Source organism: Hippocampus zosterae, chromosome 1 (genome assembly GCF_025434085.1).
Source record: "Hippocampus zosterae strain Florida chromosome 1, ASM2543408v3, whole genome shotgun sequence".
Lineage (NCBI taxonomy): Eukaryota > Metazoa > Chordata > Actinopteri > Syngnathiformes > Syngnathidae > Hippocampus > Hippocampus zosterae.
In genome coordinates, this window is record NC_067451.1 from 23604276 (window position 1) to 23892633 (window position 288358).

The 288358-nt window shown below is 43.2% G+C and overlaps 14 protein-coding genes across 32 annotated transcripts; 7 read left to right on the plus strand and 7 right to left on the minus strand.

Annotated features, from left to right (window-relative positions):
- Window positions 1–767: 767 nt before the first annotated feature.
- atp1b4 (ATPase Na+/K+ transporting subunit beta 4) lies at window positions 768–9498 on the minus strand. The gene is made up of 9 exons (XM_052075798.1): window positions 9331–9498; window positions 9164–9232; window positions 8517–8733; window positions 5467–5595; window positions 3722–3826; window positions 3267–3466; window positions 2168–2224; window positions 1922–2014; window positions 768–1846 (listed from the first exon to the last, which is right to left on the minus strand). The coding sequence occupies exons 2-9, from the start codon at window positions 9218–9220 to the stop codon at window positions 1685–1687; spliced, it is 1020 nt and encodes a 339-aa protein (XP_051931758.1). The 5' UTR covers window positions 9221–9232; window positions 9331–9498; the 3' UTR covers window positions 768–1684.
- Window positions 9499–11364: 1866 nt separating this feature from the next.
- Window positions 11365–27009, plus strand: tmem255a (transmembrane protein 255A). 4 transcript variants are annotated; one of them, XM_052075664.1, is made up of 11 exons: window positions 11414–12054; window positions 12209–12238; window positions 18242–18384; window positions 19742–19804; window positions 21648–21737; window positions 23002–23067; window positions 23163–23251; window positions 24376–24447; window positions 24670–24832; window positions 24914–25063; window positions 25689–27009. In XM_052075664.1, exons 1-11 carry the CDS (start codon window positions 11997–11999, stop codon window positions 25830–25832), a joined length of 1068 nt encoding a protein of 355 aa, XP_051931624.1. In that variant the 5' UTR covers window positions 11414–11996; the 3' UTR covers window positions 25833–27009. The 4 variants fall into 4 exon arrangements, with proteins under 4 accessions (XP_051931642.1, XP_051931634.1, XP_051931624.1 ...); XM_052075682.1 differs by lacking the exons at window positions 11414–12054; window positions 12209–12238 and adding an exon at window positions 11365–11377; XM_052075674.1 differs by lacking the exon at window positions 24376–24447 and having other exon boundaries at window positions 11411–12054.
- An 83-nt stretch (window positions 27010–27092) lies between these two features.
- Window positions 27093–32919, minus strand: zbtb33 (zinc finger and BTB domain containing 33). 2 transcript variants are annotated; one of them, XM_052074681.1, is made up of 2 exons: window positions 32741–32919; window positions 27093–30899 (listed from the first exon to the last, which is right to left on the minus strand). In XM_052074681.1, the coding sequence occupies exon 2, from the start codon at window positions 30895–30897 to the stop codon at window positions 29071–29073; it is 1827 nt and encodes a 608-aa protein (XP_051930641.1). In that variant the 5' UTR covers window positions 30898–30899; window positions 32741–32919; the 3' UTR covers window positions 27093–29070. The 2 variants fall into 2 exon arrangements, with proteins under 2 accessions (XP_051930641.1, XP_051930635.1); XM_052074675.1 differs by having other exon boundaries at window positions 32641–32918.
- Window positions 32920–34532: 1613 nt separating this feature from the next.
- nkap (NFKB activating protein) lies at window positions 34533–39675 on the plus strand. Of its 4 annotated transcripts, none has more exons than XM_052075299.1 (8): window positions 34535–35071; window positions 36875–36955; window positions 37062–37126; window positions 37705–37782; window positions 38607–38656; window positions 38733–38917; window positions 39114–39263; window positions 39349–39675. In XM_052075299.1, the coding sequence occupies exons 1-8, from the start codon at window positions 34695–34697 to the stop codon at window positions 39524–39526; spliced, it is 1164 nt and encodes a 387-aa protein (XP_051931259.1). In that variant the 5' UTR covers window positions 34535–34694; the 3' UTR covers window positions 39527–39675. The 4 variants fall into 4 exon arrangements, with proteins under 4 accessions (XP_051931275.1, XP_051931267.1, XP_051931259.1 ...); XM_052075290.1 differs by having other exon boundaries at window positions 34536–35071; window positions 38607–38652; window positions 38726–38917; XM_052075315.1 differs by lacking the exon at window positions 37705–37782 and having other exon boundaries at window positions 34533–35071.
- Window positions 39676–42619: 2944 nt separating this feature from the next.
- ndufa1 (NADH:ubiquinone oxidoreductase subunit A1) lies at window positions 42620–43229 on the minus strand. Its single transcript, XM_052077125.1, has 3 exons — window positions 43021–43229; window positions 42827–42916; window positions 42620–42697 (listed from the first exon to the last, which is right to left on the minus strand). Exons 1-3 carry the CDS (start codon window positions 43120–43122, stop codon window positions 42677–42679), a joined length of 213 nt encoding a protein of 70 aa, XP_051933085.1. The 5' UTR covers window positions 43123–43229; the 3' UTR covers window positions 42620–42676.
- Window positions 43230–43517: 288 nt separating this feature from the next.
- On the plus strand, window positions 43518–49356 carry upf3b (UPF3B regulator of nonsense mediated mRNA decay). Its single transcript, XM_052074962.1, has 10 exons — window positions 43518–43746; window positions 44324–44430; window positions 44755–44861; window positions 44944–45042; window positions 45366–45476; window positions 46264–46307; window positions 46370–46546; window positions 46841–46992; window positions 47353–47668; window positions 48876–49356. The coding sequence occupies exons 1-10, from the start codon at window positions 43636–43638 to the stop codon at window positions 49026–49028; spliced, it is 1377 nt and encodes a 458-aa protein (XP_051930922.1). The 5' UTR covers window positions 43518–43635; the 3' UTR covers window positions 49029–49356.
- Window positions 49357–50204: 848 nt separating this feature from the next.
- rpl39 (ribosomal protein L39) lies at window positions 50205–52648 on the plus strand. Its single transcript, XM_052077136.1, has 3 exons — window positions 50205–50322; window positions 50613–50716; window positions 52454–52648. The coding sequence occupies exons 1-3, from the start codon at window positions 50320–50322 to the stop codon at window positions 52500–52502; spliced, it is 156 nt and encodes a 51-aa protein (XP_051933096.1). The 5' UTR covers window positions 50205–50319; the 3' UTR covers window positions 52503–52648.
- Window positions 52649–52728: 80 nt separating this feature from the next.
- sowahd (sosondowah ankyrin repeat domain family d) lies at window positions 52729–54237 on the minus strand. Its single transcript, XM_052076156.1, has one exon. It carries the CDS (start codon window positions 53827–53829, stop codon window positions 52993–52995), a length of 837 nt encoding a protein of 278 aa, XP_051932116.1. The 5' UTR covers window positions 53830–54237; the 3' UTR covers window positions 52729–52992.
- On the minus strand, window positions 54237–56882 carry pttg1 (PTTG1 regulator of sister chromatid separation, securin). The gene is made up of 6 exons (XM_052076542.1): window positions 56722–56882; window positions 56458–56514; window positions 56246–56382; window positions 54852–54930; window positions 54615–54776; window positions 54237–54468 (listed from the first exon to the last, which is right to left on the minus strand). Exons 1-6 carry the CDS (start codon window positions 56789–56791, stop codon window positions 54383–54385), a joined length of 591 nt encoding a protein of 196 aa, XP_051932502.1. The 5' UTR covers window positions 56792–56882; the 3' UTR covers window positions 54237–54382.
- Window positions 56883–57530: 648 nt separating this feature from the next.
- On the plus strand, window positions 57531–76106 carry septin6 (septin 6). 4 transcript variants are annotated; one of them, XR_007963985.1, is made up of 11 exons: window positions 57531–57683; window positions 60751–60865; window positions 65326–65521; window positions 66275–66461; window positions 67264–67425; window positions 68632–68728; window positions 69505–69673; window positions 69768–69900; window positions 70001–70191; window positions 74987–75423; window positions 75503–76106. XR_007963985.1 is itself a non-coding variant. In XM_052075048.1 (11 exons), exons 1-10 carry the CDS (start codon window positions 57654–57656, stop codon window positions 71830–71832), a joined length of 1284 nt encoding a protein of 427 aa, XP_051931008.1. In that variant the 5' UTR covers window positions 57531–57653; the 3' UTR covers window positions 71833–71876; window positions 73074–74494. The 4 variants fall into 4 exon arrangements, 3 of the variants coding, with proteins under 3 accessions (XP_051931008.1, XP_051930984.1, XP_051930995.1); XM_052075048.1 differs by lacking the exons at window positions 74987–75423; window positions 75503–76106 and adding exons at window positions 71829–71876; window positions 73074–74494; XM_052075024.1 differs by lacking the exons at window positions 74987–75423; window positions 75503–76106 and adding an exon at window positions 74613–74980.
- A 228-nt stretch (window positions 76107–76334) lies between these two features.
- On the plus strand, window positions 76335–83317 carry nkrf (NFKB repressing factor). Of its 4 annotated transcripts, none has more exons than XM_052074054.1 (3): window positions 76335–76665; window positions 77745–77868; window positions 80650–83317. In XM_052074054.1, exons 2-3 carry the CDS (start codon window positions 77778–77780, stop codon window positions 82860–82862), a joined length of 2304 nt encoding a protein of 767 aa, XP_051930014.1. In that variant the 5' UTR covers window positions 76335–76665; window positions 77745–77777; the 3' UTR covers window positions 82863–83317. The 4 variants fall into 4 exon arrangements, with proteins under 4 accessions (XP_051930014.1, XP_051930005.1, XP_051930031.1 ...); XM_052074045.1 differs by lacking the exon at window positions 76335–76665 and adding an exon at window positions 80076–80166 and having other exon boundaries at window positions 77743–77868; XM_052074071.1 differs by lacking the exon at window positions 76335–76665 and adding an exon at window positions 80076–80171 and having other exon boundaries at window positions 77854–77868.
- A 30-nt stretch (window positions 83318–83347) lies between these two features.
- ube2a (ubiquitin-conjugating enzyme E2A (RAD6 homolog)) lies at window positions 83348–85832 on the minus strand. The gene is made up of 6 exons (XM_052076777.1): window positions 85469–85832; window positions 84961–85041; window positions 84861–84886; window positions 84424–84513; window positions 84234–84322; window positions 83348–84163 (listed from the first exon to the last, which is right to left on the minus strand). The coding sequence occupies exons 1-6, from the start codon at window positions 85510–85512 to the stop codon at window positions 84035–84037; spliced, it is 459 nt and encodes a 152-aa protein (XP_051932737.1). The 5' UTR covers window positions 85513–85832; the 3' UTR covers window positions 83348–84034.
- Window positions 85833–86135: 303 nt separating this feature from the next.
- Window positions 86136–161877, plus strand: elf1 (E74-like ETS transcription factor 1). Of its 4 annotated transcripts, none has more exons than XM_052074539.1 (9): window positions 86136–86647; window positions 144520–144775; window positions 149604–149778; window positions 152341–152442; window positions 153257–153418; window positions 154179–154262; window positions 155645–155837; window positions 156838–157161; window positions 157781–161877. In XM_052074539.1, the coding sequence occupies exons 2-9, from the start codon at window positions 144704–144706 to the stop codon at window positions 158544–158546; spliced, it is 1878 nt and encodes a 625-aa protein (XP_051930499.1). In that variant the 5' UTR covers window positions 86136–86647; window positions 144520–144703; the 3' UTR covers window positions 158547–161877. The 4 variants fall into 4 exon arrangements, with proteins under 4 accessions (XP_051930499.1, XP_051930516.1, XP_051930490.1 ...); XM_052074556.1 differs by lacking the exon at window positions 86136–86647 and adding an exon at window positions 117014–117148; XM_052074530.1 differs by lacking the exon at window positions 86136–86647 and adding an exon at window positions 117155–117736.
- A 5818-nt stretch (window positions 161878–167695) lies between these two features.
- Window positions 167696–242162, minus strand: tnmd (tenomodulin). 3 transcript variants are annotated; one of them, XM_052076034.1, is made up of 10 exons: window positions 242005–242162; window positions 236661–236757; window positions 236230–236268; window positions 235982–236131; window positions 227617–227751; window positions 192195–192335; window positions 184093–184200; window positions 175614–175764; window positions 174900–175009; window positions 167696–168388 (listed from the first exon to the last, which is right to left on the minus strand). In XM_052076034.1, the coding sequence occupies exons 4-10, from the start codon at window positions 236027–236029 to the stop codon at window positions 168179–168181; spliced, it is 903 nt and encodes a 300-aa protein (XP_051931994.1). In that variant the 5' UTR covers window positions 236030–236131; window positions 236230–236268; window positions 236661–236757; window positions 242005–242162; the 3' UTR covers window positions 167696–168178. The 3 variants fall into 3 exon arrangements, with proteins under 3 accessions (XP_051931994.1, XP_051931985.1, XP_051931976.1); XM_052076025.1 differs by lacking the exon at window positions 242005–242162 and adding an exon at window positions 241832–241983 and having other exon boundaries at window positions 235982–236091; XM_052076016.1 differs by lacking the exon at window positions 242005–242162 and adding an exon at window positions 241832–241983.
- Window positions 242163–288358: the final 46196 nt, after the last annotated feature.

Here is a 288358-nt window from a genome sequence, read left to right on the forward strand (position 1 = left end):
ACTTTTCAGTGAGTCAATTTTCATCAAGGGTCACAGCCTGACCCCACAATAATTCAATTTCTATTCTTGTGGGACAAAGTTGATCTTAAAACTCCGGGGTTTGGCCTCAACTCTGACAAAGTAATGGATTCAGATCAAACGTGACAAATACAGACCAAGGCGTACAGTATTTTACCAAATACTGTATTGGGCTTGACTAACAAGCATATGCAAATTCCCCATCTCATGTGACCCAATGTTTATCTGGTCATGCCTTCACACGATAGAAAATGCATTCATTCATTCATCTTCCGAAGCACTTCATCCTCACTAGGGTCGCGGGGGTGCTGGAGACTATCCCAGCTGTCTCGGGCAGGAGGCGGGGGACACCCCGAATCGGTAGCCAGCCAATCGCAGGGCACACAGAGACGAACAACCATCCACGCCCACACTCACACCTAGGGACAATTTAGAGTGATCAATCAGCCTGCCACACATGTTTTTGGAATGTGGGAGGAAACCGGAGTACCCGGAGAAAACCCACGCAGGCCCGGGGAGAACATGCAAACTCCACACAGGGAGGCCAGAGCTGGAGTTCAACCCGGAACCTTTGCACTGTGAAGTCGACGTGCTAACCACTGGACTACCGGGCTGCCACGATAGAAAATATTTCAGGTAAATTTTCTTCTCGGTGTTGCCGCCCCAAGCAACACCACCCTTGCACATGCCAGAAACCACCAATGCCTCCTCTATTCCATTCATTTTACAGACAAAACTGACAGAACAACTTGTCATACATCGCGTTTATTACAACTACCACAGGAATAAATACAATATTGACACATGGTTTAGTTGCACAATTGAAGCTGGGTTATTCTCCTCCCGAAATGTCTAAGGCTAATTTACACTGACAGTCCACTTGATGGGAGTAGTTTCAAACACAAATTTTATATATGCCTTATTCACAAAAAGTAAAGAATTTTGGGCTTTCAAGTGAAATTCCAAGATGAACCAAAAATGCGCGATGAGCCTTACAAGGAGACTTCATCTGACACGTGCACATGTAACCGTTGGATGTTTCAATGCACAACTTGTGCGATGGCTGTTTGAAAGTGGTCTATAAATACTGTTGACTTGACTTGACTTCTAACAAGGATCAGAATGGCAAAATTCACAAGAGGCATTCAAAGGTTTTGAGGTCACCTGTAAAGGTTATAGAATTATCCTGAAATTTCATTTGAAAGCCGACTATCCTGAACCTTTTGTGGGCAGTGTACTGTACGTATATATAAATCAAGGCAAGTGGTGTGTGACATCGATCAGCCTTTTATTGTGTGAGTACAGTGCAAGACTTTTCCTCATTGCACAATATTCGTTCAAATATACATGTTCGAAAAAAATACAAGCACAAATAATTAGTACAGTCTCACCAAAACATTTTACTTCCCCCCCACCCCCCGAAAAAAAATCTGCATATTCTATATGCTCATACCCAGTGGATAACAATGTGTCTAAGAGCATTACTGGTTTTTAATTCTTAATTGGATTTGCATAGCCAAGGAAAAATCAAATCTGGGCAAAGTTTAGTTGGATTAATCTGACTAATTATCTCGTGAGGAAATGACTGTCATTGTGCTTGGGGTGTGTGTGGAGGTGTCACAGAGAGGGAAAATGATTATTCAGCATAAAAAGCTTCCTGTAGCTCCTACGCTCCGACTTCCAAGAAGAAAGTGACGCTCCCAAGGTAGCGGTCGGTGGGCGAGTCGTTGATGATACCCTTTCCGTTCAGCTTGCACTGCACTTGGATATGAGTATCGTACTGCACTCCCGAGAAGCGCACGGCCACCACCGGAGACGAGTAGTTCACCTGACGGCCCAGATGTCAAGACATTGATTGTGTGACAAACTTTTGGTTTTGGATTGGTTGGTAATATGCTCTTACGTGTCGGAGTTTCCCGTAGTAAGGATAGTACTTCAGGTCAAAAATACTTTTGGGGAAAAATTGGATTTCTCCCAAGGCATCTGATGGTCCTCTCTAAAGGAGACATTTGTTGAAAGAGACATTTTAATTTTCATTATTTCTTATCGTTAAATGTAATTCAACCTTTATAAGGTAGAGAGGTTCCACATAATTGCATTACTCTCTCAAGATACAACACGCCTATTAAAAGGGGATGCTGATAGATACCTTGACTCCACAAGTAACATTGACCGGTTTCCCTTGGCCAGGCAGGTATCCAAGAATCTAGAGGAGAAAATGTTTAATTTGTGTACATCTCACTGTCGTCACCATAACACTGGGGTGTCAAACTCATTTTTGTTGCGGGACACATTGTAGTTACGATTTCCCTTGGAGGGACGTTATCAATTTTGGGAAACCATATAAATCTTTCATCACCTCCACATATTACATACACAGCGCACACAAGAAATTGAGGGATAGACACTAGTTTTAAAATCAGAAATCAAGAATAATGACTGACTTATTGTGGATTACATATGACAATTTGAAGTTTTGGTTTAGTAAGCATCATGGAACTTGACATACTTGATTTGCTTCTGTGGGCCACATAAAATGATGTGGCGGGTCAGATCTGGCCCCCGGGCCTTGACTTTGGCACTTGTACCATAACAGAACTCCTCTCCTTCCTTTTTCATCTCAACAGTCTTTTTTTATAGCAACACTGCCACCTAGCGTACACTTCATCCGTTCATTCATTTTCTGTACTGTAGCTTGTTCTCATTCGAGCAGCAGCTCTGGTTTTGGGGATTTGGGAGAAAGCTGAAGAAAACCCATTTTGGCAAGAACATGCAAACTTCACGCACCTCTCAATTATGAGGCAGAAGTGCTAACCCCTCATTATCTGTTGCTATTAAAATCACAATCGATGCTACGAACGGAGGGTTATCTATTCGCTGCATGGTTGAAGCAATATCGAAAATAAGTAATGAAATAAGTAATTGAACCCCCCCCCCCCTGAATATTTGTAATTGCCTTTAGCTGCATGAACTCCTTAACTCTCTTCAACATGCAGTAATTCCATGGCACCAAGATGCCAGCAAAGCACTAGTCTTGTCTAAATGAAGTTCCTCAATTCACTTCAGCATAAATTCCTTGGCTCCAGGTTATCACAAGATGGCAACCTAGTAATTCTTTCATTGCCATCCTCAGATGGCTTTTTTCCTCTACCTTAAACGGCCACAAGGTGACACGACATAACATAATACCTTCGTATCACTGCCCACCCCCAAAAAAAGACAGAAATTCTGATTCTTTCCTGTCTTACCCTGTTCATTCGCAGGAGGATACACGGCCTCCCCTGCGAGTAGCCGTAGTGGGGGTCCTGCAGGCCCGAGCACTCCCCCAGCCAGGACCTCTTGAACTGGCACGCTTTCCTCTCGGCATCCTCCTCCAAGTCCTCCTGCATGAAGTACCTGTCCTGTGTGCAGCGGATGTTCTTCCTCTCCTGTGCGCCATCATTGTAGGCTAAGGGGGGGGGAAATAGGGGGATCGGGGATTGAATAAATCGTTGCAATAGCTCTTCCTTGCCAAGGCCTCTGATTAAGGCAGCGTGAATGAATACAAGAAAGGGTCGGGGGGGGGGGGCACACATACACACAAAGAGGTTTCCCTTCCCAGCATGCAATGCCGGAGCAAAAGAGACTACGGGACAAAGGTACTGATGAGGATCCGTGAACTGGGTTTAACCCATGCGAACCTCCCGAGTGAGACAAAACTCACGTCGTAAGTGTTCATCCATGGAGCGGGCGTAGCGCTTCCACGATTTGCGGTCAGAGGCGTTGAAAGAGATGTCGTGACCTTCCAGGTGTGGCGCCATGGTCATACCTGCCAGTGGAGACCCACAGACAGTCAACTGTGACAAGACACGAGGGGTGACCGACAGAGAGAAGGAGAAGGAGAGCCGGTGGGGGTTGAAGATTTGAAAGATGGAGCGTGAAATCTGAAGTCCAATAAGTTTGCAAACTTTTTCCACCAGGGATCGTCTCAAAAAATACTTGCTTCTCCAAAAACCACCATAATGACCAATATTAAAGTACTAGAACACATTCGGTCTAATTATACCTTGAAAAAAATGAAATGTTTTACTGCTAGAAAGTATATGTGTTATTGTAAATCATTGTAATAGTATGCAACGTTTGAACACGCACTGCACTTTCTAAAGGGGAAAACCAACAGAATGAAATAGTTTCACTCAATATTGCATATTAAAGTTAAATAACAGTTGTACATTCAATAAAAAATTGGAAAGCGTACTGTTACAATTGAGTGCAACTATACAGTACTCTGAAGTTAAATGAAACTGAACTGTATTTGAAAAAATATTCAACCAGAAACGTAAAAACTCTCCTGTATTGGATTATATTTTTTTCCCCGCCAAAAAGTCTGTATGCATCTTGCTGCAAGCTTTATATTAACCTTTGATTGTATTTGATGTTTCAAATGTCAATTTTATCGTGATTTGATTGAATGCTTCTTTTGCAGACCACAAGAGAGACTTCACATGCCACAAAATATATGCCTTTTGCGCACTGGTCCCCACCCTTTACTTCATTTATCCATCTATTATTTCATATTTTCACCAACAGGCATAGACACAAATCAAAAGAAATGACGACATAACACAACAAGATGACCCCCCAATTTGTATTTATTCCTTTTGTTGGGGATGTTGAAAATGGAAGGAATTTGTTGCTTTTCTGTCAGTCTCCCGATAGTCTGTTAAAAATAGTTTCCAGTTGTTTTGATAACGTGGTTTCGGCAAAATACCCTGAGGATCAAGAATTCAAGTGCAATTTATATGATATTAGTGGCTGTAGCGGTGGGGGACAATTATTCAGATAGTGTAGGCCAGACTCTAAGGAATTTGAAAGTGTGAAAGTGGCTTTAGAGATTTGCTTAACTTAGCTGAACATGTCATGGATGAAGAAACTCAGTGAGGGTCGTTCTTATGTAAATTTGCCCCACAGTTATGTAACGGTCGGTAGGAAGTGCAGAACATCTGACAAGCACACTTTCAGATGAAAACAAAGATTTACTTGGCGTTTCAAGCACATTTGATGGTTTGAAAAGAAATTGAACAGTCCCTTTTTCATAATATGTCCTCTTCAAGCTGACCCTCAAACAATGATATCGTAGCGTTTCTCTTTTTCCGGGTTATCATATTATGATCACATTTTACAGGAGTTAACTTCTGTCAACATTTCTGTGACAATTTATAATATTAAAAAAACTTTTGTTTTTGCTTTAACATTAACGTCGGGCATCTTATTGTTTTTATATCTCAATATTAACGGCGATTCACTTATTTGGATGCTCAAAAAAGATTAAACTAAACACAACTTATATGAGCATGCAACTGATCTATTTGGTTGCCATGGTGTACCAATGAATTGGGCCAAAAACAAGTCGACTCAAAGTCCTTAAGGTATTCCGATGCAGCGTGAAGGGTGTGGTGTTCCGTTTACCTGGTGGCATTACTCTGTCGTTATAGGTGGGATGGTAGGGACTAATGGACCACATGAGGCAAAATATACAGCCGCCGAACATGGCCGCCAAGAAGGTGTAAAGTGCAGCGTAGAAGAGGAGGATGAGGCCTAAAAATTGAGAGAAAAGCGCAATTAGAAGACAGAATGCGAACTCACAAGACTTCACTTGTACAGTACTTAATAATGGACTGTACTGGAATGTGACCTATACAAAAAACGTTTTGGCATACACACGTTGCATTTGGAATTAAATCATCCGTAATGACCCATTGTGCATTAACTGCAATTATTATACTTGATCAATAATCTTTTTTATTGAATAAAAAGACTGTAGATCACATTCAAGGAAAGCGACTGTCATGTCACTTTGTGTTTCCTTAACACCGATGTATTTCCCCTTCAAAATGGCCTGATCTGACAACAAAACTTTAAAAAAAATTTTTTGCACGTCATAGCTGAAATCTAAATTTAGCATAGATCAGCGGCTAATTGTTGCTAGGCAAAATTCATAGAACTCAATGCAAAGTGAAAAAAATCATTCCCCCCCCCATACGCGTACTCCAAAAACAACACTTTAAAGGTTTATTATGAGACATGTTTGTGCGACATAGATATTATGCCGCCCAATCGCTGATCTGTATTCAATATAAAATGCAGACTGAACTGTTAGCAAGATAGAACCTTGCAGATTTAATTCAGCGGCTAATAAAGGGGTTCTCGACGAAAAACTGCATGACTAATTTAGCAACTTGCCTTTGTGAATAATTTTGCATTGCTACTGTTGTAATTTCTAGATTTTTCAATCATTTTGGCTCATGGAATTGTTAATATTACTTATATCCTCCTATTTCAGTTCAAGTTTTAAAAAACTGAACAAATCTCCAAGTTACATGTCTGGCTTGTTAGTTTTTCTGAGTCTTCTTGAATAACTGACATTTTGCTGTGCATGCACTTTTCACAGTTCGGACAATGTAGTTGCAGCCATGCCTCGTGTTACCCGAGTCCACAAAGGCCTTTCTGTTAGAGCCCAGTGAGAATTCTTCCAGCTGTCTTTTCACTAAGGAACACAGTGAACCTCCGGTTGACATCGTAGTGAAGGTCCTTTGCAGCCATGGAGGCCCCGGCCGGCCAGCTCCAAGGAGCACCAATCACCCCACTCTGGTATTGTGTGGACGCGCTTGCTCACTTGCTCATTCTTGCCCGGGATACGTGGGCCCCTATTTCTCCTTAAGGTTGCACTCATTGACAAGGTGGCTGCGATAAGCTGTGCATGTGCTGCAGCATTGAGCATGTTTCTTTTTTTAAATGTTATTTATTTCACCTAGAATTACAGCTACAATTTCTTGTGTACCAAACTTTTGGAGTGGGGCGGGGGGAGGGGAGGCTGGATGTGTACGTGCTAGCTTGCACCGAGGGGGTTTGGCATCTGTGATGAGTTCATTGTAGGGGGTGTCGCATCAGCTTTGGGAACGAGGATGTGGAGAGCATGTTAAGATGCGGATGGAATGTGATTTCTGGCTAACACGAGTCTCGGAGCGGCGCGCTCCCACTGGGATCACGTCCCCGGGCGGGCTGTTTTTCTCTGGAATTGTCTGTGCACCTATGTAAACAGCAGTGACACACACATAGACACACACTAGACTGAAAGAACTGTTCAAGTTTTCCCAAAAGCATCGAAGTGAAGCGTGGGCAACCTAGGGCCCGTGGGCCATATGCGGTTTGCGAGGGCATTTGATCCAATTCGAAAAACTAAGAAAATTTGACACAGGAAGGCTGAACTGCTTCACCTCAGAACTCTGAACCAGGGGAGCGAACCAATCTTGAACTGCGCTGCTGCATTTACCTCACAAATCCTCATGTTACACAGCCTACGGCTCGGTGCACATGGACAATCGGGCTTTTTTTGTCCTAATTTTTGCCCCTTCCCAACCAAGGACATCAAACACAATCTAATAACTGTCTTGTGGGATGATCCTGTAAATTAGCCTTTGATTTGAGGTGTGTTAAGTATGGATTTGTCTTAATAATGTGGTCCGACATGGGACAGGGCTGGCAATCTCAAATATCAAATGCATTTAATATTTGCAAGCAAAAATCTTCATGTTTGTGTAGAAAGCTGACCATTTGCGAGTCATTTGATTCCGAGGACTATGACACGAGCGAATGTAGCCAATCAAAGAAGTGCCCCGACTGACAAAGAAGGAGGCGTTGGTAAAAGAAACATGTCCCATAATTTATGTTATTTATTTATTTGGATGAAAGCGGGTTCCCCACATGACAGGAAGTACTTTCCAAGGCAAGTTTTTTTTCTTGCTGACAAAACCATCTTACAACGCTGCCGCCTCCCGTTGTCTTCAGAACTATCGCCGCATTCCCGGAAGTGTCTGCTCATCTTCGTTTTTGTGAAATCACATGTGGTCATATATGATCACTCTGCCTTTAAGGACAGCATTCTAGAATGGTGGTGAAACGGAATCACTGTGTGTGGTATTCTATGTTGAGATTATCTGAGCAGACACACACAATATGACCAAAACTGTTAAATGTCTGATTTTCCATTTTTATGTGTGAGGTCTGTCAAAGATTTTAAAAAATAATTTAAAATGGAAACATCCTTATGAGTGTACCAGGCTTACATTACATATATTTATTTACTTTTTAAACATGTTTTTATACACTATATTTACTGTATAGTGCTATTTACCTTTATTAAAAACATTGAACAAAAAATGGTGCTGTTTTTTGGGGGGGCTGGAACGGATTAATGGCAATTACAATTTATTTCAATCAGGAAAACTGATTTGCTCTACAAACAAAAACGAGTGACACTTGGAAGTCAAGTTACCACTGTGTAATACTAAAAATGTTAGACTGGCACTAGGGTTGTTCCTAAATTCATTAAGGCCTTGAATTAAAAAACATTCAAACATTACATTTTCCCTTCATCACAGCAGTTTTATCCATAAGGCCAACCAAAATGTTACGATCCCAAGACCTAGAAAACCTCTGCCCGCCTCGCGTCAACTCACTCCAGCTCTTCCCCGAGCGGCCCATGAACTCCTTGGTCTCTGCATTCCACAGGTAGGTCTTCAAGTCGCTGATCTTCTGGTGCAGCGTCCGTCTGGGCAAGGGCCGGCGCTTCCACCTCTCGAAGTTGAGGTCCTCCTGCTCCAGAGGCTGGTGCTCAGCCAGCTCCTCCTGCTCCTCCTCCAGCTCCTGGCCATGCTTGAGGATCACCTTGGGCGGCTGTCGGAGAGAAGGGGAGAAAAGGCGCTCAACGCACATGTCCACCTCTGCCTGATCGAAAGTGTTTTTTTTTTTCTTTTCGTGGTAAAATGACAGACATTTAAGACGACCCTTCACTTGGCTGCATATTCATGATGTGGTCCTGTCTCCTGTCTCCGTGTTTAGGTGGATCATAAGATCCCGCTGGTGACCTTCGCGGCCCCACATTGAGAGAGACGACCTCCCTTGGAGCGGACCCTCCTGCTTGCATGTGGCAGCTCATGTCCAGATGTTTGGACTCGCAGACCCCAGGGGGACACGCGAGTACAGTAAGTATCCCCCAAAAGAGTCCCCACACTTTCCAAAAAAAAACTAAATATGAGTCGAACACCTCACACACTGTTTCAATCCTAAAATGATGATTTTCATTTTCTTTCATTTGAGCACTTACTGGACTTTTCGGGAGCGGGATCTCATCAGCTCCTCCTTCTGTGGAACTGGGCTCCATCTCAGCAAGAACCTACACATCATTAAACATGTGCTTGAAAATATGAAAATAATATGTAAACGAATCAAAGACCAGACCAATTGAAAAGGTATAGAAAATAAATCACTCACCTGACGTTCTTCCGGTAGAAAAGTGTATTTAAAAAAGTTTGAAATGTTAAAAAAATGCTTTTTGTCAAAAGTTTTTGGGGGGTTTCATTAGAAAGTTTGAGGCCGAGGTGTGGAGAGCCTCCTTCATCGAAACGCCCAACTTAGTGAATGAAGTCAGGAAATGAGAATCATTGGGAGAGGGTGGGGGGCGAATACTAAAGTGCTTTTTTCCCCGTAGGGTTCAAGGAACGTTTTGGCAACGGCCCGCAACCCGGCGCTGCATTCTCCACACGCACACCGTTTACGCATTGTCTCTAAACCGAGCAAAAGCATAGCCTGAATACAACATTTAAAGCTGCTTACAACAGTAAGGATACAATCATTTCCCTGCCTCAGTCATGTACCTGTGCAAAAAAGACCAAAAAACAAACAAACAACAACAAAAACAAAAGCAACGTCGTGATTCATCTGTTTTTGCTCTATTTTATTCTGGTTCCTAACAATAAAAGCAGCATAATTCATGACACGGTGACATGCGTTGGCACATGCGTGGTGCATCTTACAGAGCCTCTTTGCAACGTTCAACATAACCTCCTCAAGTTCAAGGAGTCCCCCCACCCTCCTACCGCCACAAAACGCATCTGCACAACAGTCACGTACGTCGCACCAAACGCAAGCCCGAGTGCAAGTGGGAGAAGAGGACTCACTTGTGAGCCCGTCTTTCTGTTACATGAAAAGAGAAGTTGCGTCATGGAAAGAAAAACGACTGGATATTTGGAACGTGCATCCACGCGTGCTTCTTTGTGTGAATTTCATGGTGAATGGGGACTCCTTCTCAGCATGTTGCACTTTTGCTATAAGCCCGCCACGATGAGCCTAAAAAGTCACTTCAGTGCATCAATCATGTTAAAATGAGAGTTTGGTGTCGAAATGTTTTGGTAGGGATGTGCATTGGAGCTTGGGGAGCTTCACACGGGGAAAACCGGGATGTGGTTGAGTGCGCTGCATTGTGGTATTGACCCTCGACTTGCTGTGTATTGTAACACTCAGCCATCACACCCATCCATTTTCTGTTGTGCTTATTCTCATTAGGGTCACGGGTGAGATCAAACTTATCCCAGATGACTTCAGCCAAGAGGCGGAGTACAACCTGGACCGATCCTGTCACCAGAGAATCACAGGGCACAAACAAACATTCATTCACACTCACATTCGCAGCGGAACACCACGTGGACATGCACACTGCATACGGGAAGGCCAATTCCATCCATCCGTTTACTTTCTATGTTGCCTATCCTCATTTGGGTTGTGGGTAAATTAGAGTCTATCCAAACTGATTGGTTGTGTGTGGCAGCGGGGGGGTTGGGCTACACCCTTGTACTGGTCACCACTAATCGCAGAGCACACATGAGCAAACTTGACATTTACATCTATGGACATTTTAGTCTTGACTTAAACATGCTAAACACTAAAGCGCAGTGTGCTGCCAATGATAATTCAAGGTTCATACAATATTTATAAGGCAAATATATTTAGTTCTTAATACCTTCGGTGCCAATTTAAATGTATAATATTTAAATTTAAATTAAATATTTATAATAATCTCAACCGTTTTCTGAAGAAAACAGAATTGCGTCTTTAAGGCAGATGCTTATGTCTGACAGCAGATGGGGCCACATAACAATCTGATGGAGCACAACGTAGTTGATCAAATCCCGTTTGGGGGCTTTAAGTGACAAAGCCCTTCGAAATGACTAGATAGACAAAAGTATGTTTGACACTGTTGTGGTTATTTCTAATCTTCAACGGATTTAAATCAACCATGCAACGACCAAAATGAAATGTCAACATCATTTGCTCATTCTTTTGCCTTCATCTTTGTCTACTAATGTCCATTTTCTCTGAAATAGTATACAAAACCTCAAAATCGTTCACCTGCAACCAATTCAATTTGATCTTTATTTTTACGATGTTTCGAGTAAATCAGAGCAGGTGTTTGGCAAGCCATTGTAGATTAGTTTACACTTTTGGTGAAAATCAAGTCATATATTTAAGTAAGTCTAACTTAGTATGCATCACGTCTATTACTGTATATAATTAGAAATGCACTTATTGTATTGGTTTACGATTTTATCGTAATTGGATAAAACAGCGCACTGCAGGCTAAATGGACACTTAAAGATGAGAGCCCAACATTTAAACTACCGGTAAAAGACAACACGAGGACATTTTTCAAATGGAATTATTCGTACTTATGTTTGAACTAACATACACAGTACGTGGATATTCCTTCCTTTAAATTGTGTCGGATATTGAGAAGCGAGCTAGGAGTGAATTTCAACAGGTTTCAAGCTTCTGCTCTCTTCATGGATGTTTTTCCCCTTCACGGTTATGACATGCGCACACACTGCGACTCCACTCTCAGTCCCCGACACAGTGGACACACGGTGAGGACTAAACGGACCCACCGACTTGCAAGCAGCGCCGACAAGGCGATGCGAGTCAGTCGGGGGCGGGGAGGGGGATCTTGGTCGAGGGAGGGAGCTGCGGTCCTCGATCTGACGCTACGTCCATTCAATGACTACGGACAGCTGGCCGGAGGATTTACAGCGAATAACATCGAGGCGTCACGCTTGCCTCGTTCAGTTTGATTTACAAGCGGCGGGATCCATCGTCTGCGGCCCAACATGCCCCCGGCGCCGAGCCTCCAGTCCAGCGGGCTGACGCTGTCCGAGATCAGCATCGGTAGGCGTGTGTGCATGTGTGCAAGGTCAACCAACAGCGTGCCTGAACAACACCTGTGGTTAGCGTGAGAGCCAGACTGGAGAATGCCAAGCTTTCAAACTAATAATCGTAATACAGTAAGCAATGCATTGATGTTCCATCACGTATTTTTCAGGTTCATCCAGGCCGCAGCGCGTCACTGCAGGTGCGGCGCCCTGCATGCTTCTTTCGATGCATCGTGCTCCGTTAGCCACCAGCAAAATACAGTAGACAGCAATGATGTGGTACAACGTGTCATGATGGCATTATGGGGTGTGGGTTAGCTCCCAGTTGCTTTGTTCTCACAAAGAGCAGGGGAATGATTCGTTGTGGCTGTGGAAGGTGCACACCTTTGGGAGGAAAAGTTATAGGGAGCATTTATACTATAGAAGACTATGGTTTGGTTAGCTACGAGTAAACATTTCCCTGCGAATGTTCTCTGTTTTGGGCAAGTCTTGATGGTTCTGAGAATGGATGGCTATGATGTTGCTCAATCAAGAAACCATCCTTGTCATCTTTTTCTAGATGGAATGAATACATAAAGTGGATGGCACTGTAACCAATGCCAAATTGTATTCTGGCTCACGGGCATCAAGAGGGAGTGACTCCACTTATGTTTAAAAGCAGCCAGACTGGCTTGTTGTCGATGACATAATCAACTTACTTCTAATGGGAGTTGCTATCAGGCTAATTGCTTTGTGGTTGGTCATTGTGGCAGTGGAGAGTGATGTTGTGACAAAACACAGAGGTAATTTTGAGTGATTGTCTTTTCTGTGGACATGCACTCTGAATTGTGTGGTCAATACAGCGAGGGATAGAGTGATAAAAGATTGCAAAGACTTAAATTGAGATGACATCTCGGCCAAGTTTGAAATCTGAATCTTGCACAACATCTCACCGAGCAGCGGCCAAGGGTGGCCATGCATGCGTGTGTCATTCTGTATCACCGGACCCACAATCAAGGTTTCATGAAATAAAATTCACCAATCTCCAGAACCAGGCCCATTACACTCATAATCAAGCAGGAACAAGTCCACCTAAAAAGCAAAGTTTGATGAGCTTAATTTACTAGATAATGCCGTTTTCTTTGCCGTTGCTTTACTTTTTTTTTATGTACTGTCGCATCGTCAACTGGTGTTTTCTGCACTTATTCGGGAGCTACCAATCAGAGGGATCAACTGTCATAGATAGCCAACGCAATTTTGCATATTGCAATCAATGGCGCAAATGAAATCAGACCTAAAAACCACAATGACACAAAAATCTCTTAATTCTTCACAATTCTAAACTTAGTTTTATTTACTTAGTTTAATTCCTGCTCTTATTATGATTGTGTGTGCAAGATTGATATATATGTGTGCATTTCATTTCATGAAACCATGACTCACAGTGTTGTGATAAGCAACTACTTCTCAGCCGTGGTGCTTACTTGTTATGGCATGAAATCAATGAGCTTAGTTGATGTTGACTGTTACATTTGATGGTTATTTCTTTCAACTCTCCTTTCCACGCAATTGGATATTTGCTCTTTGAATGTACAGTTACAATAAACAAATTGTGGCACCCCCTCCGTGAGCCACCGCCTTACCGTGGTGGAGGGGTTTGTGTGTCCCAATGATCCTAGGAGCTAAGTTGTCTGGGGCTTTATGCCCCTGGCAGGGTCACCCATGCCAAATAGGTTCTAGGTGAGGGGCCAGACAAAGCACGGCTCATAGACCCTCATGATGAATACAATAGATGGACCAAGGTTTCCCTTGCCCGGACGAGGGTCACCGGGGCCCCCCTCTGGAGCTAGGCCTGGAGGTGGGGCTCGTTGACGAGCGCCTGGTGGCCGGGCCTACACCCATGGGGCCCGGCCGGGCACAGCCCGAAGAGGCAACGTGGGTCCCCCTTCTCATGGGCTCACCACCCATGGGAGGGGCCAAAGGGGTCGGGTGCAATGTGAGCTGGGCAGCAGCCAAAGCCGGGGACCCTGGCGGTCTGATCCTCGGCTGCAGAAGCTAGCTCTAGGGGAGTGGAATGTCACCTCTCTGGCAGGGAAGGAGCCCGAGCTGGTGTGCGAGGTAGAGAAGTTCCGACTGGATATAGTCGGACTTGCCTCCACACATAGCCTGGGTTCTGGTACCAGTTCTCTCGAGAGGGGTTGGACTCTCTTCCACTCTGGAGTTGCTCACGGTGAGAGGCGCAGAGCAGGTGTGGCATACTCATTGCCCCCCGGCTCAGTGCCTGTACATTGGGGTTCACACCGGTAGACGAGAGGGTTGCTTCCCTCCGCCTTCGGGTGGGGGGGAGCGTTGTTTGTGCATATGCACCAAACATCAGCTCAGCGTACCCACCCTTTTTGGAGTCCTTGGAGGGTGTGCTGGAGAGTACTCCTGCTGGGGACTCCCTTGTTCTGCTGGGGGACTTCAATGCTCACGTGGGCAATGACAGCGAGACCTAGAAGGGCGTGATTGGGAGGAACGCACCCCCCCGGTCTGAACTCGAGTGGTGTTTTGTTATTGGACTTCTGTGCTCGTCACGGATTGTCCATAACGAACACATTGTTCAAACATAAGGGTCCATATGTGCACTTGGCACCAGGACACCCTCGGCCGCAGTTTGATGATTGACTTTGTGGTTGTATCATTAGATTTGCGGCCGCATGGCCGCAACTCCCACCTCCGGCAGAGCTTTTCTCATGTCCCGGGGGAGGCGGGGGACATTGAGTCCGAATGGACCATGTTCCGTGCCTCTTTTGTTGAGGTGGCCAATCTGAGTTCTGGCCGGTGGTTGGTGCCTGTCGTGGCGGCAACCCCCGTACTCGCTGGTGGACACCAGCAGTAAGGGATGCCGTCAAGCTGAAGAAGGAGTCGTATTGGGCCTTTATGGCCTGTGGGACCCCAGAGGCAGCTGACGGGTATCGACTGGCTAAGCGGAACGCAGCTTCGGTGGTCGCCGAGGCAAAAACCCGGGCGTGCGAAGAGTTCGGTGAGACCATGGGAGCCGACTTCCGGACGGCTTCGAGGAAATTCTGGTCCACCATCCGACGTCTCAGGAGGGGGAAGCAGTGCACCACTAACACTGTGTACAGTGGGGATGGCTCGCTGCTGACTTCGACTCGGGACGTTGTGAACCGGTGGGCAGAGTACTTCGAAGACCTCCTCAACTCCACCAACACGCCTTCACCGGAGGAAGCAGAGTCTGAGGATCCTGAGGTGGGCTCCCCTATCTCTGCGGTTGAAGTCACCGATGTGGTTAAAAAGCTCCTCTGTGGCAAGGTCCCAGAGGTGGATGAGATCCGCCCAGAGTTCCTCAAGGCTCTGGATGCTGTGGGGCTGTCCTGGTTGACACGCCTCTGCAGCATCGCGTGGTCATCGGAGAGTGTGCCTCTGGATTGGCTCTTTTGAAAAAGTGGGACCGGAGGGTGTGTTCCAACGACAGAGGGATCACACTCCTCAGCCCCCCTGGTAAGGTCTATTCAGGGGTGCTGGTGAGGAGGGTCCGTCAGGAAGTCGAGCCTCAGATTGAGGAGGAGCAGTGTGGTTTTTGTCCTGGCCGTGGAACTGTGGACCAGCTCTACACCCTTAGCAGGGTCCTCGAGGGGACGTGGGAACTTGCCCAACCAGTCTACATGTGTTTTGTGGACTTGGAGAAGGCGTTTGACCGGGGGGGGGGGGGGGGGTGCTTCGGGAGTATGGGGTTCCGAGCCCCCTGATACAGGCTGTTCGGTCCCTTTAAAGCCGATGTCAGAGTTTGGTTCGCAATAAGTCGGAATCGTTTCCAGTGAGGGTTGGACTCCGCCAAGGCTGCCCTTTGACGCCGATTCTGTTCATCACCTTTATGGACAGAATTTCTAGGCACAGAGTTGAGGGGGTCCATTTTGGGGGCCTCAGTATTGCATCTCTGCTTTTACAGATAATGTGGTACTGTTGGCTCCTTCAAGCAGGACTCTTTAACTCTCACTGGAGCGTTTCGCAGCCGAGTGTGAAGCGGTTGGGATGAGGATCAGCACCTCCAAATCTGAAACCATGGTCCTCCGTCGGAAAAGGGTGGAGTGCCCTCTCCGGGTCGTGGAGGAGATCTTGACCCAAGTGTAGGAGTTTAAGTATCTTGGAGTCTTGTTCACGAGTGAGGGCAGGAGGGAGCGAGAGATCGACAGGCGGATCGGTGCAGCGTCTGCTGTGATGCGGACGTTGTATCGGTCTGTCGTGGTAAAGAAGGAGCTGAGCGAAAGGGCGAAGCTCTCAATTTACCGGTCGATCTACGTCCCAACCCTCATCTATTGTCACGAGCTATGGGTCGTGACCGAAAGAACGAGATCCCGGATACAAGCGGCCGAAATGAATTTTCTCCGCAGGGTGTCCGAGCTCTCCCTTAGAGATAAGGTGAGAAGCTCGGTCATCCGGGAGGGGCTCAGAGTAGAGCCGCTTCTCCTCCACATTGAGAGGAGCCAGATGAGGTGGCTCGGGCATTTAATTAGGATGCCTCCTGAACGCCTCCCTGGTGAGGTGTTCCGGGCATGTCCCACTGGCAGGAGACCCTGAGGACCACCCAGGACACGCTGGAGAGACTATGTCACCCCGCTGCCATGGGAACGCCTCAGGATCCACCAGGAAGAGCTTGAAGAAGTGGCTGGGGAGAGGGAAGTCTGGGCTTCCCTTCTAAAGCTGCTGCCCCCGCGACCCGAACCAGGAATTGTGGAGCCAACCTGACTCGAGAGTGCGAGAAGGAAAAAAATAATCCCACGCTGTCCTCACCGAGCACAGCGTTCTTTCCTCCCACGATGTCCTCAGTGACAGGGAATTGCGAGCCGACGAGTTCAGCTCTGTCCTCAATTGTCAGATCGAATGATCAAGAAATATTTTTTTAAAAATGGGTCCGATGTGACCAGTCGTCGCAGTCTACTTGGTGCGGGGAAAACCAGTCAACAACACGAAGTTGGAACAGCGATAGAGCACACATCCGCATGCACGAGGTGCCGGTGGCTAACTCTCACCCCACGTTACACTTGTCCGCTCCTTTACCAGTCGCGGCCAATTATCACCACCTGTGCGATTTCCCGTGCCGGGCCGGCGGAACTCCAAACTACCTAACAGGCGCACATAAACAATTCAGGGGCTACATAAAAATGGCAGAAAAATTGCAGACATCAAAAATTTCCCCGAGCTGTGGAGTTGGCCGAAGGATGCCCAAGAACACCACTGCCCAACACCTCTGATGTAGCTCCGCCCCACATCACACGACAAGTGGTGGAGCTCAAATGTTAACTTTTTATGCACTTTGTATGCAGCGATGGCTGTTTGAAAGTGCTCTATAAATACTGTTGACTTGACTTGACTTTTACACATCAATAAAGCAATCCAAATGTGTGATGAACTCACTACGCGACTGTATTTTTCCCATATGACCAATATGTTATTGTCGTCCCAACAAAGCCAAATACTGAACGCTATACTGTGAGTCCGCTTTGTCCATAATCGCTATGCCAATGCTATTCTCAGCCAGTCAGCCCAACAATTTTCAAGCATCACTGTATTTCCCTTTGTGATAAAATGAGCCCTATTGATTTTGAATGAAATCTGACACAAGATGGCCCATGACGGAGTCTTGGTCATGATGTCTTATTTCAGCTTCCCTTTCAGCCCTCTTCCTGTCACACGTTTCAACTGATCTCCAAACCCTCAGGAACTGTTATACATTAACACAAGAGCCTTGTGTGTGTTCGCCCAGTGATTCCCAACCTTTCTTGAGCCAAGGCACGTACATATTTCACATTGGAAAAACGGCACAGGGCATCACCAAAAAGAAATGTCACAAACGTTTGTAGAAACGATGGAATGATGATGATCTCGTCACAATTTACTCACAAATTACGGTAACTGTGCATGCCGTTATGTGAACGGCAACAGGTGACTGCAAAGGTCAAGTGTACTTTGTGTCATCTAGTGGAAGATGATTGAATTGTTCTGCCTGTTACTATTATGTTGCTAGCATAGATAACTTAACTGAGATACATTATTTGATGAATTAAGTGAAATTGGCTCATTTCCCGCGGCAAACCTGATGATTTCTCACGGCACTGTAATGTATGACTGCGGTAGGACTCTACACACATACTAAGTTATGGCATTTAGTTCGCTGACATTTTTGATTCATTAACAATTTATGAGTGTCTGCTGTCTTGTAGGTTCTTTTAAGAGGAGGAAGAGGAAATCCATCATCGTTACAGTGATGCTGCTCATCGTGTCAGTGCTCATTCTCATCATCGGCTTGGCAGCGACGACTAGGACACAAAACATCACGGTGGGCGGCTACTACCCAGGACTCATTGTGAGTGTGCAAGGAATAGATGCAAACACACCCACGACCAATCATCACAATATGTGAAATAAGCAAGCGAATTCCCACTTGCAATTCCTGCAGGGTGTGGGGTGAAATTTCCCGGCACTCATTATTCAGCATCGCTCTCATTACAGGCTGAGTGAGGTGAAGACTCTTTGCCATTCATTTGTTTTCTCAATTTTTTGCATTCTGACACAAAGAAATACCAGCAGCATGTAGACATGTTTTAACTAACATTGTTAACATCCTTAACTTTCATTTGTGTTTTTTTTTCAATGTCAATATATTGCTTGACATGAAACTGATCCATGGCATTGGGGCTTTACTTGATTTAGAGCAGTGCTTCTCAATTACAGTATTTTCTGTTTCGCCTCACCGAGAAAGACGAAAGCATTTCGTCCCCCCAACTCTCTGCCATTACTAGAAATAGTATCATTTGTCTAAAGAAATCTTAGAAGTACATTGTGACCACCGAAAAATGACAGAAATAAAGACCAGCTTCCAACAAAGAAAAACTGAACTTGATTTTTAGTCTCTCTCAACCTTTGTTTTCATCTCTGTCAGATATTTTTGCATGTTTTCTCATAACCTTGTTCACACTGCACTTTGTATCTTCTGCTCTGTCCAGTGAGTGCGCATACTCAGTGCAACCCCCCAACCCCTCCCTACACCTTAGAACAGACATGTCTAGCTACGGTCCTCGAGGGCTGCTGTCCTGCCTGCTTTCCATGTCTCTCTACTCTAACACATCTTATTCAAACGATCAGCTCGGGGATCTGCAAATAGGCTCTGCTCACTTTGATAATGAGAGCGCCACCGCCACCTACTGTCGTGGATGTGAAATCACACTTTCTTCTAATACAAAAAAACAAAAACAAAAAACATGTACTCTGGGGTCACCCCCGTCAATGCATGTATTATGCTATTACTGTACTGCTGGACAGAAGGTCGGTCAGACAGTCCTTTCGGAAATGTAGTTTACTTTACTTTTTTATGCAACACTCGGTGACCTTTTTTTTTCATCTTGTACTCAACAAAAACTCTCTCTCTCGCTCTCTTTCTCTCTTTAGCTCTCTCGATAGGGATACAGTATATATAGATATAGATACATAGAAAAACTACTACCTAAACTAATACAAATTAAACTAAAACAAAGCATTTTTGAAAAAACAACAACAACAACAATGAATACGATCTAAGAAACCCATTCTGAAAACGACTTTGTCATTAAAGCTACCAGAATTTAATAAACAGAAGAGAAGACGACATAAAAAAAACAAGTGCAATGAAAATTCCCAAACTTGTCTAACCCCGTCCCTAATAGCTGCGTTCTCTTTCCTTTCAGCTGGGCTTTGGCTCTTTTCTGGGAATCATCGGCTCCCATTTAATCGAAAACAAGAGGCAGATGGTAAGCATTATGACGGTGGTGTCACCTCACAGGGACAGTGCCAGAGCACTCGTCCACGTTCTCTTACAGCAGCTTGATGTCAGTGCCAGTGCAATGACACAACCCCGCAGCAGAAACAAGTCAAGCCTGCAGAGGTTTGCGCCGCTGCGTACCTGAGCTAAGTGATCCGCATCCAGAAATAGATGCAGACTGTAAGAGGAGCAGGCCAGATGTCCACACTCGAACGTGGGGAGGGAAACTGGCAGCGGCAGTCCTGTTATAGCTGACGTAACGAATGACTTTGGCCCGTGACACCTTTTCCGACAATGCAGTAAAGTTTGAACGGCCAGCGCCTGCGTCGGCGCGTGTCGTGACGGCTTATGCCACGTGGCTGAGCAGTTCATACCTTTTCAATCTGGTTGCTGATGCTGTTTATGAATGTTTATTGTCTTTGCATTCGCTGGCATCAAGCTACAATTCCTGTTATAGGTGACAGTTTAGATGCCAGAGAATGAATTTGCATTTTTACCAAGTTGCAGTTAATAGACAAGTGAAATAACCAGAAATAAAACATTTATTTATAAACTTGAAAGCATTTATTCACAATGTCAAGCAAATCAATAAAAGAGTAACTGGTTACTAATGCTTTTCAGCTTCAATTAGGGTTGGGTAAGTAATCAATTTTACCCATGAAGTGCACTTTTTTTTGTCAGGATTCTTTGTAGCGGCTTGTATCGTCCAAAGTGTTCCCACAGGTGTGCGCTGCTTCCACGAGCAGAGACGAGTCAGTCACAAAATCTGAGTCAGTGTTGCTATTTTAGCGATATTTCAATAGCGTGGCAGGTGGCTTAAATTCCTGCTGATATATATCATTCAATTTATGACCAGTAATCAGATTTATGTCAGGAAAAAAATCTGACATTTTATTTGTTTGGCTATGGTTTTAATTAAAGGTCCATCCATCTATCCATTTTCCAAACTGCTTTATCCTCTCTCACAAGGGTCATGAGGCATGCTGGAGCCTATGCCAGCTGTCCTCGGGCAGTGGGCGGGGGACACCCGGAGCAGGTTGCCAGCCAATCACAGGGCCCGCATAGATAAACAACCATTCACACTCACACTCACACCTCAGGACAATTTTGAGTGTGAACCTACCGTGCATGTTTTTGGAATGTGGGAGGAAACCGGAGTACCTGGAGAAAACCCACGCGGGCACAGAGAGAACATGCAAACTCAACACAAGGATGGCCGGAGCCGGAATCGAACCTTGCTCCTCTCCACTGCGAGGCGGATGTGTTAACCAGTTGATCACCGTGCCGCCCTAATTATAAATAATTATTTTGCAAATAGATTACTTATTTAAAGACCACGTTGAATCTAAACATGTCCAAATCCTCACAATTTGAGCAACCTCTCGGCAGTAAATACTCTGAGATTTGTGTAGTCCTCCATGAAAGCAGACTTATTATCTTTGTGTTGAATAAAACAATAAAACTGTTGCAAACATCTCCTTTTTCTTTAGAAAACAATATTCAACATTTTTGCCAATTTTCTGACATCATACAAACCTAAGCCAGTAGCTGAAGCTTAATTAATTTATGTTTGTGTATTTTCTGCTTTGTCAGTTTGAAGTAATGTCCTATTTTTGTATGTAGGGATGGAAATGAAAACTTGTTTTTATTATCTGATTCATGGATTAATAACAAAATAACAGATTAATCGATTATTAAAACGAGTCGCATCTCTAGTTGTAATCACCGCTAACAAAAAGAGGGAATTCAACCTGCATGGCTATATTTATGTTTGGGAGCGCTGCATGGTAGATCAAGCTGATTGTACGCTTTGCTGTCTGCTCTTTTTCCAGTTAGTGGCTTCTATTGTCTTCATCAGCTTTGGAGTGGTGGCTGCATTCTGCTGTGCTATTGTAGATGGAGTTTTTGCTGCCAGGCACATTGTGAGTAGAACTAAAGCTTCTGACAAAGCAAAGCCAATATACAGTTGTGCTCATAGGTTTACACACTTTGGCAGAATTTGTGATACATTTGGGGGGGGGGGGACAATATTACAGGTGACTGAATATCTCATTATTTTCGTATTGCTATGCTGTTTAATGAATGTTCTATTCTGACATGCCTTATAGTTTACTTTGAATGCCAGGATACATGTATAAGGGGCTGAAAAAAATAAAGGATACCAGTACGCGATTTGAAGGAGACATGTACTTAAATGTATAACACACCTATTGATCAATGCCAGACTCCTCAAAGTGTAATGAACCTTAACTGAATGTAACATACATAGATAGTGGTAGTAATTCAGTGGTACTGAATGGTAGTGAAAGCGATTCTCCATCGTGCATATCATATCAAACATGAAGTAATGAGTAGTGATAGAAGAATGTTTCCGAGCTCGGAGTTACTGCTGAGAAAATGAAGAGAAGGAGGGAATGGAGAATGACATGCCATGATGCGGGTTTCTAAAATTGTGGACATCATTTGTACTCTTATAATTATAACCAATTATCACTCAAATGCTGAATGAACAGTGGCACTGCTGTTAAAGTTTAACTTCAACAGCACTTCTTTTACACTGGCAGTTTGCTCTGTATTAGCGTCTTCTTCACATAGGATACTGCACTCATGAGAAACCAGCGCAAAACGAGCCCACAAAGTTTGACAGCTGAGTGCCCCTGATTTCAACCTGGTTGCAATATGCCGTATTTTTTTTTTTATTATTGCTGAGCACAAAAAATGGCAATTGGCCGAGTATTTTCACGGCCCTGGACTAACTATTTTTACTGGGAGCACAGTGACTCCCAACCTGAAATTTTAGGGGAACAAGTCAAAATTTCGGGGAGCACAAAAATAGACTTGAGGAATAAATATTCACATTTCCACTTAGTATATGGTTGGAAGCGTAAAGCAGAAGTTGGTCAGAAACCAAAACAAAAATATTCAAGAATATAATTAATTAATTAATTAATTAATTTGGGGAGGAAAAAATGTATGTATATATATATATATATATACATACATACATTGGGTTACACGAGTAGATGAAATTGTTTGTTGCACTGTCTCAAATTTTTGTGGCAAAATGCTACCACTTAGGGTCAGTCTCGAGCCTTGATTTTATGAATTATGGAAGATAGGCTTCCAAAACCAATAGGCCAATATGGTGTGTAGAAATCGAAGAAAATGGTGGTCATTACATTGCAGGACCTGAGGCCTCTTTATGCGGGACGCTGTGACTACCACTCCAGTGAGACTGCATCTGAGCGAGACGTAAGAGATTCCCACCATCTACAGTATATGCGTCATACATTCAAGGTTGAATGAAGAAACGAGACGAGATGTCTTGTGCTGTGTGTGATCCCTAGGTGCCTTGCCAGACGTCATCTCGCACGTCCTGCAACCTGCGCGTGAGAACCAACACGTGCTACTGCTGCGACCTGTACAACTGTGGCAGGTGAGTACGAATGGGCGGTTGAATGACGGCACAGCCTCGGAAACGAGCTATCTGCTTTCGGGCTGCTCGCCGGGATTGTTTCCACTTTGTGTGGGACACTTAGATATGCAGCCTAGAATAATATTTACCTCTCATGCGCGCCCAAAATATTCTCCCACATACCCACCAGAAAAACCTCACACGGGTACATACAAACCTCTCATTCACCCCAAAACCCTCTACACCCTATAAAAAGGCCACTCACATCAAAAATAAATAAAGCCAAAAAGCTGGTCCTCCTCTCACTTGCACAAATAACCTCTCACAAAAAGTCCAAACAAAATATAAACTAACTACAAATTGATTTTAAAACTGTTAGAAGCGTTCCTCTGACACTCACCAAAAAACTGACAAACACCCAAACTCTCATGCACACTTAACCAAACTCACACTTAACCAAAAAAAAATCTCTCACTCACACAAAAACAACTGTCTCTCAAATAAAAAAAAACTAAGTAAAAATCTAACACAAAGACCAAAAACCTTTCATGCACTGAAAAATCTCACAACCACACACATTCTGCAAAAACACCTCACCCGAGAAATATTTTTGTACTCACCAAAAAACTCACACCAATAAAACATGTTACTTGTTACAACTTAACCAAAATCTCTAATTCACCAGTTCACTTACTAAGGCACATATATTTTAAAATGTGTGTTAAAACCACTGTTGTCTGAGTGAGACACTTTATAAAAATAATTCCAAGTGAGTTCAAGTCAGTGAAAGGTAGTTCAAAAAATGAAAACAGGTGGCATCCCAAATCTCACATTCTGATTGGCTCTACCATGTATCAGGTCCCCCCCTCGGTTTGTGTTGGAAGACACATACAATTTGCATTTCTGACTTTTATTTCAACTAAAAGAAACTTCTCACACAGCAAAAAAAAACTACTTTTTCCGTGTGTGTTTTTTCCTAAAGGACTGTGAATAAGAGAACTTTTCTGGTGCGTTTGAGTCAGTTTCGTGGTGAATGTGAGAGCTTTTGGGGTAAATGTTATTTGTATCCGATACAGCACTTCATACTTTCAATTGTTACCAGAAGAAGAATGTTTCTTTTTTTTCCCCTTTAACCTTTGTTTCAGAGAGCATCCTCTAATGGGACTTCAGAATAGAGATGGTTTGAAAAAGTATAAGAAACCATCCATGATTTGGAAGTAGGTCCCTTTTTTTTAGATCCATCATGGCTGTCTTTAAAATGGAAATGACTCCACCGTCGAACTGTGTTTCCCCCCTGCATGCTCGCTATGTGTGACACCCACTGTAGATGTCTATGTCCCAGCTCCACAGCAGCCTCCTTTGTGCCTCGTCTGAGTCGTTTGATACCAAAAGTTGAACTTTTGAGTTCTGACGACTGCTCGCGCTGTTCTCTGTGTTAGCCGCGTGGAGGTGGTGGGCGGCTACTACGAGTATACAGACGTGAAAAGCTGCAAAGACGTGGTGTACCTCTACCACCTGCTCTGGTCGGCGACCGTCCTCAACATCGTGGCTCTCTTCCTGGGCATCATCACTGCTGCGGTGCTAGGCAGCTTCAAAGACATGGTGGGACGGACAGAGATTGGAGGCTTTCGTGACCACGCTTGAGACAAAACACGAATAATGTGGTTTTCTCTGTGTGTCAAGACACCTGCTCAAGCATCTGAAAGCAATTCAGAACCGGAGGCCATCACAGCCTCAGCCGCCTCTGAGGCTCCATCACGCACTAATTCCAATGTCAATTCCTACCGCAACGCTGCCCCTTCCCTGCCGCCATACACGGCCTACGTTGCGCAGGTAATGTATACACAGTGGAATGTTGAGATGAGTGCACTTCAGACCCCACCGCTAAATGGCGGCGGCAAATTGCATTACCATTCAATGCAATGAGGAAAGATGATTTGAAATACAAAGTACAGTGAACCCACTCCATTGCCGGACTATGTTTCAGACCACCCCTGCAAAAAATGACATCCACGATACAGCATAGAAATAACTTATTTAAATACTCCTTAGACATGTTTTGTTTTTTCTTGCATGTAGGGCACTTCGGGGTTCGACATTAATAGTGACCCAGGGCCACAACGTGACTGTCGATTCACCCGGATTTCTCTGACGAATTTCTCAAAAATGCAGTTGTAACTTCCCGCTACCCCCCCCAGCCCCTCCCCCCGAATAAATAAAGAAATAAATAAAGGGGTTGGGGGGAATGCAAGGGAGACAGATTAAAGATGATAGAAAAGTATCGGTGTTGCTTTGCTGCCATCTTGTGCTGTCTACATGTAGTTATTAACTTGCTGAAGGGAGGGGGGCATCTTGCAGAATTATGCGATGCACGGCAGGTATTGGTCCCTATCCGAAGCAAATAAAGGGAAACTGTCACGCGATGACTTAAATCATGTTGTCTTTCTATTTTTGTCAGGGTTGCTATATGTTCGCCGACTCTTCTGGCCTGTCAGACGACTCCCAATCCGGGGCCAGTCACCTTTGGCCCACCATGGTGCCTCCGCGCTACTCCCCACCTCACGACCACCCAGACGACAAGCCGCCACCGTACAGCCCCTAAGAGGGCTCAAACGTCGTCTTCGGGTTCTCCCCAAAAGGACCAAAGTGTGGAACCCGAGAAGGAGAGCAAGCGCGGCGGATGCTAGCTTTTGAGTTGAGAGCCACTTTTAAGGAGCAAAAAGGTAGTCTGGCACTGCTTGCGTGCTTGACCTGTAGCGTTCAAGCGAATCCAGTAAGAGGCAACCTGTTTACAGTCGGCCTGCCTTAACGCAAAGAGTCTTCCAACACGGCAGCATTCTGTTGTCTTTATCTTTTCAGATGCTTTCTGCTAAACACATCCTACTGTCCTCCATGTTTTTGCGAGAGATCCTTGACGTGACTCAGTTAGAAGTTACACATCCTCAGTGGTTTGGAGCAGCAGTCCCCAAAATTTCTTGCACCATGGATCGGTTTCACACAAATGCGTCAGTATACTGATGGACTGGCATACGACAAATGATTGGAAATTAAACATGGAATGTACTTGTAATAATTAGTGGGGGACCTGTGTTTGTTTCTATTCAACAAGCTAGTTCCCCCCCCAAAAATAACACTTTACAGACAAAAAAGAAGATAACTCGACAGACGGGATGCTGCAAATGGCAGTTGTTTCTGGGTAAAACATGAAGACTATGTTGTTTTTGGACTTGTTTTTTTAATCTCCATACATTTCTTGTGCAAACCATTAATTGACATCCATGACGCTGTGGCTGTCTTCCATATTTAATCCTTTGGTTTTGCCGAGTCTGCGTATCCGACTTTGTTTCAATAAACTGCAACACACATTGGGCTTTTTCCTTAGTAAGGGTTTATTGAACAGGAGGGTGATTCCATATGAAAGCAGCCAAGAAATTTTCCTTCCCCTGTCATGTTTTCTATAAATTTGAACAAAACATTTTTGTTCGAAATACATTTTTGAATTGGAAAGAGATTTTGTGGACACCGCTTCACGATACTCAAAACACATTCGTAGATGAATGAAATGTTCATTATCTTTACCTATAAAATGCCACTCGGTGACAGTAAAGCTCTGAAAACAGCCATCTGTCAAGCCTTGTCAATGGTGAGGGGGTTTGACTTTATTTTCTGTTTTATTTTACTGTGATTCATGTATACAGTATTTATACATGTGTGAAGAATGTTAACTGTCAAGCTTTTTGTATGGCAACTGCTTGACTAAAATGATTGAATTCACTTTATATGATTTCGAATGGGAAACGTGTTTTTGAATTGACAACAACAGAAGTACCGAAGGCCACCAGCATCACAGAACAAATTAAGGTAAAACAGTAAAAGAATAATTTATTGTCATCCGACTTCCAATCATATCGACGAAGAGGGACAGTTTTAATACAGCAACAACAATTACTATATGAAAAGCAAGCATGGTTCTACAAAAAGGACATTACACAGAATTTAGACTGTACATCTCAAACACACACCAATGCTCATCTGTTTATTGTCGTTGACATACACGTAGAATGTCCCTGCCAGCGCTACCTCTTTAATCACCACGACACTCACAGTGAAAAGTCAATGAAGAGTCCAAACTAAGACAACAAAAGAAGCTCTCCCCAATGATTAAATACTAAGTGCTAACTTTCCATCAACGGTCCAAGTCAGGAGTGCCCAACCAGTCGATCGTGGTTGACCGGTTGCCCGCGAAGATTTGTGCGTCTCTATATTTTTTGTATTTGTGTACACTACACCCTAATCATCCCCCTGAGTTTCACACTCAAAAAAACAACAACAAAACCAAAACCTGGCACCTGGTCTGCATCACAGAAAGTTGTTCGTCGTCAGCAGTTTGCAATTGCAGCTAGCGATCAGAGAACTTGAGACACATCTATTTGTTGTTTGAGTCTCATCCAAGTTCTTGTTTGATCTGCAATTCAGCAACGGCATTGTGAAAGAATGGAAAGTGACGGGAGAAACATTTTAAAAGCTACAATAGTGATGTTTCTACACTGAAAGTGGCAAAAGGTCATTCCTGCCTCCATGCGTCAGGTCTCCGGAATAAGAACTATGTTTTGTCTTGTATCTAGTTTACTTTTCAGTTGAATTATGACTGTTGTTCATCATGGCATGCGTGTATGGTCAGTTACGGTTCAATCGTAGAAAGTTGGCTACTTGAAAACTAGATCTTCGGTCAAAAATGGTTGGGCACTCCTGATCTAAGGGTTGACTCCCCTAAAGCACATATCACTCGTGTGGGCTTGAGAAAGGAGGGTGACAGAGATTTAAACTGCCCGACTCAACTTTAAATACCTTCAATACCCATGTGCAGGCTTGCCAACAATCTAAATATGTATTTAACCCTGGAGACCCCTTTTCTTCTTTGGAAAATGGTGAATTTCACATTAAATGACAGCTATATGTTCACTGAACACCAACATATACTGTATGTTTTTTTCAAATATTCACTACTTTAATCCTAATTTAGGATTAGGGCCAAATTTGACCCTTTGGGATTTGACGGTAGCATTTGAGTAGCAGAATTTATAGAGGCCAAATTTGACCCTGTGGGTTCTCCAGGGTTAAGATAAGGAGACTGTCTTGTGCAAAGATGAGCAATGTCAATGAGGGAATGTGGAGTGATCGTCGCAGAAATATTTGTCTGCTGAAACTTCAGCTATTATTTTTTTAATCACCCATTAAGTTTAAAGGGTCAATGTAATTTTGATTAATTGGTCAGAAAATTATTACTCAATCGAAATAATGTGCCTTTGTTCGTCGATCTATGCCAGCGACGTATAGTGACAAGCAGAAAATTAAGTGCTCTTCCACAAAGTACAAATAATCTGTGTCACCATCCGTTGCTAGTTACGCAACAGAATAGCTTTGGGTTCAACTAGCATGCCCAGATTGCATACCAAGTACGTTTTTAAGTCGGTTGAGACGAGGTCATAATTTTTTTTCTCAAACTTTTTGGATGTATGTGCCTTTGTTTAATTAAAATTGGGAAACATTGGTTTAGGAAACATGGCCTAAAGTTCAGGACTCAGGCATCAAAGATCAACACTGTGACAGAGAAACCAAACACGTTTGATGTCTATTAAATGTCAGCTGTTCAAAGTCTTGTTGAAAATACAGATAATCAGGGATCTGGATGCAGATTCAAATGGCATGCGGTGCGGTCACGTGTGTGAACATTCGTTCATCCAGACTACCGTGGAGAAAAGAAAGCTCCACGCAGGAGGAATGGAAGTCCAAGTGGAGCCCTCCAAAAAGGCACGAGTAATGGCACGGGCCAGCGCGGCTCAATACGTCTCCGGAACGTTAAAATTGTAGTCCGACTTGCCCTCAGGTGGGCTAACGTTGATGGGCGGCCCGGGCCGGCCCATCATCATTTGTTCGTCAAAGTCAAAAATGTCGTCCCAGTTCAAAACCTGGCCCTGGGTGGGCGGACGCACACCCTCCTGGCCGTGAGCCATGTGGCGCATGCCGCCGTCCTCGCCGATGAACGGCGCGGTCGGCCCGTCTGTGCTCCACGAGTTGGGCTTCATCTGCATCGTCTTGCAGGGCAGCAGGCGGTAAATGTTGTCCTCGCCGTCCTTGGCCTTCTTCCCGCTAGGGTCCACGTTATGGACTTGCTTGCAGTGGTTGGAGAGCAGTTGGTAGTTGAGGAAGGTGTCCTGGCACATCAGGCACTGGTAGCGCCGCTCGCCCGTGTGCTGAATTTCGTGTTTAGTCCTGTACTCGGCCAGGGCGAAGACTTTGTCACAGTAGCGGCACGGGTACTTCCTTTCCCATGAGTGCGTGTTGAAGTGGCGGCGGAGGCTAGTCCGACACACGTAAGGACGCTTGCACACGGTGCACACGTAGAAAGTCTTGCCGTCCATGATCAGCTCGTAGTGGTCCTCGGACTCTGACTTTGACTTTTTCTTGTTAGGTGAGGGCTTGAGATTCTCAGGTATTTGCGGGATGGATCGCTTCCCTTTGTTGGACTTGGAGCCGCCCTCGCCTGGATCTTCCTTAACGGGTACAATGTCGTAGGTGTTCTCTCCTATGTTGGCGTAGATTTTACAATCTGGGGAAATGGATTCGATTTGTGTGGCTGCATTGAGCGTGACCGTCTTTGTCGTTGCTACCGTGGGTTTGACGACATTTCTTTGACTCGGGGGGCTGTCCGAGATGTCCAACAGCCTAATTTTGAAATCCCCTTGCTGCGGTGAAGTGCAAATTTGCTTTTTGTGGACACCCAGTATGTCACTGTTTTCCATCACGTTGCCATTTCCAGACGATTGAGAAGCACTGGTCAGCTCGGCGGTTAAGCTGCTAGTCTGAGCCGGCGTCGTTGGAGTACTTCCGGAGGAAACTCTGGTGGGGGAATTCACGTTATTGGAGCTGCTGTCCGGACTGCGCAGAGGGCTTCTGTCGGGAAGCTTTATTTCTTGCGTCCCTGCGGGAGCTTCTTCTTTAAATGTTGCACTTGTGCATTTTTTGCTTTGCACCTCTTCAACCTTTTCTGATTTCACCGCATCAACATAAATGGCATCTCCTGAAGTTTCCTGATTGGCAGCTCGCGATCTGGCATCTGTCTTTGAGACAAACATGACGTCATCGTCATCCGAGTTCACGCCTCGATCCGAGACGTTGCTCGACTGCTCGAACTCCTCTGCAGATATGGAATAGGACTCTGAGACGATGGGCATATCTTTTCCTGACGATGTTTGGCTTTGGAGGTTTTCCTCCTTTGACAAACCAGGCAGCCCACTAACGTGGGATAGCGGTGTCGCCAAATTCGCGAGGAACTTCACCCCGAGTGTCTGCCCGGCGCTCATGAGCTCCTCCAGCAAGTCAGAGCGAATCCGTACAATCTTGGAGCTGTAAATGTAATTGATGATGTGCTCGAAGATCTCCGCTCGAAGAAAGTTAAGTTCAATGACTTGCTCGCTGACGACAAAGAGCTGGTGGAAATAGGTACTCGATGCAGACAGGATGGCTTTGTGGGCATGGAACTTCTTGTCTTGCACAATAATTGTAACGTCGCAAAATAATCCAGTATTGCGCTGCTCATTCATCGACTTCAACAATGCGGCTGAATACTGCGTGTCCATCGCTGTGATCAGCTTTAGAGTTGGCATGTCTGCAAGGGGAAAACAACAACAATTGTGAATTAGAAGAGACTTATCTTGCTTTTTTTTTTTTTACAATTACAAAAAACACTGATCCCAGGTGCTTTGGCACTTCTCCTCTTGCATCCGTCAGAAGCTGTCGTCGAGTGAGCCCCAGGAAGATTAAAAATCATATTAACTTGAAGTTTGGATGCAGTCAAACAATATTTTCACATTTAAATCTTTTAATTTTTTTAATGGATTTCGATAACACTCCCCTATCTGATGAACAGCATTTCCTTGATTAAACGCCATCAATAAATCAACAATAAAACTCTTCTTTGCATTCACTTCCTGCTTACATGCTACTAGTGATGTAAGTCCTGACGGGAGAGTAAACGGACTCAGTGTTTAAGTCCAGGTGCGTAAAAAAACACAAACAGGTGAATGTGGTCCTGAGTGTGCAAGGAATAGCATATTGATAACACTTGTGTTTTCCGCTATATTACATTTTTTAATGGGTATTTACAGTATACATAGTCACAATAACACCCTTCCCTTTGGTAAAGGAGAGCCACATTCGCAAATCCACTTCTCAGCTACTTAGTGCCACAAGAACATTAAAAAAACAAACAGACACACACAATGAGCACACTCATACGGAAGCTGGCCACATTTCTCACCCAAACATTAACATGCGGGCTTGCTGATATTGCACTCTATCCCATAAAATAGGTTTAGATTTATAATGTGTTAAAAGACAAAAAAATGTATTTCAAAAAGTTTAAATGCGTTAAAAGACAGTCGCCTTTTTGCTTCCATTTGTGGAAGCAGGGCCAAAGGAAGTAGAAAACAAGGGTGCAATTTCGTAAATGTCCCTTATTCGAAGCAGCATTTCATCATCAAGCCACCAAAATACATAGGTAAATGGTTATAGTAGTGGTGTGGTGCATGACATCGACATGATCACAAATAAATCTGTGCTGAAGCGACAGCTCTTGCTTGCCTTTCGGCTTTCACATGATAGCGGTTTGCCCTGGTCAGCTGGATTTCATTGGTGGAAACAAGGTGTGAGGGTGGTTATTATGTTAATTACTTGGAGTGTTTCAAAACAGTGTATACATTTTTAGAAACAAGCAAGTATCTACAGATTCACTGGTGTTTTTAAAAATTTAATATTTGATGGGTAGGCAGGCACTACAGAGACCAAACTATTTGTCATTAAAAAGTAAATTTTCTGGAACATGTCAAAAACACCAGTCGTATTATGAGAATTCCTCTCTGGCAATTCATTTGTTGATCATGCAGTAATGTCACTACTACATTGAATAAACATATTTAGGGATATTCATCTTAAAATTATGTTTTTGGGCCAAGATATGTGAAGTGAAATTCTTGCATCAAATTCTTACGTTTACATATAAAGTCTGAAAACACTGCAAGCAATCAATCCCCCATGTCACAAACTCACAATGATGATCAGTGACGTTTGCTAGATTTCCTTGAGCCAAGTAATAGCATATACAGTTCAATTGACAGACTACCTTAAAATCTTTAAGTGTATCATAGATCAAGGCTCCAACTTTGACTTGTTTGCGTGCTAAAAATGTGATAATGCAGTTTTCTCATCCTATAATGAACAATGGGACAGAGAGGGCCTAAATGATGACAGATCGCGGACGCATTACCTTGCAGAAATGCACAACAGTTACTACTTTTAACTAGGTACTGTAACCAGACGACAAGATGAATACTGAAAACTGATCAGTTTACCTGCGCCTTGTGCGTTTTCCGCCCGCATTAAGAAAATAGCGATCGTCGCTAATGCGTTAGCCGCTTGGCTACACAATGGCAAAGAGCAGAGGGGCTTCACCTGCCAAACGAGGAGAGCTGGGTCGTCACGTGATTGTCACAACAGCCACGAGGAGTCGCCACTGCGTGACATTAAAACGTTCATTTCGGAATTTTATTTGAATTCAGCATACAGTAAAATATCTTTAAAACATTATATAAAACAGCACATGCGTTTTCCGGTTTGAAATAACTTCCGGGTTGGCGAGACTGCCTTCAAAATGTCAAGTGACGAAAGTGCCGCTGCTTCAAAACTATGAAACTTGTTCCAAAGTAGTTGGAGTACTTGCATTAAGTGGTTTAAAGCAACATGACTTGTGCTTCTCTAACACTATAGTTTGCTAAATGTATGAAATAATTTGTGAACAGTGCATTTGGATCTATATTAAGCTGGTTTGAGTAGCTTGACATACTAACCAAGCATTTCACATTTGTTCGAAGTGAGTGTGGCAGTCACGAGGCATAGACATACACACATAATGGCAGCGATTACAACTGAATCATACGTTGATGTGGCCGCCATATTGGATGCGACAACTACTTTCTATTCAAATTAAGAATTTGAATAGAAAAAGCCACGCCCCACCTTTGACAGGTACAGCGGATGTAAAATGTGTCCATGCCATTTTTCGAATGCCAGGATTTGTGTTATATACAGTCTATAAACGAGGACACACACGCGCGCGCACACACGCACACACACGCACAGTGTGTATCTATCTATCTATCTATCTATCTATCTATCTATCTATCTATCTATCTATCTATCTATCTATCTATCTATCTATCTAGCTATCTAGCTATCTAGCTATCTAGCTATCTGTGTGTGTGTGTGTGTGTGTGTGTGTGTCTATAAATTATTTTCATATTTCCTAAGCGTGGTCTCCGTCCCCCTAGTTCCAAAACCCCATTTGCACGCCTGGTCCTTTACTAGGTTACAGATAGGCATAAAAAAGACAATATCTACAATTTATAATCTTATCAATGCACATATTTACTCTTTGTATCTATTTTAACCAATACAAATATTTAGTCTTTGAAATGTTTAAGCTGTGGGCGGCCTGCTAGTCCAGTGGTTAGCACGTCGACTTCACAGTGCAGAGATACCGGGTTCAATACCAGCTCCAGCCTCCCTGTGTGGAATTTGCATGTTCTCCCCGGGCCTGCGTGGGTTTTCTCCGGGTGCTCCGGTGTCTTCCCACATTCCAAAAACATGCACGGCAGGCTGATTGAACACACTAAATTGTCTCTGGGTGTGAGTGTGAGCGCATGGTTGTCCATCTCTGTGTGCCCTGCGATTAGCTGGCAACCGGTTCAGGATGTCCCCCGCCTACTGGCCGAAGACGGCTGGGAAAGGATCCAGCACCCCCCGCAACCCCAGTGAGGATTAAGCGGTTCGGAAAATGGATGGATGGATGGATGTTTAAGCTGTAAAGTTGTGATGACCAAAACAACATATGTTATTCTAAAGTTTGCATGAATGTTCACAGCTATCAAGGCATGTCACACTGAAACCAGTATTTAAAATCATAATGTTAAAATTTGTATTTGTTCTTCTTTGTGCCATTCTCCGGGTGTAGTACCTATTAGTCGGTGTGTGAATCGGAAAAAAATACTTGTGCACTTAAAAGTAGGTACTTGAATTAGGACGCCCGCGACCCTCGATCCTCCTGAGGATAATCGGTGAAGAAAATGAATGAATGAACGGATGGATGGTTTTCAGACCAAACTGACACATGCAATATGGCGAAGGCCCTTACGTATGAGTCGTCTGCGCAGGTAGAGATTTGGCGAGTTGGACGACGATGCATTAGGAAACAGAACACGACGAAGAAGAAGGAGGAAACGGAAATGCACAGACTATCGGTTGTTGTCGTTTGGTAGTTTAGCAGAGGATTTTTTCTTGGCATAATGAGTTATGCTATTTTTTGAGTCCATCTCTATACCGTTTTTGCTGAGATCCATTCGCTTCAGTCATGCCACAGTTTAGCCGTTCGGCATCTCGGAGTCCCCGTCGCGTACGAAACCGCTCTCGCTCCCACAGTCGTGAGAGGAGCATTTCTCCAGCCAGCTTCGGGCCTAAACTACCGAGGCCTCGTGACCGGGAGCGCGAGCGACAGGAACGAGAACACCGACTAAGGGAGGCGAGGACCATCAAGCGGTTCCGAATCGGAAGCCCTGGACGCAGTCGGTCGAGATCCCGAGAAAGGTACTCCGGTGGAGGCCAAAATTACAACCGCTGGTCGGAGCAGAGAGACGCTTTGTGGAGGCACGGTGGCTCTCGAGACGATTTTTACCACGACCAGCAGAGAGACGATGCTCATCGACAGAGACAAGAAGAACTCATGGCAAGGTATACCCCGCCATACTAATTTACCCCGTTTAGCACTTGTTATCAACACTAAACACGAAAGCACACGAGTCAACGTCTACGTTGTGTTGGCAGTAATGAGTCAAGGGACTTGATAAAGTAGTGAAACAAAGTTAAGTGCAAGCATAACGGAGGACTGCCTAAAATATAAAGTACATCGTTGCCATTTGTGACCTCTGTAATTTTCACCCAAGACTTGGTTCCATTTCATTTCATGCCTCTGTTAATTTAGGGTACATTGAATTTTCTTTTCGAGAGAGAGAGAGAGATATGCAGAGAATGAGTTAAAAATATACAAATTGGCCGATGAATCTATTATCGGAATTTAACGTGCCAAATATCAGAATCAATTTGAGCATATCGATGTTATGGGTAGCTTTTCCCACCTTGCCTTGTATGGAATCGACAATTCTGATGAATCTTTGGAATCTAAAGAGTTGATATTCAGTTCCTTTGTTTCTTCCTTTTAACAATTAAACTTGTTCTTTTATTTGAATGTTTTCAGGCACTGTATTGTCCAGGAAAGCAGGTTCTAAAGACAAAAAATGTCATGAGGATTGAGTCCATCACAGGGAACCCGTGGTTGCTTAAAATGGCCTTGACTTTTCATGTCAATGTTGTGTGTGTTGACACACTGACATATTCATGGTGATGCTTGTGTTGTTTTTAGAAGGGAGATCTACTTTTTAAGACAGGGGTGCCCAAACTTTTTGGATCGAAGATCTACTTTTCGATCAACTAACCTCCCGGGATCTATCCTTACCGGCGCGCGCACACGCACGCACACACACGCGCACGCGCGCGCGCCATGATGAGAAACAGCCTGAAACGGAGGCATGCAACGCACTTTTGCAGCCTGTTAAATATCGTAGCTCACATGTGCCGTTTTAAAGTACTGTCCTTCCCTGGGCCCTCCTGGATTCTTATTCTTTGCTCGTGCCCTTGGTGAATTGTACACGAAGCAAACTCTGAATGAGAATCATGACGATAAAAGATAGAGCGCAACAGCTCTGATCACAAGTTGCAATTGCAAACTGCTAAGCGCTAACAACTTCCGGTGACGTAATCACGCGCCACCGTAAATTTAAGATTTACCTGCTTTATTTTATTTTTAAAATATTTTTAGTGAAAATATGATTAGTGTGCAGTGTATATTAACACAAAAATATATTAATAACATGCACGAAGACACACAAATGGTTGTTTGTTTTTTTTTTTTTTCTCGACACTCCTCGGATCTACTTGGGACCTGTCTTAGATCTACCGGTAGATCAGGATCTACCTAATGGGCACCCCTGTTTTAAGACAATGTACATCTGTGATGGTTTATTTGGGCAAGTTTTCTATATTTCCAAAACCAGAAAAACAAAGCGGTCATTGTGGAAATGAACATGCAACTTGAGATGGAAATGTTTTCTGTTGATCAAATATTCTTGAAAAACACAATTTTTTCAACCTGGTTTCACTCAACCATATTGTATTACGGTTTAGAGTTACAACTTGTCATAACTGACATTTGAACATTTCTCTTCTGTGGCGTGTCAACGTTACAAAACAGTTTTTTTTTCAGGGACTCTTAGGGGTTTTAAACCAGTCACTATACATTGCCTGAGTAGTTCACTTGTGTTTGGTCATGTCACTTGGCGTGTGGCTGGTTTTGTGCCATTTGCAACCTCGAAACCACATACGGTATGTCCAGATCACTGTGAAGCAATGGTCCTCTTTAGTTAGTAAGATGGGCGTACTGAAGCAGTTGTGTATGTGATGTGTGCTTGTGTGACACAGGCGGTTGAAGGAGCGAGAGCGCATCGGCGAGCAAGGTTGTCCCGAAGTGTGGGGTTATTCGCCAAGGGTGAAAGAAGAAGAGTAAGTCAAGCGCGAATCACCTTCATTCTGCAATGTTTTGTCTCATTTAAATAATGTAGTCAGTCACAGAAAGTTTAAAATCACTTTTGTCTTGTTTCCCCACCAGCTCTGATGAATTCACACCCGTGGAAGATGACGGTAAAAATGTCAGCTCGGCATCCAACTCGGAAGGTATATGTGGCACACACACACACGCACACTTGTGAAAACAAATCAAAATGAAGAAATGACGTGTATTGTATATTGTATATTGTATATAGTTGTTTGGATCTGAGTTGGAGAGGCGCACACTTTTCTATTTCTATACATTCCCACAGATCTGTGTACAAAATGGGGAATAAGTAAAACACTGTCAATACGTTTTAGTTTACAGTGTGTGGATGAAGTGCCGCCATAGGTGAGAATGAATGCTTTGACTGTTCATGGGGGCTTGTCTGCCCTTCACAGTTTGGACTCGCTCAACAAGTAGCCACCCCCAACATCTACCACTAAATAACTGCAGTGGGGGCAAAGGGGGCGTAATAAGCGTCGGTTCATTAGCATTTTTACAAGTCGGGACCACCCACAGAAAACAGGCTGAATTCAGTGAAGCTTGAAAAAGCCTTTTTTTAAAAAAAATAATTCAGGATTTGATGTTGTTTCTGATGAAAGCATGTCCCAGCCTGTGGCACTTAGGAACTGTTTTAAATTGTGAAGGAAAGGGCATAATAAATTCTTCTTGAAACAGTTTTGCTTCTGTACGTTTGCAGATGAAAAGAGGAAGAAAAAGAAGTCGAAGAAAAAAAAGCATAAGAAGCAGTCAGACAGTGGCATGGAGTCCGACGATGGTAACATTGAAATGTATTATTTGGCGTTATTGTGACTCGCATGCTTAACTCATGGCGCCGTAGTTGGCAGCCGTCTGCAAGAGCTCTGCTTTTTTGTTGTTTTTGTCTTTTGTTTTGTCATATGTTGTTTGTTGTACTTTATTGTGGACTTTTTTCAGCGTTTCGGCCACGACATTCATCGAAGAAAAGGAAAAATCTGTGCTTGATGGTTGCGCCTTGGCAGCATGCGTGTACCTGCACTGATTTTGATGGGGAGAATGTCGGCGCTATTTCACTATTGCCGCTTGACAGGCCCAGGTCGCTTGTGTTTTTTTGCACCTGCAATGGACAGCATTTGTCAGAGCTCCGTTTTGTTCAGCGGAGATGTCAACGCTGTAGGACAGTCCGCGTTGGTGCGGCTTGATGGTTGGCTGCTGCACCTGACGATGAGAGAGGAGCGTCGGTGTGCAGCTTGGATGCGTATTTGGACCTGAGAGTCGCTGCTTGGAATTGCAATGGATTTACATTGGACAGGAGGCGTGAACCAATTTCTTTTTTCGTCAATGGAAGCTCCAGCTTCTTGTTTACTTTCAAACGTGGCTTGGAGCAGACGTGTGCACATTTTGAGCACGATGTCTCTAATCCACTGGTGAAAGGACACTTTGATTCTCTCCTCTTTCATCTACAACTGTTTGAATATGGTTATGATTGCGTGACTGTCCACGTCTTATGCGTTCTTTTATACTACCGTATTTTGTCATTTTATGTTAACTGTTCTGTAAAGCACTTTGCTACAGCTGCAGCTGTTGTGAAAGCGCAAGATCAATAGATGTTTTTTTTTTCAGAGGACGGAGTAAAGAAAAAGAAGAGCAAGAAAAAGAAGAGCAAGAAGTATGTGTTTTTATAACTATTCGTTTATCCTCTCCAAAGAAAGATACTGAAACAATGCCACATTTGCTCTCAGGTCCAAGAAGTCCAAGAAGAAGAAGAAGAAGGTGAGGAAGAGCCGCAAGTCCTCGAGTGACTTCAGCAGTAGCGAGTCTGAGGAAGAGGATGCTAGCGAGGTGATGTGGGTTGAGAAAGGTTCCGCCGAAGATAACCTGGTGGGACCCGAAGCGCCGCTCACGCTCCTCTCTCAGGACGAGAGACCTTTAGAGTAAGTTCGACATTTGAAGAGAAAGAAGAGTCAGCTCAAGTTATGTTTGACAAGGGAGACTCCTAGGAGGAGGAAGATCATTTGCGTCACCTCAAGCAATACAACATTCTACATGCCACCTCCATGCTGAGAAACGAAGAAGGCGTCACAGTTAGAGTCCCACATATTCAAGTTTTGTATCCTTTTTTTGTTACAGTTTCGGTCACGCTCTGCTGCCGGGTGAAGGTGCGGCCATGGCGGAATACGTTAAAGCTGGAAAACGTATTCCTAGGAGAGGAGAAATTGGGCTGACGAGCAATGAGATTGCGGACTTTGAGAAGTCAGGCTACGTCATGAGCGGCAGCAGGTATACAGTTGGTCATGTTACGTCTTTATATCCACATTCAGTGCTGCACGGAGACACTCAATTGGTATGAATGTCACCCCCGCAGACATCGCCGTATGGAGGCCGTGCGTCTGCGTAAGGAAAACCAGATCTACAGTGCAGACGAGAAGAGAGCGTTGGCCTCTTTCAACCAGGAGGAAAGACGGAAAAGGGAGAGCAAGATCCTGTCCAGCTTCAAAGAGATGGTCTACAGGAAGACCAAAGGGAAAGAGGACAAGCCATGAGACAAACAACTCCATTTTGAGCATGTTTGCAAGCTATTATGTAAATACGACTTTGTTTTTTTGTAAAATAGATCAATTATTTACTTTTATTTACCGGTACTCTTTATAGTGTTGCAAATTTGTGAGTAAAAGAATTTTTGCAACTACCAGTATTGAGTTATTTTGGGATTTTATTGTTCATCACATTTTTTTATTGGTTTGTTTATTGAACATAAAACATATACAGTAATAATTTGACAGAAAATAAGGTACCGTAGACAAAATAGTAAAAAGAAAGAAATCAGTCTTCATTCAACACAGTTATGTTCAAGGGAGTAGGAAGAAGTAAAAAACTTATCTAGTCCTACCCCGTTATGTGTTTATATCTAATAAATCATTTTTATATCAATCAGAGAAGAAAAAAACTAAGAAGAAAGACGTCTCCATTAAGGCTCATACTTTACTCTTAACCGTGATATTTTTACAACTTTTGGTTTGTATCGGGATTATATACATCCACACCCTGGCACTCTTGTGTCAATTTTCTCTTGTATTCATAATGGATATTTCAATACCTTTATCAACTTAGTTCTGATTTATCATTATATTTAACGCTTAGAATTTATCATTTTAACTCTGATTGATGTAGGGTGTTTGTACTATTTTTTTAAATTTGTTTTTTAACTCAGTAACTGTCTGACCCCTCCGTGAGTCGTCACCTTACCGTGGTGGAGGGGTTTGTGTGTCCCAATGATCCTAGAAGCTAAGTTGTCTGGGGCTTTATGCCCCTGGCAGGGTCACCCATGGCAAACAGGTTCTAGGTGAGGGGCCAGACAAAGCACGGCTCAAAGACCCCAATGATGATTACGATAAATGGATCTCGGTTTCCCTTGCCCGGACGCGGGTCACCGGGGCCCCCCTCTGGAGCCAGGCCTGGAGGTGGGGCTCGTTGGCAAGCGCCTGCTGGCCGGGCCTACACCCATGGGGCCCGGCCGGGCACAGCCCGAAGAGGCAACGTGGGTCCCCCTTCCCATGGGCTCACCACCCATGAGAGGGGCCAAAGGGGTCGGGTGCAATGTGAGCTGGGCGGCAGCCAAAGGCGGGGACCCTGGCGGTCCGATCCTCGGCTGCAGAAGCTAGCTCTTGGGACATGGAATGTCACCTCTCTGGCAGGGAAGGAGCCCGAGCTGGTGTGTGAGGCAGAGAATTTCCCACTGGATATAGTCGGACTTGCCTCCACGCACAGCCTGGGTTCTGGTACCAGTTCTCTCGATAGGGGTTGGACTCTCTTCCACTCTGGAGTTGCTCACGGTGAGAGGCGCAGAGCAGGTGTGGGCATACTCATTGCCCCCCGGCCTCCGATTCAACTCCCACCTCCGACAGAGCTCAAATCAAATCATCAGCAAACTCTGCGGAAGCCTGACATTGAAACCTGTTCATTTGAATCAAGTGTGTTGGAACAGGGAGACTTGGAAAACATGCAGGACAGCGGCCCTCCACGACCTGAGTTTGACACCTATGCTCTAAATCAGTGGTCCTCAACTAGAAATGCTGTCGGTCCACTTTTTTTTTTTTTTATAAGACCAAGGTCCGGTCCCATGCACGGTGGTCATGGGGAGCAGGGCTATATGCCCATTTAGTATGGTCAAGCCAAGCTTATACAAATCAACACTCCTCACAACCAACCAAGAATGGGGTGCTGGAAAATAACAATTATTCACTTTGCCAATACACAGCAAATTATGAGAGGTATTGTGTTGAGGCAGAGGAACTCTTTTATTTTGTTAAGTTGTGCCTGCTTAATAATAGAAATAGCCCTTTTAGGGAAATAAGACATTTTTTACTTTAACTTTGTTAAACAGTAGTTGTCTTTTTTCCCTTAATTTAACAAAAGCAAAACAAAATACTCATTTTACCAAAATAAATACTAAAAATGAAAACAAAAATGTTATTTTCATTTGTACAATTCCCCTTTTCACATCCCCTCTGAAATCATTTAAAAATATATCAGAAGAGGAGTTAAGAACCATTTTAAATACTGACACAAGGGAGCACAGGAATGTGCAGTGCTGCTCTTCCACTAAAGGTGAATGCAATGTCTGAGGCATGCAAATATTATTTGAGGACGCCATTGGCATTGGGATGTTCATTTAACATGTTGCGGTGTTCTGCTGTTAAACAGCTGCAAAGATCCCCGGGTAGACGGGAGCAAAACTGCACACAATCGAAACGTCCCGCGATTTGTCTTGTCTAATTGTCTGTGTGTGGCTCTCCTGTGCTGAAGCTGTGAGCACACTGTGGCGTCGCGCATGCGTCTGGTTCCTGACACAATCATCCATTTTGAATGCGTGCTGATGCTTATGTATGGACACACCTTAAGTTCAGAGGAGCCAATCGGTGCATCGTTATCGCCGACATGCCCCAGTCTCCAGTTCGTCAAACATTATACACACACAGAGTCGCGCTGCTGCGTCCTTGCAATACATCTGTTCGTGCACGCAAATAATACAACGGATAATTTTAACAAGCGATCGCGGTAATGCGCAGATTATAGTCCAAAAATAGAAAATGTATAACGTAAAAATCACTTTATAATTTATTATTTTATACAATTTGCCGAGGGTCCGGACAGAGGAGGCCCGGACAGAGGAGTTCGGCGGTCCGGACAGAGGAGGTCGGCGGTCCGGTCGTGGATCGCGGTCCGCCAGTTGAGGAAGAAGAGGGCTCTAAATTGTCCCTTGGTGTCTGTGTGAGCGTGCATGGTTGTTTGTCGATGTGTGCCCTGCGATTGGCTGGCAATCAGTACAGGGGTGTATCCCGCCTACTGCCCCTAGACAGCTGGGATAGGCTTCAGCTCACCCCGCGACCCTTGTGATGATAAGTGGATCAGAAAATGGATGGATGGATGTTGTCACACATAAATTCCTGAAGCACAAGTCAATTTGGAAAAAGTAAATTGCAACTAAAGTTATCATTATTTCAGTGTATTGTAGGCATTGCACTTTGGGTGACATTAGTTAATCTGCATTATTCCATGATAGTGTTAAAGAGCAATATGGAAACCAACCAACTCTTAAACAGTCGATCACATTTTAATTAGGAACATGACACAAATTAATGTGTAATAGAACTTTTTTTATTAATGTACAACAAATAACCTTATTATTCTTGTCAGTGGATGTTCTCCAGTCCCTGTAGAGAAAATAAAAATTAATTGTAGAGCATCATTTAGCAATAAAGTTATGATTACAGTGAGCTTGTCGTGGCTGGTAGCTTTTAGTAAATAGACTTGGTCTCCGACAAACGGACGTGAAGTTTCACCTTGGAGTCAAAGTAGCGCCCCGTTCCTGACACCCGCTTGTCTCTCTCCATCAGGTACCATTGCCACGGAACATGGGCGATTCTTTTCTCCTGTAAAAAAATTAAAATAGACACATAAATAGTGTAAAACAAGATGTTTGCACGTTTCTTCTTATCACCGCTACATTAGCACTTAGCATCCACCACCAGCTCACCTTTCCACCGTTGGTGAATTTATGGATCTGTGCGGTGGCGACGCCGGGAATAATCAGACACGCCGCCATGATGCCGAGGCCGGGCAGAATTTCATACCACATGATGGCGGGAGGCGTTCAATAGCCCAGAAATCAATAATCGCCGACTTGTCCCGTTTATTTTTCTGCGGAGGCTAACAAAATGGCGCTCCCTACACAAGACATCCCACTACCGGAAGTATAAAAGACCGTTCTGCCTAAATTGTTCAAAATAAAACATTTCATGTTGGTAATCAGCGAGGAAAGAGCGTTTAATTAAATTTGGAGATCGGGTTTTTTTCCCTAAAATTTTGAAATATTCAAAGAAACCATAGCTCACAGCAAAGTCCTAAACTTTCATGATATGCGACAAACTCACATTTTGAGCTTTTATTTAGAATCAATTTAAAGTTACCGCTAAAGCGTGCATTTTTCCCACAGGTTTCCCTCTTTTGCTTTTGCAGTACAGTACTACGCTAGAGCGGAGGTCGAAGGTTGCGCATGCGTGCTTGGTTTCCTTTTCACTTTGGCGAAGTTTAAAAAAAGTAAACAAGTCTTGGGAATGACACAAGTTGACACAAGTAGCCTTTCAAAAATATGAAGGAGGGTAAAGAAAACACTCGACCCAGGGAGAGGCGAGTAGAATTAATGTGCGAGGATTCAGACAGGACGGAGAAGTCGAAGGAAAAGAAGGAGACCATGACAAAGGTGAAACTCGAGCTAGGCTAGGCTAGCCCCACGAGTACGAGTTTGTGATTGTCGTAAGGGACACATTTTAATCTGTATTTTATTTTGCCATATTTCATCAATGCATACATATGTGTGCTTATACACGTGTTTAGATTGGTATGGATTTTTTTGTCTTTTTAACACTAGTTAATTGATGCTGTGTTCATTTTCCATGATGCGTCACTATTTTGAGGTTCGAATCTTGACTGTGGTCTCCCTGCGTGGACTTTGCAACTTCACGTCGATTTTCTCCATTTTCCCCACACTTTCCAAAGACATGCGTTTTAGGTTAATTGAAAACTCTAAATTGCCCATGTGAGTGTTAATCATTGTCTTTATGCACCCTGCCATTAACCTGTCTAATACAGTACTGTATACTCAACCTGTCGCCCGAAATCAGCTGTGGATCATCAGCTAACATGGACTGGTAGTATACAGTACTATTGACAATGCACGAATGTTTGTTTTTTGTTTTTACGAGTTATCAAATTAACACCGGTCACCGTATACGTTCTCTGCGCTGTGTACTAATGGAGGAATGCCGCTCCGCTTGTAGATTGTGATTAGAAGGCTGCCACCGAGTCTAACTAAAGAGGAGCTAGAGGAGCAGCTGCAGCCTCTTCCTGAAGTCGACTACCTGGAGTTTTTTTCCAATGACACCAGGTGATCTTGTGACATCTTAAACTTGATGTTTAACTTCATTTTTTTCTATACATGAAGCGTTGTGAAATTTAACAACCAAAAAAATATTTTGTGAGCTGCCTTTTTCCGAAAAAATGTGTCTCTAAGAGCGGTTTTCAGAATAGTGTGACTAATTTATGTACAGTACATTCACTGCCCACATTACGACGTGGCTGGGTAAGGATCTGCCATTTTGAAGCGACAGCTGGACTACAAGGAATCATTATTGCATAAAACTTTAGAAGTGTTTTAAATTGTGAAAGACAATAGTAAAATGTCTCCTTGAACAAACGTTTCTTCTCTTAGCCTGTACCCTCACCTCTTTGCGAGGGCTTACATCAACTTTAAGAACCAAGAGGATATCGTCCTGTTCAGGGATCGCTTCGATGGCTACGTGTTCATAGACAACAGAGGTATCAAAAGTTATCCTGATGTTGAAGTTTATATGAAAATGTGCTCTCAAGGGGGTCTTTGCACATGTTTGTTACCAAACAGGACAGGAGTACCCTGCTATTGTTGAGTTTGCACCTTTTCAAAAGACTTCCAAGAAAAGAAGCAAGAAAAAGGACGCCAAGTGTGGAACTATTAGTGACGGTCTGTATTTTCAGAAATGTAATTAGTGTTGTACTCTTTTATTGATCCGCACTCTCCAAATCTTTTCTTATTTGTAATCAACATACAGAACTGCCAACTTACATTTTCAGCAAAAAACGTTATATTTCGGGTGACAAGCAACCACTGACCCTCACAATCACATCGTCACTCCCTCTGACCTACACCAAAATCAGCCCAGTTGTACCATCACACCATCAGTGAAATATGAAAACGTTTGTGGTTCAGTGGGATCCATTGCATATGTTTAGCAATTTAAAAAAAAGACAATATTGTGTATTCTTTATGTGTACATGTTCTTCAAGATCCTGATTACAAGAAGTTCTTAGACTATTACTCTGGAGACAACGAGAAGTTAACATCCACGCCTGAGACTCTGCTCGAAGAGATTGAAGCCAGGTCAAAGGAGCTCATAGGTAAGGAAACGTTATAGTAGGGCTGGACCATGCCCATTGATTTTATCAATGAACTTGAATATGGATGTTTTTTTTCCTCATGTGCCCTGCTTCCACAACATGGCTACAAACAGAAATAAGACACTGAGACACTGAATCCCAAACACAGAGTCAGTGTTACCTAGTTCTATTGAGTGACATTCACAACTCATGTGACTACATTTGAAAAGAGCGACTCACAGCAGACATCAGTTTGGCAATTTTACAAACAAGAAAAGAACCAGACAAGAGCCTATCACAGAGTCAGCTACACAGAACATTTCCTAACGCATAGTACGGAGTCTGTGTATATGTTGCAGAAGCAGTGATAGAACCACCTAGTTTTTTGATCCAAGATTTGTGCATTAAAGCAAAGATTGCCTTGCCTCACTTTTACAACTGCGCATGAGAAAAGACTAAGAGAAAGCACATGAGAGGCAGTCATTTTCACATCTGTAATTTGTACTTCTATTTTTCTGTAGATGTTTTTGCAAGTAAATGCTGCTGGGTGGGGAACTTGCTGCACATAAACTATTTCAAAGCTTGTGTGGTATTAGAAAAAAAGGAAGCACATCTCAAAAGGGAAAAAATGCAAATAAAAACGATTTTTGAATCATGCTATTGTCATTTGTAAAGGGAATGACCTCAGTTACAATTGGAATTTTGTTCAGCAAAACAAAGTAAGGTCATGTCGCCCAATTCTACATTAAATTAATTAATACTCTTTGTGTCTTAGTTCCACTAAATTCAACTTCTATTTTTCCCAAAGCTAAAAAAACAACTCCTCTGCTGGACTTCCTGAAGAATAAGCAGGTAAGTTAGGCACAGCAGTGAGCCAAACTTAACAGCAGAAGATAGACTTCTTCCCTCCTCAGAGAATCAGGGAGGAGAAGAAAGAGGAGAGGAGGCGGCGAGAGCTTGAGCGCAAGCGCCTTCGAGACGAGGAGCGCCGCAAGTGGCGTGAGGAGGAGCGGCGAAAGCGCAAAGGAGCTGAGAAAATGAAGAAACCGGAAAATGGCAAGGACCAAGTCAAAGACGAGCCAAAAATAAAAGTAAGTAGTGGACGTGGGAAAAGTACTCATACTTGAGAGAGTAAAAGTAAAAAGTTGTGAAAAAAAATTGTCCCCTCATGAAGTACAGATACCAGAAATATCAGTTTTCAGTATTTAAGTTAAGATGGTTAAGTTGTAGTTTAAAAATCCCTTCAGTTCACTCACTTCCACACACACACACACACACACACGCACACACACACACGCACACACACACGCACACACACACACGCACACACACACGCACACACCGCCACCGCCAGATGACGTCCTCTCTCTTTGTCCACTGCGTAGCTGCTGAAGAAGCCAGACAGAGGAGACGATGCTGACTCGGACAAAATGAAGGAGAAGTTTAAAAAAACTGAGAGGCCCGGCAAAGAGCAGAGCAGAACCGCTGAGCACAAAAGACGACAAAACAATGACATCAAGGACGAATGCGCAAAGAAGTAGGTCATAATTGGCTCATATTATCTTTTTATGTTAAAAAAAATCTTTGTTATCCACTACTACACTTTGTATTTCACCTAAAACATACAAACACAGTTTGATGATCGACTTCATGGTTCTGTCATCGGATTTGCAACTGCATATTTATTTTTAATTTTTTGTTCATTTAAAAAATTGTGTGGGCGCTGAACATATTTTGTATCTGTTCTTTTTAACATATGTGTTAATTAGATTTTTAATCACATTATAATCAACTGAAATTTTTTAAAATTAAAATAATGATTTAATGCCGTTACATTTTATATAAAATCTTAATACATTTCATGCTTCAACATATTCCATGCTTTCTCCCCTTGCAGGCCAGACGAGGAAGGCCGCAAGGAGCTACGGGAACATGACGCCGACCGCGACAGGGAGCGCGAGCTGGAGAAGGAGCGCCAACAGAGGGAGAAAGAACGCATGAGACGGCAAGAGCGACGGAGGAGGAGGGAAAGGCACGACGGCGAGAATGTCACCAGGAAGTGGGTGGAGGAGGAGGGACCAGCCAACAAGGAGAGGGAGCGGCCACCGGACAAGAAACGGACAGACAATGCATCCGAATCTGACAAGATGGAGAAGACACAAAAACAAGACAAGAAGGACGACAGTGCCAAGAGAGAACGATTACGGAACAAAGTAATGCATCAATCTTTCTATCAAAATACTGTTTATGTCTACCTGTCAGTCGTGTACCCATCTTTTCATTCGATACATACTACAGTATATGTATGTATTTTTAAGATGTTTTTTTCGGGTGTGAATTTTTATATTTAAGGAGAAAAATATATTTTATTTAGAGCCATCTTTTTAAGGAGGGTGTTTCTTGACAACATTTTTCATTCATTAATCCACACTTTTTAAAACATTTAACTTCAAATTTTTAATTTTTATTATTCAGTTTTCTATGCATTGAAAAAAGTATTACATTTCAAAATTACCCTATTGTTTTTGTAATAATATAACATTTTTTATTGATTCACTATTCAAACCATTTAAAACAATATTTGATACGTCTTTTTAATTCACAAAATTTTTCTTTGTTCTTCTTTTCAGTTATCCATGCTTATTCTTAATTTTTTATTCATTCATTCATTCATTCATTCATCTTCCGAGCCGCTTGATCCTCACGAGGGTCGCGGGGGGTGCTGGAGCCTATCCCAGCTGTCATCGGGCAGTAGGCGGATTTCAAAATGATAGTTTTTATATTTTATTCCTTTATATATGCATAAAAAGCATTCACTTGTTCATCCACGTACTGTACATACAGACATTTTGAACATTTAATGTCCACTCATGTTTGTTTGTGTTCATTCATCCATGCATTTTTAAATTACGTTTTGCTGAAGATTTTTTTTTACCGCATTTATTTCAAAATATTAACAACTATTAGTTACTATTATTAAAATTAATACATCGATGAGGCAATTACAGGAAAAATTATACACAGCTATTAGGGATGTAACAAAAAAATCTATTTTAATTGAAAATATTGGGTTTGATTTAAAAGTTGTGAGTGCGTCAAATAGAAATAAATTGTTCCACTTCAAAGCAATGGATAGATATTGAACTGTCCTTTATTGGAGAGGCGGACGCCCCCAATATCCATTTGTTTATTGTGTGTATTTGTATCTTTATTATCCATTAAAAAATAAGAATAGCTATTCATGGGTTTATTTCACAAGTATGATTCTTTGTCTGCGATTGGCTGGCAACTAGTTCAGGGTGTCCCCCACCTACTGCCCGAAGACAGCTGGGATAGGCTCCAGCACCCCCCGCAACCCTAGTGAGGATATAAGCGGTTAGGAAGATGAATGAATGAATGATTCTTTGTTTTTTGTATTAGGATCGTCCTGCTATCCAGCTGTACCAGCCTGGAGCAAGAAGCCGCAATCGTCCAGCAGGAGGAGGTGGCGGCGGAGGTGGAGCTGATGTCAGCTCTGTGGACAGGAAGCCAGACACCGAGATGAAGAAATTGGCTGAGAAGGGTGACGACTGAGTGGATTTCTGCTTGCGTCTTCTTTTCGGTTTGCGACCAGCCAGACTCCTGAGCACCATGTTGCCTCACCGCCCCCTCTTCCATGTCTGAGGCTCACGACTGATTGATGGTGGAGCCAGGCAGTGCCTCAAAGCGACCCTCTTTGTGGTTTCACTTTGTAGGAAAGCTAAGACTATGGTTACACAAAACCATTAAGTGACCTTACCTTTTGATGGTATCACTGCAAACGTGTTTTCATTATTGCTTACACAAATTGTTCATCCAAACAGCATTGAAAAGCATATAAATGGCATTCATGGACTGTGAATAAACACAGCTCTTGCTACAAGTTTTAGTAGATTACAACAATTATGTTTATGATGTGTTTAAAGGTGTGGAAGAAAATGTTTGTCTATATGGTCTGTATTGCGAATATGGTAAGTTCCGTGGAAATGGGTTTGGATGGACAGACTCCTGTTAGTACATGGATGTATCCAGAGGCAAATATAGATAGATAAGAATCCAAAGTGTTAGGGAAAAGCATGGAGAATGATAGATATGAGGGTGAAAACAAGTGACTACATTAAAAATGTGTATTATAGCAGAGTGACCATGTATACCGATGGTTCGAAGAATGCAAGTGGGAGTATGGGTGTGTGTTTATTCTAGAATTTGGGTTTCAAATCCCAAAGAGACTATCACATCATTTGTCTGGCAGTAATTATTAGCCTACAAAGGGTGAAAGAGAAAACACCGGATAGGGTGATGACGTGTTCAGATTCAATAGCAATAGTGGAGTTTACAATCGTTTCACATAATATGGGAAGATTTCTTCATTCAAATATAACATACTTACATACACATAGTTTTTTTTCAGGATTCAGAGGGGTAGCATTGATGTCCAAATGGCAGATCGGAAAAGATCGAGTCACACATAAAGGGGTGACCACTGACCAGAAATCTTTAGTTGGAATGATTTCCGTTAGAATGACATAAAAAGGTCCCCATGTGAATAACCCGATTTCCACAAAAAAACGATTTTTGTAGTGAGACATTTTATTATTAACTCGGTACAAATTATATTTTTCTAACTTTCAAAATATTCCCATAAGTGGTAATTACCTGTCAAAAAAAGATGTCTACAGTTAGAAATTGAGAAATTAATCTGTAGTATCACGAATTAGCCTGCTAGTGTCGCTGTCAATAAAAGAGTACGACTAAATAGCCGGATGCATCATTGGTTAAAATAGCTTACATCACATCCTTCGGCCTCTTCTATCGACGTCGTTGTGAGGAAAGCATTGTGGTCGACATGGTAACTAGAAAAATCATCCAACATCTGTTAAAATATACACTGTAGACTCTTCTGTTTCCTCAGAACACTTAGATATAACACCCACGATGTTTTACATATCTATATGGCGCGTCAAATTTGTAATTGTGTACATTTAAATGGCGCTGCGCACTCCAAGCTTATTAGCTAGCGAGCTAGTAATCTAGCATAGAAGCTCCAAGAAGGCGTTTAGCCTGTGTGGACTGGTAACCACACAGTGTTCAAATGTGTTGCGTGATTTTACATGATTTCGTTGTGCCGTGTGTTTTTAGTCGTCTCACAAGACTTTCAGAATTAAGCGCTTTCTGGCCAAAAAGCAGAAGCAAAACAGGCCCATTCCTCAGTGGATCAGAATGAAGACCGGCAACAAAATCAGGTAAGGGTTGTGTGTTGGTGTACACTGCTGTACAATGGCCGTTTATAATGCCAACACGCATTTTTTTGATAATATGAACCCACTAGTTAAGTGAGAGCTAAGTATAATCTTACTGCAGCAACAGATTCGCAAAAACGGGTCATGATAAATAGTGATTCCCTCCATTGACAATCAGGACTCCCAAGAAACGTGTTAAATTGTTATGTCCTTGATGAATCGTGTTGGGACATTGGCACCTCGTTTTCTACTTGACATGTTTTGCCTAGCTGCATCTTGTACACGTTTAATGAGTCGGAGTCACAGGCACACAACTTTGTGATCATCTGCCCCATTGTTTATGTGTAATTTAAATCGACAGATAGGCAACATCACTTGTAGATGGGGGGGGGGGGGGGGAAACCCAGTGTCTTTCCAAGTTGATTTTGATTAAATAATAAATTTATTGAATTGTACATATTTACATTATTGTTGGAATGCAAAAATGTGGAAAATTACTTTCCATTTTCTGTACAATTACATTTTACAGAAAATACTCAACTGAATAAATTAATCAATTTATGGAAAACGGCTAAAGTAGTAGTAGTTAGTAGTGCAACCCTAGACATTTGATAAAATCCATGTTTAGTTTTTTTTCCTAATTAACCAATTAAGAAATGTAACTTGTAGTTATAGCATTCACAATTGATTATTGAATGGCAAAATAATAAAAATAACAATGAGTAAATACTGATGTTGGGTTGAATCCCTGGAACTTCAGAATTGTCGCTTTTTGGACAACCCAAGTGCATCATGTTCAATCCTTAACATTGCATCGTCACAGAGAGCGACTCCTTTTCAACGCTTTATATTGGTTGCCGTAATTTCTGGACTAAAAGGCGCTACTTTTGTCACACTTTCAACCCTGCGGCTTATTGAATGAAGTGGCCTGTTTGAAGAAAAAGAGTGATGGCTTGCTCATCTCACTGTCTTATAACAAACGGATTTGGATTTGCATTCATCTGTCACTCAGTATAGTAAAAATAAGAACTTTTGGTAATCAAAACGTAATAACCATTAACCATGTTGTCACCACAAGATGGACTTGCAGCTCTTGTCTGGTAGGACAGGCTTGACATTAATTGAAGTCAAAATGTGTTCATTGGTTTAGTGATGAAGTTAGATGATGTGTTGGCAAAACTGCATGGGTGTTGAGACTCCATACTGCAATGGCAGAAGACTACATGTTGCAGTAAAGCAGGCCTGCAATTGCAGCACTTGATGGCTGTGAAGTGCTGACATTAACCCTGCTGAGATTATTACTACTCAGTCTCAGAGCTCGTTGTCGTCATCATTTATGAGGATGAAGAGGTTGCTCTGTCACTGAAACACTGTTAGCTAGCTGTAGCAAGTGTTACTCAACAGGGATGATCCTACTTCATGGTCGTTTTGTATTTACTGCACTGTTGAATGATTGTATTGTTTTTGTGTGCATTGAGCCAACTCCCCCAAAGCACTCACACTCAGCCCTGCAGTAAGTGAACCACGATAGTGTGGGGATTTGTACTTTTTTTTTTTGTGACAAAGTTGGAATTTGGATTTTCGTCAATGGTTATCCTGACACGGCAGTGTTGTTCAGTGGCAAACTGCTGTATCCATAAATGTAATTTTTAAATGGTTAGTTTTGTGTTTTATATTAGAAGTTGGAGGATAAGGTGAGTGCCGGTTTGTCTTGGCTGACCATTCTCCTCCATTCTTCAGGTACAACTCCAAGAGGAGACACTGGAGGAGGACTAAGCTGGGTCTGTAAACATGACGTTCCGCAGAATCCATTCCATCAAGACGACCTCCAGCTAACAGGAAGGAGAGGCTCAATGTTGGTAGAGCCACAGTTGTTTTGTACACAGTCTGGTTCTACGTTCATGTTTGAAAATTAAAGATCTGTGATCAAACAAATACTTGATGTACACATTTTGTTTTAATTTTGGTTTATTCAGCACAGAATGATAGGCACTTGGCAATTATAGTCAGAGCAAAATGAGATCTTACTCTTTAAAAGGAGTAAAAAAAACAGCAAAATGAAAAGCAGTCATGTTTTTTCCGATCTACCCACACCACAAATGCTTGTATTTGTAGCTCATGTTTGCTTGTCTCTGCCAAATAACACTGCCATTCAAGATGGAAAAATAACACCGGCTAGCGAGAGTGCTGTTTGCATGTCAAATATTGTAATTGGAACAACCTAAGGTCCAAAGCACCTTCAAGGGAATGAAAGCACAGTACCGTATTGACAGAAAATGTCAGCATCTACTGGTGCGAAATGAAAAGAACCTTTTCACGGAACCAAACCTCCAGCTGCCTCTTCTGCTGCGGTCAAACGAGTCCACCTCATCAGTCAAAGCCTCCACGTCCTCTCCGGGCATGACTGTTAAGTCGCCTACGCTGTTACAGTTCTTATTGTAGCTGGGTTCCGCCCTGCGGGCGTGCTCGTCGTCCCACGTCCCAAGCAGCTCCTTCATCTCACGGGGGGCGTCCGGCGTCAGATACTGCCATGCGCGCCTGCCCCCGTAGTCCATGACATCTACGTCGGCACCGAACGCGCCCACGAGGAGCTTGACAACCGCGTAGTGGCCGTGCATGCTGGCGACGTGCAGCGGAGTGAGGCCACCGCTCCCCCGCACGTCTACGCTCACTGGCTGTCCTCCAGCTTTCTCGGCTCGGTGGAGCAGCTTTAGCAACGTATCGTCTCGGCCGGTCTTGGCCAGCCAGTGGAGCACCGAGTAGCCACTGATGAAGTCCAGCCTGGTGAGCAGCAGCGGTTCCTCGGACACGAACTCCAGCAGGGTGTCACAATTGCCCTCTACGGCTGACAGCATCCACACGTGCTCCATTGGGTACAGAGCCAACCCCAACCCCCCCTGGGACAACTCTTTAGTGGATTTCTTGCGCCGGGCAGATGCGTCCGCGTCGGAGTCGTCTTGCTGCCTCTGTAGCAGCCGCGACCTCCGCTGGAGAGCACCCGGCATGAGCGAAGTGCCATACCGGGAGAGTCCGTCCGCAACGGCGCCTTGTGTCCATTCGCGGTCCGGGTGGGCGTCAGGGGTGGTATGCGGCCCAGTCGAGCTGCCCTCATCCATGGTACTGCTGTTCCGGTAATTTTGGATGACAGCCCGACGAATTTAAATGTCAAATTTGAACGAGTTTCCTTCTAACAAAAATCGCGCTGTATCCTTCCATTGGGGTTCTCTCCATTTAGACGTTAGAACGGTCTCCATTTTGAATGTCAAAAACAGTTCGCATACTAGTCTTGGTCGTTAACGTGACTCACCTGCTCCACTCTCATTTGGGTCACTGACGTTGGTTTGAAAGAATTCAACGTGCATCTACGGCTGCTCATTTCTAGTGACATTCAAAAACACCGATTTTAAAATAAAAGTAATTCAAGCGATTAGTTTTTGCTTACTTTTCCCACTTCCCAGAGGAACTGAGCCAAAGTTCATAGTACTGTAGTCTCAAGAAAGGGAGTGTGTCATGTGACCACTGATGGAATGCAAAACCAGGAAGTGCACATTTTTATTGCGCTGCTTTAAAGTGACAAAATGCAGATAAATAGCAACTATTTAAAACGGTAAAACATTCTAAGTCAAAGAAAGAAATGGTATGAAGAGTAGAAAGCTGCATTTGAACATTTCAGTTGGTACCAGGCTCAAGGGGGGGAAGCTCAATGATCAGTTCGTCAATCGTCTGGAGGAAGGCGTCAAACTCTGTGCAGCCATCTGAAAGAAATTAATGCATTACATCAAAGTAGCTGTGGATTGAGCCACTTCTAAGGCACACAATACAGTGCAACCTCCAAAGTGAGTTTGAGCACTTAGTCTCATTTGTTAATCAAAATAGGGTATATGATCAACAAATTTGTTACCCGAGCATTGTGGCATTCTCTCAGGTGACAGGCTTGGAAGTGGAGGCACGTAATTATGCTGGTCTTTCCCCGAGAGAGGAGGCCTTTGGTGGAAACCCAGACCAGCTAGAGCGAGACTACCGAGAGGAATTAAATCCTCAGGAACGCAGTATGCCTCAAACTCTGAAAGGGGGGGATGAAACCAATTAAAAGCAAATACGACTGATTTTAATCCATTCTAAACAGTCTTCCAATTACCCATAGGATCATAGGGGATCATTTTCTCAATCTCTGGGTAGTCCTCTTTCTTCTGAGCTTCATGCTTGAGTTTGGCTTCCTGTTGGGTGCAACAAAAACACTTAAACATGCACTTTCAATAAAATTAAGGTTGCAAAGTTTCAGGAATCTTTCGAGTTGTAAACATTCTAAGGGACTTTAAAAAAAAATTAAGGTTGGCACTTGATAGGGATGTCTTGTCCACGGAAACCAAGACAACGAAAGTCTTTGCTCAATGATGAGATATAATTCAGCTACAATTGATGGAGAAACACCATTCATAGAACTGTCATGGAGCCGGCTCCCCAAACCGTCGGGTGCGGCCCTTATACCCTTTTTTCTTCTAGGGAGGGATTGAAGAGTAAAACAAAACCGAAACATTACTAATACTTATGTTAAATACATTCTGATTAATGTAATTAACCCCAACACAATATAGAGCTGGTGAAATTTAATTAATGCACCATCACCGAGTCAACTGGCTCGATGCCGCACGCCCAAATTTGACTTCACAGTGAATGCATTGTAATGCCCTGGCATGTGGGATAGAAGGCATGTCCATTTTGCATCTGATCCCAAAAATATTTATCCTTGAAAGACACCATCCCATGAAATGTACCCTCAATTCCTAGTTATCCTTCCCATTATTGGTGGAGGATAAGAACTGATCTCTACCATATAAAGCGAAAATCCATGAGCCACTGAAGCCCCCCATAAAAATGTTTGATTGGCTATAAATGTCAAGACCATGGCAAAGCAGTTTTCCAAAAACTCAACTTCAGTTACTTTGCACCACGATGACAGATTTTTGCAACACTGGCATACAGAAAATTTAGTTTCATTTCCTCTTGTTGCAGTCTACAGTCTTCGGTGAGAGGAACATAAAGTCTCCAATGATCAGCACGAGTGCACCAGGATGCAAAAATTGCAATTTCGCGATCACATGGTGTATGATGTCACTTGCACTGGCTGCCAGAGTTAAAATTTGAAAGTGAATAACTAACAGCAGTTAGTTTGCCTGTTTGGGCGCTCCAAATTGTCCCTACTTTTTAGAATAAATTAAATGAAGCGTCGAAAAAAAAAATCTAATGTCGTGTTTGGGAGCAGAAAGAGCCAGCTCTTTCAAGTAAGCCGAGAGAAAAATAAAGCCTTTTAAATTAAACGGCTGGACTCCCTGACAACAGTTTGTGTGCCGAAATGGATTTGTCTTTTTTGGGGGTTTAAGAAGACAAAGCTGCAATAAATGCTTTAGTTTCTCCAAAGAGAGCACCTTGGAGTTTCCCCGAGTTTCAATACTTTCATTGCTACAGGAAATTTCCCACTGCTTTGCAACACTAAATAGAACAATTACAACACATTACAGATACATATCCAACCTGAAATTTCTCAGTTATCTTCCCCTGATTGACAACAGGGGTTGATAACTGCGTATTGACTACCCCAAAAGCCTTCCGACCAGTACGCAGAGGAGTTCTCATGGTTTTGGGATTGAGTGGAGTCTTCGAGGATATCTCTGTAAAGACAAATTAAAATCAAAGATCCCGAGGCCAAGACACACCAAAACACAATTTGTGCTCAAATTTCCTACCTGGTATGAAGGAAAGACTTTGATTTTCCCGTTGTGCAGTGATGTGAGCCATCGTGTCTAAAAAGGACGAAACAGACGTTAACATTTACAGCCAGTGTTCCATTAGTTAGCTGGCCCGTGGGGTGGGGTGGTTAACACGATTTTGAAGTTGTAAACCTTGGACAATGCTTTCTATATGGGCGTTTAGGCTTAGTCAAAAATGTCACAAACAAGAGAACAACTTCATATAATAAAACAGACTCGATATATTAACGGAACCGTTACCGTAGTCGTGATTGTGTGTCTGGATTATCTGTACCAACTCCGATTTGGTAAGAACAGAGACGTTTGTCATGAAAAGGAAAACGGACTGCGGCTCATCTTTTAAATCTGCTGCTCTCCCGCTATTGGTCGACGCTGCAACACGAATGTGAGTGGGCGGGAACAAAAAACCACTTCCGTTTAACGTTTTTTTTCCTTTTCCCTCTTAAGAGCCATGCTGGTCTGCAGCCAGGTTCTTCTTCTCCCTTTCCCGCCAGATTTAAATATAAATGTATGATTACGATGTTATGACACAATTGCATTAATAAATTAAATTTGTTAATATTTTGAAAAGATGAGAATTTACTATTGTTTCCGCTTTGCGTGCGTTCTGTATACTGTATACTATTAACACATCATGAATGTACATGGTACATGGGTAGGCATAATTAAAAAATCTAATTGCGTCTTAATTTGTGAAAAAACATACTGTATATACCCTGTATACATATACATATATCAAACACGGAAATTTTCCAACCCAAAAATATACTTTTTTTTGGGTGGGGGGCTACCCAGAAAAAATGTTTTTTTTTAACTTTTTGGATTGATCTATTTTCTCGTGATGTTTATTCGCTACCCTGGGTTCACTACCAGTCGGTGTGGACGAATCCATTAAGGCTGCTCGTAGAGGAGAATTGAGAAGTGTTTGGTCAAGATAATTGCTCACGATGAATTAATAACCTATAATGGATCTCTCGTAACATGATACTACACATATTCAACAACTTAAACAGAATTTATGGCGCTATTGTGTGTCGAAATAAAAGAACACGTTTTAAATATGTTTCAGCAGTGGTATATGCCGAAGGAGAGGGCGAGCTTTCGGCGTAACCTCAGCTCTTCAGCTTCCCCCACTCCACTCGGAGATCTTGCTCGGCTAACGGCTATCACCGATGGCGTCTACGGAGATAGCGAGGCAAGCGGTGAGTATCCCGTTTCAATTAACCCACATTGATAGTACTGTTTCTCTCAGATCTTTCAAAAAAAAAATCATGCTTCATTGTAAATTTTGTAATTTTGAATTGTGTGTTAGTCAGCTGCTTCCCTCCAATGTGGTTATCCTCATTTTACGACCAAAATGTCGTGTTGAGATTATGCTAATCTAGAATCGTCAATGTGAAACTCAATAAGGCGTCGCTATCAGTACCAATGAATATTAGTTTTCCAAAATTATATATGGTACGCGCGTGTTGGTTTGGCACTATTGTTGGCCAAAATACACAAGTGCCGTTTAAAATGTCAATTTTAACCAATTAAAGTCTGCGTAAATGGTAATAATAAAAACGAAAAAAAGAAAAGACGCGCTGTTCTAAAGAGGCCATTCATTTTCAACGCCCTGGTTTAAGCGATGCTCATTTCCGTTATGTTATCTCATGCAAGTCAATTCACATTTCAATCGGGCTTTGTCATTGCTGTTTAAACGGAAAAAAGCAAAATTGTACTTGATATTTAACCCCGCAATTTGCACAAAAAGGTTGTGTGTCTAATGTTACTGCATATATTTTACTGTGGCTGCTTTACCCCCCCCCCCCCCCCCCCAAAAAAAACAGACAATGTGCCCAGAATAGCACGTTTCTCTCGTTTTGACATCCCATTCTGCGGCTGTCTGGTGTGTGGAATTTGGCTGTGAGTGTCTTGAAAGGCAGGAAGGGTTTTTGGAATGTTGCACTTAGAACCAGAGGTGTACAGTATGTTGTCGTTTTGGGTCTATAGATGGAAAGACCTCCCTATCAGGCTGCAATGGATTCCAAGTGGGCCACATTTATCACGTGATCCGGATCCATTTTTTTATGAGATGTTTTGGGGCTCCGCGAATCTCGTGTACCCATACAATTGTCATTGTTTGCCTCATGGCTAGTCTGTCCCTGCTTCCAACTAATATACACTAAATCAGTGTTTCCCAACCTTTAGCGCACCCAGCCACACATTTTACAGTGAAAGACATATCTCAGCATACCACTCCGCAAAACGCTGAACAAAAAGTGGATATGGCTATACAGATTAATTGTGTACCTTCTGTCTTCTAGTGGAAGAGCAGTTGATTATTGTGCCTGTTACGATGCGTGGTTGACATAGATAAATACATATCTGTATTTTTAAATTGAAAACAATAAGGGCGGAACAAAAAACAATTGATTTGCTTTGAATTTGATTGATTTATGCAAATGCAAGTGCATCAGATGGAACCAAATCGTTCCACTTGAAAATATACCCCTTTACATATTGAATCATCTTTGATTGGATTGATATATCGAAGAAGGAAATGGCATATATACAGAACTGACAGTTTAATTTCAATGTATGTAAATTGACAACAAAAAAGTAATTGCATCATACCCTTCTCCAACGGAGCTGTACCATATTGAATTGAATCGTAATCTCCTTTCGTCAATCCCAATGGAATCTTTTCACTTTCACGTCAAACCATCCTTGAATCATTTTGCACTCCCCATATTGATCGTGAATTTAGTGGGGAGATGCATTCCACCTAGAACCCCCCGCCCCCAAATATATATGTATCTCTCTCTCTCTCTCTCTCTCTCTCTCTCTCTCTCTCTCTCTCTCTCTCTCTCTCTCTCTCTCTAATATATATATATATATATATATATATATACACACACACAGTATATAATTTTTTTTCTCTCCAAATAATTTCCTGCGGCATCCCTGATGATCTCTCATGGCACACTAATGTGCCAAGGCACACTGGTTGGTCATGATTGCTATAAATAAATGTTTGCCCACATCTGCCCATAGTATTTACAACATCATCCAGTCGCTATTTAAATCCAATTTCAGCCCTCTAAATAATGAACATTTTCACCAATTGTTCTCCTCCCCTTGGAATGTTTTTGCTGTTAAAGCTGTGACCACATAGCCGAGCAGGCACTCGGACCACTGAATCAGTCCACATCCACACACACCCACACATGCTTCGACTGGAATTTTTACACTTGTTTCAGAGAGACCCTGAATGCAATGTAATACAGTACAATGCTCGCTGGCTTGTTTGTCAGCATTGGCGTCACATTAATAATCACACTCATTGGCCACAGCGTTTGCCACATTTGGACATTCAAAGGATGTATTTACAGTGCAGGTCCAAGTGCCCAATTCTGGTTTTAATGTCTAAATATGGAATATTTCCATGTTCATTGCGTACATTACACAAGTCACGTGTAACTTCACAAGCATCAACAGCAGGAAGTTTTAAATGAGTGTAACCTCCACCTTACTCAATTGCTTTCCTCATTTCCTAATTATGCGCTCATCTGTAATGTAGCATACTAAAACCGTATTCAACCACTATTTAATCGCAGAAAAGAGGCCATCCTAACACTATGGAGGTTATCTTTTAGAGTAGAAGTGGACTACATTGGACTCGTTTTTTGTGAGGTTTCGACCCACCCACATAGCAGGGTAAAGAAACCAAAATACAATACAATACAATACAATACAATACAATACAATACAATACAATACAATACATGCTGATTTATATAGCGCTTTCACAACAGCGGCAGCTGTAACAAAGCGCTTTACAAAACAGTTAACATATAGTAAAATAATAAACACTACACATAACAAAACAAAACAAAACAAAACAAAATGTAAGAAACCTTGATAAGATCTGTAACCCCTTTATAGTACAGCTGACACCATTGAACACTGCCAACCAAGCACATTATTATATTTGAAAAGGCCGATGTTTACTCTTGGCTCTCATTAGATTTTGCACGTGTCTCTAAAATAGTGGTCTATGAGTACATATGATCTAAAGTGTGAACCTTGTGAAATGCCCAATAAAATACACATATGCTCTGTGGTTTCCTGACGCGGGTAGAACCTCAAGAATCCAGGAAACAGGAAGTCTGCAGTGTAAATATACAACAGACATGAACAATTATTAATCAAGTGTGATAGAAAGAATGTTAATCTTTTGTAGGATGCTGTTTGCCGAACATTTTTTTGGTCATTTGTTGTTTTTAGGGAGAAGGTGCCCGCACTGTACCTCTCGCTGGCCATGTTGGCTTTGACAGCATGCCTGACCAGCTGGTCAACAAATCTGTCAATCATGGATTTTGCTTCAACATCCTCTGCGTTGGTGAGTATGTCGTATGCGACAACAGATCGACAAATCGGCATAATGGCTGCTATATGAACAGTATGAACTAAGGCCGGCTTAAATGTTGTTATCGTATCGATATCTAGCTATGAACATTCATGATATTGATATCGAAAATGAGGACAATATCTGTCATCTGGACTTTACACACGTGCACTCCATGTTCAGCTCAGGCCTCCTTTCCAGTTAGCAGTTGATCAGCTCAAGCAAGCTAATGGCCTCCTTCTGATGGAGGGCGGGAGGACTCACTCACTCACGCACGCACGCACTCACTCACTCACTCACTCACTCACTCACTCACTCACTCACTCACTCACTCACTCACTCACTCACTCACTCACTCACTCACTCACTCACTCACTCACTCACTCACTCACTCACTCACTCACTCACACACACTCACACAAATCCACAGCCATGTGCGAAAAATCCATTTACAGGTCATAAGTGAAGAAGACAAAGCCATGTGCTGTCAAGCCATGGGAATAGAGTTCTATAAGGTACATGAACACTACTCATCAAAAGTAAGGAATATTTGGCTTTCAGGTGAAATTCCAGGACGAACCTAAAATGCATTCAAACCTTCACAGTTGAACTTAATGTGTCCTTCTCTAAGTTTGTAAATGCACATGTCCAACTGTTAAATGTTTTAGTACTTTTTTGCACAAGTTGCTGTTCTCGAACGAGGATATTAACGGCAAAATTCATAACAGGTGCAACAGAGCTCTCAGGAGACTGGGAGAGTCAGAAAGATATAGAAGTCTATGTTCTTTGGCCACATCCCATTCTGATGACAGTTACATTGTGAATAATGCCCCGAGAAACCGGATGATGAATGCCACTCACTCAGGGCAGGTTTAAGGGAGGTACTCAAGTGTAATTTCAAACCATTCAAAATTGTGTACGAAACTGCTTCTGCGTGCTGGATGACCTGCAATGGTACCTGACCAGAGCACCAGGCACAGGCATCATCATCTTGCATGGGCCAGGTTGCATTTACGCTGAATGCGGGACCAGTGGGCCTCAGTGGTGTTGTCTGATGAAAGTTGATTCACGTTGAGTAGAAATGATTGCCGCCAATGATGTTGGAGACATCAAGGAGAGTGCTATGCATCAGCCACTGTTGTTACCAGATGAGCTTTTCGTGGTGGCGGTGTTACAATGTGGGCAGGTGTCTCCAGTCAGTGCAGAACTGCCCTACACTTTTTGACATACCCATACTACCTGAATAACATCATTCATCCAGTGTTTGTGCCCCTACATGAACAACACGGGCCTAATTTCATCTTCAAGGACGACAATGCTTCAGCTTATCGAGGTCACATCATTACGGAACGGCTGTTGGAAACTGGTGTACCTCAAATGGTACGGCTGGCATTATCGCCAGACCTGAATTCTATTGAAAACCTCCGGGGTCAGCTGAGTGGCCGTGAAGAGGCTCGAAACGCTGCACCCCGTAACCTCAATGACCTGAGGGCTGCCTTTCAAGAAGAGTGGGATGCTATGCCTCAGCAGACAATAAGTCGACTTGTGAACGGCACGAGATATCGTCGTCAAGCTGTAATTGATGCTCAAGGGCATATGACGAGTTATTGAGACGTTGACATTTTTGTTGTGGTGTTTCTTTCCACATCCTTTTTGATTGATATTTAGCTTTTTATTTAAAAATACATAGTTTTCAGTTAACCCATAGTAATATTTTTTTAGCGTATTGTTATCGAGATACCTGGATATTCATTCATTCATTCATTCATTCATTCATTCATTCATCTTCCTAACCGCTTGATCCTCACTAGGGTCGCGGGGGGTGCTGGAGCCTATCCCAGCTGTCTCCGGGCAGTAGGCGGGGGACACCCTGAATCGGTTGCCAGCCAATCGCAGGGCACACAGAGACGAACAACCATTCGCACTCACACTCACACCTAGGGACAATTTAGAGTGTTCAATCAGCCTGCCATGCACATTTTTGGAATGTGGGAGGAAACCGGAGCACCCGGAGAAAACCCACGCAGGCCCGGGGAGAACATGCAAACTCCACACAGGGAGGCCGGAGCTGGAATCGAACCCGGTACCTCTGCACTGTGAAGCCGACGTGCTAACCACTGGACTACCGGGCCGCCTACCTGGATATTGAGATATGAAATTTGTCCATATCGCCAGCTCTTGTGTCGACTGAGAATTATATTTAGTGTGGACATGAGTATAGTTGCACAAATATTTTGAGCAATAATCCAAGCTTCTCATATGGACAAACTCTGTTAAATGTCCCGCTGCTTTTTGTCAACAATGGATGACTGTCTGTGGCGAGTCAAACAACAGTGGCTGTTTTGTCGATTCTGCACACAAGTTCCTGAACTCATCAGTGAGTGCTTCCTCTCAACATCTGTTTTTGTTTAATTCTCTCTTATTCACTGCAGTACAAAGAAATTCTATTCATTTCTTTGTCTCTTCTGGCATCTTTCCTTTGGCCTTTGTTCACTGTAAATGAAGTACATCCATGCGTCCATACATTTTCACATTCGCTTATCCTCACAACGTTCGCAGGCGTGCTGGAGCCTATCCCACCAGTCATCGGGCAGGAGGCGGGATACACCCTGAACTGGTTGCCAGCAAATCACAGGGCACGTATAGACGAACAGCCATTTGTGCTCACACTCACGCTCAAGGACAATTTGGAGTCTTACATTACCCTGCCGTGCATGTTTTTGGAATGTGGGAGGAAACCGGAGTATGGTTTGACGTGACACTTGGGTGCCTCTTACCTCCCTGAAATGTGCCTGGAGTTGAATGGCAAGGAAAGTGAAGTACCCGGAGTAAACTCACCCAGGCACGGAGAGAACATGCAAACTCTGCACAAGAAAGCTGGAGGAGGAATCAAACCCCGCACCTCTGCACTGTGAGGTGGACATGCTAAACAGTCCACCACCGTACCGCCCTGTTTGAAGTAGTTCATTATTTAGATCTTTTTGATTTTTTTGTGTGTGAATTGCAAAATGCTTTTCGTGGCAAAAAATTACATTAAAAATAAAATTAAAAAAAATAATGAAAATAATGTGAATTCATCCAAGCGTTCATAAATATTCTATGTCATTTGTGTCTCGGATATTGGAGCCTATCCAAGCTGGGTTTGGACAAGGGGCTGCCAGTCACTCAATAGAGACAAGACAAACCTCTATTCATATTCAGATTTATGGACATTTTTGAGTCTTATTTGAACTTAACATTTAATATTTTGGCATCTGTTTGGAAAACAGACTCTCAAGGACGCTATACAAAAAAAAAACACGGATTATACAGTACTAAATAGATAGAAGGTGAGTTCAAAAAATGCAAACAGTATTTGCCAAAGAGTAAGCCAAAATATTTATCCCCTCCAGAAAACAATCTTTCGGGATATCAGTTACAAATTCCGATTGAATGTAGAATAATTTAATTCCCTCGAGTAATAATAAGAATACATTTTATTTATAAGCGCCTTTCAAGACACCCAAGGACACTTTACAATAACAAAAAACACAAAACAATACGGGTTGAGCAGCGGCAGCCAAAACGCGCCAGCGTTCACTCAACCTGGAAGTCAGAAAGAAACCACAAGGGAGGGAGAGGTGGAGAAAAAAACCCACACTCGAACTACCCTCATTTTGAGGATAATTTGAGTTAGGCAAAAAACTCCTGCACAAGTATATGACAATTACAATAGGTCACAAGACATAAACAATGAAGACGGTGAAACACGGGAATGTAGTGTAGCTCTGTCTTGCAGATTTTTTTTCGAACAATGACGATTAATATCCAAATATAAAAATGTAGTTTAAAAACGTTTCAGCGAGTTATCTTACAAAAGTGGGCCAACATGCAGTAGATGGTCGGTCAGGCTGTGAAGAATTAAAAATAGACGGAGCTCGCTAACTGAGTCATCTGACTGCCTCTGAGATAAATGAACATCAGTGTTCATAAGCAAACAATCTGCTCGCTATCTCTGTTTCTCTTTGCGTTTGGGTGTATAATTTGCTTGCATCTTCAACATTACTTTTAAATATCTATTTATTGTTAATACTTCCTCAAATAGAAACCTCGACTGAAATAAATAGGCACTGTGCGTGTCGTCGAATTGGAAATACAAAGGACACGCACAAAATCTTTAAGAGTGTTAACCACTACCAAAGCTTAGCAATGGACCGCTACCAAGTTCTAAAATGGAAAAATCTGAAAAAGCAAAAGGATGTCGAAGATTTTTAATTATCCCATGCATGCACATCCCAAGACAGAAATTTGTGGAAATTTGTGACGTTGTTACTGCGGAAACCTGCTAACAAACAAGCAAACCGCCTTGCAAACATCTCCTTAGGGGGAGCACATAAACACCTTTTTTTTATACTGCCTGTTGAAGATGTTATTTTTCTCCCTGTTGTGAAAAATTTCATCATCCTCTTGTCCAGGTGAGACCGGTCTGGGCAAGTCCACCCTGATGGACACGCTGTTCAACACCAAGTTTGAGGGAGAGCCCACCCAGCACAACCAGCCTGGCGTGACGCTCAAATCCAACACCTATGAACTGCAGGAGAGCAACGTGCGCCTCAAGCTCACTGTCGTCAACACGGTGGGCTTTGGAGACCAGATTAACAAAGAAGACAGGTGTGTTCCTTGCAGATATAATAAAACAGGACTAGGTCTACACATTGAAGCCCAGCTATTCGCGTGTGAGGCATAGGGACCATGCTATGCTGAGAATAGCGAAAATCTCCAACGTATTGTTCCCCCAACCCAAAGCTGGTTTGTAATTGCATTTAGAAACCACTAGATGGTGGCAGAGCACTTACAATGCAAATGATCATAAAGCACCAACACCATGCATTTAGCATATATAAAATCATAAATCCACAATACATAAGTCACTGTATTCATGAGCTAAACTGCTCCAAAAAAGCAAACCCCCTTCCTATGAGTCTCATCAATAGTATTATCTAGCATACTATCCCATCAATAACATTCTAGCCCAAGCTTACATGACATAAAATTGGGCAAAAAAAATATTCAGACTCTCACTGTCACATGAATAGTATTAACGTACCTTTTAATATTTACATTTAATAAATGTTAGTTGGTGTGGGCAAATTTGTAGCTGCTAAGTAGACTGCACAAGCGAGTAGTGGCTTCCTCTGGAGAGAAACAGAAACATACTTCACTTTTGACTATACACATGATGTATTTAAAGATGACCAACAAAACTGGACATCTCAAATGCAGGTGGAAAAAAAGCGACCAGTTGAATTGTCAGTGAAAGACTTGATAGGTTCCCAAAGAAATCTGCAAATTCACAAATGCTGAGCTGCAATTATTCAGAGGTTGACTTTGCATCTATAAACCATCTCTGTGTTTCCCCGCAAGCTACAAGTCCATTGTGGAATTCATCGATGCCCAGTTTGAAGCATACCTCCAAGAGGAGCTGAAGATAAAGCGCACACTCCACAGCTACCACGACACGCGCATCCATGCCTGCCTCTACTTCATTGCTCCCACGGGCCACTCGCTGAAATCCCTCGACCTGGTGACCATGAAGAAGCTTGACAGCAAGGTAAATGCCACGTTAATCTAGGTCACCTTAATGCATGAGTAGCAGAATGTGGTTAGCAATAGAAATGTAACTTGAACTGCACATGACGGATGATAAAAGTGAAGTAAGGACGATATAGATAGTTATGGTTAATTATATAGAAAATATGAATTAATAATGTAATGAAATTAATTTAAATATTTGGTTGATCGTTTCATCCTTAAACTAACTAAATAGTTTTAGCAGCACAAACAAAAATATGCATCTGCAATATAGTGCGATGACGTATAAGGTGAATCACTCTCTAGCAGGGGATTACTGTTTGATTAAATTTGAATCCCTTGTTTTATGGTACGACTATAACTGTTTGCCAAAGCTTATCTTCCATGTTGAACATGGCCAGAAGGATGTAGCGCATCACGATTCACCAACCTTTTGCCTGTATGTTTATCATCCCAAGTGTGACTCATCTGAAAAAACGTAGTCAATTCTGTGACTGCTGCTACTTTTGTGCGACATGCGCTTCTCTGTGGGCTCATTTGCATGGACCCCACGAGCCATCCAACCACCGTTTGCCAGAGCAGCTGCACCCTGCAAAGTCATGTTTTTACATCGCCTACTGTCCGACTGTTGACTCAATGTGTGTCCATAATGATAGCACTTGCTTCCAATTTCATGACGTTATATCTTTTTGATTCATTGCCATTTGATATCAGCAAGTCACATTTTTACTTTAGCGAGAAACAAAATCAGCTCTATTTGGATTCAGCTCTCAGTGTTGCCGATGTTATAGTAGCTTCTGTCTTCTTTTCTCAACTCCAAGGTCAACATCATCCCAATCGTTGCCAAGTCGGACGCCATCTCCAAGAGCGAACTGGCCAAGTTCAAGATCAAAATCACCAGTGAGCTGGTCAGCAACGGCGTGCAGATCTACCAATTTCCCACTGACGATGAGTCAGTCGCCGAGATCAACTCCACCATGAACGTAAGCCACGCAAACAAAGTTTAGAACGTGGAGATTGGATGTCTGTGACCACTTTAGTTGTCAGTGAGCCGCCTCGTGTGTCGTTGTCAATACAGACTGTCAGACAGCTCAGAGCTGACAGTGTGGGAAAATGGTCTTGTCTTTCTCACATTGAGTCAAAAATACCCAAAAGAACAGCATGAGTGTGCAAGGGGGAACACAATCAGATCGGGGAAATTGACAATTATCTTACTTTTTTTTGACAAAGGTATCCCACGGTGATGCCACGATGATATGAATGTAAATCAGCAGTGGTTCAAATCATGTATCCATCCATTTTCAACACAGCTGACGCTGAACAGGGACGCGGGGGTGGTGCTGGAGCCTATCCCAGCTAACTTTGGGCAGAAGGCGGACTATGCTCTGATCTGGTCGCTAGTCAGTTACAGGGCACATATAGAGACGAATAACCTTTCACACCCGCAGCCAAACCGTCACCGAGTGGTAACCGATCCAACGCTGCCCACTCATAACTCAGGAGAGTGGACCACTACACCATCAGCGGCTCAAATCAAGTAAAGAACAAAAATATTTAATTTTGAGTTGATTAAGAAAATTCAAAAAATATATTTTTAATCCGATTCTGATCAGCTGAAATTTACATGATCGGCCCCAATTTCTGATTATGTCAATTGGATCAGGACAACCCTAGATTTAATTAAAATGTTCACAATTAACTGCTGCTTCTAGATCGATGGCCTTTTACACGCAGTCATCTGACAGAACGACTTAAGATGGGCAAATAGCTCTGATACTGTCCCAGAAGGCTCAAAAGGAAAATTGCTGTGTTGAATGTTTCCCCCCCCCATTCTTCAGAATAGTGACATGGGAAAAGGCGTAAAATGCCTACTTTCTTCTGCAGTGTGAAAAGGGCTCTTGAGCGAGCGTTGTTATTTCGTCTTTTCCAGATTGTGCTGTATACTTGGCATGGCGCTAGTTGTTGCAACTGTCTGTTGGTGTTTTTTCCATGTGGTGATTTTGTGTGGAATCAAAAGATTATTTAGAATCACCAGTGTACACGTGGACATTTCCTCAAAGCAGGCTTCTTATCTAGTCACATGGAAATGTGTTGTTTATATAGTCAACTTTGTTTGGGTTATTCACTGTTCTCTTGTGATCAGGAAGCCGACAGTGGACCAATGCTCATGTCTCACTTAAACTCCACAGAGCCATTTACCCTTTGCCGTAGTGGGCAGCACGGAGGAGGTGAAGATCGGGAACAAGATGGTGAAGGCCCGCCAGTATCCCTGGGGCACGGTGCAGGGTAAGTCAGCTTCTCTTCCTGCCTCGCCGGAAATGTCAGCGTGCTCCCTGCCATTCGTCTGTGCCGCCCTTTTCCTCCTACGGCCTTCACAACCTCATTCAGCACATTGAGCTGTTACAGCACATGACACTAATGGACTTTCAATTGATTTGAATTGACTGAGTTGCAAGCACCGAGTAGCCGCACTAGTTTATGAGCCCTTGAAGCATGTGAAATTTCATACTAAGTTCATGTTTCAAGCATTAATTCGGAGGTCTTCCTTCTTTTTAAACCATCCACCCCTTTGAGCAGCCTGACAGCTTGACACACCAACCTCCAAGAAGCCAAAACCCAACCTATTTACGGTCAACAAAGGTGCCATGTGGAAACAATAGCCTTAATATTGTTGGCTAAATGTAAATTAAACACGTGTTCCACTTTTTAATTTCCTAAAAAAATTGTCACCAGGTTAGGATTGTTTGACATTCTTTTACATAAGCCATCAGGGTAAACAATGCTCCATTTTCTGCACTAATTGCCTAAAGAGGTGTGAAAACCCTTTTAAAACCTGCAAGTCATGTGTTTCACTCCTTTTTTTCACAACAACAAATGTGATAAAAAATTTAACTTGCACGGTTGAATGTTTCTAGCCAGAGGCTTTTTGTGACAATGAGTCATGTTTTGCATGCATATGTACTAACATGGTTTCACACACTAGCTTGATTAATCGAAATAGAATTTGATATGGTCTCTTGTACAATTCTTAATGCTCTGTTTATTTGGCACGTCTCCCACAGTGGAGAACGAGAATCACTGCGACTTTGTCAAACTGCGAGAAATGCTGATCCGGGTGAACATGGAGGACCTGCGGGAGCAGACGCACACACGCCACTACGAGCTGTACCGCCGCTGCAAGTTGGAGGAGATGGGCTTCAAGGACACTGACCCTGACAGCAAGCCTTTCAGGTACCAGATACAAGGCTCCTTTTTGTTCTTAGTTTTCTCCTCCATCTTGAGTCAAGCCCTTCATCATCAACTCTCATCTTTTTCGCTCTGCTAGTCTGCAGGAGACGTATGAAGCAAAGAGGAACGAGTTCATGGGCGAGCTACAAAAGAAGGAAGAAGAAATGCGGCAAATGTTCGTCCAAAGGGTCAAAGAGAAGGAGGCAGAGCTTAAGGAAGCAGAGAAAGAGGTTGGCATTGTTAACCCGCTGCTACAGCCGTGTCGCAAGGCTCATCTCACAGTTTTATTTTCCTTTTATTCCACACGTCATTTGTCTCCGCCCCACAAAGCTGCACGAGAAATTTGACCGCTTGAAGAAACTGCACCAGGATGAGAAGAAGAAGCTGGAGGACAAGAAGAAGTCCCTGGACGACGAGCTCAACACGTTCAAACAGAAAAAGACTGCCACCGAGCTCTTGCAGAATCAAGCCCAGCAGGCCGGGGGCTCCACCACGCTCAAGCGGGACAAAGAGAAGAAGAAGTAAGTGTCTCCATCCCAACATCACAACTTGAAATGTATTGTAATTGAACTTAAAGGTGTTCAATAGAGTTAAGGTCAGGTGCTTGATCTTGCTTCATGCACTGCAAACAGCAAATGGCTTTCCCAAAAATTGAAAACAGTCAGAAAACTAATGCAATGTTTTCAGATTCTGGGCCAACTAAGGAGTCTCACCAAGACAACTGATAAATCAATTGATTGATAAATGTGTGTCAATACATTTGTCTATGTTGACTTTTAATGTTGTTTGCGATCATCCAATTTTGTAGGGTTTAATTTTAGCGAGCCCCTCTTATGTCACCAAGTCCTCAGTGTGATTTTTTTTCCTCCCCGGTCTGTGCTCATGAACAAGAAGCCTGGGATTTGTTCGATTTTAATTGACACTGTGGATTTTTCACGGTGTCAAATGCCTTCTGAAGCTTTTATGTTATGAGGGCATTTATTCCCAAATCAACAGGAAGGTGACTTGGTCTGAATACCTCGTCAGACAGACATACATATTGGTGTAGCTACTTCCACTTGATTTTTGCAAGCAGGTTCTGATTGTCAACTCATTTATTTATTTATTTTTTAAATAAACTCCCCTGTGAGGTTTATTAAAATACGTTTTTTGTTTTTTTAGAGGTGGGCAAATGAACCAGTGACGCTAATGTGAATGCTGTGTGTGCCGGTGTGTGTGTATGTGTTAGCAAAGAAAGAAAACAACTTGCATTCAGAAGATCCCTTTTTGCTGCTTTTAACTTCACACACACCTTCTCTTCCTAAGTATCAGCAGGAATATTAACCTTCCTTAACACTGCTGTTAATAACTCAATTTTAAAATTTGCACAACCACCAATTTTTATTTGTACAGTGAAACCTCTAAAGTTAGATGCCCCTGAGTTCATGCTCAATAATGGTCAAGAATTGACCGATTGTTTGAGCTTTACAAATAAATCCTACAATTGTTGAATTCAGATTCAGGTAAAGAGGCCGCCAAAGGCAACACAAAAGATCAAGCTCAAAGGCATCATGCCATACAACACAGAATGTCTGTTATTGCTGTAATATTAACAGTGGTTTCATTATTTTTACACTCATTATAACGATGTCAAAATTGTTCTAAAATCTAGGATATTTGCCAAAGGTTTTATGATGCAGACAAAATCTACTTTTCATCGCACTTTATTCTCATTAGTCATGGGTAAACTGGAGTCCATCCCAGCTGACTTGGGCGAGAACAGGTACAACCCAGGACTAGTTGGCCGTCACTCACATAACCACCAACCATTTACACTTACATTCACACAATGGACAATTTAGATTCTTTAATTAATCTAATGTATGTTTTTGAAAGGTGAGGGGGAGCTGAATTAGGTCTGAGAATCAAACCGAGAACCTTAGAACTGTGAGGCAGACATACTAAATCCCAATTTCCTCCCAGTTTTTTTTTCTTCCAAAATCCAAACAAAACATGTCCTGAAATGGCTTGCATTCAACCTTAGATGTTTTTCTGTACATACATTTTTTGTTCTGGTTCATCACTTCCTACAGGGAACAGTTACTGAGTGCTGCTTGTAGTGTGGATGTCAAAGTGTAAGTGCATGCATCACCCATGTTGCATCCATCATATTTTCCAGTTAACTGCTCCTACACTTGATGCATGCAGCTTGATGCACCCTGTTCGGGTAGGACCTGACCCGGGATCCGACAATTTAAACAAACACAAACTCGCCACAACAGCTGTTTATGTAAATTGTGTTTATCGCTCACGAGCCAGCTACTAAATCAGACAGTTTATAATCACTTTGTTGCATATGTCCTTCTCGGATACACAAGTCTTATTTTTGTGGAGAAGCCATTCTCTGCCTACCCCTGCCTTTCACACAGAGCCATTTGAAAGGGTTATGCCAGAACAGCGAGCAGCCTCGGGGCAAAACTGTGTTTTGTTGTGATGCTTTGCCCACCCTCACACACACACACACACACACACACATGCCCCACATGTCGGCACTGGTTCAAGGTCTATTTGGGTCCAGGCTGCACTGAAAAACAGAATCAAATACATTTTGACCATAAGAGATGTCTAGATGTCTAACACCTTGGCTCGGTCACATGATTGCAACAGTTGTACTTAAAATATGTTGTTTATCACTCCAAGGGGCTCGCACAAATTGCGTAAGATGTGGCTACACGCTTGCAAATGCAACATTGAAATCTTCACAATTGCTCTGGTATGTGGACCTACTAATTACAACAAATTCATTCAGTGTAGGGCGGCACAGTGGTCGACTGGTAAGCACGTACGCCTCACAGTGCAGAGTTGTAGGGTTTGATTCCAGCTCTGGCCTTCCTGTGTAGAGTTTTCATGTTCTCCCCGTGCCTGCGTGGGTTTTCTCCGGTTACTCCGCTTTCCTTCCACATTCCAAAAACATGCATGGTAGGTTGATTGGGCACTCCAAATTGCCCCTAGGGGTGATTGTGAGCACGTGTAGTTGTTCGTGTACGTGTGCCCTGTGATTGGCTGGCAACCAGTTCAGGGTGTACTATGCCCACTCCCCGAAGACAGCTGGGATAGGCTCCAGCATGATAAGCAGATTGGAAAACGGATGGATGGACATTCAGTGTAATTGCTTTTTAAATCATTTGTCTTTATTTGCTTTTGTACCGTTTGTCAGAAAAATGCTTTATGTGAAACTAGTCGGTGGCGCAAAACATTTGGGGACCTGTGCTGTAGGCTACTCTCAAGGAGTACACAAAACAGGTCAAAAATTAGATCTCACGTTTTAGATCGCCGCTAATTGTCAGCCGGCCATCAATTATGCTGATGCAGATCTTTTTTTGTATGGAACAAAACAGTAACGGCCCTTCTCTTTTATTTCCAGAGAAGGATTCCTGTAGAAAAGTGCTCCCTTGTGGCCACCCAGCTGTGAATGATCGTCCCTAACAGTGAACCCCTCCCCAGTGTCCCTACAACCCCACAAAATGCCCTCAAACCTGGGCGTTGCTCAGTTGGACTCCTTTTTAAACACACCACTCTAATTATGATGTTTATTCTTTGTATACAAGATACAGTACATTCCACGCTTCTCTATTTTTCTATGTAGTGTCTTTCTTGCATGGCGTGTGTATTGCGCTTCCATGTTAACACACAACATGACCTTGTTGTGATGGGCAGAAATGTTCCAAAGCTCAAGCGAAACACACTCGTGAAAGCTTCATTTTTAAACATAACGGTTCGAAAATTAGTAACTATTTGATTCTTTTTTAGTTGGGGTCTGGGGTTAATTATCACTACATGGAAGTGTGGTAGTATTTGAAAAGTGCCATTGCAATTACAATTACGAAATATTTTATTGCTTTAATGATGTACAACATATGATGATTAGGGCCAAACTGAAAATGGAAGCAATGTAAAATTAAGGGGTGGGGGGCGGGGGGAGTAATTGTCATAGGCCTTGCAAATGTTGCAAGAGAAAAAGCTCTAGTTTACAAGAAAGACAAGAAAAGAATGCATAGAATGAGGAACAAAAAGGTCATGATGTTCTGGTTAATATTGTACTTGTACTGTAATACTATTACTACTTTAGCTCCTTGCAGATTACCAATTTATTCTGATAAAATGCCATCCTTTTCTTAATTGGATCTCATTTTTCTTGTAAAATGGCTACTTTCCCTCAAATTTCAATTTAGTTTTCTAAAAATGACACTTTTGTTTCTCATTAATTCTGCTTTGTATTGGGTAGCTAAAGAATAATAGAGGTATGATTAGACAATTTCCCTCTGCTTTAAGTTTGTCACGGTCTGTACTTCTTGTTCATTCACTCTCGTCTAACCAAAGCACCAAAGGCTTTCCTTGGAAAAAGTAGTTATTGTTAAAATCCCACTCGGTGCTTAAAGACAACTAGCAGGCGAGCTATTAAAGCTTCTAAACCTACTATTCGACTTTGCAGCGGCATCCTGAGTCCAGTGCCAAACGTGCCATAAGAGACTGAAGTAGTAATCTCAGACATATACTGTACACAATGAGTGTTTCGCTTGGACTGATATCTTCTTCCCATACCTCATTGACGGTCATGTGTTTTATACCTTTTCTATTGCATTAGCTGTCACATTTGCACATTTGTTGTTTTTTTTATACACATATGTGATAAAATTTGTATGTATGTTGTCAGTGCAATTGATATTCTTTTTTTTTGGTTTGTTTCTGCAAGTTTTTATAATGGCACATTTTAAAAGTCAGTGGTCATGTTTGTACTCCCCCCGAGTTGTTTGTCTACAGAGGAAATAAAGGCAGATCTCACCATGTTAGGACATAATTTGTTTGATGCTTTATGTATATGATCATTTACAGATGATTTCTCTCAAGAGCAGAGACTTTCCATGTTCCTCAGTTTACTAGTTTGTGTGTATTTCCTTTGCAGTTCTCCCTGGCTCTGCACTGAGTAGGTCCCCATCTCTAAGGGACCTTCCTCAAACGCCACCAATTTTGTGGGACCACATCTTTCTAGGTTTTTTTAATACTGTGTACTGATTTATTTTTTACTTCACTGTTCTTTTAATTCCCTCTTTGCCACCACTTGGACTCTTCTTTCACTTAAGACGAGATGATGATTTCTATGCTTTCACATTATATTTTTTTCCCTTCGTTTAGGAATAGCAAAACGTTGAACTATATTCACTCATTGTCATTTTCTGCCACATTTTGAATTTTAATGCATTCTAACCAAACTCTTTCCCTGATACCAGATACACCTCTGTTTTACTGACATCTACATCTTTGTCTTTCTCTTCGTAGCTTCTTTTAATGTCTTGACCATCTGAAGAAAGCGATGGCAGCTTCATCAACAACTAAGCACCCTTTAACTCTTCTGTTCTTCTGTTACCCCTGCTGCTGTATTGGCTTTTCCCCCTTCCTCTCTTATCACATCACCTAATTTTTGTCAAACCTGGGCTTATGTAGACTCGTATGATATCCCTGCCCCACCTTGCGACACTCTGAACCAGGGGTTGGAGACCTACAGTTCCTGCTGAGGAATTGCAATTAAAAAGATCCAACCATTTAAACACAAAAAATGCTCATAGCAAATATTAAACAAATAATTGACAAAGTTCCCCACTTCTGACCTTAAACACAGGCCGGCAGGGCAGGGTAGACAATTTATGTGTACTCGTCTTAATGTTAAATGAAAGGCCAAGGGACATGTTAACTAAAACATGACCTAAAAAGTGTAGGTGTACACTGATAAAAAAAAAATATATATATATACATACAGGTATATATACTGCATATATAAAAATCACCAAACTGAAGTAGTCACTTTGCCAAAGCGATATAAAAACATGAGCACTTTTGATGGTGTCCATGTTTACCTGTCACTGAATGCCATTGTGGTCACATGTAATGGCCTTTTTGATATATTCTTTAATATCCACCAGCCTTCTGTATTCCATATTTCACATGCATTTATAAAATGAATTATTTACCGCCGTGACCTGCTTGTTTTCCATCCCCAAACTAACTTTTCCTGTTTCCTCAAAATGATGCAAATCATGAGGATGAATTTGTTAAATTCTATCATTACAGCTCCTTTATGTTGCCAAATATTATGATAACTTGGAGTTGAAGTGAACCCCGATGGGAGTATTAAAAAAAACAACAACAACAAAACAAAGAATGCCCATGCATTTATATAATTAATAAGGATATATTTTGTGTATTGAAGTGCATTGAAGACTTGTTGTTTATGACCTATGCTCTTGGGTGGTGCAAAGTAACATTTTTGGTGTCAGAAGAAAACATTTTCTAGTATCCGTACATCATGTCAGAAACCCTCGACCACTCGAGCTATAATTCAATATCTTGCTAAGTTTAATTCCATTGATGTACATTTTCAATAAAAAAAAGGAACCAATAACGTTGCTTTTGTCATTATTTAACAATATTGCTCGTATATTATACAGTATGCTGTTACATTCAGTTTGATTTGGGGTTTAAAATCGAATAGGCAAAATGGAGTATATTTTAATAATGTATTTGGAACTGAGTTAATGAAATAAATAATAAAAGAAAGTACTCAAACAAAGCATTGATTACTGTTGCAATACTGTACAAGTACTGTACTGTAGTGTTGTACTTGTCGCAAAGCATCGTGGGTACTGTGTCGTACTGTGATTACGCCATGACAGATTTAAGCTAGCGGGAGAAGAAAATGGATGGTCCTTCTCCGTTTAGCCGACTCTACATGCTTTGCGAGACGCATTTTCCTGAGGGACTCTCACCTAAAATGTCCTTATTTTCTTTGAACACGATTTAAAACGTCAATAAACCGGTTGTTCAGTATTTTCTGCTACATAGCCAGTAAGTTGTACTCGCAAACATCAGTTAGCCGACAGAGGCTAACACGACGCCTAATATTTCTGTGGTCATCACTACAAAAGAGCGGCTGAGTCGATAGGGGCTCTTTGCAGGAAAAGGTAAGAGTACAGCAAATGTGACTGCTCAGACACGCACACAATGCAATTTTAAAACGAAGACGTGGGATGCAACGCTGACGTATAGCGATATCGGCCTTCAGCTTCAGTCGGTCATTTAAATGCATACAGCGGCCTCACGAAAAAAATCATATTTGCTTCAAATCAGTCCCAACGTATTTAAATTTGCTGCAACTTACTGTGGAACGTATTGCTCTCATCTTTATGCTTACTGTATATTGACGTTGCTGCTCATCCGTAACGCGCTTCTAAGAATGTGTGTGTGTTTGTGTGCAGCAGGCCATTGTGTAAAACAATTAAATGAAAAACCGTAAGTAAGGAGGTGCTTCTTACACAGCCTGCTGTATTTTTACACCATCGTGTTGTCTGTCACTAACCAGCGCTAATGTAGTAGTAAAGTCACGATTACAGTAAATCGGGGAAGCACTTGACCACCATAAATGTAAAACAGTCAAATGAAAACTAGCAAGTACGTCCGTAACTGAGCGTGCCCCCCTGCACTGTGACAACATATTCCTACGATACTGTTCAAATCAGTGAACTGCATGCCATTCATAATCTTGAAATGTTGTAAGATAAAATATAGATCCGAATGGAACACACTTTTAGGCCATAAATGTAAGCTACTGAAATGGAAAAACAGTAAATATGGCAGTAACTGTGTGTGCTGTGACCGTCGTGGCCCCTCTGATGATGTTCTTACACTGCTGCACAAACTAATACATTGCACACCATTCGTAATCTGAAATTATAATGACTGTAAATGTATCTATATAAAGCACCTTTAGGGCAGCAATAAGAAACGATGAAATGGAAAACCACTAGGTATGGTAGTAAGTGAACATTCCTGTCTCACGCCGTGTGACAATTTCTTCTTACACCGCTGCGCAATCTACAAGGTTAAATGCTCTCCTTTGTAAGCCCCAAAACTGTATACAATAAATCAGGATCATTTATACAGAATGAACAGCACTTTACCAAGTAATTATTTGACCTGTATTGAATTGCCATGGTCCTTTGTTGTTAATGTCATGTTTTGCCATCTTTGGTGTTCTCAACAGGCATGGCCTGGTTTTGATTGGAAGCTGCAGGTGATGGCAGAAGGCAGCGGTGCAGGCGAAATGCACTCCTTTGACCCGTGTCATAGCTCTGAAGCAAAAAAGAGACATATTTCTACTAATGGCGGTGAGTGTCATTCGGTTGAACTGAAATGTGGTTGAAAGGAGACATGTTTTAGAACTTCATCCACAATTTGTTTTGAACAGTGCCTGCTCACCAATTAAATATTAGGGGTGTTCACACGGCACACATCTGCTCCGGCGCTGCACCGATGTATTTTGTTGCGATATATTTTGCACTGCAGTAAATTGTGTTGCGCGTTCACACGTACAAAGCCGCTGAGCGTGTCAGCACCGGCACAGCGTCGGTGCAGCCCCACTTGGGTTCACATGGCAGTTTCTGCAGCGGAGCAAAACGACAGAAAACAAATGAGCTGTCGTGTTGGTTCTTTTTAAAACGTATACACAACTCAAGCAATTACTGGACAGGCACGCCCTTCTCCTTCTCGATCTTCTCTGCCTTCTGCTCGAGAGTGACCGCCCCCGATAACGTAAATCAACGATGACTTCAATGACACTCGGAAAAGCAAACACGTAATGCGCCAAACAGAAAATCAAGAGAGGAAATCACAAAATAAATTATATGGGGGGCGGGGGGTTGTGAACACACAACAAAGGAACAAACTTCATAAACAACTCAGAGACAGTCCAGTCTCCTACAAAAGGAAAGATGTTACCAGCCAAGTCTCGTGTCGTTATTAAACAAACACATGATGGAAGTCTGACAGAGCACGAAAGCAATGCATTCTCGCCGTACGTAAACTCTTCACAAACATTTGCTCTGGAGCAAATTTAACCCAGTTGCGTTCACACGCGCAAATTTACATCGGTGCTGCTTCGCAAACGAGCATTTGCTCTGGAGCACATTTTTAAACCACCTCCCTAATTTGCACGTGTGAACGCTGTACTGGGGCATCCCCGGCGTAGCACCGGACCAAATCTTGCCGTTTGAACACCCCTATTGTGTCAACCTCCCCGTGCCGCCATATTCAGATGGACACACTCTGCAGTATTGTCATGTCAAATCCAAAAGCTAAGCGGAGCAACACTGATTAGCATTGGCAAACATTATTAGTGTTGGCTTCTAATAAGCAGGACAATAACTTGACAAAAGTAAAACTGTAAATAGTCACCAGAAGTACCCCAAAAATGAGGCGATATGCTGAATTGGGCTGATGTACTGCTACTAAAACACACTACTCACAAAAAGTTAGGGATATTTGGCTTTCGGGTGAAATGCATGGAAAATGTAAATAATTCACGCTACAGTGATATCATATTATGAAAGTAGGACATTTAAGTAGAAGGATGCACTGGTGATTTACTCATTTCAAACAATTCATTGAAACAAAAGTTACCAACAATAGTGGGTACACCACAACAAAAAATGTCAACGTCTCAATAACTCGTCATGTGTTCTTGAGCATCAATTATAGCTTGACGACGACATCTCGTGCCGTTCACAAGTCAACTTATTGTCTGCTGAGGCATGGCATCTCACTCTTCTTGAAAGGCAGCCCTCAGGTCATTGAAGTTCTGGGGTGCAGAGGTCCGAGCCTCAACACGGCGACTCAGCCGATCCCGCAGGTTTTCAATTGGATTCAGGTGTGGAGAAACGGCCATTTGAGGTACACCAGTCTCCCAACAGCCGTTCCCTGATGATGCGACCTCGATGAACTGATACATTGTCGTCCTTGAAGATTAAATTAGGCTGTGTTGTTCATGTAGGGTCACAATCACTCGATTAATAATGTTATTTAGGTCGTATGGGCTTGTCATTGTAATTTTCACAAAGTATATAGGGCAGGTCTGTACCGACTGGACACACCTGCCCACACTGTAACACCACCACCACCAACAGCTCGTCTGCTGACAACAGAGACTGTTGCATAGCGCTCTGCTTGACGTCTCGAACATCACTGGTGGCCATCATTTCTGCTCAACACGAATAGACTTTAATCAGAGCAGCACTGAGGCCCACTGCTTCCTTCGTCCAGCGTAAATTCTCCCTGGGCCATGTAAGACACTGACGCATATTCCCAATGTTGCGGTCAGGTGCCCTTGCAGGTGTTCTAGTACGCAGACCACGCTGATGTAAACTGTTTTCAATGGTCTGACGTGACACTCGAGTGCCTCTCACCTCCCTTAAACGTCCCTGGAGTTGAATGGCATTCATCATCCGGTTTCCCAGGGCGTTCTTCACAATGTAGCGGTCATCAGCATGGGCTGTGGCCAAAGGACGTCGACTTCTACATCTTTCTGTGACTCTTCCAGTCTTTCTGTATCACTGTTGCAACTGCTGATGACACTCTAAGCTCAGTGGCCACTTCCCGGCTGAGAACGTCCTGTTTGAAGCATCACAGTGGTAAGGTACTGTTAATCCATTGTTAGGTGTCCTCTTTGTCTCGTGATGTCAATATGTGAACAGCATGATGAGGACGACTGTTTAAACACCAGCTCTTATTGAACCAGGACATTTATTGTTGAGCCAAAGATCAAACACCTGTTGTGAAATTTGCCATTAAGGTCCTCGTTGGAGAACAGCAATTGTGCAAAAAGTACTAAAAGACTTAACAGTTGGACATGTGCATTCAAAAACTTAGAGAAGGTGACATTGAGTTCACCTGTGAAGATTTGAATGCATTTTGGGCTTGACCTGAAATTTCACCCAAAAACAAATATCCCACTTTTTCTGAGTAGTGTATGTACTATTGTTTCATTTTTGATGGTGAGCTATGGCAGTACTTTTCTAGTAGTGTGCGACACTTACTGTTATGTATTTACCATTTTAACAAGTGTCAGAATTCAATTGATATCCTCTCTAAGTTTCTGTATCACATATTTACAGGAGAAGAGCCTATGAGCAAGATGCCCATGTCAAAGTTTGGTTCGCGACCTCGATTTGAGCCCGTGCAGTTTGTTAGCGGTGGCAGCAGCAGCACTATTTGCACCGGTGGAGCAGCAAGTGGCGCTGATGAGAAGGAGAACGATAAGGAGCCCAGAAGGAGGGAATCTTATGCTGGTCGATACAGGGAATATGAACAGAGGGAATATGAACAGGCTTCCTACAGCGCCACTGCCAGAGCACCGAGCACCGCCTCCCTCAGGCCTGCTTTTGACTCTTGGGCTTCCCGTAGGGATCGAGACCGGGACAGAAATCACGTTCCTTCTTGCGCTCCAGTCAGCTTGGACTACGGTGGCCGAGGCTACTCATCAAACTTTATGCCTAAAGTACAACAAGCCTATACGAACAAGTATGAGACCTACAGCTCTCGCAACACAGATTCCTACTCGCAGCCTTATAGGCACAATGGATATGGAGGCGGGAATAGATCAGGCGGCTGGGACTGTGGACGTCAGGGTTTGGGGTACAATCACCAGGATCGCCCTTATAACCGAGCGTACAGTGGCCCTGCCACCTCTCAGCCAGGGGTTTCGTCACAGCCTCTCCCTATCAACCCGGCCACACTCGTGGAGAAGCAGAGGCTTGTCGCCAATTTAGCGTCCGCTTTGGCGGCCTCTTTTTGGGACCCTCAGTACACAACTGGTACAGAGGCTCCAAATTACAGTTTTATGTTGAGTCGCAGTATCCAGGCCTGCAAGACCAACCCTCAGTACATTTACGTCAACCTGAAGGATATCCCTCATGCCGATCTACCCAAGAACCGCAAAGTGCCGGCAGATGGCTATGCTTGCGAGCTGAGGTGTCAGGGAGTCTATCTCGCCACGGGATACTCGGGCAGTAAAAATGGCGCGAGGGACCGCGCCTCCGAGAATGCCGTCAAACTCTTCATGAAGCCCGTCGAAGTGCGCTTGGTGCCACGCAAGTACAGGCACACAATGCTCAATGACGTTGTGGTGTGCCAGATGAACTGCCCCGCCCCTACCTTAACGCCTGCTCTTTGGAACCCAGAGAACATCGGCTATCCCAGTTTTAAGGGACCCTATGAGCCTGACATGCGCAAGCACTGGACTGAATTTGTAGTCATGGACAATGCCCAAGACGCCATCTGCATTCTCAACAATTCCGCCGCTTTCAGTCACATGAAGGTGGATTACAAGTTCGAGCTGCTGCCCAACGGCTCCTGGCTGTGCAGCGTCTACGTGCAGGATGAAATGGTGGCGCAGGCCAGCGGCACCAAGAAGACCTCCAAACACGCCGCGGCAGCAGAGGCCCTGGCGAAGCTGCGCTTGAACCAGGCACAACGACAGCACCAACACCATGGGCCCCAGTACGCCCGGCGAAATCAGCAGTCGGAGTTTTCCGGTGGGCAAATGGGCATGAGAAAGAAACATCTGAGCGAGCTGGTCATCTTGGAGAATTCAGATAACGCCGTGTGCATCATCAACGACACGGCTCAATTCAACAAGGTGACAGCCGACTACAAGTTCATCTGTTTGCCTGATCATCGCTGGAGGTGCGAGGTGTACTTGGAAGGACAGTACGTGGCAGCAGGAGTGGGTGTCAAAAAGCAGGTGAAGCACATTGCAGCACAGGAGGCCTTAGACACCCTGAGACAGACGCAGGCCGTGGTCAAGTCCAACCTGAGGAAGGAGGGTCACAACGGAGCCATCTCACGCTCCCAAATCCTGCGTCGGTCCGGGGAGGAGGCCATGAGGCAGGAGATAAAGGAGGACAACATTGGGAACCAGCTGCTGCGCAAGATGGGCTGGACGGGAGGAGGCTTGGGCCGAGACGGAGAAGGCATCGCAGAGCCCATTAAAGTGAAGGAGCAGTTCTCCAGAGAGGGCTTGGGTATGGACAGGGACAAGTTGGGGAGCCAGCTTAGCAAACGGGACATTGAAGACATAATCCGCAACTATGTCAGCTCGGATCGACAGGATGACCTGCGCTTCTCCACCGACTTGACCAACGACGAGCGCAAGCAAATCCACCAAGTGTCTCAAAAGTACGGCCTACGGAGCAAGTCGTACGGACAGGGCAGGCAGCGCTTCCTCATCGTCAGTCGCAGAGTGGACACGAATCAACTGATTGGCCAGCTCCTGCAGGAAGGACAAGTGGGCCGCTACGAACTTGTCAAACCTCAGGCTTTGCACTAGTTTGATGGCAACTACAGCTGCCAACTTTCACCACAAAACAAATCAGAGTGCAACTAATCCACGTTCGTGATTTGGACTCTTCAGATAAGGTCTGGAAGCTTCCTGCATTCCTTTCCCACGAAATGTCTCAGATCTTTTACATTTGTTTCCACAACACCTTTACGTTCATGTCAGCTTGTGCCCAGTGTCTTGACGAGAGTCATTATTTCCTTAGGCACCAAAAGTTCGAGAGACTATTTCACTGTGTGTAAAACATGCAATGCTTGTCGATTCATGTAACAATGGGACTATGGAACCATTAATCTGATGGAAGTTAAGCATTTTTTGGGGTGCAACACTCTCCGTTATGGTAGCACTTTCTATGGTTATTGTACATGAGCTTCGTCTACATTAACACAGTGTCCCCCCCCCCCCCCCCCCGACATGTCCGTGAATAAAATGAAACTGGCTTGACAGGGCCTAGCTTCATTGAATGGGAAAACCAGTAATGTATATCTTTTTATTTACAAGAAAATGTACATTTTGTTACATGGGTTACCAGTGAACTTTACCTAGACAAATCATCCTGTATGATCACTCCACTCTGACCACTGATTTATGTATGATTGTGAAGTAGATTAGAAATCTAGTCTTTAAATGTCAGTACTGTATTTTGTTAATGAAACCAAGTGCCCAAATGGGGCATTCATGTCTTGTACTTAAAACATAACATCTGAAATCCAGAAGGCAGTTTGTAAGAGGGATGAATCAATGTCCATTTCAGGTTAATTCTAATGCTTCAATGAAAAATATCAGTCCCACTTGAAAGGCTTTAAAAGGCAAAACAAAGCACGCTGAAACAAAAAGAAATATCCATAAATACATATTTTTTGTGGAAATAAGAACAGTAGGTGGTTTTACAGCAAGCACATAGTTAGCAGCCACTTTGCACAAAAAAGAGACAAGTAACCCAGATATAACAAGATACATTAACTTTTTTTAAACACCTTTAACCTGATGATGGCATTCGGCAGAAGTGAACGCCACAAACACGACAGCGTATAAACTTGGCAACCGACTTTTTTTTTTTTTTTTTGGAAGGGGGACAAAGCGTATACTGTGAGTGAGATGAGTTGATGACCCGGACACACTGTTCGTGGCGGGGACCACGATAATGATGACAGTGACGAGGGTCAACAATCGCGCCAGCTCTGTTCAACAATAGCAGAAACTCTCTTCTCGTACTCTCGCTTGTTCTCCTGGTACAGCTGCGCCGCCTGGCTGTTGGCTGGACTGTTTGGGTTGGGCTCATCGAGTAAAGACTTCAGAAAACGCAACAAAAGCATGTCAGCGGATCACAACAGCCAGCATCATAAATGTGGCGTTTGTTACCTGTATTGACGTTAATATTGAAGACACATCATAAGTGGGACTCCAACGATTCTGAAGTATATCTAAGCATATGCTGCCATCGGCATATACTGCAAAAAGGAGGAAACAAAGTGTGTTAACTATTGATGGTACAAGACAACTTCATTATATAATAATACAGCATAATCACAACTGACCCCCACTGACTTACCATTAGGATGAAACATTTTAGAGACAAATCTCACTGTTGGAGGCTTATTTGGATATTCCTCTGTGAACTCTATGGTAAGTTTGAATGTTCCTAGAAGACGGAAAAAAATCCCATCAGCATCGCAGAATATTATCAAGTATAAAAGCTTTGGCATCACAATGTGATTTCCGCACATACGTTGAAGAATTATTCGGGGGGGCGGGACCCAGCCTCAAGTACTACTTTGGCGCTACAGTATCTTGTGGCATCAAAGTGACAATGCCTTACCAGTAGCTGTGTGTTTTATTACCGAGTACCAGCAGCAATATAAAATATATTTTGTTAAAGATCATGGAGATGTAATCTAATAACAAGACTTCTTTTATTCAAAAGTGAGGATCCCTTGTAGATTAATCAAGTACGTTATAACAAAACTTGAATGATTGTAGACGACTTACCATCTTCAAAAGGAGTTCCCTCTGGCCTAAAACAGATAAACAAGTTAGTGAGATGTCAAATGTCAGAATCTTGTTTCATTATAGTTGAAAGCCAATTTACCCAAAAATGACAGCATTCCACACCATTATATTGTTTTCTGAGGGGGCCCCACTGACTCCAGCTGGAGGATCTTCTTGCAGCCTGACGAATAGAACCCAGAAGCGAGTTGATGTAACGATAGTGTCATGATGGATAATACTATTTCTAGTAATCTATGGGTATTTTATCGAGGTTTGGGTTTGACACGAAAATGAATGTTTACGTTCAGTATATAAAAGCACCACCTGAAATACTTACTGGCAAGGCGAACCGTGGCCGTACGCATCACGGACTAAAATGCTAAAACTGGTATCGACGTAGGTTTTTTGTAAACATTTATAAAGCATCCCGCCAGTATCTAACCTCGTTGACTTTACACTTTAAACAAAACAGCACCTTGACAAAAGAATGAGTTGCTCCAAAACACCAAATAATTTGATGACAGCGAGTAAATATAGCAACCCTCACGGGCTAGCCCTCGGGTTGCTAATGTTAGCTTTTAGCTACTTGCCTTGTTTGTCTCGCTTACCGTTTAAAATCTCTCATTAAACGTCGTCTCGCCGGAGTTGACATCCTGCTCACGCTTAAATGTACGTATCGGGGGCACAGGAGACCGAGCTAAAGTAGAAGGGCGTACGTTTTTATTCTATGTAAGTGATTAGTTTCTACACTAAGCTAACTCGACGCCGATTGTTAGTTTGTCAAATATTTGGCTGCCTACGGACACAACCATAAGTATTAGAAAGGGGACACTGTTGCCATGTGGCCCAACTTTACTGACTTTCAGATAGCGAGAACCGCATTAAATTATATTCTGGTGTGAATATATATCCGGATATTAAGGTACACGCGTGATAGGTGTAATATCGTCATATTTAAAGCAACTGCATTTGACGGCGTTCGCCGCACAAATGGAATATTCCAGAAACGATTACGTCATATGTCAACTGCCCATACTAAATGTTTGCAGACTTGTATTTTATAAGGCTTTATATATGTACCCATCTTGAAGATTATTAAACTGTAATATATTTTATTTTTTACACTCTTCACTCGCTTTAAATACAGCGACGTCAGCCAAAAACAGCTATCACAGAATGTTATAATTTCTAGTGGCCACGAGATGGCCTGCTGCTCCACTCGTTGGTGTTTACAGTCTGTGGGAACCAAGGCAAAGAAAAAGGCACCACACTGAAAAAAAGTGACTTTTGTATCTCTTCTTCTCAACTTGGGGATGAGGTTCGATTTCCAGTACGGGCTCCGCATTTCGACGACTCCACAGATGCTCAACCCTAGTCGATTTCCATCTGGAGTATATGACACACCTGCGTTAACATAAACACACACAAAAAAAGATAGGCAAACACGCCTTCTTCAGTATCGAGTGAAAACGTAACGATTCCCTTTTTTCTGCACTTCATATTCCCAGAAATCGTGTTCACTCATTTTTTTGCAGACTAAAAAGAAAGAAAAAAATTACGGCACGGAGGGACCAATCGCTTCCCAGGAAAATGTGACTGCTCGGAATTCCCCACGCATTATTGGAGAGAACGTCAGCGTTGTGCCAGGCAGGGAGCCGCGGCAGGAGGCTTCAACCGCTGCCCGCTCATGTCGCCTCGGCTCGCCCTCTGTCTCGGGATAATGCTGTTATTTTTTTAATTTTTATTCCCGAAGACGGGAGCGTCTCAGTAATCAGGCTCTCCGAAGGGTGAGTGTTCATACTACCCATATTTCTCTGTTGTAATGTAAAAAGTGCGTGTTCCCATTGATTGCGTTTAAATGCGGCTGCTCAGGGTTTGGGTCTGCTAATGGGATTAGACTGGATCACATAACAACAAATGATTCCTAATAAGATACATGGTCTAAAGTTCATCCAATTTTACTCATATGATGTGAGTGCTTGCTGCTGCCTGGTTACATGCGCTTCTGTAGACCAGCGGGTCTCAAAAAACTTTTTACACTAAGTAGTGTACCAGATAAAAAAATCCATTGCTCATCAAGTACCACGAGTATCGTGACAACATGAAAATACAGTAGCATAGTGGGCCCAAGTGTTCATAAAAACAAGAAAGAGGTTTTATTCATTCAAAGTATATTTAATATTATCCTAAACCACAGTGACACAATACTGTTTGATTTATACTGTGTCTAATTGTCATCAATTTACCAGGTGAAATGTACATTAATGCTGGCATTCTGCAATTTACTAAACATCCTTTTGACTGACACTTCACATCTTCCAACAATGTTTTCTTAATCACTAGCTTGGGCAAATGACATGGGTTTGCTTAGGCCAGTGGTTCTTAACTTTGTTAGAAGTACCGAACCCAACCAGTTCATATGCATGTTCACCGAACCCTTCGTTAGTGAAAAATAAAAATACAATTTTTTTACAAATTCAAGACACAAAAAAAAAACACTTTAAAAAAACAGAAAAAAGTAAATAACATTCCATGGCCTTACTATAGTTTTTAAAAATTGTATGACATACTATCACGACAGACACACGGTGATGACTGAGTGAACTAAATTTCCCGCAGCACTGATTGGACAAGCAATGTCATGTGATCATCTGCAGCCAGTGATGGCCATGCGGGCGTGTCAAAACGAATTGACATGTTGGATCAGGTCTGTCTTAACCTCCATGGCAGAGGCTCCGTCGAACCCCTGAGACCGATTAACCGAACCCCTGGGGTTCGATCGAACCCAGGTTAAGGTTAAGAACCACTGGCTTAGGCTATTGACAACTGGAGGAATATGAGATATCATGATGATGGTACAACCTGCGACTCATGCGGTATTGACAGCATTTAATCATTAAAAATCTGCATTCAAATTTGAAATGAAAAGATAAAGGTTCTCCATTCGTGACAGTCACAAACCAAAATTTCAGTATCAGTCTTCCAGTTCGTGACATGATTGATGTGTGTGTGTGTGTGTGTGTGTGCGCGATTGATAATTCATAATAAGGAACGACCTGTAAATGTTGAATATTACAATGGATACATTACAGTCACAAACCCAAATTTCTGTATCACTCTTCCAGTTCGTGACCTGATTGATGAGTGTGCGTGTGTGTTTGTGTGTGTGTGTGTGTGTGTGTCTAATTGATAATTGATAATGACGAAAAACCTGTAAATGTTGAATATCACGACCGACCCACTCTCGTCCAATTCAATCGGTAAAAATATAAAAGTGATGGGCACAAATTTGGGATTTTATTGACATTAAAGTTGAGCTTCTGTGAGGAAAAAACATTGTTACGTCAACAAAACCAAAAGTATTGTGATGATCGCTCATATATTTTTACCATCTGAACTGGACAAGAGTAGGAATGTACTTATGAATGTTGATGGTGATTGGTCACCATTTTCATACATTTAGCAACGTTTAAGTTTTGTTCGACTCCAGGGGCAGGCAGGCAGGCTGACAGTTGGTGATGGCTTACACCACTACAGCTGTCGAGGCAGCAATTAGAGTTTGGCTGCTTAATAGATGAGGTTAGCGGGAGATTCTTACCGGCCAGACATGCAGCTGAGTGTGGCTGATTTCGATGCATCATATCCGAGTGGTGTGGGTGCACTCCCTGGAGGTGGACTTGGGAAAAAAATAAGTCAAGCTAATAGAGATTGAAATCTAATTTATAACGAAAATAAAGTTGGACTTGACTTGACTTGACTTGACTTAACCTATGAACAATTAAGCTTATGAAAAGCCTCTCAGAACGCATTGTGGCAGTCCTTGGTGATTGAAAAAAAAAACGGATCCAGCATTCGAGAGACTGCATGTAAACTGCTCATTTCCTCATTCCCTAATAAAGTGATTAGGCATAGATAGTCTAATAAAGGCAGCATGATGGTCGACTGGTCAGCACGTCCACCACACAGTGCAGAGGTGCAGGGTTCGATTCCAGCTCTGGCCTTCCTGTGTAGTTTGCATGTTCTCCCCGTGCCTGTGTGGATTTTCTCCGGGTACTCCGGTTTCCTCTCACGTTCCAAAAACATGCGTGGCAGTTCACTCTAAAGTGTCCCGAGGTGTGATTGTGAGCGTCCATGGTTGTCTGTCTATGTGTTCCTTGCAATTGGCTGGAAATCAGTTCAGCGTGTGCCCCACCTACTGCCCGAAGACTGCTGGGATATGATCCTGCATGCCCGCGACCCTCGTGAAGATCAGTGCTCCTCACTTAACGATATTCTTCGACAAATAATGTTGCCATATTGTACTGAGCAGCCAGGAAAGAAAGTGTGCAACTGTGTTGCAAGTTCCTTTTTTTTTCTCTGTTGTGTTTAGCATGTCTGCCTCACAGTTTTTTGTGTTCGTGTTTGAATCTTGACCCGTGGCCTCTGTGGGATTTTACATGTTCTGTCTTGCTTCTCCATTCCAAAACAAAATATCTTAATTGAAGACTCTTGCCATTAGCCAGAAACCAGTCTTTGGTGCGCCTTGCCTCTCACCCAAAAGTTAGCTGGGATAGGCTCCATCTCACCTGTGACCCGAATGAAGAGAAAGTAGTAGACAAGCACCTATTGGCTTTCTTCAGTGGCTGTGTGAGTATTATATTACCTAAAAGAGGCATGTTGACTTATGCCAGCATGTCATGAATGTCAGAATGACATAATCATTACAAAATTCCCCCCATCGGGAAATATTATGTGATGTGGTGTAAAATCACAGGTCCTTACGAAAAGGCCTTCACACTCTTTGCTTCATTTTTTTCCAAGATAGGATTTAAGAGTATTGCGAATGAAAATCTCTGTTAACATCCTCACTTTTATTTACTTACAACATTGCTGTACAGTACACTATTCTGTGTGTGATCTATACGAGTTTCTGGGGGAATCTCAAATGTTTCCCAAATGTTTACATTTTTGGCCAAAGATGTTTTTGTCATGGGACGCCCGACGACCTCATTGGTCTCCAGCTCCCTTCAGAGAAGGCGGCAGTGACGCTGGCGGTGGGAGGGGGGAGACCGAATGACAGACAACCCACTTAGTGCTCCCTCCTTCTGTCCAGTTTTCCAATGGTGGGATCTCTGGGTGAGGGATAATTGGAAACTTCAATCCACTGAGAGCTATTATCCCCACATAGAGTTTCCAAATATACTCCAGCAAAGTCTCGCCCACTGCCATTTGTTTTTACACTATCCCACCATGCTGTTGCCATCTGATATGCTCATCTGTGTGTTTGTGTATGTGCAAATTAGAGAATGTGTGGGTTCCCGGCAGCCTTCTTATCCCGTGACAGCAGAGTCACTCCTCCAGTGTGATCCTGCAGAGCAAAGACACTGCCCTTTTTTTTCATTGACCAAAGCTCCTCTGGCCTTTCTTGTTCTGCTTGTCTGAAGTCTGCTCGGCCTCCTTAATGGCCCTCTGCATATCGATCGGGCTACATAAAAAAGACAAACTGAGCTCACAAGCTATTTGGAAGGCAGCACTGCTCAGGTTTCAAAAAAGCTTTCACAACGGTTCAGTCACAGAAGAGTACAATAAGTTCAAATGCATTTACTTTTTTAAAGAGTTTGCTTCTGGGGAATGTTGTGGAAAATTTGCGGCATAACAGATTCGGTTGTCAGAAGAAGTCGCTTCACTTCTCACTTCAGTTTGCCCTCCTATCTCAGTTAAGTAGTTTGCTGGATGCTTGACTGCTCAACCTATCCTTGTCATCCACCCACCAATCTTTCTGATGACAGATGTACTGAATTCTAAATACATCCTACATACATACTGTAACTATGCTAACTACCTACCAAACCTACCATACACAACCACCCACCAACCTATCTCTCTTTTCCACTGACCCTGTAAATACTCCTCTGTGTCCTGTGTACAGTAATACTAACAATCCGTGGTCATTACTGTAGTAGGTTACATTTATTTCCCTTCAGGACTACCTTACTCTGTCATTTGACACCTGAGTGGTAACCACAAGGTGGCAATGTTCATAACGCTTTGGCTCCACAGTCTCATGAGATGGCCGATTCCACCAATGACATGCACTCACAATTGCAGGAACCCACTTGTGAAAAAGAGAAACAAAACTCTCTAACTTCCCCTTTTGTTGGGTTAAAAAAAAAGCTGTAGTGCGTTCCTGTCCTCTGAAGCCTTGTTGGGGGAACTGCTGCTCTAGAGAGTTCCTTTTAATGATGAAAGCTGAATTCTACCAGGCTGATTGGACACTCTAAATTGTCCCTAGGTGTGAGTGTGAGCGTGGATGGTTGTTGGTCTCTGTGTGCCCTGCAATTGGCTGGCAGCCGATTCAGGGTGTCCCCTGCCTACTGCCCGGAGACAGCTGGGATAGGCTCCAGCGCCCCCCGCGACCCTAGTGAGGATCAAGCGGTTCGGAAGATGAATGAATGAATGAATTCTACCACGTCAGACATGTTTTAGGCAGCTGCTGCTGCTGTGCATGACGTCAGGTTGAGAGAAGGGAAAGGCAAGGGAGGTTTCACCTGCTGCCTCATTCCTCTCTCACGTTTCATGTCTGGCAATTATATGACCCACAACATCACCATGTATGTATTACTTTCTCCTTCACTGTGTGGATTTTCATCACTTAAAGTAAAGTTTTTATGAAGGAAATTGGCTAGTTTGTAACACCAGGTCACTAAGGATGCAACACAGTTTCACAATACTGTAAACATGTATCAGTAATATCACTGTTTTCAATGTATCTGTGGTAACAGATGCCTACTTTTCACAGTGCAAAGTATAGTGCACATTTGCTTGCTGAGGACACCAGCACCATAGCGAAGGGTTTCTTGTTTATTCAAGAAGCGTTAACTGAAGTCTTTTTGGAGTCTTCTTTCAAAATTTACTTTAAAAACTGTGCAGTGAGCTAACTGCCCAAATTGTACATTAATCTTTGTATAATAATGAATACCATGTTCTTGTTTACATGGAGGGGGCTGAAAGATGTTCTAACCTTTAGTTTTGATGTGACCAACTGCATTGCAATTTTCCATTTGGATAATATGTAGCAAACTAAACTGCTAAACGTGCTGTATATCTATTGTAATTTATAATAAAAAAAATCAGTCTGGAAAAAAAGTCTGACTGGAAAGCTTACTAATTAACACATGAACCTGCACCACTGAGGTTTAAATAATCTCCCGCCTCTCTATATTTCCCCTGGTGTTAAACTGGTGTCAAGGTTATCAACTGGTTAGCATGTCCGCCTCAGAGTGCAGAGGTCCAGGGTTTGATTCTGGGCCGCGCCTTTATATGTGGCATTTGCATGTTCTCCCTGTGCAGGTTTTCTTCCTCTCCATTTTCAAAACCATTCATGTTAGGTGCATTGAACACTCTAGAACAGTCGATAGATGTGATTGTGAGTGGCATCGGTTGTATGTGTATTTGAGCGCTGCGATTGGCTGACAACTGGTTCAGGGTGTACTCGACCCACTGCCCGAAGACAGCTGGGAAAGGCTCCAGCACGCCCACGACCCTCGTGGGGAAAAGCGGATCAGAAAATGGATGGATGAATGTTCTTAAACTTGCTTTAGTTTCAGACCCGCTTGCTTCATTGACACAATTGCTGCATTTACGTCTTAGGGAAGTATTGAAAATACAAGTATTTGGCTTATTACGTTGGGAACTTGAAACTTTTGTTTGTGCTTTTGTGTCTGTCTCAAGTTTGAAGCGTCAGGAAGTTTATCTGGCTAACTTGTCATAAAGCAGTGTGAACAGCTGTCTATGAAGTCAGCTTGTTTTATTATTTTTTTTTTACATAATTCCAGCTGTAAAAAATAATTTATTGTTGAGGTCATTAAAAGGAGGTAAGGATTCTGTGCTTGTGTTAGCTATAAGCCTGATAAGCTCCCTTTTCTTATTGTCAACTGATCTGTATCCAGCTAATTAGCTTAACTACTGCACACTTTATGAAGATGGCGTTTACAGAATTGGAAACTGCCGTTTGTCTTCTGACTGTGCCAAATTTTAAATAATTTATGAACACTTGTCAACACTGTCTGAAAGCTGCAGTTAGCCTGGCTGGCTAAAGTAGCATAAAAAGCTAGGGACAGTTACGAATAAAACATATTAAAGTATAAACTGCAGCTCAGTTAATTGTGGAGTTCATGCTTATTTGTCTTCATCCAGTTTGAACTTTCATAATTTTCTATCACTTGTCTCAAATATGATGCTAGAGTTGGCTTGAATGGCTAAAATGGCTTGCTTTCTTGACTTTAAGAGGTTCTGTTCTCTCAATTATTTTCTGTCATACCCCCCCCCCCCCCCCCAGGTAGAGGAAAACATCTTGCACCCCCCTCCCCCTGCACGACTATAAATAGTATCATTTGTCTACAAAATTGTAAAAGAACACCTTTGCATAACACTGTATCCTTATTAACACACAAGAGAATAAAAAAGAAAGAAATACTGACCAACTTAAAACAAAGACCAGCTTTATTAACTGGAACAGAAAAGATTTAAAGTGCATCTGAAATTAAAAAATTACATTAAATTCTTAATTTAACTATAATATGTTTGACTGACCATGTCAAACCAGACGAATACTGAAAAATAATTACATTAAATAATACATTCAAAGTAATCACCAAAATTATCTCAGGAGAACAACATTTAAAAAAAACTTTAATCAGCAAAACAAAAATATATAAATGTATTTGTGGGGTTGTTTTTCCTTTATTTAAAATCAAAGATGATGAGCACGTTTTGCAATGCACAGCTTTTCGAAGCGAGGTTTGAAGCATGACACAGCAACTCTCGGCTCCTGCTCAATGTGTAGCTGGGACCTGTATTTTACTTTACTGAAGTAGCAGTCACAAAGCGGCATGATTGTTGGCAATGTTCGGCATGTTTTCGCTGAAAAAAACTCAAGCAGCTTATCAGCGTGATTGGTGTGTAATGTATTTAAGTGGCGCTTTAATTTATTTAGCTTCATGCTGGCCCCAAATGGATTAAAAATACTAAAATCCATGTTCCCCGAGGTCAAACGCTCCCCCCTTGACGAAGCCTTAGGGGGGGGCGCGCCCCACTATTTGAGAAACACTGCCATTGAGCAACACAAGATGCTTGCTCTTTTTTAGATAAGATAATCGGTATCAAAGTTGATTTGAACATCCCCCAAATACCAGAATGTTTAAAGTTGTCCTGACTTTTTTTAAGGGTGGGAATTAAGTGGCATTTGTGTGTTCCCCTGCTTGTGCAACATACAACGCGGCCTTTGACTTTGCCTCCATTGCAATGAATCACTCTGGCAGCATGTCATGTGATTACTTAACCATACTGGTTTGATATTTTTATGAAGCCTGAGCACTTGCAGTGTAGTAAGCGCTGACGTACATTTGAGGTGTGGCTTGGTTTGACAGGTTCTATATTACTGGAACCACATTTTTTTCTTTTGAGTTAATGTAAGTACAACACGCATCCTCAAGATTTGTTGAATAATTCAACAGCATTATAATCCCGGACCTAAGTGACAAGTGTGCAGTATATGGTTGTTGCTGCCGGGCCTGCTGGTGTTGTTGCTGTTGCTGTTGAGCAACCTCCAACTGGGTCCCAAAGCGGCTCCTAATGCCGCAGCGACCCAGGTACCTGCAGACCCAGTTGTCGGCTGTTGACTGGGAACTGTTCGTAGCCCGAAGACACGCCCAACACCTCTTGGAGGTCGTTCCTGCGTTGGGCTGCTGTTGTTGTAATAATCATGAGCTTGAGCTCTACCAGTCTTGCTATTGAATCAGAATCATCTTTATTGGCCAAGTATGTAGAACACACAAGGAATTTGTCTCCGGTATAACACGCTGCATTCGTATCATCATAAACAAGGACACCCATCCGTGAGCCGTCACCTTACCGTGGTGGAGGGGTTTGCGTGTCCCAATGATCCTAGGAGCTAAGTTGTCTGGGGCTTTATGCCCCTGGCAGGGTCAGCCATGGCAAAAAGGTTCTAGGTGAGGGGCCAGACAAAGCACGGCTCATAGACCCTCATGATGAATACAATAGATGGACCAAGGTTTCCCTTGCCCGGACGCGGGTCACCGGGGCCCCACTCTGGAGGTGGGGCTCGTTGGCAGGCGCCTGGTGGCCGGGCCTACACCCATGGGGCCCGGCCGGGCACAGCCCGAAGAGGCAACGTGAGTCCCTCTTCCCATGGGCTCATGAGGGGCCAAAGGGGTCGGGTGCAATGTGAGCTGGGCGGCAGCCAAAGGCGGGGACCCTGACGGTCCGATCCTCGGCTGCAGAAGCTAGCTCTTGGGACATGGAATGTCACCTCTCTGGCAGGGAAGGAGCCCGAGCTGGTGTGTGAGGCAGAGAATTTCCCACTGGATATAGTCGGACTTGCCTCCACACACAGCCTGGGTTCTGGTACCAGTTCTCTCGAGAGGGGTTGGACTCTCTTCCACTCTGGAGTTGCTCACGGTGAGAGGCGCAGAGCAGGTGTGGGCATACTCATTGCCCCCCGGCTCAGTGCCTGTACATTGGGGTTCACACCGGTAGACAAGAGGGTTGCCTCCCTCCGCCTTCGGGTGGGTGGACGGGTCCTGACTGTTGTTTGTGCATATGCACCAAACAGTAGCTCAGCATACCCACCCTTTTTGGAGTCCTTGGAGGGTGTGCTGGAGAGTACTCCTGCTGGGGACTCCCTTGTTCTGCTGGGGGACTTCAATGCTCACGTGGGCAACGACAGTGAGACCTGGAGGGGCGTGATTGGGAGGAACGGCCCCCCCTCCCCGATCAGAACTCGAGTGGTGTTTTGTTATTGGACTTCTGTGCTCGCCACGGATTGTCCATGACGAACACCATGTTCAAACATAAGGGTGTCCATATGTGCACTTGGCACCAGGACACCCTAGGCCGCAGTTCGATGATCGACTTTGTAGTTGTATCATCGGATTTGCGGCCGCATGTTCTGGATACTCGGGTGAAGAGAGGGGCGGAGCTGCCAACTGATCACCACCTGGTGGTGAGTAGGCTCCGATGGTGGGGGAAGATGCCGGTTCGTCCCGGCAGACCCAAACGTATTGTGAGGGTTTGTTGGGAGCGTCTGGCAGAATCCCCTGTCAGAAAGAGTTTCAACTCCCACCTTCGCCAGAGCTTTTCCCATGTTCCGGGGGAGGCGGGGGACATTGAGCCCGAGTGGACCATGTTCTGTGCCTCTATTGTTGAGGCGGCCAATCTGAGTTGTGGCCGTAAGGTGGTTGGTGCCTGTCGTGGCGGCAACCCCCGTACTCGCTGGTGGACACCAGCAGTAAGGGATGCCGTCAAGCTGAAGAAGGAGTCCTATCGAGCCTTTATGGCCTGTGGGACCCCAGAGGCAGCTGACGGGTATCGACTGGCCAAGCGGAACGCAGCTTCGGTGGTCGCCGAGGCAAAAACCCGAGCGTGGGAAGAGTTTGGTGAGGCCATGGAAGCCGACTTCCGGACGGCTTCGAGGAAATTCTGGTCCACCATACGACGTCTCAGGAGGGGGAAGCAGTGCACCACTAACACTGTGTACAGTGGGGATGGGGCTCTGCTGACCTCGACTCGGGACGTTGTGAACCGGTGGGCAGAGTACTTTGAAGACCTCCTCAACTCCACCAACACGTCTTCCTTGGAAGAAGCAGAGCCCGGGGACTCTGAGGTGGGCTCTCCTATCTCTGTGGCTGAAGTCACCGATGTGGTTAAAAAGCTCCTGGATGGCAAGGCCCCAGGGGTGGATGAGATCCGCCCGGAATTCCTCAAGGCTCTGGATGTTGTGGGGCTGTCCTGGTTGACACGCCTCTGCAACATCGCGTGGTCAACAGGGAGAGTGCCTCTGGATTGGCAGACCGGGGTGGTAGTCCCTCTTTTTAAAAAGGGGGACCGGAGGGTGTGTTCCAACTACAGAGGGATCACACTCCTCAGCCCCCCTGGTAAGGTCTATTCAGGGGTGCTGGAGAGGAGGGTCCGTCAGGAAGTCGAGCCTCAGATTGAGGAGGAGCAGTGTGGTTTTCGTCCCGGCCGTGGAACAGTGGACCAGCTCTACACCCTTAGCAGGGTCCTCGAGGGTATGTGGGAATTCGCCCAACCAGTCTACATGTGTTTTGTGGACTTGGAGAAGGCGTTTGACCGTGTCCCTCGGGGAGTTCTGTGGGGGGTGCTTCGAGGGTATGGGGTACCGAACCCCCTTATACGGGCTGTTCGGTCACTATACCACCGATGTCAGAGTTTGGTTCGCATTGCCGGCAGTAAGTCGGAATCGTTTCCGCTGCCCTTTGTCACGATTCTGTTCATAACCTTTATGGACAGAATTTCTAGGCGCAGCCGAAGCGTTGAGGGGGTCTGTTTTGGGGGCCTCAGTATTGCATCCCTGCTTTTTGCAGATGCTGTGGTGCTGTTGGCTCCTTCAAACAGAGCTCTCCAACTCTCACTGGAGCGTTTCACAGCCGATTGTGAAGCGGTTGGGATGAAGATCAGCAACTCCAAATCTGAAACCATGGTCCTCAGTCGAAAAAGGGTGGAGTGCCCCCTCCGGGTCGGGGAGGAGCTCTTGCCCCAAGTGGAGGAGTTCAAGTATCTTGGGGTCTTGTTCACAAGTGGGGGCAGAAGGGAGCGGGAGATCGACAGGCGGATTGGTGCAGCGTCTGCTGTGATGCGGACGTTGTATCGGTCTGTCGTGGTGAAGAAGGAGCTGAGCCAAAGGGCAAAGCTCTCAATTTACCGGTCAATCTACGTTCCAACCCTCATCTATGGTCACGAGGTATGGGTCGTGACCCATAGAACGAGATCCCGGTTACAAGCAGCCGAAATGAGTTTTCTCCGCAGGGTGTCCGGGCTCTCCCTTAGAGATAAGGTGAGAAGCTCGGTCATCCGGGAGGGGCTCAGAGTAGAGCCGCTTCTCCTCCATATCGAGAGGAGCCAGATGAGGTGGCTTGGGCATCTGATTCGGATGCCTCCTTAGTGCCTCCCCGGTGAGGTGTTCCGGTCATGCCCCACCGGGAGGAGACCCAGAGGAAGACCCAGGACACGCTGGAGAGACTATGTCACCCAGTTTGCCTGGGAACGACTTGGGATCCCCCGGGGAGAGCTGGACGAAGTAGCTAGGGAGAGGGAAGTCTGGGCTTCCCTGCTAAAGCTGTTGCCCCCGCGACCCGGCCCCGGATAAGCCAGGTCGCGGCCAAACTAAAGAAGTTTGGGGGTGAGGAGTTCCGGGATGAAGGTGTTGAACGCAGAGCTGAAATCCACAAACAGAATCCTTGCAAAGGTCCCTGTGCTGTCGAGGTGCTTGAGGATGTAGTGCAGGCCTATGTTGACTGCGTCCTCCACAGACATGTTTGCCCAGTAGGCAAACTGAAGAGGGTCCAGCAGGGGTCCAGTGATGTTCTTTAGGTGATTCAGCACAAGGCGTTCAAAGGACTTCATGACCACAGACGTCGGAGCGACAGGCCTATAGTCGTTCAGTTCCGATGTTGCCGGTTTCTTGGGAACTGGGCTGATGGTAGACTGTTTGAAGCAGGATGGCACCTCACACAGCTCCAGGGATCTGTTGAAGATTTGTGTGAAGAGCCTGGTCAGCACAGACTTTCAGGCAGGAGGGGGACACTTTGTCGGGCCCCGCAGCCTTCTTGATATTGCTGCTGCTTGAAGAGCTGTCTCACGTCCTGTTCGTGGATCTGTAGGGGAGAGAATGAGGGTGGGGGTGTAGATAGAGTAGTTTCTGGTATGTGGGAAATGGGGGTGTCCTTTTCAAATCGGCAGAAAAACATGTTTAGTTCATCAGCCAGACCCTCATTGTTCACTTTTTGGGGGATGGCATTCTATAGTTTGTTATTGCTTTCAGACCATTCCACACAGATGCAGAGTCGTTAGCAGAGAACTGTATTTTCAGCCTCTCTGCATAGCTTCTCTTTGCGATGTTAATGTCCTTTGTCAATTGGTTTTGGGCGGTTTGTACAGTGCCCGATCTCCACTTCTAAATGCGGCCTCTTTCTCTTTTCTCAGTTGCCCGAGTTTGGGAGTGAACCGTGGCTTGTTATTGTTGAAGGAGCAGAAGGACTTCATTGGTACACACATGTCCTCACAGAAACTCATGTATGATGTTACAGTGACTGTGTATTCATCCAGTGTGCCCGTTGAAGTTTCAAAGACGCCCCAATCAATGCAGTCTAAGCATTCTTGTAAAGCTCGCTTTGCTTCATCGCGCCATTTCTTCACAGTCTTAACAACCGGTTTAACACACTGGCGTTTCCCTCTGTATGTAGGTATTAAGTGTACAGTATTAAATTGTGGTCAGAAAGATTCAATGCTGCGCGGGCGATCAATCGGTATGAATTTTTAATTGTTGTACAGCAGTGGTCTAGAATGTTGTCTTCTCTGGTGAAACAGTCGATGTACTGCTTATCTGGGAAGTTCACGGTTAAGATGTGGTCTATTGAAATGCCCAAAATGATCAGGGGTGACTGAATATTTTAGTTCGAGTTTGTTTACTTGTTCAGCTAGCGTTTGTATCGCCATGTTAGCGTTAGCTTGTGGCATAATGTAAACACCGACTAGTACAAAGGAGGTGAAGTCACGTGGCGAGTAGAACGGCTTGCAGTTCAAAGACAGCGACTCCAGGTCTGGGCTGCAGTGTGCGTTGAGCTTTGTGACATCAGTGCACCATTCTTCGTTGATATAGAAGCAAATTCCACCACTTTTCGAATTCCGCCATAGCTCCGTGTCGCGATCGGGTCGGAGTAGGCGGAAGCCGGGTAGATGTAGCGCGGAATCCGGGTGGCGGTCACTGAGCCAGGTTTCAGTGAAGCAGAGCGCAGCAGAATGTGCAAACGTTTTGTTGGTCTTTGTGAGGAGAAGAAGTTCATCCATCTTGTTTGGCAGAGAACGTAAATTAGCAAGATGGATCGATGGCAGCGGGGTTCGAAATCCACGCTGCCGGAGCTTGACTAGCACGCCGGCTCGCTTCCCCCTCCTCCGACGGTGTTTCCATGCTCCGTACAGCGCAGCCGCTCCGCTCGCTATTATCTCAGAAAAACCTTGTGGATTTTCATGTGCTGGTGAAAAATGTCCGAGCATAGACTCCCCAATGCTAAGCAACTTTTCCCTCGTGTAAGTAAGCCGCGTAGGGTTGCCAAAAACTCACAAAAATGACAATAACAGGGATAACACTGGGGAGCGTGTAACCGAGGCTGCCATACTTGTCGGCGCCCGATGACAATCCATCAAACAGTAAACTGGAACTGTTGTGCTGTTTACAACTGAATAATGGGTGTTTATGTGGTTTTCATGGAAGAGAGCAATTGTGCGTGACGATATCTGACTATGGAGATCCAAGTGTCATTTATACTTAACTAGCTGGTTCGCCGCCCTCCGGGCGGCTCATCAGCTAGTTCCTGCGGAAGGCTGGTAAGGTGGTGGTTCGCCGCCCTCCGGGCGGCTCATCAGCTAGTTCCTGCGGAAGGCTGGTAAGGTGGGCCTTCGGCCCACAAAAGTGTTGTTGCTTGGTTCAACTTTTTGTTCATCTTCATTGCTTATCGCGAAAATAAAGAGATGTTTAGCTCTACTAAATAACTAACAATTTCATTGCAATGCTTGTGGGTAGACAACATTTTTTCGCTAAGATGCCCGCGCGATCGTAGTGAGCCACTGCCTGAGCGGCGCAGTGGCGGCGCGCAGTGGCGGCGCGCAGCGGCGCGGTGAAGTAGGTACGTTTTGAAAAGGGACAGACGGAAGGACAGACCGCGTGCGGGACGACGCGCAATATATATATAGATGAGTTGCACTCAGCTGGTGCATTCTCATGCAGCCACTGGCCATTTTACATTGAAACAATTGGGGGCGATGCCCCACAAGGTCCAGCAGATTCAACTGTTCTTTAGTTGGCATTTTTTTCTGAATGTGTGATTCACCTGTGAACTTCTCATAAAGCTGAATGTTTTTTTCTCATTAATTTCCTGTCTCCATGTCTATTCTCTGTTGTGTGGTAGTAATAAAGAATCCATGACATACAGTGTGCCGTTCACTTATTTATTTTTTGATGAAATAATTTTTTTATACATTAACAGTTAAATTAGTCTGTTCTGTTGTTTGACACGGTATGTGGGAGATATTTGTCCCCAAATTAATTTGTGGGAAGGCCAGTCCTTATCCGTGGCAGTGTTATTGTTGTCTCCATTGAACGCGAATGAGCCATCTCATGTTTCTCATTAAAAATTGGAAATTAAAAAATGGAAAATAAGCCTTTTTCTGATCTTTTATTATGTATTTGTTTAACACAAGTCGTGAATCAAAATCTGACTGTAATTTGTTTTCCGCTGGCTTGTTTTGCCTTCATCTCCTGCCGCGACCGCTTCTTCTTCTATGTCGGCGCAGCAGCGGACAAAGCGGGGAGAAGATCAGATAAAGGCTTATATTCCATATTTATACATAACTTTTATTGTAAGAAATGATTCACTTGATCAGTCTTCACAGATGTATATCCTTCATTATTAATAATAACAATGACATCATTCTTCTTCTTTAATGAGGAATTGTTATCTGCACAGTGCCACAAAGGATGAGTGTTGTGCTGGTTTTTAGAAGTGCTGATAATCTTTGCCTCTCCCTCGGTCGTCCAGACAGTCCTCCACTTCTTGACCTCTGAGCCACCAAAATAATTTGGCGTGTCCTCCAAAGCCCCCGTGTATCTCAAGCCTTCAAGAATGTTCTTATCAGAGTTTATGAGTCCACAGTACTCGCGCATAACTCTTAATGGAATGATTTGGATTCTCTGTGCTACTTAAACAATGTCATTCTTCTGTGGACTGCTGACAAGACAAAATAACGGCATCCGCTGATGATCTGGTGTGTGCCAGTGCAATTGCAGTTGCTCTGTCAAATAGGGACATAGGTTGAAAATAATAAGTGTCTGTTTTCATATAATAAGCAATGATACGCCCCTCCCCCGCACAATATGTTGATTTGAACCAACATTGTCGCTTTTCATCACATTGGATTTTTTTTTGCTGAGATTCCTGGTGATTTCTGATCAATGTTACAAAGTAATGCTCATAAACTGTAATCAGACTCAATTGCTTTGTGTAATTGCTTGAGAGCGACGTTTCCTTGGCATGATGCTGTATCTTTTTACGTGATTTGGAGTGTGGTCTCCATTTTAGCAAACATCACCATTGTTGTTCAGCTGCTTTTCTCAAGGGAATAAAAAAATAGCAAATAGCAAGGAAGCGGCCACTGACAGGGGCCATCCAGCCAGGTTAATTGACTTTTTCAATTTCATCAATAGGCGGCCCGGTGGTCCAGTGGTTAGCGCGTTGACCTCACAGTGCAGAGGTCGTGGGTTCGATTCCGGCTCCGGCCTCCCTGTGTGGAGTTTGCATGTTCTCCCCGGGCCTGCGTGGGTTTTCTCCGGGCACTCCGGTTTCCTCCCACATTCCAAAGACATGCATGGTAGGCTGATTGGACGCTCTAAATTGTCCCTAGGTGTGAGTGTGAGCGCGAATGGTTGTTCGTCTCTGTGTGCCCTGCGATTGGCTGGCAACCAGTTCAGGGTGTCCCCCGCCTACTGCCCGAAGACAGCTGGGATAGGCTCCAGCACCCCCGCGACCCTAGTGAGGATAAAAGCGGTTCGGAAAATGAATGAATGAATGAATTTCATCAATTTGTTTCGGAGAAATCGGTGAATAACTAACTACTATTTATCGCGCCACTTTTTCCTCTCCCCCACCCGCTTTATCCCGCGGTCTTAAGTCTTAATCACCGAACATGCATGGCTTATAATGTCCAAAAACTGTGCTCAGTTAGCACCAAAATGTATGTGTACATATCTACCGGTACTTATGCCCACTGCAACTTCTGAAATGTCTCTCATGTAGACATGTTTTTCTTTGATGATAATAATACATTTCATTTATATAGCGCTATATAAATCAGCACGTATTGTATTGTACATTTCCCCCTTCAAAACAGCCACTGACTTTTTTTGTGTCGGAAAAAAACAAATAAACAAAAAAACTTAGCAGCTGGCATAAGGTGTAGCAGCCCCAGGATGAATCCACTGTTCGTGCCACAAGCCTCGGCTGGAGTAGCGCCCAGAAGTTTATTGCCACCGGGTTGCCAGAGAGCGCAACGGCGGTTAGGTCCATAGCCCCGATATTGCTTTCCAACAATAACCAAGCCTGAGGAGCTTCATGGCAGCACCACAACTTCATCGTCAGAAACAATTGCTACAAATCACTCTCTTCGGCTTGATCCATCCCATTCAATTTGTTTTTCTTAGAAAATGATACCCGACAAAAAAGTAAACAATAGCATTAGGCTCACCTCGTTCCTGCTTTGACGTTCTGAGGTTCACACCTTCTTTTCCTCAAAAGTGGTAGTTACTAAGTCTTTTGAATTTGAATCTCTGCAATAAAACCCAACACAGATGCACTAAGATGCACGCAGACACGAACAATGGAGGTGGAAGGTGGTTTGTAACTACCCACTTCACAGTGGTGATCTTTGACTTGCCCTAACTAACTAGATCATCCGCAGGTGGACATCTACATGCAGTTCCTTATAAACTAGTTTTGCTTATGTTGATCTCCTGCATTGGCCTCTAGCCATGTGGACCTCACACCTCTGCTGTGCTGAATTTAAAAGGAATGAGATCAGCCGCTTCCATTGGCCGGGAAGCTCGTCGGCTGTGTTCACGCTCACAGCGCGGCGCAAACGCTCATCTGTAACTGCCATCGGCTGCGAAAAGTCCAAAACAAAGAAAAGTTCACCCACGCGCACAGTTAGACTGTGCTTTGTGCTGCATTTGGCTGGCCACGAAAGTAGGGCCCGATGTGCATGTCAGTTAGTGTGTGCCAGTGCGCAATTCAAATGACCTTGTTGAGCCAAGAAAATGTTGAAACTCTTGTTTCCTATTTTGAATTCATTTGGGGAAATGCACAAGCGAGGGGCTAAACAGCACTTTGTGGAGTGAGTTACGTTGAGAGCTCTCACAAGTTCACTGTCGCTGTAGTTCCCCCTTTCATTGTCTTCATGGTTCCTTTGCTTCCAAAGGAGAACAACAACGTATGATTATTCGACAATCTGGAGTGTTCATCTGTGTATGTGACCACGCCAGCTACCTCAATCATCTTGGACAAGCTGGCACATAAAAGGAATCGGGTCCTTGCTCCTTCTTTAAAAAAAACAAAACAAAACGTGACTATATTCTCAAAAAGCAAACAAAAAACAGACTTTGTCGAATGTCATAATTTCATGTCAGTTTTTAATTGGCCCAAAGAGAGGGAAGGGAGGAGTCCTTGGTTTGTTTTATTGTCGTGTCAGTCCTCATACCGGATGTAGTTATTATGCATTTATTTTATTTTATTCTTTTAAATGAAATGGCAATTATTTATACTCTTTTACAGATGCCCAAGCTCCAACTTTCGGATGCCCGAAACCATTGCTGTATTCAATGCTTTTGTTTACATGAAAAAATTACTTCTAAATTCTGTTTCGGAGCAAAATGTGAATACTTGAAAATAAAAGCTCTAATGTTGATCTTCCCAAAGGTTTTCCAATCTCATTCCTATTCCTGCCTCACTGATCCAATCTACTTTTGAAGGGGAACCCCATTTATTATGTGATGGAAAAGTGGTTAGGACTGCACGACTGTCCATGTTTTATGTTATGTGTTGTGTTTATTATTTTACTTTATGTTAAGCGCTTTGTTACAGCTGCCACTGTTGTGAAAGCGCTATATAAATCAGCATGTATTGTATTGTGTATTATGGGGGATACCCTTCAGACTCACGGGTGAGAGGTGAAAATCTGCAATATGCTAAAAGGAATTTATAGTCCCCCCGACACACACACACACACACACACACACACACACACACACACACACACACACACACATGCACACACACACACACACACACACACACACAATTTGAACACACCTGAGCTCATTAAAACATACTTCTTCAAGTATGTCTTCACTGTCTCTGTGTCCAGAAATTAGAGACATCAATCATATAAGATCAATTTGATTGTCTGATCTCACACATGGATACCCATCTTTGCATTGGATGTCGTTGGCTTGTTGTGGTGTACCTGATCACCTGTATGTGTATGCATACCATACACATACCATACGCAGACCATAATAATCCTCCTATAGCTTTCAGATGAAGTTTGACATATAAAGGTGGTGTACAGACAGCAGTGTGTAAAGAGGCTAACCACAGACCGCCACTTCCTGTTTGCTCACATGTCATTTCTCATCAGCATATTCTCACCAAGTCACAGCTACATTGATCAATGCTGCACAAAGGACTGTGAGGGTGATGAAAATGTTCTTCAAATGTTATTTTACAATTTCAGACCGGCAGTCATATGGCTGTTTTAATCACATTTGGACACTCATGCTCTAGTTACGACTTTGTCATAAAATAATCCTTTGACAACTTCTCATCTTTTAATGCTGTATGCTTTATTACAACTGCTATAAGTAGTACTTGGGTCTCTGTCATAACTTAATATTAAAAATATTTCATTGTTGTATGAACGTAACTCTCACTGTACTCATCATCTTGATATTTTACTCTGTACTTGCCCTCCTTGTGTGTGTGTGTGTGTGTGTGTTTGTGTGTGTGTGTGTATATATATATATATATATATTCATTCATTCATTCATTCATCTTCCGAGCAGCTTGATCCTCACTAGTGTCGCGGGGGGTGCTGGAGGCTATCCCAGCTGTCTTTGGGCAGTAGGCGGGGAACACCCTGAATCGGTTGCCAGCCAATCGCAGGGCGCAGAGAGACGAACAACCATCTACGCCCACACTCACACCTAGGGACAATTTAGAGTGTTCAATCAGCCTGCCACGCATGTTTTTGGAATGTGGGAGGAAACCGGAGCACCCGGAGAAAACCCACGCAGGCCCGGGGAGAACATGCAAACTCCACACAGGGAGGCCGGAGCTGGAATCAAACCCGGTACCTCTGCACTGTGAAGCCGACGTGCTAACCACTGGACTACCGGGCCGCCCTATATATATATATATATAAATTAAATTCCTCGTCTCACTCCTTGGGTGGTGTTCGTCCCTCATTCAGCTCGGGTCCTCTACCAGAGGCCAGGAAGCTTGAGGGTTCTGCGCAGTATCCTTTCTGTTCCCATCGCTGCACATTTCTGGACTGAGATGTCCGATGTTGTTCCCGGGATCTGTTGCAACCACTCATCTAGTTTGGGGGTCACTGCCCCAAGTGCTCCGACCACCACAGGCACGACTGTCACCTTTACCTTGCAGGCTCTCTCCAGCTCCTCTCTGAGCCGTCGGTATTTCTCGAGTTTCTCATGTTCCTTCTTCCTGATGTTTCCATCACTTGGGACCGCAACATCCACCACAACGGCTTTCCTCTGTCCTTTATCTATGATCACGATATCTGGTTGGTTCGCCATTACCATCTTGTCAGTCTGGATCAGGAAGTCCCACAGGATCTCCGCTCTGTTATTCTCCACCACCTTCGGAGGTGTTTCCCATTTTGACCTTGGGGTTTCCAGTCCATACTCCGCACAGATGTTTCGGTAGACTATGCCAGCCACCTGGTTATGGCGTTCCATGTAGGCTTTCCCTGCCAGCATCTTACAACCTGCAGTTATGTGTTGGATCGTCTCAGGTGCCTCTTTGCACAACCTACACCTTGGGTCTTGTCTGGTGTGGTATATCTGGGCCTCAATGGCTCTGGTGCTCAGGGCCTGCTCCTGAGCAGCCATCATCATCATCATCATCATTTATTAGCTATATATGTATACACATAACAGAATTCAACAGGTGCGGACGCATGCATAAATTGCTAGGATCAAACATTACATTACTGGACTAGTCAATGCTGAAAATGCTTAAAACACGCTGTGCTTAAATCTTTGTTCAGAAGACGGACTGCATTAGGGAAAAAACTTTCGCGATGGCGACTAGTTTTACCAAGTATCGATCTGTATCTTCTACCGGATGGAAGTTCTTCAAAAAATTCGTTAGCAGGATGAGAGTCATCTTGTGTGATTGAATGAGCTCTCCGCAGTGAGCGCTGAACATAAATCTCGTCCAAAGACGTTACATCATGACCGATAATTCTGGAAGCGGTTTTAACGACTCGCTCGAGCAAGCGCCGGTCGTCGACCGTTGCACGACCAAACCAGACCGTGATCGAGAGCGATAAAACGCTCTCGATCACCGCCCGGTAGAATTTGGTCAGAATGCGCTGGCCGACCCCGAAGCTCCTCAAGCGTCGCAAAAAGAACATGCGTTGCTGAGCTTTTGCTACACAGTGGCCGACATGCGCCGACCAGGTCAAGTCACTAGAGATGTGAATTCCCAGGAACTTGAAGGTTTCAACGATTTCGACGTCCGTGCCGTTGATAACCATCGGCTCCAGAGGAGCCAAGGGTTTCTTCGGATTGTCCTGACGGAAGTCGACGATTACTTCCTTCGTCTTCGAGACATTGAGCTCGAGATTGTTCTCGGTGCACCACATCACCAGTTCGTCGACCTGGCGGCGGTAGTCGCGCTCACTGGCCACAATGAACCCAGCGACGGTGATGTCGTCGGCAAATTTAAAGAAGTGACAATCAGTAAATGAGGCCACGCAATCATGTGTCATCGGGGAATACAGAAGGGGAGACAGGCAGCATCCCTGTGGAGCGCCTGTACTCAGAATTAGTTCACTGGACACTGAGGAGCCGACTTTAACAACCTGCGGTCTCAGACAAAGAAAGTCATAAATCCAGTGACACAAGTTCAGCGGAAGTCCGAAATTTAGAAGTTTTGTAAAAAGCTTGGACGGAAGAATTGTGTTGAAGGCGGAACTAAAGTCTATGAAAAGAAGTCGGCAGTAGGTCGGAGTACTCTTGTCAAGATGTCGGTACACTTTCTCAAGCGCTATAGACACAGCGTCATCTACTGACCGGTTCGCCTTGTAGGCAAACTGGTACGGGTCCATAGAACGAGGTAGTAACGACTGGAGAACATCCTTCACTAGGCGTTCGAAAGACTTCATGACATTTGAAGTCAGAGCCACTGGGCGGAAGTCGTTTAGAGTAGTTATCGGCGAGCGTTTTGGTACGGGAATGATGACAGATGCTTTGAAAAGTGCAGGAACTTTGCAAAGACGAAGTGACCAGTTGAAGATTTCTGTGTAGATTCCACCGAGTTGCTGTGCGCACATCTTGAGGAGACGGTTCGAGACTTTGTCGGGACCCGTCGCTTTATAGACGTTTGCGCGTTTAAACTGCTTCACGGTGTCAGTAGTAGAAATCTTCAGACGATCAGGATATTCGGGTTCATCGCTGGTATTAGGCTTTGGCATTGACTTTTCAAACCGGCTGTAGAACCTGTTCAGCTCATCAGGTAGAGTTGGGTCGTCAGGATCAGAGTTCTTGTTGCCGCCAGACTTGTTCGGCGCTATTTTCCGCACTCCCCGCCAGAGGTCGCGACTATTTGTAGACTCGAGGGAATCCTCGAGTTTCCTGGCGTAGTCGCGTTTGCCGGTTTTGACGGCGGACTTGAACCGATACTTTGATGCTTTGTACGCGGCCGCATCTCCAGACTGAAAGGCTGTTTGACGAGCACGTGATTCGCGCCTGAGGGCACCGCCAAACCAGGGTTTCTGATTCGGATAAGCGGTCACTTCCTTGATGGGGACGCATAAATCCTCGCAGAATGTGACGTAATCAGTCACCGCCTCGGTACACTCATCCAGGGTCGCATTTTCTAGGAACACATCCCAGTCCGTGCATTCAAAACATCCACGGAGTCGATCAATGGCATCGGACGTCCACTGCCGGACTGTCCTCTTGAATGGTTTCTCACGCTTGAATTGAGATTTGTACATCGGGATGAGGTGGACACAGGCATGGTCAGAGGTACCGAGGGGGGCACGTCGCAGTGACTGATAGGCGTCCTTTATCGTGGTGTAGCAGTGATCGAGGGTATTCGGCCCCCGAGTTGGGCAAGTCACGTGCTGGTAGAACTTTGGAAGAGTTTTACGGAGATTACATTGATTAAAGTCGCCGGCAATGATAGAAATAGCCCCTGGATTCGCGGTCTCATTGTTCGCGATGACGTCAGCGAGCTGGTTCATTGCCTTGTTGGTGTCGGCTTTGGGTTCGCTGTAGACAACTGTCAGTAGAATTGAAGGGAACTCTCGTGGTAAATAGAAGGGACGGCAGCGAATGGTGAGGCATTCAAGTTCCGGAGTACACGACCGAGAAATAACCTTTGTATCGGTGCACCAGGACTCGTTGATCAAAAAGCACACACCACCGGCCTTGCTTTTGTTGACCTGGTCAAATTCACGATCGAATCTGAACAAGGCGAATCCGGCGGGTGTAACAGCGGCGTCGGGTATCTTTGACTCTAACCAGGTTTCGGTGATACAAAAAACGTTACATGTTCTGAAGTCCTGTCGCGAGTCCATGAGGCTGATTAGCTCGTCCATCTTGTACCGCAGCGATTGCACGTTTGCCAGCATGATGCTCGGTAGAGGGGCACGGGAATTACGTTTCCGGAGTTTCACCAGCGCACCCCCTCTCGATCCCCGCCTCCGCCGGCTAACGGGTCGTATTCTACGAGTAGACTGGCTGGGTTCTGGAGACTCGGACAGGATTTCCTCGATCAAAATACGAGCTTCTAGGGCAAAGTGAGGCAACTCACCAGAACTGTATCGATGCTTGAGTAAATCCTCCCTAGTATAGTGAAAACACTGACACGATTTAGTCCAGATAACAGAAAATAAAAGCCAAATTATTGCACAGCGTAGCACCATGTCGCCATTGCCCGGCGCCATCTTGGCTCAACCAGCCAGGATGAGTGCCTCTGTGCTGTCCTTCAGGCCAGCCCTCTCTAGCCACTGATAGGACTTCTTGAGATCGGCCACTTCAGTTATGGTCCGGTGGTACATCCCGTGTAGGGGCTTGTCCTCCCATGATGGTCCCTCTTCCAGCTCCTCATCTTCTGTTCCCCATTGTCTGAGACATTCTCTGAGTACGTCATCCGTTGGAGCCTTCTCCTTGATGTATTCATGGAGCTTGGATGTTTCATCCTGGATAGTGGCTCTCACACTTACTAGTCCCCGGCCTCCTTTATTTCGGCTTGCGTACAGTCTCAGGGTGCTGGATTTGGGATGGAACCCTCCATGCATGGTTAGGAGCTTTCGGGTCCTAACGTCCGTGATCTGAATCTCTTCCTTTGGCCACCTTATTATTCCTGCAGGGTATCTGATCACTGGCAGGGCATAGCTGTTTATTGCCCGGGTCTTATTCTTGCCATTGAGCTGGCTTCTTAGGACTTGCCTCACTCGCTGGAGGTATTTGGCCGTAGCCGCTTTCCTTGTTGCCAGTTCGAGGTTGCCATTGGCTTGTGGTATACCGAGGTATTTGTAGCTCTCCTCAATGTCTGCTATTGTTCCTTCGGGGAGTGAGACCACTTCAGTACGGACTACCTTTCCTCTCTTAGTCACCATCCGACTACATTTCTCAAGCCCGAATGACATCCCGATGTCGCTGCTGTAGATCCTGGTTGTGTAGATCAGGGAATCTCTGTCCCTTTCGCTCTTAGCATACAGCTTTATGTCATCCATGTAGAGGAAGTGACTGATTGTAGCTCCATTTCTGAGGCGGTATCCATAGCCTGTCCTGGTGATTACTTGGCTTAGGGGGTTCAGTCCTATGCAGAACAGCAGTGGGGACAGTGCATCACCTTGGTATATGCCACATTTGATGGGCACTTGGGTAAGTGGCTTGCCATTGGCTTCAAGTGTGGTTTTCCACATCCTCATCGAGTTCGCAACGAAGGCTCTTAGGGTCCTGTTCACCTTATACAACTCCAACCATTCAGTGATCCATGTATGTGGCATCGAGTCATAGGCTTTCTTGTAATCAATCCAGGCTGTGCACAGGTTGGTACGTCGGGACCTGCAGTCTTGTGCGACTGTTCTGTCAACCAGGAGGTGATGTTTGGCTCCTCTGGTATCTCTACCAATGCCCTTCTGTGCTTCGTTCATGTATTGATCCATGTGTCCACTTATCTTAGCCGCAATGATGCCTAACATGAGAGAGATGTTGTGGAGAGACAGGTTATTGGCCGATAGTTGGATGGGACTCCGCCCTTCGAGGGATCCTTCGTGATCAGGATCGTTCGCCCTTCGGTTAGCCATTCTGGGTGAGTCCCATCCCTCAGCAGCTGTTTCATTTGTACTGCTAGGCGCTCATGGAGTGCTGTGAGTTTATTTAGCCAGTAGGTGTGGACCTTGTCCGGGACAGGTGCTGTCCAGTTCTTCATATCGGAGACTCTTTCCTGTATGTCTGCCACTGTTATAGTACCTGGGTTCTGTTCAGGGAGGTTGCTGTGCTCCTCTCTCAGGGTCACCAGTCATTGTGCACTGCTGTTATGTGCAACCTCCTTCTCTCCATATGCTTTTCCAGTATCTTTCAGTTTCCAGTCTTGGTGTGTCAGCTCTGTTGTTAGGACCCTGCCACTGAGCGTACACTTTCGCAGGTTGTGTTGCGAACAGCCTGTTTATTCGTCTGGTCTCATTCTCTTTCGTGTACCGCTTTAGGCGGCTGGACAAGGCTTGGAGCCTTTGTTTGGCAGTTTCGAGTGCTTCAGGTATGGTCATCTGGATGTACCTCTCGGGTATCGGCCTTTTCATCACACAATACAATACAATACAATACAATACAATACAATACAATACAATACATGCTGATTTATATAGCGCTTTCACAACAGCGGCAGCTGTAACAAAGCGCTTAACAAAACAGTTAACATAAAGTAAAATAATAAACACAACACATAACAAAAACACGGACAGTCGTGCAGTCCGAACCACTTTTCCATCCCACGCTTTGTTGTTTGAAGCAGTTTGAGATGAAAGAGGAACGAATCAAAGTGTCCTTTAACCAGTGGATCAGAGACGTCATGCTCAAAATGTGCACACATCGGCTACAAGCTAAGTTTCAAAGTCAACAAGAAGCTGTAGCATCCATTGACGAAAAAAGAGATTGGTTCACTTCTCCTGTCCCATGGAAATCGATTTCAATTCCAAGCGGCGACTCACGGTTCCAAATGCGCATCGGCGCTCTACGCCAATGCTCCTCTCTCCTCATCCTCAACTTCAGCAGCCATCCATCCAGCCGCACCGACGCCGACTGTCCAACAGCACCGACATAGCCACTGAACAAAACGGGGTTGTGAAAAATGCTGCCCAATTCAGGCGCAAAAACACAAGCGCCCCAGGTCTGTCCAGCACCGACAGTCAATGGAGCCGACATTCCTCCCAATCAAAATCTGTGCTGGTACAGGCGTGCTGCCGAGAAGGCGCAACCACCAAGCACAGATACTTCTCCTTTGACGAATGTCGTGGCCAAAAAGCGCTGAAAACAGTCCATATCAGGTCCACACGATGAAACAACAAACAACATGTGACAAAACAAAAGACAAAAACACAAAAAAAGAACAAAAAAGCAAGGCTCTTGAAGAGCACTTGCCAAAGGCTGCCTACTCGGGCGCCATCTTTGGGGGGGGGGGGGGGGGGGACCTCTCTGGGCCTCCGTCAATTGACTCACATCTTTCCAGGCCGCCTTGATCTTAGCCTCCAACCGTCTTTTCCATGGTGGGTAACGTATCTCATGGCTTCCATGGTTGCTCTTATAGCCAAGAGTCTCTAGGATCACTGATGCTGAAGCGTATATCAGCTCATTGGTTTCTGTGATCGTTACGGTAGGGATCGCCCGCAGTGCTGCATTCACACTTTCTATGAGACTTTCAGGTGGCATTTCACATAGCCGTTGTAATCGGTTTCTAGGTTGTCCAGCTTTCATTCTCGCCATGATCTTAGCTTTCAGGTCAGTTGCTGCCTCGCTCAGCATTTCATTCATTGGGGCTTGCCTCCCAATCTCTGGTATGACCTCCTCCTCTGATCTGGCAGCCTGGGCCCTTCACCATGGAACCTGCGTTGTACCTCATCAATCTCAAGTTGTGACAGCAGTTGCCGTTTGTGGATATTGGAACACTGAGCTACTAGTTGTTTGGGTTGTGGTTTTCGAAGTAACCATTTAGCCCACATTCTCTGCATGTAACCCCTCTGTCTAGGGTTGCTTGAGTAGTAGCATTCCAACAGAGCCATGTTATCGCATCTCGCCCATCTCTGCTTTGTTCCAGTAGCCCATTTTTCATCAAGGTGCTCTGGTTCCCTAGCACCTGACGCAGACCTTGTTTGGCCGGGCGACGTCTGAGCCGGCATGTCATTCGTTTTATTGTCTCTCATCATTGTATGAGGTAGGTGGTTCAACTTTTTGTTCATCTTCATTGCTTATCGCGAAAATAAAGAGATGTTTAGCTCTACTAAATAACTAACAATTTCATTGCAATGCTTGTGGTTAATGCTCGATTTTCGATTTGTAACCCCCGAGTTTTTTGTGGTGCTTACTGGTCCATGCACCACACGTTGTATAGCTTTGTTTGTTTGTTTTCGTTCTAAATTGACCCTCAGTACTGGCTCCAGAGGAAGTGATGATATCTATCGTTTTATTAAGAAGCTTGCTCGTGTTACTGTTAAGGAAAAAAAGAAAGAAGTAAAAGTTGACCTGAGGATGGCTTTCATGTTTGTGATCTAACTGTGTAGTGCAAAAGTAATAATCAATCAAATGTGTATTCTGATGTTCTCAACATCCCAACTCCAGCAAGGCATGAATCAGTCTCACCGCAAAAGCTAGCAGTTACTAGCCAGCAGTCTCTCGCCACATCCCAGCCATCTTGTGCCTGTTCCACCTTGTTGCTGGTGATAATATTACCAAGGCTTTGTAGTCTAAATAAATCCCATTTGCTTCCCTGCTTATAACATGCTGTCTTACTGCCTGACTCCACAGCATTGTTAACATTTGCCATGGATACCATGGGCTGGATAAAAGTGGTTACATCCCACAATGCCACGTGCCTTTCACATTGCATTGTGGGATCTAGCAGCCTTTATTCATCCATGGAGAATGTGTGATGCAGTGAGACGGCGTCTTAGCATGCCAGGAAGAGAAGAGCAATTATTGAGACTGCGATGCCTCACTATCACCGACACCAGCGAGCTCTTATACTGTGGTGGAACCCGGGCAAACACTCGATTGCTGGCTTAAAACTGCAAGTTAAGTGTCACTGGCTTCCATGGAGGGACTCAGGGTTTGCTGAAAGACTTTCATTTTATTGTTTTATTTACTTGTCTCTTTGTTTGTGGGCACTCATGTAATGCTAATGGAAACAGTAGGTGTGTTCCGATCAGGGTTTTATGATGCCGATTCTGATACTGATGATCCATCAGGGTGATCGGGTGATCGGGTGATACCGATGCCAATCACATGGATTTGGTGTAAAATGTTACATTTTTGAGCTACAACTACAGATTTGTTTCCTGAAATTAATCTGTCAGTTTATTATAAACAACAATTGTTACATATCTATCCCTTCCTTATTCCAAAACGGATTATTTTTTAAAACAATCAATCATCAAATTCAATTTGTGCAATAAACGCACAAACTAATTATGACTCAGTTACTATGATGGTCTGTAACATATGGGGGATAAAAGGGGCAAATGTTATTTTCCCCAAGTTAGATTTAAGATTTAAGATATCCTTTATTTGTCCCACACTGGGGACATTTTCAGTCTACAGCAGCAAGATTGTGGGTAGAAAGAAGAAAGAAGAAAAAGTAAAAGCAGCTAGTTGCAAATGCAAATGTCCTACACGATTAAACACAATAATAATAACTAGTCACGTTTACTTCTATTCCTATTAGCATGAAACCAAATCACCAAATGGAATGAAAATAATGCATTTCACAAAAAGCAGGTCAAATAAGTATGGAATTTCATTTGAGTTCATAAGGGTGGCATAATCTTGTTGTCAATCCTGCTGGAGTATAAATTTGTTTCATGAAGTGTAAGAATAAGACTTAAAGATTTAAATAACATTTATGAATAGTTACCATTCAACCAGTTTTCCACTGATTGACATCACTTGAACAAGAGGAAGAAATCTGACGCGACGCCATGTTCTAGCATTCTGCTACATTGTAAATACCTGAATAACGAAAGAAATACAAGACTGATTGTTGAGAATACTACAGCAACCAAGCATGAATCTCGGGTACAAGTCCAGACAGCGACCCCTGCCCTTTGTGAAACTTTTTGTGGAGATCAAAAGTATACAACTACGCTGAGCAGAGCGCTAGACGCCTATGCTAGTCCACCGCTGGTGCCGACATTCTCATCGAAGGCAAATGCAATGGCTTACTTTCAATCAGTTGAAAGTAAGCCATAGCTTACAGTTCTCAAACCATCTTTTCATGAGGCTGAGTTTTTTGTCAACACCATCACTTGTTATGTTGTCAATACAGAGCACACATCTTTTTGGGGGGTTTGGGATGTCAATTAACATCGGTACGCTGCAGCACATGGCGTCGGTTTGTAGCGACGCCACTCGAGTGAAGGGCGACTCAGCAGTCGATAATCCGCAGCTCTGCGCTGTGCGTGCATCATTATATCTAGGAACAACTACATGTTTACATACTTTATGTAAGTCAAAGGAAGAAAATTATGGTGTAAGTTTTCCCGTAGTAATATATGGCACCTTTGTTGATTGTTTGCAACTGCTGTAAACTGTTAGAGTACATATAGGTTAGGAACAATTGGACACTGAGGGTGATCGATCAGCCATAAAAGACTTTGATTTTTATTTTTAGCACATACTGATAAAAATAAGGGAAATCTAATTTCCTTTTGGAACTGGAACCGATTCATTGAACTTCCATTCATTTTAATGTGAAACATTATTTGATTTGGAAACATTGCAGGTTGTGAAGTAGTCACAGAACAAAATACTTGTATATGACTTAATTCAAAACAAATCTGCAAGATCAAGACTTTCATCAACAAAATGATACATTATAAATAAATAAATAAATATATATATATTTAAAAAATTCTCATCTCACCCCTCGAGATGCGATATATATATATATATATATATCCATCCATTTTCCGAACCGCTTAATCCTCACCAGGGTTGCGGGGGTGCTGGAGCCTATCCCAGCCGTCTTCGGGCAGTAGGCGGGGGACACCCTGAATCAGTTGCCAGCCAATCGCAGGGCACACAGAGACGAACAACCATCCATGCTCACATTCACACCTAGGGACAATTTAGAGCGTCCAATCAGCCTGCCATGCATGTTTTTGGAATGTGGGAGGAAACCGGAGCACCCGGAGAAAACCCACGTGTTTGAGTGTGTGTGTGTGTATAAATACATATACAGTAATCCCTCGTTTATCGCGGTTAATGGGACCAAAACCATCCGCGAAGTAGCAAGGCCAAATTTAATGGTATACATGCATGTAGAAGCAGATTTTGAAGTAATTAACATGACTTAATGCTGTATACTAATAGATTTAAACATGGATAAGTTTGGTTACTTTATGAGTAACAAAATACAGTAAACATTGCGATTGGCTGGCAACCAATTCGGGGTGTCCCCTGCCTACTGCCCGAAGACTGCTGGGATAGGCTTCAGCACCCCCGCGACCCTAGTGAAGATAAAGCGGTTCGGAAGATGAATGAATGAATGAATACAGTAAACATATACTTTTATTTTTTATTTTTTAATGTCCGCAAAAAGTCCACAAACAGTCCGCGAGAAGCTGTGAGAGTCAGCAAAACAACAGCGATTCCCACAAAGCAACACATACAGTACTCTACTACATGTATATGATTTTTAATTTTTTTATGAATATGTTTGAAAAAATCCGCGATGCACTGAACCGCGAAATAGCGAGGGAGCACTGTATATTTTTTTTCCCTTGCAACTTCAACTTTATTCTGACTATTTAATTAATTATTTAAAGCCTTTTTTGTAACTCTGAGAACCTTCTGAATCTTCATTTTTGAAGTGTTGACTGTGTCACAGTCCCAGACCTTTGCGACACTTGTTGCACAGTGACAGTGGATCGCAATTGAGCCTGAGATGATATCACCATGTCTTGTGATGGAACGTGATCACTTCATCTTCAAGCAAGGGGAGGAGCACGAAAGGCTTCATTTATTGTACCTCCTACAGGCAGGAGTTGTTTTATGAGTTGTCATTGTATTTGTTCTACACTCCCTCGCTTGTCCATTGCTAAGTTGCCTGCAGTGACGTGGCTAAGAAGCTCACATTTCTCTGTGAGGGCTCCATTTTAGGCCTCTTTTTTTCTCAGGTCAAAGTCTACAGTGGGTGCGTACCTGTGTTTACCTTCACCTCCTCCTTTGCAGGAGAAACCCGTCTATCGTCTTTCTCGCAGCCCGCCCCTGTGGCTGTGTTCCTCCCATCCCCCCACCTTCTCTCCATCCAATCCCAGAGAATGCACCTGAGCAGATTTGCCTGCAGGGCTCCGCACCTAAGTGAATGCTGATTGGCCAGGTGCAGGCCGCCTGCCCGGGGGCCGCTCACTACCAATGGTGACGAGGCTGTGTGACTCATAGGGAGAGGACGGCTCGCTTCACGACACTTCTCCTTTTTCTGCCTCCAACTCATTCGTCGTCTTGTTTTTTTGTTTTTGTTTATTTTAGCCGCTCCATCCCCCACCCCCTCACCTCATCTTTCAGATTGTTAGTGTGAGAAAGGTGTGGAGTGGGCCTCGGTTGCTTGTCGCACACCTTCAGTTGTCGCTTTAAAGGCTCTATTTGGATTAGTCCCCTCCACCTCGCCACCCACTTGTTTGGCTCCTTTTGTTTTTGACCCTTTCATTGGTTGTATCGACGTCACGGCTTGTTTTGATGCTTTCCGCGATGGATATGGTCACCTGCATCCTGGTCATTTGAGGTTGGTGGTAGTTTTCTCCCTTTCAATTGGCGTCATTGCATTGAGGATTAGAGGGTTTGTTACAGTGCAAAGAAAAAGTGACATGTTAACAGGTTGCTACTTTGCCCTTGCCTACGTACATCAATGAGATTCATTTTCAAGGGATGGACGGATTACACTTCAGAATTTTGAAGTCAAAGCCAAGTAGTTGGTTCAGAATTTAATTTCGGCACCTGGGTCTGGCTGCGGCTCATTGCCTTATAAGGTGTGTTGAAATAAGGGCGGGAGCTGACAGTTTTGCAAGGCCCTCCAAACCGACCGACCAAGCCCGCATGTTCTATTTTAATCATAATAGTCACTTATTGTACATTGTGCCACTTTTGATTCCATTTTGACTCTTATCTATTTTGTAGTTTGTTTCTTTTGTGTTGTTTTTGCCCGCTGCTGTCTTTTTTTGCACTAAGTCAGTCGTGCATGGTTTCCCAATCAAACGATCAACGGAACAGAATGTTGTTCGTCTTGTAGCTTTACGGAAAAAGGGGATGGAAAGGGGGATCAGAATATCTTCATTTCACTTCATTGGGAGGTTCAACCACAGTGTCTTGTTCCTCTTGAGCGCGGCACGTTAACCCCCCCCCCCCTTCATCCCCCCCTTTGCTTTTAGAGGTTTGTGTGGAAGATCTCAAGCTCCACAGATGCATGTTGCAGCTTCCTGTTTCAGCAGAAACCGACGGTGGTGTCACGTTTAACATGAGCTGTGACTTCTCAAGCAGGCCAGTTTGACAAAATCAGACCCACGCTTTAGGATGTTCTCACTCATTTGGCACTTGGTGGCTTGTTTGGTGGCCTGATGTCGGTTGGCGCGAGAAGCACGCCAAGAGAAATTCTCCTTCTTAGTGTATGACTCATTGGTTTGGATGAATGGTCTGCCTGACTTTGCATGATGACCCAGTCACACTGTGTGACTACTCCTTCTCATGTCACCGCTTTGCATTGAAAATTAGGACCAGTTCACGACTCCCGCTCTGTTTATCGAGGCTGGCGATCAGGTGATGGGGGTGGTCAGCAACGGTCACCCAGTCCTTCCTTTCAATAAAGAAATGAAAGCGTGTTGAATCCTGTCAATATTGATTCGACAGTACATGACAGAGACTTTGGCATATCAAGAGGAGGATGGGTGGAGTTCCAGCGTGCTCGGATATGTACAAGTTAAAGTTTGCAAGAATGCAGTTTCTGCTAGTGTCAGTCCAAAAGGAATTTCAATTACCGCCACTAAAAAAGTTCAGATTTAATTATTGTTTGGCTTTTAGATGGTTAGCAGAGAATTTCCCACAGAGAAGAACCAGTTTTCATCAAATTGCCAATCCAGTAATGGACAATGGCAGAATTTGGAAAATTCTGAAAAGGTTCCACATTTCTCAGTGAATTACAATGACAATGACGAGATAAATGCATACACGGGACGGGGCCATACAAATTAGGATTGACAGATTTATGAGGGCGGCCCAGTCATCCAGTGGTTAGCACGTCGACTTCACATTGCAGAGGTACCGGGTTCAATTCCAGCTCCGGCCACCCTGTGTGGAGTTAGCATGTTCTCCTTGGGCCCGCGTGGGTTTTCGCCGGGTACTCTGGTTTCCTCCCACATTCCAAAAATATGCATGGCAGGCTGACTGAATACTCCAAATTGTCCCTCAGTGTGAGTGTGGGCGTAGATGGTTGTTCGTCTCTGTGCGCCCTGCGATTGGCTGGCAAAGGATTCGGGGTGTCCCCCACCTGCTGCCCGAAGACAGCTGGGATAGGCTCCAGCACCCCCCGCGACCCTAGTGAGGATCAAGCGGTTCGGAAAATGGATGGATGGAAGATTTAGGAGGAGGCCTTATCCTAAGTGATTTGTGGTCGTTTATGAAAAGGTGTTTTGATATTTCAGCCTGCACTTAACAAAATGCTTAATACTTATAATTTAGTAATTAACTCCTGTAGGGGAGACTGGTGACGTTGTTAACATAGCTCAGTTGTAACACTTGAAATTGCTTTAATTGGGAACAAGTGAAGAATCACCTAATTTACATTGCATATGTTAAGTCCTGAGACCACAGCTGAAAAAGTAGTCAAGCAAACACAGAAAACCTTTTTTTTTTTTTGCTCAAATTATTTTTATGATTACCACCATTACCATTATAATGGCCGTCTGCAGGAACCCATGACCATAATGTGGCCCGCGACCAAATTGAGTTTGACACCCTTGTTTTAAATCGAAGACAAGCTCATTGCTCATTGCTAATACACACAGGGACAGTTGTAACAAACCTTCTTGGGGTAAACTGAGACAGGTATAACATAAAATTTACCACAAGCTAAATTCGATTTGAATGCATCCGTACAATTTTAGTATTTATTGAAAAAAACAATTGATGATACAGTCCAGCCACATGCGAGGAATGCACCTTTGCACCTTCAAAAGTAACTGATCATTCAGCTCCAGCTCTCCTAACCAACCAGCCTTGTGCTCCCAGCCTCTGATCAGCTACCGACCAAGCTTCTCCTCAACCAACCGTATCTCTGCTCCAGAACCAAACCACTCAAAAGCTATCTCCTGAAGAAACATTGACTTGGCTGAACTTAAGAGTAACGGTGGCTCAACTCTTGCAAAAGCCTGGCAACAGAAACTCCCTAACACAAAGGAAGAAAAAAAAACCCAGCCATAACTGACACACCTATCAAGCTAATGCTGTGGACCTATTTTTATGCTAAGTGTAAGTCGAGGGCAAAGTGCAGTCTTACTGTGCACATGGGTGAAGTTTTCTTTCGTTTGGTAGTTTATTTGCCTTTGCACAGGTAAAATTGAGTCTAATTGTTTGCGTCTTAGTGTACCATTGTGGGATGGAAGTAGTCTTCCCGGCTGATCCTCGTGGCATCCTTCATCTGTATCAAAATGAGGATGTTCCAAACGCAGTAACTGGGAGTATGCCATGATTGACATTGTGGAGACAGAAATAGACTTGCTGGGGTCTGTGCATGACATTGGAAGGTATACTGCAAGCTTCCCCCTTGCGAATGATGTAGTCACCCATACACGTGATATGGGCATGGGGAGAGACCACCTTGCACCCTCGATTGTTCATCTGTCTATGTGATCAGCCACACCCCTGCCTCCCCCCAATAGTGACTGGGGTGCTGTTAAAATATTTTTAAAATGATAAGGATTATAATCCCGTCTGGGATTTGTTTTCTACAGTGATTTGGAGGAAGTCGCTGATGGTGTAGTGTAACACTCACCTGACTCGTAGTGGTACACTCGTGGGCAGCGTGGGATCGCTATGCTCCAGGGAACCCCCCCACCCCCAACCCTGTCCAGGATAAGTAGTGTTGAAAATCGCTGGATGGAATGATTCAGATGGATTGTCACAGTCTGGTGTTATATTTATGAATGAAATCCTCTGACTTCCACTACGCACATCTGCGAAGCGCCAAATTTGTCTGCCTGCGGCTCGATCAAATACACCAAAATCACCACCTATGCTACACAATAGACTTCCTCTTAATTAGCCTAAAATGTAGTCTACATTTCGTAGCCAAATTTGCAGATGAGCTGGGAGATTAGGCAGGAACGCCCAGCGAAGCATCGCATGTCTGTCAAATTCACAAACACGCTTAAGTAGACTTTTGTCCCGGCATGAAAATGACGATGCACCCGTCCATTCATTCTTATAAAGATTCATATTAGTTTTACATCAAATACTGAGCTACAGGAGTTTTGTTTAAATGTTTTGGAGAACAAACCTTTAATATCTTTCATCATTTTCATACCCTTTCTTTCATTATCTTACATTTCACCTCAAGCTATGTTCAAACTTACCCGGACCACGGACTCAATTGTATCATTTCACACTTTGCATTTGAAATTGCGACATGCATTTTCGGTTTATGTTGCACAGGTATTTTCCATGTCATTTATTAGTAGACACTTGGAGCAAATTTGCAGAGCAGTTACAACACCGAAGCTCAAAATACCTCAATGTTAGAGACACAGATGTTCTCTAACATTGACCGGGTCGAAAATATGTCACCCCCATTTTCCCCTACATTGGAATGTGATGAAACAAACAAAAAAGACATTTCTATAATTATCATTTGTGTAAAAAATCTACTTTAAAAATTCTCTGTCTCGTTTTTATTAATAGAGAATATTTTCCCCACGTTCAATTACTTTTGATTAAATTGTTCATTGCTGTTTAATTTTAATATTACAAAACTAAAAGTTTCTACAAATTGAATTAAAAAAATGTTTGGCTGCAAGATTATTGTCATTATTTTTTGCATTTGCATGCTATGTCCATGTCACTTTCTTCATACTACTCACTCTCTGGAAAGGTTGCGTACCCTTGAAATTGCCCGCTTGGAAAATAAAATCCGGGTAAAGAAGATTGAAAATACACCCGCCCCTGCCCTGAAGCCTACAGCTTGAGCAAGGAATTTTTGTGCGTAGGATGTGTGCATGTCCATAGGGGATGTGGTGATGCGTTCAAGGCAACATGCATGCAATGGTTTGTTCCAGCCAATCCTTGATTGGAAAAAAAAAAAAAAACGTAATAAATACCAGTACATCAGTCAATCAATTGAGCAAGTGTCTGCTAATGTTGCAACTGTCTCATACTCTGAGCATGCTGTGACTAGCAGCCTTCTTATTGCTTTCTCTGTCTATCAGTATGAATAGACATGATTTTCTTTTTCTCCTCAGACTTTTTTTTCAGAGGTTCAAGGGGATGTGATACAATTAAACCGCTCTCTGTTCCCAAAACACAAAATAGTTATCAGCTACCTTTCATTCAGACCTTCCTTTTTCCAAGTAAAATACGAAATTTGTGTGTAGTTTGTCAGCAAAGAGGCCAGAAGCTTGACTCAAGACACCCACCTGACTTACTTAAAAAAAAAAAGAAAAAAAAGTCATTAACAACAGGTGAGGGGGGAAAAAAAGGCAGATGCTGTGTGGGAAGATCAAGTCACAACCTCTGATAACACACACACACACACTTATGGTTATGCAAGGTTCCATGATGGTCAAGGCTCAAGATTGAGTGATTAGTAAAGTCAATTCAACATGTCTGCTCACCCGCATACGTCATACCGTCGCTTTAAGAAAGTTGGCTATTGGCTTTAATTGTTAGCAAATAAACTGTAACCATTTTCTTTAATTGTGGCTAATTAGAAGGCAGTGTCAAACAATAGCTGGCAAATGCATTTGAATCCGCAAGTCATCTCGATACTGGTATTTTTGTGTGTGTGTGTGTGTGTGTGTGTGTGAGTGTGTCACATCATATGGTGGGTGCTCCTTCACAATGTGACCCATACAAGAGCTCGTGATAATCATCATAACTTATTTGACATCATTACATTGATGTATATATATATATGTATATAACATATAGTCATGTTACCTTGACAATACTGTCATATGATTGTGGTCAGTAATCACTTTGTTGTTGTTTGCACAAGGACATTTAACGTCTGTTGCTTACCAAAACAGGAGTACAGTACCTACAGAGGCACATAAGCAGGTTCCGGGTCGAATAAACATGTGGGTTTAGCCAGCCGAAGTGTTTCTCTAGTCGTACACTCCACAGTGTTCGTGTGCACCTATTATTAGATTCTTGGTAGCTGCATGTCTTCAGATCCAGTTTGCCTATGTTCTCTGTATTTGGCCCTAATCCTCTTCCGTAATAATTGCCCTACAATTTAATATATATTATTTCACTTTCGCCCTCCAGCATTGCATTATTCGGGAGGAGGTGAGGGGTGGACTTTTTGCTTTCTGTTTTAATAGCCATGTATTCTTAGGGGTTAGGGACTAACTATCCGCATACAATTAATGCCGATTGAAATGGAATTTGGGGCTGGTTTAACACAATAGATTCTTCAAAATTTGCTGATAAACATCTGATAAGCATTTTCTATGAAAATGGGGTGAAATCGGAAGTAAAACAACCCCGCAAAAATGACAAATATTGTTTTTTCAAAATCTGTGAACAGGTTAATCTACAGATGCCGATCTTAATTAGCTTTTATTGTTAACTTGACTTAAGCTTAATTTACAAATCAACCGTATATTTGTAATTGTATCATGTATTGGTCATATATATTCCTGACTACCAGTCGTTCAAATTTGTCCTCTGTAGAGGACATTTGTGAACCTAAATATCTCCCACCCAGTCCATCCAATCGCATTAACTCCTTTTGTTATTCTAAAGGGGGCATTCGGTGCTTTCCAATGATACCAAATTTGTAGGGGTTAGAAAAAGTAAGAAAATGGCTTCCCTTCGTGCAAGCACTTTTCATGGGAAGAGGAAAAGAAATACTTTTTATCAAACACATTTTGTCTTGAAATGCTGTTGGCATTTTATTTATAAGACTCTTATGAACACGCCGAGTTGTTTTAAGTGTATTTGAGCCTGGTATTCAAGTGTTTAAAAAATGTAGTGGAATTTCAAAATTTTCGTTTGGAGTAGTCCAATTACTTCACATAAATTGGGTAATTTCAAAATAAATGTGATTGGACAACATTTTTTCCTGGTAGTCAGGAGGTTAAAACACACAAAATAATAATGATGATAATAATAAAACGTATTGATGTTGGACATGACTTGATTTCCAAGGCGATTGCTCTAAGACTGCAAAGGAAGCGCAGCTTCCCCATAAGTGTCAAAAAATAAGTGATCAAATATATGTGCGTACATATAATTGTGTGTACATGTCATTGACTAAATATGTGCTACAACGCGCTCAACTTTTGTTCCGAATCAGCTTTTTGGTATTGGTTACGACGCGACTCTCTTCTCATTCATTCCCGCAGCTTCACTGTGCTTTAAACTGTGTGGACGCTGAGCATCTACAGCGCGGACGCTGGGCGTCTAGAGTTCAGTGTAGGTTATCCCAATGCATTGAAACGAGATGAGTCATTGGCTAAATGCTGGTTTTGCTCAGCGTCTCTCGGAGTCTATGGACAGTGGGTGTGTATCGGCTGGCCCGGACGCTAAGCTTTTTCTGCATGATGATTAGATGTTTTGTCTGAGGCTGAATCTCTTTATGATTGACTACAAAATGAGCCAATCGCCGATCTTTTGGTGTAGGCATCCGTGGGAGCATCTTTCAATTCTCATTCTGTTCTAAGTTGAACTGGAGACTTCTTCTAATCATCTTAGCGACACTCTCTTTGTTGAAAACGACTAGCGACAAATTAATCTTTCACTTCTGGTGGGTTTTATTGTAGTTGCTGTAGTTGTAGAACACGAGTGAAGTCCCTGGAAAAGACACCTTGTTGGTATGACAGGGTCACAGATAATTTTCTTGAAAAGGAACGGAGAGTAGAATTCACGTAGAAATAAACGGACACATTTTATGATGTCGGCCGAAATTGAGCTTCACTTCCTTGACAGACCAGCATCCGCCACTGTTTGATTAAAAATATTATTAGAAATGTATGTATAGATGAAGGCCTCACTTCAAGTAAAGGACTTACCACCTAATAGACACCAGCTGCATTCTGCATTTGAGTCCTATATAGTCGTCAAAGAACAATGCCCAGTGAAATTGTGTACGTACAATGGCCTGTAGGTTTACCGTCTGTCAGATAAAAGCAGAGGGAAGAAACTCATTAAAAAAAAATCTATTGTGTGTGCCTCTGCCCGCCATTTCTAATTTTGAGGTCCTTTCAAATCTTTTGTCAACACTAGTCGGTTCAAAACACATCCTGAGTGCAAGGCTGTCTGGTCTTTTTTCCAGTGAGAGAAGTTAACCATGAATGCATTTGTGGCTCTATATGAGAAGAATTGATTTCCCTCGTGGATCGACGTGGAAACGTGTCTTTGCTCTTAATGACTGCTGGGAACGTCTCCGTGTGCGTTTCTTCATTTCTAGATTCGATAACATTTGAGCTACCAAAAAGCTCTTCAGTCTTCTGCCATGCGGAAATGCTTGTGAGCAAGCAAAAGCTACGGAAAAGTAGTTGTTTTTTTGTTTTGTGGTTTTTTTGTTGTTGTTGTAGTTGAAGTAGTAGTTATTGTATATGTCAAAATATGTGTTTGACAGAGTTTTATGTTGTTAGTAAGCTGTGTTCAGCCATGTAGATATCCAAACAAACTCAGTTTCAAAGGTGAAAAGATATTTATGGAAGCATACAATTTTGGGGGGAAATCAAATTTGTGTAAAACCAGCCCAACTTGTCTGAAAACATGCTGGAAGGTGTTTGATATTGTTAGTAAGCTGCCAAACAACTTTTTATTGCTCCGCTGTGCAGAAATGTTGGATCTCACTAATTTAAGTGAAGGCTGTGGATCTGTTTTTTGGTAGTGGAAGTAGTTACTGTACAGGGATGCAAAGGTGTGGACCATTTCACGTAAAGTTTCCACCAGATTTCCAAGGCAAGTAAAGCTTGGGAATTTAGGAAGTATTCCAAATTGGAACCTTTCCATGGGAACGAGCTTGGAGCTGAGCGCAATTTAATGAAAATACATCACATTCTAGCATTCAGTCATTATCAATACGGATTCATGTTTTGTCAAAAGCAAACTTCCTTGCAAAATAGATTGCTGTCCTTGCCCCACATGCAATGCCTTTGCAGTATATTAACTGTCCCCCCCACGTCACTTGAGTGGCGCCATATTGCTTGCAACACAAAGCAAAAAATTCAACCAAGCAAAGGCTTGTAACTCAAAACACTTAATAAGCCCAAGGTACCACTGTACTTGCATTGAGTCTGGTTGTTTTAGTCGGGTCTTATGCTAAAATACATTTTCCCCCAAATCTCTTTACGATCTCTATTAAGAGCCAAGCATCGGTTTTGGTGCTTTATTCACGTTTCGCCCCATAGATCTCTGTTAATTCCCGTTTTGAACGTTCCTGGAATTTTGCAAACCCATTTGTGGGAAATTAATAACATTAATAACACACTATATATATATATATATATATATATACACACACACACACACACACACACACACACACACACACACACACACACACACACACACACACACACTCCACCCGATGGAAATGGGGTCTTTCGTGAAACCCATGTGCTTTCTCCGCTTCATGAGGCCTCTAGATGAGTTGGTCGCTAGGCAACAGCCACTCCTTGTTTACCTTTCTGTATTTTGCACGAGCGATTGTTATCAGAAAAAGAAGCCCCCCGGTTAGGCCCTCTTGAATCAAGGATAGTCGTATAAGACATTTCACCCATCGAGGGATACATACTGTATGTCTGAATCAAATGCAATTATTGCAACCTGTTAAATATTAACACCGGTGTCCATGTGTGCTTACACTAGTCTCCAAACAAGAACTTTATTATACCTTCATTGTCACCTGAGCGCCATAAAGCTCCGTACTTCATGAAACCTGTCGCACATATTGACCCGTACTATCCCTGCACTTCTCCAAAGAGGTGGGACTGATTGAACTGTGATCAGTGTCGAGTAACAGTTGTACGTGAAGAGGGGTGTGGGGGCGGTGGGGGCATGTTGTTGGAAGGATGAGTTAACCGTCATGACTTGTTGACTTGTTACTTCACAGTTTCACCTCCCTCCCATTCCACTCCTCCCACCGCTTTTCAAGTATGCAGCAAAGTGGTGACGCAGCACTTGAGTGCTGTGCTTTACAGCCACAAAGATTAGATAGAATACATTGGCCAGCGACACCCAATACCACACTGACCTATATCAAGTGGTGCGAAATCAGATAAGCCAGACTGTCTCCGTGAGTGCTGAAGGAGGGGGCGAGAGGACAAGAGCTGATTTACTTCAGTAGCTGTGGAATAGTGGTCAGGCTATTCGGGTCCAAAACAACTACGTGTGGAGTTTGCATGTTCTGCTTGTGCTCATGTGGGTTCTCAGTCACCACCGAGGATGGCAAATCTTGTGAAAATGTACTCTTCATTGATTTGCCTCTTGCCAAAATCTTTAGTTGAAGCTTTGAGGCTCACAAAAAGTTGGAAATTTGCGGGGGTAGGGAATGGAATGTTCGACCTTTGAGTTTTGTACTAAGTGCACAGCATTGCTTTTCGCAGATACGAGTTGATATGTGATGTTTTGTGATGTTACCAATGAATTATCTGCCTTCTTTCTTGAGAATCTGAGAACAGATTTCTTAATTTTATTTGAATTCTATCAATAGATGGGTGGTTTGGAGTACTTGACCACCCATCAAGTGTGAAATCAAACAAGCGAGTGCTACTTAGATATCAGGTGATTTCTGAAGATGCGTCTGTGAGCAAGCAGTTTGGAATTTTGCCCCATTGTGATGTTTGAGTTGGGTTAATTCGCAGAATACCGCCCAATTACTAGCAGCATTGAATTGTGTTGGATGCACACATGAGCTTTCGATGAGTGGCACATACATGATAGCTTCCTGGACTTGGTAACGCTGTAGTATGGGTACGGTTTCAGTGTCTGTGTGGTGTGCTTGGCATTGACCTCGCAGTAGAAAGGGTGGGGGTGACACAGCAGAGCTGTAAAGAGTTCGGGAATACTTTACCCATGGCTTTTTTTTTTTTTACTCTTGACTCTTGATCATTTTTGACTAAAGAATGTCGCAAATATTCAGACAGCCGGGAACTCTTATATTGTGGAAAAATACATAAAATGACTTCCTTTTCGAGGTCAAATCTTGGTTTCTGTTCAGTTATTGTTAAATACAAAGACCCAACACAATTTGCAACTGAACACACACCAAATCTATATCCCTTTGGACGATTCTTTAAATGCCATGCATCAAATTTCATCCGTCCATTCGAGCAGGGATCATTTTCAACATTTTTTTTTTATTTTGGTGCGTTTGTGTTTATTCCAGATCATGTCTGAAAACTTTTAAGACAATATGGCGCCCAGGTGGTTCGGATATAGATCTCACAGTCTGAGGGTTGGACATTGGCTTGAATGTAAAGTGTGTAAGCTCATTTGTCCATAAGTGCCCATGGATTGCCGAGCGAGCCGTCCCCCCACCTCTCGCCCAAAGCCAGTTTAGATGAGGAGAAGCACAATAGCAAATGGACAGATGGATGAAAACATTTCACCGTTATTAGGCATGATGATCATCATAGTCCTTCACTATAAGCCCATATACAGTAATAGTGAAGGTATTCTTGACAAAACAGCTAGCGTGTCCTTAAAAGCTCAAGCTTGACCCCAAAGCGTGTGACGTGAACGGGAGGCAGGAAAACTGGTTCACTTGGATCTTTCCTTTCCGTGTGGGCGTGTTATGTTTGCTCCACACAGTGATGTGTCTAATTATGGGTGGACACACCAGCCAGCGTGCCTGTGTCCAGACCTGTTTGGTATGCAGCCGCAGCAGCCTGGTGCCCGCTTCCCAGGCCCCGCCTTCCCATTATGCCACCTGAGTGCAAAAAAAAAGACTGCAAAGTTCATAGTAGTCGTTGACATTTCCACACTGGTGTTGGGTTAACAATCAGGAATGTAATTTGTCTTTTTTGTTTTGTTTATTTAACTTGAAATGTTTACATATGAACGTAAACGCTGACGAGAAATCACTCTTTCATTGGCCGCGCAACATTGCTTGCATTCGCCTTCAATTCTCAGCAGTTCACTTTGGAGATTCCGCTAGGCTTCCGTATTTGTCCGAATGCGTAGTGTTATAAATAGAAGAGAATATGACTTTTCATGTCAGGTCATGCACATTGCTCACACACACATAATCAAGCCTTAACGACACCTAAAGCATGAAGCATCTCAAATATGCCCACAAGAACGAGATCAGCAGTCCACACACACACACACACACACACACACACACATACACACACACACACACAAACACACACACACACACACACACACACACACACGCACACACGCACACGAATTCCTCCTTTCCGTTATCGCAGTATTTCAATATGTAGTAGTCCCCTGATAAGGCGTAGAAAAAAAAGTAGTGTGTTTCCGTTAGCCCGACCGACCGAGAATTTCTACGTTCCCAAAAAACTTTAGGGTCAGCATTTTTTTTCAAACAACCCTCTACATTTTTGTGTAGAGGGTTTACATCGGTGCAAACTCTCGCGATATTCAAGCTGAGCGCGTGCGTCGTTTGCCCTGTCGTCTGTCAACAACATTGAAACATGGCGGCGGCCGCGATCTGCGGCGACAGTTTAAACCGCGTTCTCTGTGTTACAGTTGCATACTCGCACCGTAATGTTAAGAAAGTAGCATCCATTGATGTATCGAAAAAAATCTGTGAACAATTTGATGAACACCATGGGCCGAGTAAACACCGAGGGCGGAGGAGGACGTCGGCGGAGGCGGCGGTGCGCCTCGGCCCCTCGAGTCCGGAGCGGGGAGAAAACTAAATAGGTGGCCGTGGCGCCGGCCGCTGAGCGGCAGGTTCAATGTCTTCTTGTTTTATGGTTATTTGTTTAATTTTTGATGGAAAAAAAAGATTAAAAAAATAAAAACTTTGTCCAACCGACCTTGATTGGTATTTTCCCCCATTGTCGATCAAGGAAATACCCCACAATGTGACAGTAATTGTTTTTTAAATAATTATAAAGCAAAATGTCAGATAGGGCGGCCCAGTAGTCCAGTGGTTAGCACGTCGGCTTCACAGTGCAGAGGTACCGGGTTCGATTCCAGCTCCGGCCTCCCTGTGTGGAGTTTGCATGTTCTCCCCGGGCCTGCGTGGGTTTTCTCCGGGTGCTCCGGTTTCCTCCCACATTCCAAAAATATGCATGGCAGGCTGATTGAACACTCTAAATTGTCCCTTGGTGTGAGTGTGAGTGCGAATGGTTGTTCGTCTCTGTGTGCCCTGCGATTGGCTGGCAAACGATTCAGGGTGTCCCCCGCCTACTGCCCGGAGACAGCTGGGATAGGCTCCAGCACCCCCCGCGACCCTAGTGAGGATCAAGCGGTTAGGAAGATGAATGAATGAATGAATGAATGAATGAATGAATGAATGAATGTCAGATAGGAACTATTGACATGTTAGTAAAATCATAACATTTCCATTTTCTTGACCTTCAAAGTATCTCTTTAAAAATGTCCACTTTCAAAGGGATTTTTGGGTGCCGACTGCATGACAAGTCAATATTTTCCTGACAAGATCCAGATGCTACCTCTGAGCATGTCTCAGTGTAACTCATGTTTGAGGGCTTTTTCAGAAGAAGCTACTGCAATTTCCTGTCCTTGTGACACACGGCCCTCATGCTACATTTGGAGTGATTCTTTGCTTCATACGTTGCCAAGCCATCTTGTAACTACTGTCAGTTTTGACTGCTTTACTTTTAATTATCCATTTTTTTTCATCGCATGCTCTCATTCACTCTTGTGCGTTTATTTTGTTGCGTTTGTGTGGATGGCTGCTTATGTTTATTTATTTTTAATCGCAACATTGCTCTTTAGAATTCTTGGTGGAAATGATACTCTACGCGCTGTTTGCAAAGGAAGCGGATGGGGGGCGTCGAAGTTTCTGCGTGCACTGACAAATGTTGCTCAGAGTGTGGTTCAACAGACAGGAAGTAGCTGTTCTGTGATGGTTTTCCTGCCAGTGCCGAGCTAGCAGGTCAGTTTGTGGGGGTTGCTTAAGCTTCACCGTATGTATTTCTGTACTATTCCTTCCAGCCGGGCAATAATTCAATTGCAATATATATCGTGACAGACACCGGATCAATAGAAATTTCGCTGAATATAAAATCAATACAAAAAAAAAAGATATCGAGAAGTAAACCCTGAGCCTGTCATTCTGCTTGCTGTAGGCAGTGGCTACAGTTTGACATTAGCTTTGTGCCACAATTACAAGCACCTAAGAGGAAATTTGGGGTGTTTGGAGCCCACACGGACCATTTCTGTGAGCCTTGTCTGCCAAACAAGCAAAGTTGTGCCGAACCACTAAAAGGGAAGTGCACATGCGCACAAGTGCGCGTGTGGCATACGTACGCTGAATGAAAGTAGGACTTAAACATACCAAATAAACGATGCACATCAGTGCATCTCTTTCAAAAAGATTATATTGTATCTATTAACACCATCAAACGACTTCGGGTGGATATTTGGTGTAGAAGTAAAAAACTAGATCTGGTATCAGCATCACACTTTACAGGCAAATCAAAAATGTCATATGAAATAATCCATGCATCCATTTTCTGATCCGCTTATCTTCACAAGGTCGCGGGGCGTGCTGGAGCCTAACCCAGCCATCTTCGGGCAGTTGGCGGGGGACACCCTGAACCGGTTGCTAACACACATAGTCCAACCGCACTCACACTTAAACTTAGGTACAATTTCGAGTGATTAATTAACCTGCCATGCATGTTTTTGGAAAGTGGGAGGAAACCGGATTACCCGTAGAAAACCAAAGCTGGAATTGAACCCGGTACCTCTGCACTGTGAGGTCGACGCGCTAACCACTGGATCACCGCGCCGCCCACACACACACACACACACAGTGTCGTCCATAATTATTCGAACCCCTAGTTAAGATTTATTAAAAGCCTTGAAATAAATGCACTTTTTATTGCACATGTATACGCTCATGCTGAAAAATGTATAAATTGGTTACCAGACACAAAATCAAACGATAGATAACAGTGGAATACAATACAATACGATACAATACAATACATTCTGATTTATATAGCGCTTTCACAAAAGCTGCAGCTGTAAAGCGCTTTTAAAAAACAGTTACTTGGATTGATTACAAGAAAGCCTATGACTCGATGCCACATACATGGATCACTGAATGCTTGGAGTTGTATAAGGTGAACAGGACCCTAAGAGCTTTCGTTGCGAACTCGATGAGGATGTGGAAAACCACACTTGAAGCCAATGGCAAGCCACTTACCCAAGTGTCCATCAAATGTGGCATATACCAAGGTGATGCACTCTCCCCACTGCTGTTCTGCATAGGACTGAACCCCCTAAGCCAAGTAATCACCAAGACAGGCTATGGATACCGCCTCAATGTCTGCTATTGTTCCTTCAGGGAGTGAGACCCCTTCAGTGCGGACTACCTTTCCTCTCTTAGTCACCATCCGACTACATTTCACAAGCCCGAATGACATCCCGATGTCACTGCTGTAGATCCTGGTTGTGTGGATCAGGGAATCTATGTCCCTTTCGCTCTTAGCATACAGCTTTATGTCATCCATGTAGAAGAGGTGACTGATTGTAGCTCCATTTCTGAGGCGGTATCCATAGCCTGTCTTGGTGATTACTTGGCTTAGGGGGTTCAGTCCTATGCAGAACAGCAGTGGGGACAGTGCATCACCTTGGTATATGCCACATTTGATGGGCACTTGGGTAAGTGGCTTGCCATTGGCTTCAAGTGTGGTTTTCCACATCCTCATCGAGTTCGCAACGAAGGCTCTTAGGGTCCTGTTCACCTTATACAACTCCAAGCATTCAGTGATCCATGTATGTGGCATCGAGTCATAGGCTTTCTTGTAATCAATCCAGGCTGTGCACAGGTTGGTACGTCGGGACCTGCAGTCTTGTGCGACTGTTCTGTCAACCAGGAGGTGATGTTTGGCTCCTCTGGTATCGCTACCAATGCCCTTCTGTGCTTTGTTCATGTATTGATCCATGTGTCCACTTATCTTAGCCGCAATGATGCCTAACATGAGCTTCCATGTTGTGGAGAGACAGGTTATTGGCCGATAGTTGGATGGGACTGCACCCTTCGAGGGATCCTTCGTGATCAGGATCGTTCGCCCTTCGGTTAGCCATTCTGGGTGAGTCCCATCCCTCAGCAGCTGTTTCATTTGTACTGCTAGGCGCTCATGGAGTGCTGTGAGTTTCTTTAGCCAGTAGGTGTGGACCATGTCCGGGCCTGGTGCTGTCCAGTTCTTCATATCTGAGACTCTTTCCTGTATGTCTGCCACTGTTATGGTAACTGGGTTCTGTTCAGGGAGGTTGCTGTGCTCCTCTCTCAGGGTCACCAGCCATTGTGCACTGCTGTTATGTGCAACCTCCTTCTCCCATATGCCTTTCCAGTACCTTTCAGTTTCCAGTCTTGGTGGGTCAGCTCTGTTGTTAGGACCCTGCCACTGAGCGTACACTTTCGCAGGTTGTGTTGCGAACAGCCTGTTTATTCGTTTGGCCTCATTCTCTTTCGTGTACCGCTTTAGGCGACTGGACAAGGCTTGGAGCCTTTGTTTGGCAGTTTCGAGTGCTTCAGGTATGGTCATCTGGATGAACCTCTCGGGTATCGGCCTTTTCATCACACCTCTCTGGGCCTCGGTCAATTGACTCACATCTTTCCGGGCCGCCTTGATCTTAGCCTCCAACCGTCTTTTCCATGGTGGGTAACGTATCTCTTATAGCCCAGAGTCTCCAGGATCACCGATGCTGAAGCGTATATCAGCTCATTTGTTTCTGTGATCGTTACGGTAGGGATCGCCCTCAGTGCTGCATTCACACTTTCCATGAGACTTTCAGATGGTACTTCACATAGCCGTTGTAATCGGTTTCTAGGTTGCCCAGCTTTCATTCTCGCCATGATTTTAGCTTTCAGGTCAGTTGCTGCCTCGCTCAGCATATCATTCATTGGGGCTGGCCACCCAATCTCATCATCTGCATTCATTGGGGCTTGCCTCCCAATCTCTTGTATGACCTCCTCCTCTAATCTGGCAGCCTGGAACCTGCGTTGTACCTCATCAATCTCAAGTTGTGACAGCAGTTGCCGTTTGTGAATGTTGGAACACTGAGCTACTAGTTGTTTCGTGGTCAACCGTGACTGTGGGTTTCGAAGTAACCATTTAGCCCACATTCTCTGCATGTAACCCCTCTGACTATGTTTGCTTGAGTAGTAGCATTCCAACAGAGCCATGTTATCGCATCTCGCCCATCTCCGCTTTGTTCCAGTAGCCCATTTTTCATCAAGGTGCTCTGGTTCCCCAGCACCTGACGCAGACCTTGTTTGGCCGGGCGACGTCTGAGCCGGCTTGTCATTCGTTTTATTGTCTCTCATCATTGTATGAGGTAGGCATTAGCGTGAAGGATCTTGCCCAAGGACCCACACTGGATGGTGTTATGTGCTAATTTTTTGCCCCCAAGCGGGATTCGAACCACCGTCTCCCGTATGCCAAACCGATGCCTTACCAACTGAGCTATTATATATATATATATATATATATATATATATATATATATATATATATATATATACTTACCGCAAACACCCCGCAGTCACATGTTCCAATACTTTTGCTCACTTGAAAATAGTGTAGTGGTACAGTCGGTTGACTTGTGAGCGGGCGGTGGTCCGCCTTTCGCCTGAAGTTAGCTGGGAGAGGCTGCAGCAACCCACCGTGACCCTGTTCAAGATAAGCGGTGTTGAAAATGGATGGATGAAAATTGAATGGGTTCAAATAAAAGGTGCTCTGTCCTGAGATGTTGAACACATCTACATGTCAATATCATGAAGCAAAAACGGGAATCCAGAACTTTTTGATTTGAATTTTTTTATCTGAAACCCAAGAGCCTTCGACATACAACGAAAACACCGGAATTGACCTTGTCGTTCCAATACTTTTGGTGGGGGACAGTATATAGCTACAAATGTAATTTGTCCATGTATATACAACAGAGGCCTCATCTTCCTTGAAACAGCAACTTTGTCATTGGGTACAGACAAGTGCTGTTTAAAAGAAGCATGTAGCCTTGTCTCGCTCTCTCTCTGAGCCCGAGTGGAAAAGTACAAGGTTCGTAGGAGATGAGATTAAATTCCACTCGTCTTTTTGGCCCCGGTACAGCGCGACGGCCTCGAATGCCCTCTGGCACAAGTCTTTCATGGCCCTGCTGCTGTTCATGAGATGCCATTAGGCTTCTGGAGGTGCAGCTCGCCATCAGCGCAGCCATACGGCCCGCTGCCAAAAGTATTGCAAGCCCTTTACAGCAATCGATTGCGATTTGCAGTTTGAATGGCTGGACATGTTAGCCTTATGCTGCATTCAGACCAAACACCAGACCAAATCTCGCGCGAGTTGTTTGATTCGCACCGGCAGCAGTTGTAAATCTTGTGCAAGGTATTTTATCCGCTTCATTTAGGCAATACCATGTCACTCAGTGGACCTTTTTGATCTGTATTTAGGCAAACATTTGGTTTGCAGTAATTTGCAAACTGGTTCTTGTAAAAGCTATTTATGTGGCGTGATCGGGCACTCGTAAAGGAACAGATAGTCACGAATCTGGTTCAGTCATTGTGGCTTATCTTTTATTAACTTTGAAAAAGTATATCCCTTCAATCTTAAGAAGTAGGTTTTGCTTTGAGTTCTTACCTCTGCCGAGGAAGTACATTTTTGATTGTTTTTAGACATCATGCAATGGCGGCATGGTAGACATGTGCCGAGCCCGGGGGTCGGCAACTCGCGGCTAAAGAGCTGCATGCGGCTCTTCAGCGACATCTAATGGCTCCCTGGAGCTTTATAAAAAATGTTTGAAAATGGAAAAAGATTTTGATAGTAGGCTAATATAGCTCAGATATAGATACATGTTGCAGCTCCGAAAAAGGAGAGCTGTGGTGTTGGTTTTTTAAAACGTACACTTTATTTATGCTTTTAACAATCTCGACAAACACAGACACGTCTGCGTCCGACTCCGTGCCTTCTCTCTTCTCGTTCCACTCTCGTTCAAAGACAGCCTCAGAAAAACGGAAATCAATGACCACTTCATGACACTAAGAAAAGCGAAAATAATGCACCAAAACAAAAAAAATCAAGCGAGGAAATCAGAAAATAAATTTTATGGGGGCGTTTGTGAACACACAACAACGGAATAAATAACAAACAATTCTGAGACAGTCCAGTCTCCTACATACATACAGCATGTGTTTCCTTCATTGTAGTTTTATAAAAGGCTTCTTATTTTTTTGCGGCTCCAGACATATTTGTTTTTTTGTCCTATATGGCTCTTTCAACATTTTGGGTTGCCGACCCCTGGCCTAGCCCATCTACCTCACTATCCCGAATTTTTCACCCAGTAACCTCCCACATTCCAAAAACATGCATGTAGGGTATTTGAGGTCGACAAATTGTCGGTAGGTGTGAATATGTGTTTCAATAATTGTTGGTTTCTCCCTGCCTGCCTCATAGCGTCTAGCTACCCCACAACGCCAGTGAGTGTGTACAGAAAATGGATGGATGAATGGACATGAGGCTAAAATGTAACGAAAGATATTCTTGAGATAACCGTCTGTTTCATGTGAAGGCTTGTGATCTGGATTTGATGTAACGTCATGTTTTCATTCATGAGTTGAGTCATGCTTTGCTCAAGAGAGCACCGGAATTTTCCCTGACGCTTGTTACTTGTTGCATAGTGTGGTGACAAGTGAATATAAGCTGCCAAAAAAGAAAAAGAGCGGGGAATCGCTGTCCAAAGACCGATGATCTCCATCTCACGCTACCCACATTGGCTATCGCCGGGCTCCAGCAGTGAGCGTCATATCATTGAGTCATTTCCTTGACAGGAACTCGGCAGATCCTGCGAAAACAGCGCCTGTGCTGACAATGTTCAATAACATTTGGTGAAAAGCCCACATGATTTCTGCTGGCATACTTTAGGAAAGTTTTTTTTTTCCTTTCGTGGAAATGTTTTTCTGTGTTGATAGAGTGTCTGGGTGATGTATGGTATGACAGCCACATGCGTCAGTCAGTGTCTTTATAGGAGAACAATGAAAAAAAAAAAATCACATTGTTTGCTGTGTCCCATTGAAGCAGACTTCAGAATAAACTCAAAGGGAGTGTACTACCACAGTTTGGCCAAACCATTGAATTACTCTCAGTGTCAGCTTGGCAACTCATGCGATGAGCAATGCTTGACAGCGGCACCCCACTATTTTCGTGAGGACGAATAATAACACTAGAATAGCGACGACAGTGCATGTCGTTATTGTTAAGCATCCCAACGAACCAGTGATGTAACAATATATAATACTCGTGATAGTGCTGGAAAAGTCAAAATTATAGGGGTGTTCACACGGCAAGATTTGGTCCGGTGCTACGCCGGGGATGCCCCAATAGAGCGTTCACACGTGCGTAGCCCCGGAAAACAGCTTACACCGGACCAATTTTGATCCACCTCAGGGAGGTGCTTTAAAAATTTGCTCCGGAGCAAATGGTCGTTTGCGAAGCAGCACCGATGTAAATTTGCACGTGTGAACGCAACTGGGTTAAATTTGCTCCAGAGCAAATGCTTGTGAAGAGTTTACGTACGGCGAGAATGCATTGCTTTCGCGCACTGTCGGACTTCCGTCATGTGTTTGTTTAATAACGACACAAGACTTGGCTGGTAACATCTTTCCTTTTGTAGGAGACTGGACTGTCTCGGAGTTGTTTGTATAGTTTGTTCCTTTGTTGTGTGTTCACAACCCCCGCCCCCCATAGAATTTATTTTGTGATTTCCTCTCTTGACTTTCTGTTTGGCGCATTAAGTGTTTGCTTTTCTGAGTGTCATTAAAGTCATAGTTGATTTACATTTTCGGGGGCTGTCACTCTCGAGCAGAAGGCCCGGAGACCGAGAAGTCCACTAGTCGCTTGAGTTGTGTATATACAGTACGTTTTAAAATGAACCAACACGACAGCTTATTTGTTTTCTGTCGTTTTGCTCCACTGCAGAAACTGCCATGTGAACGCAAGTGGGGCTGCACCGACGCTGTGCACCGATGTACAAAATACATCGGTGCAGCGCCGGAGCAAATGTGTGCCGTGTGAACACCCCTAATGAGTGATCTGCTGCGATGCCTGCTTTATGAACAACTATAATTTCCAGTATGTATGTAATAATTGATTTACTGTTTCGTAGTTCTTGCTTTGACTCTTAAAACACTCAATGATGATGGAATAGTCAAGACAGTGATGGTATGTTGTGATGCCTCAGGAGGTTCCCCGGCGGTGTGTGATCTGCTGCAAACCTTTCTGAACAAACAACGGTGCAACAAATGCAAGGATATTACTCGCTGTGCTGTTCTGCAGGACCTCTAAAACAAATATTTATGCTGGAATTGTCAGTTTAAAGACTAACAATGCTATACTGGAATTGTTACAAGTAGATTTTCAAGAATTCTAATGAGCTGGATCAGATCAGGAGGTGTTTTGCATTTATTTCTGCAAAATCTGTGATTGCTGTATTGTCATAATTTGAGGGTCAGTCTTTGACATCATTGAGCAGATCGGCAAAATAAAACAATACAGCATATGCAATCTCGTTCACTCCATGCGCGTTCTGTGCTGCCATCGTCACTGGTTTCAATCGAAAAAATAAACAACATTGACACAGATATTTTCTAAATCAGTTTTCTTTTCGCACTGGAGACAGTGGTGCTATTCATTTTGCACCATATACTCCAGTGTTTCTGCGTTATATGCTATGTGCTATTTTTAGGGGGGCGGTGGGATTGTTAGTTACCACTAGCTACTACAACTTAGCATGAGTAGATATACATCTATACACACACACACACACACACACACACACACACACACACACACACACACACACACACACACACACACACACACACACTCAAAAATCATCGCTTTTTTTCCCTTGTAACGTGAGCTGAAAGTGGCTGATAAGTCAAGATTTGCCTGCCTCGGTTGTTCAGTCTCGCATCCCACAATGTTTGCACTCGCCACATGAAGAGTGAGTCACTGCACAGTCATTCTACTGTCTTAAATTGCCTCCTTTCATGGTCAACAATGAGCTCAGCAGAGGAGAATAAAGCAAAAAAAAAGTGTGTGTGTGTGTGTGTGTGTGTGTGTGTATGGCCTTCTGGGAACGCTCCATTTGTTCACTTGACTCTAATTGGTTGTTATTGCAACTGGCAACAACAGTTGTCACGCTGTTCAGGGTGGAGCTGTGTGTTGCGTATGCCGCCGGACTCCACATCACAGCTCCCTAAAAAGTCAGAGAAACAATTGATTCACCCCAAACCAAACTGCTCACTTTTCTAGATTAACATTAGTGTCAAACAGATAGGAACAATTTCTACGATGGCCAGTTGTTTGCGTCCGTTAAATCAGCGCTGCGTTTAATTAAATTTGCTGCAGGCTATCAGTCCTGTGTGCCTATCTGTTATGGGAAGTTTACACCACCAGCAGCTGATGAGATTTAGGTCTATTTATACCACTGCAACAACTGATAATGTTGACTAAAGAAACTGCCAATCAAGAGTCATTACAAACGAGGCAAACTGAATCAATGTTCCTTGTCCCTTTACGGTACTGTATATGGAACACATTGGACTTGTGGACTTGTGAGCCTAAGGCTGGACTAATGGACACTAATTAGGTTGCATGGCCCTGGCATCGGGCCTCCAAAATCATCACTTTTAAGAGTGCACAATAAATAAATAAAACAAACAGCATGTTTGTTCAAACATTAACACGGCGTCATCAAAGAGAGCAAGCCATTTTCAAGGCTTTTGATTGGTCAATCTTTTCTAAAAAGAGGTTCCACTCATCTGAAACAATGAAAAAGAAAGTTGCAGCAAATACAAACACATTTTTTGACATTTACTGCGGTTTGTCATGTAGAGTGGAACCCCCTAGAAAAGAGGATGGCAGATGAGTTTAAACATTTGAATAAAAAAAGAAAATAAATAAATACTCCTCGAATCCCTCAGTTTAGCACCGATCATACCGATAATGGCGGGCATCTTTTTCTGCTATGCTCTGACTAGGATAAGTCATCAAATGACCTATTGTTGTGAAGCCATGAAGTCAAATTAAAAACAAATAATTAAAAATGACATTTTCCCAATATACAAAGTGCAACACCAGCTTTTTTTAGCTTTACAAATAACAAACCGAATATTATATAAAACCCCTTGGAAAAATAAATATACAGTAATCCCTCGTTTATCGCGGAGGTTACGTTCCAAAAAGTACCAGTGACACAGTAGGTGAAATCCGTGAAGTAGTGAGCTTTATTTTTTTAGAGTTATTATACAATACTGAACTATGTATACAATGAAACCAAAGACCAAAACCTGTTTTCAGGCCCAATCACTGAAAAACAAACAAACAAACAAACAAACAAACAAACAAACAAATAAACAAACAAATGTTTTCAACAAATCGCTATAATCGTTTTTGGAAATACTGTACTGTTAAAAAATATTGCTTGAGCATGTCCTCAGGTGCCTTTGCCGGTGCAGAACCTTTTGTCGACATTGTGGGGTATGTATGGACAAAGACAAAGTGCGGAGACTGATCACGTTGATCGGTGCCTTAGCCAATCAGGATGCAGAACGCAATTCACCGTTTAAAAGCATTAAAAAACATAAGAAACAGCGAAGCCACAGAAGGTGAACCGCGTTGTAGCGAGGGTTCACTGTATCAAAAAATTTCAGCCAAATAATGAATCTTTTAAATAAAACAGCACAAATAACAATCAAGAAGCCTAATAAAATTGTTTTTAAAAATAGCACAAATAATAACAATGTCTTTATTTAAGTGAGTATATAAATTCACCTTTTAATTTAAATACAAATAAACAACATCAAATAAATAAAATAATTCATATAAATAATCCATTAATCGGATGAATAAAACAGAGTATACGTTCAAATAATTAAGAATCCTAATAATAAAATAAATGAATGAATGAACAATAAAAATATATTGAAATCCTAGAGGAAGACTAAAACTGTATTTAAAAAATCTTATTAGAAAAATCAAACATTATGTAATGAAATATAAATATTCCAGTTGCACCATCATTTCCAAATGTCAGCTGTACTTTGTTGCTTCTTGACAGGTGCCATCCGTCCACAAAGTTTGATCCAAATGGCTTGTCATGTAATGCTGCAAACAAACAGAAACCCATCCAAATCCCCTGCCTGCTTACTGCGCTGCATGAACAATCAATTTATTCAATCAGCCACCTGTTCATCGATTAAGGGACATGGCATCTGCCTGTCATTAGGTTTTGAGCAACATCATTTAGAGTTTGTGTTCAGCTGGGTCCACATTCCAGATGACATGCTCGGACGGTTCTGTGTCATCTGCTTCTGTAATCACGCTTCTAAAACCCTCGGGTCCCACCACCCTATTGACTTAGTGAGCTATTATGTGTTGACGAACATCCTGGCGCGACTCCTGCCTTTGGCCTCCTCCCCCTTTTCCTCGTCTCTTCATGACAAGGCAGTTTGGCCTCTTCGTCAGGACACGGCAGCTGTTGTCATGCGCGCTGGGTAATGCGCAGCCTGCCTCTTGCTAATGGATTCCTCTCCCTGAGTGAGCGCCATGCCAACGGGGCCGTCCGTATCAATGCTGGGATGTCAAACACACGCAGACTCAAGGAATGCTGTTTGAGAAATACTGTCTGTAACTCAGATTTACACCTTCATTTTGTTTATGTTTATTACAAACATGCTGGGTGAGACGAGCCTGATTCTCAAAAATATGCCTGTCAAAGAGCAGCTGGACAGCAGAACTTGTACTTTCACCATCAAAATTAGCTTTATGACCAGCCTTTATTTATTTATTTTTATTTGCACGGAAATTACTCTACATTTTTGGTCCGAATCAACAGAATTAATATTTATTATAAACAGAATGGCAGTCAGGACAAGCTGTACAGCAGAATTTCAGGCGAACATTTCTCTTGCACATTTGGGATCAATATTAACAAAGCGATTCTGTGTTTTTAAAAATAATGAGCCTGACTGACAAGAAATAAGCCAACTGCTTGCTGGGTGTGTTTTTACAGACAAAACTAAATGTTTTCAAATTCAACTTACGTGTCGTCTTTTGCCGTGCTTATTTCTCTTGCTTCACCCCCTTTTACTGATCCATCGAAACATCAAGTAACCAGACTAAGATACGGTCATGGCAAAGCTCCAGATGACATGCATATTTGTCAGCGCAGACAACAAGAGGCCTTCCTTTTATCACTGCTACTTCTCTACATCCCCACTCCAGTCACCCTCCCCATCCTCATATAACTACTCTTGTCTGCATGCCTGTTGCCCATTTCCACCCCCCCTCTTGTGTGACTCCACCTTGAACGTGCAGTGTTCACAAAGACAGTTCAAAGCAAATATTCCCCACCCTGCAGCGGCGGGAAAAGCCAGGGGTGTGTGTGTGTGCGTGCGTGCGTGTGTGTGCGCATGCGAGTATGCTTGGCCCTGGGCTCTCTTAATTTTTCAACCCACTCCCATGCCCCTGCACTGAAACCTGCCTGTGGGTATCAGCCTCTTTGGCACCCTCCTGCAAACATACCACTTATACCCCCCAACCGCTCATGCAAACTTACTCCTTATAACGCACACCCCCATCCCCCCCCCCAACTACTCCAGTACCAGCCCAAGGGTATCCAACGCAGCATCTCAAGGATTACCATTGACCCTGGTGTTTGTGTGTGGAGAGGCTTGATTCATGCCTCATGCAGATCATGCGATGAAAACATGCTGTCCATGAGCGAGCTTCAACTGAAAGAGAGTACGGTATTGTTAGTTACAAAGAAAAAAAAACATTTTCAGGCAGATGTTTGTATTAACAGTCTACTTTGGTTTGACCAAAAGGAAAAACCTTGTCAAGCTCCAGCTGTATAGCAGAACTTTTCTTTTGCCATCGTTCTACACAGATGATAGCACATTTTGGGGCAACATTGGCAAAGTCACAATGGATTTTTAACATTGAGAGCCTTCAAGACTGGCTGTTGATCAAGCCAAATTATAAATAAATAAATTTGAAAATAGAGCGTAGGACCCCCCCCCCCCCCCCCCCCCCCCCACTGAATATTACACTGTGGTCAACTTTTACAAAAACAAAGCAGCTTTTCAGTCATGGCATAGTGGTACAACGAAAATTACTGAAAGCCCCTCCTTTCCCCAGCATAATAATTTTTATGCATCTTATTTCACATTTTGATAAAACAAAATCAATCCTAAATTTCAGACCGTTTTGACTTGCTATCCAGTAGAACCCCATCTTGTTTATTTTTTCCAACATAACGGCCCCATTTTCATGTAGATTTGTCCACATTTTTGGTGAATGTCAGCATGTATTCTGATTTTTAAAAGAACAAGAATATGAATACCCCTCAATGATCAGGTATATTACCAACAAACACACACACATGTTTTTTGGGTGTGAATTATCATATGCATTATCTTTTTAAAAGTCAAGTGTCAAAAAAAAACCTAAAAACAGCCGCACCGGGGGAACTGCAGCCTCACCTCCTTTTGTCGCTATTGCACTCAGCACGTCGCACTTAGTTTGTGCCATTCAGTTCCTCTATCATATACTGTTTATGTTCCCATCAAATTCCAACTTCAGAGTTGGAAGCACTTTTTTCACCAGCTGTGGCTTTTCCATAGAGTCCTACATTTCCTCAATTTGTGGTCAAAACCAAGCCAATGAATCCTGTTTTATACAGTGTAACTTTGTCTTTAGCCAGCAAAGCACTTCTTTTGCCAGTTTTGTGCCCCAATTCCTACACAGATTATAACTTGACACTATAACAAGCTGCATTAACATGCTTGTGGTTTGCAAAGGTGCTCAACGGTTTCCTTCTACTATTACCACTACACTTAACAATCAAAATACACAATTTTTTGTCTTCATGAAGGCAGATGGAACGCTCGGATTTTTATTTGTGACCGCAGAAGAAGGTCAGAGGAAGGTCAAATTAGTCATAAAATTATCGCTGTGTATTTGTATGAACGTAGATATCAGAACTAATCTGTCCACATCTCTTTCAGAGTGAGTGTAATATCAATGGTGATTCGAAAGATAAACTTACAAGCTGTCTGTCGACAGATGCCACGGTCTCATCCTGTCTTTTTGTCTGGTCTTCCAGGTGTAGATGCTTCAGGTGGATCCCGAGCAGGACCAGGCTGCTTCCAGCAGGGCCAGCCCGATCCTTTGAATCTCACCTTGTGATCTCGAAAGAGACAGCCTGACATTTTGCTTTCTGAAAGTCCGCTTTGGGCCTCTGTAAGGGGCGCTATCCGTGCTGAGAAAGCGCCAGAGTGGCCACCGCCATGACCACCGCTGTGCAGCCCAATGAACTGGTTTTTGAATTTGCCAGTAACGGGATGGATGAAATCAACCAGGTATGCTCCTTGCACTGCTTGATTCGTTTGAGTGATTAATCAGGTTGTGGTGGTTTGATTGTTGTGATGGGCGAAAAAACTTCTGCAGTTTTGATTGTTATATCAGACAGACAGGATTCGACAATGACCACAAAAATGATCTTTAGAGCAGGGCGCCATACGGGCCAAGCTATGAAACTAGGAATTCCACTTTGTTGTTGTTTCGTTGTCGGTACTCACTTTGTAATGGGCATTACTTTACTGCTCGAGTCTTAGTTAGCTTTTTTCTGCCAAGTCCGACGTCTGTGGGTGCCACTGTGCAGCATTTTGTAGAAGCAGACTCTTCACTTGTCATGTGAGTGACTGGCAACCAGTCACTAAACTATTACATGATGATGTGATGTGGCCCAGAAAGACATAGTTTTACACTTGAATGCTTACAAAATGAGGCTTATGATTTGCCTCAAAACACAGGACCTGGATATGTTGTGACAGAAAAGCTTTGTTTGACACATTTGACGCGTCTAGGTTTGTTCATGCTCTTATATTGCGTGTTATTCTTAAGTGCACTTAAATCTAGCTGGTCGTTTACTGCTGTCCATTTTTATTCTATTTCGCAGAGACACAGAGTCCTAGTCGAAACTTTTTGAGGTGACCTGGAGGCCCTTGTTTGCACTGACACGCTGCTTGTTGATATATATGAGACATGTCCTGGCAGGGCAAGCAAAACTTAAAACAGCATGGCCACTGGGAAGCTGTCAGAGCGTCTCGAGAAGTAGGAGGCGGTGACATGGAAAGTCTGACAAACCTGTAGTGGGGTTAGAGTGCATGGGAGGAAAAGCAGGGAGTCGGCGGCTGCTTAGCGCAAAATATGTTTATGGCACAAAGGGTTTTACTTGTGCGCCTGGATGCAGTATGCATCTCTCCAACGGCCGGCCCACGTCAACAGTTGTCTGGTTGTCGCCACGCCCACGCCTCGATCCAGTGGAGCAGGCTCCTGGGTAGAGCGGTGTGCTGTTAACTGCATCGGGTGCGTGGATCCAGAATGACGGGTTGTCACTGGATCCCCAATCAGCATTTGTTCAGGCCCAACCTGACCGACCGGTTCCGAGTAGCTGGTGTGATCCTACCGTGAGATCTCGCATTGTTCCCCTGGCTTTGTTTCTGGCTGCACCCACCCTATTGAACAAACTTTATCCATTACCTCAGCCCCTGCAATAACAACCCTTTTACTTTCAAGTATCTGCGACTCTTAACAATTAGCGCCACCGTTGCTGGTCGATGGTCAAAGGTGAATCAAGAAATAACATTCTAATGCCACGTGCCATCTTACATAGTATGGTTGAAGATCTGCTATACTACCAATACTGTTATTATTGCTACTATTATTTTATATTCTTGGAAGCTCATGCAAGACCTCGTTGGGTGTTCCAGTAGACCAAGACGAGACATTAGACTAGCTAAAAGCAGGTCTAAGTTGGGGCGCAGGTTGTGTCACGCAATTTAGGTAGATTTGATCAAAGTGCAGTCAGACAGATTCTGTACTCCACTTTGTTTGCATAAAACCCTCTGAATCAGTGTAGAAATCAATTCATTGGATGAATTCTTCTTCTTTTCTTATTATTAACTCAGTAATACACAGATGCACAATAGGAGATGGAAGCCTGTCTCCTATTTCACAGTGACCAACTTTGCATCCTCCATAAGTGGAGTTGCAGTTCCTTATAAACACATTTGATGTGTACCGATCACCAGCATGGACTCCTGCAAGTCTGGTGTGCTTCTGCCATGTACACCACGCGCCTCTTATGCTGAATTTAAAGGGAATAAGAGGACCTGCTTCGACTGGCCGGGAATCAACTTGTCTGTGTTCACTTCCACAATGGTGCCAACCACTCTTTGGTTAGACCACTCTTTGTGCTAGACTTGCACTGGCCATGAAAATAGGGCCCAGGATTTTGGAATTGGAAGTATGGCATTCAGTGCCCCCTTTGCCAGGCATGCAGAGCAGGTTTGGTGCACCGTCAGAATCGCCTGTCGTGATATACTGTAGCAGGGCATTTAAGTAAGACTGCTTACACTGCATTGTCTCTTCAATGTGGTTTTCTTTTTCTTGAAAGCTGTCAGCTCTTCTTCCGTGTCATTGTTTTGCCTTTTCAGGAAGAGCTCTCAATTTTTTTTTCTCATTTTTGCTACCTTGTGGGCCTACTTTTTCATTACTGTAACAGAGCTGTTGCAAGATTTACAGAGGTCCACAAAGAGGTCTAACTTGTTGCAGAGTCTGATCTTAAATAGAACATTTTTCATTTAAACTCTCAGCAGGCCGGTACCAGTACACGGGCCAGTGATGGAGGACCACTGCACAGTATCTCACTGAGAGCTGTTTCTAATATTTTGATCCTACTTACTTTGTGCGGACAGTGTCACGTTTTCACAGATAAAAATGAAGAAATGCAGCACAATGCAATAATCGCATATCAACAAAGAGGAAATAACCTTTCAAATTTGAGCCTACTCAGTAAAGCAGAAGTAGTACACTTAGACATGAAAATGTATGTTTGTATTCATGGCACATTAATATGCTGTGAGAATGTGGGAAAATGACCAGTTTAACCCAGTCAAACCCAAAATGATACAAATAATACTTTGTTTCTGTCTTCGCCAGTGACACGTAGTGGGAGACAGAAAAATTCAATCTTCTGGTACTGCTAAGACAAATTCTCCTTATTTAAGTGTACTACGTACTTAAGAATTTGATGTGGTCGTGTGCCATGAGATTTTTCTAGTTAAAATATGTGCCTTGACTCAGTAAATGTTGGGAAACACTGCTAGTGTATCATCACAACATCTGCAGAGACAGCATGCTCTGTCAGCAAAGTGCGCCCATTCGTTGAGTAAGGAGGAGTTGCTGTTTGGGGGCGTTGAATCGCCCAGTAGCCAAAATGTCTGCACAACACACTTGACTTTTTCAAGGACGCCGACAGGCTCGCTTGTTTGCCGTGCCATCTTGCAACATATGATAGTATCAGACGGTGATTAATGGGAAACTTTGCTACTGATAATTTTTGTAGTCAAAGCAAACATTCTTCTGCGCACATGACACAATGTGTGTTTGTTGTCGCTCATCACGCTGCAGAATTCACAAACGTTGGCCCGCGTGTGAACGTGGAGCATCGGCCGGCAAACAATGTCGCTAAATAACGAGCTGCTCTGTGAGCAGGGCTGGTTAAAGTGTAGCCAAAAGTGGCTAATCAGCCCAGCCCTCCCCCAAAAGGCCTGAACACCTGGTATGCCCCAGAGGTTCACGCCAACAATGGATACTTGTCTCAAAGCACAGAAAAGCCATTATTCCTCTCTGACTGCACCCGTGCCGTCCTTTCGCACTTTTAATGAAGCGCAGGACTGCGAGCATATATTCCCAATGTACGTGCTGCACTGATGCAATTGCCTCTACCTCACCACATTATACACTCATTCAGACAAATCCTGATACTATATTAGAAGAAGGAAACATGTTTTGTTTTGTACATTTGACCGGAAGTCTTTAATACACATGCTTGTTTGTGACGTGAAAAAAAATCTAAACACTCAGAATTGAGGATGATGATGATGGCTTGAGGTGAGGGAATTTTTCAACAGTGCTGCTGCAACCAGAGTAATCTTGATGTGTACTCTGCTGTCATCTAGTGGAGTGGTGACGTGACTGCATTGACTTAAAACACCCACAACACCCCAGTGACAAAGACAGGAAACCCCACACATTCATTGGGTACACAAAACAAGCGCTGTAAGAAAATACGTTTCTTGACAATCATTTAGGAGTAGCCTATAATTTCATGTTACTTTTTAGATAGACTATTTTACTTAAAAAAACATCTGTTATTATTATTGACAAATTCAAACAAATGTATTTACAGTATATATGTCAACTCTTGTTAAACATGTATGATTGTCGCTGTTGCAGTAGAAATACAGTGAATTAGTTGTATGGGTACCCACAACGGCTCCTCTCTGTTGAAAGAAAAGAAATTTCATCCGTGCTGTATGTTGCACATAGAGCATATTTGACAATAAAGTTGACTTGACTTGACTTAACTTGTTTCCAACATTTGGACCATCACAAAGGTTATCAATACGTTAGAAATGCGTTGTTGTCTGCTGTCTGTTTAAGAGGGAGGAAATTTCATCTTCACATTTGATAATAACGCTGTACTTGACTTGACTTGTCTGACAGTGCACACATGTTGGATTAATCAGTCGGTGTGAGTAAAAAAAAAAAGCATGATAATGCGTTAATTAATGGTAGGATTTAGATGGTACAGGACTACCTACTGTATTGGCGAGTGAATAAACATGGAATTAACATCATTTGAACAATTTCAACCATAATATTATAAGTGGCGTGCTGATAATAGGATTTTACACTAAGATAATCAACACTAAAGCAACGTGTAAAAATAAAAGATTCCCCACAGGAAAGTTTCCCAAAGCGCCTTTTTGTGTAAAATTCCCCAATTACAGCATCCACATTGACTGGTTTCATTTGATTTTCCAGCCTCTGTATGGGTGAAGTAGGCTCACTTTTGCAGCCTGTCTTCTTTGGGTGGCTCCCTACGGACTACTGCAATGCCTCCAAAATGAGCTTCTCTCCTCCGTTGCTACCCATTAGCCCAAATTGCATATGGTGCTGGCTTGATTTTATACGGCTGTAAAAATACGAGCCAGCAAATCAAGTTGTGATATTAATCTACAAGGGCTTTTTATGTGCGTTTTACGATGTAGACTGGATTGAGCCAAGCCTTTGCCTCCGACTCATGTATGTGTTTGCGTTTGCGTGTGTCTGTTACAGCTGGACGACCCGTCTGTGTTCCCCGCCGTGATTGTGGAGCAGGTGCCCGCCACAGATCTGCTGCAAGTGTACTCGGGCCTCGAGTCGGACGAGGTGACCAACGGCATTATGATGGACAACACCATGCACATAGCCGAGGCGCCCTCCATCCTAGTGGGAGGCGTGGACCTCTCAGGTTAGAATATTTGACATCGGAGACGTCTGTCTATCCATTTTCTATTGTGCTTGTCCTGAAATGAACATACAGTCTGTGGTTTAGTCGGGGTGTGCATCTCACCAATAAAAGATGAATCGATATTTACAATACGACGGTGAAAGTGCTGTATCAGATGGATTGGATTGCATTTTAATGTGCAACGGCTCAATTTGAGTGGGTTATGATGCAAGTCTGTGAGTTTCTTGTCATTTTACAAATGATTTAACTTGTCGGGACCTCTTAATGTGGCATATCCTTTCATTAAATACTGAATCCCTCCAATAAAATATGATTCAATACATATCAGGTATTTTAAAGTGGAACAATTGACTTCAATTCAATTCGGTGCCCTCACATCTTTGAAATCAAATTCAATTTTCCGATCCAAATTGTTTGTTTGTTTTACCCCTAGCACATGGTACTCCACATTTTGAATATGCCCGATGGCAGTAAAACAGGCCTACGTATAGTTTGACTCAATGCCAGAGTGTCTTAAGTCTTAACTCCAGAATTAAACATTTCGACTGAATTAGTCATTTATGTGTGTAAGGCATTCCGGAGTACTGGACCTGGAATAGAGAATAATCGAGAATCATTGGACTTCTCTGTCTGGCTCACCACAAGACGTGTGGCGAACGTAGCTTTCGGGGTATGGAACATAGCGTACAACTATGTCAGCAATATGTGAAGGTGCTAAACAAAGTAATAGTTTGTATTTAAGTCACATCATTTGAAAATCACATCCCTTGTGAACTGGGAGCCAAGCACGTTGGCCAGTAGAGGGGTAGTATGATCAGACGTACTTGTTTTGCTGTAGCAAAGAGAGACTTGAGTCAAATATAATGCTGACATTTTTGGCAAAGAACACTTTAAGTAACTACTTTTATCCAAACTCTCAGTGGTGTCCTCAAACAAGCACCTGTGTCTCGCAGGGGCAATCATCAACATTAAAATTTTCTCAGGGTTAAGAAGCAAAAAGTTACAGGACATCCATTGTTTAATGTCTACAAGACCCGCATCCTGATAACAGCAGTTGCATGTGTTAATTAGTCTTAAAGTTGGGTTCAGCGGCTTGACGATGAAAGCTCATGTAATATTTGTATATGGCACCATATAAATATGGCACAGTAGGGGGCCACGTACTGATCCCAGCAGGACTCCGTAATTTACATTACAATGATCAGAAACCACATACTGCCACGAATTACTCTGCGTGTCCTCCCTGAGATATAAGTTTAACACCCAGGAAGTGCTGAGCCTGTTGTACTGATCCATGTTTAGAGGCGATCTAGTAATACAATCGATCAGTTCAAAGGCAGCGATGGAGTCCAGTAATAATTGAAGTGTTGAAATCCATAGCAGGGCAAAGCTCATACACCAATAGTCACTTTTGCATGGGCAACCTCAAAAGAGTTATCTATTTTGAATCCGGACTGAAAAGGTACAACTAGATTGTGAGAGGCCACATTAAGATATTGTGCTCCAATTTTTTCAAGAACATTCAAGATGAAAGTTCCCTTTGCTCTTGCCGATGTCACAACTGCCAATGATCAGGCCCGCTCTTAAAAGCCAATACTTAGAGTAACTCTTGCGAGGAATACTTGGGTATCAATTCAGGTACTCCAATTTTTGAGGAAGTGCTTGACAATTTCGCCTCTCTGTCACTCTGCTGTGATGATATTCACAAGAGTAACAGTGGCTGTTTGGGGCGGGCCTGATAATTGGCACTTGTGACATCAGAAAAGATTAAAAAAAAATCAAAGAGGCATTTCATCTTGACTCTTGGCTCAAATTAGTCACTCGCGTATGAATGCACATAATCTTATGGTAATGAAGTGACTCTGTCATCCTTAACCACAAACAAGAGCCTTAACAGCGTTGACTGGCACGTGGCACCAGTCAGTTGGCAAGACACGTTTGATGTGGCTCCTCCTTTGTCGACCACAATATGCTAGGTACAGTGTGCTCTCCTTTTTCTATCTATCTATCTATCTATCTATCTATCTATCTATCTATCTATCTATCTATCTATCTATCTATCTATCTATCTATCTATCTATCTATCTATCTATCTATCTATCTATCTATCTATCTATCTATCTGTCTGTCTATCTGTCTATCTGTCTGTCTGTCTGTCTGTCTGTCTGTCTGTCTGTCTGTCTGTCTGTCTGTCTGTCTGTCTGTCTGTCTGTCTGTCTGTCTGTCTGTCTGTCTGTCTGTCGGTACATTTCTCGCAGCCTCTATCCGGCAATGTTTTTACGACAGAATACTTATATAATAATATTTAACTTTTTTTTTGTCACGCACTTGACAAATACCTCATATGAAAGAACTTGGTATGAAATGCCTAAACAAAAACAAAGCACGCTAAAAAAATACAAACTAATTTAAAACAACATATAAATGAACTCTAATTAGAAAGTGCAAACCCGGCTGATGCTTTTATCAACTGATTTTGTGTGAAAGGTGGGATGCACACTGGCCGAAGAAAATTTTGGACACGGTTCCTGTATTGCATCTTTTTCTATTGTTTCTTTTAAGAAACGGTCTCGGCCACTGAAGACAGCATGGAGACAAATGAGGCCGCTGCGGCTCTGCTCAACATGGAGTCCCCAAACAACATATTGGACGAGAAGCGCATGTGTAAGACGACTGACTCTTTTTTTTGGCAACTTTGCTGCTTCTAGAATCGCAGTGTAGACTTGTTTGCAAGGTTCTGTGGTTCATGTTCATCCCTCTATCCATTTTCTAAAGCACTTTTCTTTCCTCTCATGTTCACGCATATGGACAATTTGGAGTTTTCAATACAGCAGGAAGCTAGAGTACATGAAAAAACATGCAAGCACAGGATGAACATACAAACTTCACAGAGCTTTGAACCTAGTGACTCTCGACTGTGAGGCAGATGTGCTAACCACTTAACTACCATGCTGTCTATTAACGAAATAGAAACCCAAAATAGCGCACCATTAGGACGCTGTTTATTCAGATTTAAAAAAATCCCTTAAGAAATGTATTGTAATAGAATTGATCTGATTCAGGCTGACATTTAATTATCATGTAAAATCAAGTCACCCGCTACCTAAGTATAATGCTAATAAAACATATAACAGAGTCGGCCTTCAAACCGTGATAGCATGGTCCCGTTCTTTGGCCAGTTTTGCTTTTTTCCACCACGAAAAAAAAAGACAAAACCAAAAAGCTATCTCCTGGGATTTGTGAACTTTTTTTGTCCCCTGAAAGGTTTCACTTAAGTAATTTTTTATATCTAGAAGTCCAATTTATATGGGAATATGTTCAAGTGAACTTGAGTCCCTCACTTGAGCTGAACTGGACATAGTGTCATTCCATGTTTTTTATCACACACGCCCCAACCACTCTTCACCACGTTCTTTAAGATTTTATGGCTTTTCTTCTGTTTTCTAATTTATTTTTTGTGTTCTCTGCTGGGGTGTAGTTCACAACTATGGTACTCTGCTGGAGGCGGACTTGACATATGCGCCCCTGAGGCCCGACCACATGGAGAACGGCACCCTTGACATGTCGCTGGACGAGGACACCTCATCCATGGATGAGATCCCCCAAAAGTCTCCCTTGAAGCCACAGAAAAAAAACAAAGGTGAGCTTGTTGGCAAGTGATGATGAAGTGGCTGGATGGATGCATGGCTGGAGGAGCCGACGTTGAGAGGAAAGGAGCGTTAGCGCAGAGCGCCGATTCGAATGTGGAACTGGGAGTCGCGGCTCGGAATTGAAGCGGATTTACATGGGACAGGAGAAGAGAGCCAATCTCTTTTTCGTTAATGGATGCTCCAGCTTCTTGTTGCTTTCAACTTCGCTTGTAGCAGACGTGCGCACATTGCAGTATGACGGCTTTGATCCACTGGTGAAAAGGACACTTTGATACCCTCCTCTTTCATCTATAACTGCTTCAAACAACAAAGTGTATGCAGGAAAGATAAGATAAGATAAGATATCCTTTATTTGTCCCACACTGGGGAAATTTACAGCCTCCAGCAGCAAGAATGTAGGTAGAAAGAAGAAAGAAGAAAAAAAAACAACAAACACCGTTCAATTAAGTGTTCAATATAAACACAAAATGGATAAATGGTTCAGATTGCACGATTGTCAGTGTCTTATGTGTTGTCTTGTATTATTTTGTCATTTTATGTTAACTTTTCTTTTGATGGCAGCGCGGTCACCCGCAGCGGCTCCTCTTGTTGCATGTTGTCTTGAGAGGGAATAAATATAATCTGTGTTGTATACAGCACATTTGACAATAAAGTTATACTTGACTTGACTTGAAGTGTTCCTTGGCAAGTACAATGCCTGTGCTAATTTTATATTCTTTTTAACACATTGCCCTCTGTGATTTTTCTCAGTGAGGAAGCCCCGGGCGGTGCGCTCATGCTCCCCAATCTCCACCCCGAACCTACCACTGAGGAAGAAGAACAAAGAGGGCAAAGGTAAACCACAATAACAAGAGGTACTCCCTTGTAATGAGCCAATCAAAATGAAGGTCTCTCTCCCTCTGGTGGAGCGCTCTCTGTGTTCACCCTGTGTGCAAACAGCCAGGGTGTGAATGATGGGTTTCTCAGGGTCTACAGGGACCTGCTTGCAGGCACATTGATGCTCCACTGAAAGAGACTACTATGAACCGCACAGGGTGACGCTTTGGTCTCACCCATATACATCACCCTGTCACCACGGCTGGGATTGAGGCGACTATTGGGGGGGAGCATTAATGTTTTTTTAACCATCTCTGGTTAAAGCATGCCGCTCATTAGATTAATTGACTTCCTGCCTTTCTGTTATATAGTCATCCTAAGACGTACGCATGCACTCAGTACAAGGTTGGACAAGATCCGCTCCGGGGGTGACATTACCCTCTAATATGTTGACATTTAAACATGAAATCATGGACGTTTTATGATAAAAGCTTTATTTATTGTAGTACAGTTTTGGTTCTGGTCATTTGGGACCGCTGGGAACTTAGACCTCATAAGGTCAGACTTCAAAGCCTCCCAGCCAAAGTAAGCCCCAAAAATGGCTTAAAAGTAATATTTTAATGATCTCTCCTGAATACAAATTTTGTGGTTTGAGGTGGGACATTTACGACTTCAAAGTGGTCAAGGAACATACCAATTAATGCTTTGGACACCAGTCTGCTAACTTCACATTGCTTCCTTTGTATATTCTTCTCCCTCTGTTAACACAACATGTATAGGCAGCTTATTCTTTTGGAGTGTAAAGTGTTGCAAAGGAGGTAAAAAAATAAGCAAAACAGTTCATCATTGTCTTGATTTGATTTGTGACTTCCTCACATTCCAATTGGACAACTTCAGAGACAGTCCTTCTCTAATACAAGTGAAAAAGTGCCAACCCCCCCGTATATGTAAACCCTTAAATTATTGAATGAATAATAGAAAAAAGGGTCGAGTGTGGGCTTTTTTTTCGATGAACCTTTACTTTACTGCAAGCCAACGCTACTTTGCAGACACATGTTTGCCAGAATTCCACAATGTTGTCATCATTGCTTGGAAAGTTCATTTTCTACGTGAACTACTTCAAAGTGCAGTTCACACATTTCATTTAATGAACTTGTTCAGTTCATAGTTCATGTGAATTTCATTTTTTTTATAACCAATCCTCACAAATTTAGAGTGTCCATTCAACCTACCTTATTTTTGGAATGTGGGAAGGAAACCTGAGTACGGGGAAAAAACCCTCACAGGCACTGGGAGAACATGCGGCGCCATGTAAAATTCTATTGCGTGGATGTCAGGTGTGTTTGAATATTCAATAAAAAGCAGCAAACACAAATTTGTTTGCCCGTCCTTGTTTGCAGGAAACACCATCTATCTGTGGGAATTTCTCCTGGCCTTACTGCAGGACAAGAACACCTGTCCCAAATACATCAAGTGGACACAGCGGGAGAAAGGCATCTTCAAGTTGGTTGACTCCAAGGCGGTCTCCAAGCTTTGGGGCAAACACAAGAACAAGCCCGACATGAACTACGAGACCATGGGACGAGCGCTCAGGTATAAAAAGAAAGGGATTGTCATTGTTGGGGAAATGTATCTGGCGCACTTCATTTTACACCAACGTCAGGGGAAATGTGACAGAAAAAAACCCCAAGATTCATTTGCAACAAAAATTTTTGGGATGATTTTTTAAATATATATTTTTGATCGCCTTGCTCACATTATCGACAGCAAGTGCGTTCTCATTTGTCAGTCTGATCAAAAAGCAAAACAACAACAAAGATATGGAACATCCCTTGCTTGCGTGATTCTCATAGCCTGGTTACACAATGCGAGAAGAAGAGCACAGATCTTTCCGCTCAGCTGACAAACGTTTTCTAATGCTCCCTTTAGCAGTCTTCCTTTTGCCAGGAGCCATTCTGACCGTTTAGTGTTTTATTTACTTGTTCTTGTTGAGCAAAAGTTCAATCTGTCGATACGGGACCTACTCAAAAAACACGGCTGCTTCTGACACGTCTGATTGGTTGACTCTTTTGTACCTAGATGGACATCTATTTTGATATGATTACACCAACACTAACAGTGGCTACATTTCAATAACTAACATACACGCTGTAAATGTTATGCATGTTTTTACCACTCAAAATGGAATGTTTTTGGACTTCTTCAACCACGTCATTCAGAAATGCAACCGCTATTTGATTTGCGATTGGATAATCAAGGATGCGGAGGTGGACCTTCCGACTACATATGTAACAGCTTTAGGCCTTATGTTGCCGGGGGATGCAACTGTTTTTCAATTTACAGCAATGCATCATGCATGTTGCCAACGATGGTTATTGCAGCACTAGAAGAAGCAAACATGGATGCGCCCGCTCGTCGATGCCAAGACTCTATGTACATGATGTTGCGAATAGTACATAAATAGAGGTCATTTCTCTATGAAAATGTTGTGTGTAGAACAGGTCTGCGGGCTTCACTTGTGGTCCCAACGGGCTACCTGGGGATCGCTGCCACCACGTTATTGACCCCTGATCGACACTCTCATTCACTGCAGATACTACTACCAGCGAGGCATCTTGGCTAAGGTGGAAGGTCAGCGTCTGGTCTACCAGTTCAAGGAGATGCCAACTGACCTGGTGGTGATCGAGGACGATGACGCGGGGTCTGACGGTTACAACGGGTATGGCAACCAAAGGTCCGCCGGCGGGAGGTCTGTGGCACGGGGGGGCTCCAGAGGGAAGGCTCACCAGCAGGTCAAGCAGATGAAGAAGGAGCCCATCGAGCATCATCTGCAGCAGGAAGTGCAGGGAGAACAAGCTGAGCAACTCCTGCATATACTGCAGGGTAACCAAGGGGCGGACATGGCGCAGGCTATGAGGTACGCATGAAACCTACATCGACACAAGATCCTTTTGTACCACGTTTACTTGATTATCTTTGGCAATTCTAATAAACACCGTCATGAAGAAGTTAAGATTTTGGTTCGGCGAAACCCAGGTTGTGAACTTTTTGGCCACAAATTCAACAGCTACGTTTGGTGAAGCACAAGACTGCTCATCTCCAAAAGAACACTGTACCTAGCGTGAAGCATGGTTTGGGGCAAACACAAGCACCAACGTCATGCTTCGGAATTGTTTTTCATCAGCTGGAATTTGGGCCTTAGGCAAAGTGGGGGGTTGGGGGGGCAGTTCCAAATGCAAAAAACAATCCCTTCAGGCTTCTCCTAGAAAGCATAAACAATGTCAAGAAAACCCGACCAGATCAATTCTATTTGGGGTAATTGTTGGAAGGTACTGACTTCTGTTTATTATACGTTTCAATGTGATTAGTTCATTCTGAATAGTCAGAGATCCCAGTCATAAGAGGGTGCAGCCACATCATCAATTAAAAAAAAATCTCCCAAAAAATGACACTGTATCAATATATTACATCGATTGTACAAAGAATTAAAATGTTTAAAACTTTTCCATAATAGGTTCTCACTCTTTTCTTTCCAGGGCCATGAATACTCCTGCTTCACTCCCGCTTGTCTTGACGTCGAATAGTTCTCTCCCGTCTCTGCCCCTCAGCACCGTTCTCCCTAACGGGGACTCCACTCACTGCTCCCCCTCTCGTGTCCTCCGCCAGTCCATGCCCCCCACCACCACCTCAGCCAATGACGTGCTGAGCATCCAGGCGGCCAACGGCTTGCAAGAGGGCCTCCCCCAGCTGCTCGTCACCAACTTCGGCCCGTCCGCCATCTCGTCCTCCTCCGCCACCTGCACAGTCCCCATTTCCTCCGCCTCAAGCCTCCCCCGCCTGCTCACAATCAACACCACCTGCGGGCACACCATGGTGGCGCAGCAGCCCGGCACGGTCATCGCCACCGTGCTTAAATCGGGCGATTTGTGTGGGCTGCAGGTTAAAGAGGAGATGCTGGACTCCAGCTACTTCCAGTCCATGGTCAACGGCGATCCTTCCCTGGCCAGCACGTTCGCCAAAGAGGAGATGGACGCTGGCGAGGCGGAGCTGCAGTACCGGACTGTGATCATCGACACCAGCCACACCCACGGTCTGGAGCTCGCCAACGAGGCGGCCTTCAACGGACTCTCTTCTCAAAGCAGCAGCCCGTGTGAAGGGCTCACCCCCGTGGAGGAGCTGGAGGTGCGAGGGGAGATGTCTCTGCAGTCCCAGCAGACCATCAAAAGCCTGCAGGAGCTGCCTCTGTCAGTGCAGCTGCCCGCAAACTTTATCCAGATAAAGACGGAGCCCGCGGAGGCCTGACATGCTTCTCTGCCTCTTCTTCTTCTTAAGCTCAACTGAAAAGCAACACATGGACCACTTGGTGGACTTGACGGTGGCTGTATTTTTTTTCTTCCACATTGCTGCGGTCTGATCCAGGATCAGATGTTGCTCCTCAAGGTTGCTCAAGTTCAGCCTCAGGATTGAATCGTTTACTCACTTCTTTGTTCATGTGCCTAAAGAAATGTATCAAGGGAGTGTTGTATTTTTTATTATTATTTTTTAAAGATGTCACATTTCAGTTTTTGGGCGTGCAAAGATATTTTTACACACCAAACTCTTCCCTTAAGGAGAACAGCCATTGGATGAAGCAGGGATGCCTGTCTGCCAAATGTGCCACTTAGTCTGTTATTGCCTTAAATCTCAGTGGACTTGTAAATGGTGAAAAAAAGAGGCGTGTCTCAGTCCAAACCAAACATGGGGGGCTGAATACAAAACAGTGCAAGGAAATTGGACTTTCCGGCTGAGGGAACGCCAGGAACCAGCGTGCGTCAGTACAGGCCCTCACTGGCAAAAAGGATTCTAATGACTGCTTTTGGGACTTTCACCGGAACTAGTTTATTTGAGTTAAAACCAAAAGGCAAAACATGTCAGTACTTCCAAAACGTGGAAATGGGCATTTGGAAAATAAGAAGTCTTGGTGCAGACTGGACACAAAGACGGAAAGAATTCTAGATTAAACTTTTATTTTGTAATCAGCCTGATGTTTTTGAAGCTGAAATCCTGTTGATATGAGATGGAATATGCACGTGCTCTCTCACTGTATATACAAATGATATATGCTTGAGATTCACCACGAAGGCCACTGCAAATTTTATTTATTTTATAAATTTCTAAATTCTGTATAAAAAGGCACATTTGTACTCTACTTACATGAGGGAAAAGACAAAGAATACACACGCTTAGTACAGGAAGACCAAACTTTTATTTTATTTTATCCATAAATAGATAAACAACTTCTATTTCCATTGTTTCCGTTCCCCTAAAATGCTGTTGTACATATCCTGCTGTGTGTGTGTGTGTACGCTCTTTTCTTTCTGTTCAGCAAGCATACTGTAGCTCTCAAGCATTAGAAGCCTTCAAGAATCAGTATCAAAAAAATATCATCAGTCAGTATGGGTATATAAAAGTCACATATCAGTTTTCAAAGTCTCTTCTGGGCCAGTGCTGTTTTGTACATTTTCACATGCCCTCTCGGCTCCTGTTCTTGTGCGAGCGAGTCCAGTATGCGCTTTCTCTATATGCTGACGAAACCTGAGGCGATGAGTGAGTGGGTTGAAGCACGGCGGAAACGTGCAGACACTGACCTTGATCCACAGAGCAAGAGTGACAAACTCAAGTCCTTGTTTGTAGGGACAAGATGAATGTATCCATATAGTTCAAATATATGCAAGATTATGACAATCAATAATTACACTGGAGACATTTTCTGATCCAAATCTTGTCTATGCTGCTGCTTTGTTATTGTTGTTTATTTGCTCTGTATACACATCGTATAACCTGTTTACAGAGCACCCTCGCCTTAAAGCACTGTTGTTTGTGACTGTTGATTGTCAGTGGCCTTCTTTATGCTGAGTATAGAGTTGATTTACAAGGCTTCTTTCTTGTGTTGTGACACACGGCAGATGTCCAGAAATCACACAGCAGCAAAAAAAAAAAGGGGGGGAGAGACATGCAAAAATATTAAACTTGGAGACAAAACAGGTGTGAGGGCTCACAGCGTCATGTCATTTGCTTCTGTTGTCTCATTCCAGGAAGGATCAAATGGGCTGGGCAGCGAGTCTCTAGAATCGACTCAAAGCGGAACTAACATTTCGATTGTCCCTTAATCGTTCGCATTTCAAGAGTCTGGTTCCACTTTTCGGTGCTTCATCTGCCGACCCGAAGAGCTTGATGAGACCAACAAAGAAGTGCACACACTCACGCGTCGTGCAGATGCACCAGGTGCTGAACTGGTGGCATGACGTGCAAAATGGCAACATATGCCACAATCCCAGGCCGTAGCTGGAGGCTGCATCACCTTTTCATTGCAAACGCCGGCACGTTACGTGTAAATATCTAAATTTGTTTTTGCGACAAAGTTTTTAGTGAAGGAGCAAAAAATGAGACCCAAATTCTGTTATCCTGCCTTGCAACCTGGTGTATGAGGTAAGAAGAAGTACCATAGTACAAGGCAGGCAAATGACCCGGGCCTTGTCAAATGTTATTTTAGTCTGTGCTTGGAGCCAATAAAAATGAATGGCTGTAGTTTGGACAAACCTGAAATGTATTGAAACAGGAATCATTCAGATTCAAACAATGGCTGACCCAACTAACTTCATACACTGTTCACTGCAAACTGCATTTGCAAAGTTGGTTTTATACTTCAGAAGGGTACCATGAGAAAATCGCAAACGCGCCAGACTGAACCACTGCCGTGCATTAAATGCTGATAGAGTTAACGGTAGCATCTCGGCAACTTCCCTTCGTGCTGGGAATAATTCAACCTTTCAGGAAGCAGGTTTGATGAATGTGAAACGGTTTGTGGTTCAAAATGTATGGGAGGAGCCCTTTAGCACAAGCTGAGAACGAGTGGACTGTGGGTGGATGAATACATTAGCATGTTAACATGTGACACACTCACAGCTGCAGACAGCCCAGTCTGTCACCACCACCACGGCGGAGTAACTTGGACAGATTTTTCAAGAGAGTGTGTGTGTGTTACTACAGCATGAATGGTGGCTGTGCGTGGGTGTTGGCTGAGGAAGCTGTCTGGAATTGGGGCTTGCCTCCTGCGTCGACACCCTCGTGCTGCATGCCCAGCTGTGTGGCACGACGTCTTTGCTGAAAGTTCCATCTCAATTGTTGGAAAACGAGGGGTGGGGGGTGGGTGGGATCAACCCGTTCATCAACAAACAAGCCTCTATTTCATCACCACGCTTGCATCGATCGGCTGCCAACAGTGAGCTTGCTATGGATGACTCAAATAAGAGAAGATGACAATAATGTAACACTATTCCGTTACTAAATGAGTCAAAAAGCCATAAGATCGCATGAGTCCCCATGGAGTGGGGGAAAAAAAGAGTGGAGTGACTATTTCGGTGTTGCCCGCGGCCACTGACACAGTTCCAGTGTTTACTGCTGTGCCCCTTGCTGTGGGAGCACTTGAAGGATGACGGCTGACATGTTGGCGCCTCCAGCGTTTGTTGAGAAGCGGTGCAGGGACGATCTTCGTTTAACCCACCGCGCTAAATGCAACATGGCAGAATATGCCATCTGTGAGGCCTGCTCGTATAAAACATCCTGTAACAAAGGCAATGGGGAAAAGAAACAATAGGTAAAAAAAAAATACAATCAATAAAACTAAGGCAAGTTGTCCAAACTATGGCCTGGCAGTCATTTGCTGTCTGTCATCAACTTTAGATTTAGTGTTCTGCAAAATACACAAGTGCTCAATCTTCACAATGTAGTAGGGCGACTAATGAGGACTGCCAAGAAACTTGCCTAGATATGTAATGACTCAACTAAGTTGATTGACGGAGAACAAAGATATTTCAGATATTCCTCTATTTTCTGCTTAATTTCAAGATCAAGTTTGTGAGCATCTCACATTAATGGTCCTCAAGTGTTGCCAGCGTACTACCGATTGCTCCTCTTTTGCTTCTGAATGTGTAGGGACAATTCTATTCGACTGGGGTGCGCAGTGGAAGGACAATTCTTTTCGAGGGGCGTACACATCTGCGGCCCACACCAAACCTAAAACCAAACCAAAACAAAAAAACCCTAAACAAACAAAAAAATCCTAAAGTGCCGCCTTGTGGGTGTGTATGAGGGGGCTCCGCACAGCGACACCTCCCACGCAGCAATTCAGCGATTTTAGGCTTGGCCGTCGAGTAAGTGGTAATCTCGGTGCTGTGCGTGAAATGGATGAAAGGCCATCTTCCCAAATAAGAGGTCGATTGAAACACTCAACCGGCCTTCTCTACCCAGACTCCCGCTGCGGCACCATTTTAGGGCCTTGCCTCGAGGCCGACACCCCCCCCCCCCCTCTCCCACCATATCCCTGTGCAGGGTCAAGCACAGTTACCGCACTTCTTGGAGAACCTTTAGGGTTTTTTTTCGCTCCTATTGCCTTCTCATCCCATTTTTTTATTTGCTTTTCTTGTTTCAGACTTTTATTTATGATTGTTTTTTTTCTTTAGGCATTGCCATTTACCCGAGACACAACCAGTCAGCGTATCGTAGGCTGTGAGGACATTCACCGCCGATACTGCCACCCACAAGCCAGTGTCAGCTTACCGTTGGCTTATCGCCCACAGCGGGCTCCCCCCTACTACTACTACGAAGAACCCCTTCAGCACATCCAAGGAGTACAAAAGTACTCTTTGGCTCACGAGTCCGGCAAAGGCACGGCATCTACTAGCGGAGAGTCCAAGCTCCTTGAGGACTGCCTTGTTTAACATAGGCCATTTACCCTTCGTTCCCAGGAGCAAGCCGAATACCTTCACGTGACAACCACCGACACTTCTGCGCAACCTGCTGACCCACTGGAGGTATTTGGCTCCATTTTCCTCAGCTGCATACTCAAAGGGACGCTCCTCATATCAATATGTGCTTGCCCCTGTTTGTAACCGACTGATGCTCTACATTTGGGGAAAGTGTGCGACGTTCACCTCTCTTGACTCAAGATGGCACTGTCACCACATACTGTAACAGGAGAGAAAAGAAGAGGAGAGTGTTTCCTTGCAGGTCATTCAAGTGAATACAAAGACCCAGCTCAGGCATTGCTCCCCACTCCGCTCGCCTGGCAACATCTCCGTCTCAACAAGCATGAGAGGATTATTTGAAATGAAAATAAAGGGGTGGTGGTGGTGAGTCCATTTTCTCAATAAGTAACAAAAGGAATTAAATTGTTTGAAAGCTTCATTTGATGATAGAGGCCCATCCTTGAGGGAGGGGTAGGAGGGGGAGGGAGCCAAAGTTCCTTTGAACAGCACTCACCTGAGAGATGCTCATCCATTCCGCTTCCTCTCATCATCCAAACAGTGGCAGTGCTTCAAGGACGGATATTTCCAAGCTAAATGAGAAGAACGGTTTCATTTGAGATAAAAAGAACGCAGCGTTCAACTGCAGCGATATCACTGATTAGCTTCCTATTGCTGGAGGAATGAGAGAAAAAAACAAACAAACAAAAATACTATCTGTGTGGGCTTATCTGACTTCTACTTATGCAATCAGGTCTGCCATGAGGCTTGGGCTGTAGGTCAACATGAGGTTAATGTTTGACCTGATCCTTGATAAGGACGGCGTAAGGAGAGCCCCGCAGGATTATCTTGAGGCATTGGATGGATAGATATGATGGATGGAAAATTGCATGGATGTGCAGTATCTGGTATTTCAAATGTACCTCCTGTTGGTGTCTGGTGTCATAACTGCTTGTCTGATGTTTCTCACCAGCTATTCTGCGTCAAATCTGGATATTTTTTTATTTATGTGTCCAAAATCAATAACCTGATTATTGCTTTAAGGAAGTCGACATCTATCCCACCACCTACTGTCACGAAAGGTGCTGCTTCAAAATGTTTCATCAAAGACTGTACCTTTGAAGGTGATTGAGACTTTTCTCAGCTGTGATGAGGATTCTATTTTACAGACGTTGTATTGAATCGGTTTCATCCTACGCTATTGTTTGGAAATGGAAACTTGTCTGAAAAGAATCGCCTCTGTCGCCTTGTTAAAACTGCTGTCAGCATGATGGCAGCAGGCCGGGCTAAATGGGTCCTCAGGAAGGTAAAGGCTATTTTGTATCGTCCCCCTCCGAAAGAGGTTTCAGCTTTTGCCCTCAGGCTGTGTGTTTAGGGCTCCTCGGAGGAGGACAAAAAGGCTTCAGGTTTCATTTATTCCAAGCGCAATTTATTCACTTTTCAGCAACTAGCTCTGAGGTTGCTCATGTACTTAACTTCTATTGCCTACTTTTTAAAAAATCATTGTCTATTCAAGTATTAGCTTTGGACTGAACATGTGACGTTTGCGTTTCTATCGTATTATTTTGTCATCGTCTGGGTCTTTGTCTATGTGCTCCTGCTGCAACATTAAGAAATCCAAGAAAAAGATTCTGATTCTGATCTTGATTCTGAATTCAATGGCGCCAAACGTCGTTCCCTCAATTCAAGTGAATGGAAGAGATCACAACCAGCCGCGGCTTCCACTCTGGGCTTCTTCTCCGCATCGCGCCAATGGAGCGCAGCACTGTCACACGCTGGCAGAGACAATGCACTTTCTTTGCACCAACCGTGCACATTCTGTCAATGTTCTGGCCAATCACATGGACTAAATACACCACGCACGTTCAATAAATATATTAGCCAGACTTTTGAACGGCAACGTGGGCAGTACGCGTGTGATGAAACGTGTTTTATTGGTGATAGAAAGACAAGCAGCAACGTGCCTGGTGTAAGTGCAAGCGCCAGCAGCCTGAGTCATAGTTCTCGTGTGCGTGGTCACTGGCGGCTCCGCATTCAATTCACTTCACTTGCTGTCCATGATGTTGAACGGGAAATACAAATTCAGCTATCAAATCAATCATTGATAAAGTGTGAGGCACGGACCACAGGACTAAAGTGGAACATAATTCAATGTAGTAATGTTAGGCTTCGCTAGAAATGAACACAGGACCCACACGCAGACATAATAAGGGCTGTTCACACGGCAAGATTTGGTCCGGTGCTACGCCGGGGCTGCCCCAGTAGAGCGTTCACACGTGCAACTTAGCTCCGGCGTAGCCCCGGAAAAAGGCTTACACTGGCCCAAATTTGATCCACCTCAGGGAGGTGCTTTAAAAATTTGCTCCGGAGCAAATGCTCGTTTGCGAAGCAGCACCGGTGTAAATTTGCACGTGTGAACGCAACTGGGTTAAATTTGCTCCATAGCAAATGCTTGTGAAGAGTTTACGTACGCCGAGAATGCGTTGCTTTCGTGCTCTGTCGGACTTCCGTCATGTGTTTGTTTAATAACGACATGAGACTTGGCTGGTAGCATCTTTCCTTTTGTAGGAGACTGGATTGTCTCAGAATTGTTTGTTCCTTTGTTGTGTGTTCATAACCCCCCGGCCCCCATAGAATTTATTTTGTAATTTCCTTTCTTGATTTTCTGTTTGGCGCATTAGTGTTTGCTTTTCTGAGTGTCATTGAAGTCATCGTTGATTTACGTTTTCTTGGGCGGTCACTCTCGAGCAGAAGGCACGGAGACCGAGAAGGAGAAGGACGTGCCGGTCCAGTAGTCGCTTGAGTTGTGTATATACAGTACGTTTTAAAAAGAACCAACACGACAGCTCGTTTGTTTTCCGTCGTTTTGCTCCGCTGCAGAAACTGCTGGGTGAACGCAAGTGGGGCTGCGCCGACGCTGTGCCGATGCTGTCACGCTCAGCGGCTTTGTACGTGTGAACGCTCCACACAATTTTCTGCGGTGCAAAACATATCGCAACAAAATACATCGGTGCAGCGCCGGAGCAAATGTGTGCCGTGTGAACAGCCCTATTATGAACTCAGAACGGCTTTATTGCCAGGAAGTGGGACAGGTCTAGGGGGCAGGAACTGAAAGGGAGCTAAAATGACCAAGTCGAAGAGTACAAGAGTGTAGCAACTTGGCAGGCGCGAGTAGGGCAGGAAGGATCGCTGACGAACTGGCAACGGGTGGCTGTTCAGGCTGGTTTTTAGGCTGCAAGTGGCTGATGAGCTGAAGACTCACTTGCAGGTGTGTAGGAGAGGCAGGTGCACCGATTAGGGAGACGCCCAGCCCACACTGAAAAAGGGAACAAAACAAAAGGGAGGGGCGACACTGTGGACAAACAATGTATTCTAACAAGTGATAAATGAATGTATCTTTTCTTTTTTTAATTCTTCATATGGAGGGGGTTGTACGCACGGGGTGGTACAGTTCGACAGGATATAATTTTGCATTTCTTTTTTTATTTTATGTACCTCTTTTGTGGAATGTGTATACGTCAGACAACTAATTAGTTTTACTTTCACATGACGGTTTTGGATCTCTTAAATGATACTACTTTTTACAGTTAACAAAGCTCTGATGAAGGCCACCCTATTTTCCGTTACCTATGGTGAAAAACTGAAAATAGTTTCAGATGAGAATCAAATTGAATTGTGTTTGATATAGCTGCTTTTAAAACTTCCATTTTGTGGTTAATATTGAAAGTGGTGTCCCAACTGGTGTGATGAGTGCTCAGTGAGCAGCCTTAAATACAGTCAGTCCACATATCCACTAGTATTCAGCATTATAAGAGACTCGGGTTTCCTTGACAATTGACTCTCTCAACAACACAAAAGAGTCCTGGGAGACTTTTTGTGAGAAACACGAACAACCAATGGTGGCTTCTTGAGGAAAAAAAGGAAACACTTTTCCTCCACATTGTGAGTGGAGCAGCATCCAGACAAGCAGGCTTGAATAATAATAATAAAGCTCGTGATAAGGTAAAAATATAGAGAAATGAACTGATTATGTGAACTTTTCCGAAGCCCTCCATTTTCTATCCCTGGACCAAATGCTTGTCAGTATATTTGACGTATGTTCGCAATTACTGCACCGCTATTCTTTTTACTCGACACGTTGCCCCGGGCCATCGACGTTATCGATTTAGAAATAACAATATGGTGGCCGCCGCCTGAGCTCAATCCATACGTATTTGCATGAGCTAATATGTCATTCCCTCTTTTTCATCCACAAGAAAATTGCATTTATATCAATGACATTACCACAAGGCACTGAGGTCAAGATGCAGCACATTAGTGCATTGGTTTGCATTAGGCACATACAGTACTTATTTAGCATACTTTTTGGTTTGTTTTTGCATGGCAGAGTGAGCTGCATTGCATTACTTTCTCACTTACTTACTCAACGCACCCCAGGGACGTCTTCGTCTCTTTGAGGGCGCTCATATTGTTTTATTAATGCCAGACGATGTGACGTTTAATATTCAATGACATTTTTTATAGAAAGAAAGGAAAGCCAACTGTGACAACTTGGAGAAATGTTTCTTTAGCTTTGTTTGAAATGGTCAATACACTTGGGGATAGTTGACGGCTCGTAATCTCTTAGTGAGACATAACTCATTTATGTCGGATTGAAAGTAATATATGTAATATATTTATTCATTATTTTCATTGTATCTGTATTTGTAGTCAAAATGTTCAATGGCAAAAACACTAAACGTGTAAAATGTGTAAAGGTTTATTCATAGTCATTTGCCCAAAAAGTGACATTAAAACGTCTATTGAAAACCACCATGTGAATTACTGTCATACTGTATGCAATGGTTTAGACAGTACAGCAATCTTTTTTTTTTTAAACAAAAATGTAAAGCTTTTTCCTCAAATATTTGACACGGTCCAAACTTGCTAGCATGCATTACATAGGAAGGCAACAAAATAGAAGCAAAGGAAATGCTCAATGACGCCCGCCTTTTAAGAAAGCCTTTAAAATGCCCCAGGGCTCATTTCGTGTGACAAGCACGCCAAAACTCAGCTCAGGAAATAATTAACGGCGGTCGGTCCACTTTCATCTCACGAGTGGTATGAAAGATACAAGAGAGCAACGATTGAAGGCGGACAACAACACCCCCCTCAGACTCTCCCCAGCATGCGGGCGATCCACCAGTTGCACGGCATCACCACCTGGCAGACGACGTGGCCTCCCCGGTAGTAGTACGGCCACGGGTTGAAGCCACCGAGGGGCACGTGGTAGCGACGGCAGAAGCGGTGGCCGTGATGACAGTACTGGCAGCAGTAACCGCGCTCGTCCAGGCGGTTGTCCAGCTCCAGACCCACACCTCTCTGTTGGGGGATGGACATGACATTCCGTCACTCTCACCAATGCGTCATCTGGAGCTCAATTTAAAAATCTTTTTTAAGGTGAAGTAAGAGTGGTGAGAAGTAGCAAAGGACAAGTGCTGTACTTTTTTACTGTACTCAACACCTTCATCGGTAGCCCTTTTCGAGCATTTTGACAGATTTTTCCTCCAGAATATTGTCATCTGTGACACTATAAGAACAGAACAAAAGATTATTTTCTTTCAGCAGAAAAAAAGTTTGTTTCTACCATACTTAAGTCATCGACACTAGAGCATGGGTTGGTCATATCAAAAAGACATTCTGAACAGTAAGTGAAGAAAATGAGCTTTGTGTGGGAAGCAACGGTCAGCAGAAGAGTGGCTTTTTTTGTGTTCACGAGAGCTCAAAATCAACAAACAATCATGACATTTTTACTAACTCCAGCGGCACATTCTTTGCTTGTACCTTACATCTGCATACTCTGAGTGGAGCTTGCTGAAACATTTCATCTGTCTGTACTTTCACACACAATATGTTAATGGTCATCAGAGAGCTCACCGCAGGGACCTCACAGCAGGCTAAGGTTATGATAGTGGCTCCTCAAGGTGTGAGCGCTCAAAGGAGAGGCGTATTTAGTGAACTCGGGCCTTTCATACGTCACCAGAATATGTGTAAAGATCAATGAAAAAAATCGATACCCATGAGGATGCAAGAAGTTGACAGAAATAGCGTTTGATTAAATCTCAGGGAAATAAAACATGATGCGATCCCCTTGACCTTTCCAGCATGGTCAGCGATGGCGGTGTTGCGCACGCATACTGTACGCGCGCCATGTGTCATTTCTCTCTTGTCCATCGCAGACACCTTCCATCAAAATGCTCGCACGTGCCTTAAAGCAGCAGAATGACACTATTTCATTCATCTCTGACCTCATAACTCCGCCGTAACGTCAGCCTTGCCTGCCTAAATGGCATCCAAATGAGCACCCTCCCCCTGACCTTGACTTTGAGTATGCGTCACATTCCTCAAGCAATTAGCAGGCTAATGATGGCCTAACAAGGATTCATTCATTTGCTCTCGCTGGCTGCCTCTAAATTTATAGAGTGGCCAATTGGAGTCCAAACGAAACGTAAATTAGGTAGATTTAATGACCCCTGGAGTTGGTCATTCTGCTGGCTGATTCACGCGCTGGAAGACTCGCGGGGCCCGCACCTTGGATCAAGAACAACACCTAATGAGCTTAACTCGACTGCCCTCGATCCACATTGTGCCACCTTTCAATCTTTTTTTAGTAAATGTCTCATCTGAGACAATCAGGCCGTGTTGCTCGAAGCTAGGGTTGACTCAATTTCCGGGAAAAGCCGCATCGGATTTTTGGGGAAACGTCGGCTTGAGTCAAGAGGCAGCAAAACGACACATTGATTGCTCGCGAAGGAGACTCAGAGGTGCACACAAGTCAGTCTCATGCTGCTAAACTGGACCAAGTCACAAAAACACATCGGAAAACAAAACAAAACAAAAACAAACCAATTCTTATGACTCCACGCGTGAAGAAAAAATGTTAAAAAAGAGAATGCAAAGAAATAAACTGGTTTCATGAGGTGCAGTTACTGTAGTATTTGTGTGATTGATGTGTACTTTCAATGGGCGTGGCTGAACGAGGGGCGTTTTTTTTCAATGGGGGATGGGTGTGGAAGGGCTTTAAACTGCTCCACTCGACATTTCAAGCTGGTACATAACTGTCTCATGGCATCCGTTTTAAATATGAGATCAGCTCAGTTTGTGAGTCCACTGGGAGAAAAGGCTGGATTTTGTTCAAACTACCCTGTTCTACTGCTATATTAAAGGGCAGGATCAAACTTTTTTTTTTAACCTTATATATCCATATATATAACCATGCGTGTTTATGCAGAGCAACTTTGCACTTTTTGACATGGTCTGATTTTGATCATTCACATTTAAAAGCTGATCCACATTTGAGGTTAGGTGGTGGGCATAGCATCAGTCACAGCAGTGTACACAAATATGGTTTTATTCGAGCGGTGATTGATAGTATTTTTTCATGACCAAATACTTGGAGGCTTCTGATGTGACCTCTGATAAATCGAGTAAAACTCTAAAGTTACGAGGTCTAAAACACCACCGAGATGCTGCGCCGGATGATATCTTGTTTAGGCGCGTTTGATTTATCACCACGACATGCAGAGGAAGGCTTCTAATGATTTATTGTTTCAGTCAAGTTTCAGGGTCATCAGCCGGCTGTCAACAATCTGTTATGGGAACAACAGCAAACCCCTCAATGGACCAATGATTATCTTATCTGCTTCTCACACAACAGTCGGACACTGCGAAGGAAAAATAGAGAAAATGTTTTATTCAAATGACGGCCCGCCAGAAAACAAATCAAATAAACAGCCAAAAGGCAGCATTGTACCTTAAAGACAATTAATCAGAGCTAGCCTCTTAAAACGGCCGGCACATATTAATCACTGCGGCTTTTGAGTCGCCTCCTCGAGTGGGAACACTGCGGCGATAAGAATGGCTCACCTTGGGAAATCTGAGGCAGTCGCTCCCAAACAAGCAGTGTTAATGAAAAGTAAGAACCATGAGCTTTCTTTGCTCCGTGTGACTTGAGCTCACATGCAAGCGTGCGCAATCGTACACCTCCAAAAACTGCTAGCCATTTAATGAGAGGAAAGTATTTCCTGTGGGTTTTCGACAAGTTTCATGGAGATACCTATTGCAAAAGTGAATGAAAGCAAGTCCGTTCTTTTTTAGTAACACCAACGGACAGCAGAAGTTATTTCAAGGGACTTTATAGATTCAGCAGGTCAAGAAAAAAAGGGCAAAAAGTCCCTCAATAGAGGAATCCTTGAACAGAAAAAGGCTGTGTCTGTCTTTGCTTGTTTTGTGCCAATGCGCAGACACAGCTTAGAGGGACAGAGCGTAGACAGAAAACAAGATAGAGGGGTTGAGCGACCAGGGAGGGATGAGAAAACAATGGGCACAATGACCACCCTACCAACAACACGAAGTCCCACAGCAACGAGGATAACGGTCTGTTCCCGTCACCACCTTACCCGACTCAGCCACTTGTCGTATGCACGCCAAGCCAGAAATGAAAAGAGACACCACTGCCACAAAGCCATCTTTTGAATACCCACGGTCAGCATAACATAGAATTTGATGATCTCCTTGATTTCCGCCTTGTCCTAAAATGAAGAAAACAAACTGCGGGACATAAAGTGATGGGACGATTGTTAGGGTTCATCTAAACAACACATTAAGGGATGAGAAATGAAACGGCGTCACGTTCATTCTCACATCAAAAACATGCGGGCTAATGTTCATGCCCATTGTCCTGCTTTTGTGAAGCATCACGCCGCAACGCCCGATCTTAGATCAGCGTCTCTCCAAGGTGGATGCAATTGAATAAGGCGAAAGCTTTTTATTTGGCTAAACTCTCTAGCGATAAGCAGCTTTGGTGCGATTGTAAAGATTTCTACGAGTGCGTGCTGCACCGATGGATTTCAATCATTACAGCTGACTTTCAGAACAAATCTAACCTGTAAATCATCGGTGCAGCTGAGTTTTCCAATTCAATGTAATCGTCAGAAATCCTGCTTTTAAATGCTGCCGCATGCAGGTTCATTTTACAACGTACACCTTTGGGAATGGTTATTGATGTAGATTGTGCGATAATAAATTAAGTTTGTTAGTTCAGAAAAAAACGGGACTGTTTATAGAACTGTCAACAGAGTGATTGGTCCAGTAGGACGATATTCAATAAATGAAATGTGCTTAAATGATTTTGCATTATTTGTTTGTTTCACGAGTTAAAAAAAACAAGTATTTCGAGAGAGTATTTCACTGGATTTTTTTATAATATCGCGGATTTCACTTATTGTGGGCGTGGCCTGAAACAAAGTTATATTGTCCTAGCATGAGGGCAAGACAGTTTCAGTCATTTATTGAACGGGACAAATAATCAACCCCACAAATACAATAGGAGAAAACTCGCAAGGGCGAGCTGCAGGCCTAAACTCAGACAGACAAACTCGGCCAATCCAACTGCAGCCCCAGATGTCACTCACTCAGCCACGAATACAGTACTACAATACAGATGTATTTTTGTACAACTTGGTGGTTTTCTTTTGTAAAACCGTGACAACAAATTCTGCTTTTTTTTGTGTGTGTGTGTGTGTGGGGGGGGGTGGGTTCTTGCTGCCCATTTTGTGAGCATATCCTTGCCACACAGGTCAAGGACACTGGCACCATCGCATCAGCCTCATGTTGTGGAAGTTATTCCGTTTGGGCCACAGAGTGTGTGATGCACGTGCACCTGTCTGAAAGGTCATCGCCATCTATTTGACAGCCTGTCGTAAGGACCCAAATGGGTATTATGCCTTACAAATGTGCTCTGGGTGGAGAAGCCGCACACAAATGTTGACTTCTTTTGCCCATTAGAGCCTTGCACTGAGAAATCTTGCCTGCAGCAGAAGGTGTGGGATGTTGTTTTTCGGTGTTTTGCCATTGAATTGTGTGTACATCATTAACCTTATTATTTTAAAAAGTCTTCTGTTGGATTGTGTTGAAAAAGGAAGGCATGCAATTACCGGCATTTGTTTTTCATTGGGATTGTTTTATATTTATGCCTGAAAGTGTTTTTCATACAAACATTTACAGTAATTATGACTTTAATACTTGATTCACGTAGGTAAATTCTAGATTATGGCATGTTTCAAGGTAAGTTCCTTTCGTCATTAGTCATTGGCCAGGACACTCGTCTGTCATTGTGAGTCTGTCGTATTTCCAAGCCGATCCAAAATGTCAGTTGGGCAGGCTGTTTCAATCAGTATATATATATATATATATATATATATATATATATATATATATATATATATACACACACACACCTGTATATATATTTTTGACAGCATATGAACAGTCATTGTGTTCTGCTGTCTGATTCGCTAATGGAGAACCCGTTCTCAAATATAACTGAAAATGGCATGCCTGTTTCTTTGAATGAACAAACCAACTACCCGTAACTATTTTCTCCACAGGGAAAAAGCAGAATGGAGAAGCATGGTCAGAGGACTGTGAAGTACACATGAGTCAGTATTATTCATTTTTCGATGTATCCAACCTCATAGTTTAATTGTGAAAATTTAAATAGTTATTCCTAAAAGCTATCTGGGCGGCCCGGTAGTCCAGTGGTTAGCACGTCGGCTTCACAGTGCAGAGGTACCGAGTTCAATTCCAGCTCCGGCCTCCCTGTGTGGAGTTTGCATGTCCTCCCCGGGCCTGCGTGGGTGCTCCGGTTTCCTCCCACATTCCAAAAATATGCATGGCAGGCTGATTGAACACTCTAAATTGTCCCTAGGTGTGAGTGTGAGTGCGAATGGTTGTTCGTCTCTGTGTGCCCTGCGATTGGCTGGCAACCGCTTCAGGGTGTCCCCCGCCTACTGCCCGGAGACAGCTGGGATAGGCTCCAGCGACCCTAGTGAGGATCAAGCGGTTAGGAAGATGAATGAATGAATGAATGATAAAAGCTATCTTTTTATTTTTTTTATTTTTTGAAGAAAACTATTTATACCTAACCGAGCTGAAGCTGAAGAAAATGGATTTTTCAAAGAGTCATCATTATTTATTTTGTGTAAGAAGTTATTTGATATCACAAAATGAAATGTCCCGCTATGGTCCTCCCCCCCATCAACACCTATTGCTGCAGGTGAATTAATCAAGAACCCTTTGGCACTATTTGACCAAATATGTTTTGTCCTTAACTTGTCCCTCCTAAATTCTTGAAGGCACACGTTGTTCTCGCAAATAAGAGTCAAGGAGTGTTGAGAAGTGTTTCTGGGACTGGCCTGATAAATGTGACCATTAGAACAAGTCCTGTTTCTGTCCATGTGTCACACTGCTCTGAAAAGAAAGTGCCTCTGCTTTCGTGGCCATTTGCGTGTAAGTGATAAATGTGGTGTGTTGCGTGTGTACTGCAGTTATGGTTTGTAGTGTGCTTTCCTTTATGTCGGTGCCCAAAATATTTTTTCTCACACAGGCATGGATAATTAATCTTGCACTGCTGAGCGGTTTAGATGCGACGCAGGAAAATATGCCGTCTATCTTTCCCCCTTCATGTTGTACACTTTGATAATTAAAGCGTTGTTGATAAATGTAACTTATCTGTGCAGTTGCGAGTGACCTTGAGCATGCTTTTTGTGTTGTGCGTCGCTCTGCAAAGTGAGAAAGCCACTTTAGGCACAATTTGCTGCCTTGGAGAGGCTCGGTGTTTCTCTCAATTAATGGAGGGACATTAAGAGACTCTTCAATGAACTGGCCTTGCTTAAACAGATACGTCGAGCTGTGCCCTCTGGTGTACAAAGTCAGTTTTAACATCAATTAGTGAGCGATTTATATGCGGACAAAGTGGAGCCGGAGCCGCAGCTAACTGAAGTGACTTGACTGTAACTTGCGGTAGATTCCTCGGATGTCACAACACACTTACGTAATCATTCACGGGAGGGTGATACTCCACATCACGGGTGGAACGATGAACTTTCATCTCTGTGTCGGGGGCGTCCACGTGCTCCACCTCCTCTTCCTCCGGCTCCGAATCTAAATCAGAAACACAAGTAAGATGCCAACGTAGTCGCAACACTGTTTTGAATACTCAACTGTTGACAGAACTCCTTAATGACAAGCAATCAGCAGAAAGCCGCAAGAAGAGATTTGCGCCTCAAACAATAGAAGTGCTGTTGTGATGCTAATACGTAAAAACAAAAACCCCAATATCCACATGAGTATCTGTAGTGATGGAACAGAACCCCAAAATGAATTGAATTCCCTTTCCACACAATGGTAATCCACATAAAAAAAGTATGCTAGAAATATTTGTGCATGTTTTATCTGTACAAATCCAATTTTGGAAAGTGTGTGTGCGTTTATATCTGAGATCAAATTTGCTACAGTGAAAATCCCCCTGTTGTGAAAAATGTCTTGCTGCAAACATGACTTTGTTGTAGAGGAGTTTCACTATAGAAGAGACGGTGCGTCCTCTTCTACTTCGCTGAGGTCAGAGTCATCGTAGTTTTTTTTTTGTCAACGTGGAAAGCATCAACAATTAAACATCTACACATAATAATAAGAAACCTTGCCCAAAATGTGGCGTAAGTAGATTTAAGCTGAGAAGCCCCCTCACCATCCTTCCCCAATGCCTTACCGCTCAGGGGGTAGGGATGGATCCAATGAATGGGCAGCTCCTGGCAGAATTCCCAGATCTTGGACTGGAAAAGGAATGCCAGGTCAACAATGGGCTCCTCGGCGGGAACCCACACTTGGGATTCCTCCATTTTGGTATCCATGGCATCCACCTGTTGGCACACAACCACCCACAACCCCGTGAGCCAAACAGCAGCATCAGTCTGATTATTTTAATCTATCATCTCTGTGAGACGAGGACGCTGGCTCCCTGACTCCTGTTGCCTGACCCCCTCCTCCTCCTCCATCAAGCCTGCAGCAATCTCTTTTTATTTCACATCATTGAAATTCAGACAGTGATGATTTGACTTTCAAATGACTTTGCAAGTGATCTTCATTATCGCGCATGCGGCGGCAGTATCGTTTAATGTGACAGACACAATAAAGCCTTGCATTCTCCTCCTCCTCCTCCTCATCTTCTCCTCCCTGCTGCACCACGATGCATCGCTTGCCATCCAAGCGTTATCAGTGAGCTTAATTTGTTGATCCTGTAGTTCATGAGCTGTAAAGTAAACTATTATTGCTTAATGATCGCGACGACATGTCAGCACTGTCTAATAGAGACATATGACAGGCACTGGCTAATGCTTTCCGCTAATACAGTACACATCTTTATTTTCATGCTGGTGTAAATAAACACAGAGTTCTAAGTCCCTCTTTAATTAGCAAGCCAGAAGAACAGTTCACTTGACAAATGTTTTTAGAAGGTGATTTTCCCTCAGTTTAAAACTTAATTGCACACTCGTTAGACTTGGATCCTGAGGCTATCTTTGGCGCAGGACTCATTAATATGGGGCTGTGCACCTTGTATCCACGTTTGCCCCTGTCAGTCCTTGTTAAAAATAGACCAGTTTGAGACCTTCTGGTAACAAAAAGCTCAGAACTTTGCATATCAGGGAAGTGACACGCTTTATTTTCTCAGCCTAAATTAGTAGGTAGCAGTGGTGTATAGTCAAAGATGAAGTGATTCTATTTTGAAAGGGAAAAAAAATCATAATTTCAGTCATAATGTCCCTTACTCTCCCTGCCTTGTGCCCCTCCTTTGGCCGTGAGTGATGTTCACATTATACAGTGATGTGCAATGTGTCCCACAAACCCGATGTCGCTGATATATTACATGCAGACTACTGTAGACACACCATAAACACTGTCTTTTTCCACCTTTTTATTGCCTCTTTGTTTTGTAATGTACCGATATCTTTAATATGTTGCCGTCTGAGGTAGTGTCACTGCCATTACATAGATGGAATTCTGCAAATGTGTATGACAGTGACCTGATTTTATTTTCTAATTGTATGTAAGAAGTTCCTGTTTTAGTATACATGGTTAAATTATATCCGGAGTTACTTTTTGATGAGCACAGAGTCAGTCAGAAATAACCATCCACCCATTTTCTATACTGAGAGCTTGAGTGTATTCCACCTGAGTTTAAGTCTGAGCCATGGTATATACTGGATTGGTCACCAGTCAATTGCGAGGCAAATACAGGCAAACAATCAGACACACACTTGCATTCACACCTATGGACAATTTAAAGTACTTTATTTAATTATCATAAATCCGGTGCAGCACATGGAATCTTTCTGCATGGAGGGTTATGGTTATACCCATCCATCCATCCGTTTTCTAAAATAAGATAAGATAACCTTTATTTGTCCCGCACACTGGGGAAATTTGCAGTCTACAGCTGCAAAATTGGGGGGTGGAGAGAAAAAGTAAAGTGTTTCATTGCACAAAATACATGTTTCAGAAAAGACTGTAGATAGTTCAATATAAGTGTAATATAAAATAAAGCAATAGCAATATATTTGTAGAATAAAGATAATACATTAGCAATAGCATAGAAAACATAGCTTAAGGTGGCTGTGCTATTTACAATGGTTACAGGTTTTCACGTATGTTTATTCAGCAGCCTGACAGCAGTCGGTAGTTCTACCTCTTATCCAGGGTCGGTTGGCTGGGGCAGCAGCTTTAGCCGGGAAGCCCAGACATCCCTCTCCCCAGCCACTTCTTCTAGCTCTTTCCGGGGAATCCCGAGGCGTTCCCATGCCAGCTGGGAGATATAGTCTCTCCAGCGTGTCCTGGGTCATCGCCGGGGCCTCCTACCGGTGGGTCATGCCGGGAACACCTCACCGGGGAGGCGTACAGGAGGCATCCTAATCAGATTCCCGAGCCACCTCATCTGGATCCCCTTGACGTGGAGGGGAAGCGGCTTGACCCTGAGTCCCTCCCGGATGACAGAGCTTCTCACCTTATCTCTAAGGGAGAGCCCGGACACCCTGCGGAGAAAACCCATTTCGTCTGCTTGTATCCGGGATCTCGTTCATTCAGTCACGGCCCATAGCTCGTGACCATAGGTGAGGCTTGGAACGTATATCGAGCGGTAAATTGACAGCTCAATATACGGCTCAGCTCCTTGTCCCCAATGGTTATACCCAATGTTGGTAATTTTGCAGACGAGCGGTGGCCGGTGGAAGTGCAAGAGGAAGGGTTGCGGCAACTGTAGGAGCGGTCGCAGCCGACTTCTTTCTTCGCCATTTAAAGTGGCTCAAAGTCTTAAATTAACCGAAGTGCAAGTTTCTGGGATGTGAGAGGACACTCACACAAGCACTGGGAGAAAATGCAAGGCTGAAAGGGAGTAAGTGCTTTGAGGCACATATACAACCACTAGATTACCGCGCTGCTCCGCGACTAACCAGTCTTTGCTTTCTCAAGATGCACTTACAATAGAACCAGTGTTGTGAGTTGGTTAATATGCCTAAACACGGAATGTGTGCTGGATTATGGTTCAGGGTTGTTGTTTAAATCACATGTGGACTGGCAACCCACCATACGTGCCTTGCTGCTGCATTAAGTCGGTCAGTTCTCTGAAATTAATGTCAGAGCTGAGGAGCATTAGCAGCCCACTGTAATTGGACCTCTTAACCGCTCAAGCTGAGTAAAAAGGAAATGGAGGTCAAGGCACGTGGCTCATAACATGACTTGGTTTTCACAGCTGACAAACGAGTGCAATAACTTGTAAGGAGGAGGTGGGTGTGGAGCTGCACCTGGGAGGGAAGTGCATGAAAAGGTCGGCCTTTTAGCATGGTGCAGAGATTTCTAAATGCGAGTTGACAAGAACAAATTCAACATGATTACCGTCTTTGGTTTATACATACTTCTACAAAGCCCCTCCATTTGAGTCTTTGTTTTAAAATCTCTGAAAAATCTCGCGCCACCTTACCTCTCTGAGCTCATCCGCCCCTACACACCTGCCCGGCGCCTCAAGTCTGTGGACCAGACATTATTAGAAGTACCAAGAACTAAACTGAGGCTCAGAGGGGATCGAGCCTTTTCTGTTGCTGGTCCCTGTCTCTGGAATGACCTCCCACTGAACATTCGGCAAGCCTCCTCGCTGCCCATCTTCAAAGCCCTCCTCAAAACTCACTTGTATTCTTTGGCATTCGACTCAGCATGACTTAGATTTGTTCTTGGTTACCGTTTACCGTTTGGTGCTTCCTACCGTCTTTGTTACCGATTTCCTTTACTGTTTATTGTATATGTTAAATTGCTCCATGTACAGCACTTTGTATGCAGCGATGGCTGTTTGAAAGTGCTCTATAAATAGCTTGACTTGACTTGACTATTGACTAATCAGGTGTTTTTACACAAGCAACTTTATTATTATTATTTTTTAATCAACTATTGGGCCTGAGAAATAATGATGATTTGTTTGATGTATACTCCCTGCGTATGTACGACATTCCGCCTACAGTGCCGTGGACTTAATTATGCACCCCTTCTACTGTACTGTAATGAATTTATCCTCGCCTTCTGCTGAGAGCCAACCGGGGAAACATTGGCCATGACACATTGTTTCAAGTGTTATTATGTTTGCCAGAGATCAACAAATGTTTTATCATGGCACCCAGGAGCTTTACTGCACATATCTGTTTTTTATTATTATTTATGTGCTGTTCCAAGCCATGAATTTTAGTTGACATGTTTACAGTATATTAGCAACTTTTGCCACTCTATGACTGTAATACTGGCATTTCAACTTTGCACTATCAAATCCATGAAGCTACCATCATAACATTCATGAATCATGCTTTAGACATGCTTCTCTGATCCTGACTGTTTGACACCTTACTGACCATATTAGCGACAAGGGGACTGGAAAGTAAATCAGATCCTGATATTGACATTGCAGTATACAGTAATCCATCACTCTAACATGGTTAATCTTTCACGTGCATTTTTTTTTTACAGTGCATATTGTTTTGCGTCCTGATTGGCTGACAGTCTCTGCGCAGCATCGATGTACAGTTTGTCAATTTTTTTCCATGACAAAACCCACAATGTCAGTGAAATGTTTGGTACAGTATTTTTTAAAACTGTCTGTTGTTTGGAAGGAACCATTCAGATTTTTGTTTATTTTTAAATGGTTGGGCCTGAAAAAAGGTTTGATCTTTGGTTCATTTCAACACAGCACTGTATGGTGTATTGTGCTATTTACAATGTGAGTGAGGGGGTGAGTCCAGGTTTTCACGTGTTTGTATTCAGCAGCCTGACAGCAGTGATTTATTAATTTATTATTAAACGTCTGATAGGTCTGAGTATCGTGGCCACCTAGGCTTCGAACCAGGTAAACCCGATGGTAAAGGCGGGCCTAAGTATATGAAGTGAGCACTTGAATGAAGTTAAATATATTTAAATGTGAAACTGTATGTGTATGTACAGTATGTGACATAATCCATCCATACATCTTTGATCAATCTGGAGTTGATGCCAGCTTTGAGAGAAAGGCAGGTTGTACCCTGACTGGGAGCCATTATCTGATATAATCACATTTATTACATTAACTATTGCAGTTAGATATTAAGTTCAATTACTTACAAGATACATTTGCATGTTCATTTTTGTTGAAAAAAAACATTTAAAAGTACATTTGAGGGTTGTTTTTTTCTTGTTCCCTTTTTACAACTGTACCAAATGTTGTACTGCCCTTCCTATCCTTCATTGCAATACAGTATTGTGCATTCTAAACAACAAACTCCAGGCTTTTAAACAGAGCTACTAATAAAAAGAAAACTCGTAGATTTTTCAGAATACACTGTTAATGTGAGTAAGTTTTAGCAATTTTCTCATGACCAGAACAACAAGGAGGACAAATGAGCAGTTTAAGGTGCTGCTAGGCTACTTGATGTAGCAGCTGCCCGAACAGCGTTCTGTTGTAAATCAGTGCTCGCAGGTGCACACTGTCAGCCACTTAGTTACCTCTCACAGTCCCAATAGCTTACTGCTTTGGCCGCCGACCTGTCACAAACCAGAACAGAACAATCTACAATCTAGGCAAAGAAATAGTTCTGGCAGAGGCAGGGTTGCTCCACCACATCATTTCCCTGCAAACTTTCTTTTTGGGCATCCTGGGGTTCCCAGATAGCCTCAGTACCTGGATCTTATATCAGTGATGCATTCTAATACTGTATAACTTATTTTTTGGGGGGACCATGTAATTTAATGTTACTATTTCAAGACCAGTAATCAAATTAATACTTAATCCAAGTCACTGTGCGTTAATATTTATGTCATGATATGTAGCGATATTTTTTTATTCAGGTTACATTTAGTTTTTCATGTTCTTGTTCTTATACCGTGTATCGTTCATATACACCGACATCATCAGCAACTCGCATTTGCAACATGTAGCCACTTGTTGCAATAGATTACTTCTACCTCTTTCCATATTTTGTCATTACATACTTTTCTCTGGTGAAGTCATGCTCCAATCTGATTTCTTGACGCATTCTAAGGAAGGAGCAGTCGCAACTCTTGCATGACTTTGGTGTATTGGCTTGCTCGTCACTGATGTTCGCAGCCATGTGAGTGGGAGGTTCTCGAATGCCCGGCGAGCATTGGTCATCCATATTAAGTGAATGTTAAATGGAGCAGGCAGCATTCGTTGACAACCAAGGCAGCGAGGGAGGCAGAAGGCGACTTGTGTGTCAATCTGGGGGAAGAGAAATGAAGCTCAGGGATTACTCCCTCAGACGCAGCATGGCTGAGGCAAATTGAAAAGGGAGGGGTGGGGGAAACTCTGGCAAACAATTCATGTTTGTCACCTGGCGGTGCCCTCATATAGGCTGGATTTTGTTATCAGTCGCCTGCAGTGTCTCCACCATTTTCCCATTGTTTTTCGGTGCGCCTCTGAAGCCCACCATGGTTGCTTTGAGCGCTGAAAGCCTGCGGCTTGGTTGAGCGAGGAGCCACAAGTGCTTGGCTTTAACCCCTGTGAGCTTCATGTGTTCCACCACTTGTGAAGGAACTTGTGCTCAGCTTCGGCAGGTCAAACGTGGGAGGATTCTCATAGAGGACGGTTCAGTGGCTTCTGTCTATTGTTGGTGAGGTCAGGCCAAGGTCACTGTATATGTTCTAAAGACAGCTCCCATGATAATGTTTACTGCAGCTCTCCTGTGCCGTAAAGGGTTAAGATGGAAAAAGAAACCCTTCGCAGCAGCAGCACACAGAGGCATGGAAGTTGACTGATCGGGAAAAAAAAAAAAGCTTTCTATAACAGGGATTGAACTTGCCTGTACACTCAAAAACAAATCATTTGAACTTGCCTAAGTAAAAAGTGTACAAAGAATTTGTTGCACGTGATTAAAATCTGGTATGTGGTATATTATTTCATTATTTATGAGGAGAAGAGGGGCAAATTCCGTCAGTTTACACACGGATGGTGACACACCGTGGCTAGGGGGCGCTATAGCCCCGTCAGAATCTCGGTCGCCCCCAATTAAGGCCCTCAAACATTTTATTTGACATTCGATATACTAAAATATATTCCTGAATTGTTTTCTCAGCCCCACTATTTACCGATCAAATCCTCCTTTAATTTCCATAATATAGCATTATGGTTGGTTATATTTATGAATTAAGGGTGGTCATCGAGTCAATTTCTCCATTGCGAGACTAAAAGATTTTCTTATCTTATCGTTAGCCTCAGGAGAGAAAAACTCTGGAGGCGTGCCTGAGTTTATTGCATTTTAATCGTGTGCAACCAGTGTTCATGGACAACTTAAGGAGGTTTTTTTCAGTGTAACAATCTCAGTTGATGAAGTAACAAGGGTCAAGTTCAACCATTTATAAAAGAAGTGACACACAAATTTTCTTCAAGGGCCACATTGCAGTTGCAGTTTCCCCGAATGGCTGTTATGACTGTGAAACCATATAAATGTTTTACTTTTGACTTTTACATCAGTACATGAAAAAATGATGGATCATCAGTTTTGAAATCGGAAGTCAAGAATACAGTAATTAAACTTTTGTTCAAGTTACTATAATTTAATAAGAAAACGGTCGCAATCTCAACTTTACATGTTATGTATGACAATTTGAAATGTAGATACGTGTTTTAGCAAGCGTCATGATAGTTGGCCTTCTTGATTTGCTTTAGCGGGCCACATAAAATGATGTGACAGGCCAGAACCCTTCCACTTCCATCCATCCATTTTCTGATCCGCTTATCCTCACATGGGTCGCGGCGTGATGGATTCCACTGAACATAGGCCAAAATTGTCCTTATAACAGTCCCACTAACAGCTACAAATATCTCGCCCCACTCACTTTGTTGGCTTTGGATGATTTACTTTGGAGCTGCCGGTTGAATGAATTACACTTCAGAGTATTTAAAAAAAGGCATAAATTATGTGGACATATGGTGATGGCCCAGCAATTAATATCTGTAAACATGGATTTTGCATGGAGATGAGAGGAAACCAAATTTGTTTGGTTATTTGGGTGCAGCTTGTGTTCTTAGTTTAAAAAAACCCGAAACTTAAGTTTTGCCTGCACTGACATTTGACTGACTGTGTTTTTGAATGGAGTATCTTTGCTGCATGTTTGCCAGTTTCTTCTTCTCAGCTACAAGGTAAAATGGAAATGAGCACATGAATGTGGATTTTCTCTTTGAACATGCTGCCCACTCAGTGAATTGCACTGTGACACAGAAAAAAGGGGGATTTTCATTGATTAAATTCCTTCATTTTTTTCACAGAGTTCACCATACAGCTATATCACACCCAGAAAAGTCAAATGAATCCTTACAAACTTTGAGAGGAGACACGCGAAAACATATTTTACAAAGAAAAAAAACCTAGCATATTACTGTCATCCCTCTCAGTCAAACCCCAAACCCCCTTTAAGCTATCTGAGTGGAGCCTTTGGAGGACAGGATTAATAATTAATATTGGATCAGGATTGACAGCAAACACCATTTGATGTGAGCCACAAAGAGGCTGTGGGGTTGTGAGCAATTGACAAAGTGCCACCGGCATCACAAAGCCCAGTAAGAGGGGCGAGATGGGATGGACAGGTTGAGGATCTGTGAGGCGCCCACAGTGGTCCATCTCCCTTTAACATGCATGGAAACTTTCTGCAAAGCTATGCGGGAGACATACCGCTCGGTCGCCTTCCTCGGCTTCCACCTTTGCCGCTGTGGGCAGTGTCCTGGTTTGGCTCCTGATGTAGCACCTCTGATGTTCGGCAAACCGGATCCCGGTGAGTCCCTTTGAAAAGAAGGAAGGGGAAAAAAAAAAAAAAACATGCTCAGAAATTCAGAGATAACTTTCATTCATTAACTGTCTGTGATGCGCATCAGTTGTACTGTATTGCAAGGTGTTGATTTGAAAGGAGAATCAAAGCCCGAGGAGCTCACATGAATGAATCTTATATTTTTTAGTTTTTATGGCATGTTATGAAACTGTTATCGTGTTCCCCAGTGCAACAGGGTACTCTAGAGAGGAAGAGATTGAAAAACACATTGGTGTGCCTTTTTTTTCGAGAACATCAAGTGTTTATAACAACAATAATATAATGTGTAATATAGCATGATGCTTGGTTATATTAATGAATTAAGGGTGGTCATCAAGGTCAATTTAGATCAGCAACATGCAGATTTTTTTCTGCATAGCTAAAATTGACAACACACGGTAAACAGTTTTCACATGGTAAACTTAAAAGCAAAAAATGAAAAAATCTCAAAAATCTGAAGTGCAAAAAAAAAAAAAAGAAGAAAAAAAAGTGAAGCTATTTTTCCCATCAGTGTGAAATATATGTTTTGGGACACTTAAGGCGATCTGTTTCAAATCTCCTGTTGACAAGTGTAATGTGCTGTTCCGACAGACTCTGAAAGAGACTTTTATTTGAAAATATATATTTAGTGCCGTGGCGATCAAAGAACTTGACAACATCAAGTTGAGAGAAATTCATGTCATGTTTTCCCCCACCTTATTTAGGTAAAAAACAAATGGAGTTTCATTTGCTAGCTAACGTACTGTATATTAGCAGATTGACCCCAGTCCATTTTACTGGTACGAAAGAATTGATGAAACTTTAATGTTCACAAATAGTTGCCCCCCGATTGATTTAATTACTGTAACAAATGTATAGTATTCAGAAAATGTGTTCCGGACATTCTACTGGCTGTAATGCTTTTTAAATCAAATTTCAGGCCTTTATTTTAGCAAAATGCATTTAAGGACGTTTTATGCTTTTTAATCACCTGCAGAAACCCTGTGTACGACAGTAGGCCCTTGTTCCTAATTTCTTTTCTTTCTTTCTTTCTTTTTTTTTTTTTGCAGCATGTTATGCCATCGCAGACCATTGACCAATGTAGCAGGGCTCCTCGCTTTTAAGTGAAACAAGAGACAAATGACACGCGTGCTCTGCTGTGGCTGTACAACACTTCATAGCGTTTACGCCAGAGAGTTGAGTGACATGCTTGGAGAAAGAAGTGTTTTCTGCAGAGTGCCCCCATTGAATTAGCCAGTCACAGGTTGCTCTCGGCTCCTTAATCTGTGCAGTCAAGTGTGGAAGTCACTTTCTTCAGCCGGAGCGGCGATTCTCTACCGGGCGCTCTGTTCATTCTGATACGCCGAGCCTCAACGGGCACGAGTGAAAGAGAGAGATATTTTAATTCGCTCCACACTATTGTATGTTAATCTAACATATTCAGCCGAGACAGCGTCTGAAACACGCGCAACAAGATCAGATTTGATCCAATTTATTTCCTGCAGAGAGCTGCTCATTTGTCACACTGTATTAGAACAGACAGCAGGATCTACATCCGCCACCGAATGGCATGGGCTGAAAATTGTTTGAGTGGTGCCATGAAAACGAACTTGATTCTCTCTAAATTTAATTGCGGCAACCCGCAGATTGCTGCGACATCTCCTTTTCAATCCGTTATTATGACCCTGTGGCTGCTGGGTCTGCATTGTGGATTCATTTGGCAAGGTGCCGTCTCCTAGAAAAAGGACAGAAGCCGCACATGACATGATACAATGTGAAGCCCGTTGTAATCTACCGGCTGTAATTTCATCTGCGTTGGGACAATAATAGTCTCAAGAACAGAAGCGCGATGTTTATGCCTGGCTTTATTGTGATGAGTCTTTGTTTAATTTGGATTCGCCATATCGGGGGTGGGTAGCGGGGGTGGGGGGGGGAAGCAAAGGGCAATGTTGTGATGAGATACAATGATTACTGGGCTTGGCCAACCAGAAAATGAAGAAAGACACATTAACACACGAATGAGAAATGGAAAAGCGATGTCATTTTGAGAGATGACACCACGAAAGCGGGAAAAGCAGTCCATGTGGTGTATCCATTTGAGAGATGCTCATCTGCATCTATTCAAAAAGATGGAGGACATAACAACATGCATCATTCAGCTCCTGTGAAGAAAGATCGAATGAAATATCAGCAAGTCTCGCACAGCCTCATTGTAAAAAAGTTACACTTCAGTAATTTGCATCATTCTTTTCAACCTATATTCAGTTCAACATTTGGGGAAGAAAAAAAAAGGAGGTACCACTCTGTTACATCACACCATTCTTCACCTCATTATCTAATTGGTTGTGTACTCAAAAAATATATACCGGTAAGAACAATATAAATTAGAAAAATGTGCATTTCTGCAATGAAATAAACAAAGGAGTTTGTGAAGCTTTATTCATTGATGAATGCCAGGCTTGAGTTTTGGACAGTTGGCTCAACCAGGAGGCAACGACAGCAAGGGACTGGTGGACTGAGATGTTTTCGGGAGTGAGAGATTAGGACCCTTTACAGGTTGAAATGATCTCTACAAAATATGTGGAGTTTGTATTCATTGGCTTTGTTTAGAGAGAACTGTATGTTCTCCAGAAAAATAATTTTCAAACTAGACAATCCACCATGCCACACTGCAAAAATAGGATCGAAAATTTTAGTGCAATGGTTATGAAGGGAGAAAAAAAAATGTTTTGGCCACCAACATAACATGATCGATGTTCTTTACAATAGTGCAGCTACAACAACAACGACAAAACAAAATCATGGAACAGAAACATTCAAACGAAGGTTGTTGCTCTTTTGTTTGAATGTTATTTTACTGCGAGTCCATGAGGCTGTGTATTTAGTCAGTGATTCCCCTGGCAAATGCTTGGGTCCTCACATCTTGTTGAATTACCTCAAAACAAGAGTATTGTTACACAGCAGCACTTTCAAAATCAGTGACGCTGGTTGGTCGCCAATTGGATTGGATTTCAAAACAGTTAACCACACATATAATGACAGTATCCCCCATATTTTTGAGACCGGTATTCACAGATTGACCTAGTCCTGTTTATTCTTTTGGACCCAGTCCCATCTATTTGCTCATGAAAACCTATTTATGATTTTTGTGCTTTTTGAAACCATAACCCCTAGATGTCACAAGATACCACCAAAGACCGGTTTAAAGAAGGAAGGAAGACGACCATGACTGAGCCCTACGGCAAAAATCCGTGAGACACTGACACACCCCTCAAAAAGTTGAGAATTGCCCCAAGATTGCAACAAGGCACTATTTGAGTATATATGAAGCTCATCACCTCACTTCTACATAGTTCCTTGGCACCATGATGCCATAAGACAGTGGTCCTCAACTAGAAATGCTGTCGGTCCACTTTTTTTATTTTTATTTTTATTAGACCAAGGTCCGGTCCCATGCACGGTGGTCATGAGGAGCAGGGCTATATGCCCATTTAGTATGGTCTAGCCAAGCTTATACAAATCAACACTCCTCACAACCAACCAATAATGGGGTGCATGAAAATAACAAGTATTCACTTTGCCAGTACACAGCAAATAATGAGAGGTATTGTGTTGAGGCAGAGGAACTCTTTTTTTTACTTTAACTTTGTTAAACAGTAGTTGTCTTTTTTCCCTTAACTTAACAAAAGCAAAACAAAATACTAATTTTACCAAAATAAATACTAAAAATGAAAACAAAAAATATTATTTTCATTTGTACAATTCCCCTTTTCGCATCCCCTCTGAAATCATTGAAAAATATATCAGAAGAGGAGTTAAGAACCATTTTAATACTGACACAAGGGAGCACAGGAATGTGCAGTGCCGGACAGAGGAGGTCGGCGGTCCGGTCGTGGATCGCGGTCCGCCAGTTGAGGAAGGGGGCCATAAGACATGCTGTCAAGAAAGTATGGTTAAGTGAGGCTTCTCGACTGACAGACAGGCTTTGTTTGTCAGGGAGGAGAAAAGAAAGGCCTTTGTTGCCAGTGGTATTTATTGAGAGTCCTTGCAACATGTGCATGTACACATGTTTGTACATTGCATTTTTTTCAAAATGAAATCATCTTTCAACCATTTAAGGGTAATGTTGAATTTTAAATGATATTTAACTGTTTTGGGTTCATACTTTGAGGTGTATGTATGATTGCAACAACTAATGTAGGCAATGATAAACATTTTTAGACGCGCTGTCCTTTGCTTGCAATTTTTTACAATTCAAGACAGGGCTTGGTCCCCATCCATTAAAACTTCATCATGCTCAAATTATCCATGAGTGTAGTGAGAGTCAACTGGCTCAATGCCACATCATCTTTGTCTTACGCTGCCCAACAAACACTGGATGCTCCATTAGGACGGGCTGGAGTCACTCAGTCTATCGTTTTTATGGACGACAGGCGTGTACCCGCCAGTATTAACGGTGCCGTCGCAGATGCGTGAGTCAGCGCATCGATGCTGCGGGCGCCAACGCAAACCCTCGTAGAGCAAATGCTGACTTGTCAACCGAGTGGAGGAGCAATCCGGATGTGGCGTTTCCCTCCTAGGCCCAGAGGACACACCGGCCGAGAAGCGGGGAAACAATCTGAGACCATCAGAGCGCAGCACGCATCTTCTGAACTCAACTGCACTTCGAATGTCACTTCTTGTGTGCTTCTCTGCACAGCAGACATGAATGTCACATGGTTTAAAGGTCACATGTTCAGTGTTGTTGTTTTTAACTCCCTCTGGGGAGATGTTTTCCTCCTAATTTTACATTTGATGCTGTTGTTGGACAGTCACCAAACTGGTGAAGGTTGAACCTCTCCATGACGCACTTGAATAATTTCCCGCTGGGTTTCAATTACATGGGAGATGTTGATAATCTTTGGACATCTTCTATTCATGATCAGGATATATTATATTAGGGGGAAAACGTCATTCCAAACCAAACTCTCATCGTCAGCCTGGCAGTCTTAACCGTGGTTCTGTCATCACTTCCGTCAGAACATTTTACCGGTCCGCTCTTCTGCCACTCGTCAGTTCAGAACCGCTTTATTGATGAAAATTCTAATTTGATTGTGTGCACTCTATATCAGTGTATCTACATGGCCAAAGAACTTTACATCTGGTGTTGTGTCACACAACTATCATGATAAAATTCTTGTAAGCGCTCCCTTGTCGGATATCACATTTTGGTGAGTTTCACTTGGTGCTGATGTTCTGGTCTGGTGTTTTTTGACATGCGCCTGGTACATCTGATCATTTGGAAGCAGAAATTGGCCTTAGCTGTACGCTTGCCGGAAGCACGTCTAAGTCTGGTCGAACACGATTTGGGTGAATTTGATCGGAGCACAGGTTGTGTTTTCTACTGCCCCACAAGCCAAGCACAGTCACGCTTGTTTTGCTGCATCCTTTTCTTCGAAGAAATGTCTCCATGCCAGGTGTGAAGTGAGTATGACACATTTAAAGGAAATGAGAAGAAGCAGTCAACACTTTGACTGGTGAGTCAGGTTGGCTGTGTTCATACCCAGCACAAACCAACTGTTTTTTGTTCTTTCTTTTTTTTAATGCACTGGCTTGTTTGTGTTTGTTTCTGCAATGAAATCGACAGTTTTTCCTTTTAAAATGATGTGGTGTGCGCATTTCAGTCATACTTTATATGTCTCAGTCTTAGGTGTGCCTACCGGCTACTAATTCAAATTGCAGCATTCTTTTTTTCCTGTCCTTGTCACGAATTTACAGTAAGTTTCAGCGCAGGTTTGCAACCAATTTCAAGAAATACGATGCTGCTTCTATGCTCTCAGCAAGGATTTTTCATCTCTACTATTTTTGTGTCATTGAATTGCTTTGGAAGATAAGCAGCTGAAAATCATCTGCGGCTCAGAGTTCTGGTGGCAAAAAGCCCAAAATGCCCTCAGGCTTAATGGAGACCGTGTCTGGACTGGCCAAGTGTGGTCCTTTTCAATGACAAGCAACAGCCCCCTTTTTCTTTTTGTTAGAAATCAATTTTACCATCGGCACACAGCTGCCCCTCGGTGTGTTTTATTCCACCTCCTTCCCATCCTTCTTTCTTCCACTCAGAATAAGGTTTGAATTACTGTGCTTACTAGCTTGTTACTTAGTCTTTCATGGAAGAGCAGCGAGTCTCCTCAAGGGATTTGCTTTACCAGCGTGAAGTGGAACAAGCAACAGGCTTTTGTGTGTGTGTGTGTGTGTGTGTGTGTGTGAGAGAGGTTGGTGAGAGAACATAGAAAGAGGAAAGATAAAGAAACGGGTAAGGAGAAGTTACCTTTCTGCTGTCTACTGTCGCCAACAACAAGTAAATATGTTTGTTTTGATTCAAATTGAAGATTTATCCATCAACATTTCACGCTAAATGAATAACGATGTACGAATAATGGGTCTTACCAGCAAGTTGAGCATGAGGCTTCCTTGTCTGGAGTGCTGCTTCTGCAACCTCCTGCACACTCGGGCAGGATTTTGAAATGAAAGATAAGCTAATGAGTTTTGCTGGAGACAAAATTACGACTGCAAAAGCTGCTGTGTGGAACAAATGGAGACGGGCTTCTTCATGGTGTTTGTACCACAAACAACTTGCTACCTTAGAATTAGTCTTTTCGGAAAGAACAAACCCTCTCTTGGGGCTGTTGTGAGTGCCTTTAAACAGTAAATCCACTCTTCTAATGACTGTGTGTTTAGGCGGTTATTACCAGAATTTGTGGTCATCCTTCCATTCATTATCTGCACCAATTATTCTGTTTGGAGGGAGCTGAAGGCATTTCTGGCAGAGAGAAGGGACACGCCCTGGCCGGAGCAGACAGCAAATCACATTACCTTATACACGGGCACTCACACCTGACTTGCATCTTGTTGGTGTTTCATTTGGCCTTCAGTTCGTCTGCCCTACATTTCTAGTATTTTAAGTTGTTGTCCCGCTAAGTCCCGGGCTCTACTCTTTATTTCCTCTTGGTCATCATCCCGATCCTCTTCTTTATGTTAACATACTCTTCTGCGGTATAGTGGCATCAAATGAAAGAACAGAACAAAACACACTTGGGAGATATTTTAGTGTCATTCATGGCGGCATTTTAACTTCAGCAGTTTTTTACAACTGTGTCCGGCTATTGTTTCCAAATTGTAAGGCTTATCAAACATAGTACTCGGTAGGCTCGACTGATAAGGAGGAAGCTTATTCCGTTTAAATACCTCGAATAAGCTGGTCCACATCAGAGCTTTATCAGCCACAAGTTCAACAGGAGTTACAAAAAAATCTTTTGTTTGTTGCTGGTATGCCACTAATCCTCAACAAAGGATCATTTTGTTGTTTTGGATTGACATCGCGATATGATCATTTACACAGCAATTGCCAGAGAAAAAGTAGGCTGTAGTTTCCTTTAAACAGCAGCGGCCCAAATTAGGCGCATTGCGTCTTGGTCTATGCTCACACTGTAGTCAAGTGATCATTATAGTGAAGTCATAATTAAAAAAAAAAAATTATATATATATATATATTGGCCACGGACTTTCAGTGTGGGGTTTGCGTGTTCTTCCCATGCCTGCGTAGGTATTCTTCGGCTATTCCAGTTTCCTCACACGCTCCAAAAACATCCATGTGAGGTTGACTGAACACTTTAAAATTGTCTGTAGGTGTGAGTGTGACTTTGGACCACAGTGACCTTGGACTTGCATCTTGAGACTTGGAATCTGCGTCTTTGAGACTTAGTTGTGTCTTGCACATATGTGACTTACTCCCACCTCTGTCGCATGCTCCTTCTGGTACTCATACCACACTTTGAGAATTACTGATCAAGATAATGGTTGATGCAGCCAAGAACATACAACAGTATCAACATTGTGAACAATTATTTCAGTACCTGTTGGCCACTGACTCTTTCGCAACGCTAACATGTAAATATGATGATCATCACAATTTCCCACATCTGCGCTGAACGCCCACGTTTGTCCCTTCACTCACATGTTGAAAGTCATGAACCTCGAGAACCTCCTGACTCCCATTTCCAATTCGGAAGATTTCAATCTGCTGAATCGGGTCGATTTCCATCAGGCCGTGTGTCTCGACGCCATCCAGCACTGCTTTGTACTCGTGCTCGTAGACCTAAAAGGTGGGAAGAATAATCAGCACAAAATTGCACGCCAATACTACCGGGGTGCATTTCAGGACAAATAAAAAGCTGAAACGACATGACAATGTTAAAAATGCATCTTAAAAAAGGTGAATAAGATTATTGATCGGTTTTCTTCAAGTATCTACAATAAATAGTAAAAAGGGTTCTCTTCACTGCGGCCCGAAAGCAGCGCAGACACGCTTGCATGGCAGTTAAAATTCCCTCTTTGAAAAACGATTCATGCCCAGCAGCCAAAAATATGCCATCAATATTTATGCGAGGGTTGTGTTTGGGAGGAGAAATATATCGCCAAGTCCATCCTCATCTTTCTCCACCAATGAGACACATTATTAATGAATACATTCAAACAGGACTCCGCCAGGATTTATGTACATCAGACACATCTGTCCTCCAATGCACAAAGACAAAATTAGCTTTCACTTTACACTCTCCCACATGTTCATTATTTTGCATACGCGTGCTTACATGCTGTCATCAGAAGCCTCTTTTGTCTGGTTAGAGAACAGTAGTGTGATAATGGGATATAATATTTAATTGCGGATCACTGTAAGAGTCGCATAGGCCTATAAATCTCCATTTACACGGGTCACAGCAGCATCCAGGAAGGGAAGTGCAACTTAAAACTGCCAGCAGAAGCCAAATGAAGATTGCTTCGAAATCTAAGTGTCATTTGGGCCATCCATAGTGGATAAAGTTGAGGCTATTAGGTAGCCCGCAAGTCTGTGTGGGGAATTCAACTTCTATCTTTCCATTCTTTTATATTAGCATAAATGTGCAGTTGGGAGCTTTATTGATTAACACCGAGAAACAGTGCATTACTTTTTCAGCACGCGATCACTTCTGATAAAAATAAAACAGTGAGACTATGCCCACCTCTCTGGGCTGAAATATATGGTGTGACTTCCACTGGTTGACAAAACAAAGCTGCTGCTACTGCAACATCATTGCCATTTGAAGAAAAAAAAAAAAACAGATCTCAATACTTTTTGGACACTTGCAATGTGCGTTTGTGTGCGTGTGTTTGTGCGTGTGAGGAAAAATAGCGAGTGAGCTGAGCTGAGCTGCAACAAGAGAAAGTTCTAAGATGATGCACTACCTTGTCTCATTAAAGATGGTATCAGTTAAAATTAGTTGAAGTGCTGGTTCTCATTATTTCCATTGCAGTACTGAAACTATATCCACTAAAGTTCCAAATATCAAATGTCACCGAGCTGCAAGACATTTATAAAGCACCGTGAAAATTAATTAGCTTCACAGTGCAGGCGCATGTAAAAAAAAAAAATCACAGCATTAAGCTAAGCAGTAAGCAACCACCTGCAAAGTCGATGTGGGATCAGTACAGCTAAAGTTCACCTTAGCGTTAACAAAGAAATTACTATTGTATGCATTGCGGAGCATTTCATTCCACTAAAACTGTCAACATTGACCAATAAAATTGACTGTAAACCTCTTGAATGTATCATTATTTATTTGTGGGAAAAAAAACATGCCTAATGTATGTGATACTTCAAAAACAATAAAAGGCTAGAAACACTGTTTGTCGTAGTTTCAGTAATATTTGTAGGGTGTAAAAAGATGCTCAAGCAAGCAAGACAAGTAGGCCATAATTAACAGTGGGTTAATTTTTACATGCGACCCTTTTCCCATTACTTGAGCACTTTTGACCTGTAGTTAATTGCAATATTCATCCATGTATTTATTAGGTTATGTACAGTAATGTGTGAATGACGTATTTCCAGACGTCTGGAGCATATTTGGCTGGATCTCCTTCAATAAATTGTTTCCAAGGAAACCGTCTTGAAAAACGCAATTCGATGGACGGGGCAGCTCTCTGAAAATCACATTTCATCATTTTGGGGGATTTTGACAGTCTCCCAATTCAATGCACTGCCATGTTTTCATAAAAGAGTCTAATCCGAGGTTCAGAGCAGAACCCCTGTTGTCAAGTTTCAAGTGAAAAAAAGCAACTGGTGGGAATGAGCAGTTCTTTTTCAGAGCGGTAAAACACATTTCAAATTCATGTTGTTGCCCTAAGTAAATATTTATTTATCTATTTTTTTTAGCACAAATTCCATTCTTTCTTTCTTTTCTCTTATTCTCGTGTACAACCTACTCTCATCACACACTGACTTAAGGGAAAGTATGTCAGGCGATCCATGTCAAAGCCCCCGCACAGACTACCCTGTTTATTCACACAAGGTTTCCGTCTGATGTGCTTCTTCACAGCGGTGAGATGCTTTCTGCCACCGACTCACATTGAAAGCAACGAATGAAAGCGGCAGGTGGTGCCAAACCTGCGGGTTGTTTGTGCAAACAGGTTGCAGTAGTGCTCAGCCCGCGGACATTAGGAAAAGGTCGTGCCGATGTTGTTACAGGTGACTTGATCGCTGGGTGCATAAATGCGTGTGTGACGCCTGGCGAGAGACAGTCTGCATATGTTCAGCGATGGGGAAGGAGTGAGAGAGATGAGTTGATGACAATATGTCCTCTTCGTTGTCCTTCAGGGGAAGGAGATAGAGGCTGCAGTCAGGCGGAATGAGATGCCTGTCACTCACCGCAGGCGGCTGGCGGCGGAGGCACTGGCGGTGGGTGGAGGGCAGGCAGCAGTGGGAGGGAAAGGTGGCGCGGGGGCAGCGCGGTGCATCGGGGCCCCCCGGGAGCCATATAGGCAGCTGTGTGATGGATTGAGGTGGGTAGCAGCTTAGACAGCCTACACCGGTGAACATTGTGTCCTTTTGCGTTCAGTCCTTATATGGTCTTTCCCACTTTTTGCGCACAAACTCACTTGTTGTTCTCATGCTACCCGGCAACCCGTAGAAAAACAAGCCAATGGCCGATTTTCTATACAGCAAAACCTTAAAATTACAGAGGGGGGTTGGATACATTCTGGGCCCACCCGATACAAGTGAAAATCCGTGATGTCAACAGAGTGTCTGTGGAAATTTCGCTTGTTTTACCCCTCCCAAACGCTTTATTTTACATACAGTATGTATGTAGGTACATATAAAACATCAACATATTTGATCATGCACCCAAAAAATCCCAGCAAAAAACATATCAGAAAATACTCATCGTATTGTCGTGGCTGTGTGTGTTTGTAAGGGTGTGTGTGCATGTGTGTGTGTTTTAGCATGAGCTGTGGTCCACAGCAGCTCCTGTGTGAGTGTACTCATTGTATTTGTGTTCGACTGTTCTCCAATATTCCCGAAATGTCTGAAAATGTCATTGACTGTGGCTCACCGTTGCTCCATGCGTGGGCATTACAGTGTGTACAGCGTGAAACCCCATAAAATGATCTTGAGAAAGCACAGTTGTTTACTACAACAGGGATGACTGTATATTACAAGTACATTAAAAAAAAACTGCAACGTCACGAGACCCTAGCAGGTGAGCTGCGATACACACAGTGGGGCAACACTATATGGGATGCATATGATTACATTGGTAAACAGCAAATTTGAATCAGAGATGGCATAAAGGTATTTTTGATTCAGATTGGAAAAAAATGTCATTTTACAGTTTTTTTCAGCTCTCTCTCTCTCTCTCTCAGTAGGGTAGTAGGCGGGGTACACCCTGAATCGGTTGCTAGCCAATTGCAGGGTACTCAGAGACAAACAACCAACCACGCTCACACTCACAGTAGGGACAATTTAGAGCAATTATTTTTCCGGGGGGGGGGTGGTGCAAATGAGAAGCAGAAAATATTGTGGAGGGCCGGGCCAAAAGTTAGAAATACAAATAGTAAATAAAGAAGATAACACAATGTCTTTGTATGCCAGAAATAATGTAACATTCTCCTCCACCATCACACTCCACACCGGTTCTCCTCAAGGATGTGTACTGAGCCCCCTGTTGTTCACGCTCTACACATTTGACTGCTCTCCGACTCTTATTAGCTGTCCAGTTTGCGGAAAGTTTTTAATATGATAACAATCAAACCATTCTAGGAAATGTTCATTTACTCGAGCCACAAGCAATTCACTCTGAGCATGGAAATTGACAGAATCGGACTGAGTAAGAATCGCTTCCTAGTCTTTCAAAGTCTCGTAGGTTTGAGTCTTTCCGACTCCAGGCGTCTCCTGAATGTTTCGTACTTTGTTACCCACTTCGTTTAATCAGATAAATATCACTTTCCCTTCCATGGTCATTACTCTCTCCCTCTTTCTTCGTCTTCCCCTCCCTCCCTGTGCTCTGCAACTTGAAGTAACTGTGCCACCTGGTGTTGAAATATCTGTCATGAAATGTCCAAACGAGATGAATGCAATCAAACCTTAATTGTGGACCAATCTTCGGCGGGCCGGATTAAAAAGACCAACGGGCCGGATCCGGCCTGCGGGCCGTAGTTTGCCCACCCGGATTTAGAGTGTTCAATCAGCCTGTCATATGTGGGAGGAAACCGGAGCACCCGCAGAAAATCCATGCAGGCACGGGGAGAACATGCAAACTGTGTTGTGGAGCTGGAATCAAACCCGATACCTCTGCACTGTGAGGTCGACGCGCTAACCACTCGAACACCAGGCCGCCCCTGGCTTTCATCTTTGTCAGTTAATTTCATACATGACCTTTCAGGGGTTCATTTGAAAAGAAAACGATGAATCAAGGTCAACGAGACATCGGGAATTACTTCCAGGGGTGCCCAAACTTTTTGGATCGAAGATCTACTTTTTGATCAACTAACCTCACGGGATACAATACAATACAATACAATACAATACATCCTGATTTATAGGGGATCTACCCTTACCGGCGCGCGCACGCACACACCCACACAAATTTAAGATTTACCTGCTTTATTTTATTTATTTATTTATTTTGGGTGTGAAAATGAGACTGATTAGTGTGCAGTGTATATTAACACACAAAATATATTACTAACATGTACAAAGACACACAAATGGTTGTTTGTTTATTTTCTTCTCGACACTCCTCGGATCTACTTGGGACCTGTCTTAGATCTACCGGTAGATCAGGATCTACCTAATGGGCACCCCTGCTTTAGGCAATACTTGATGATGCAACCTTTTCTTCCTTTTGTTGCACTCAACAAACACCCATCATTTATATCCTGGTAAATTGTAGTCAGAGACAATATTTTCTAAATTTCCAATCTTAAAAGGAAATACCGTAAAGGAACACCCTATTGAGGATGTCTGTCTCCTCGGTATGAAGTAATTTTTTTCTTTTTTTAAAGCTAGACTGTATTTGTAGGTTGAAGTCGAAAGAGCTGAGCATGAAAAATCAGCGCGAGGGCACTCTCTGGCTCCTTCACTTCTACTTGTGTCGTCAAGTCACCTGCAGCACTCTTTTTAGATGCCACGTCGATTCACATGGGCACCCACAGGAGAACTACACTCGTCTTGCCCGAGTGCCCCCCTTTAAAATGTTTCTTCGAGTATCACAGTCTGGAAAATGGAACATCTCGGCTACATCCTTTCTAAATTACCCCTGCAGATTTGCACCTTTACAAATACAAGCAAGCCTTCTGTTGTTTTTGCCAGAATAATGAAGCCAGGGCCTTGTATAATGATGATTAAAGAGACTTGCACACATTGAACTTTTATCAGCAAAACAACATAGGATAATTACAGTATACGTAATGAAAACAAACCTGTGAGGAGAGATCTAGGAGGCAATGCGCATTAAACTTAGACAAGAATAGCAGCAGATTCATCCGAAGATAAGAATGGAAAATGAGGAACTGCAGGGCAATAATTCACAGCGCATATAGATTTTCCACCTAGAAATGGAGCTGAATATAGCCTTCACTAATTCATACACTTTTTTTTGTTGCTGTCAGCCCGTGCGGGATGAACATTCGCAGATCTGCTTTCTTTCACCAGGTGATTTGGATCTGATAGTGTAGGGTCTCGAGACCATAGGGATTAGGCATGTGGACACTAATTACCAAGCCTGTCAACTCCCAAGGCCTGCAGGATTCAGATAAATGAAGTCGGAATACTCTGCGGCGAACTCACACATGCGGCCTGCTGTTTGGTGATGCCAGATGAATACAAGCAGCTGGTTCTGGATGGATGCCAGCTTAGAAAATTCAATTTGGAGAGCACTGGTCAGTCACTAATGTGCAATCAACTCAGATGCTACATGGCAAAAGGAGGCTTTTTGCAATGTGCACTAATCTCTGTTGAAGATCATGACAGTAAGTGCGAGGCCCCATGGTATGAGCTTCAGTTTGTGGCCTTTGACTGTTATATAGATTGTGTGTTTCACTGAATTTCTTGAACAACGCCTCCATTAAATGGTGGTTCAGTAGAGCTTGTCATGTGGTGGTGGTGGTGGTGGTGTACCGCTTCAGCGTTGTTGGAGGCTTTCGACAAGTAGCACATTTTCTCTTTCTACCATTCACAAAAGTTCCGTAATAACAAACATGCACCGTGTAGCTGTCGGATGATGACTTTGTGTGCTGCCAAGCACTGCATTACCATTTGCCAAAAAGGAATAAAAGACACTGTGCTAGTTGCCAATTTGTGTTTTGTTGTTCATTGTAGTGCATCAGAGCTAGTAAACTCACTCTCACAACCAAACTTCTTCACATGTGTAGGGGGATAGAAAGACTACTGGTGCATTAACAGCTGTATAGTTTTAGGGAAATTGTATTTATTTATTTATTTATTACAAGTGCGCAATAGTACTTCGACTGAGTCCACAGCCGCAGTATATCCTACAGAGCTTAAACAGTTGCTGTCGATACGCCATGTCTTGAGATTTGAAGGATCCAGTGGCGTTCTGCTCACCCACGGAGCTTAGTCTCGTAACCGCTTTGCATCAAGAGGCAGACCCAATTTTTCAAATCTGGTGGATAACAGTCTTATAGAAATAGTACTATACTATATTTTGTTGTGTAGCAACAACCGTTTTTGACATCAGTTTTAAATAAGATGGCAACATTTAGAACGTTCATTCAGGCAGTCACATGACCACACTCACTGTCAGGTGATCTTATTGCTCTGTGGCATGAGCATAAACAAAGATGAGTAATTATTATTTTTTTGTGGCCGAATTTGCCTTCATTTGTGTCATGAGGATGACATTGTTATTGTTTTTCAGTTAAAGTGATATTTCTGAGCAATATTTGAATTTGCACAGTGGCATTTTATGAATTTGTCTAGTTAATGTTAATGACTTGGATTACTCAGTTTGGCGACTCAGTATTTGAGTAGTGTTTTTGCTGAAAACATCTACTCACTCTACAAAATACTTGGAGGACTGCTTTTGACTTTTAATTGACCTGGATTATTCTGGAGTTACAGTTCGGTACAATTTGTGGGTACTGCGCCTGCCTCTGCGTACGATCCAAATGAGGGTAAGTGGTATAGAAAGTGGTTGGATTTGATGTTCAGGAGTGAGAATCATATTTTGAAACAAAAAAAAACATTAAAAACGTGCTGGCTGGGATACTATAATTAGTGCCAAAGGCTTTTGCAGTTCACTTTTCATAAAGGGTAAAGAGAACACCGACCCAGTTTTTAAAAAGAAACACAGGAAAAACTGAAATATATACTGATGCTGTTGTAACAGCATTCACCTCTGCAATTATTTGAGTATTAAAGGCTCCAACAGAAGTCACAATCTGAGTATGTTATGTATGTAGCGTTAAAAGCAAAAGTAGCAGGGGGTTCAAGTGCTTTTAGGAATCCACCCAAGCAACTGTGTTAAACATTCAACCAGTTTTTGATGTCAAAGACCGGTTGAATAAAAGGCTACATTCGTCTCCCGGTGAATGAACTAGAACATGTCAGGATCTCAAGCTAAATGGAAAAATCTTACAAAACAAACTGCTATTGGCAGCTTACCGCAAATGCAGCTTCACTCTGCCTTTGCCTTTATTGTATGATGTGTTTGAAAGCCAGATTGATCTGTATGATAAATCACTGACACCTGTGACGTGAACAGGATAGGCAACCTTCAGATATTTCCAAGGGGGTTTAATCACAGACACATGTAGAACCCTCTAAAGTATCACACATAAATGTCAAATTTCCAAAGTCAGCCTCTCAGGAGGAAGAGAGCAAAAGCTTTTTCCTTGTCTCACCTTTTTACACTGATGTCCAATAATCACAAGAATCTTGACGAAAAAAAGAAAGGAGGTGAAAATTCCCCCGACACAAATCTTGTTACGCGCAAAACAAATATAGTGACATATAAGTAAAGTGGTCATAGCAAAAAGGAAATTCTTGACATTTCAGTTATGACACCAACCAATGTTGGATGTGTGTGAAATGTGTAAGCGACTGGAAAACTTTGGTCTTTGTGCTGTGGAGCCTCTGGGCAGAAGTCTCGGTCTTCTGCCCTTGATGAAATTGCTATCAGATTGTTGTCGGATTGCACAAAATGGCCATTGGTGAAAGATGAGTGTGAGATATGTGAACTCTTCCATTTGAGGCACGGCTGCCTCTGTAGATAGCCGTTTCTTTAATGGTCTTTGATGATTTGCTCGGAAATTAGTCGAAATGATTGTTTGTCTCTCTTGACTTGAATTTTATTGTATTTTCTAAATACTTTTTTTGTGTAAGTGAAACTGATAGGATGCTTAGGGTGCATTGTACACAGACATAAAAAATATGTAATACTGTATTAATAACAATATAATATTAATAACATGCACACAGACACACAAATCCCCCCCCCCCCCCACACACACACCCTGGACTTGGGACCAGTCCAGGGGCTACCGGTCAATCGTGATTGAGCACCTCCGATTTAGAGCTTTCTTGGACAAACATTTTGAGTGAGCTCACTGTTATTTTACACTTTGGATATCATCGCTGTCCTGTGGAAAACATATGTCTGTTTTTGCCATGAAAAAAAAAGTTTTACATTAATATGGGTATTCGTGCTTCGTACCCATTAACATACAAAAAAATGGCCATACATGTATTTCACATGACAGTGATGATATCCTCCCTTAAAAATAGAATGCATTCTTGAAGGAGATGAATTATCTGACGTTTTAATCGTATTATTTTTACCTGAAACAATGGAAATAAGTATATTAGTCCCTGTTGAACCACTCTATTAGTTATTAAATCCAATGTACTTGTAATAAGACTGAAGTCTGTATTCTGCTCATATTTAGTCATGCTGTATAACCTTCCCATGCCCACAGCGTAGCTTGGCGTCCATGTAACAATCATCTCCTAGAATTGGAATACTCTTGTATTATTCCTCTCTTCTTAGTTAGGTTTGATGGTTAAGGTGTTATTCCTCTCTGTTAGTTGTGTTTGTTCAGACACTTGAAAGAAACAATGTAGAATGCTGTTGAAGGTATTTCCTGCTCACTGTGTTTACAATCACCTTTAGTGCCTCTCGACCCCCACCACTTTTAGGGCCCCCCTCCACAGGACATGTTTAACATCAAAAGAGGAACTGTTATCTCAAGTATCTGTGGTCCTGCCATCACACCAAATGGTGGGTAGTGGTGGTCTGGTCTCATCTCACCGCTCGCAACTTCTTCCAGCCACACCGGGTCAGATGACATGTTACTTTCTTTGTTTCTGAGATTTGCATGAGAGTTGTACCTCCCTGCCCTCATTATCATATTGTCTCTATTTAATCTCATGAATGTGTTTCTTTTACGCTTCCTGATTCAAATCTGGACCCCTCAGGAGCCCGAATCGATTCGTAAACTGCAGAAAAATAGAGTAAACCCTTCAAAGGAACTGTTCATCCCCTCCAGCCTTTATTTGGTTTACCAACATTCTCCTTGTCCAAAATTCAACGAACACGCGGGGAAGAGGAGGCCACTCTTCCCCCAACAAGACATTTTTGTAACAAGACCAATTTATGCACCAGAAACCCATTCAGTAACTGTGAGGGATGACCAATCCAACCTGTGACGTTAAGCATAACGTTTGTTGTTCACGGTTGTCTTGCTTCTGGATCAGGGGTGGGCAAACTACGGCCAGAGGGCTGGATCCGGCCCATTGGTCCTCTTAATCCGTCCCGCCGAAGATTGGTGCACAATTAAGGTTTATTGCATTCATTTCGTTTGGACATTTCATGACAGGTATTTCAACACCAGGTGGCACAGTTACTTCAAGTTGCAGAGCACAGGGAGGGAGGGGATGACGAAGAAAGAAGGAGAGAGTAATGACCATGGAAGGGAAAGTGATATGTATCTGATTAAACGAAGTGGGTAACAAAGTACGAAACATTCAGGAGACGCCTGGAGTCGGAAAGACTCAAACCTACGAGACTTTGAAAGACTAGGAAGCGATTCTTACTCAGTCCGATTCTGTCAATTTCCATGCTCAGAGTGAATTGCTTGTGGCTCGAGTAAATGAACATTTCCTAGAATGGTTTGATTGTTATCATATTAAAAACTTTCCGCAAACTGGACAGCTAATAAGAGTCGGAGAGCAGTCAAATGTGTAGAGCGTGAACAACAGGGGGCTCAGTACACATCCTTGAGGAGAACCGGTGCGGAGTGTGATGGTGGAGGAGAATGTTACATTATTTCTGGCATACAAAGACATTGTGCTGTCTTCTTTATTTTCTATTTCTATTTCTAACTTTTGGCCCGGCCCTCCACAGTATTTTCTGCTTCACATTTGCCCCCCCCCCCCCCCCCCCCGCGAAAATAATTACAAATCCCCTGTTCTGGATGATGCCAATTTTTGTTCCTTTAAAAATATCATTGCTCACCAGAGAAACCACAGTTGTGTCAGAAGGTGCAAGGATGATATATTCCAAGCAAGCAGTCCTCGGCATTAAAGCACTTTTCTGTCAGTTGGAAGAAGTGGCACTCAAGTGCGACTCTTAAGCCAAAGGAAATTGGATTTCTCTTTTTCGTGGTTTTTGCATTAAAAGTTCTCTCCCCCTCCCCCAGGTTGTTTTCAAAGCCCCAGTTACTTTTGTTTCACATCATTTTGTGCACTTGTGATGAAATGCACCAACAGCTGTAGCTTGTCAAGTCTATGTGGAGGAAAAAAAGCAGAAGGTCGCTTTAAATGTTTTCTGCAGTGCAGAGAAAGTAATTGGAAGTAGCTACTTAATGAGGGCAATTATGCTTACTCTGTGCTCTATATTCGTTTCTTCTTGGGATTTTTTTCTGTTTTATCTTACATACTGTACATTAACCTTGTAGAGCATAGGTGTCAAACTCAGGTCCTGGAGGGCCGCTGCCCTGCATGTTTTCCCAAGTCTCCCTGTTCCAACACACCTGCGTTGGCCTCTAGGACCTGAGTTTGACACCTATGTTGTAGAGTATTGCTATGGTGAGCCGGATTGTCTCAGGTTAATCATTCAAAGACATGCTGGAACTGATGTAATTTTGTGGAAGAATAACAGAAGTTGGTCCCATTCTTGTTTGTTTTTCAGGAGCCATTAAAAAAAAAAAGATAGCTAATAAAAACACAGCCACAGAGACTGTTACTAGACAGCTTGAGCACCGGAAACATAAATCTAATCATTTCAGTTGTTTATGGATGTCAAATACTTTGAAATGATTGGCTGGGCTTGTTTGTTCTGAGCTTGAATATTACATGTAAATGCAATATAGTGAACACCTACTGTACCTATTCAAAAAATGACTCATTTGCCGTTTTCCTTTAGAACCAAACTTTCGCTATTTGCTGGAAAAACTCACTTATTTGTGTTTTTATCTTCGTGTCCTAATGCCACAAAATGATGCCAATGCTTTGGCTAATAGGGATGTAGTAATTGGTATCAAGAAAGAATGTTGAAGTGATACACCTTAACTGAGAGACTACCATCTCTGGATCCTTGGAAGAGCTAACTTTGGCCTGGGTTGTTAGTGGAAATTACACACAGCTCTAACCGCATGTGCATGTAAACACGATCTGCCAGGACATTGAGGGTGATGAGTTTAAAATGATTGTTTTGGGATCATACTCTGTGTTATATTAACAGTGTAAACTATTAGTATAGTGTAGTCAAGGGATCAGCAAATTAAATGCTGGAGGGTGCCGCATTTTTTTATCAGTGCTACTAGAGGGGGCCAGTGGACGGCACAGTTCCGAGCTAAAATGCTATTTCAAATGTGGACAAAATATTTGCTTATTTGTGCAAAAACACACGCTCTTAAATTTTTCATTTTTGGTAGTCTATGCAATTCAAAAGCGCCAACACGGGTTTTGACGCAATCAACAAAATAACCACATTGTGTTTTTGTTGTTGTTTGTTTGTTTTCATCCCAGTGAAAGAGAGCTCTTTAGCATCAAAATTAACATTCAAAGATGGCACAAAACCTCAAGAATCAAGATCAAGGAACCAATATTAAGTGCAATGACTCATTTTACACATTTTTTCACAAAAACAAACTGACTCAAAATGTCTGAATTATTGAGGTGCTATGTTTGTCCATATTATATTGTTAACATAATATGTTGGTGCACCCATGATCTCATGAGTGATAATGAAATAGACTGACGAGGTTATTTAGTAGCCGAAAGGGGGGGGGGGGGGGGACCCCCGTACAACTTCTGGAAACAAAAACAACTAGAGTCAAACGGCTCTTCAACAAGCACATTTTTTGTCTGGAGTAATGAACCATAGATTTATCTAGGTGGGTGTGCAGCCCAGCGGAATATACGGAGCATATGTGCAGCTACTCAAGTCACTTTTTGGCAGAGGCTACAGGCTATCATTCTTCTGCTTTTTTTTCCCCACAGCAGAAAAATCAATTAATCCAGCAACCTCTGAATACAGAAGCAGCCTCCCTCTCTTTCCTATCAACCCACCCCTACCTGAAAGGAGTTTAATGACCCACTTTCTCCTTGTCCCCCCGGCAACTCTGTTGCTCAGCGCGTTTGACCACCTCACCGTGGTTGACTACTGTGTCCAGCTGCTGTTAATTTACAGGCCCGCCGTTCGCCTTTCTTCGCCCGCTCTGACGCATATATGACTAATCACAGCAGCCATTTCAAACAACTAGAGATCTCGGTGGCAATAAATCACGTTGATACGTGCTACTGGACCGATAATAGAGTCACGCTCATGGGGGGAAGAATAGAACAGGTAACTTTTGAGAGCTGTTGGGTAGCAAGGCATCGTGACATCAACTCTTGGAGTGGGACAATATTGTTGCTCGGTGTGTAGTTTTCTGTTATGATCCAACCAAAATCAAAGCGAAAACAACAAAGGCTTGTATTGTCTCCATGCAACAGCCAAGGGGATTATGATGCTTCTTCCTTGCTCTCAAAAATGTATTTTGCTTTCTTCTTTTCAAACCATTTTCACAATCACATTACAAAATCCACAGTGTTCTCCATAAAGGTGTCATATAAATATGCTGTAGGGGATACACACTTTTTAAAAGTAACAAATGATGCCTTTTTTTGCGCGATCGGACACATTTCCCAGATGTCTTGTAAGATACTTTTCACAAAATATCCCAAGAATCAAGAATTAGAACTTTTCTCGTCTGCTTTTTACATGATCGTTTCGATTAGCCTGTTTTGAGGTGGTGGTCCTCTTTTACACCACTGCACATCCCACTGCTGTGCTGTGGGGCCAAGGCCGAGTGTGGCTTTTATTACCATGACGACTAGACAGAGCAAGGGACTTGCACGATCGGCTGCTGCTTGCAGGAGCCTACAGTCTGAAGAGAATTGACAGCAACAATGAAGACACTAAACACACCGATTGTATTTTCCCTTGCGGAGGCAGCACTTCATCACCAAGCTTCCGGATTAGACAGCTCAACAATTTGATCCATATTTTTAAAAATAGGAAGATTACAAAGGATTTACTTGGCTGTGTACATTTTGTATTTGATGGATGGGCAGAAACTCCTGAAATCCAAATATGAACGAATGGACTACTGTATACAGAACACAATTTTGAAGTGGATTTTGCAGAACAGAATCTTCAACAGGTTTTTGTTTGTTTAAATGCACGTGAGGTATTCATTAGCCGAATGGTACAGGTATGCTATATTTAACGGCTTTATAGATTCCACCTAAACAGCACTCTTGAGTGAGCCCCAGACTATTAAAGCTTTCTTTGCCATGCCACGGGGCATTTTAACAAGGGCCACGAAGTCTAGTACTCATTAATCCAATCTTCTGGTCTGAAACCACATCTTTAAAGGGTGAGCTACTGCAGCATTTTTTTAATACATTTGGCAACCATATTATCTAAATTCCAAATGCCCTCCTCAAGTTGATGTTCAATAAATGCTGCCCACAAGTGTTGTGTTAATTACGGTGGAAAGTAGGGTTGATAATGGAACTCTTTGTTGTTTGTATTCCATGGCAATTGGAAATAATGAAAATACGCAATATATAAAAATGGAATCACGTCAAGAAATCAAGCAATAATCTGTCCTTGGGGGGTGACTGTGATCCGCCAAATTCCGGTTGACTCGATTGTTTTCTGTTGTGCTTGATGAATTTTGCTGCCAAATATGGCGCCCATCTGACAACCAATCAGATTTTTTTCAGATGTGTTGAATGGACCTTCTTGTTTTTGCCGTAAAGATGTGGATTTGAATGCGACTCAAAACTGTTAGAAAAACACTGCTGGTTTTTGTCAAGTCCATCTCCAAACAAATCAAAAAACGAGCATACTCTGCGATTCGGGAGCCAAGTGGCATTTAAGAAACAACTTGTGAGCATATAAAGGCTGCAATTGACGCAAGACCATAATTTGTCCATCAATTGCAATCAGGACTTTTGTTAGCCTGACGTTAATTGAACTTCCTGTCGTTCAGAAGGGCAAAAAAAGCTTCACGGGTTTAAATGGCAGAAATCCTTTGAAATGTGCTCATGTCCATGTGTTTGTATTTGCCATTGGATAGCGTCGGATTCAATCACTTACACTGATGGATCCATATTATTAAGAATAGGTTGAAGACTCAAGGCCCATGGTCCAGATCCTGCCTGCTACATTATTTTGTGTGGCCCACTCAAGCAAATAAAGTCAGACTGCTTCACGATGGTTGTTACACAGAATAGGTCTTTTTGTTGAATTGTGTTTGGGCAGGAAATCTTTCACCAAGATTTTCTTCACTTATTAGATGCCCCCAACCCCCATCCCTCTTATCATAAATTGAATAATCGTGACAATCAAATATGAAGACTGTTTTCCATCAAATCACTGTTATTAAAATGTATCTAAAAATTATCGATGGAAAGCAATGAAATGTGGCCTGCACTCAAGATGAGTCTGAGACCACCGTATTACGGTCAGAGATGATTTGCAATAAATCAATGTTTTTCGAACATTCTCTGCAAAATATCTCACGAGACCTCATCTACCATGTTATCAAAATTAGAGTACAGCTCTTTGTTGTTTTTAATAATTCATTATTTAACATTTTTAAAACTTACGCAAATCAATAACAACATGAAGCAAGCATGCACAGAGAGAACCTTTCTTTTTTTTCTTTAAAAAAATGTTTGACACTGTTATCTAAACAGAGCTATTAGTTATTTTGTGATGGATCAAGTTTGACCTTGGAATGATGTTGACCAACCTTATGGATTATGTTCAAACAGCGAAACATTTAACACGATAGCTGTAATCACAAGGCTCTTTAACAAACAATAAAACATGGCAGTGGGCAAGATGATCAAAGATGCTACAACGGGAGCTTCATTGATGATGACGGCTCCAAAATCCCACAACAGCAAGTCCAGTGTCCACTGCTTCATCAGCTCTTATCACTTATGCCTGAGAGAAGGTAGATAACTCGTAACGGCATTGCAAGGGCATCCATTGGCCCATAATTGTTCAAACATGGTCTACGTGCCTTGAAGACACAATAAAAGGGGGAGTGATGGTTCGATACAGAGTCACCGAAACACTGGGTTCAGATGAAAGGCTTGTTGTTTTCCATTGCCCCTGGGTGGGCTGCAAGTCAGCACAGCTGATTTTTTTTTCTCCAATAATGCGCGGAATTTGCTCTGGGGGGAAATATTACATTGTTCCCCTAATGATCTGGGCCTGGGATTTTTCAGATTAGGAAAGTCTCGGGCTATTACATCAAGAGCACAGCAAATTATAGTCACATACTGCACTGGACACTCAGTCTCATCACCACTACTGAAACAAAACATTCCAATTCCAAATGAATCTGAATAGCCTGTATAGTTGTCGCTTTGAATTACTTTATATTTAGCGCACCTCATTGAGTGCAATCCTAGAGCCTTTTTCTTTAACGGCTATTTAAGTTCAAGTGTGGGAACCTAAGAACACTTACTGGCAATTTGTTAGATGCCTGATGCGCGCCGAGAGGAAATTTAAATTGCAACTTTTAAAGACGTGGGGTACTCAAGACATAACTAGAAATTTAATCTTTTAACCCAGAGAATGCACACACGCTAGACGATGTGAAAAAGACAAAGGGCCACACTCAACACATTCGTGAACAAATGATTTCATGGCTCGGTGTAGTACTTCCACAAGCTAACCCAAACCGCAATGCTGCTTTTATCACACACTCATTGGCTTTTTCACATGTTCTGCGCGATGGTGTTTCTTTCACGCGACTGAGATTTTCATTTAAACTCTGTTTCAATCTGAGGCATGAAGTTATATTCAGTAAAAGCTTCACAGGACAGCAGCTCGGACTCGAATTGGGAGCCCCTCCAATTCATACTTTCCAGGAGCGGTACAGTATATTGTCACAAAAAACTAGGCATTCAGATAAAGCGCAAGACTGTTAAAGTTGGGTGTCGTCATAAAATACATTGTCGTGTCAATATTGTTACTGGCTCAATTTAATATAATACCACACAGTCTGGCCAACATGATACCAAATGTTTAAACAATTTATAGAATGGCGAGAACAAGGATCTCTTGTACTTACCTCTTTTGGATTATATATATATATATATTAGAGCTGTCAAACGATTAAAATATTTAATCGAATTAAAAATGCAACTGTCGGGCGGCCCGGTAGTCCAGTGGTTAGCACGTCGGCTTCACAGTGCAGAGGTACCGGGTTCGATTCCAGCTCCGGCCTCCCTGTGTGGAGTTTGCATGTTCTCCCCGGGCCTGCGTGGGTTTTCTCCGGGTGCTCCGGTTTCCTCCCACATTCCAAAAACATGCATGGCAGGCTGATTGGACGCTCTAAAATTGTCCCAAGGTGTGATTGTGAGCGTGGATGGTTGTTCGTCTCTGTGTGCCCTGCGATTGGCTGGCAACTGATCCAGGGTGTCCCCCGCCTACTGCCCGAAGACGGCTGGGATAGGCTCCAGCACCCCCCGCGACCCTAGTGAGGATTAAGCGGTTCAGAAAATGGATGGATGGATGGAAAAATGCAACTGTCATAATTAACTCAAATGAACAAAAAAATTAATCGTGATCACTCACACATTTTTTATCATTTCTGAATTTCCTTTTACATTTTTTTGTCCTATTTTTCCCCATTTTAATGCTCTCATCAACATGGAATCATGAATCAGTTTTCTATGTGCCAAATGCAAATATTTACTGAAATAACAATTTCGATTTTCAATTTTACATGAACATTTTTCACTTGGAGCAGTTGTTCACACAATATTACTGTCCATCAATAACGGTGAAAAAAATATTTTGTCACACAACAGCTGCTTTAACAGCTTTTTTGTCACGTTGAGCCCGAGGCGATGAGGGATCGCCTCGTGCACAACAGAAAAAAAGAGGTGGATCCCCGGAGAAGCAGACAACGAAAAGATCTTGTGAGAACAAAGGGTTTTTAATAAAGAACAAAAGGAGCCCGAACAGGGAAAACGGTAACAGAAAACGCTGGTCAAATAAGGACCAGGAAAAAATAAGGAAGACAACTGAAAACGCTCGCGAAACGATAAAGGGCGAGGAACAACCGAGATAACAATCTGATCACTATAAGAGGTACGCGAATGATTGAGGCCGTTAGGCAATAGGGCAGCGAGAAATAGTCGAACGACGAGAATAGCAAATCGAGAGCAATGGCACGGTAAGGAATGGCACGGAGAACTGCCGGAGTCTCATTAATATAGGAGGGTAATCAGCCCGAAATTACGGACAGGTGCGCAGATGGCGGGAGAGAAAACCCGCCACCTGCTGGCGGACACGCGACGTGACAGTACCCCCCCCTCAATGGACGCCTCCCGGCGGACTACCCGGCTTGGATGGATGTGCAGCGTGGAAGTCGCGCAAAAGGGACGGATCAAGGACCCAGGAGCGAGGCACCCACTGCCGCTCCTCAGGCCCGTAGCCCTCCCAGTCGACCAGATACTGGAACCCCTTTCCCCTGCGCCGAGAGTCCAGGATGGCACGAACCGTGTACACCGGGTCACCGTCGACGACCCGCGGAGGGGGCGGCGGCGTGGGAGGAGGAGCCAAGTCACTGGAAGACACGGGTTTGAGTAGGGAGACGTGGAAGACGGGGTGAACCTTCATGGTGGGTGGCAGCCGGAGCCTGACTGCAGATGGACTGATGACGGCCTCGACCTCGAACGGTCCAGTAAATCGGGGTCCCAGTTTCGCAGACGTGCCGGCCAGCCGAAGATCCCTAGTCGCCAACCACACCTTCTGTCCTACCACGTATGAAGGAGCCGGGCGCCGGCGACGATCCGCGATCCGCTGGTTCCTGGCCGCCGTGCGGGACAACGCAGCCCGGGCCTCCTTCCACACGCGATGGGCCCGCTTGAGGTGGTGCTGCACAGAGGGGACCTCCACCTGCCCCTCCTGGGACGGGAACAGCGGCGGCTGGTACCCGTAGGCGGCCATGAAGGGGGACCTACCAGTGGCAGAAGAGACGAGGGTGTTGTGCGCGTACTCCACCCAGGGTAAGTGGTCGACCCAGGATGAGGGACGGTGAAGGCACACACAGCGGAGGGCCGCCCCCAGATCCTGGTTGGCACGCTCGGCTTGTCCATTGGACTGGGGGTGGTACCCCGAGGTCAGACTGGCCGTGGCCCCGAGGGACCGGCAGAACTGCTTCCAGACGCGGGATACGAACTGGGGCCCCCGGTCCGAGACAATGTCCAGTGGAATGCCGTGGAGACGGAAGACGTGTTCGGCAACCTGGACAAAGGAACAAAATGAGCCGCCTTGGAGAAGCGGTCCACGATCGTGAGTACGACAGTTCGACCCCGGGAAGGCGGGAGACCCGTGACGAAGTCCAGGGCGATGTGGGACCACGGGCGAGGAGGAATGGGCAACGGCTGGAGCAGTCCCGCCGGCGGCTGATGGGACGACTTGCCGCAGGCGCAGGAGGTGCAGGCCTTGATGAACTCCGTCACGTCGTTGCGGAGCTCCGGCCACCAGAAACGCTGGGCGACGAGTTGCACAGTCCGGTTCACCCCGGGATGACACGCCACCTTGGACCCATGTCCCCACTGCAGAACTTCAGATCGTAAGGGAGGAGGTACGAATAGCCTCCCTGCTGGGCACTCCGTCGGCACCTGAACCCCCTCCAGGGCTGCCTGGATCCGCTGCTCAACCTCCCACTGGACGGCCCCCACGACGCACCGGGTCGGGAGGATGGTCTCCGGGGATCGATCCCTCCCCGCAGGCTCGTGGAGACGGGAGAGGGCGTCGGGCTTGGTGTTCTTAGACCCGGGAGAGTAGGTGAGGATGAAGTCGAACCTGGTAAGGAAGAGGGCCCACCGGGCCTGACGGGCGTTCAGTCTTTTGGCGGAGCGGAGGTAGGCGAGGTTCTTATGATCCGTGTAGACCGTAAAGGGTTCCTTTGCCCCCTCGAGCCAGTGCCGCCACTCCTGCAAGGCGGTCACAACTGCCAACAGTTCACGGTTGCCCACGTCGTAATTGGACTCGGCGGAGCTGAGTCGACGGGAGAAGAAGGCGCAGGGGTGCAACTTCTGGTCGACCGGAGAGCGCTGGGACAGCACAGCCCCCACCCCCGAATCCGAGGCGTCCACCTCCACGATAAAGGGGAGATCAGGATCAGGGTGCTGTAGTACGGGGGGACTGGTGAACGCCGCCTTCAGGTTTGCGAACGCCGCATCCGCGGTCGGATCCCACTTAAATGGGGTTTTAATGGACGTAAGGCGGGTTAAGGGGAGCGCCTTCTGACTATAACCGCGGATGAAGCGTCGGTAGAAGTTGGCGAACCCCAGAAAGCGCTGCAGTTCCTTGCGATTGGCTGGAACCGGCCAGTTAGTGACTGCACGCGTCTTAATGGGGTCCGCCCTTAACCTGCCCTGTTCAATAATGAACCCTAGGAAGGAGATGACGGGGACATGGAATTCACACTTTTCTGCCTTGACGAAGAGCCGGTTCTCCAGTAGACGTTGTAGCACCAGCCTAACGTGTTGCTGGTGCTCGTGTAATGACTGGGAAAAAATTAAAATATCGTCAAGGTAAACGAAACAAAAGATGTTTATCATGTCCCTTAGCACATCATTGATTAGATTTTGGAAAACGGCAGGGGCGTTGGTGAGCCCAAAAGGCATAACCAGGTATTCAAAATGACCCAGAGGGGTCTTAAAAGCCGTCTTCCACTCGTCACCCTCCCGGATGCGAACCAAGTGGTAAGCGCTGCGCAAGTCTAATTTGGAGAAAATGGTGGCTGACTGTAATGGGGCGAAGGCGGAGTCCAGCAAGGGTAGCGGGTATCTATTCTTAATTGTTATCTCGTTTAATCCCCGATAGTCTACGCAGGGTCGCAGGGTCTTGTCTTTCTTCCCTACGAAGAAAAAACCCGCCCCTAACGGTGAACGCGATGGTCTAATAAGACCTGCGGCGAGCGAGCTGTTTATGTACTCCGTCAATGCCTCGCGCTCGGGTTGGGACACCTGATACAGCCGCGAGGTCGGCAACGGAGCGCCCGCCTGCAGGTCTATAGCACAATCGTAGGGGCGGTGTGGAGGCAAAGAGTGGGCACGATCCTCGCTGAACACCTCCTTTAGATCCCGATAGCAATCCGGCACTCCGTCAAGGCAGATCTCCTCGGGGGGTGTGACACGTTCATGCTTCCCGACGGCCGATTGTAGACAGTGCTGGTAACAATATGGGCTCCAGCTGTCTATCGCTGGGCGCGCCCAGGAAATCACGGGATTGTGTGTCTTCAGCCAGGGTAACCCGAGAACGATCGGGGCATTGCGAGACTGCATTAGGTAAAAACGGCGATGTTCGACATGGTTGCCGGACAGTAGAAGTTTCAACGGCTCCGTCCTATGCGTAACTACCGCCAGGAGGCGCCCATCAAGATCACAAACCCGCTTCCTATCTATCAACCTCTCCACGGAACAACCCAGCTCGGATGCGAGATCGGTGTCCATTACACAGTCATCTGCCCCCGAGTCTACCAGAGCCCGAACCCGCCACGACCGGGACCCCGTTAATATCTCCCCCTCGAGTTCGAGTCTGTTGGGGTGTCCAGGCCGCGAGTCGACTCGCCTAGACTCGAAGGGGGGCGCGCGCGGTCGTGACTCACAGTACTCCTGGTGGGCAGGGGGTGACGACCCCGGATGGCTGGTTGCGGCGTGAGGAGATGGTGGAACGCCGTCAGTCGTCGCTCGGTCGCTGAAACGACGCTTTCTTTCCTCCGCACCGGCGTCCCTGCCTCCCAGCTGCACCTGTTCCTCCGTGGGTGTTCGTCGGAACTGGGGCCGATCACCTCCACGCTCCCGGCTTCGCTCCCTCAGGCGATTGTCCATGAGGAGGGAGAGGTCGATTAATTCCTCCAGGTTGGTGCTGTGGTCGCGGGTCGCCAGCTCGTCCTTGAGTTGAGGGTTTAGCCCGCGGCGAAACAGGCCACACAGCGCCCGATCACCGTATCCACTCTGGGCGGCCAGGATCCGGAACTCGATGGAGTAATCCGCTACCGATCGCTCTCCCTGGTGGAGGGCGAGTAGCCGGCCCTCTGCCTCTCTGCCTCGCACGGGATGATGGAACACCCGGCGGAACGCAGCCACGAAGTCGGGGAACGAAGTACGGAGATTCGGCTTAGCGTCACTGGTCGCAATCGCCCACGATGCCGCCGGACCTGTTAACAGACTCATGACATAAGCCACCTTGGCGGCGTCATTAGCATAGGCAGAAGGCTGTAGGTCGAATATGAGAGAGCACAGGTGGAGGAAGTGTCCACACTGCCCGTGCTCGCCCCCGTAGCGAGGGGGGTGTGGAAGCGATGGCTCCCTCGTCATAATGGGATATGAGGAGGGCGCTTCGGGAATAATAGAACGAACCCCGGGGGGAGATGGTCTCCGCTCTTCCACCCGGACCAACCGAGGTTCTAAATCATCGGACCGATGAGCCAGCATGGAGACCGCGCCACGGAGTTCCCTAATGGCTTGGCCCTGCTGACTCATCTGTTGCTCTTGTCGGGAAAGAGCGGACAAAATCCTTTCGATGTCTGCGGGATCCATGGTGGCCGGAGAATTCTGACATTATGAGAATAGTGACATTTTTTTATGATATCAAAACAGAGCAATATAACATTATAAAGTGCACATCTAAGGTACACTAGTACTCAGCCTATAGTGCCCTCTTCTTCAACTGGCGGACCGCGATCCACGACCGGACCGCCGACCTCCTCAGTCTGGACCGCCGACCTCCTCTGTCCGGACCGCCGACCTGCTCTGTCCGGTCCCTCGGCAAATTGTATAAAATAATAAATTATAAAGTGATTTTTACGTTATACATTTTCTATTTTTGGAGTATAATCTGCGCATTACCGCGATCGCTTGTTAAAATTATCCGTTGTATTATTTGCGTGCACGAACAGATGTATTGCAGAGGATGCAGCAGCGCGACTCTGTGTGTGTATAATGTTTGACGAACTGGAGACGGGGGCATGTCGGCGATAACGATGCGCTGATTGGCTCCTCTGAACTTAAGGTGTGCCCATACATCAGCGTCACGCATTCAAAATGGATGATTGTGTCTGGAAACAGACGCATGCGCGACGCCACAGTGTGCTCACAGTTTCAGCACAGGAGAGCCACATAAGACAAGACAAATCGCGGGACGTTTCGATTGTGTGCAGTTTTGCTCCCGTCTACCCGCGGATCTTTGCAGCTGTTTAACAGCAGAACACCGCAACATGTTAAATGAACATCCCAGTGGCGTCCTCAAATAATATTTGCATGCTTCAGACATTGCATTCACCTTTAGTAGAAGAACAGCACTGCACATTCCTGTGCTCCCTTGTGTCAGTATTTAAAATGGTTCTTAACTCCTCTTCTGATATATTTTTCAATGATTTCAGAGGGGATGTGAAAAGGGGAATTGTACAAATGAAAATAATATTTTTGTTTTCATTTTTAGTATTTATTTTGGTAAAATTAGTATTTTGTTTTGCTTTTGTTAAATTAAGGGAAAAAAGACAAGTACTGTTTAACAAAGTTAAACTAAAAAAAAAGAGTTCCTCTGCCTCAACACAATACCTCTCATTATTTGCTGTGTACTGGCAAAGTGAATAATTGTTATTTTCATGCACCCCATTATTGGTTGGTTGTGAGGAGTATTGATTTATATAAGCTTGGCTAGACCATACTAAATGGGCATATAGCCCTGCTCCTCATGACCACCGTGCATGGGACCGGACCTTGGTCTTATATAAAAAAAAAAAAAAAAAAGTGGACCGACAGCATTTCTAGTTGAGGACCACTGCTATAGTGGATTTAAACCATGGTTGCATACTTCGTTTTTCTCAAGTTTGCTTTCAACACAGCAGTCTGTTTCTGTATGTTTGTTGAAGAATAACGAGACACCGGACACCACTGTTCATTATGTGCTGCTGTATTCGAAACTGCCGGCCCTACAAACAAGCACACGCACTTTTCCCCGTGCTGCAGGGGCAAACCATTCTGGAAGGGGGGGGGGGGTATTCACTCCCCCTATCACAGTCAGGCTATGTTGATTGTGTTGGTCCTTCTTGCGCGGAAGTCTCTCTACGGTTTTGTGTAGACCTCATTTCGAATGACTACACTTGGTTCGATGACAACACTGGAGACGTTTTACTTTCGCTAGGTCGCTACCACTGTAGTGCACTGTCACTGTCAGACGAACACAGAGAATCTCCACCCGCTCTATTTATATGGACACGGAACGCCGTAACCTTCCACACAAAATAGTTCCAAACAAGTAACAATCGCGTCAGTGGCATACATCGTATACCTGTATGATACACAGAGAGACAAGAACAGGTAACTTTGATCTTGTCAGTGGAGCAATCTGGCAACTTTTTAAAAGTAAACTTTCCATTCATAAACTCTTTAAGTATCCGTTTTCGGTGTCTCGCGCTGCCATGGCTGGCAAAACAGACATAGGCGTGGACTTCTGCAGCGCGCTTGTTGTTTTGTTTCTGGTGTATTTATAGAGCAACGTAACATCCGCTTGTGACGTGTGCCGCGTTACTCTCGCGAGAAAAAATGTAATCCCGTTAAAATTCATTTAAATTAATGCCAATAAAAACGTGCTAAAATGACAGCTCTAATATATATATATATATATATATATATATATATATATATATATATGCATACAGTATGCATACAGTACATATATGATTTATTTTAACGATTACAATTTGGGAGTGTAAATCCTGATTATCCAGATATATTATGAGGCACAGCAACTGGGTCAGTTTACACAGTGATTTACTCGCTGTACATCATCAAATGATGCGCTCATGATGATTTGCTCGACCAATGAGCGACCAGCAGTTGTTTACATCACCCGTATGGCATTGATTTGGCATGCTTGGGCCGCGCCTTGTGGTACCTGCTTTTAGGAAAGGGAAATCATCAACGTGCCGCAAGGTATCTTGCAGTGCAAAAGAGAGGCATAAAGCGTCAAGACATACAGAAGCCACCACGAGGTACTGCAGAAAAAATTACAGCTGTTAGATTCAATTTACTGAAATACAATCTACTCCAGGAGGTTATAGAAGATAAGAGGATCACTAAGGGGAAAGGTTGTTGAATACACCCCGGGGAAAGGTCAGGCACGACTGCAGCGTCCAGTTTATTCCTCTCAATTACCACCAAGTCCAGACCCAGCAAATATCAGACCAGATTCTCCTTTCACCTTTCTAAAATAAAGGTTCCGTAGCAGCCGGTGATTAAGCTGATGATAATTTAGAGGTATAAACGCTAGAAGTCATCAAGTCTCCAGAAGTTTCAACTCTTAATCCTGCTCGACAGTGGGTGCTTCATATTAATGTCTCCTTTATTGCAGTGGTGTTGTTAATTAAACCCTGAAACATTTCACCTAAGCTATTGTTTGTTCCTGTCAGGCAGCTAATGAGCCCCAAATTATCTCAGCAAGAGACAAAAGCCCAGAGGATGCTCCATGCTCAGAGGAGTCAGCGATCCCTGGTGCAACCGAGGAGGAGCACTGTGCACTTTGTCTCCTTTCACAACAGCAAAACGGCCAACTTAATTGTCTACATTCAACAGAATGAACAACTTAAGAGTTATTTTTGCTTTCTTTGGACCTGCAGTAGCTCATCTTTGGCCATTTGAGGGCAGTGGCAACATTGGCATTGAAATATCAGCATTGGAGAACATGTGCCGCAACAAAATAAGCTTATTTAGGAATGATATTTAGCGGCATTTGTTGAGGTAAAGTCCAGTAGTCATGACTTTTTAAGGACGCATTGGGAATCTTCATGCCGATGCTTTGCTCAATGTGTCTAAAGCTGCATCAATTTGTTGCGGACGGTGCTTCTATTTCTCATTTTCACACTCTTCTCGTATTGTAAAAGTAAAGTGTAAGTGATAGGATTTTTCCTCTCCTTCTCTTGAAGCGTTGTAAACATGCAGTCCTCCAGAGCGGGACCAAAGCATGCTTCGAATTATACTGGATGGCCGGTTTACTTATTCCTGTAGTTTCTTTGGTTTCAAGATAACCTCTTAAAATAAGAAGTGTGATTTACTTTTGGCTTAAACCTGGCAGATTGAGAATTGATATTTATACGTGTCATTAAAATTCGAGTCTTTGGAACTGCCACAATTTTTCTCACATTAACAGGCTAATGAGCTGTGGTTATTTTTCATGAGGTGTCAGATTGAGTACCAGACAGAGACCTGCGGTGATGATTTAGATGCCGCTTCTCTCCTTGCGTATTGAGTGAAGTGACTAATTGGCCTATTTTCGGGATAGTGATTTAATCATCCATTAGGACTCAGAGCAACATGAAAAAAAAGCCTGCGTTGCTACGCCGCAATCCCTGAGAAGGAGGCGCTCAATGGTGCATTTCCCGTGTGCCGATTTCTTGCGTGCATCCTGTTTGGGAATGTGCTGGTGTCGGTGTTGTGTCGACAGAGGCGAGCGCCGCTGACTTACCGGGTGACTGAAAGCGAATGTGAAAGCTCAATCACATTGTAAATTGTACAACAGAGCAGTGGAGTCTTGCTTGGCCGTGGAAGTGGGAAGATGAGGAAGAGAGAGAAAACAGCTTTTGTGTGTGTGTGTGTGTGTGTGTGTGTTTATCCACTGCGCTGCACATCCAACACGCTGTACAAACGACATGCTACAATTTGAGCTGCAGAAAAAATCAAGGGTTGCTAATTAAAATGCGTAAACTTTAAGAGGTAAAAGACACTTTCAGGGAAGGCAAGAAATGAAAACCCATATCCCAGCTGTGTGGCACAATAAATACCTGACGGCGGGCTTTACAGTTCTGTCGCAGTCTGTTGTTGCAGCGACCAACAATCAAACATTTCCACCTCAAGAACTCCACTGGCAACAATTTAAAACAAACTCAATTTGTTTTCCCTGCTTGTGCTCCCCTTTTGCCCTAGTTAATTCCCAGTGTAAAAAGGCTCAAAGAATCATCAAGGAAGGAAACTTGGTGTTCAGTGGACATTTGCCTGTTCAGAAGCAGCTTACCTCTATGTCTTAAATCTGACTAGTTCGTCAGACAGACAAGTAATTAAGTCTGAAATGCCTTATCCCACCAGCCGTTCACATAAGTTCCCTTGTCTCCGATCCAACCATTTTGCATATGCTGTTCCTTTGCAGAGGTCCAGAAAACAGGCTGGAACTCATTCTTACAAATCCAGATGGCAATTGAATCCAATGCTCGAAATAAGCAAATTCGGACCACATAGCGTTTTGTGCCTCACATTAGCTCATTGAAAATCAAAACTGCAAGCGGCCACAACACGCTGACGTCATACACGCGCAAGTAGTCGCAGGCGGAAACGAAGCTATTGGATGGCAGGGCAAGATGGTGGAGGTGTGGCAGCATTCCAGATAAATGCGTAAAGCGACCACCGCGGCGTGTGATTGCTGTAACATGACCCTTGCGCTCTTCCGAAGATGTCCAATGTGGAGCTGTGTATCACTCAAATAATTGTAAAAATGTAAAACCAGGGACATTCATGTCAGTAACATAACATTAGCGCTGCGACGGGCTAGCTCTCTGTTAAGTCTCTCATTGAATTTGTGTCCCCCCCCCCCCCAAGATGACAAATGCAGTATCTGCCTACGACCAAGGTGCTTATCAGTTTTGTGCAGTTTGACACGTCCAGTGCAGTACTCTCAGTGGCGATATTTTGTCGGGTTTTGGTAAAGTCAGGTGAAAGAAATATTTCTTTCCTCTCAAAGTCTCTTCATTTTAGCTTGAACACTTCCAAAACCTCTAGTAGTGTACATAAATATTTGTCTTACTCTTTGTCAACCGGCTTAAGCTCATGAAGGCACAGCCATAATCCTACTATGAGTCTTGCTGAAATGCTGTAGTCGCACAAATGCTTTTAAAAAAATTTTGCCTTGTGTTTTTGTCACGGGAAATGCTGCGTTTAAATTCAAGTGTATATTTGAGTTTGAAATAGCCCCACAGAAAATGTTTCTAGATAGGACATTACTTTACTTCATTGCACGATGTGACTTCAAAAATAGCAACTGTTAATTACATCACAAAGGAAACTAAGCTTAATCAAGATGATTTAGCAGAAGCATATCAAGGGAATAAACAATCAAAACACAATCATGCCATTAAAGTATCCTTCAAAACTTAGAATACAAACTTGTGGATTACCTGGGAGTTCCTCTTTGAAAATGTAAATCAGCTTAAAGGTTTTAAAACGTTCAACACAACATACGCTGATGCTAAAGGACGGTTTAAAAAAAATAAGGTCAGGACCCAGAATCACTCTTTGTTGGGCTCTCAATTGTCGACTGTGATCATACATGATGTGATTTTGTAATTGGAAGGAAGTGTGGTCGGCATGGTGGTCGACTGGTTTGCACGTCCGCCTCACAGTGCACAGGTGCAGGGTTCAATTCTCGCTCCGGCCTCCCGGTGTGGAGTTTGCATGCTCTCCCCGTGCCTTTGTGGGTTTTCTCAAGGCACTTGGATTTCCTCCCAAATTCCAAAAACATGCATGGCAGGTTAATGGAACACTCTAAATTGTACCGAGATGTGAGTGTGACATCTGGCGGCTGGCGAACCCATCCTACTGCCCGAAGACAGCTGGGATAAGCTCCAGTACGCCTGCAACTCTCATGAGGGGAAGCGGATTAGAAAATAGATAGAAGAAACCATGTGTCTAATTTGGGCCTTAAACTGAACTGTCATGTAACAACTTATGTTTTGTAATGTTTCATGCTTTACCACTTATATAATACTAGCTGGTTCGCCGCCCTCCGGGCGGTTCAACAGGTAGTTCCTGCGGAAGGCTGGTAAGGTGGGCCTTCGGCCCACAAAAGTGTTGTTGCTTGGTTCAACTTTTTGTTCATCTTCATTGCTTATCGCGAAAATAAAGAGATGTTTAGCTCTACTAAATAACTAACAATTTCATTGCAATGCTTGTGGGTAGACAACATTTTTTCGCTAAGATGCCCGCACGATCGTAGTGAGCCACTGCCTGAGCGGCGCAGTGGCGGCGCGGTGAAGTAGGTACGTTTTGAAAAGGGACAGACGGAAGGACAGACCGCGTGCGGGACGACGCGCAATATATATATAGATTATGCATCAAATTTATATATTGCTGTCATCAAGGTGAAAACAAAACAAAAAAACATGCTAATCAATATGATAGATTTCTGAAAAAATATATGTATATATATCTATATATGCATATATATACAGTATATAAATATTGTATATACAGTATATATATAATTGACCAAATTGTGACGTTGGTTTTGACCTGACCCCAGTGGTCCGTTTTGTTATTGTTATGATATTGCCTTAAAAGCGAATCAGCAACTCCCAGAGTCTTCAATTAACCTAACATACATTTTATGTTTGGATGAAGAAACCGCAGTACCCAGAGAGAACGCAGCATTTCCACAGGACCCCTCATGAATGTGAATGAATTCCGTCACATCAGGTAAACAAACATGGCAAAATAGGCAGGGACAGAATCACTTCAAATGACGTCCCACAGCACCATGTTGAGATCAAGATACTAAGGGACACAGCTTACAAGAAATGAATAAACAAAACCGGTTGGGGGTGTCCAATCCAAGAGAGAATGTATGACTGGTGGAGAAGCACGACTCATTGCACCAGGTGATGCCGGCAGGGAGGCCTTTGGGAGGCCATCAAGGAGCAGCTCCCTTGGTACAGAATGAGTAATGCAATTTTCATTTGAATAATGGGGGGGATGCCTCACATTTGGGTAAGGTAGATTTTCTTTTTGGGGGGGGTGTTGATGTTATTGGCTCAGACAACCCAGCAGCACCTGTGAGCTATTCAAGGTTCATCTACAGGTCCGCAATTACTCTTAGCCTGGCTGTCCGTTTAGAGATAATCCCCTTCAAAGTGGTTCATGAATTAAAAATAGCACAGGATCCGATCTGATCTGAAAATGTTGATTTGGAATGCTTGGCCTCACACATTACGTGCTTAACATATTTATTATTTACCATCTGGTTTTTGGTTTTCTTTACCCTATTAAGATCACCTGAAAAGAAAATGAGAAGAGACCATCCAGCGCCATAAAGTGCTTTAATGCCGACTATTTCAATATAAGTGAGTTTATAGCATTTTACCATTTTGAGCAGGAATGAGGATGAGAAAACGTACGACACTTTTTTTGCAACCAATTCCGAGGCAGCTCACCGGACTTCTGCAGTTAGAAATGAAATAAAGCAGAGCAGTCAGCCCATCTATTCCATTTTTTTTAATTGTCCTTATTACGGTTGCAGGTATCCTGGAGATTATTCACAGCAGGCATTAGGAAGCGTATAACCCAGTGGTCCTCAACTAGAAATGCTGTCAGTCCACTTTTTTTTTTTTTTTTTATTAAGACCAAGGTCCGGTCCCATGCATGGCGGTCATAGGGAGCAGGGCTATATGCCCATTTAGTATGGGCATACCGTATATAAAATAACAATTATTCACTCTGCCAGTACACAGCAAATAATGAGAGGTATTTTGTTGAGGCACAGGAACTCTTATTTTGTTAAGTTGTGCCTGCTAAGAAGATACATCAAAATATCAATTTCCTTTAACAAAACAAATCAATCCCAATTTGCATTTTGTATTGCATCACAAAGCTGGCCAGACAAATCAGCAGCAAGGACTTGAGTTCGTCTGGTCGATAGACGCATGCTGACGCTTATGTATGGGCACACCTTAAATTTAGACGAACCAATCAGCGCCTCGTATATGCTGACGCTTATGTATGGACACACCTTCAGTACAGAGGAGCCAATCAGCGCATCGTTACCGCCGACATGCCCTGCTCAACCAGGGTCTCCAGTCAGTCAAACATTATACAGTGCACTCCGCTTAATAGAACACCGCTTAATAGAGCAAAAGGCTCTGGAACAGATTTGCCTAATGCAATTTCCTATAAAGATACTCCGCTTAGTAGAACAGATCTCCGCTTAATAGAACAGGCCGTAAGCAATGAACATTGTAAACTAGTGGTTTTCGAAGTGTAGCTATCGCGATACTGTACCACTATTGCGAGAAAACGCGGTAGTTCTAGCCGTATACAGTAACAGGTAGCACGCGTCACTCCACACATAGACACACGCACGTCACAATGGCTTCAACTTCATTCAAGAGACGAGAGAGAGACGGAAGTGTAGCTATCGCGATACTGTACCACTATCGCGAGAAAACGCGGTAGTTCTAGCCGTATACAGTAACAGGTAGCACGCGTCACTCCACACATAGACACACGCACGTCACAATGGCTTCAACTTCATTCAAGAGACGAGGGCTATCACCTGCGGATAAGAAGGACATACTCAGACGATACGATGCATTGCCGGATTCTCAGAAGGTACGCCCGCGGTTTCCAGGACTTCCCTCTTATCCAGCGCATTGAGCGGGAAGTCAACCGCAAAATTACGGACTCCTGTTTCCAGACAAAAGTAACGAAATTTTTCTCGTGATTTGAGATGTTTGACTGAAGTTGATTAAAGTTGTTGTTTGATTAAAGATATGGACGTCCACAGTCGAAATATCTCTTCTAACTCGTCAGCAGGGGGTTTTCTGCGTGCATAACTTGGTCGTCGACGTGTCTGAAGGTGTACCTAATAAAGTGTCTCCGGTTAATAGAAACCCCGCTTAGTAGAACAGAAGCGCTTCGGCCCAATGGTGTTCTATTAAGCGGAGTGCACTGTACACACAAAGTCGCGCTGCCGCGGTCCTCTGCATTACATCTGTTAGTGCACGCAAAGACTACAACGGATAATTTTAACAAGCGATCGTGGTAATGCACAGATTATAGTCCACAAATATAAAATGTATCACTTAAAAATCACTTTATAAATTATTATTTTATACAATTTGCCAAGGGTCCGGACAGAGGAGGTCCTGACAGAGGAGGTCGGCGGTCCAGACTGAGGAGGTCGGCGGTCCGGTCGTGGATCGCGGTCCGCCAGTTGAGGAAGAGGGGTATAACCTTTCTCATATACAAAAACAACCATTCATGCTCACATTCACACCTATAGACGATTTAGGGCAGGCATGGGCAAACTATGGCCCGCTGACCGGACCTGGCCCATTGGTCTTTTTAATCCGGCCATCATTTTGATTTAACATCAAAATTTAACATTTAACATCATTTTGATTTTTAATTTTGTCCAGATAGATTTTTGAAGACAACATTTCTTACTCCATTCTCAGTCTTCACTTTCAAAGGGTGCTGATGTAAACCAGTAATAACAGAGTAATGAATTTACAAGGAGGCGAAATCCCTCAGCAAGACTTGAGGCCCAGAACAATAATGAGCACGTACCAAACAGAAAATTTGCCGCAAGCCAAAAGAGAATGCACACACAATGCACGCTGACGCAATGGAAAGCGCACAAGCCCGACATGCCGACACTACACGCTCGACGCACACACTGGCACAAGGAAGACGGTGGAATCTTCCCAAAGCTTGTGTAACAACATATGTTTGCAGGTAATTAAAAAAAAATCCCAGGTGGTTCTCCTGTCATATTGAGATGCATCAAGCGAATTACCAGCCTGTCTTTTGACATACAATGTGAGGGTACATGACGTGTTGTCTTGGTGAGCTGCTGCTAATGTTGTGATCTGGATCTCCCATGTGGCAAATTATATTACCGGTATGTAATATTACCGATATGTAATATTTACCATTATTCATCCATTTATTGACTTTTTTTGGCAGACACTGTGGGCAGTCCAGGGTGCACCTCACCTCTCACCCTAAGTCCGGAGACTCACTTGTGATCCTAACAAAGACAAGTGCTTGAGAAAATGATGAATATTCTTATTATTGTTATTATTATGTGTTTTGTATCAGACCAACTTCAGTAATTTCATTGTAAATTCCAATCAAACTAATAACCTAACCAATGCTCCCTGCAGTGTGCTGTGTGTGTTTTTTTTTTTCAAATACAAAACTGTTTCCAAACTGTAGTTTACAGTATCCATCTGTTGTCCCTTCCAAGTTACATTAACTGGAAGTGTTGCATTTAACTTTCAAAGACTTGAAAAAAAATACAATAACAACAAGACAAAAAGTCCTCATGTCACTTTGGGAGTAAGCATAATTTACTGGATTACAGGACTGTCATAATTCTGTTCGATCATGAACTTTTTGGACCTTTGGTATGAATGGCAAGTTTCGTCCTTTTATGTTGTGCTCTTATCTACTGTGCTTTCCCTCTCCTTTTGATTGTCTAGTTTATACAGACTTACGTACAGGTATATGTGTGCTTCCCTATAGGTTTGATCGCTTGCAGTCATTCTTTTACATTAATTTCTCTCATGTGGCTTTGTGTGTGTGTGTGTGTGTGTGTGTGTGTGTGTGTGTGTGTGTGTGTGCGTGTGTGTGTGTGTGTGTGTGTGTGTGTGTGTGTGTGTGTGTGTGGTATTTAGACTACTTTGAGCTATTGGTGGTTTTTATCCAGTCATCATTTGCTTGACTAGTAGAAGGATACAAAAAGACATTTGCCCCTTGATTGGACACACCAAAGCTTCTGTGCATGTGGCTCATTGGATGGAAATGTTTGCTGAGAGTGTACTGCCATCATTTGTCTGAAATGACTTGTGCTCCCCTTTGTCTTGTGCAAAGGCAAACATATTTCTTTTTGATCAAAAGAAATTAACAAAAGACATGAGGATGGCATTTTTCAAATATGTGATTTATGATTTTGAGGACTTATATAAATAAAATTGACGAGTTGCATAGTCAGGACTCCTTCAGGAATTTGGTGGTGGTAGGGTAGGGGGGTGGATGGAAACTTTAGTTTGAAGTGGAACTTTTTTATGGAACGTTTCTTTAAAACTGATTCAAGTCTCTAAAAGAGCAGATTTGTTCAAACAAATAAAGCTCTTTGACCCCCCCCCCCCCCCTAACAAAAACCCCACAAAGGACCAGTCTAGAATATAATTTTGAAACCCACTGTGTATTTATGCCTGAGAACGTAAAACACAGAACTCTGAGTTTACATTCCCCAAAGTAACGATGACGACAGCTAATGTTGGAAATGAGCTGTCAAATCAAAGCTCACCTGACTTTTGGCACCTCCTGCTTGCCCAACAAACAAGGACCTGACTACTACAGTCTTGCAATTGAACTTATCCATCTGGCAGAATGGTTCTGTCCTTCCATCTGTCTGTCCAGTTGTAGATCCCATTTCTTCGCCTTTGGAATGGGCTCCGTGGTGGTTTCACAAATGTGAAAAGCACCTGTCCATCAGAAGAAACAGACCGGTGCTTCTCCTTAAATTGGCTCCATATCACTCGATTGATGAGGAGGCCAGAGAATGATCCCTTCCCCCAAAGACTCCATTAGAGCGAAACCTAGAGTTCGCGGCCAACAACACATGTGGTGCCTTGTGAGAATGATCACAGCTTATTAAAGCGGAAATAATGACTGCTCTACCTGCAGCATGAAAAATTTAACAAGGACAAAGGAAATTGCTCAAAGGTGATTCATCTGTTGAGAGCAGGGCATATGGACAACACCGTCGACACTGGAAGTGAAAAAAAAGAGCCTGATTTAATTTGAGCTTTGAGGAGACTTTTGCATCTTTGTGTGAATGCCAAGTGTCTGAAGAAATGATATGATATAACAGTGAAGGGCGTTATCTGTGGACCTCTTCAATCATGACATTTCAAATACATTCAACATGTATGACCTATCTCTTAACCATTGTTTAGTTTCCATTATTTTCCCCTCCAAGAGTGCTTACAATGTCTCATACATTTTTGGATGTCAGATTATTGATTTGTTTTCCTTTTAGTTTGGGCAAAGAAGATTTTTCTGGCACACTGGGAATATTAAGGGGAAAGCAGGCAAGTGAAAATGTTCTCCATCAAGTGTGATTGGATTGGATTTTTGAAGATAAATTGCCAGGACAATAGTTTATCCCAATTACATTGCCGAGGGGTCCACGTCCTGCTGCAGGCATTCTGGTCAGCTTGTTCCATTAAGAAGACGTTGACAGTGTGATCAAAAAGTAGATAAATGCAACAGGCTTAAATTTTCACAGGCCATATTTACACAAGACTGCATGAATGCAGTGTGCACAGTGCTTGTGAAGTTCTGCTTTGATGCAACCTATGTGATTTTGCTGTAATGGAAACAGGGATTTTTTTCATTTTACTTTCATCTCGACACATTTACCAAATGTAGTGACAATAACACTGCTTTCACGTATGCCCCGCAAACATGGATTTACCTTGTTGTTAGCAACATACACAGACACGGTACATAGGAGTCAGCAAAAAGGACATTGCTGTAAATTGATTGAGACCTACTGTTAAAAAATGTCCAAATACTGTTTTAAAATACCTGACACCAAGTAGTTGGAGTGCTAATGATGTTGCCCCCCACCCCTCCCAATGAACCTTCATTAAAACTGTATATGTCTCTAGGAGTTGATTCTGTTTGGAAATCAATGACATGGACGTTGATGACAAAGTAAAATGCATCTTACTTTTCCAAGAGTGGGGCTCCACACATATGCCAAGCTGAAAACGCAGAGTCCCAAAAGGAGGAAGACAAACGCCAGAATCAGGGACATGCGTTGGTAAATGCGGTACTTGGCCGTCTTCTCTTTGGCCCCCTCAACCTGTAATTGGTGAGAGTGACATGAGCAGTGCTTTTTTGGGTTTGTTTTTTGTCCCTTTTTTTTAGGATACCAAAGGAGGCAAAACAGATTGTGAAAAATAATGTGGGAAAACAGTGCAAAGGCAAAACGGAAAGATTTTAGATCAGTTTCACTGGGCAATTTGGGGAATAGGCAAAACTCTTCAGGTCAAGTAGGAAAACGACAAATGATGATGATGTGACGGACATACAAAAAGCAGATTCGGTTGGGACCATTTTGGTTTGTCTTTCAATGGTAAATGGGGTAAAACAAATGCCCACAATTAAAAGTAAATTGGCAAAATAATATACCATTTAAAAGCTGTATGCCTTCAAGCTGAAATAGGAGTCCTCTTGGGCCTTTGTGGCCTAAATGATTTAAAGGACAGTTGGTGGGCACCTGTCAACCAAGCGGAATGCAGGTGGTAAAACTCTGGCATGAGAAAAGTTCAATGAGACTTTGGAGAATAACTTCTAGATAGCGTTTAGGAAATTAAGAATGCAGCAGCTCAGGATGTGGAAGCAGTGCCCCATCAGCGTTCTGTAGTTGGGGATGGGCCACTGCTGACCTTCACTCAGGACATTGTCAGTCAGTAGGGAGAACACTCATTCCTGTGAGGGAGCGGAGTCTGCGGTGGGCTCTTAGAAGTCTTGGTTAGAGCTTGATGAGGGGATTTTGAATGGGGAACAGAGGGTGTGCTCCAGGGTTATCACGCACTTAAGCCTCCCTGGTAAGGTCTATCCAGGAGATCTCGAAAAGAGGGTTCATCGGACCAGCAGACCAGCTCTTCAGCCTCAGCAAGGTCCTGGGGGGTGCATCGGAGTTTCTCCCCCCCAAAATCTCAAAAAATGTACTCCGTGGACTTGGTTTGCTGCTCCGGCCTCTCCCCCTCCAAGCCCACTGCTGATGTTTTTCCTGAAACCGATCATTTTCTCCTCACTTTTAACACCGTACTCCGTCTCTCTACGATCAAAACCTCCCACCTCATTTCTTATCGTAATATCAAAAATATCAACATTGACACCTTCTGCTCCATGATCGACCGTTCCCCGCCTCCAGATGCCCTTTCAAACCCGGATGACCTCACCGCCCACTACAACTCCTGCCTCACAAATACTCTAAATTCTCTCGCCCCCCTGAAGACCAGGACTGCTTCATTCTCTACATCTGCCCCCTGGTTTACACCCGCTCTTCGATCATTAAAATAAAAAAAACGCCACTCACCATCCATAAGGACATGTACACTACCCATATCACTAAATACAAGGACCAAATTGCACAAACCAAATCCAGCTACTACTCTGGCCTCATCCTCTCCAACGAAGGAAATTCAAGATCTCTCTTCTCCGTCATGAACAAAATCCTCCGGCCACCAAACTCTCTCCCCCTCCACCTGTACTCCACAGCAACCTGCAACTCCATAATGGAACACTTCAACCACAAAATCCTCAAGATCCATCACCAACTCCATCACAACCTGCCTGCTCCCCCCCATCTGAAACTTCTTCTCCTTGTCATTTTTTCTCCAGTTTTGTTCTACCAACGACTGCTGAATTATCCGACCTCATACTCAAATCCAAGCCCACCACTTGCCAGCTTGATCCCCTCCCTCCATCCCTTGTTAAATCCTGCCTTCCTTCTGTGCTTCCTCACATATCTGCTATTATCCACTCCTCACTCTCTTCTGGTATTGTCCCATCACTCCTCAAAACCGCTGCTATTACCCCCACACTGAAAAAACATGGCTCTGACCCCAACAACTTTGATAACCTCCGCCCCATCTCCAACCTTCCATTTATCTAAAAAATCCTTGAAAAAACTGTTGCTGCTCAACTCCACTCCCACCTGTCCCTTCACTCTCTCTATGAACCCTTTCAGTCCGGTTTCCGCCCCCGCCACAGCACAGAGACTGCCCTAATCCGTATTGTAAATGATCTCCTCATAGCATCTGACTCCGGTTTAGTCTCCATCCTCATCCTCTTAGACTTGAGCGCTGCCTTTGACACAATCTCTCACCCTATCCTCCTCAATAGACTCTCCTCCATTGGTCTCTCCCACACTCCCCTCAGTTGGTTCCACTCCTACCTCACTGGCCGCACACAGTTTGTCCAGCTCAAATCATTCACCTCAAAGGCCTCCCCAGTCACCACAGGTGTACCACAGGGATCTGTCCTAGGTCCACTTCTCTTCATCATCTACCTCCTGCCTCTTGGCCATATCCTCCGCAAATTTAACATCCACTTTCACTGCTTTGCTGATGACACCCAGCTCTACCTCTCCTGCAAGCCAAACTCCATACTCCCACCCCCCCCCCCTCACCTCTTGCCTCTCCGAACTCAAAACATGGTTCACTTTCTTAAATTAAATGCTAATAAAACTGAAGTCCTCCTTCTTGGCACCAAATCCACTTTATCCAAAGTAAACAGTTTTTCCTTCAACATTGACAGTTCCCTCGTGTCCCCCTCCCCCCAGGTTAAGAGTCTGGGTGTCATCCTGGATAGTATGCTCACCTTCCATTCACATATCAACACCATCACCCGCACTGCTTATTTCCACCTCCGCAATATTACCAGACTTCGCCCTTCCCTCACCCCCCGCACCACTGCTATCCTTGTCCACAGTCTTGTCACATCCCGCCTTGATTACTGCAACGCTCTCCTCTTCGGTCTACCTCAAAAGTCCCTTCATAAAATCCAGCTGGTTCAGAACGCCTCTGCTCGTATCATCACAAAAACATCTACCCACCAGCACATCACCCCCGTTCTCCAACAGCTCCACTGGCTCCCTGTTCAACATCGAATCAACTACAAACTGCTTCTATATACATATATGGCCATCCACAACCTGGCCCCTCCTTACCTATCTGACCTTCTCCAGATGCATATCCCCTCTCGCTCCCTCAGATCCTCGTCCTCCCTCCACCTGTCAGTGCCCCCTGCCCGACTGATCACCATGGGAGCCAGAGCCTTCAGTCACACTGCTCCAAAGCTCTGGAACAACCTACCTCCGGACCTCCAAAACTGCGCACCTCTTTCCACTTTCAAGTCCCGACTAAAAACACACCTGTTCAGAATTGCCTACAACACCTAACTCTTCCATTTCCTATGTTTTTATGATTTTATGTCCTGTTTTTATATAACATCTCGTTTACAAATTTTTACATTGTATTTTCTTATTGTTTGTACAGTGTCCTTGGGTGGCATGAAAGGCGCTTTTAAATAAAATGCATTATTATTATTATAATAGTACATTCATCTGAGTGGCTCAATGAGGGCTGTGGGGGTTACTGGACCCCCTGATACAAGCCCACTTGGTCCACATTTGACCAGTGTCCTCATTTGGTCCAAAGTGCTGGCAGTAAGTCACATAGAATTTCTGGGCACAGCTGAGGCATTGAGGGGCTCTGATTGACGGCCTCGGTAATAAACCACTGCTTTTTCTAGATGATGTGGTTCTTTTATTTCATAAAGCTATGATCTTCATCTCTTCTGAATTTAATAAAAGAGTGTTTCGTTGAGTGCTGCCATAAGTGGAGTATTTGAAATATTTTGGGGTCTTTTTCACAACTGCGTGAAGAACATAGCGGCAAGTCACCAGTGGAATCGTGCACGTTCTGCAGTGAGACAGACTCAGCATCGGTGTGTTGTGGTCAAGAAGGAGCTGGGCCAATAGATAAAGCTCTCATTTTACGGGTCGATTTATGCTTCCTACCCACACCTGTGGTCACAAACCATGGGTCAACCGAAAAAAACAACATCATGGGTAAAGTGGCTGAAAGCAGTTTCCTCCTTATGGGTTATCAATGGCTCTTCCTTAAGGCTTCCCCACACTTGAGCTATCTGCTGAGTAAAAATGTATTCAAGACCGTAGGCTCGGCAGTAGTTTAAAAAAAAGCAATTCATGGTTTGCATAGAATTAAAAAACAGTGGATGGAGGCCGTGATGCGTGTGTGGTTGATGGGGACAGAAATTCAGATGGCCAATCAAAATGCGTCCTTTATTGACATGTTTTCAAGATGGTGGCCCCCCAGCGAAAGTGTCCGGGGCTCCATATTAGAGGATGAATCCGTTGATACATTATAGCTGTGTATATGACAAAACAGTTTCTTCAAAATCATGGAAAAGCACCGGCAGCGATTCAAAGAGATGGCCACAAATTTGGCCCTTTGCCAGTGTTTTCAGTTTCATTCATCAAATCGAAGGAGGCGACATCTGGCCACATATCGACCAATTTATGCTGTAATATATAACCGCTGACAACTTTGCTGGGGGCTGGCATCTTGCGTCATGTGAGTGGAGGACGGGTTTTGACTGGCCACTTGTTCTGAGCAACTTGCTCCAGTGCCGCAGACTTTTTAGCTCAGTAGATAGCACCTGATTTAAGAGGTACCAAACTACACAAAAAATCCAAAACAAGAACTAACATCAAGCAAAGAAGTGCATCTGTCATAGGTGTTAATCTGTGGAATAATTTTGAAACGGACCTGAAAATTAGGAAATCATTTGCTGAGTTCAAAAATAAATTCAAGAGAATAGTACAAAAAAAAAAACCTACATCAATCAGAGTTAAGATGATAAATTCTAAAATGTCTAAACATTCATTAAATATAATAATGAATCAGAATTAAGATGATAAGTGGAGTAATGTACTGCAATATCCATTATGAATACAAGAGAAAATCGACATATAAAAGTGCCAGCGTGGTATGTATAAAATCCCGATGCAAACCAAAAGTTGAAAAATATCACGGTTCATGGTAAAAGCATGAGCCTTTACGGGGACTTCCTTCTTTCTTTTTCTGATTGATATAAAAACGATCTATTTATAATTAAATATATACCTTGGGGTAGGACTAGATACGTTTTTACTTCGTCCTACTCCTTTGAACATATAATAATTGTGTGTATGATGAATTTTTTTCTCTTTCCTTTACTATTTTACTTACCTTGCTTTCTGTCAGTTTATTAGTGTATATGTTTTTATGTTCAATAAACAAAACAACAACAACACCTCTGAATGGCAGTCTTCACACATTTGGTGAGAAGCTTGTTTACTGATCAGTAAAGTTCTGAGAGGTGGCATGACAGTTTGTGGTTGAAAACTGATCTTTTGACGTGCATGTTGAAAACCGGAAAGCTAATCTAAGGAGCTACAGTTTGGAGCTTTAACTTCACGGTAGAGCAATTAAGTGACTGCGTATCTTCTCTTCGTCTGGCTTCATTTTTTTTTTTTTACGTCTACATTAAAACAAGAAATGACCTTTTTGACTGTGGCATTCTACGTGATTTATCCACCATTAAAAACTCCTGATGACTAAACTACCGCCACCCTCCCTGGGCAGAGCGTAGGGACGAGGGGACGGCAACAAGTTCTGTGGAAAGGTTACAATTATTAATTTCTATTTCTCCTCAAATTTAATTTTAATCTGCCCACTATCAGCAATTCCCTAAGCTTGACGGCACAAATTAATAAAGGCAAGCTTTTTTCCCATCAGGCTTTCTGTGTGCAGTAAATGAAAGCTTCTCATTTGCACTTTGTATTGTGCCTCTTCAGCTGCAGTAGACTGGACAACCTGCTGACTTCTTCTTCTTGAATAGTTCTGAAGGTCTACATTGCACAAACAGTTAATGCACTTTCGGGCGGATTCTGCTATTTGTGTTTATGTCAATATCTTAGCGCACCTTCCTTGCTCACTTTCAAGGTGGCGCCATTCTCCCGTTCAGACGTCTGACACAACCATCATGCATAACCTGGAAATATGTGTGCAATCACCAAAGAGTTGGAATTCAGTTAAGTCAAAGGATGGCTCTAATTTGGAGGAATATTCACGAGACGTGAATTCCGGACACTTTTATTTTGAAAATATGTAACACTTTGATTGTGAAATTAACTTGAGCAGTGGATCCGGAAGTTATCTTTGACGGTGTCATGTGTGGATCTCATCTACAAGCTGATCCAATGGCGCTGATCCTTTTTTTTCACCAATTTGCCCGTCATATGGCCATTGGGGAGCCAGTGAGCATATATGGGCCAGGTGTGCCTCTGCGTCATGACCTCGAGTTGGCTGGTGACAGTCATCACTTGCTGTCACCAGCTGTGAAATGACTCAAAATGTGCAATAAGATATTTTCCCTTGAAGAGGCGCGAGACAAGAAAAAAAGCACACTTTACATTTTTTTATTGTTATTAAGGACACAGAAGAATATGCCCCTTAAGGTGGGTGTTTCGTTAATTAGTTTGTGTGCTTAATGTTTTATTAAGGAACAATTTGAGTGTGGAATGCAGTGTCGGCTGATGGAGTTTTCAACGGCGGGTGGTGAAAGGAACTAAGTAACTAATTAACTATGCTGTGTGTGTGTGTGTGTGTGTATATATATATATATATATATATATATATATATATATATATCCATCCATCATCAGAGCTGCTTATCCTCACAAGAGTTGAGGGCGTGCTGGAGCTGATCCCAGCTGTCTTCGGGCTAACTCGTTGCCATTGGTGCAGCAAGCCATACCCCAATCATGGGCTTTCTTAAAATAATATTTTGGTGTTTCTGGCTATAAGAATGATTCTGGTTTTCAAAAACAGCTGAAGCTGGAAAAAAAAATACTTTAAACATATTTTTTAATTTGCTAGCATTAGCGATTTCAGTGTTGTTGTTAGTTTCACAACCTTGGCAAAGCTATGGTTACAAATATTAACTGCATCAGAGCCTGAGCCAACGCTAGATACCAACACATTTTTTTCTCTCAAAAAACAAGTACTAGGAGAGCAGGATTTTTTTCATGCCATTATCAAAATCACTATTACCGGTATATAAAATGAACTGTAAAAAATGTACTTCAATTTGTACTTAATAAATACGTTTCAAACGGTTTCCTACTTTAGTTTTACTGAAGTAAAGGAGGTGTTTCACGACTTCTACTTGAACCATAATCCCCCCCAGCCCCACAAAAAAAAGTACTTCTACATACTTAGAGAATGTGAGTGCTTTTGTCCATTCAAATCCAAATGGAAAGGAAGTACAGGTGTTTCACTGTGCTGTACTGTACTTATCTTTTAAATGTACTGTTTAATTTGCTGTACGACCATTTTTACTGATTCGGAGAACAGTAACAAAGGGAACAGTTTGAATATGAATCGAGTGCTCTATTTCTACATACATAGTATGGAGCATTAATGTCTTTGCCATTAATGTATTCCACGGATGTGACTGTGTCAGTGACAGTGACCATAAAATGCGAGGCACTTCAAAGTGTCCTCCGGGCCTGCTGGTGTGCGTATGACTCTCTTAAGGCATCTTGCATAAGCTCTGGCAACTTGAGCTGAGTGGAAACTTAACGCGTCTGTCGTTTTGGAATCAAGAGGGAAAGTGGAGCACGAGAGCAGAGATGCAGAAGAGGCAGCGATGGCGATCCACTGAGCGGTGTGAGAGTGTGCGGCCCCCTCGCCAGCGACTGTTTTCAAGGTTTTTCAGAATAAACCAGGTGCTTTGAGGGGGATAGCGCCTGCGGCCCCCCGCTGTCGGTGTGCAAAGAGCGGGCACTTGTTCAGGGAAACAGCAGAGGCAGCAAGCAGATATGGCAGTTTATCACACCAAGACACACTCAAACCATTTTGTATACATTTGGGATGAAATCAGCCGGCCCCCTGATCACTTATTCATCCTATTTATGATTTGAATCTGAAGTAAGTCACATCTTTGTTATATGCATAAATATGAATACGACTTCAAGGTTACTCTTTTGTGCGGAAAGTCTGCAACAGGTGCGAAGAGCAGATATTTCACAGCCAAAAATCCCATCTTCCCTCCTGCTCAATAATAAAAGGAGAGGCACAAGGATATCCTCCACATTGAACAAAGAGAAGAATTTCAATTTTAAACGAGCCTTAAAAAAACTGAATGAAGATGGACACATTTCATTTCTGACAAAACTCAAAGCACTCAAGAGACCGTGGCACAGACATGCAGCCTTCACTTTTTTCAAAGAGCGCACATTCTTTCTCCCTCTCTCTTTTTAATGAACTTCCACTTCCATTAACACTTTAATTTGTTTTGCAGGAATATTTCACAGGTGCTGACCTTTTCTTACTTCACTTTACTTTAAACGTAACACATTTTCCTAAAACTACTCCACCAATAGCAGTTAATACCCAATGCATTACAATTCCATTACACTATCCACATATAAATAACAGAAAAATACTCACATCATTATAGACAACCTGTTGGCTGCTGGACTGGCTGCTAAACTCCATGATGCAAGTCCAGGGAAGGAATGTGCTCTTGGTTGTGGGGAGGGGGGAAAAAAATCAACCTTCTCCTCTGCAAACCAAAAGAGTCACAGCCTCACTCCTTCGCTGCAATCTGGGAGGGGAGGCAAGTTTCTTAGACGGAGTGGAATTACTGCAACATTTGTGATAGCCATTAAAAGTCAAGCCAGAAGTCTGCTGCATACCTGCACTGCTTTCAAAGATGGAACGACACCAATGGCCCTCTGGTGAAGGAATTACACACAATGTGGTTGAAAGAAAAGCAATATCTCATGGCAATCACTCATTTGATATTCTTGATACTGGGGGGCACGACTACAATGTCTGCACCCCCCCCACCCCCACTCCACTCTGCTAGTGTCACTTTTGGCCGATTAGTGTGCATTTATAATTTGCCAGAGAACTGATGTGCTTGTATACCTGACTAGTAGTATGTAATTGTCCTACTAGCATGTCATGATCATGTTACTTGTGGGCAGAAATGTCACACAGTAAAGGAAAGCAGTAGTGGGGGATAAAAAATGCAGTCCGAGACAGTAATTCCACTAGCGTACTGCGATCATTGTACTAGTGTATTGAATCATCAGACTAGTCAGGACAAAGAGTGTAGTAGTACCTTAAGGTGGATATCAACAATATCGAATAACATAAACCTCTGAAGGATGCTTTAAGGAGCTCTGATGGAGGTCGCGGTTTGGGGTTGATGCATCCATCTGAAAGTGGTGAGACAGAGTCTGCAATGCCTCATCATGCCTGCCGAGCAACCATGTACAACGGATGAGTAACAAGGTGGTGTGACAGTTGTTGTTTCACTAGCACAGTGATTCCCAAACATTGTGCCACGGCACATAAAGTTCCTATGAGAGATCAGATGTCCTGCAGGAAATTATCCAAATTCATTATATGGAGATGAACATTTTTATTTAATTGTTTATGTATGATGATGTTCAGTGACAATCATGATTCCAAAGCAAACCCCAGTGTACTTCTGTCCAGTAAGACTTTCAAGTGTCTTATTGTTTCTTTGTTTTGTTTTCCCATCCATTACAGAGGTTACACTGTATGTCTTTTTTTCCTTTTAAAAAAGTTGTGATTTCAATACAGAAATGATTTTTTTTTCTCTAAATGCAGTAAATATTGAACCGGTTTTAAAGGGTTTCGGGGGATGATTGAAAAAGTGATTCAAGCTCTTCAAATAATGCCAGCCTAAACGTTTATTCATCTCTTGGCGATCTTTGGAATGTCAGCCGCTGATATCCAGTTATTTGTCTCATCCGTACTCTGAGCTGTTGAAAATGCCATTGAGACTCAACAAAATGTGCGTTCGCACCGTTATTGCTTTTTTGAGCCAGAAAATAGGTGTTTAAACCCCCCCCCCCCCCCCAAAAAATAAGGTGTTAGGCTTGTGACATTGACGATATATGATGAAGGTCATGAAAGGACAGGTCTTGGTTTGCTGACGCAATAGACTGTCTTGGCACCTGCTGCTTCCTATAAATATCCTTCTCTGCTCATAACATTGTGAGAAAACAGCATTCACACTGAGCCCAAAAAGAAAATGATCCTTTCCTATAATTATATCACATCTGGGTACCTTAGCACAGCCACCGTATCTATATCTGTATTTATATTGCACTTAATTGAATGGTGTACATCGAAACAGAAACATTCATTTTGTGAATGCGAAGACTTTGTTTTTCTTCTTTCTACCCAATCTTGCTGCTGTAGACTGTAAATTAACCCGATGTGGGACAAATAAAGGATATCTTATTTATTGTTATTTTTCTGTTGCTACAATGTGGAAGCTCTCTTGGTGCAAGACAATCCCCAATTTCCCAAATGGCTGCACTCCTTTCAACAGTGGAAGACTTCAAATAGTCCTCCGGTGGATAGAAGAGAATCAGAATTAATTGCTACTTCCTCTTGTCTTCATGTAGACTGTATGTGTATGTGTATGTGTGTGTGTGTATATATATATATATATATATATATATATATATATATATATATATATATATATATATATATATATATATATATATACATACACACACACACACATACAGTCTATACATGAAGACAAGAGGAAGTAGCAATTAATTAATTAATTGTGTATATATACACACACACACACACACACACACACACACACACACACACGCACACACACAGGGATTTGGAGTGTTCAATCAGCTTGCTATGCATGCTTTTGGAAGGTGGGAGGAAACCCATGCAACATGCAAACTCCACATAGGCTGGAGCCGGAATCGAATCCCGCATGCACCTCTGCACTATGAGGCTCACCCACGAACCAGTTGACACCAGTGCCGCTTTATATATAATACAATATTACAAGATTGAATGATGGGTGAGGCCGTCTCTCTCGCACGCGCACACACACACACGCACACGCACGCACGCACACACATGCCCACAAAAACCCATTGCTGCGTTTTAAGGTTAAGCAAGACCTAGCCAGCTGGCAGCTTTCCACAGGTCCACTAAGCCATACTAAAAGATTATCTAAAGTAGATGTATCGAACAATATGCAGCCACATTTATAATTTCATACATATTATTGATATGGTGAGAAAGGGAAGTATGCAAAATATCCACATTTTCCCTTTATTGTCAACCACTTTCCTTTCTAATGCCAATCTGCTTCTTCCTTGACAATCGCATCATGTTTTTGTGGTTCAAATAAAAACAAACCAAAAGGTACAGTGTGTTGCACTATATGTGGCACCCCAAAATCTAATTCAGGGTCGCATCACAGTCTTTCTGTTGCAACACAGTAGTGTCACAAAATGTGACAAGTAGCTGTGTATTGTGTGGTGCTTTATTCACTCGGTGTGCAGCGAGGAGTTGCCAACTTTATATCTATATATTTTTTTTCTTCCTCAATGGCCCACTTGGTGTGCGGCAGGTCTCATTTAATTATAGATGCAAAATCAGAAAGGAGCTTATTACACCTCATTCATCCTTAGAGTTAAGGCAGTGTTTAAAAGTCGGAATTATAATAAAATGGTCAACTTCTTCATTTACTTGGATTGCACTTTGACCAATTTGGCAGCATCTCTTCGAGGGGTGTTCACACGGCAACTTTTACTCGTGTGTAGCACGCGTGCTGCCCCCCGTAGAGCGTTCACACGTACAAAGTTATACCAGTGTAGCCCCTGAAAACAGCTTATACCGGAGCAAATTTTACCCTGCTCAGGGGGTGGTTTAAAAATTTACTCCAGAGTAAATGCTAGTTTGCGAGGCATCACCGATATATTATGGGACGTGTGAACACCACAGGGGAGACTCACTACGCGTGAGAAGAGTTGATTACATACGGGTATTGAATGCGTTGCTTTCCTGCTCTGTTGTACGTCATCTTTCCTTTCTCTCTTTTCTCATCCTTTTACAGTCTCTGACAGACCACAGTGCCGATTTGTCCGGAGAAGTATAAATCATGGTTTTTCGATATGTCACAAACAAGGCGGGGAAAAGGAAGTACACTTTACACATGAGCGTGTTTTCTTTGTGGTGCTTAACATTCTATTTTGAAAATGATGAAGACATACTCGGTCAGTTCTGCCTGAGGTTGACCATCATTCGGAGAAGTGGTCAAGCTGCAAACCATTTAGGAGGCTTTATTGGAGTGGTCAAGCTGCAAACCATTTAGGAGGCTTTATTTGAGTCTATCTCAACATTGTCAAGATCTGATTGTGACGGGACCTTGTCAGCTCTTTCCCATTGATATAAATCTTCCCAATTACTGTCACATTTTGCTATGGTAAATCGAGTTTCTGCTCTTTCAAGGAGTGTGTTGTGTCAGCAGCCGTGTTAAGCATCCAGGGACCTCTTTTCCCTTCGGAAGACTAGGCTAGTAACATAATAAAACATTCATTAACTCCACAGAAAGTCTTTGTAGTAGTATTTTAATGATGAATTGTAATGCAATTACAGTATACAAATACAACCCTAATCCAATAAACAAAAACAAAATAAAATCCAGAAACTAAACCCCATAAAATGATCTTTCGACACTCTCCACTCTAATGATGAATAAGAATGGGATGTTCTCTGTCACACACAGTCCTTCACACATGGGGGTGTAGTGCGATACCAAGGGAAGGGGTGGAGAGTGGGGGGGGGGGGGGTATTAGCTCTTGCAGGGGCATGCTCACAACAATTTTATTGACAACTGATACTATTCATCGTCGCAGCGGAGAGGTGGGGGCAAAACAAGAAATAAGAGGAGCACTGGTACAAAATGAAATTAAACACACATGTAATGTGCAACACACACCATTCGTGCATGAGTCAAAATCTCCACTCGTCAAATGTCACTGACGGACCTGAATGCACAACGCCAGAAGAGCCGACGTAAAGTCCTTTGTTCACAGAAAGCCATCGGACACCATTTAAATCTGTGAATCATTTGTTGTTGCTTTCAGTTGGAAACTGAAATCTGAAAAGGGACTTCTTTGTCTTGAATGTAACAAAAAGTAAAATATTTGACCAATTTTGATGATTGAAATGTTTTGCCCAGAAACAAAAGGAAACCAGACCACAGGACTTCATTTGATTCTAATATTCACCTAGATGAGTTTACACGACCATGACGTTTGGTAACAAGCATGAGTTCAGATTTGCCAACTTGTTACTGCCAAAATCAGACCAGACCACAAACACGATCCAAATGATCCATCATGAACATTACTGTATTACACTGACAACTTTCTCTTATGAGGACCAATAGGTATATTTCTTCAGGAGTTATACACAAGTGCCCGAACGACTATTTTTCTGTCTGATCACATTGCTTTTAACTCATTTCATTCCACACAAAACTCTCCGAGTGCACTCGTAGACTTAAGGCAAGTGACTTAAACAACACCATTACTTTCATTGTTCTTTTAGCCATTGCGCGATGACACGTGAGGAACTATGTATGCAGTAGTACTCAAATGGGGAACGAGTCCCCAGAAAGTCAGTACAGTCTCGTGCAAGTACAGCAAGCAGATGGAAAATGTTCACAAACTGGTTCAGTGTATGACTGCAGCAAAAGCACATCCTCTGGTCAGTCATCTTACATGAAGCCTCTGACAACAATGGGTTATATGTCAATATAATATGTAAGTTCGACTAAAAAAAAGCAAAAAACAATTAAATAAATAATTGGCAACAAAATAATCCGTCACTATTTCGATTTTAGATTGCCAATTGGAAAGAATAAGAACAAATTATAAACACATTCAGCTGAGTGTCGCATCGCAGCAGAGAGACAAAAACAGGAAGTAGAAATATACATAAAACAGGAACTCTGGTCGACTTCAAATTGTCCATTTTGGCTCTATACTCGTCAAGATACCTTTGATCTGATTTTTTGGCTGCAGCATTTGCTAAAAACTGTCATGAGGCCCACTGAGATGCTTTGCTTTTTATTTATTTTGACAAAAAGACTACAGAAGTTCTGCTCAAAGTAGTGGTGGTAGTTGTTAAAGCAGATGCTGATTCCTGAAACAAAGGTATGTATTTTTCTCTCTTGCAGTGACCATCTGGGGGAAAAAAGTTCCTTTTCAGGCAGCTTCCCTGTCTGTCACTCAGAAAGAAAGAAAGAGGCCCACATATCCACACGCATTTTGAGTCCTTTACAACACAAGGGGAAACAGACACTACTCGGAAAGAAAAATGACAAGATGATTTGCATGAACAAAAGGTACGGACGATTTTAGAAAACAGACACAAACCCGAGCAGGCCTGAGAATGTTTTAAGTGTTTCCACCTGCGCCCTACCTCCTCTGGGTCCATTCAGGTCAAATATGACAAGTAATCCTGTGTGATTTAATCATCCGCTTCCTGCCTCAACACCACTACACCTCTTGAGGCTTTCATTACAGAGGAAGCAGAGGTGGAGTGGAACGGGATCGACCCACAAAGCCAGTCACCTTTACCATCTCGGTCCTCACCTTTACCATCTCGGTCCAGAGAAAGATTTGAAACTCTCCAACTGTCATCACTCAGGATTTTTCCCTATGCTCAGTTGAAGGCGGGGAAGGAAGCGCTTTGTGCAGGAAGTATACACTGTGCTCTTTTTCCCACTTGACGTTTGACTCTTCAACTTAAGTTGTGACACCCTATGATGAAATACTTCTTCAGAAGTACAAAGCAATCACTCAGGTTCCACAAGTAATACTCAAACTTGTCAAGAGATGCTTTGTGATGGTTCTTACGGTTGGTAAGATCATTTCAGTGTGTAAACTGAACACTTGCCACATCTTTCTTACCTTCACCATGTTGTGATAGACTGGAATCAGGACAGTTTGTGGTCACTGTCACTGTGGTTTGTCATCACTGTTATCATAGGGCCCGGATGATACCGGTATAATTGCATGCGTCCCACACTATTAGTTCTCACTCCTAGTTTGAATCCTCATGTTAACTTGCAAAGTTTACATGACATTTTTTATCTTTTACAAAATATATTTTGATGATTCGGTTCATACGTTTAAAACCTCAGAAAAAGTGATAATAATTACGACTGAAAAAAGTGCATGTATAATGTGTTTTATTTGAAGAGCACATAAAATAAAATACAATAAAATAAAAAGAGCCACCAGCCCCTTGGATTATCTAGAATACCTGTTCGACCCAAATGCATATCACAAAAAGGAATTGTCATCGATTGATGTAAAATTGAAAATACTTAGAGCTGTCTAGCCAGAGAAAGAGTTTTAAGGACCATCAGGCTGTGTTGCGAGTTCGCAATTTGTTTGATGGCTGATTTGCAGCGTGTTGGCCATCACATAGATGGTGTTTAAAGCCAAGTCCTAAGGTCTGTTGTAGAGAAAAAAAACTGGAAATCATCTCTCTATTCACTGGTGAAGCAGCCTTCCACTCTGGGCTAACTTTGCCAATATGGTTTAGTCAAGTGTCTAACAATTTGTAGCTCCCCGGGACATGTGAACTGATAATGGCAGTGACGGAACAAAAGACTCAGCCGCATTTTTAATATACTCCAGCATCGATTCCTACCTTTCATCACTGATGTTCAAGGCAAAGACCAAAGATGTGATGGAGAAGAATCACATAGATCCAATCAATAACAGAGGAGTTTCTTCTCTGGCACATCCAGAAAGTCGATGAATAGAAATGTGGATCATGCCGCTCCGCATCATGACCCCCCACCCCCCACCCCCGACGCTTAAACAGCCATTTCTTCACGGCTCACCTTGCCACTTGCCGGGAAGTTTTCTCAATTTCGTGCTTGGCGAGACGGATGTATTTACTTATAGAATTGTATTCCCCATCCAATTTACAATGCGATTAAAAATTAATACAATTTGGGATTTGAAGAGGGACATTACTGTGAAAATGATCTCAACTGCAAGGGCAGAAAATTGTTCTTCCTGATTTGCAGCATTTTTAATATCACGAAACTAGTACAGAACCAATGAAAGAGAACAGATTTTCCTCCTTAAGTCTACCTGCTAATCGTATTTCGACAAATATGTTTCTCCAGGTACGAGATAAAAATATTTCCCTGTGATATTATTTTCTTGTTTTCGTTAAATCCACTTTGGGCTCGTTTCGTCAAAGTGGAGTTCTCTCCTGAATCTCTCCCCGACCTCCCATCACTGAGTGCAACGGGCTCTGCAATGGAGCCAAACGTTAGTCACAGCCAGATTGTAATTACCTCTGCACCGTGCAGAAGCAAACTGATTGACTCTTCAAGATGAACGACAGCATGTAAAGGCCAGTCATTAGCCACAGGCTTCACCAGGCAGATTGGTGCAAAGAGAGGAAGAATATTTCATTTCGGGTTAAACTCGTGACTCACTTGTAACATTTCTTTTTTCTGTGGGACTTTTTTTATGGACACTCGCAACTTGGCACATCGCTGGTCATGAAAGACTTTCCACAAATACGAACATTATATCATTGTGCTTACAGAATTCTTTTTAACACTATCAGGCACAGCTGTAACTACAGTGGACAGCTTATCGTGTGATCAGGTTACAGGGTGCATGGAAGCATTAAAATGTGCTGCTTGCTCCTTTATTCTGTAAATCATTCTTTAGAAATCACAGGACAGAACAAAAGAGTCGGTTTTATACTGGGGAGAGATCGCTAGTCAAAAAATAAAGTCCACAGAGTTATTTGTGAGGAGAGGTTCTGTATGTGAGTAATTCAGAATGACATTCATCAATAATTATAGATTGCGGTAGGCAAATTCAACTGTAGCTGTTTGGCCAAAAATTATATATATATATATATATATATATATATATGTATACATTTTTTTCTTTCTTTGAAAGGCATATCGTTTCTGATGTCATGCTTGTTTAGCAGTTTAATTACAGTGATAGGAGTGTCAGAGAGCAGTTGCACTCGAGTTTACTAGGGTGACAGGAACCAAAATACAAACGACATTGAGGAGCAATCGATAATCAAATCTAAAACGTTGCATAAAAATGTGGCATGCTGGTTTAATTATGCCACAATAATATTGGTTCAATTAGTGCGAAGCATAATTATTGACAGTGATATGACATGACATATTAAGGAATTCTAAGACATTCAAAAATGTATTAAACCAGTGTTTTTCAAACTTTTTTGAGCCAAGGCACACTTCTTTCATTGAAAAAACTAGCTGAAAATGTGAACCCCCCGCTTATTTTAACAATTAACGTGTTATATTGTTACTATAACCGTTTTAAACATTAAAGAATGACGTTATAACAGCTTTAATTTAAATCAAATGAACACAAACAAAACAGTATTTTATCATCTTTCATATTTATTGTTTCACCGTCGTCCTGCATTCATGCATCACAAATTCGCTTGTCTTTCGTCGAAACACAAGGCAATTGACTAACTGTTTCTGCTCCCTAGCGGTATGGGAGGGTACTACATGATTACTTTCTGGGCGAAAGACCGCACAGGCATACACATTGGATATTTTCCCGCAGCACACCTGACAATGTCTCGTGGCAAACCCGCGGCACACGGGTTGAAAAACTATTTGAAATTATTAATAATTAATTAAAAAAATGACTGCAAATTGAATTGAAATACAATACAATACAATACAATACATTCTGATTTATATAGCGCTTTCACAACAGCGGCAGCTGTAACAAAGCGCTTTACAAAACAGTTAACATAAAGTAAAATAATAAACACAACACATAACATAAAACACAAACAGTCGTGCAGTCCTAACCACTTTTCCGTCACACGCTTTGTTGTTTGAAGCGGTTTGAGATGAAAGAGGAGAGAATCAAAGTGTCCTTTAACCAGTGGATCAGAGACGTCATGCTCAAAATGTGCACACGTCGGCTACAAGCTAAGTTTCAAAGTCAACAAGAAGCTGTAGCATCCATTGACGAAAAAAGAGATTGGTTCACTTCTCCTGTCCCATGGAAATCCATTTCAATTCCAAGCGGCGACTCACGGTTCCAAATACGCATCGGCGCTCTTCGCCAACGCTCCTCTCTCCTCATCCTCAACTTCAGCGGCCATCCATCCAGCCGCACCGACGCCAACTGTCCAACAGCGCTGACATAGCCACTGAACAAATCGGGGTTGTGAAAAATGCTGCCCATTACTGGCGCAAAAAACACAAGCGCCCCAGGTCTGTCCAGCACCGACAGTCAATGGCGCCGACATTCGTCCCAATCAAAATCTGTGCTGGTACAGGCGTGCTGCCGAGAAGGCGCAACCACCAAGCACAGATACTGCTCCTTTGACGAATGTCGTGGCCAAAAAGCGCTGAAAACAGTCCATATCAGGTCCACACGATCAAACAACAAACAACATGTGACAAAACAAAAGACAAAAACAGCAAAAAAGAACAAAAAAGCAAGGCTCTTGAAGAGCACTTGCCGAAGGCTGCCTACTCGGGCGCCATCTTGGGGGAAAGAAAAAAAAAAAAAAAAAAATGTTACACACTCCGGTTTTATTCAACGGCTTCAAATGAAATCACTTAGTATGCCCATCTTTTGTGGGCATATATACGTGCACACATTGAGTGGAGTGCTTTGGGCTCATTCCACTGCTTTTTGCCTGTTTGAATTCAAGAAAATGTACCGGTAATTATTCAAATTCGAGACGAGTGATATTTGGACAAATGGATCCGTTTGAAGCCCAACCAGTTGGACACAGATGGCAGCACGTGTGAAACTGACTGACTAGAACACTGGAATGAATAATTAAATGACGTGCGAAATCGGGCCATGCTGAACCATCACCCGTACACCTGTTGGCTTGGAACACCAGGCAGCAAACTGTCACCATCCATTGCAGGCAGCGCAGGAATAAGTGGATGATGACATTTTTATCCAGAGTATCAAGCTGATTACACAGACAATGGAGCTGCTAACTACTGACAGTCTGTTATCATTCAGTTTCAACAAAACACTCCGTGAGAGCGTGGATTCTAGCATGCTTCAATTGGATTAGGATGTGTCGTTTCCCTTTATCCCTGGCACAGGGCGGCTCTCCAGCGATGGTGAAGGTGAACAATTGTCAGCTAAACGGTGCTGTTAATCGCATGGATACACAAGTTTAAACATTTTGATGGAGCAAAGTATATATTGCCTGAATACAGCAGGGATTTTTTTGAAAGTGGAATGAATAGATGAGTCGAAAAAGAGGGAAGTGGCTTCTTAGCAACTTGGACTTGCAATTCACTGCAGACTTGCAAAACTGAAGGGCCAAAACACAACTGCTTTTATGGACGGTAAAATGAAGAAACACACATTTAATTGAATTTGTTGAATTCTCATATTAAGAAGGCTTGCCGACTCAAGGCCTGCATTTGTTTGAGTTTAAAAGCAGACTGGCGAATTGACTGAAACAGAACAGCCTGAAGGGGTATTTTTTATTTTTTTTGGCAGGCAGTTTTGCCTTGAACGGGTATTGAATCAGGCAATATGTTGTCATGGAGTGAAAGCAGAGCAGTAAACAAAAAGTCACAGAGATGGATTAAGAATGTTGGCTCTGTTGATGAAGCTGCACGGAGCTGAAGGTTAAAACAGGAAGAAACAACTGTGCAAAGAAAATACTTGGGACTTTTAATCTGATCTATTGAGTAGTCGTTCTGGAGGCTTGGAAAATGGCTCCAAAGTGAACGAGCAGCCCTGCCATTGACTTGTGCGACGCCAGCCATAAATAGAGGAAACTGCAGTCGACGTGCAGCAACGTGTTAATCATATACTGTGCCATACCACAGTCACATTATCTAGTCACATTTAAGGGGGGGGGGGGGGGGGTTGGGCTGTTTTTCCCTCCAAAATCTCAATTTATTGAGCCATCTCAACTCAACTCAACTAAACTCAACTATAGAGCACTTTCAAACAGCCATCACTGCATACAAAGTGCTATACATGGAGCAATTTAACATACAATAAACAGGCAGGTAAAATCATTAATAAAAACGGTAGAAACCACCAAACAGTAAAACCAAGAACAAATCTAAGTCATGCTGAGTCGAATGCCAAAGAATACAAGTGAGTTTTGAGGAGAGTTTTGAAGATGGGCAGCGAGGAGGCTTGCCGAATGTTCAGTGGGAGGTCATTCCAGAGAGAGGGACCAGCAACAGAAAAGGCTCGATCCCCTCTGAGCCTCAGTTTAGTTCTTGGTACTTCTAATAATGTCTTGTCCGCAGACCTGAGGCGCCGGGCAGGTGTGTATGCAATGGCGCAAATACCGGTAGATGCTGATTTTGGTATCAGTGCAAGGCTTGCTGTGCATGTTTGCCAATTTGGTAGGCAGTTTTCAGAACTTTTCTTCATACTTCTATGACGACCCATAGCTCGTGACCATAGATGAGGGTTGGGACGTAGATCGACCGGTAAATTGAGAGCTTCGCCCTTTGGCTCAGCGCCTTCTTCACCACGACAGACCGATACAACGTCTGTATCACAGCAGACGCTGCACCGATCCGCCTGTCGATCTCCCGCTCCCTCCTGCCCCCACTTGTGAACAAGACCCCAAGATACTTGAACTCCTCCACTTGGGGCAAGATCTCCTCCCCGACCCGGAGGGGGCACTCCACCCTTTTCCGACTGAGGACCATGGTTTCAGATTTGGAGGTGCTGATTTTCATCCCAACCGCTTCACACTAGGCTACGAAACGCTCCAGTGAGAGTTGGAGAGCCTCTTCTCATCTTCCCCCACCATCGTAGCCTACTCACCACCAGGTGGTGATCAGTTGACAGCTCCGCCCCTCTCTTCACCCGAGTGTCAAGAACATGCGGCCGCAAAACCGATGATACAACTACAAAGTAGATCATCCAACTGCGGCCTAGGGTGTCCTGGTGCCAAGTGCACATATGGACACCCTTATGTTTGAACAAGGTGTTCGTTATGGACAATCCGTGACGAGCACAGAAGTCCAATAACAAAACACCACTCGGTTTCTGATCGGGGGGGCGTTCCTCCCAATCACCCCCCTCCAGGTCTCACTGTCATTGCCCACGTGAGCATTGAAGTCCCCCAGCAGAACAAGGGAGTCCCCAGCAAGAGTACTCTCCAGCACACCCACCAAGGACTCGAAAAACGGTGGGTATGCTGAGCTGCTGTTTGCAAACAACAGTCAGGACCCATCCACCCACCCGAAGGCGGAGGGAGGCAACCCTCTCGTCTCCTGTTGTGAACCCCAATGTACAGGCACTGAGCAGGGGGGCAATGAGAATGCCCACTCCTGCTCTGCGCCTCTCACAGTGAGCAACTCCAGAGTGGAAGAGAGTCCAATCCCTCTCGAGAGAACTGGTACCAGAACCCAGGCTGTGTGTGGAGGCAAGTCCGACTATATCCAGTCGGAAATTCTCTGCCTCACACACCAGCTCGGGCTCCTTCCTTGCCAGAGAGGTGACATTCCATGTCCCAAGAGCTAGCTTCTGCAGCCGAGGATCCGACCGCCAGGGTCCCCGCCTTTGGCTGCCGCCCAGCTCACATTGCACCCCACCACTTTGGCCCCTCTCATGGGTGGTGAGCCCATGGGAAGGGGGACCCACGTTCCCTCTTCGGGCTGTGCCCGGCCGGGCCCCATGGGTGTAGGCCCGGCCACCAGGCGCTTGCCAACGAGCCCCACCTCCAGCCCTGGCTCCAGAGGGGGGCCCCGGTGACACGCGTCCGGGCAAGGGAAAATTAGATCCATTTATTGTAATCATCATCAGGGGTCTTTGAGCCATGCTTTGTCTGGCCCCTCACCTAGAACCTGTTTGCCATGGGTGACCCTGCCAGGGGCATAACGCCCCAGACAACTTAGCTCCTAGGATCATTGGGACACACAAACCCCTCCACCACGGTAAGGTGACGACTCATGGAGGGGCTGATTTTACACCAAAATATACAATTACAAATTGTACCATGCAATTTTTTTGTTCTCTTTCAGCAACAGATTGCTCTCTGCAAAGTCAGCCAAAGTGTCAGCTTTAATATGCAACAAAAGCCATAATCATTAGCGACTTAAGTCTTTCACGGAGCCGCACAAAAGTGATTTTAATATCCTGGATTTAAATTACGTTCTCTCGCCAACTGAAGTGTTACCTTTATTCGGTGTTACCGCATGAATATTTGATCATGTATAGAGATACTGTCGCAAGAAAGACAGACAGTATAAATGCCTGCGATGAAGAGGAGAATAATAAATTTGAGGATAGGTTCCATCGGAAAAAATGTCAGGACAATCGGTGAATTTGTGAATAGTGAACACAAAAAGGGATGGTAGAGGCTGAGGGTCAGATTACTTTGGTACTAGATCCTACATTCACTTTATATCTTTTTTTGCAAGATTGCAAAGGTCAACATGTACTCTTCGATTAAAGTAATGGCAATTCAGTAAATACTGTATTGGTAAGCAAGTTCAAACAATAATAACATTTACAACCTGCCAATTTCATTCATACTTTATATACCACCATAAAGTGGAGGCCTCCAATTAAAGAGATCATAAAAAGTATTTTTACTTCTTAATTCAACATTAATGACAACAGCCAGAAAAAAAATGACCGTAAAAAAAGGGTCCTTATTTACCCTGAGTCAGGGGGTTCATTGTTAGTTTCTCCCTTTTTATCTTCAGTTGGTCACTTTCCAGAGCACCACTCGTCACACTGATAAAGGCCTTATGGCTCGAAGCAGCAACACATCACAACCAGGAAACAAACTCCGAAACATAATCACTAATGTTTGCTACCTTCGGAACTAAACTGAACCAGACTCATTCCATGGAATGGAACAAAGCCATTTATTTTATGACTATGAAATCACTAATACATCATTTTGGACAATAATTTATTATTTTTAAGTTTTTGTACACTTAAAAAATATTTGCTGATTAATTAATTGCATCTCCTATTATGTCTTACATCCTATATGGTATAGAGGAGCTATATTATGGCGACAATAGTTATTCTATTCGAGACTGCTTCCTTATCCCTGCTGCAATTCCTCGAACACAGGGCACCAGATAGCCTCCGTGATGCACATGAGTAGCCTGTCCACCTGCTCTGAAACAAATAGCTCACCAGTGACGCGACATGGTGAGTTTGAGGAACCTTGTTCAAGTCATCATTTCAAAATGTGAACACTGGCAGAGAATTATAAAATTGAAGCGTAAACTGTTGATATTGATGTTTCCAAATGACCATGAATTCATAAATATGAACAGTGTGTTCTCAAAAATGAATATCATTATTTTTTTATTAATTACATATAAACATATGATGAAAGGTAATCTGAGCAAATGTGTTATTTCAGAAGTTTGTGTACTTTGGATAGTCCTTCACTTTAAACAATATCCAAGAAGTTTCAGAAAGGGTACTGTTCCCCAATTCTCATTCTCACAAGCTCTTTCTGCCTGTCTACCGTCCCTCTGCTCCAGCTCAACCGAACCGGCCGGGCCAGACGGCCAACACACACTGACTCTCGGTCGGGTTTTATATGTGATTTCTTTCTGAGGGTAGTTTTTCCTTGCCTCCACCACCCTGCCCATAATTCCAAATTATCCCTAGGTGTGAGTATAAATGTATATAGATATATATATTAGAGCTGTCACACGATTAAAATATTTAATCTAATTAATAATGCAACTGTCATAATTAACTCAAATTCACCAAAAATAAATTGTGATTACTCACATTTTTTATCGATTCTGAATTTCCTTTTATATTTGTTGTCCTATTTTTCCCCATTTTAATGCTCTCATCAACATGGAATCATGAATCAGTTTTCTATTTAGTGAAATAACAATTTCGATTTCCAATTTTACATGACATTTTTCACTTGGAGCAGTTATTCACACATAATCTCTCACACAATATTACTGTACATCAACAACAGTGAACAAAATATTTTGTCACACAACAGCTGCTTTAACAGCTCTCTTTTATGGAATCAAAACAGAGCAATATAACATTATAAAGTGCACATCTAATTTAAACTAGTACTAGTGGATTTAAGCCATACTTCGTTTTTCTCAAGTTTGCTTTGAACACAGCAGTCAGGGTATGTTGATTCTGTTGGTCCTTCTTGCGCGGGAGTCTCTCTACGGGTTTGTGTAGACATCACTTCGGATGACTACACTTAGTTCGATGACAACACTGGAGACATTTTATTTTCAGTGTTCGCTAGGTCACTACCACTGCACAGCTGAACTCCCGACGTGCTTCACTGCACCGTCACTGTCAGACGAACACAGAGAAGCTCCACCCACTTTATTTATATGGACACAGAACACTGTAAACTTCCACACAAAATAGTTCCAAACAAGTAACAATCGCATGTGTGGATAATGTTGACAGGCTTGCATGCAGTAGCCATACATTTAGCTATGGCTTCAGCAAATTTGTTCTTCGTAGTGTCATCCATTTTCTTCGCTTTGAAATGATCCATAGCTGTCTGTCTGAGACGAGGGGGCGGAGTACTCACGTCAGCTGTGTGCTTGGCCATTAAATGGTATTTCAGACTCCACGTGCTGTGATGATAGCTCAGTTTACGACTGCAGAACATACAGGCAACTTTGGTCTTGTCAGTGGAACAATCTGGCAACTTTTTAAAAGTAAACTTTCCATTCATAAACTCTTTTTTAAGCACCCGCAATCTGTCTTCTGGTTGTCGGAGTATTGTTTATGCCTTGCTGTTTCCATGCTCATAGACTATTCTTGCTACAGATCTCGTCGCTTTTGAACTCTTGGTACCAATGGTTTTGTAAGTATTGGATTTTATTTTGTGATTTGGCTTTCTCTTGCGTGTATTTTGATACATTGTTTTTGTTTGTCTTTGCGATCCTTATTTTCCTCCCTTGCCTTTTGTGCAAGCGCTTTTTGTTGTTCGTTTTTTGTGCACTCTGGTCCTTGTTTTGACCAGCGCTTTATGTTATCTCTTAGTTGTGGCGATTTTTGTATTAAAAACATTTTGCAACGGAGACCTTGTTGACGTCTACACTTTGGGGGTCCAAACTTAATTCAGCTTGTCCGAAACGTAACAACGGCATGTTAGGGGCGTGCCTTTAGCGTCCTCTGACACCAGGGGTGCCCAAACCTTTTGTATCTAAGATCTACTTTTCGATCAACTAACCTCCCAGGATCTACCCTTACCGGCATGCGCGCACACACTCGCACACGCACACACACACATGCGCATGCACACATACACCCGCACACGCATGCCATGATGGGAAACAGCCTGAAACTGAGGCATACGACGCACTTTTGCAGCCTGATAACTGTCGTAGCTCACACGTACCGTTTTAAAGTGCTTCCCTGGGCCCTCCTTGATTCCTATTCTTTACCCGTGCCCTCGGTGAATTGTACACGAAGCAAACTCTGAATGAGAATAATGACGATAAAGGATAGAGTGCAACAGCTCTGATCACAAGCTGCAATTGCAGACTGCTGAGCACTAACAACTTCCGGTGACGTAATCACGCGCCACCGTAAATTCAAGATTTACCTGCTTTATTTTATTTTTTAAATATTTTTTGGGTGAAATTGAGACTGATAAGATGATGAGGGTGCAGTGTACATTGACACAAAAAAACATATTACTAACAAAGACACACAAATGGTTGTTTGTTTTTTTTCCTCCTCGACACTCCTCAGATCTACTTGGGACCTGTCTTAGATCTATCGGTAGATCAGGATCCACCTAATGGGCACCCCTGTCTTACACGCTCACTCTTCACTCATTGGCTATTGGTACCTGCTAGGGGCGTGCCTTTAGCGTCCTCTTACACACCTACCCTTCACTCATTGGCGACTGTTACCTGCTAGGGACGTGCCTTTAGCGTCCTCGTACCCGCCCACCCTTCACTCATTGGTGGACTTCCGCATGCCTGTCGCCTTTTCTCTGTATAAGCAGCGTGTCGGCCAGAAGTGTTCTGTCAGGCTTTGGAACTTGGTGCATACACTAGACCAGGGGTGCCCAAACTTTTTGAATCGAAGATCTACTTTTCGATCAACTAACCTCACGGGATCTACCCTTACCGGCACACACACACACACACGCACGCACGCACGCACGCACGCACGCACGCACGCACACACACACACACACACACACACACACACACAAATTTAAGATTTACCTGCTTTATTTTATTTTTTTAAAAAATTTTTAGTGAAAATGAGACTGATTAGTGTGGAGTGTATACAGTGCACTCCGCTTAATAGAACACCGGTTAATAGAGTAATCCGCTTAATAGAGCAAAAGGCTCTGGAACCGATTTGCCTAATGCAATTTCCTATAAAGATACTCCGCTTAGTAGAACAGATCTCCGCTTAGTAGAACAGGCCGTAAGCAATGAACATTGTAAACTAGTGGTTTTCGAAGTGTAGCTATCGCGATACTGTACCACAATCGCGAGAAAACGCGGTAGTTCTAGCCGTATACAGTAACAGGTAGCACGCGTCACTCCACACATAGACACACGCACGTCACAATGGCTTCAACTTCATTTAAGAGACGAGAGAGAGACGAAGTGTAGCTATCGCGATACTGTACCACTATCGCGAGAAAACGCGGTAGTTCTAGCCGTATACAGTAACGGGTAGCACGCGTCACTCCACACATAGACACACGCACGTCACAATGGCTTCAACTTCATTCAAGAGACGAGGGCTATCACCTGCGGATAAGAAGGACATACTCAGACGATACGATGCATTGCCGGATTCTCAGAAGGTACGCCCGCGGTTTCCAGGACTTCCCTCTTATCCAGCGCATTGAGCGGGAAGTCAACCGCAAAATTACGGACTCCTGTTTCCAGACAAAAGTAACGAAATTTTTCTCGTGATTTGAGATGTTTGACTGAAGTTGATTAAAGTTGTTGTTTTGTTGTTTGATTAAAGATATGGACGTCCACAGTCGAAATATCTCTTCTAACTCGTCAGCAGGGGTTTTTCTGCGTGCATAACTTGGTCGTCGACGTGTCTGAAGGTGTACCTAATAAGTGTCTCCGGTTAATAGAAACCCCGCTTAGTAGAACAGAAGCGCTTCGGCCCAATGGTGTTCTATTAAGCGGAGTGCACTGTATTAACACAAAAAATATATTACTAACATGTACAAAGAAACACAAATGGTTGTTTGTTTGTTTTTTCTTCTCGACACTCCTCGGATCTACTTGGGACCTGTCTTAGATTTACCGGTAGATCAGGATGTACCTAATGGGCACCCCTGCACTAGACGCTCCGCATTATAAGGCGTCCTGTCCATTATGGAGAAAATGTAAGACTTGTAATGGCGCCTCATTGTCGTGAAAATACGGTAGTTGATTGGATGCACACAAGCGACATCAAATGCCGAGCTCTTTGTCCCACTGCACCTCACACTTTCAGTGAGTCGTGCCAGACGTATGACCATTGTCTGGAGGTCATCATGGCGGTCACTCGTCATGCAGAGCTACACTCGTCATCATGCCGGGCGCCGCACGCTTCGAGGAGTAATCTTGTGCCTCCAGCTCCCTCCCCCTACATTCTTTGCTGCCCTCAGGCCAACAAACCAGATTTTTCATGTCAGCTGGCATGCACCTTCAACTTCTAAGTAGCGGTTTGACTTTCACAAGTCTCCCATCATCGCAGCATACGCACTCTCAGGCAAGGTTGCCACATCCTTGCTCTGTAATTATATGCCAGTTATAAGTGTCCACTTGCGCATGCAGATGGAACCTGTCTCCTAAAAAAAAGAAAAAAATCCAGGTAGTAGGTCAAACACCGCTTCACTGGCTATTTATTATTCCCAAAGGGGGGGGGGGGGGGTTAAACTATTTCTCATTACTTTTTGCTCAACCTCCTCAAAGGAAGAAAAAGGCAGAGATCATTTATGACTGAGATCGTTTTTAATGATAAGACCATTTTAACCTGAGAGTCATGTGCACTATTTGGCTTTATGAGGGACAAATATATACAGTATGAACATACAAGAGGTCATCAACAATTCAGATGGTGTACCACCATCCATCCATCCTTACAGTATATTTTCAACACCTTCTATCCTGAACAGGGTTGGGGTGTGTTTCTCGAGCAGGGGTGCTCATTACGTCAATCCTGATCTCCCAGTAGATCTAAAACAGGTCCCAAGTAGATCCGAAGAGTGTCGAGGAGAAAAAAAACAACCAACCATTTGTGTTTGTAATATATTTTTTTGTGTTAATGTACGCTGCACCATTAACATCTTATCAGTCTCCTTTTCACAAAATAAATATTAAAATAATAAAATAAAGCAGGTAAATCTTGAATTTATGGTGGCGCGTGATGACGTCACCGGAAGTTGTTTGCGCTCAACAGTCACGGCAGCTTGTGATCAGAGCTGTTGCGCTCTATCTTTTATCGACATTATTCTCATTCAGAGTTTGCTTAGTATACAATTCACTGAGGGCACGGGCAAAGAATAGGAATCTAGGATGGCCCAGGGAAGCACTTTAAAACGATACGTGTGAGCTACGAGAGTTAACAGGCTGCAAAAGTGCTTCGCCTGTCTCAGTTTCAGGCTGTTTCTCTTCATGGCGTGCGTGTGTGTGTGCGTGTGCGTGTGTGCGTGCGCGCGCACGTGCCGGTAGGTTAGTTGATCGAAAAGTAGATCTTCGGTCGAAAAAGTTTGGGCACCCTGTTCTAGAGCCTATCTAGGCTGACTTTTGGTGGTAGCTGGACAACACCCGGAACTGGTCACCATTCAGTTGCAGGGAACAAAGCGACGAGCAACCGCTCACACCCACAACGACATTGTCACCAAGTGTGAACTGATTCCATGCTGCCCTCACGAGGCAGTTGGTGTACCAATATACCATCAGCGACGACGTGAATAATAATTATTTTAAAATATCATGTTTACAATACGCGGCCCGGTAGTCCAGGGGTTAGCACGTCGGCTTCACAGTGCAGAGGTACCGGGTTCGATTCCAGCTCCGGCCTCCCTGTGTGGAGTTTGCATGTTCTCCCCGGGCCTGCGTGGGTTTTCTCCGGGTGCTCCGGTTTCCTCCCACATTCCAAAAACATGCGTGGGAGGCTGATTGAACACTCTAAATTGTCCCTAGGTGTGAGTGTGAGCGCGGATGGTTGTTCGTCTCTGTGTGCCCTGCGATTGGCTGGCAACTGATCCAGGGTGTCCCCCGCCTACTGCCCGAAGACGGCTGGGATAGGCTCCAGCACCCCCCGCGACCCTAGTGGGGATCAAGCGGCTCGGAAGATGAATGAATGAATGTTTACAATACAATACATGCTGATTTATATTTATTCAAACACATGTTATCACAGTTACAAGATAGACAGTGAAAACAATGCAATTTAAATGTCATCTTTAATGTTTTCTTGAAGATTCAATTTGTTCATTGTGGGTGTGGGACAAGAGAAAAATGGCATTTGAAGAGGAAGTCATAGTTTATATTTTGGGGTTTAAATATCTCTTTTGTGAACCCAGTCTTGGACCTTTTTTTGAAACTAACTGAGGCCATCAAATGAAATGTTAATTTTCGATTAGCCATCACCACAATTCAAGGTTTTGATACTATTTTTGTTCCCAGCGCAAGTCGAGTCCTATATAATGCTGGACTTGACATCATCAGTTTTCCAAAAGAATGGACAGATGAAAGGCATGTACTCTCTTCTAGTTTTCACATTCTTGTAAATACTTTGACTTGAATGCATTGAATGAATGAATGAATTGCAGCAATGGCTGTTTGAAAGTGCTCTATAAATACTGTTGACTTGACTTGAATGAATGTCTTACTACCTCATGCTACCCTGTTATGCATATCATCGGAATAAGACAATTCTATTTCCATTTTTCTTCTTGACTTATTTGTACTCGCTCAGCGGTAAACAGCTAACTAAAACGCCAGCTTCTACTCTTGAGAGAAAGCTTCCATTTTGTCCAGTTTTGCAACCCCGTTAACTGCAGCCCTACTGTAATGACAGGGTATTGTAAATCGCAAATAAATCATGAAATAAAAAAATGTGCCATTGATCTAAGATGAGCAACTCAAGGTTTTGATAGTTTATTACCTGTTATGGATGAATATGTGGTGCAAAATTGGAAAAGTGAAGGTTTATTTTTCAAGACTTTTGAAGCCAAAAGGTCCTCTGATTCTGTAAAGACTCCTTCTGTCTCTGTTTGGGGACCACAAAGTTTAGCAATTAAGTGTTCAGTCCTATTTTATTATATTATCCAGGAGTTAATGTGAGAAAAAGGTACAGCTATCTTTATTGTCAAAATGGTTTGACATCTGAAAGTTTAAAGACGTAGTATTTGCTCAACACCAAGGGAAAGTCATTCGAATTAACACTGTCATTGAGAATGAATGAATGATGGTGAAACTGGCAGTGTGGTATGCATTTCCGTATCAAGCAAGCAGGCTTTGGGTCAAAGGGGCAATTTCTGTGCAGGGGATCCAATCAGTAACTTCGTCCCGTGAGGCAAGCCCAACCTACATCCCTTACATTCCATAGCCGGGCAAAATAGTCATTATAAAGTTTCGAACTGTCAGCAGATTTGATGAGAGCCTCCATGTAGCAGCGAGAGCAGCCAAAAACTGCCTTTCGACAAGATAAAACCTTTATCAGGCTAGATTTTAATTAATGTACTGTACAATTATTACTTACCACTACTATAGTCATTTACATTCATTTTGCACACATTTTATTATGTTTTTATTTTCATTCATTTGAGCCTCATCACACTAGAATCAGCTGGGAGCTGATTAGTAGAAGCGCATGCACTCACAAAATACACCGTACAGTATTTAGACAGGCGTCCATTACACCTAAATGACAGGAAAGGTTCAACTGATAAGGTATAGTCTATGATTTAAAGGGACACCCTGGACTGGTTGCCAGTCAACTGCAGCGCACATGTACTATTCAAAATAAGATAAGAAAACCTTTATTAGTCTCACAATGGAGAAATTCTCAATTCACAGTAGCAAAGATATGAAAGGAAGAAGTAGAAGAACATAATATAAGCTGTAAAGGCAGCCACTCTCGTGCGCCATTTTAAAGTCAAAATAACAAAATAATACAGCACTGCACATAAGACATTCTTTCAATCTCAACCACTTTCCCGCATCCTCTTTGTTGTATGAAGCAGTTATAGATGAAAGAGGAGAGGATCAAAGTGTCCTTTCACAAATGGATCAGGGACGTCATGCTGAAAATGTGCACACGTCTGCTACAAGCCAAGTTTTGAAAGCAAACACGAAGCTGTAGCGTTCATTGACGAGATTGGCTCACATCTCCTGTCCCACGTAATCCGCTTCAATTCCAAGCTGCGACTCCCAGTTCCACATACGCATCGGCGCTCTGCGCTGACGCTCCTTTCTTCTCATCGTCGGCTCCTCAAACCTTGCATCCATCCAGCCGCAGACCGTCCAAGAGCACCGACTTCTCCGCTGAACAAAATTCACACACTCATTCAGACCAACTGACTCTTTGGAAATGTGTTTTTTAAATATAGGAGGAAGGCAGAGCACCCAGAGAAAATTCATGCAAGGAATGTATGAACCACTTGAACACCGTGTTGATGTAGATTATCATACTTCCTCCAAAATAATGTGAAATGGAAAAACACCTCAACAGTCCTAACCTCAAACCAACTGGAGTGTTTCCTTGCAATTTTCCTTGTGAGAAAACCCGACACGAATGTCACTTTTATGTTGCAAATAAACTCGGTTCAAACGATGGTGTTGGCATTGAAAGAATAAAAGGTATACATCACATTTTTAAAAAGGCCTAAATGACCTGCTATAAAAGTTTGACAAGGCAGAAGTTTGCTTGGGTATATTTTGCATTTTAATAGTATTTTAATGAACGAGAGCAGAATATAAAGCGTTGGTTCTGCTTGTATGGGGCCGTATTACCATACTTATCGTGAATTACCACTTGAATATCTTTAGATTGGAAGAGGTAAACATGTTACTTTTATTGTGCCAAATGGTAATCACTCAGCATTATCCTGGAAATCAGCGAGAAATCTGAAAAGTCTCAAAGAGTAACTAAGTGCTCCTGGTGTGAGCAGTTTTTGCGAGTGTTGTCATAAGCCTGTTTAATGTGGAACAGGTGTACATGAAAACCAGTCGTGACCATCCATCTGCATGCTGGGTGTGTCCCACAAAAGGTAATATTTTCCTCCGACTGCAGCCAATTTTTATAGGGAACAGAAGCTTTTATAACAAGAATGGGAGCAGTCAAACACTTGTCCTTTTATAAGGTGGTCGCATCAACATTGCTGCCATCCTTCATGTAATATTAACTACCTGAAGGACGCTTTCGAGGCGGGTACTTGTTATCCCGAGATGTTTCTTTACAGTTGCATCATTCCTGCTCTCTCCTTTAAAGCACACCCTTGAGACGATACACTATATTTTGTTGCTACTTGCAGCCCACCCTTACGATTTGGGCAGAACAAACTGTATGTATTTGTGACGGAGATTTTCAGAATTTGTTTTCTGAACATAATTAGGAGGTGATGTCTGGGAAGAAATTGTTCAAGCTCTATTGGTGAAGTGCATGTAAGTAACCATAGAAACCAGGTGGTCATTCTTTCTGAAGGGTAATTAGATTTAATAATATATTGTCAAACTAAGAGCTGGGGGATTTAATAAGTGACTTTAGATGCCAATCAGTGATTTTAAATCACTGGACGAACAGTGCGCACACAAATTGTGCTGTGAGCACTGAATGCACGGTAGTATAAATGTGGTGAAAACCACACTTGATAACTTCAAATACATTATGTATGGCGAAACACATACATTCTATGATAGATAGATAGATCATTCTTAGAGGGAAACACCATAAAAGCATCCAATCGTCAAACAAATGTGTTTTACAGCAACAGATTACATTAGACCACAACACTTGTTTTGTGTTATGCTTTTAAGTCATCATGATTATACATTATGAGACTGATTTAGCATCAGCAATTCATATTTGCCATATTTCCAAAGCCATTTCTTTATGTGTAGAGTTAATGTTTGTTACTGTCATGATTCGGTTTAGGGACCAAGAGGTGGCGCTGTAGGGCTCCCCTGGCAGCTGCAGACCTGTTGGTCATAGGTAATTAGGGCCTTAAAAGGACTCCCAGCCCGAACACTCAGTGTCGGGTCATTGTTGCTTCTTGCTACTGTCGTGTTTGTTTGTTGCTTCTTGCTACTGTCATGTTTGTTTGTTTGCTCTTGCTACTGTCATGTTTGTTTGTTTGCTGCAATCAAGGTTTGTTTCAGTCATGTTTTGGTTGCTGTTATGTTTTATCTCAGTCATGATTTTTGTTTGCTACTTTTGACTTTGTTTGCTTAGGATTTAGTTTTCTGTGTTTTATCAATACACTTCTTCAAATACAACCCGCTCGTCTCTCCTGCATGCTTTTTGGGGTCCACCACGCAACGTGACAGTTACATTGAAGCAGACGAAATCATAACGTCAGCGTGCTAAATGACTTTCTATGAGAAAGTAGGATTCCCAAGTAATTTATGTTCCTCTGTGTAGAAGGTAAAACGAGACTTGAACCATCGAAACAAAGTGGGGGCGATCGGCTCTTCAGCGGATTGTACAGCACCTTCAGTTCGAATGAAATTCACAAATGCATATGCCTAATTACCCAAAACCTATTTGAAAAACGTTTTTGTTGTTCTTGCAAACTCCTATTAGCCACTCTTATTTAATGTCAAAATGAAACTTGATCAAAACAAACCTAGCAGTCTACTTTTGCACAGTAGCGACGGCATGGCAGCCATTAAAAGTCTGAATTCAAATATTTATTTCAGTAGAATCTGTAATCCACTAATTTGCAGTCACTGGACAAAGTCCTTGTTTCGTGTCTGCCTACACAATATTTTGAAATCAGAATGTTCTCTCTGGACTTAATTTTAAGCGTTAGTGATCGAGAGCGTTGTTTTTAACCGCTCTGTTGGAAATCAAAAGAAGAAATTCAAATTTTACCTTCTGACCTCAAGCATAAACAATCAACACATCTGAGCTGATTTCACCCCTGTGTTCTCATGATTACACCAGCCAGGTGGCACCACGTGCAGATGTTATATTGGCCTAAGGGATTGTATAGGTGAGGTTCTCAAACCTTTTGGGTCCAAGAATTGTTTCCAAGCACCTGTATAATCCTGACCAGTGCTGGTCCCATCTTGAATGGCACTCTCTGCGAGATCCCTGACTGTAATGTCAGTAGAATTGTATACACTGAAATTGTATTTTATGTAACTCCTGGCACTCCAGGTAAATTGTGCATGATTCATATTGAAGTAGGTCCGTTTTAGAACATCCACTTTTCTTGTGGACCTTAGTAACTCAGATAAAAAAAACAAACAAAAAAAGTGGTTCTGAATTATGGCTTTTGAGCGGACGGAAGTACGTATATTGAAGAGACAAAAATGGAGACCCAAATAGACAATGCTTGGAAGTAATCATCTAATATTTGTCCGACATAGACCTTCACTAATAACCTATACAAAAACTAAGAGCGTGGGTATTAATATATAATTTCCAGTGTCTTCTGTGCCGTTATTGGAGAAAAAGAAGCTGGGGTTCAAGAATATGAACAAGTAAATTCAAGTCAGTGGCACATTGTGAACATGTGAAGGCCTCTAATCCCTAAACCAGGGGCGTCCGAACTTTTTGCCAAGGGGGCCAGATTTTATGTGGTAAAATGTCGGGGGGCCGACCTTGGCTGACATTCTTTACATTGAACAGCAATATTGTTCAGCAAATTTTAGTAAGCCAGTCTGTTTCACATTTCCATTTTTATTTTAATTTCAACAATCTTAAGAATTTCTTTTGGTTCATTTGAAACAGATATATCACATGCAACTGCTTATTCACTTGACTTTTTCTTAAACAGAAGTCTCCTGAGTGCAAATTGATTGATTTGAAACATAAAATGTATCACCATGACTTTTCAATAGTCATTTGATCATTTGAAATATGACATATCAGTCAATATAAACACGAAGTGATGTCTTGTTAACTCGTGAGTGATGCCCCCTAGTGTCTAAATGCTATTACTCATTTAGTGAATGCTATTACTCATTTAGCCACTAGAGGGAAGCAGTACTCTATGAAACATCACTCACCAGTCTACGAGACCTCAGTCAATGCAACACGTGTTCCATTGCGCCCAACCTGCGGGCCAGATGGCACTGATTTTATGACAGGGGCCGAGGGCCGGACTTTGGACATGCTTGCCCTAAACCCTTGATTGTAAATCTTAATGTGATATCTTAATGTGAAAAAATTAATAAAATAGCACCCTGAGGAAACTTCCTACGTCTATTAAAACATTGGATTAGCTCTCCTATTTCCATTGTAAACTCTTGTGTTTGTACTAAAAGGTTTTTTTTGTCAGCCATTTGTGAAATGAGAAGTAGATGTTGCTCATTAGTCCGATGGTGAAGGTAAGGACACAGTAGAAGTGATTAGACCAAATGTGGAAAGGGGGAAAAAATCTTTTACATGGAGCTCTAATCAATGTAATGTAGGTATGACGAGGGCTACATTTGCTCTGTCCTTGATAATTGTATGCAAATGCTTTCTTTGCCAAGTTGCTCCGTAATGCTTTACCCTTTGCTTGGAAGACAGTCGTGGCTGCAGGAACCTACTGACAGAATGGCTCTTAATGAGTGTTTACCGCTGATGAAAGTCTCCCTCTGAAAAGCTCCCAGAATGTTTTCAGCCTTGGCCCAGGTTTGCAACATGTTGGCAAAGGGTTGAAAAAAATGGAAAAAAAAAACAACACACACACACACCCACACACATACACAAACACACACACACACACACAAAACATAAATATATGTTTTATTGGAGAACTAGAGATGTTTTTGTCATTATGTAGTCCTAAGAATCTTGCAAGGAAACTGCATAGTACATTTCTCCTGTTAAGGGCATGAGTTTAAAAAAAAAACACAAAAAAACCAAATCAACCTGCTCTTGAGAAGTCGACATTTTGTCTAATTTTTGTGAGCACATTTGCGGTTGCAGTTGGGGATTTGGGAAAATGATTTAAGTGTGAATGAGAGAACATGGCTGGATATTTGGTTGAGGTACAGTGAAACTCCTCCACAACTAAATCATGTGTGCAATGAGAAATTTTTTACAACAGGAGGGTTTTCATTGTAGCAAATTTGATCCCAGATGTAAGCACACACACACACACACACACACACAAACAAACGTATGTGTACAAGCACACACAAAAGTAGTGTACTCTTTATTTTTTTCCAATAATGCAAGTATGAGCACACACTTATTTGACACTTCACATTGTCAGTGTAGAAAGAAAAAAAGGGAAAGAAATTGGGAAATTTACAATCAACATTCGCTTTCACTTGCATCAATTGGATAATGTATTTTATTTTGTTTCCTCCGTCTTTCATCTTGATCACTTTTACCCTCTCTTTCAGCATCAGAGCTCTTCTTGTCTTAGGTGCTTGATTAGGGTGTGGAAAATAATCGATATTAATCGATACATCGATGAGGACGTGCGCGATGCGAGTGCTTCGGTTCATTCACTGGGTACGACGCGATTGACGGGTGAAATCGAGATTCATCACGATGCATTGGTGGGTATCGGTAAAATCTGATTCAAGCGCCCTTTTATTCATGTTAAACGTCACCTATCTGCCCTTTCGTAGGCGCAATGAATGAACCATCATTGTTTTGCGTTTTGTGTTGAATACGGACGGTAGCCGTGCGTCACATACAGTCCAGTACACAACTAGCAAAACGCTATGTAAGTTCGCGCAAGCAGCAGCGAGGAAACTACTGTATTTAATGCTTCCGCAACATTCAGATCTTATGTTTGGAAATACTACGGCTTCGAAAAGAAAGATGGAAAGATTGATAAAAGCTCCATAATTTGCAAAGAATGTCGCACTACGAAGCCATACAACGTCAGCACCACAAATATGCAGACCACTTAAAACGATGGCACCACATCACAGACAAGTTTCCCGCCCCATCCCTGCGCCTCCCCGTCCAGTTCCTCGTTGGACACCGGAGAAACTCTTGGCAAACCAGGTCAGGATCAGAAAAAAAATCGCCTCTTATTTTGGGGGTCCCCTTGCAGCTCACTGTGACCGCGCAAGGAAAAACTATACTAAACTGTACGCTACAATACACACAGCAGCTTTGAGGCTGTGACTGCCACATTGTTTCAATTGTATTTTTTTCTGTCCTATGGAGATGGATATTTCATATAAGACACTCAGTGAGTAGTCTGTGTTTACACTACAGCAACAGCTGTGAGTCTCAGGTGCCAAATTGTTTAAATTTTCTTTGCACAAAACCCAATTGTGAAAGGGCTTAAATAAGTTGTTTTACACGTTCTACTGTTTATAAGGAATGAAGTGGTATACTTTTTGCAATACCATACTGAATTCCATCTTTTTTTAAACTTTTTTTCTTTGCGTATTTGCATCATGTTTAATTGCACAATATCACAACAAATTGCACTGTATCGTATCGGATCGCATTGATTTGAACTAAATGTGTATCTCGTCGTATCACATCGTGAAGACGGTGAAACGTATCGCATCGTGTCGCCAGAAAATTCCATGTATCGTTTAAGTATCGCATCGCTGGTAGTGCATCGAGATGTGTATCAAATCGTCCTCAGTGCTGAGATTCACATCCCTAGTGCTTGACATCCAAAGGTCCATTTTGTAGCCATTTCAGCAATGCAACGTCCATGCTCGTCTGAATCTAACAATAACAAATACTTCCTGGACCTGGTGACTTTTCTTTCCACCATCTCACTGTCTCTAACTCGACCTTCAGTATCTACACACATAGACAGTGAGGTCCGTCTTGGCCAATGGGTGGCCAGGATGATGCTCGGTAAGCCAATGGCAGACCAGCTATGTTGCGTTCAGGAAACTCGCAGCTGTGACCGAAATAAACATTTTTCACTATGTAAACCAATGTGGTGGTTGCTTTTGCCGTTTCCGAACGAAGCAGAAGAGGTCGCTGTTGGATTAGACTTCGGTGTGGTGAATGTCTTTGCGAGGCTGGAGCAGAGAAAATGATTTCGTATAAGCAACAGGGATATTTTTCGTTGTATGGGGAGCAGTAGAATGGGAATGGTGTTAATGCATGAAGATTTTTTAACATGAGGGGGTATTTTCGCCCATGTAGGTTTCGTTCTTGAGGAGTTTCACTGTACACTGTTCCTGACAACAAAATGTGGATTGTTTTTTCCATTCTTTTTTTTCAACAATTGTTTTCTGGAAAGCGTCCCTCATATGATCAAACTAATTCGATTCCACCCTTCATTGAGTCCATCAATTCAGACCAATTTGGTGAAACTGGATGAGTGGTTTGGACTCACTGCCCTTGATGATCTTTGTGTTTGCCTTGCTCAACAGCACCACCTCCTTTACTCAGACAATGTGATGAGTTGGGTGAGTGGATAGTCCTGATAAAAGTGGCTTAGCACTATCCTGCAAGTAGGAGGCTGTGGCGCCACTGATCGACTCTGTCCACGGTTGGTGTTTACAGCAGGCTTAAAGCCCTGACATATGTTTTGGAAATGAACATCTGCTGAGTCTAGCAATAATACTATGGACAGCCCATTAAACACCCCAGGTTCAGCGATAAGATGAATACTGTGTGCTTATATTCCCCCCGCGTAGCTATCATCTTGAAACTGATTTTCAATAACACACATTAGTCTGACCTCTTAAGCTGTCCAAGGCTAATGCTATTTATCGCAGCTAAAACATTAAGCGGGGTCCTTATGAAGGTTAACGCAACTGACGGAAGCCTCAGTCACGACACTGAAGAGCTGCCAGAGGTGATCCCCCACCCCCCCAGCATTTATCCTCCAAATCATGCGATGCTGTATGCTTGATATTCACTGATATTTTATGTTCCTATCATTTAATCTGGCAGCAATGACCTCGCACCATTTACTGTATTCAGTGTGTTATTGTGATGGCATCTGCTGCAAAATATGTCTGAATGCTGAATGTAATATGTGTACGTGTACACATGATTGCTTTTCATGTTAAGGACCCAATCCGTAAAATACTTAAAAAAAAACACCTTTGTATTGTGGTAACAAAATAAACAATCCACATTCTTTAAAGTGCAATATTTATTTTCCTTTTTTGACTTGTGTAAGAGGGCATGCTTCATTGCTCTGACATTTCAATACAAACCTGAGAAACAGCTGAGAGCCACAGGGGTCACTCTTGATGGATAAGAGTGAACGTGGCTGGTCATCCAACACGTATTACAGTGTCCCTTTAATACCATGTTGATGCAAAATATTTCCATTTAAAATAATAGAACTACCCTTTGCAAATAAATATATAGCAAGTGATCATTTGTCTTGTTTATAATAAATGTCAAATGCTTGTACAACTACGGTATTTATTGCTTCAGCTTCTTTGCAGAAATAAATAAATACAAAAATACATTTCCCCAATCTGTTAGACTAGGAAGTTTCTTTTATGAAATCGAATAAACAGACATCTAATGTTGGTTGATGTACTGTTTTTTTGATGGCCTACTGCCAAACAAAACATCAACTCCTCTATTTCTTAACACAAGCATCGACTAAAAAGGTAGCTGTATTGAAAAGAAAGGGATGTGTGCTCAGCATAGCCAAGTGAGCCAGTGTTTCCCCCTGCTGGCTTTCCCGAACATGTGAGAGAGAAAAAAAAAACAAAAGCGTAATAACTACGGTATTTTTATATTCATTTCTTTGGTCTGTGCTTCACATTGACTTGCTTTTCAATCCAATACTTATCAATGATTTCATCATTATAATACCTGAATATATATTTTCTGTTGCAATGCATGGGCAAAAAAAGTAAAGAGAGGCATTGAATGTAAAAAAAAAAATGTTAAAAGTAATAAAATAAAGAAATCTGCCATTATTAACGACAACAACAATGAACTCCATCTTATGTTAAATATTGTTTTGTTTTTCTTGCTTCAGACACCGTGGAATTGAGTGAAATCGAATTAAATTCTTTGAAAACAAATATTATTAGCCTATTTGAAACATGCTTCAATGAAGGTCAAAATTGAAATATAGGCTAATCATCTACTTTGGTTTTCTATTTTGCCCCACCACAATCATAAATGTAACTGCACGGAAGTGTACAGGGCGGTTACTTCATGAAGATGTTAACATTCCTAACTATCATACACACTTAATGTACTGTATAGGATCTTACTAATGACGACACGATATAATAAAACAAAAGTGTATCTACCCCGGTCAAGGATAACGCCTCGTACTGATGTCCAAAAAAACGTTTACTCTGGAACACCGTGAAAACTAAAACATAGTGATGGGTCCAGCGACACCGATGCATTGACACATGCGCCGGGCTCACAGAGCAAACCACGTGTCGATGCATGTGCTGCCTCATTACGTCACGTGATTGACACGTGAACTGCATTGACACAGTCCAGGCTTCTAATTGACACACCGGCTGTGTTGACACAGTCCAGGCTGCTAATTGACACATCGGCTGGGTTGACACAGTCCAGGCTGCTAATTGACACGTGAACTGCACCGGTGCAGTTTAGACCGCATCGGCTGCTTGGCACAGTACAGGCTGCGCCACTTAGTCCAGGGGGCGTCGACTCAGTGCAGAGGGCGTTGACGCAGCAAAAGCCCGCCGCACAGTGTTTATAAGGAAGTGGGTTTGGCGACACAATGCCACTTGCCGAAACAAGCCAGACCTCACTCACGCTCGCTTGTCGAAGTTCGTGTCAGTGCAGACTTCGTGTTCGTGCCTTGCCTTCCTTGCCGATTATGGAGCAGAGACGCAAATCATCCGCCGTGTGGGACCATTTTGATGTCCCGGAGAATAAGGTATTATTTATTTATTTATTCAAATCGCCTTCTGTCGCCGAGAGCCTCTCGGCGAGAGGCACTCGCCGAGTGCCTCTCAGATTATTGACATGTGTTGTACCATTCTAATCCGAATACATTTCAAGGTAACTCTTAGTTACTTCTTATTCACATTTCATTACAGGTGAAATGTCGAATTTGCCGGGTCGAATTGTCATACACCAACAGAAGCACCTCCACCATGCTGAGGCATTATCGGGCCAAGCATGAGAATGAAGTTCGCGATACACCCAGTATTACGCCAGGTATACAAACGTTCACTCATCTTTTCACGGTTGCTATGTTGATGATTTAATTGACAATCAGTAATTATTATTCGTTGACTCTCCACTCCATGTTTGACAATCAAGGTTCCACGAAGCAGCTGTACTGGAAGGACCAACACACTTCTTTCCCAAACCTCTCCCACCTCGCAAAGGAGTTCCTTTGTACGCCAGCCTCATCCGTCCCTTGTGAGCGTGTGTTCTCCACAGCAGGAGAAATCGCATGTAAAAGACGCAACAGGCTGAAGTTTAAAACATTGGAGCATCTTATTTTTCTCAATAAAAATTTGTGAAATAAAAGCCCACAAGCATCCTCATTCAAATGATCTTCACATTATTTGAACACATTGAATGTTGCAAAATGAATGCATGGATGTGAATGATATTGTACACTTCATCATCAAATCGATGAATGACCTTATGAAAATGTTTTGGAACAGTTGTAGATGCAAAACCGTGCTGGCAGCTACATAATAGATAATAAAAGAAAAATATCCCAAACCATAGGGATCCTCCCAAAAACTAAGGATGTGCTGAATAAGAGATCCTTGTACACATACTTTTATTACTTCCATATTTGACCTATTGTGTGGGAATATGGGGAAATGCCAGTAAAACACTGTTTTAAAACAATACAAAGCAATCGGAACAATCACTGGTTCCAAATGGACGGAACCCACAAATCCACTGTTTATCAAATTAAACAATGAAATCTCATGACCTGATTGACTTCAAAATCGCCCAATTAATGTACAAAGCACACAATAATAACCTTTGCCAAAAGATCCAGAAGCTTTTTAAAATTCGAGAAAGTTGTCATAATTTAGGGGGTACTATTCTATACAAAAAAATCCAAAACACGAACGAACATCACACAAAGGAGTGTATCTGTAATACAGGCATGTCCAAAGTCCGGCCCGCGGGCCAAATCCGGCCCGCGGTCGAATTTCATCCGGCCCTCGGCCCCTGTCATAAAATCAGTGCCGTCTGGCCCGCAGGTTAGGCGCAATGGAACACGTGTTGCATTGACTGGTGAGTGATGTTTCATAGAGTACTGCTTCCCTCTAGTGGCTAAATGAGTAATAGCATTCACTAAATGAGTAATAGCATTTAGAGACTAGAGGGCATCACTCAAGAGTTAACAAGACATCACTCCGTGTTTATATTGACTGATATGTCATATTTCAAATGATCCTTGCAGTTGTGGATATGTGTATTGCTTGTTCATTTCCCTGTTGTTCGAGTCAAAGGTTTTGTGACTATTGAAAAGTCATGGTGATACATTTTATGTTTCAAATCAATCAATTTGCACTCAGGAGACTTCTGTTTAAGAAAAAGTCAAGTGAATAAGCAGTTGCACGTGATATACCTGTTTCAAATGAACCAAAAGAAATTCTTAAGATTGTTGAAATTAAAATAAAAATGGAAATGTGAAACAGACTGGCTTACTAAAATTTGTTGAACAATATTGTTGTTCAATGTAAAGAATGTCAGCCAAGGTCGGCCCCCCGACATTTTGCCACATAAAATCTGGCCCCCTTGGCAAAAAGTTTGGACACCCCTGCTGTAATAGGTGTAAATCTGTGGAATGATTCTGAAACGGACCAGTAAAATGAGGAACTCTCTTGCTGAGATTCAAAATGAATTCGAGAGTAGTACAAGACAACTACACAAATCAGAATTAAGCTGATAAATTCGATACACTCATGAAATATAGCAATACATCAGAAATACATTGATGAGATTATTTAATATATTAATGAAATGTAGCATCCATTATGAATATGAGAAAATCGACATATACATGTGCTCTAAAGAGTATGTACTGTATATACAAACCTAATGTAAAAATGTATCAGTACAGCATACATAAGGGTAAAAGCATTTGTTGATATTTAGACTTTATTTCCTATTTAGAAAAATGATCAATTCATATATAAGAAGGGGTAGGACTCGGGGTAGGTTTTTTGCTTCTTTCTACTCCTTTGAACACATATTTGTGATGATGACTATTTTCTTTTCCTTTTTTTATATCTTACCTTCACCTTTTGCCAATTTATTACCGAATTGTATATTTTATATGTTCAATATACAAAACAATGTATCAGTCAGTTCAGTCTGTTAAGTGGGTTGGCTGCAGGGATCTTGAAGGTCCAGCAGGTGGCAGTGGTCAGTGATACAGTATCAGCACAGTATCAACACAGTGTGTCAGTATGTCGACACGCCTCATGAGGCCTCATGGACCCATCACTACTAAAACACATTTCAAACAACAATCAAAATTACAATATCTTGAACAGGACATTAAATAAACAAAATGACATACCGTGTGCACCTTGGTAAACCGAAAATAGATCAAATTAAATCACGTAGACCACACGATCTCTTTCTCTCTCTCAAATCGTCTTCTCGAACTTTCTCTCGAATTCCTCGCTATACACGGCACGTGACCCGGAAGTGATTCTTAACAAAATATTCCAAATAATTTAATAAGAGGATTTAAAGAAAAACAAACAAATATGAAAGTTCACATAGAAATATTAAGTACTTTTACAAAACAACAAGCCTAAATAAATTGTATTTTCATTGTCATGGCAACCAACGACTCAATATTGGCGCCAGTTACAAAAAGGCTTCCTTTTAAAATTTGTGATTGGGTAAAAACAGTGGGGTATGGGCACGTGAGAGTGAGTACATTTGGATTTTTATGTCCGGACTTGGAACTTTACGATTCACAGACGATATGGGTTATTTATTGATTTAAAAAAACTACTGTATAAATACCTGCCTAAGTGTGGTTGTAGCATTATTTCTCCGTTAACCTATTGAGAATTTGGTTTTAATCAATCTCTTTGGATTATTATTATTTATTTATTTTTTGTAAATTGCAGCCTTTGCCTCTGATCTCTCCATTTATCTTATTTTTTTAGAAAAATGAAACATGATTTTTTTCTTCATACCTCATGAATGTATTTTTATGCAATAGAACTTGCACACTGCTCTCATTAATTGCTATATTTCGTCCAGGTCTTGATGAGTAATATTGTCCACTTTTTTTTTCTAATTTCCCGTTGTGGGTCAAATATATTCACACCAGGCTCCCTTCTGTACATTTTATGATTTTAAACTGAGTTGCCTGTGAGTCAAGTTGAAATTTTCAGCTTTCATGATCCAAAAAAAAAAAGAAAAGAAAAAAGTAAGTGAGCCTTTGGGGGATAGTGACAATGAAAAACAACAAATCCAGACAGACACTGCGAAAGAGAAACATATAACTTCCAATCAGGATCCAGAGATGACTATCAGTCTGGTCAAAGAGCTTTCCTGTGTGCCACAGTTGTCCTTGGAACTATTTAATCACAACACCGACCACTGTAGCCAATTGTGGCCTCCTGATTGGTTGGTGCTTGACAGCCATGACCATATGGTGGGAAGTGATATACCTAGCTGCTATCTTCCTGTGACCGATGTCTCCAGTAAAAATGATTGCTTCATTGAACCACGCTTTATTCGGCAGGCTTGAGGTTGGTGCAAAAAAATAAAAAATAAAATAAAAATAGAGTTAAACCGCTGTGGCAGCTGGAGTGTTCGTGAATGTGACTGTTTTGCTCAAATAATTCCAAAAGACATTATTGAACTGACTAAGTACGGATGCATCCAATTATAGTCTTTCAGCTTTACTGATTCTCTTGTTTAATTATAGAAGTGGGAAAAAAGAGCGTCACCCAATTGTAATGAAAAAACAAAAAAAACAAAACACAATGTAAAGTAGTACATTACATCAAAATGTATCCTTTTAGCTATAGCTATAGCTCTTAGCTATATTTGACGCATAAAAGGATTGGGCCAGGACACCATTTTGTTATTATAATAGTCATCGTGATATTTTATTTGTATGAATTTTATAATATGCTTTCTGTTCATATATATATATATATATATATATATATATATATATATATATATATATATATATATGGCTGGATAGCTCAGTTGGTAAGGCATCGGTTTGGCATACGGGAGACGGTGGTTCGAATCCCGCTTGGGGCAAAAATGAGCACATAACACCATCCAGTGTGGGTCCTTGGGCAAGATCCTTCACGCTAATGTCTACCTCATACAATGATGAGAGACAATAAAACGAATGACCTTGTTTGGCCGGCTCAGACGTCGCCCGGCCAAACAAGGTCTGCGTCTGCAGGAAAGAGTCTCAGATATGAAGAACTGGACAGCACCAGGCCCGGACATGGTCCACACCTACTGGCTAAAGAAACTCACAGCACTCCATGAGCGCCTATCAGCACAAATGAACCAGCTGCTGAGGGATGGGACTCACCCAGGATGGCTAACCGAAGGGCGAACGATCCTGATCATGAAGGATCCCTCAAAGGGTGCGGTCCCATCCAACTATCGGCCAATAACCTGTCTCTCTGCAACATGGAAGCTCATGTCAGGCATCATTGCGGCTAAGATAAGTGGACACATGGATCAATACATGAGCGAAACACAGAAGGGCATTGGTAGAGATACCAGAGGAGCCAAACATCAGCTCCTGGTTGACAGAACAGTCGCACAAGACTGCAGGTCCCGACATACCAACCTGTGCACAGCCTGGATTGATTACAAGAAAGCCTATGACTTGATGCCACATACATGGATCACTGAATGCTTGGAGTTGTATAAGGTAAACAGGACCCTAAGAGCCTTCGTTGCGAACTCGATGAGAATGTGGAAAACCACACTTGAAACCAATGGCAAGCCACTTACCCAAGTGTCCATCAAATGTGGCATTTACCAAGGTGATGCACTCTCCCCACTGCTGTTCTGCATAGGACTGAACCCCCTAAGCCAAGTAATCACCAAGACAGGCTATGGATACCGCCTCAGAAATGGAGCTACAATCAGTCACCTCCTCTACATGGATGACATAAAGCTGTATGCTAAGAGCGAAAGGGACGTAGATTCACTGATCCACACGACCAGGATCTACAGCAGCGACATCGGGATGTCATTCGGGCTTGAGAAATGTAGTCGGATGGTGACTAAGAGAGGAAAGGTAGTCCGCACTGAAGGGGTCTCACTCCCTGAAGGAACAATAGCAGACATTGAGGACAGCTACAAGTACCTTGGTATACCACAAGCCAATGGCAACCTCGAACTGGCAACAAGGAAAGCGGCTACGGCCAAATACCTCCAGCAAGTGAGGCAAGTCCTAAGAAGCCAGCTCAATGGCAAGAATAAGACCCGGGCAATAAACAGCTATGCCCTGCCAGTGATCAGATACCCTGCAGGAATAATAAGGTGGCCAAAGGAAGAGATTCAGACCACGGACGTTAAGACCCAAAAGCTCCTAACCATGCATGGAGGGTTCCATCCCAAATCCAGCACCATGAGACTGTACGCAAGCCGAAAGGAAGGAGGCCGGGGACTAGTGAGTGTGAGAGCCACTGTCCAGGATGAAACATCCAAGCTCCATGAATACATCAAGGAGAAGGCTCCAACGGATGACGTACTCAGAGAATGTCTCAGACAATGGGGAACAAAAGATGAGGCGCTGGAAGAGGGACCATCATGGGAGGACAAGCCCCTACACGGGATGTACCACCGGACCATAACTGAAGTGGCTGATCTCAAGAAGTCCTATCAGTGTCTAGAGAGGGCTGGCCTGAAGGACATCACAGAGGCAGTCTTCCTGGCTGCTCAGGAGCAGGCCTTGAGAACCAGAGCCATCGAGGCCCAGATATACCACACCAGACAAGACCCAAGGTGTAGGTTGTGCCAAGAGGCACCTGAGACGATCCAACACATAACAGCAGGGTGTAAGATGCTGGCAGGGAAAGCCTACATGGAACGCCATAACCAGGTGGCTGGCATAGTCTACCGAAACATCTGTGCGGAGTATGGACTGGAAACCCCAAGGTCAAAATGGGAAACACCTCCGAAGGTGGTGGAGAATGACAGAGCGAAGATCCTGTGGGACTTCCAGATCCAGACAGACAAGATGGTAATGGCGAACCAACCAGATATCGTGATCATAGATAAAGGGCAGAGGAAAACCGTTGTAGTGGATGTAGCGGTCCCAAGTGATGGAAACATCAGGAAGAAGGAACATGAGAAACTCGAGAAATACCAAGGGCTCAGAGAGGAGCTGGAGAGAGCCTGGAAGATAAAGGTGACAGTCGTGCCTGTGGTGGTCGGAGCACTCGGGGCAGTGACCCCCAAACTAGATTAGTGGCTGCAACAGATCCCGGGAACAACATCGGACATCTCAGTCCAGAAATGTGCAGTGCTGGGAACAGCAAGGATACTGCGCAGAACCCTCAAGCTTCCTGGCCTCTGGTAGAGGACCCGAGCTGAATGATGGACGGACACCACCCGAGGGGTGAGATGAGGATTTTTTTTTTAAATAAAAACACATACATATATTGTCATGATGACGAAAGACATATATTAAACATTCTGTTGTTTTTTTTGTGGATTTTGGATGGAAGAAAGGTGCACATTTCTTTCCATCCAAAACTATTGTACTTAATGCATTTTGGAGAATGCTACTTATTTCAGATGAGGTAATTGCAAGTAAAAGGAAGGGCCAATTGTTGCTTTGACCTGATTGGCCTGAAGCTCAAGTGAACTCCTTTTACTATATAAATCAGCATGTATTGTCTTGTATAAGAGGAATGAGGAAGTCACTGCGGGCCGGATAACTTGGACAGCAGTGCTACACGTGGGCTGCTCAAAATTGTTCAACTGTCACTCCTGAAAATAAAGAAAACTGGAAAATCTCCTTCCTGGATCCTGGCTGAATTGCCTTTTTATTATTTTTTCACCTGGCCTACTGTTTCGCCACATAACACACACACACACACACACACACACATATATATATATATATAGAGAGAGAGAGAGAGAGAGAGAGAGAGAGAGAGAGGGGGGGAGAGAGAGAGAGAGAGAGAGAGAGAGAGAGAGAGAGAGAGAGAGAGAGAGAGAGAGGGGGGGGGGGGAGAGAGAGAGAGAGAGAGAGAGAGAGAGAGAGAGAGAGAGAGAGAGAGAGAGAGAGAGAGAGAGACATAGCTATACCAAAAAGTCTTCGATTTTCTTAAAAGCTCACCGAGCGCCTTAAAATCCGGTGTTTCCTTGGTATGATCATTACTGTAATACGTCGACTGCAAGATGGCTCCTTCCTGGAGACATTCTTCCAATGTTATAACTTGCTGTTGCTTCAGTGAACTGTGTCACTGCTTTATTAAATAAGTTTGTGATGCAGCTCTGAAAAAAGGAGAGCTGTGGTGGTACTTTTTTAAACAGTCTCAACAAATACAGGTACTGTATGTCTTTGTCTGTCTCCGTGCCTTCTTCCATTCGACTCGAGAGGCGTTCATGACCGCCTCAGAAAAACGTAAACTAATGATTAAGTCAAGTCAACAGTATTTATAGAGCACTTTCAAACAGCCATCGCTGCGTACAAAGTGCTGTACATGGAGCAATTTAACATGCACAATAAACAGTAAGACAAATCGGTAATAAAGGCGGTAGAAAGCACCAAGCAGTAAAACCAAGAACAAAACTAAGTCATGATTAGTTGAATGCCAAAGAATACAATTGAGTTTTGAGGAGGGTTTTGAAGATGGGCAGCGAGGAGGCTTGCCGAATGTTCAGTGGGAAGTCATTCCAGAGAGAGGGACCAACAACAGAAAAGGCTCGATCCCCTCTGAGCCTCAGTTTAGTTCTTGGTACTTCTAATAATGTCTGGTCCACAGACCTGAGGCGCCGAGCAGGTGTGTAGGGGCGGATGAGCTCAGAGAGGTAAGGTGGTGCGAGATTATTCAGAGATTTGAAAACAAAGAGGAGGATCTTGAAAATAACTCTAAAATGAATGGGGAGCCAGTGAAGGGATGCCAGAGTAGGAGTTATGTGCTCCCTCTTACGAGTACCAGTCAAGAGGCGAGCAGCGGCATTCTGGACCAGTGAAGGCGCTTAATGGAGGACTGGCTGACTCCAAAGTAAAGGGCATTGCAGTAATCGAGCCGGGATGTGACAAAGGCATGAATTACTGTCTCAAAGTGTTCATGTGAAATCACTGTCCGGTTTAAGGCCCAAGTTTGAGACTGTTGACTTAAGATAAGGAGACAGGGGGCCCAAGTCTACAGGATGGAATGTACAAGGGCCACTGGGACCAAACAATATCACCTGTCTTCTTTTCGTTGAATTTCAAGAAATGTTGTGCCATCCAGGTTTTGATTTCTTCCAGACAGGATAGGAGTGGCCTTAATGAGAAGGCGTCTTTCTTGCTCAGTGGGACATAGATCTGGCAGTCATCTGCATAGCAGTGGAAGGGAATACCATGTTTCCTTAAGATGGAACCCAATGGGAGCAGATACAACGAGAACAGCAAGGGCCCCAGAATTGAGCCCTGTGGAACACCACATGACAGGGGAGCAGTGCGTGACTCAGAGCAGCCAAGGCTGACACAAAAGGTTCTGTCAACTAGATAGGACCTAAACCACTCAAGAGCACTGCCGCCAATGCCCACCAAGTGCTGCAAACGAGTCAGCAGAATACTGTGATCCACTGTATCAAATGCTGCAGTTAAGTCCAGTAAAACTAGACACACGTGGTCTCCAGAGACATTTGCCAGGAGGATTTCATTAGAAACGCGTAACAGGGCTGACTCCGTGCTATGCATCATCTTGAAACCTGACTGGAAGACCTCCAAGATGTTATGTTCATCCAAGAACAGTTTCAACTGCATGTGCACCACTTTTTCCAGAATTTTGGAAACGAAAGGCAGTTTGGAAATGGGCCTGAAACTTGACAACACATCTGGATCAAGACCAAGTTTCTTGATCAAGGGTTGGACCACAGAATGTTTAAACTGTTGGGGAACTACACCAGAAGAGAGGCTGCTGTGCCGTACCGATGCGCCAACACTCGGGAGAACCTCCTGAAAGAAGTGCGTGGAGCCAGATGGCTTCGTCTGGCGAACTAAATCCTCCAAAAGCGCCAAGGACACAGTTTCAAAAGAATTTAGTACAGCTGAACATGGAACATGGACAGAGGGGTCAGATGCGGTATTTCAGACCGGAGTCCTAGTTGTAGAGACCTTATTAATGAAAAACTGAAGGAATCTGTTGCACATCTCGGGTGAAGAATCCGAGCAAGTACGCAGAGGGGGTTTGAGTACAGAATCGTTTCAAATAGTGCGCGTGGGTTGTGACGGATAGCCAGAATAAGGTCCGACAGATATTCTCTTTTGGCCTCTTTTACTGTGAGCTGGTAGTTACGCCAGCACTATTTCCAAATTTGATAAGAGACATGCAATTTGTCCTTTTTCCACATGCGTTCAGCTTTGCGACACCCCTGCCTAGCTGCGCGGGTAATGTTCTTAAACCGTGGCTCGGGTTGAGGTTTTGGGAGCACAGTTTTTGAAGGAATTACATCAATGAAACTACAAAAATTGAAAATAATACATCAAAACTGAAAAGCAAGCGAGGATATCACAAAATAAATTCTATAGCCCCCCGCCCCGACAGAATTTATATTGTGATTTTATCATTTGTGAATACACAACAAAGGAATAAATAACTACGACTGACATCTTGTGTTATTTTGACTTCAAGATGGCCTCGCAAGAGTGGCTGCCTTTCCAGCAGCTCCTATTTTGTTCTTCTACTCCTTCCTCTCATAACTTTGCTGCTGTGAAGTGGGAATTTCTCCATTGTGAGACTATTAAAGGTTTTCTTATCTTATCTGGCCGTACTGTCGGAGCTACGATAAAGGAAATACCAATGCGTTTTTCGGAGGCGGTCATGAACGCTTCTCGAATTGACTTGAAGAAAAGAAGGGAAGGAGACGGACAAAGACGCACCTGTATTTGTTGAAAAAAGGAGCGTTGTGGTTGTGGTTTTATTATTTTTTGAACCGCAGACTTTATTGATGACTTTCATAGTCTGAGCAAATACAGGTACTGTCAGTCTTTGTCCGTCTCTGTGCCTTCTTCCGTTCCACTGGAGAGGCATTCATGGCCACCTCCGAAAAACGTAAATTAATTCTTACTTCAATGAAACCACAAAGAAAATCAAGCGAGGAAATCACAAAATATTTTGTAATTTCCCCGCTTAATTTTCGGTTTTGATGCATTATTTTTAATTTTCGTAGTTTCATTTAAGTACAGTAATAGTTAATTTACATTTTTCATGGGCGGTCATGAACGCCTCTCGAGTTGAATGAAAGGACCGTAGCACCATCTAGTGGAGGCATTGTAGATTGCACCTTTTAATGCGAAGCGTCTAATGTATGAAACATTTTTACAAAATAGCCATTCATTGAAGGTGCACCTCATAATCCAATGCGTCTTTTAGTGAGGAAAATATATATATATATACTGTATATATACCGTATATTGATTAATTTCTTGCTTGGCTCTCGACGAAGGCGGACGCTTTTGCTTTCTGCGCTGTCCCCCACACTTCCCTGCTCGCCACTCAGTCCTTGTGCTGTCTTTTGTCTGACTTTTCCTAGCCTCCTCTCGTATTTTCATCCTAAAAACAAACATGGAATTGGTTGGCTGGTCTCTCGATGCCATCGACAACATTTTCATCATCATCATCATCATCATTTATTAGCTATATATGTATACACATAACAGAATTCAACAGGTGCGGATGCATGCATAAATTGCTAGGATCAAACATTACATTACTGGACTAGTCAATGCTTAAAATGCTTAAAACACTCTGTGCTTAAATCTTTGTTCAGAAGACGGACTGCATTAGGGAAAAAACTTTCGCGATGGCGACTAGTTTTACCAAGTATCGATCTGTATCTTCTACCGGATGGAAGTTCTTCAAAAAATTCGTTAGCAGGATGAGAGTCATCTTGTGTGATTGAATGAGCTCTCCGCAGTGAGCGCTGAACATAAATCTCGTCCAAAGACGTTACATCATGACCGATAATTCTGGAAGCGGTTTTAACGACTCGCTCGAGCAAGCGCCGGTCGTCGACCGTTGCACGACCAAACCAGACCGTGATCAAGAGCGATAAAACGCTCTCGATCACCGCCCGGTAGAATTTGGTCAGAATGCGCTGGCCGACCCCGAAGCTCCTCAAGCGTCGCAGAAAGAACATGCGTTGCTGAGCTTTTGCTACACAGTGGCCGACATGCGCCGACCAGGTCAAGTCACTAGAGATGTGAATCCCCAGGAACTTGAAGGTTTCAACGATTTCGACGTCCGTGCCGTTGATAACCATCGGCTCCATCGGTGATGTCGTCGGCAAATTTAAAGAAGTGACAATCAGTAAATGAGGCCACGCAATCATGTGTCATCAGGGAATACAGAAGGGGTGACAGGCAGCATCCCTGTGGAGCGCCTGTACTCAGAATTAGTTCACTGGACACTGAGGAGCCGACTTTAACAACCTGCGGTCTCAGACAAAGAAAGTCATAAATCCAGTGACACAAGTTCAGCGGAAGTCCTAAATTTAGAAGTTTTGTAAAAAGCTTGGACGGAAGAATTGTGTTGAAGGCGGAACTAAAGTCTATGAAAAGAAGTCGGCAGTAGGTCGGAGTACTCTTGTCAAGATGTCGGTACACTTTCTCAAGCGCTATAGACACAGCGTCATCTACTGACCGGTTCGCCTTGTAGGCAAACTGGTACGGGTCCATAGAACGAGGTAGTAACGACTGGAGAACATCCTTCACTAGGCGTTCGAAAGACTTCATGACATTTGAAGTCAGAGCCACTGGGCGGAAGTCGTTTAGAGTAGTTATCGGCGAGCGTTTTGGTACGGGAATGATGACAGATGCTTTGAAAAGTGCAGGAACTTTGCAAAGACGAAGTGACCAGTTGAAGATTTCTGTGTAGATTCCACCGAGTTGCTGTGCGCACATCTTGAGGAGACGGTTCGAGACTTTGTCGGGACCCGTCGCTTTATGGACGTTTGCGCGTTTAAACTGCTTCACGGTGTCAGTAGTAGAAATCTTCAGACGATCAGGATCTTCGGGTTCATCGCTGGTATTAGGCTTTGGCATTGACTTTTCAAACCGGCTGTAGAACCTGTTCAGCTCATCAGGTAGAGTTGGGTCGTCAGGATCAGAGTTCTTGTTGCCGCCAGACTTGTACGGCGCTATTTTCCGCACTCCCCGCCAGAGGTCGCGACTATTTGTAGACTCGAGGGAATCCTCGAGTTTCCTGGCGTAGTCGCGTTTGGCGGTTTTGACGGCGGACTTGAACCGATACTTTGATGCTTTGTACGCGGCCGCATCTCCAGACTGAAAGGCTGTTTGACGAGCACGTGATTCGCGCCTGAGGGCACCGCCAAACCAGGGTTTCTGATTCGGATAAACGGTCACTTCCTTGATGGGGACGCATAAATCCTCGCAGAATGTGACGTAATCAGTCACCGCCTCGGTACACTCATCCAGGGTCGCATTTTCTAGGAACACATCCCAGTCCGTGCATTCAAAACATCCACGGAGTCGATCAATGGCATCGGACGTCCACTGCCGGACTGTCCTCTTGAATGGTTTCTCACGCTTGAATTGAGATTTGTACGTCGGGATGAGGTGGACACAGGCATGGTCAGAGGTACCGAGGGGGGCACGTCGCAGTGACTGATAGGCGTCCTTTATCGTGGTGTAGCAGTGATCGAGGGTATTCGGCCCCCGAGTTGGGCAAGTCACGTGCTGGTAGAACTTTGGAAGAGTTTTACGGAGATTACATTGATTAAAGTCGCCGGCAATGATAGAAATAGCCCCTGGATTCGCGATCTCATTGTTCGCGATGACGTCAGCGAGCTGGTTCATTGCCTTCTTGGTGTCGGCTTTGGGTTCGCTGTAGACAACTGTCAGTAGAATTGAAGGGAACTCTCGTGGTAAATAGAAGGGACGGCAGCGAATGGTGAGGCATTCAAGTTCCGGAGTACACGACCTAGAAATAACCTTTGTATCGGTGCACCAGGACTCGTTGATCAAAAAGCACACACCACCGGCCTTGCTTTTGTTGACCTGGTCAAATTCACGATCGAATCTGAACAAGGCGAATCCGGGGGGTGTAACAGCGGCGTCGGGTATCTTTGACTCTAACCAGGTTTCGGTGATACAAAAAACGTTACATGTTCTGAAGTCCTGTCGCGAGTCCATGAGGCTGATTAGCTCGTCCATCTTGTACCGCAGCGATTGCACGTTTGCCAGCATGATGCTCGGTAGAGGGGCACGGGAATTACGTTTCCGGAGTTTCACCAGCGCACCCCCTCTCGATCCCCGCCTCCGCCGGCTAACGGGTCGTATTCTACGAGTAGACTGGCTGGGTTCTGGAGACTCGGACAGGATTTCCTCGATCAAAATACGAGCTTCTAGGGCAAAGAGAGGCAACTCACCAGAACTGTATCGATGCTTGAGTAAATCCTCCCTAGTATAGTGAAAACACTGACACGATTTAGTCCAGATAACAGAAAATAAAAGCCAAATTATTGCACAGCGTAGCACCATGTCGCCATTGCCCGGCGCCATCTTGGTCCGGGCCACTCACCCTTCTCGATGAGAAGAGCAGGCAGTGGGGAGCCTACTTGCCCCTCGGGGAGTTTTGCTGCTGGGTACACCCTAGATCCTTGGAGGAAGCGGAGAATGGTGTTCCTGTCAACACTGTCCGTTGAGGATTTGGACGACATCTACATTTTCGGCCTTCCGATAACAGGTATGCTGCTGTTTGGTGTGAGCAGTTTCCTGATCTATCGAAAATTCAACCGACGGGAGCGGCTCTATTGGACGAGGCTGCCGGTCTATAACGTGGCTGTCCATCACTCAGACTCAGACTGTGCTCAACCACAAACTGTTGAGTGTTTGGAGCGTCACTGCAGGATGGTCAACAACTTGGAGAAAACTGGAATCCGTGTTCAATTACTGACTGAAATCATGGATTTGGCTGATCGACGCCACTAATGAGACATAAGCCACGGACTCAAGGCTGTCTTAAATTCTTGGGCAGCCTGCTACCAAAACAACATCTGCTATCTCGACCTTCCCCTGATGAAAATATGCACGGAAGCTAGTGCCCCACCATTACCCCCGTCTTCATTGTTTATGTCTTGTGACCTGTTGTAACTGTCATATGCTTGTGCAGGAGTTTTTTGCCTCACTCAAATTATCCTCAAAAAAGGGTAGTTCGAGCATGGGTTTTTTTCTCCCTCTCTCCCTCCCCTGTGGTTTCTTTCTGATCTCGGGTTGAGTGAACGCTGGCGCGTTTTGGCTGCCGCTGCTCAACCCGTATTGTTTTGTGTTTTTTGTTATTGTTAAGTGTCCTTTGGTGTCTTGAAAGGCGCTTATAAATGAAATGTATTATTATTATTATTATTATTATTACTATTATTAATTGTTGTCCCCCCTCATATAAATCAATTATTTCATGACTGTAGTATTGTATATATGTCATTTATCATCATTGGCGAAAATACTGTTTTGTGTCATTCTGCGATTCTCACCCCATACAACTGCAATTTCATGCACCGTGTTTTCATAATCGCAGCAGCCAGCATGGATATGTGGCATTTAGGTAAATGTCAAACAAACGGAAGAGTCCTGTTCTACACCCATTCTCCGATTATCCTGACATATGCTGCAGTTAAATCTAATCGATTTATTTTGACATTATGCATCCACCAATATCTTCCGATAAATGATCTTTGGTGACGGTAATCTTGAGTTAAGTGATGGCAATATGGCTACAAATTAGCAATGACCATTTTTAGTGCCACGTGCAGCATAGAAGATACTACATGTGATTGCCTAGTTCGGTCATTAAATCCAACCGATTTAATAATGTGCACATTATGCATGCACTCATGGGAGCAGTGTGCTTTTAAAGTTGGGGAAAAAAAGAAGCAGATTTTATGACACCCCTGTTGTGCAAGAGCATGGAGACATTATTGCATTACAAAATTGAGTTATCGTTTTGATTAAGTGAATCCCAAGGACTCTTATTACATTACCTATTGACATGCAGATATAGACGGCAGTAAACTGCATATTAAGCAGAGCATATGATTAGATCAATATACTTCCAATCTGATATGGTAATGAGGGAAATCATCAGGGCTAGTCTGTCATGATTCTGTTTGGGACCAACAGGTGGCACTGTAGGGCTCTCCCTGCAGCTGCACACCTGTTGGTCATTATGTAATTAGTGCTTTAAAAGGACTCTCAACCCGAATGCTCAGTGTCGGGTCATTGTTTGCTCTTGGCTTCTGTCATGTTTGTTTCAGTCATGTTAGTTGTTATGTTTTAGCTTCAGTCATGATTTTTGTTTGATACATTGGACTTTGTTTGTTTAGGATTTAGTTTTCTCTGTTTTAATACAATTCGTCAAGTACACCCTGCTCCTCTCTCCTGCCTGCTTTTTGGGGTCCACCACCACCACGCAATGTGACACAGTCCGATCACGTGTGGTATATTTGCACGGATCTTATGGCACAATAAACCCGGGCCTAGTATGATTAAAATGAAAAATTCAATACTGAGGCTTTTCACTGTGAGTCACCACATTCTTGTACGTCCCAGCCACAAAGATTTTTCATTGTCTAGTTAATCAGTACCGCGTGCAATCATGATGCTTTGACATTGCTCAGTTCGATCGAAAATGCAGTTGACGCATCCTTCCATCCACCGCGGAGATTTTCATTCCACTAATAACCACACATTCACTGTCAAGGTGCGCTGAAAACAGTTGTGGCATGTCTGACAATCGAGTGGAAAAACACTCCGCGCTCTGATGAGCCACTCTTGAACTATAAATCAGTCATAAAGGACTTGTAGAGCGCTGACAAGATGCTGTTGTTTTTAGCCATCTTCATCGCTGTGTGTTGTTTTATTGTCAATGCTCACAGTCTTCACAGGCACAGCTTCATAAATGAAGAGATGGAGTTTTGTCCACGTCCACAATTGGCAGAGGCTGCAAGATACTATTTTCATTCGTTTAGTTTTTATTGACAGTCAGGTTGTTTCCAATTGACAATGACATAGAGTATACACAAGCCAGTCTTTCCAAATGGGATCACAGATATGTCTGTGATACAGTCAGTAGGCAAATCATATAGTAAAGCCAGCTAACAATAGACCCATTTTTCACACTTGATCCAATTTTAAAGTTGCGTGAGACCCCACACATGATGACGTGTGGGGAAATCACTGATGCTCACATCAAGAATTACCTGTGAATGGCAGAATGATGAATTTGCAAATACAAAGGAAGGGTAGTACACAGATATTAGCTCCAATTTGTGACCAGAAAATGCACAAATTTCAAGTAGGTTCCCAATTGGTTATCGCTCCATTTCAAACCACAGTCCATGGCACTGCCCAACAGTCACACAGCTACTTGGAATACAAAAATTGAAGTGGTTCCAATATTATGATTTTCACCCCCAAAGGTTAGTCTGAACACACCCCACAACACAGAATAACAACTATTAACATAAGATGGATATATTTTTAACGTGTGTAGCCTACTTCGCTTTTAGTACTGAACGATGCGGACATTGACATCGAAGAAACATGGTCGAAGTGGCTAGCACGTTGACCTCAAAGTCAGGACGTCTGGGTTCCAATGGTATGTGACTGACTGGCAACCAGTCCAGGAAAAACATCACATGAGCCCTGATACCATGAACACAATGAAGACTAGCAGTATAAACAACTAATGCCCGTCGGTTTTAAATATCAAGTCAAGTCAAGAACAACTTTATTGTCAAATATGCTGTATGTGCAACATACAGCACAGATTAAATTTCTTCCCTCTCAAGACAACATAAAACAAGAGGAGCCGCTGCGGGTGCCCGCGCCACCATCAAAAGAAAAGTTAACATAAAATGACAAAATAATACAAGAGAACACATTAGACACAGATAATCGTGCAATCTTAACCACTGCAGACACTTTGTTGTCTGAAGCAGTTATAGATGAAAGAGGACCGTGTCCTTTCTCCAGTGGATCAAAGATGCCATGCTGAAATGGGCACACGTCTGCTACAAGCTAAGCTTGAATGCAACACAAAGATGTACCATCCATGTACGAAAAAGAGATTGGCTCTCTTCTCTTGTCCCGTTTAAATCCACTTCAACTCCAACCAGCGACTCCCAGTTCCACATATGCATATGTGCTTATTGTCGGCTCTTCAAGCCATGCATCCATGCGGCCACAGACTGTCCATCAGCATCTAATTAAACAAAGCGGGTTAGAAAATACGAAACATTCAGGAGACGCTTGGAGTCTGAACGACTCAATTCTACGAGCCTTTGAAAAACGAGGAAGCAATTCTTGCTCAGTCCGATTCTGGCTGTTTCCATGCTCAGAGTGAATTGCTTGCGGCTCTAGGGGCAGTCGAGTAAATAAACGTTTCCTTGAATGGTTTGACTGTTATTGTGCTAAAAACTTTCCGCAAACTTGACCGCTATCGAGTTCCATAGCGCTATGGGCATCAAAGACTTCGAAGCGTCCCATGGCTGGGTTCAAAGGTGTGTTGCACGACATCAGCTGAGCAACGATGTCCAGTGTGGTGATCGAGGGGGAGGTCAAGTTCGAGACACTGAGTGAGTGGAAAGAAAGCCACCAGGTCTTTTACTCATCTCATTTTGTAGCAAATAGTCTAAACTTTGTCACATTTTGTCATATACCTGGACTGTATGCTACAATTTTTGGGGAATATGTTGTTGCATTTTGTTGCTTGTGTTGTCACACATATACAGTATGTTGTTAACATACTTGGACATTCATACAGGACATATACCAGATTTGTTTCACTGTTCTCATAAAATTTTTTTAAAAAAGTATGGCAATAGTTTAATGCTTTTGTTCTGTTGATGTTTGGTGTAGAATGTCAACATATACAGTTTTTTATATGTATCGTATATTGTGCTGACCCAGCCCACCTGTCAATTTTAGAAATCAGTGTGGCCCCCAAACCAAAAGATTTGCCCACCCCTGATATATTTATATATATCACCTTTCTATTTTTCTATATTTATATATTTCTATTTCACTACCATCTGCTGCGAAAGGGGCCACCAAAAAAAAAAAAAAAAAAGCTAAAATTGACTGACTTGGTGACCCGTGAGCTGAAACAGAGAATACAAGGGTCTGTGGGCCAAAACCTGCATTGTCAATTACTCTGCTTCTTTTGCAATTTGTGGCCGGGCATAGTCCCAATTGGGAAATGTCCATGTGTAGTGGACTTGAGTCACATGATGTGTCTTCGAGTCGCTGATATTGTGACTCGCAACTTGCTAATGAAAGCCTCAACTTGACTTAGGTGGACATTTCGGGAGTACAAATGGAAGGTCAGGTCATTAATGGGGCTGACGAATGACGAGAAAGGTAAAAAAATAACGGAAATGGGTTTTTGATTAGCACCAAAAACGACATATCTCTCATAGTTTTTAAACCTTATGATTACACGTTTACTCCCACATCGGCCTACAACATATTTAAATATTTACCAGTGTTGGAAACATTGGTAGCTGTGAACACTAACAATGTTAGAAAAAAATAACAAATTCTTACAAATAGTACGAAAAATTACACAATTACAAAAAGTGGTTAAGATTGGGTGACTGTCTGTGTCTTACATGTTGTGTTGTATTATTTTGTCATTTTATGTTAAGTATTCTGTTGATGGTGGTGCGGGCATCCACAGCGGCTCCTCTCTCTCCTGTGGTTGAGAGGAAAGAAATGTCATCTGTGCTGTACGTAGAACATTGAGCACATCTGACAAAGTTGACTTGAACAATTCCTTATTTCAATGCATTTTGTACTCTTAATTTTTGGAGGAGTAAATTTACTGTCAATGTTATGATCTGTGAAAAAATGTTATATATTATTGTCACTCCAACGTCTTCTTTGAACCAAGTCATGACTTGACTTGCTTTCAATTTGGTGGCGACTCGACTTGCTTGACCCAGGAAAGTGGTCTAAAGTGCAATACATTCAGCAACATTGATCCTTTACCTGAACACACAAATGAGGGCCCTTGGTGTGAGGATTATCAGTACAATTAGGGTGCCTTTAGTGCTTACATTCACTACTACATCTGCCGGTATTTGGTTCAACAAGGCAAAAGCCAACAGGCTGAGACTGACTGGGCTTTGGATTTGAACGAGTCCAAGCCATTTCAATGGAATGGTTTCAGTAAAGGATAGGTAGAAGGGGAGAGAAAATCCTAATTAACATTGAAAATATTGATTTACAGGCACATTTAGCTATCCTCCAACTGCTTTGTTATTGTGCAATGTTTAAAATTCATGCACAGTAGTTATTAGTAGTTAGCGGGTTCTGGCTGGCGTATAAAGTACTCTTCTTTTAATTGCCTTGCTCAGGGGCACTCTGACAATCAGCGGTGGTGGTAGAGACGAATGCAGCTTGTTCCCGTCTGCCTTGGAGGAAGACACTGCACTGTAAGTGGTTAAAACCAATAACCTTCCAATCATGTGCCTCACTCTTTATGCTGGAGGCTACCTTTGGCACAGAACTCTCAATGCAATTATTGCCCCATAAAGACGTGTCTAGCACAAATTGGAACCCGGTGAGTCATGCTTGATTTCACCTTTTGACGGATCCAATCCAAGAAAACATCACGCGGACAATTTACTCGGTCTGTCATATGCGGCCGTTTTGCGGTTTCTGACAAGGCAAATGTCTGGATTGTTG

Bases quoted from the DNA above. Each gene is read 5' to 3' on its own strand.
- rpl39 (XM_052077136.1), top strand. The intron at 50,717-52,453 runs GTAAGGGTTGTG...TCCATTCTTCAG, and splicing joins AAGACCGGCAACAAAATCAG to GTACAACTCCAAGAGGAGAC.
- septin6 (XM_052075024.1), top strand. From the start codon at position 57,654: ATGGCGTCTACGGAGATAGCGAGGCAAGCG. The intron at 68,729-69,504 runs GTAAGTCAGCTT...CGTCTCCCACAG, and splicing joins TCCCTGGGGCACGGTGCAGG to TGGAGAACGAGAATCACTGC. The intron at 69,674-69,767 runs GTACCAGATACA...TCGCTCTGCTAG, and splicing joins CCTGACAGCAAGCCTTTCAG to TCTGCAGGAGACGTATGAAG.
- nkap (XM_052075290.1), top strand. From the start codon at position 34,695: ATGCCACAGTTTAGCCGTTCGGCATCTCGGAGTCCCCGTCGCGTACGA. The intron at 36,956-37,061 runs GTAAGTCAAGCG...TTTCCCCACCAG, and splicing joins CCAAGGGTGAAAGAAGAAGA to CTCTGATGAATTCACACCCG. The intron at 37,783-38,606 runs GTAACATTGAAA...TTTTTTTTTCAG, and splicing joins TGGCATGGAGTCCGACGATG to AGGACGGAGTAAAGAAAAAG.
- ube2a (XM_052076777.1), bottom strand. From the start codon at position 85,512: ATGTCAACTCCGGCGAGACGACGTTTAATGAGAGATTTTAAACG. The intron at 84,887-84,960 runs GTAAATTGGCTT...TATCTGTTTTAG, and splicing joins TGGAATGCTGTCATTTTTGG to GCCAGAGGGAACTCCTTTTG. The intron at 84,514-84,860 runs GTAAGTCGTCTA...TCCGTCTTCTAG, and splicing joins GGGAACTCCTTTTGAAGATG to GAACATTCAAACTTACCATA.
- sowahd (XM_052076156.1), bottom strand. From the start codon at position 53,829: ATGGATGAGGGCAGCTCGACTGGGCCGCATACCACCCCTGACGCCCAC.
- zbtb33 (XM_052074675.1), bottom strand. From the start codon at position 32,668: ATGCGGGCGGAAAACGCACAAGGCGCAG. The intron at 30,900-32,640 runs GTAAACTGATCA...TTCCCCTTGCAG, and splicing joins GGAAAACGCACAAGGCGCAG to ACATGCCAACTCTAAAGCTG.
- atp1b4 (XM_052075798.1), bottom strand. From the start codon at position 9,220: ATGGAGCCCAGTTCCACAGAAGGAGGAGCTGATGAGATCCCGCTCCCG. The intron at 5,596-8,516 runs GTGAGTTGACGC...CTCAATTTTTAG, and splicing joins CCGCTCGGGGAAGAGCTGGA to GCCTCATCCTCCTCTTCTAC. The intron at 1,847-1,921 runs GTAAGAGCATAT...CTGGGCCGTCAG, and splicing joins ACTACGGGAAACTCCGACAC to GTGAACTACTCGTCTCCGGT.
- ndufa1 (XM_052077125.1), bottom strand. From the start codon at position 43,122: ATGTGGTATGAAATTCTGCCCGGCCTCGGCATCATGGCGGCGTGTCTG. The intron at 42,917-43,020 runs GTGAGCTGGTGG...ATTTTTTTACAG, and splicing joins AATTCACCAACGGTGGAAAG to GAGAAAAGAATCGCCCATGT. The intron at 42,698-42,826 runs GTGAAACTTCAC...TTTTCTCTACAG, and splicing joins GGCGCTACTTTGACTCCAAG to GGACTGGAGAACATCCACTG.
- upf3b (XM_052074962.1), top strand. From the start codon at position 43,636: ATGAAGGAGGGTAAAGAAAACACTCGACCCAGGGAGAGGCGAGTAGAA. The intron at 45,477-46,263 runs GTAAGGAAACGT...TTTTTCCCAAAG, and splicing joins CAGGTCAAAGGAGCTCATAG to CTAAAAAAACAACTCCTCTG. The intron at 47,669-48,875 runs GTAATGCATCAA...TTTTTGTATTAG, and splicing joins GAGAACGATTACGGAACAAA to GATCGTCCTGCTATCCAGCT.
- nkrf (XM_052074045.1), top strand. The intron at 80,167-80,649 runs GTAAGGTACTGT...ACATATTTACAG, and splicing joins CTGTTTGAAGCATCACAGTG to GAGAAGAGCCTATGAGCAAG.
- elf1 (XM_052074539.1), top strand. From the start codon at position 144,704: ATGACCACCGCTGTGCAGCCCAATGAACTGGTTTTTGAATTTGCCAGT. The intron at 153,419-154,178 runs GTGAGCTTGTTG...GATTTTTCTCAG, and splicing joins GCCACAGAAAAAAAACAAAG to TGAGGAAGCCCCGGGCGGTG. The intron at 154,263-155,644 runs GTAAACCACAAT...CCTTGTTTGCAG, and splicing joins GAAGAACAAAGAGGGCAAAG to GAAACACCATCTATCTGTGG.
- pttg1 (XM_052076542.1), bottom strand. From the start codon at position 56,791: ATGACAAACGTCTCTGTTCTTACCAAATCGGAGTTGGTACAGATAATC. The intron at 54,931-56,245 runs GTTGGATATGTA...TGCACCCAACAG, and splicing joins AGATAACTGAGAAATTTCAG to GAAGCCAAACTCAAGCATGA. The intron at 54,469-54,614 runs GTAACAAATTTG...AATTTCTTTCAG, and splicing joins GAGAATGCCACAATGCTCGG to ATGGCTGCACAGAGTTTGAC.
- tnmd (XM_052076034.1), bottom strand. From the start codon at position 236,029: ATGGAGTTTAGCAGCCAGTCCAGCAGCCAACAGGTTGTCTATAATGAT. The intron at 175,010-175,613 runs GTAAGGCATTGG...TTTCTGATTTAG, and splicing joins CCATCCCTACCCCCTGAGCG to ATTCGGAGCCGGAGGAAGAG. The intron at 168,389-174,899 runs GTAAGTGTGTTG...ATCCCCCAACAG, and splicing joins ACCCTCCCGTGAATGATTAC to AGAGGTGTGGGTCTGGAGCT.
- tmem255a (XM_052075664.1), top strand. From the start codon at position 11,997: ATGCCCCCGGCGCCGAGCCTCCAGTCCAGCGGGCTGACGCTGTCCGAG. The intron at 12,055-12,208 runs GTAGGCGTGTGT...CGTATTTTTCAG, and splicing joins GCTGTCCGAGATCAGCATCG to GTTCATCCAGGCCGCAGCGC. The intron at 24,833-24,913 runs GTGGGACGGACA...CTGTGTGTCAAG, and splicing joins TAGGCAGCTTCAAAGACATG to ACACCTGCTCAAGCATCTGA.